General features: G+C 35.8%; 9 protein-coding genes across 13 annotated transcripts in view; 3 read left to right on the top strand and 6 right to left on the bottom strand.

Annotated features, from left to right (window-relative positions):
• Positions 1-20,160, bottom strand: part of LOC117315244 (far upstream element-binding protein 1-like) — a 23,453-nt gene extending 3,293 nt beyond the window's left edge. Inside the window, 21 exon segments of the mRNA XM_033869394.1 lie at positions 1-695; positions 1,847-2,034; positions 3,196-3,408; positions 4,136-4,180; positions 5,089-5,201; positions 5,570-5,691; positions 5,947-6,033; positions 6,035-6,108; positions 6,552-6,738; positions 7,989-8,089; positions 8,237-8,339; positions 8,639-8,698; positions 9,326-9,352; positions 11,504-11,551; positions 11,934-12,198; positions 12,930-13,059; positions 14,063-14,250; positions 14,509-14,548; positions 17,429-17,470; positions 18,196-18,292; positions 20,032-20,160. The exon segment at positions 1-695 is cut by the window's left edge and continues 3,293 nt beyond it. Of these exon segments, the coding sequence (XP_033725285.1) occupies positions 1,874-2,034; positions 3,196-3,408; positions 4,136-4,180; positions 5,089-5,201; positions 5,570-5,691; positions 5,947-6,033; positions 6,035-6,108; positions 6,552-6,738; positions 7,989-8,089; positions 8,237-8,339; positions 8,639-8,698; positions 9,326-9,352; positions 11,504-11,551; positions 11,934-12,198; positions 12,930-13,059; positions 14,063-14,250; positions 14,509-14,548; positions 17,429-17,470; positions 18,196-18,292; positions 20,032-20,103 (2,175 nt within the window). The 5' untranslated portion in view covers positions 20,104-20,160 and the 3' untranslated portion in view covers positions 1-695; positions 1,847-1,873.
• Positions 20,161-41,222: 21,062 nt separating this feature from the next.
• LOC117315227 (TNF receptor-associated factor 2-like) lies at positions 41,223-48,569 on the top strand. Of its 2 annotated transcripts, none has more exons than XM_033869383.1 (8): positions 41,223-41,454; positions 42,285-42,526; positions 43,615-43,699; positions 44,742-44,840; positions 45,170-45,328; positions 45,809-45,883; positions 46,230-46,295; positions 46,855-48,569. In XM_033869383.1, exons 2-8 carry the CDS (start codon positions 42,351-42,353, stop codon positions 47,839-47,841), a joined length of 1,647 nt encoding a protein of 548 aa, XP_033725274.1. In that variant the 5' UTR covers positions 41,223-41,454; positions 42,285-42,350; the 3' UTR covers positions 47,842-48,569. The 2 variants fall into 2 exon arrangements, with proteins under 2 accessions (XP_033725274.1, XP_033725266.1); XM_033869375.1 differs by lacking the exon at positions 41,223-41,454 and adding an exon at positions 41,901-41,927.
• A 5,658-nt stretch (positions 48,570-54,227) lies between these two features.
• Positions 54,228-100,962, top strand: LOC117315195 (GTPase-activating protein and VPS9 domain-containing protein 1-like). Of its 3 annotated transcripts, none has more exons than XM_033869355.1 (22): positions 54,228-54,339; positions 63,228-64,391; positions 65,366-65,503; positions 65,995-66,172; positions 67,025-67,333; positions 71,215-71,490; positions 72,553-72,668; positions 73,954-74,058; positions 76,247-76,349; positions 78,587-79,737; positions 80,154-80,238; positions 82,625-82,648; positions 84,907-84,954; positions 86,827-86,904; positions 87,417-87,567; positions 89,617-89,937; positions 90,732-90,866; positions 91,279-91,402; positions 92,104-92,170; positions 93,165-93,279; positions 94,879-95,017; positions 96,261-100,962. In XM_033869355.1, the coding sequence occupies exons 2-22, from the start codon at positions 63,288-63,290 to the stop codon at positions 96,534-96,536; spliced, it is 5,043 nt and encodes a 1,680-aa protein (XP_033725246.1). In that variant the 5' UTR covers positions 54,228-54,339; positions 63,228-63,287; the 3' UTR covers positions 96,537-100,962. The 3 variants fall into 3 exon arrangements, with proteins under 3 accessions (XP_033725246.1, XP_033725234.1, XP_033725240.1); XM_033869343.1 differs by having other exon boundaries at positions 72,553-72,698; XM_033869349.1 differs by lacking the exon at positions 82,625-82,648 and having other exon boundaries at positions 72,553-72,698.
• Positions 100,963-101,216: 254 nt separating this feature from the next.
• LOC117315217 (mucin-2-like) lies at positions 101,217-118,149 on the bottom strand. Its single transcript, XM_033869364.1, has 15 exons — positions 118,033-118,149; positions 117,651-117,698; positions 117,060-117,086; positions 116,684-116,728; positions 115,386-115,421; positions 114,088-114,200; positions 113,502-113,564; positions 113,090-113,192; positions 110,051-110,764; positions 109,762-109,794; positions 107,029-107,184; positions 105,997-106,026; positions 103,554-103,604; positions 101,724-101,886; positions 101,217-101,474 (listed from the first exon to the last, which is right to left on the bottom strand). Exons 1-15 carry the CDS (start codon positions 118,067-118,069, stop codon positions 101,300-101,302), a joined length of 1,794 nt encoding a protein of 597 aa, XP_033725255.1. The 5' UTR covers positions 118,070-118,149; the 3' UTR covers positions 101,217-101,299.
• A 1,172-nt stretch (positions 118,150-119,321) lies between these two features.
• On the top strand, positions 119,322-140,865 carry LOC117315186 (mucin-5AC-like). The gene is made up of 18 exons (XM_033869334.1): positions 119,322-119,504; positions 120,459-120,506; positions 120,897-120,923; positions 121,907-121,951; positions 122,305-122,343; positions 127,053-127,165; positions 127,378-127,446; positions 127,972-128,077; positions 128,259-128,327; positions 129,554-129,757; positions 131,470-131,508; positions 131,783-131,938; positions 133,433-133,459; positions 136,894-137,406; positions 137,737-137,865; positions 138,991-139,167; positions 139,866-139,880; positions 140,751-140,865. Exons 1-18 carry the CDS (start codon positions 119,456-119,458, stop codon positions 140,771-140,773), a joined length of 1,848 nt encoding a protein of 615 aa, XP_033725225.1. The 5' UTR covers positions 119,322-119,455; the 3' UTR covers positions 140,774-140,865.
• Positions 140,866-142,955: 2,090 nt separating this feature from the next.
• On the bottom strand, positions 142,956-164,987 carry LOC117315169. Of its 2 annotated transcripts, XM_033869316.1 has the most exons (28): positions 164,884-164,987; positions 163,967-164,028; positions 163,561-163,617; positions 163,181-163,295; positions 158,915-158,970; positions 158,541-158,594; positions 158,053-158,155; positions 157,521-157,582; positions 157,209-157,262; positions 156,657-156,753; positions 155,055-155,122; positions 153,892-153,948; positions 153,496-153,595; positions 152,678-152,883; positions 151,586-151,700; positions 151,261-151,382; positions 150,646-150,733; positions 150,217-150,299; positions 149,419-149,478; positions 148,810-148,945; positions 147,724-147,789; positions 147,482-147,565; positions 146,971-147,054; positions 146,302-146,397; positions 145,506-145,568; positions 144,903-145,034; positions 144,578-144,649; positions 142,956-143,128 (listed from the first exon to the last, which is right to left on the bottom strand). In XM_033869316.1, the coding sequence occupies exons 1-28, from the start codon at positions 164,954-164,956 to the stop codon at positions 142,989-142,991; spliced, it is 2,505 nt and encodes an 834-aa protein (XP_033725207.1). In that variant the 5' UTR covers positions 164,957-164,987; the 3' UTR covers positions 142,956-142,988. The 2 variants fall into 2 exon arrangements, with proteins under 2 accessions (XP_033725207.1, XP_033725214.1); XM_033869323.1 differs by lacking the exon at positions 146,302-146,397.
• Positions 164,988-173,473: 8,486 nt separating this feature from the next.
• LOC117315159 lies at positions 173,474-209,677 on the bottom strand. Its single transcript, XM_033869307.1, has 19 exons — positions 209,562-209,677; positions 209,182-209,256; positions 208,162-208,214; positions 201,985-202,041; positions 201,381-201,474; positions 200,921-200,979; positions 199,978-200,043; positions 197,962-198,070; positions 197,465-197,739; positions 196,407-196,500; positions 188,029-188,114; positions 187,653-187,712; positions 176,445-176,589; positions 176,186-176,233; positions 175,318-175,458; positions 174,989-175,045; positions 174,366-174,533; positions 173,876-173,890; positions 173,474-173,559 (listed from the first exon to the last, which is right to left on the bottom strand). Exons 1-19 carry the CDS (start codon positions 209,599-209,601, stop codon positions 173,537-173,539), a joined length of 1,665 nt encoding a protein of 554 aa, XP_033725198.1. The 5' UTR covers positions 209,602-209,677; the 3' UTR covers positions 173,474-173,536.
• Positions 209,678-229,506: 19,829 nt separating this feature from the next.
• On the bottom strand, positions 229,507-274,280 carry LOC117315150. The gene is made up of 22 exons (XM_033869298.1): positions 274,228-274,280; positions 264,231-264,304; positions 250,604-250,648; positions 249,895-249,979; positions 248,954-249,004; positions 247,278-247,327; positions 246,058-246,096; positions 245,704-245,806; positions 241,687-241,844; positions 239,268-239,373; positions 238,506-238,729; positions 237,153-237,246; positions 236,928-237,013; positions 235,347-235,406; positions 234,919-235,063; positions 234,189-234,218; positions 233,139-233,273; positions 232,742-232,882; positions 232,395-232,532; positions 232,071-232,226; positions 229,849-229,863; positions 229,507-229,589 (listed from the first exon to the last, which is right to left on the bottom strand). Exons 1-22 carry the CDS (start codon positions 274,271-274,273, stop codon positions 229,567-229,569), a joined length of 2,004 nt encoding a protein of 667 aa, XP_033725189.1. The 5' UTR covers positions 274,274-274,280; the 3' UTR covers positions 229,507-229,566.
• A 9,668-nt stretch (positions 274,281-283,948) lies between these two features.
• Positions 283,949-288,358, bottom strand: part of LOC117315140 (nose resistant to fluoxetine protein 6-like) — a 17,076-nt gene continuing 12,666 nt past the window's right edge. Inside the window, exons 14-15 of the mRNA XM_033869287.1 lie at positions 287,470-287,612; positions 283,949-285,651 (exon numbers count right to left, since the gene is read on the bottom strand). Of these exons, the coding sequence (XP_033725178.1) occupies positions 285,529-285,651; positions 287,470-287,612 (266 nt within the window). The 3' untranslated portion in view covers positions 283,949-285,528. The remainder of the gene's footprint in view (positions 285,652-287,469; positions 287,613-288,358) is intronic.

Here is a 288,358-nt window from a genome sequence, read left to right as displayed (position 1 = left end):
ATAATAATGTAGTTCTGTGAGCGCCTGAGCATGACTTTTATAACAACAATGTAACGTATGACACGAGAAAAAAATTCATCAAGTGAGATATTTCAATAATAGTTTAGCACAAATTTATTTATCATCATACTGTCCACTAAATATTTTGTTTCTTAATCTATCTTACTTAAAACATGTTACATACAGTCAAAAATATTTTGATTTTAAGTCACATTATCATAAAAGGTAAACTAGGAGCAATGAACATACTTCATGAACATAAGAGAAAATTATAATAATGCGAGTTTGGAATGTGTAGTTCACTAAAAGAAATTAGTTACTTACATCTACGAGATATTGCGATGCTGGATTCATGGGTTACCAATAAAAACAAGAATAACCGACAGAAGAGAATTCGATGAACGAGGAAGTGATTGTTTATGATGATACGATAATTATATAAGCCCGATACAAACAGTGATTTTACAAGAATAACAATACAAAGATGACTGTCTATTATATATCTAGATATTAAACACAAAACTATTAAATGGAGATTAAAATAAGAAAATGAAGGAAAACAGCACATCTTTATCTTATAGGTGTCAGAAGCCATAATGCAGTTTTTAAATCTTCTGTCAGCGATTCAATTTCAGTCTGAAGTGAGTGAGATATAATATCTTGTCCCTTTTTCCAATAATTATCCACCAGTTGTCCTACACAAAAAATAGGAAAACACAAAAACATAACAACGTGATCATCAATGATATTTCCTTAATGATAATTAATCTACCATCTTGAGGTCAAATTGGAAATCACCAATAATCTAAGCAAGATAATTTGACCCCAAGATGCCAAACTTTTACAATTTATTATCTCCATAGCTTCAAATTATTTTAAGCAAAAACCAACCACTTCTAACTTCCCTAAACTTTTAACAATATAAGCTTGCTACTTAATCTCAGCAACTTGTAACTTGTTCTCAATACCTCAAATTAAATATGCCATAATTTTCTGCATAAAACCAGCACCAGTGGAGGTCTGGATTCTCTTTTTCATTTTCTGAAAACATTACATGTTAAACTACTCTAACAGAATGTGTCTACAGCTGTTTGCCCACATGCTGTGCCTGTATTGACAGCCATATACACTAGTACCCCATTGTGCATGACACTGAACTTTCAAGGAATCTTTGTTTAAATTGTTTTAAAACAACAAAATTGTCCACATTTCAAAATATACATATTAATAGCCCATAGGATGTATGCAGAAAATTATAGTATATAAAGTTTAATATTACATTTGACCTCAAGATTAGATAACTATCATTAAAACTTTTTTTATTTGCTGGATGCCTTCTGCCTTTGCCATACACCAGCTTGTTGAAATACCTATAAAATACCAAATCAAGGGACATTTCATGCTTTTTGAACATTCTGACATGTAGAAAAATAGCGAACTTGCTAAATTACTTTTCCGAATAAGGTTTTCAAAAATTGCAAACAGCATCAATTTGTACCAGAAAGTCAGAATGGTAATAAACTACTTTATATCAAGTTTGAGATTAAGGCTTCTTTTCAGATATATACTGCTCTGACATCATCATGAACAGATATTCAAAATATTCAACATGTCAAAATGCATGTAACATGATAATCAGTGATTAACAAACATAATCAATCTTGATTGTTCTTTGCAGAAAACCAGTTCTGAAAGAAAGGAAATGTAAATCAGGTTAGTAAGGTCAAGTATGCTGGAGTTGTCTGACATGATTGCACCCTATAAGAAATAGGAAATAAGTTGCTAACCTGTCTTTATGTAAAAGAAACATGGCCATTATTAGTGCCAGTGTCTATGGAAAGCTTACCTGAGGCTAATGATGTGCCTATAGATGTTACTGCTGCTGAACAGGACTAGGACCCGCCTGTTGTGCTCCACCCGGTTGCTGTTGGGCCTGTTGTAAGATGAGGTTAGCCTGGTAGTGCATGCCCTGTTGTCTGTAGTACTCGGCCCATGCCTGGCTGTAGTCAGCCTGGCCAGTCTGTGGGTTGATTGCTGCAAGATTACCAACATCAAAGTATATAAACACAGCTTTCAATACAATATGACAGATATAGTACTCAACAGAGAGTAAGTGGCTAAAGTGTCTGGCATTTTTATGTAAAGATCTTAACTACCTATGTCAGATAATAACAAATCGACACAGTATTTCAGTACAGGTCTGTGTAATTATCATCACTCATGTTGTACAAAGATCTTTTACAAAGAAACAAATCCCAATAAAGCTAATAAGCACAACCTCTACCAGCTGGATATATCAGTCAGCAGTGTTTATGCAGCATATTTTATAAATGGGGTCATATTCAGAATATAGAGGGCCATTCAGCAGAGATGTGGTACAAAACAATATTTAAACAATGTATTTTTAGCTCAATCCAGGCATCTGTTTTGTGGATTTCAACAGTGACTGGTCAAAAGGATGTGAAGTGGTACTCAACACTGTTAGAGTATATAAATAACACACTTTATAACTGCAAACAAGTTAGATCAACTTACACCTATCACACTTGTTGGCCCAGAATGGAAGCGTACAAGCAATCTATATGAGGAAACCAAGTGGGAAAACCCCACCTGATGAGGTACTGACCCTATACGTTTTAACTCCTAATTGGGGAATTAAACCCCAGTTACCTATGTGAAAGGCTAGTGTGTTAACACTATGCTACCTTGGGGTAGTTTTCGGAATTGGATTGGTTTAACATAATTTACATGTTACCAATAATGTGATCTGTTGGTCAATGTCAACCATTAAAATTTTCTTGCACTTTGATACTAAAGTTCTGATGTTGATTTATATTTTATTTTCAAATAAGAACATGTGCTTGTTAACATTCATATATAAACTATATCACTATTAGTATTGTCTCACTTTTGAATTTGGGAACTAAATGTCAGATCAAACAAATCTTCACATAAGTCAGTACAGGTCTGTGAAATTATCATCATACAATTTGTTCCCATATAATTTACAATATCAAATGTTGCTTGTATCCAGTCCATAATGACTTTATAGAAAATCAAATTAAAGGTATCTGCTGTAAAGATGTTAAAAGTTTTCTAGCCTTACAGAAACATGCAGAGTTTTGTGTACTGATGATATTGGAACTAGTGGACTACTTGTGACCCATGCGACGTAATTGCTAGATAACGACTTACATGGGTTAGCCTGGCCAGCCGTGTAGCCCTGCTGTGGGGTGGTTTGTCCCTGCTGTTGCTGCTGCTGTTGTGGCTGCTGCTGTTGCTGGGGAGCATGCTGTTGTGGCTGCTGACCCTGGACACCACCCTGACCGTACTGGTTGTGAGCATACTGATTGTAATACTGGGAGTAGTAGGCTGCCCAGGCCGCAGCATTGTCTTGAGCCTGTTTATCTAAAAGTACATGGGCACCATTACAAGTTGAGTTATTGTATGAAGCATCATTAATCTAGATTTACTATCACAATATTATATAAAAGCATAACTCCTACGATCTGAATAAGCAACTAAAAACATTTGACTATACAGGTTCTATGATACATCAAATTGGAGGCCAAATCAAAATGCAACATTGCATAAAGCATTGAACTTAGGTTCTGAAGGTATAGATTGCATATTGATGTATTTGCAGAATTTCACATAATGTTATTTTTGAAAAAAAGAGTTCCTCTTTAATTATGTTGACCTTATTTATTTCCCCTTATTGCTAGCCTTCATATAATAACATAAATTTCATGCAAAAGTGACCAGGTAATCAATGCAAATCATGCTTAAAAGCATCTTGGCTTCATAAATAGGGACACATTGCAAAACAGATGTCAATTTTGCTCGAGACTGGCTGTCAATATGAACATGTAAAAACCACTAATTATCAATGGACCACCTTTGTGGTAAGCACAACAAAAACATTGAATTGAAGGGTTAGAATCAAATGGATACTTCAGGGAAGATTTTAGGGGTATTAGTTGGAATATCAATTTAGCATCACATATCTTGTGCACAATTTCATGGAAGAAATGGGGAGCAAAATGAAAGCAACATATACATATGTTCATTTAAACAAAACTTTATGAACTCCACCAGCAAAATTCACTCAAATAAATCCTAAAAATATTGAAACCTTTTTTTGGTTCTTGCATAGCAGGGATATCCCGAGACTGCATATCTACAATTGTAGAGAAAGAAACAAATACTTTGTCTATACATCGGTATGTTTTGGAACACTCATTTCTTCATTTAAAAGGTATGCCTGAAACTTCTATCCACTGTATCCACCCATCAACTTGTGCATAAGATATGTGATGGAGGATCAGAATTATAAGCGAGTAACTGTTTATTATTATTCTATGAGCTTAAACACAAAATTTAAAAATTTCAATACAGAACATATGCAAAACAAGATTTATTAGATTGAATTTTATCCATTTAACTATGGGGCTATTCCAGAATTATCCACAATGGAGACACTCCCCCCCCCCCCCCCCATAAAAAAAAAAAAAATCTATTCAAACAACACAGTACATACCATGTTTAACCTGTGTCAAGAAAACTTAGCCCTCAGTCAACCTATTGTGTTACTCAGAAATTAAGCTAGGAAAACATCATGGAATTCCTGTGACAGACCATTAATTGAATGGCCTTTTCACAATTTTTCACACAGGTCTCAATGATTTCAAATTGGATTACCTCCCCTGAACAACCCATATCCGTTATCTACCAGCCAAAGAACAAGGATGGAAAAAACGTGTTCATGTTTCTATTTCATTTCTTTACTTCCTTACAATATGCAAAATTGCCACCTTATATATATATATATATATATTACTGAACACAAAATCTCAAGCAAATTAATTTGGGAGGATAGTTTATCCAACCGTGCAAAAATGTTCAATAAATGTTTTGCCAAACCCACCAAAAAGAAAATATGAGCCGACCCCCCCCCCCCCCCCCCAAGCGGCACCTATTTAAAAAAAATTTGCCTACCACCTGCCTCCCCTATGTGAACAATTCTGGAATAGTCCTTAACTGCAAACTGCAGAATATCTAAATGATATTCTGTTAGTGCATACTTACTCTGATCTGGCTGTTGTTGATAGCCCTGCTGGTAATTGTTTCCACCCCAGCCACCACCACCTCCACCTTGTGGTCCCTGGGGAGCTCCAAACTGGCCTCCTGGTGGCTGTTGACTGAAAACAAGAGCAAAACTTGCATCAAAATGGCAAATTCATAGTAAAGAAGGTTTACATGAATTCAAAAGAAACAATTTCATTTGAGATTATCTTGAATAGCTAGTTTTGGCAACTTTTAGAATATACATACTGTATTTATATAGAATAAAGTTAAAATGTCCATGTGACAGTAAATAATAATAAAATAACCAAACACAGATTTGCTGTCTCCCTTGTACTTTCGCAGCTACATCGTGCCGCTCTTCAGGGGATTATTTCAAATTCAGTTTTCTATTTGGAAATGTAGTTACATATTCTTCGTTATTCATATAAAGCTTGTATTTTTCAGTCTCAGCAACTGAAGTCAAGAGCTTATCAAAACTTACCCTTGCTGTCCTCCAAAACCATCTCCAAATCCTCCAGGACCACCTCCCATAGGACCTCCCGGCCCACCCTGGGGCCCTGGACCCCCTGGGCCTCCTGGCCCAGGTCCACCAGATGGTGGCGGCTGTAAAAATAGATCATTTTGTTCATACTTACGAATTGAATTTCATGTATATCACATCAGTATGAAAGACTAATATATAGTTAATTTCAAATCATCTTGATCACAATATAACTTTCAAGACATCTGAGAAAACTCCCATGTTGGCTACATATTTTGTTAAGTATTAAATGAAAAGTTCCTTTTTTTCCCCCACACATTCTGGTTGTCAGCAAATGTCTTGCATTTTAAAATGTTACGCAGGTCTACCATACTTACCAAACCTGCTTTTTCACATATAAGTTGAATGGCATGTTGTATCTGGCCTTTGTCTCCTGCTCGGATAGAGAAGAGCTTTTCATTAGGGATTTGGCCCTGGTGACCTTTGCAATTCTACTCGAGCCCCAGACATCTGGTTGATCTGACGAATCGTCTCACCACCTGCATCAGCAACACAGACTATGTACTTAACCAAGCATCAGAAACACTGGCAGTGTTTGAATTCAGATATATTTTCAACGAGCAAACGTACTGTAGTGTAGTTTAAATCTTCTGCTATAAATCAATTAGTTTCCTGATTTAAAAAAATAAATAAATACGAATGATCTTTCTTTTTTCCATTCTTTATTGACCCATCACTATGACCTTTGACAAGCAGATAAAGATATCACAAGCAAAGATTTTCAGTCAGAAAGCACTGTTGGAATCTGATGGGCCCCAAGATAACTAAATTTATAGTCAAGAAACATTTGGACAGACAACACAACTTGTGACAAAGTTATCTCTACAGGCTTCTTTCCAGGAGCCACAGAAAGTAAACAGCCAAACATAACATTGCAAACAGATTTCATTATCAAAATGCCTGACAAAACACAACTGCTTACCTTTGCCAATGACTAGACCACACTTGTCAGCAGGTACAGGATAGGTAGTTTCATCCCCTCCTCCAAAACCACCTCCTCGTCCCATGCCTCGTCCTCCAGGACCCCCCGGACCACCAAACTGGCCACCACCCCTACCTCCTCCACGACCAAAACCTCGACCTCGCCCCATACCATCCTGATTATCCCTCTACATAAAAAAGAGAATTAAATTTAGTTGATTTTAACAGACACCATATTTTAGTCCTAAAAACACCAACTAATTTACGAACATGTACACAACCATATTTTCATGATCCAGTTACAAAGCCAGTGTTAATATTAATGTCAAAATAAGTCAAGTAATCATTATACCACTAAGCAGGAAAGATCACCGGTCCATTAGATTGCTTCCAGTACTAGTGATATTGGGATCAAAATGTGTTTGGACATTCTAACAGCTGACCACAGTGAGGACATTTATCCTATCACCAAATGGTGTACTCTTTGGTTGTAAAAAGTAAGCAAACAAGACTAGTTATTTCAAGTCAAAAATATGATATTTATAGATTTGAAATGCCATTTGGGAGTTACCAACACTTTTCTAACAGAACTTTCAATTTCTGGGACATTAAATATCTGATCTTGTTTAAAAGATCTTTAGAGGCTATTTGTAGAAAGGTCTACTATCAAACCCCATTCAATGAATGTAAAAAAACATTCTAATGGTGTTAGCGAATTCCTTTCAGTCAATATTGCACAAGCACTACACTCAAATGACACAGGTCATTTCAGCTTATTAATTGTGCTAAACATTTCTGTTCTTTTCCAGTTTTTATTTGTCTGGTGTAATAATCCACACATCAATGGTGTTACCTGCACATAATTAAGGTATCCTCAGCAATTAACATTCAAATGAACAAAACTGAAAAAAATCTGTAATACTGGACTAGACAGATAGTGGCCATTACAACTTCTGGTAATAGGTTATATAACACAGGGATCACACTAATTGACTTCAGTAAATATACCAAAACAAGAATCACTCTCACTGAAATGATTAATAACCCTCGACCTAAATAAAAAATTAGCTCCTACAACCAAAAGTGGAGGTTTAATAACAATGTTAAATTACACAATATTTAATAATACGTTTCTACAAATCACCAAGAAAACTCCCTTCAATGGCATGATGAGAAAACAAATTGAACAGGAAAAAACGTTTAGATATTTAAAACCATAAGCATTTACTTATTCAGCCTGTAGTATTTCATGTAACTTTGTTGTAAGGTCTACTATCAAACCCCACTCATTGAATGTATACACATCCTGGTGGTGTTAGCGAATTCCTTACATTTTATGTTGCACAAGTCGACACCCATGAAACAAGAATGTACTCAAGGGTTCTAATTATGTGCATTGTTATTACGTATCATTGAATTTGTTTAATTGCATACTTACATTACTAGCTTCCTGCAACAAATTCTCAATAAATTGGGCAGCCTGTTCAATTTCTGATGAAGATCCACGGATCGAGCACATCCGCTCCGGCCGAGAATCATCTAGATCAAAAATTTGAAAGCAAAACAACATTGTGAAACCTGTCATGCACTGTAAAATCTAGTATATCACTAAATCAAGAAGTACGTTGATAATCAAATTGGAAGATTTAATATGAATTCATCACACATAACTAAAAATCAAGTCACCTGGTTTGAACTGCACTTTAGCATTAGTTTCCCTCTGAATTCTCTTGATCATATCACCACTTTTTCCAATGACTATTCCAACAAGATTACGAGGTACAGGTATCTGAAATTAGATATACAAAGGATCAATTAATAAAATAACAACAAGCAAAACTGATTGCATAACACCGAAGCAGAAAATGTTCAGGAGTTTTGAATAAAATCTACCTTGTACACCATGTTCATCGATGGAGTCAAGTCTGTTGGGTAAGGCAATTGGGTTAATGTATTGGATCTCTGGGCCACTGGTTATGTTAATTACAGTTTCTGTAGCAAAGAACTTACAATCTAAAGCAGAGAAAGTGATATTGGGGAGGGACTCATTGATTCTTCAACCATGTTTGATTTCTTTGAAATACTTGCCTCAAATGACTGCTGCCCACCCATGCTGTTTCCAAAAGAATTATTCTTAAAACCACCAGGCTGAAAAAGAAAATATACACTTGTATGAAACAAATTCTATCCACTTATAATATCATATTAGCTCATTATATTCACTCTGGGTGGCCTTGACAGTAGAGAAACACAATGGGGTGGTGGTCTCAACAGCGGAACACAAAGGGTGTTAATGAGAGGGAAAAGTAGTACCCGCAATAAAACCTTGTGGTTTACCGAACTCATCAATTTGAAATCATGACTTTAGACTTTAGAAGGATACAGAAATACATTCAAGCTGACAAGGTCTTAATGTGAGTGATACAAGGATTGTCAGGGTTTGACCCATCTATTTCTATCTATACTACAGAGTTCTTACATACATGCAGTAAAATAAAAGCAATTTCGGAAGATATAAGGAAGTTTCCTTCAGTAAGTTTTTATCAACAATGTACACATTTTTCTTGCTTAAACAAGCAAATATCCCACTTTTTATGAACTTTTGGAATGACCTGTGACTCAAAGTAGTGAACAGTTGAATTTATCAGATAAAAGGTTTGGCAGTATGTAGAGAAAGTTTCTTATGTGCAATTTCTCGGCATGCTACAGCTCAGTGCATTTCTGCCAATACAGACAAGTCACAAAATTTGACAATGTAAAAAGATTTTCGCTTACCGACTGACCCCACATGCCTCCATTATTCTGAAAAAGTGGGGAGTTTAATCATAGCACTTGAAATCTTATAAAAAACTTCAACATTTAACCATTTGGATCCTGCTGGGATGAATTGCTTGTCTAGCATCATTTGCTAACTGCCATTCAACACTTGCTCCCTGAAGGAAACTACCGTTCAATGTACATCTTAAAACAAAGATGCCTAGTTAAACAGATAAGGCATGATCACACCCTTTTCCATCATCAGCATGTTTGGGAACAAGTCTTAATTGTAAAAACCATTATATATATATCCCCTCGGACTACCTTGCAGGGTACATATATAAATCTATTCAAACCAAATTATTGGTCATTATCTTTTCTTAAGGAACTTAAAGGGACAATTTAGTCAAGCATCCTTTTTATAATCCAAGCAGAATCGACAAAACATATACCCAGACTAAATAATCTGCGGTCAACAGTTATCTGCTACGTAGCCAATGTCCATTATGTCAGTTTAAGTTTTTGGAAAGCCCACGTCAAATATAGCTATGCTCCAAATATAGTGCAACTTGTGGCGCCCTCTGGCGGGAACAGAGTTGGTTGTAAGTGACGACACGGTAGATCCGATGTATACTTATTTCTTTGGATTTCGATTTAACAACATGCGTGGCAAACAGTTGTTACATTTATTATAATTGATAGATTCGATAATGATTTATTGTTTTGACAATTCAAATCCACCAAACACAGGTTTATTCCAGGATCACCGAACGGGAATTCGTGTTCATGTAATTGTGTACACACATGCATGTATATGGCCGATACGTATGCAGAAAAAGATTGTATTTTCATTTGTGTACGAATGCAAACAAACGCTAACACTAATCTATGTGATTTATTCCATCCAGGATGTAATCAGAACAATACTTATAACAAGTACGAATAGCATTATAATAATGTTGTAAGTTGTACAGAACAAAAATATCGCACTCAACATAACTCTGTAAGCCAATCTAAGTCAAGTCTCGGCAAACTCGCTCGCAACTGTATAACTTCTTCATTGTTGTCGCAACCGTTCGAAATCTCACATTTGTTATATTCATGACCTAACAGTAATTCTCCGTATATTTTGTTTATCCATTCACTGTCTACATTTGGTACGAGACCTAGCTGCAACCTATAGTTAAAATATCCGCTAACAGCTTCAAATGCAAACCAATGTTGTTTACAGTCACGAGACGGGGCTGTGCTTTCACATATGTATGTGTGAGAGACTAGAGATGACTTGCTCATTTGCATATAAATCGTATGGTTATACTATTAGGATCCACCTTACAATTAATTAAAAAACGCATGGAAAACAAACTTGTATCAATATATGACCAAGGATAGTTCATAAGGAGAACTGAAGTACACTTTCATGAAATAATGTGTGAAATGATAAAAAAAAAAGTAAACAAACTTGACTAAATTGTCCCTTTAACATAAGGACAGAGACATTTTACATTAATGATTTTGCCAATACGGGATGCTATCTTTTTGACACACAAACTTTCACATATGTGACATCTTCTTTGAATTCATACACCTCAGATTTAAACAAGAGTTGCTCTTCCAGTTTTGATTTAAAAGTATGTTTCTACATGATACTTTTATGAGTTTTCTTCTAATTTTTTATTGAAAGCACATTTCTGCTTGATATACAAGACTAATCACGTTCAAAAGTAAATTCAAGGCTTTTCAAGTCCAAATAGCCAAATTCAACAACTTCTCTAATCTGTATGCACTCTAAATCTTTTGAGGTTGATAAAAATGTAACTTTTGGTATTGTCTTCATACACCTGCATACCAAATTAAAATGAAAACAATGACTTATTTTGACCATTCAGATGCCATGCCACCAGGAAAAAAGTTTTTATTTGGTATTGCTTGAATCACTGCTTTTGGTTGTCACTGATCAGCCAAGCCCAATCCTTCTGGGACTGAAATAGCCCTAAGCAGCCCTAATTCTTAGTCATTTACACTCGCGACTTTTTAATCAAATGAACACCAGTCATAAAATTTTGTATATTTCACTTCCTTTGATTACTTATTAAATAGTCATTTCACAAGTTTTCAAAAGCTACACAATGAAAATGCAATGAACTTAATTTTCAACAAAAATAATAGGATAATTTTTTTTTAAATTTTGTTTACCTCCATGTCTTTATCTGTTAACAGTTCCATAACCATTTCTCTGGCTCTCTGAAAGTAAAAATGTGTTCATGTAAGAAATTTATCTGACAATCAAGGTGTTACAAGTTCTGTAAATTCACAGAAGACTGAAATAAAAAGTGTGTTGTAATAGCAACCCTATGTAAGAGCACTCTTATGATTGGCATCTTAAAAATAATAGAAAATTCTTATAAATATTGTAAACAATAAATGATGGTCCACATTTATATACAAAGCAATAGTCAAAGTCAACATATATATATATATAGTTGCCATGTTAGTATATATATATATTTTTTTTTATATAAGTTTCAATGTTAATATTTAGATTTATATCTGTATATGCACGATACACAAAGTGTTTCTCTTATTTGAAATATATAAATATTACATTGGCAATTTGCCCACTTACATTACACTTATTGGGTTCCCCAGAGATTCGGAGGGGCTTTTCCATGGATGACGGTATATTGCTGTCCTGGATCATGACCATCTTGACACAAGCCCTCTCCTGCATTTGTTTGATATTCTCACCTCCCTTGCCAATAATGAGACCCACTTTATCCCCAGGAATCATCATCTCCACCACAGTATTGCCCTCACTGTGTCCTCCTGTTGGGTCTCCAGGGTTTGTCTGGCCTTTCATTATAATGTCCTGCATCTGTTGTTTACATGACCTGTAATGAGGATTAAAGTTAAATCACTGATAAACAACATAGGATTCCAGACAAAATCTTGGCTCCCTGCAAGTGACAATCTTTATCAGATCTATGCATGACTGATCTTTTCTTTACTCTTCTCTTTTTATCTCAATTTGAAAATTTGAGAACATTCCATGTAGGACTTTCTGAGAAATAAAGATCAAGCAACCCTAACAAATTCAAATGATCCATGCAGAACATATTGAAAACAGTAGTAAATAAATTCACCTGTCAAAATTCAAAATTCAATATGCACAACAAGAAACCAAGGCGACCTGACATATGAAACTTCCAGTAAGACATTTCTGAGAAACAATGATAAAAAATATCTATTGTCAAAATCATAAATGGCCATCTGTCAGCCATTTTGTTTTACAATCACTCTCAAAATTGATCATGCACAACAAGGGACCACTGATATTTTAGGAAGATCTTTGTGGTACATCAAGATATAGTGATAACAATAACTGCTGATGGGCAGGCACCCGATGTAGGGAGATTTGAACATCCCACCATCTGATGGTGGGCCAAAATACTACCAGGTATCTTAATACATGTCTTTGTAATTTGACATTTCATATCAAGGTAACGGTAGCTGTTGTCAGTGTCACTTTTATAAACTATTGTCAATACAATACAGACATAGTATTTTTTTTGTGTTTATAAATTCTATTTATCTTTTATTCCAGTGGAGGAGAAAGCCTTACGCAATGGATCCAGGTGTTCCTGTCAGAGTGCATGGTCTATCTGGACAACCACCACTGTCTGGAGCGATCTGGATCTTGCATCCAGTTTCTGCCTGCAACCTGGTGATCTGTTCACCACCTTTACCAATGACTGAAAGGATAAAAACCATGGCATCTTAATGTATCGTTTTTCATAACAATTGTATAAACAAAAACTGTCTTCTAGATTATTTTATATACATAACTTTGTAAACAAAATTGTCCCTTATATAAATACAGAAGAATCCATGTCGGACAGAATTTTATTACACTCTTGAATCTTTAATTTTTAGTTTTTTGAAGTATTAAGTACATTGAGGGCACAGAAATTTATTTTGTGCACCCCGATTTAAAAATCTGCATAACAAGGAGCCGCAAAGCCTGGCATTATCCCCTGCGCCCCGCAGTTGGTATGAAAACCCAAATACATGTATAAATTAAGCTCAAAGTAAGAGTTATTAAGGAAACAGCAATTTGGTATTTTTGAATTAAGTCTCCATGGTGACAGAAAAAATACCGAAAATGGAAGGTCGGCAATAGCAAAAGGCACAACTAGTCTGATATATTCATAAAGTTTCAAGGAGCTGCGTTGAACAGTTTTGGAGTTATAGCCAAGAAACAAAAGGAAACAGAAATTTGGTATTTTTAATTAAGTTTCCATGGTGACAGAAAAAATACCGAAAATGGAAGGTCCGTTATAGCAAAAGGCACAACTAGGGCACTAGTCCTGATATATAGAGAAATTTTCAAGGAGCTGCATTGAACAGTTTTTGAGTTATAGCCCGGAAACAAAAGAAACAGTAATTTGGTATTTTTTACTAAGTTTCCATGGTGACAGAAAAAATACCGAAAATGGAAGGTCCGCAATAGCAAAAAAGGCACAACTAGGGCACAAGTCTGATATATACAGAAAGTTTCAAGGAGCTGCGTTGAACGGTTATGGAGTTATAGCCCAGAAAAGAATCTCGGACGGACGGAGCCCAATTTAATATCCCCCGCAAACGCGTTTCGCGGGGATGAAAATAAGAGGTTGCACATAACAAAGTGAACCACTTTCTTGAAAGAATATGTTAACAAAGTAGGTAGACTACTACTCCATCCCACCCAGTACTTACTGAGGCCAACCATCCTGTCTGGCACAGCGAAGTCCTCTGTGATAACCATAGCTGAACCGTTGTGTGGTATAGTTGGAGTAGGCAGAGTTGAGGGTAGACCAGTCTGGGGGGGAGGTTGGGATGCTGGCCCAATTCCTAACTGTTGATTAATTCTGGCGGCAGCTTCTTGTGCAGCTAATGCTGCAGGACTTAATTGGGTAAAAACAATATTGTTATCAACAGAATTTTGAAATAAGCCATATTGTGACCGCTCAACATCACAATCAACACTGAAGCAAATATGATGATCTGTGTTTCTACATGCATTAAAATGTTCTGTTTTTTTCAAGATCTATATCAAATAAAATGATAATTATGACAAAAGCAAAAATATCCACATAATTATTTTTGTCCGTCTTTGTCATTATCTAATACACATATAAATGTGACTGAACAAGTTGACTTACTTTTGTTGATTTGCTAGGGCTTTCAACTGAGCACCAATAGCTGAAAAGCAAGAAAAAACCCATAAACCACACATTTAGAAAAAAATCCAGCCCATAACCTATGTTTATTTACCCTCCCTTCACTACATGCAATGACACACAAGCAGTCTATGAAGCACAGAAAGCAGATTTCTCCCATTAACAATTAAATTGTGGATATTCAAAAATTCTCAAATAAATTGTATAAATTAACATTTCTTTCAACATTGATATAACTTAAAATTACTGAAAAACTGTCATTAATCACTTCCTAATTTGTTTTCTTGGTTACAGAAGGAAGTATGCAGACTACCATTGTGCATATTATAGGGATACAAATATTTTTCAGCATCAGTGTGTATGGTCACATAAATGAAACGTCAACATCAGTGCTTAAGGTAGCATAGCATGTACATGTTTTACATAACAAAGGCTAATCTCTATTAGTTCATTAAAACCAGTGATAATATATAACTTCATCTTTCATTGGGTAAAGCAACATTTTAGACAAAAGATACAGGAATTTGATCTACAGAGGAAACATGCACAGAAATTTCACCCAGAATTCTGAATAGATTTATAGTTTGTAGCTAGCTATGTTACGCCAAAGGAATTAAAACCAACACCTTCTGTATTACATGTTTGCTAAATTATTCAGCAAAAGTTCAAATTATTTAAACAAATGGGTTTTCTTTTTATTATTATTTGACATCTTCGTAGCCAACTACACTATAATTTAAGAAAAAGAAAACGAAAATTAGGAACTTGTCAATGCAAAAATTCTACCTTTAAACTACAGAGATTCTCATCCTGTTTTTTGAAATCACCATTTTTTTTCAAATTATGCTTTACATATATATAAATGAATGTGATTTTTTCAACAAGATCCTAGAGGGATCTTTGCTGGCACCCACCATTGAATTATCTTTATTGGTTCTATGTCAGACAGATCTTCTTTCTACTCTTCCCTTCTTTCTTAATAATCTGATTACAAGAAGAAGTGGAACCTTCATGTGAAGTTTGAGATCACATCTCCTTTGTTTTAAGAAATAGCAATAATAAACTACAATTCTCAAAATCCAAGATGGTTGCCTGTTGGCCATATTTTTCTGACCAAAAATCTTAATTTATTTTAGGCACAAAAAGGTATCAAGGGGAAACCTACATAAAAAGTTCAAGGAATATCCTTATGACACTTATCAAGAAAAAGAGATGAACTTCAATTCTAAAAATCGAAGATGGACATCTGTAAGCCATTTTGTTTTTTCTGATAAAAAATCTGAATTTATTTTAGCACAACAACTTACAAGGTACCAAAAGGAACCTTAACATTGAAGTTTGAGGAATATCCCTTCCAGCAATTTTCCAGCACTTTTTCAAGAAATACAGACAATAATCTTTAATTCTCAAAATCCAAGATAGCCACCTGTTGGCCATTGTTTTTCTGATCAAATATCTAAATTGAATTGGCACAACTAAGGCCAAGGGAAACCAAGACATGAAGTTTGTGGAATATCTCTCCTGTACTTGTAAAGATATAGCGATAACAAGGATTGTTTACGAGAATACTGACGATAGACGTAGAGTGATTTGATCTAGAAATGTTATTTCACACAACAGGACTAAAATGAGACAATAAAGCTCACACACCATTCCTTGCATGGCCAAGATGTGAATATATTACAGAAACAGATAACATACCACAATTTAAAATCTTGTGCAAAATAGACATTTAACTTTTCACTGTTTTCATTTTACAGTGCAAATTTGTAAATCTCATTTCACACATTAGGAGGACATCAAAAGCAAAGTTTTGGTATGCAAGGTTCAACATCAGATTCTAATCAGATTGCACATTTTACAGAGGTTAAGACAACTACTGGCAGGTTAATATATCAATAATTGTGTGTTAGTTAATAACATAAATCTCAAACTAATTTAAATTGGTAAGGTGTTCCATCAAAAACATGCACAATTCTTATCAAGCATCAGGCATCAGAATGAACATATTCACAACATCATCAATCAATCAATTAAAGTGTTTCAATGTCAAATAATGTATTATACAATTCAAATTTCAGTATGTCATCAAAAATTAATGATACAACATCAAAAACAACAGTTTCAATTACAATTTCAGATCATCAATATGAAAAAAAAACATCAAGAGTACATGAAAATTATAAATTGCATAGCTCTTTAATCACTGCTAGAGAAGGAAAATGCATAAACAGAATAGAAAACATGTTTAAAGCATGAAAATTGCATTGATGAGAATTGAACTCCTGAAAATGTTCACATTAGAAAACGTTCACCCATAACCTGTGTATATCCATTGTCTTTCTTCAATTATTCAAGTAGAGTATATCTATTGAGAAAGCATCTTTTAACAAAGAATAAGAAAATGTTTATTTAGAGAGAGGACTCTGTAACGCTAAAAAGATTTTAACATGCAAAATATAATATTTCAAACTACTTCTACAAAATTGAAAAATTGAAACAGAAAAAAGCCATATTTTATCTACAGCTAAACCTATTACTGTAAAAATAAGTAGTTGAATTGTTTAGAAATGACACAAAAAGTAGTATGATAAAGTGTTAAGAGTGTATTTGAAAACATTTAAATACATAGAATTTCTATTAAGACTTCTGAAGTCAGTATTCCCAAGTTCACTTTTCTTTTGATACTGAAAATTATATCATATCAATGAATATGAAGAAAGACAATGGATTCAAAGCAAAACAAACATGAAATGTAATAATTACACATCACATGTATAATAGTACACTTTTAGCCTAGGCATTTAACTTGAACAAAACGTTAATTGAAAGTCTGGCCAATCAAGAGGGTGCTCTGAAGTGTATGTGGGTTTTGTATTGTACAAGGTTTTAGAACACATACGGTCGTTAATAGCAGCTACACTCTTCTTTTGTTCTGGTTCACCTGCGAAAAGAAACAAAGCACATATTGTATGTATCCCCCTCGAGGAAGGAAGGTAGGGTGAAGCCTTTACGTAGATGAGTTGGTACAGTTTGGCTGTTGTGACCAGAAAGGTGACCACTGTGTTTTTAGCACTTAGAGGTACACTGTCTTTAGTCCATACATTGATATGGGCATCCGTGATGCCAGATTTGTGTTCCGATTAGCAGCACAAATTTCTGTTACACCAACATTGCAACTCAAAATAAAGTCAACTTTTCCCCTTTTACTTAAATTACCCCTCTTTTAATGTCAAAAAAATCATTACATCTGTTAATTTTGGTGAAACAAGTTTTGTGCTACATTTTATCGGAACTATTTGCAACAGTATACCTCTAGTTATGAAATATCCAAACTGTATCAAAGCTAAGGAGTGGGAGATTTTGATCAATATCTTATCTTTGATTTAGGGAGTTTTCATGTCCCTTACGACTTTCGTTTTCTTAAATTTTTTAGAGTTTTTTTTCAGTTTTCATATTTTTTTTACTTCATTATTTTTTCAATTAGTTATTTTTTTTCAGACAATGTACCTTTAGGTGACAAAATCATTGCTGCAAATGTAAGTCCAAAACCATATCATGAGGCAACTTAAAAAAGCACACACAAGCATGATACAACAATCTTAAAAGGATATTGGGGACAAGAATATATTTTTTTTTTTCATTTCCTCAGTTACATTATACTCATACCGTAAGCTTGTCCGTCTGAATCAAATGGCCTTTTTAATGTAGGAGGCACTGAAGCATCCCCACCTCCCGCTGCGGGTTGGTTAATTTTGGCAGCAATCTGCAAATGAAAAAAGAAAGGAATTAATTCACCATACCATACAAATGTCTCTTTTAGCAATAAAGCATATATTTTCCTGATGAATCCAATCTCCGCTAGTGCTGCTTGAGATGGTTTGGCTCAAGACAACTGCTATTTTCACTAGAATTTTATCGAACATGGCAAAGTACAATAAAGCATTTCATGTGTTTTGGCTGAAGTTTGTTCACAAAAAATAGCAAAATGACTGAAAGAATTTGTATCCGATCGCTAGCACAGCCAATTGCAATGGTTGAAGTTTTATTCACTACTTATACTACTGCAATGGTTGTCAGTCTGGGACTTTTGATTTATACAATTGAACGATTCCTGAGAAAAGGGGACAATTCCAGACCTGCCAACCTTTCAAATTCAAAAATAGTAATTTGGCCCATTTTTGAGCAAAAAAGAGTAATTCTTAACAATTCTTGCCAAATCTATTGCATCAAAAAGAGTAATTTGCTACTATTTCGAGAGAAAAAAGAGTAACGACCACCACAAAGTAGTAAAGATTACTATAAAATAGTAGTAGTTGGCAGGTCTGCAATTCCTCTGTGTCAGCTCTCACCGATCTATGTCAATTAAGAAACACATACTCAAAAGGATAGGCAAGCTTACTAGCCTGTTACCGTTTCACAATACTACTACATGTAATTGTTAGCCTCACAAACAACATAGCAGTTAACCAGTGAACTGCTATCATAGGAAGTATCTACTCTAGGCGAGTTAGAATTCGCTGGATTCCCTTCTGGCTTAACAAACAATTTGCCCCTAGTACAAATATTCTCTAATATCCTTTGTTCAAATAATCAGGGTAAGAAACAAGTCACAGATAATAATTGAGAATGGCAGTCAGTGAATCACATGAGCTTGGTTATTTTTAATGTACTAGACTTTCCAATTTTGAATTTGTAAAACCAACAAACAAATGTTAAGATCATTTCTTAACCCTAAAACTCAACCATGTTCTCGCTTCTGCAAATTCCTTGTGTAAAAGTTGAGTATATTGGTCTGCTTACCGTACTCTTGCCTAGGAACAAACACCCCAATGCTACATCAATTCAGGTTATAGATGATCTCATGCTAACTTAATTTCAAACGAATTATTTGAGATTTCAGCAGAAATGTACCAACACGAGGCGTGAGCTATACTTTTTTTCTGAATTTAATTTGTGCCTGGTCCACCCCACGTGGTAGCTGTAGCCTGAACACGTCGGACAGCACGATCTATTATTAAAAAAAGACATGAATGCTGTATATTCGTCTGTACTGCAGTAATAATATTGTGTGCAATTAAGTATGGTATCGATAAATTTTACTTGCAATTTACTTCCGCAATGACAAACGAAACGCGGAAAACGCCATGATGCGTGTTAGGGAAATTACAAAGGCGGCTTCCTGTCCTAGTTGCTTTGTTTTTTGCTAATTAACGTCTTAGATAAATCTAGTAAACACTTTTCAAACAAATCGTAAGGGTAGGTAAAAGCCTTGTGTTTTTAAACTATAGTTAGTTTACGAAATAATAGATCTAGGCCAAAAGAAACTCAGCATTGCTGAAGACGCGGGTAATGGCTTCTTTGAAACATGCCGACGCGGACCACGCGGTCGAGCTCGGGCACGAAGAACAAGACCTCCGGTGCACGAATAAACGGTCAAAAGTGCTGAATGATTGTCGTTTCTATTTTTCTATGTGTGCGCTGAATATCAATTTATCATTTTACCTGTCTTGCGCGGGCAACGGCGTCAGCAAAAGCGGTTTGAGCGTCCACAGTTCCTTGACCTGCTGATTCCATCTCCCGCAAACGACAAAGATGGCGGCCGAGAAAGGTAAATTGACTCGTTGCAGTAAAGTAAATCGAGGGTTGTGATTGGTGGAAAATGGTGACGCACTTGAGTAACACGTTTCTGGGGCTCCATATAGGAAAACTCCGCAGTTGCTTTTAATCAATATATCTTATTGGCATAATGCATAAAAGACAAGGCAAAAGTTTATTCAAACTGTAATGGCTTTCTCCAAAATATCCCAAAACACAATTTAAATGAACACCAAGGAGAAGAGAAGGAAGCGAATGAATACATGTCATGACATTGTGCGCGTCCGTCATGTCATAATTGTCCAGAATTTTTTTTTTGAAAATCCATTTCTTTTAAATAGATTCTAGATACACCGTGGAGAAGGTTGACAGACTTGGAGGGCACAGGACTTGCGTCCCCTTGCATTAGGTGGCGCAGCGACGCACTCGGAGGGAGCGCGAAGCGTGAATATGGCGAGAGATAGGCCTACGAGCATGAACTTGATTTGATTTAAACATATTTTATTGTATCTTAATATATACATGGGAATTGGGCATGAACTTTTTCGATCCGATCTCGTGGAGAGATATCGATAGTTAATCTAATTTTAATTGTTTTTTGCTTGTTTAGCCAGGGACGTATAATAATAATATATATGTCCCTGGTTTAGCAATAATTAATCTATCGTTGTGGGGTGTTGATTTCGATATTAAAAAAAAAAAAAGAATATCGAAATATTCTGTCATACGAGTGAAATATATCTTATGTTCAACGGGAAACCATTCAGTTTTCTTTTTATTGCATTTCATAAACAAAATTAAAAACATAGATTTCAGAAATACAGCAAAAAAACAATTTATCTATCGTCGCTTCGATTGAAAAATCGGCCAGTTTCAATGAGGTGAATACAAAGGTTCGCTATTTTCACTGTGAAAACTTATATTTTCTCTGCAAAATCTTATTTTTCACTGCAAGATCTTATATTTTCACTGCATTTTTTACACTTACACATGTATCTTACATGTTCACTGCTCATCGCTGCAGTGAAAATACATGTGTAAGTTTTAGTAGTTCGATAAATTTCTATATTTCACTGGCAAAAATGCAATAAAGACAATATCTTCATATAAAAAAATTCTTACATATTTTCTGATATCAATAATATTATACACTTGTATATGAAAAATTATTTGCTGATATAAAGAAAAACAAATTGCGAATGATTACCCATTTTATTTTTGAAGGCACAAGAAAAGAAAACAAACATCGATATAGCTTCCAAGTTTAAAATTACGTCTTTTCATCAAATCTTTTATCTTAATGCCAAATCATCAACCGAAAATAAATTCTTCGTCCACAGGCATAACGCAGATTTGCTTTTGTGTTTTAAAGTATTTTTCGACATCATGATCTCATTCGGAAAAGATCGACTTTCGAATTATTTCCTTTTTAGATATATACATTTAAGGTACGATCAAGTAGCACTAAGCTTGTTTATAAAAATAGGATCAGCATCTTAGTGAGTTTTCATCTCATAACAAAAATATAAAAAAACAAAAACAAAAAAACAAACAAACAAACAAACAAAAAAAGAACAAAAAAAAGAAAGGTTGACGGGGTTTAAGGTAAACATGTTGAGGACTCCAGAATCGAACCAGACAGCCCCACCATTTTGTTTCGCCATTCAGAATTAATGACGTCACGTACGTCATTGTCCATAATATAGCGTCATAATCCATAGCCAATGGAAAACGTTCCAGAGTATATCACACTTTTATACAAATTATATTGCATGGGCTAATTCACTCGATAACGGGACGATTGAATGAGTATACTAACGACGATTTGATGCAAACACTTTACCGTGATATAAAAACATTATCCAAACATAGTATAGAGCGAGAATAATTTATATTATCACCAAATAATTAAAACTTTATCGTAGTTGAACGTTCATTCTGTCGTACTTTATCGTAGTTGAACGTTCATTCTGTCGTACTTTATCGTAGTTGAACGTTCACTCTGTCGTACTTTATCGTAGTTGAACGTTCACTCTGTCGTACTTTATCGTAGTTGGACGTTCGTTCTGTCGTACTTTATCGTAGTTGAACGTTCATTCTGTCGTACTTTGTCGTAGTTGAACGTTCATTCTGTCGTACTTTATCGTAGTTGAACGTTCATTCCGTCGTACTTTATCATAGTTGAACGTTCTTCCTGTCGTACTTTATCGTAGTTGAACGTGCATTCTGTCGTTCTTTATCGTAGTTGAACGTTCTTGGGGTCGTACTTTATCGTAGTTGAACGCTCATTCTGTCGTACTTTATCGTAGTTGAACGTTCATTCTGTCGTACTTTATCGTAGTTGAACGTTCTTCCTGGCGTACTTTATCGTAGTTGAACGTTCATTCTGTCGTACTTTATCGTAGTTGAACGTTCACTCTGTCGTACTTTATCGTAGTTGGACGTTCGTTCTGTCGTACTTTATCGTAGTTGAACGTTCATTCTGTCGTACTTTGTCGTAGTTGAACGTTCATTCTGTCGTACTTTATCGTAGTTGAACGTTCATTCCGTCGTACTTTATCATAGTTGAACGTTCTTCCTGTCGTACTTTATCGTAGTTGAACGTGCATTCTGTCGTTCTTTATCGTAGTTGAACGTTCTTGGGGTCGTACTTTATCGTAGTTGAACGCTCATTCTGTCGTACTTTATCGTAGTTGAACGTTCATTCTGTCGTACTTTATCGTAGTTGAACGTTCTTCCTGGCGTACTTTATCGTAGTTGAACGTTCATTCTGTCGTACTTTATCGTAGTTGAACGTTCATTCTGTCGTACTTTATCGTAGTTGAACGTTCTTCCTGTCGTACCTTATCGTAGTTGAACGTTCTTGGGGTCGTACTTTATCGTAGTTGAACGTTCATTCTGTCGTACTTTATCGTAGTTGAACGTTCTTCCTGTCGTATTTTATCGTAGTTGAAAGTTCATTCTGTCGTACCTTATCGTAGTTGAACGTTCTTCCTGTCGTACTTTATCGTAGTTGAACGTTCATTCTGTCGTACTTTATCGTAGTTGAACGTTCTTCCTGTCGTACTTTATCGTAGTTGAACGTTCTTCCTGTCGTACTTTATCGTAGTTGAACGTTCATTCTGTCGTACTTTATCGTAGTTGAACGTTCTTGGGGTCGTACTTTATCGTAGTTGAACGTTCATTCTGTCGTACTTTATCGTAGTTGAACGTTCATTCTGTCGTACTTTATTGTAGTTGAACGTTTATTCTGTCGTACTTTATCATAATTGAACGTTCATTCTGTCGTACTTATTGTAGTTGAACGTTCATTCCGTCGTACTTTATCGTAGTTGAACGTTCTTCCTGTCGTACTTTATCGTAGTTGAACGTTCATTCTGTCGTACTTTATCGTAGTTGAACGTTCATTCTGTCGAACTTTATCGTAGTTGAACGTTCATTCCGTCGTACTTTATCGTAGTTGAACGTTCTTCCTGTCGTACTTTATCGTAGTTGAACGTTCATTCCATCGTTCTTTATCGTAGTTGAACGTTCATTCTGTCGTACTTTATCGTAGTTGAACGTTCATTCTGTCGTACTTTATCGTAGTTGAACGTTCATTCTGTCGTACTTTATCGTAGTTGAACGTTCTTCCTGTCATACTTTATCGTAGTTGAACGTTCATTCTGTCGTACTTTATCGTAGTTGAACGTTCTTCCTGTCGTACTTTATCGTAGTTGAACGTTCTTGGGGTCGTACTTTATCGTAGTTGAACGTTCATCCTTATGCCGGTACAATATCAAAATTTATAGCAATTACAGTACGAATTGGATTCAGAAACAAGTTTTGCAACTTTGCTTGTAACATACTTCAACACCGATATTAGCCTTTTCAGCATTTGTTGGAAACAGAACATGACAGGACTAGAGAGCCGCACATTGAGTTGAGAAAGGCGGAGACAACGATGAAATTGTTAAAAACAAATGAGAAACACAACAAGCATTCAGTCGAATCCTTCCAAGAAAATCAAGACATCTTCGTCGTTAGCATGTTTATCGTTTGCGAACAACAGTACTGGAGATGGAATTGGACAGAGTATATTGCATTACACGAAGTTGAATCTAAGACGACAGCGTGACAAGTAGTGTTTTTTTTGTTTCATGTTCACTTATATAATGGACATCAACACAGGGATCGGCAGCCAAATGCCGAACTTAACCTACTTAAATTAAGAACTATGTTCAGTTCGACAATTCACTACCGGTCCATGTGGACATACAGAACTGTCAACAATATCTTTATAGAATATTTCGGGAACTACACTCCATCCTTAGCATAGCATAGAGAAGCTGGCCAATCCTGCTACCATTATGGAGGCTTTGATTCAGTCTGGACATAGAAGGGTCACATTTTTTCATGTCGAATAGGGAGTTCCAACGCCTTATCACGGAAGTCAATAAGCAATAAGACGGAAATTGTTACCAACACCAGCATTGGCTTCATGTATTCTGTTATTACACAGAGGAAGCATGTCCTGAAGAAACTGATATACCAGACCATGGATCTTTCAATCAAACTGAACTATGTTGTAGAGGTTAAAGGGATGAAACATTCGTAAACATGTTATCACCCGGTGGGTTAGGGGTATCATTTATTTATTTATTTATTTTACAACATCAAAAATGAATACATATCAGAAATGACTGAAAACAAAATATGGAACCCTGTGGAACACCAGCCTTAATATCAGACCAATCAGAGGTACAACTCTTTGTTACTGGTTACGAAGATAATCTAAATCGTAACCAGATAGCTTACAGAGGAGACCTCGTACCAAACACGGTCGAAGGCCTTACTGGTATCACAAAAGACCGTTCATATTTTTTTGCCTTATGATCGCAAGACATCTTTCCGTCAATTTCCCAACAATGAAAAATAACCGAAAGTAACTGAGGACGAAAAAGGTATGGAGAGCTTGGGGATAGTTAACAATATTTAGTCTGTAGTACCAACCATGTTTAGTCTGTAGTACTAACCGTGTTACGTCTGTAGTACTAACCGTGTTACGTCTGTAGTACTAACCATGTTTAGTCTGTAGTACTAACCGTGTTACGTCTGTAGTACTAACCGTGTTACGTCTGTAGTACTAACCGTGTTACGTCTGTAGTACTAACCGTGTTACGTCTGTAGTACTAACCGTGTTACGTCTGTAGTACTAACCATGTTACGTCTGTAGTACCAACCATGTTTAGTCTGTAGTACTAACCGTGTTACGTCTGTAGTACTAACCGTGTTACGTCTGTAGTACTAACCGTGTTACGTCTGTAGTACTAACCGTGTTACGTCTGTAGTACTAACCGTGTTTCGTCTGTAGTACTAACCATGTTTAGTCTGTAGTACTAACCGTGTTACGTCTGTAGTACCAACCATGTTTAGTCTGTAGTACTAACCATGTTTAGTCTGTAGTACTAACCGTGTTTAGTCTGTAGTACTAACCGTGTTACGTCTGTTATACTAACCATGTTTAGTTTGTAGTACTAACCGTGTTACGTCTGTAGTACTAACCGTGTTACGTCTGTAGTACTAACCGTGTTACGTCTGTAGTACTAACCGTGTTACGTCTGTTATACTAACCATGTTTAGTTTGTAGTACTAACCGTGTTACGTCTGTAGTACTAACCGTGTTTTAGTCTGTAGTACTAACCATGCTAAGTCTGTAGTACTAACCGTGTTACGTCTGTAGTAACCCCTGTTTTCGTGTATAACGTGTTTTGTCGTAGTACTAACCGGTTTAGTCGTAGACAACCGTGTTAGTCGTAGTACAACCAGTTATCTGTGGGACTAACCATGTTACTCTGTGTACTAACCCTGTTAGTCTGTATACTAACCTGTTAACTTTAGTACTAACCATGTTTAGTCTTAGTACTAACCTTTTTTTTATCTTTGTACTAACCGGTTTCGTCTTAGTACTAACCGTGTTTTGTTGTAGTCAAAACCCTGTTAGTCTGTATTCAACCATGTTTTTTGTGGGACTAACCAGTTAAGTCTGTATATAACCGGTTTGTTGTGTAAAAACCGTTTATCTGAGTACTAACCCGTTTGTCGTAGTACTAACCGTGTTTTGTTGTAGTATAACCATTTTAGCTGTAGACTAACCAAATTTAGTCTGTGTACTAACCGGTTTTGCTGTAGTATAACCGTTTTTCGTTGTAGTAAACCGTGTTACGTCGATTTTAAAATGTAGTACTAACCATGTTACGTCTGTAGTACTAACCGAGTTACGTCTGTAGTACTAACCGTGTTACGTCTGTAGTACTAACCGTGTTTTAGTCTGTAGTACTAACCATGTTACGTCTGTAGTACTAACCATGCTAAGTCTGTAGTACTAACCGTGTTTAGTCTGTAGTACTAACCATGTTACGTCTGTAGTACTAACCATGTTACGTCTGTAGTACTAACCGTGTTACGTCTGTAGTACTAACCGTGTTACGTCTGTAGTACTAACCGTGTTACGTCTGTAGTACTAACCGTGTTACGTCTGTAGTACTAACCGTGTTACGTCTGTAGTACTAACCGTGTTACGTCTGTAGTACTAACCATGTTTAGTCTGTAGTACTAACCGTGTTACGTCTGTAGTACTAACCGTGTTACGTCTGTAGTACTAACCATGTTTAGTCTGTAGTACTAACCGTGTTACGTCTGTAGTACTAACCGTGTTACGTCTGTAGTACTAACCATGTTTTTCGAGACTAACCGGGTTTTTTTTCTTAGTACTAAACGTGTTACCCTGTAGTACTAACCAGTTTTGTCTGTAGTACAACCGTGTTCCGTTGTATTACTAACCCCTGTTTTCTGGTTTCTAACCATGTTTTGTCTGTAGTACTAACGTGTTACTTGAGACTAACCGTGGTTTCGTCTGTAGTACTAAACCCGGGGGTTTTCGTCTGAGTATAAAGTGTTACGTCGGGGAAACAACCGGGTGTTGTCGTATAAAACCCCCGTTTAGTTTGAGTAAACCGGTTACTCTTGTGTCAACCGTGTTTTTCGTCGTAGTCAACCGGTTCTTTGTAGTAAACCATTTTTAGTCGATACTAACCGGTTTTTCGTCGTATTCTAACCCTGTTTAGTCTGTAGTAATACCCCGTTAAGTTGTATACAACCGGTTTATCTGTATAAACCCCCGTTTAAATCTGTAGTACTAACCATATTTAGTCTGTTATACTAACCGTGTTTAGTCTGTAGTACTAACCGTGTTTAGTCTGTAGTACTAACCGTGTTTACGTCTGTAGTACTAACCATGTTTAGTCTGTGGTACTAACCATGTTACGTCTGTAGTACTAACCGTGTTTAGTCTGTAGTACTAACCGTGTTACGTCTGTAGTACTAACCATGTTTAGTCTGTAGTACTAACCGTGTTTAGTCTGTAGTACTAACCGTGTTTAGTCTGTAGTACTAACCGTGTTACGTCTGTAGTACTAACCGTGTTTAGTCTGTAGTACTAACCGTGTTACGTCTGTAGTACTAACCGTGTTTAGTCTGTAGTACTAACCGTGTTACGTCTGTAGTACTAACCGTGTTTAGTCTGTAGTACTAACCGTGTTTAGTCTGTAGTACTAACCATGTTTAGTCTGTAGTACTAACCGTGTTACGTCTGTAGTACTAACCGTGTTTAATCTGTAGTACTAACCGTGTTTAGTCTGTAGTACTAACCGTGTTACGTCTGTATTACTAACCGTGTTTGTCGTATCAACCCTGTTAATCTGTATTAAAGTGTTCGCGAGTACTAACCCGGGTTTGTCTGTATACTAAACCCGTTTAGTTTGTATATAACCGTGTTACGTTTGTGTACAACCGGTTTTGTTGTATATAACCGGTTACTCTGAGTACAACCCTGTTTTAGTCCCCGAGTACTAACCGGTTCTCATTTCTAACCGTGTTTATCGTGTAATACCCCCGTTAAGTCTGAGTACTAACCGTGTTTTGTCTGTGTAAAAAACCCCCCGTTAATCTGTGTATAACCATATTTAGTCGGTTATACTAAAATTGTTTGTCTTTTTTTCTAACCGTGTTTAGTCTGTTTACAACCCTGTTTAGTTGTAGTAAACCGTGTTTTGTTTTAGTACTAAAAATGTAAAGGGGGGTTTACTACCCTGTTACTTGTAAATACTAACCGAGTTACGTGTATACTAATTGTTTTTGTAGGATAACCCTGTTTTGTCTTTTAAAGGGGGCTGTAGTACTAACCGTGTTTAGTCTGTAGTACTAACCGTGTTTTAGTCTGTAGTACTAACCGTGTTTAGTCTGTAGTACTAACCGTGTTTAGTCTGTAGTACTAACCGTGTTTAGTCTGTAGTACTAACCGTGTTTTAGTCTGTAGTACTAACCATGTAAAGTGTGTTATACTAACCGTGTTTAGTCTGTAGTACTAACCATGTTTAGTCTGTAGTACTAACCGTGTTACGTCTGTAGTACTAACCGAGTTACGTCTGTAGTACTAACCATGTTTAGTCTGTAGTACTAACCATGTTTAGTCTGTAGTACTAACCGTGTTACGTCTGTAGTACTAACCGTGTTACGTCTGTAGTACTAACCGTGTTACGTCTGTAGTACTAACCGTGTTTAGTCTGTATTACTAACCGTGTTTAGTCTGTAGTACTAACCGTGTTACGTCTGTAGTACTAACCATGTTAAGTCTGTAGTACTAACCGTGTTACGTCTGTAGTACTAACCGTGTTTAGTCTGTAGTATATAAACCTTTAGTCTGTATAATAAAAACCCCCGTTTTTAAGTTTTTAGTTAAAACCCTGTTTAGTCTGTAGTAAATTTTTTCCCCGTTAAAAGTTGTGTATACTAACCCTTTTTGTTAACTAACGGTTTAGTCTGTATTTAACCGTTTTTGGGCTTATATAACCGGGGTTTTGTCTGTAGTACTAACCCTTTTTTTAGTCTGTAGTATAACCCCGTTTAAGTGGTTTTACTAACCCTGTTTTGTCTTAGTACAACCGGTTTTGTCGTATATAACCTTGTTTAGGTCTGTAGTACTAACCTGTTTAGCGTGTATAACCCGGGTTTTGCTGTAGTAATACCCCGTTTTGTTTTAGTACTAACCGTGTTTCTTGTAGTATAACCGGTTTGTCTGAGTAAAAACCTGGTAATCTGTGTACAACCCTGTTTTCTGTAACAACCGGTTTAGTCTGTGGGACAACCCTGTTTTCGTAGCTAACGTTTTTTTGTTGTAGTTTCAACCGTGTTTACGTCTGTAGTACTAACCGTGTTTAGTCTGTAGTACTAACCGTGTTTAGTCTGTAGTACTAACCGTGTTTAGTCTGTAGTACTAACCATGCTAAGTCTGTAGTACTAACCGTGTAGTTTGTAGTACTAACCATGTTAGTCTGTAGTACTAACCGTGTTTAGTCTGTAGTACTAACCGTGTTACGTCTGTAGTACTAACCGTGTTACGTCTGTAGTACTAACCAGTGTTAGTCTGTAGTACTAACCGTGTTACGTCTGTAGTACTAACCGTGTTAGTCTGTAGTACTAACCGTGTTTAGTCTGTAGTACTAACCGTGTTACGTCTGTAGTACTAACCATGTTTAGTCTGTAGTACTAACCGTGTTTAGTCTGTAGTACTAACCGTGTTTAGTCTGTAGTACTAACCATGTTTAGTCTGTAGTACTAACCATGTAAAGTGTGTTATACTAACCGTGTTAGTCTGTAGTACTAACCGTGTTACGTCTGTAGTACTAACCATGTTTAGTCTGTAGTACTAACCGTGTTTAGTCTGTAGTACTAACCGTGTTACGTCTGTAGTACTAACCGTGTTTAGTCTGTAGTACTAACCGTGTTACGTCTGTAGTACTAACCGTGTTTAGTCTGTAGTACTAACCGTGTTTAGTCTGTAGTACTAACCGTGTTTAGTCTGTAGTACTAACCGTGTTTAGTCTGTAGTACTAACCGTGTTACGTCTGTAGTACTAACCGTGTTACGTCTGTAGTACTAACCATGTTTAGTCTGTAGTACTAACCGTGTTTAGTCTGTAGTACTAACCGTGTTACGTCTGTAGTACTAACCGTGTTTAGTCTGTAGTACTAACCATGCTAAGTCTGTAGTACTAACCGTGTAGTTTGTAGTACTAACCATGTTTAGTCTGTAGTACTAACCGTGTTAGTCTGTAGTACTAACCGTGTTTTAGTCTGTAGTACTAACCGTGTTTAGTCTGTAGTACTAACCGTGTTACGTCTGTAGTACTAACCGTGTTACGTCTGTAGTACTAACCGTGTTTAGTCTGTAGTACTAACCATGTAAAGTGTGTTATACTAACCGTGTTAGTCTGTAGTACTAACCGTGTTACGTCTGTAGTACTAACCATGTTTAGTCTGTATTACTAACCATGTAAAGTGTGTTATACTAACCGTGTTTAGTCTGTAGTACTAACCATGTAAAGTGTGTTATACTAACCGTGTTACGTCTGTAGTACTAACCTAGTTTAGTCTGTAGTACTAACCGTGTTTAGTCTGTAGTACTAACCGTGTTACGTCTGTAGTACTAACCGTGTTTAGTCTGTAGTACTAACCGTGTTACGTCTGTAGTACTAACCATGTTTAGTCTGTAGTACTAACCGTGTTACGTCTGTAGTACTAACCGTGTTTAGTCTGTAGTACTAACCGTGTTACGTCTGTAGTACTAACCATGTTTAGTCTGTAGTACTAACCGTGTTAAGTCTGTAGTACTAACCATGTTTAGTCTGTAGTACTAACCAAGTTTAGTCTGTAGTACTAACCGTGTTTAGTCTGTAGTACTAACCGTGTTTCGTCTGTAGTACTAACCGTGTTTAGTCTGTATTAAATTAAAACAGTGGTTAAAAGGACTGTAGACTAACCGTGTTTAGTCTGTATTTCTAACCTGTTTATTGTATATACCGGGGTTTGTCTTGTTCCGTGTTTTCGGTTTTTTTCTAACCCGGAAAAATTTTTTTACAACCCGGGTTTCGTCTGTATACAAACCGTTTTCGTAGTACTAACCGGTTTTTGTCGTAGTACAAAAAACCGGTTACGTCTTAGTACTAACCTGTTTTGCTGTATTTCTAACCCTGTTTTGTGAACAACCCGTGGTTTTAATTTTAGTTGTAGTACTACCGGTTTTTTCGTATACTAACCTGTTATCTGAGTACTAAACCTTTTAGTCTGTGTAAAAACCTGTGTTGTTTACAACCCCCCCCCAAAAACTACCGTGTTAGTCGTATACTAACCGTTAGTCTGTAGTATAACGTTTTTATTTATTTTAAACCTGTTTATTGTATACTAAAAACCGGTAGTCGTAGATAACCGTGTTTACGTCTGTAGTACTAACCGTGTTTAGTCTGTAGTACTAACCAGTTAGTCTGTATTACTAACCGTGTTTACGTCTGTAGTACTAACAGTGTTTCGTCTGTAGTACTAACGTGTTTAGTCTGTGTACTAACCGTGTTAGTCTGTAGTACTACCGTGTTTAGTCTGTAGTACTAACCATGTTACGTCTGCTAGTACTAACCGTGTTTAGTCTGTAGTTACTAACAGTGTTACGTCGTGTAGTACTAACCAGTGTTAGTCTGGTAGTACTAACCAGTGTTAGGTCTGTAGTACTAACCATGTTTAAGTCTGTAGTACTAACCGATGTTACGTCTGTAGTACTAACCGATGTTTACGTCTGTTAGTACTAACCGTGTTTAGTCTGTAGTACTAACCGTGTTTTAGTCTGTAGTACTAACCATGTAAAGTGTGTTATACTAACCGTGTTATGTCTGTAGTACTAACCGAGTTACGTCTGTAGTACTAACCATGTTTAGTCTGTTAGTACTAACCGTTTTATCTGGTACTAAACCCGGTTTGTCGGTTTTGTCTTAAAAACCCTGTTAGTCTGTAGACTAACCTGTTTTTAGTTTGTAAAGTTTTAACTAACCGTTTAGTCTGTATACTAACCGTGTTAGCTTAGTATAACCCGGTTAGTCTGTGTACTAACCCTGTTTGTGTTTAAAACCGTTTTTACGTTGTATACTAACCGGTTTTGTCTTAGTAATCCCCCCTTTAAATCTTTGTATAACCTTTTTTTGCTGTAGTATACCCCCCGTTTAAGTCTGATACAACTTTTGTTTGTTTTAATAAAAGTGTTTTGTCGTATCAAGTGTTTTTCTGTATTTCAACCGTGTTTTTCTGTAACTAACCTGTTTTTGTGTTTATAACCTGTAAATTTATACTAACCGGTTTTTTGTCTGATATACCCCGTGTTTATCCTGTTTATCAAAACCGGGTTAGTTGTATAAACCTTTTGTCTGTTACAACTGTTTAGTTGTTTTAACCGGTTTTGTCTGATCTAACTGTTTTGTCTGGGAGTACAACCGTGTTTTGTCTTATACTAACCGGGGGGTTTTACTAACCGTGTAGTCTTGTATAAACCGGTTAGTCTGTTACAACCTGTTTTGTCTGAGTACTAAACCTGTTAGTCGGAGTACTAACCGGTTTTCTGTATACTAAAATGTTTTGTTGTGTTTTAAAAATTTTAGTTGTAGTACTAACCGTTTAGGGGGTAGTACTAACCTGTTGTCTGTAGTACTAACCGTTTTGTCTTAGTAAACCGTTTGTCTGTTACAAAAAGTGTTTTTTTGCCCCGTTTTTTTTAGTATACCTGTTAATCTGTGACTAAAACCCTGTTAGTCTGTATTTAAACCTGTTTAGTCTGTAGTCTAACATTTTAGTTTGTATACAAAATGTGTTATCTGTATTTTTAACCGGTTTAGTCTGTATATTTAACCCTGTTTCTTAGACAACCTTTTTTTAGTCTGAGTCTAACCCGGGTTTTTTGGTCTAACCGGTTGGTTTCGGGTTTTGTACTAAAAAGTTAGTTTGTGTACTAACCTGTTAGTCTGTAGTATAAAAAGGTTTAGCGTATTACAACCGGTTTTCTGTGCAAACCTGTTTGTCTGTGTACTAACCGTGTTAGTCTGTAGTAAAACCTGTTAGTCGTAGTACAACCTTTTGTCTGTAGTCAACCCTGTTTCGTTGAGTACTAACCTGTTTAGTTGTGATAACCTGTTAGTTGAGTACAAAACCTGTTAGTTGAGTACTAACCGTGTTACTTGTAGTACTAAACCCTTTTTGTCGTTTTATAACCAGTTTTGTTGTAGTCTAAATGTTTAGTTTTTTAGTAACCTGTTAGTCTGTGTACAACCAGTTTAGCTGTAGACAACCGTTTGTGAGTCTCCTTTTTATCCTTTGTTAAGTCTGTAGTACTAACGTGTTTCGTGATAACCGTGTTACGTCTTATAATAACCATGTTTAGTTGTGGGACAAACCCTTTCGTCTGTAGTACTAACCGTGTTACGTCTGTAGTACTAACCGTGTTTAGTCTGTAGTACTAACCGTGTTTAGTCTGTAGTACTAACCGTGTTTCGTCTGTAGTACTAACCGTGTTTCGTCTGTAGTACTAACCGTGTTTTAGTCTGTAGTACTAACCGTGTTACGTCTGTAGTACTAACCATGTTTAGTCTGTAGTACTAACCGTGTTACGTCTGTAGTACTAACCGTGTTTAGTCTGTGGTACTAACCGTGTTTAGTCTGTAGTACTAACCGTGTTTAGTCTGTAGTACTAACCGTGTTTAGTCTGTAGTAATACCCCTGTTAAGTCTGTAGTACTAACCATATTTAGTCTGTAGTACTAACCGTGTTTAGTCTGTTATACTAACCGTGTTTAGTCTGTATTACTAACCGTGTTTAGTCTGTAGTACTAACCGTGTTTTAGTCTGTAGTACTAACCTGTTAAGTTGTATTACTAACCGTGTTAGCTGTAGTACTAACCCTTTTTTTAGTCTGTATAAACCGTTTTTTCTGTAGTACTAACCTGTTTTTGTCTGTAGTTTAAACCCTGTTTTTGTCTGGAACTTTTTTTTAAAAACCTGTTACGTTGTATACTAACCCGGGGTTTTCTGTTTTTTTGGGGTTTTAAAAATGTTAAGTTGTATCTAAATGTTTATCTGTTTGTTACTAACCTTTTTTGTTGTAGTTTAAAGGGGGGTTTTTTGTCTAACCCGGGGAAAAATGTGGATAATAACCAGTTGTCTGTAGACTAAACCGTGTTTTGGTTGTATTGTTTATAACCTGTTATCTGATACTAACCGTTTTGTCTTTGTACTAACCGGTTAGTCTGTATAAACCTGTTTAGTTGTTACTAACCAAATTTTTACTCCCCGTTCGTCGGTCAACCGTTTTAGTCTGTAGACTAACCTTTTAGTTTTATCTAACCGGAGTCGTAGTACTAACCGTGTTTAGTCTGTAGTACTAACCATGTTTAGTCTGTAGTACTAACCAAGTTTAGTCTGTAGTACTAACCGTGTTTTAGTCTGTAGTACTAACCGTGTTTAGTCTGTAGTACTAACCGTGTTTAGTCTGTATTACTAACCGTGTTACGTCTGTAGTACTAACCGTGTTTAGTCTGTAGTACTAACCGTGTTTTAGTCTGTAGTACTAACCGTGTTTAGTCTGTAGTACTAACCGTGTTTAGTCTGTAGTACTAACCATGTAAAGTGTGTTATACTAACCGTGTTACGTCTGTAGTACTAACCGTGTTTCGTCTGTAGTACTAACCGTGTTAGTCTGTATTACTAACCGTGTTACGTCTGTAGTACTAACCGTGTTTAGTCTGTATTACTAACCGTGTTACGTCTGTAGTACTAACCGTGTTTAGTCTGTAGTACTAACCGTGTTACGTCTGTAGTACTAACCATGTTTAGTCTGTAGTACTAACCATGTAAAGTGTGTTATACTAACCGTGTTATGTCTGTAGTACTAACCGTGTTACGTCTGTAGTACTAACCGTGTTTAGTCTGTAGTACTAACCGTGTTACGTCTGTAGTACTAACCATGTTAGTCTGTAGTACTACACCGTGTTACGGTCTGTAGTACTAACCGTGTTTAGTCTGTAGTACTAACCGTGTTACGTCTGTTCGTACTAACCATGTTTAGTCTGTAGGTACTAACCATGTTACGTCACTGTAGTACTAACCCGTGTTTTAGTCTGTAGGTACTAACCACGCTTGTACGTCTGTAGTACTAACCGTGTTTACGTCTGTAGTACTAACCGTGTTTTATTCTGTAGTACTAACCGTGTTGTTAACGTCTGTAGTACTAACCGTGTTTAGTCTGTAGTACTAACCGTGTTACGCTCTGCTAAGTACCTACCCTGTTTAGTCTGTCGTACTAACCATGTTACGTCTGTAGTTACTAACCGTGTTTAGTCTGATAGTACTAACAGTGTTACGTCTGTAGTCCTAACCATGTTTAGTCTGTAGGTAGTAACTAACCGTGTTTAGTCTGTCGTTACTAACCATGTGTTTTACGTCTGTAGTACTAACCAGTGTTTAGCTCTGTAGTACATAACCGTGTTACGTCTGTAGTACTAACCGTGTTTAGTCTGTAGTCCTAACCATGTTACGTCTGTAGTACTAAACCGTGTTAGTCTGTAGTACTAACCGTGTTTAGTCTGTAGTACTAACGTGTTTAGTCTGTAGTACTAACCGTGTTTAGTCTGTAGTACCTAACCGTGTTTAGTCTGTTAGTAGCTACCAGTGTTAAGTCTGTAGTACTAACCGTGTTACGTCGTAGTACTAACCGTGTTTTCGTCTGTAGTACTAACCGTGTTTAGTCTGTATTACTAACCGTGGTTACGTTCTGTAGTACTAACCAGTGTTTAGTCTGTATTTACTAACCTTGTTCGTCTGTAGTACTAACCGTGTTTAGTCTGTAGTAATAACCGTTTTTAGCTCTGTAGTATCTAACCATGTTAAGTGCTGTTAGTACTAACCGTGTTACGTCTGTTAGTAATAACCATGTTACGTCTGTAGTATACTAACCGTGTTTAGTCTGTATTACTAACCAGTGTTTACGTCTGTAGTACTACAACCGTTGTTTAGTCCTGTATTACTACCATGTAATTTGTGTAATAACCTTTTTGTTTTAGTACTAACCGGGATTGTTTACAAACCCTGTTTTAGCGGGTTACTAACCCTGTTTAGTCTGTATCTAACCCGGGGTTTTGTTGTTACTAACCATGTAAAGGGTTTCCCCCTATACTAAACCTGTTTTGTTGTTTGTACAACCGAGTTTACGTCTGTAGTACTACCTGTTTGGTTTCTGAAATTTTACAACTTTTAGTTGTAGTATAACCGGTAAGGAGTATAACCGTTTGTTTAGTCCGTTTTTGGGACTAACCTTTTATCTGTTAGAAACCCGGGTTTAGCTTGGTACTAACGGTTTTGCTGTTAGGTTTCGGGACAACCATGGTTTTCTCTTGTTTAAAAACCGTGTGTCGTTTACTACCTGTTTTGTCTGTAGTACTAACCCTGTTTTGCTGTTACAATGTTTAGTTTGGTTAGTTACTAACCCTGAGTCGGGTATAACCGGGTTTTTTTGTATACTAAAAATGTTTAGTCTGTAGAAACCGGGGGTAAAAGTTTGTATATAACCGTGTTATCTGATACAACCTGTTTTGCTGTGTACTAAACCTTTTTTTGTATACAAAACCTGTTTTCTGTAGACTAAACCTGTTTTTGTCTGTATATAAACCTGTTAGTCTTATACTAACCCTGTAAAAATTTTATACTAAACCTTTAGTTGTATACTAACCGGTTTTTGTCGTTACTAAAAAGGTTTGTCTGTAGTACTAACCGTGTTAGGAGTAGTTACCCCCTTGGTTTTCTGTGTATAACCTGGTTTTGTTGTAGATAACCGTTTTTGTGTATAAACCTGTTTTATTTGGGTTAATGTTTTTAGTTGTAATAAACCTGTTTAGTTGTTACTAAAAGGGGGAGTCTGTATCTAACCCGGTTTTAGTCTGTTTACAACCGGGAAAAAGTTTTACTAACGTGTTTTTCTGTTACTAAAGTGTTTTGTCTTTGTCTAACCGGTTACGTCGTAGTACAACCGTGTTTATTGTAGTACTAAAGGGTTTGTTTTATCCAAAACCGTTTAGTCTGTGTACAACCTGTTTAGTGTAGGAACCTGTTTGTCGTAGTACCCCGGGGATTTTGTACTAACATGTAGGCTGTTTCTAACCGTGTTTTTGTTATACAACCTGTTTAGTCTGTTATTAAACCCTGTTTGTCTTATAAACCCTGTTTAGTCTGTGTATAAAACCATTGTAAAGGGGTTATTTCTAAAACCGTTTGCTGTAGTACTAACCTTTTAAAATTGTTTTATACCCGGGTTTGCTGTAGTAACCGGTTTTGTCTTAGTACAACCGTTTAGTCTGTGTATAAACCCTGTTTTTTTCTTATACTAAAATTTTTTTAGTTGTGGGATAACCGGTTTTTGTCTAGAAAAAGGGTTTTTGCTGTGTACAACCAGCAAGTTGTAGTATAACCAAGTTTTTTAAAATTTGGTTTTTTTACTAAAGTGTTAGTCTGAGTACTAACCGTGTTTTTTATCTGTAGTAATAACCGTGTTACGTCTGTAGTACTAACCATGTTTTTTAAAATAAAGTCTTTTTACTAACCTTTTAGTTTTTAAACCGGTTTGTCTGGTTTTCTAACCGGTTTAGATGTAGTAAACCGTTTATCTGTGGGACAACCGTGTTATCTGTAGTACTAAACCGTGTTTAGTCTGTAGTTAAACCTTGTTTTAGTCTGGTTTTTTCCCGTGTTAAGTGTGTTTTATACTACCTGTTTTTGTCTGAGTAATAACCGGTTAGCTGTGTACTAACCGTGTTTTGTTGTTTCTACGTTTGTTGATATAACCGTTTTTTATCTGTAGTTTTCTAAAACCGTGTTTTTATCTGTATTTTAATAACTTTTTTCTGTTTACTAACCGGTTTAGCTGTATACAACCGTGTTTTTGTCTGTTCTAAACCTGTAAAAGGGGTTATAACCTTTTTTCGTTTCCGTAGGTTTTCACCCTGTTTCGTAGTATAAAACCTTTTTTCTGTAGTACTAACCTGTTTGGGTAACGGTTTTTCTGTATACAACAGTTTAGTTGTTATACTAACCTGTTTAGTTGTTAAATAACGTGTTTTTAAAGGTATTAACCTTTTTTGCTGGTTTAATAAACCTGTTTTTGTCGTGGGACTAACGTGTTTTGTCTGTAGTATAAAAGGTTTTTGTCTTGTATAACCATGAAGTCTGTTATAACCGTGTAGTTTATACTAAACCCGGGAGTTGTTACTAACCGGGTTTTCCCGTAGTCTAACCCTGTTTGTCTTTAGTACTAACCTGTTAGTCTGAGTACAACCGTGTTTTTTCTGTAGTATAACCGTGTTTGTTCCTTTGTTTTATCCCAAAGTTTTTTAGCTTAGTATAAAACCCTTTAGTCGTATACAAACCGGGTTTTAGTCTGTATAAAAACCGTTTTTTTCTGTAGTAATAACCAATTTTTTTCTTATCTAACCCCTTTTTGCTTATACTAACCAAAAAAAAACCCGGTTTGGGTTTTTTTAAAAGGTTCTTTTGTACTCTGTTCCTGTGTACTAACCGTGTTTGTCTGTAGATAACCTGTTTCTGTAGTATAACTGTTTAGTCTTTTACAAACCTGTTTTAGTTCTGTAGTCAACCTGGTTTTAAAAAGTTTGTTTTACAAAACCCTGTTTTGTCTGTAGTACAAAACCCGGTTTTGTCGTGTACAACCAGTTTTGTAAATGGTTTTGGTTATAACCCTGTTTAGGCTGTAGTACAACCGTGTGTCTTTAAACCGTGTTAGTCTTAAAAACCCTGTTTTGTTTTTGTACTAACCTGTGTCGTATACTAACCGGGAGTTGTATACTAACCCTGTTTTGTTTAGATAACCTGTTTAGTCTGGGGGTTTCAAACGTCTTGTTAACGTTTTTAGTAATTTAAACCCGTTAAATCTTATCTAACCGTGTTTTGTAGTTACCTGTTTGGTGTATAACCTTTTAGTTGTAGTAAACCGGTTTTGTCTGTTATTAAAACCTGTTTTCTTGGATTCAGTTTGTCGATAAACCGTTTTTTAACTTGTATAACCTGTTTGTTGTATCAAGTTTTTTTGGGTACAACCGTGTTATCGTATACTAACCGTGTTTTTTTCGTGTACTAACCTGTTGTCTGTATCCCCGTTTTTTGTTGTGTATAAGTGTTTTTTGTCAACTTTTTGCTGTGTAAACCTTTTTTTGTTTAATACCCGGTTAGGCTTTTTAATACCCTGTTTAGCTTGTACTAACCCTGTTTGCTGTTTGTGGGTTTTTTCTGTTAGTTTGGGGGATAACCTTTGTTGTAAAAGGGGGACAACCCTGACTGTATACAACCGTGTTTTTGTATATAACCCTGTTTATTTGGGAAACCTTTAGTGTAGTACTAAAAAGTGTTGTCCTTGTGTATAAACCGGTTTTGTCTGTGTACTAACCCTGTTTTTTCTTAGTATAACGTTTTTTCGTGATAACCTTTTTAATCTTTACTCCTTTTCTTAAAACCTTTTTTATCGTTGTTTTTTACTGGTTTCGTTTGTGTTTTTAAAAGGTTTTTGGTGTGAAAACCTGTTTTCGAGACTAAATTAGTCTGTATACTAATTTTAGTTTTTACAACCGGTAAAATTTTTCAACCGTTTAGTTGTAACAACCGGTTTTGGCTGTGTATAACCGGGTTTTTTTGGATAAGGTTAGGGGGTAGAAACCCTGTTTCGGGTTGGGGGTACTTAAACCCTTTTTATTAGTACTAACATGAGTCTTTTCCCCGTTAGTTTGTTGTATTGTTTAGTTTTGTACACAACGTTTTGTCTGTTTTTACTAACTTTTTCTTTTAAAATCCTGTTAGGGAATGTTTTTTTTGATTCCTTTTTTAGTTTTTTTTTTTCTTTAAAACCCGGGTCGAGGGAATAATGTTAAATTTAAGTTAACCATTAATTTAAAAACAAAAAGCAAATTTTTCTGTAATAAACCTTATCTTAAATTTAAGGTTTTTTACCCTGAGTTTCCCATTTTAAGTTTGTTAGCGGTTTAAAAAATAAAACCCATTTACCGTGTTTTTTTGATAAAACCATTTTTGGTGTAAAAAACCTTGTTTGGGGAAAAAAGTGTGCTTTTTTTTATTAAATGAAATTTTTGATCAAACGTGTTTGGGGCTTAGTCCCATTTATTTAAAGGATAACTTTATCTTTTTAAACCTTTTAAAACCAAAGGATAAAAAGTTTTGTCTTGTATAAAAGGTGTTTTTTAGCTTTGCAAAAACCGGGGGGGGGCTTTTATATACCCCTTTTTTTAACTGTTTTACTAAAAAAGTTACATTTTTCGATAACCCCTTTTTTGTTTGTTTTTAAGGTTTTTTTATTTAAGTTGTTTGGGCGTTTTCAAATGTTTTAAGTAAACTTTACTGTTTACATGTTGTTTTTTGAAACCTTTTTTTAAAACAAACTTTGTTTGTTGGGAAAAAAAAAACCCCCCCCCATTTAAAAAAACCCCAAAATAAAAAAAATTTTTTTTATTCCCTTTAAATTTTTTAATGTTTTTTTTTTCCCTTTTTTTTTTTTGGGCCCGGAATAAAAAAAAACCCCCCTTTTTTTTTTTTTTTTTTTTGGGAAAAAAATGGTTTTTAAAACCTGTGCCCCCCCCCCCCCCCCCCCCCCCCCCCCCCCCCCCCCCCCCCCCCCCCCCCCCCCCCCCCCCCCCCCCCCCCCCCCCCCCCCCCCCCCCCCCCCCCCTTTTTTTTTTTTTTTTTTTTTTTTTTTTTTTTTTTTTTTTTTTTTTTTTTTTTTTTTTTTTTTTTTTTTTTTTTTTTTTTTTTTTTTTTTTTTTTTTTTTTTTTTTTTTTTTTTTTTTTTTTTTTTTTTTTTTTTTTTTTTTTTTTTTTTTTTTTTTTTTTTTTTTTTTTTAAAATTTTTTGTAAAAAAAAAAAAAAAAAAAAGGCCCCCTTCATTGGGGGGGGGGAAAAAAAAAAACATGTTAATAGCCAACTCACTACCTTTGTAATGCAATTTGACATAATTCAATTTCTATCCTTGTTAAAATGCAATGTTAAAAGGCCAACTCCGATTCGCTACTTAAAAGAAATGATGTCATTCCAGATTATTACCTATGGTGTATTTTTAGTATCTAGCAAATGCACGGGGATTTCCAAAGGTCTATATATAGCTGAGATCTCAATCTACATAGGTCTATCGTATTAATCAGTCAAGACACTAAACAAATTGTACTTATATGTAGTACGCACTGTTTATAAACAAATTGACCTTCTGTATAGTGTCCCTGGGATGCAGATATCTTAAAATTCAATCAAGTCCGTTAACGTTGGTCGCCATTTTTACCAAGTACATTCGACTTCCGGCGAGGATAGGAGACCGACATTAGGCCTAACGTTGTAGGCTAGTGCTGTTTTGGACATACGAGGTAATTACCGATTGTTATGTGTTAACTTACACGAACTCGTTAGTTATATGTTAGTTTTCGAGATTTTTCTTGTATTCAATAGTGGGCAATTCTTCGAAATAACAACATCCTACAGTGCTCGAGGTTTGGGATCAGATCTAGGCTCCCACAGTCTTCAGATTTATTCAGAACATAAACAAGTAGATCTATATTTCATCAGCAAACATACAGCATGGCGAAACATAAATTTACATGAAATTTGTTACTATTTCTTCGTTAATAAAGAGTGTTATCCATATTAAGGTGCGTTATGTGTCTTCTAAAAATAGAACAGTACTTTGAATTGGGCTATAATTAGATACCTAGGCCAAACGTTATCTAACTAGTTAACTAAGCTTAGACCTACACTTTGTACGTATTACACCAACTTATCTACAGTAGTTGTAATGTGTTTATATATATGGTTTATGGATTGAGAAGATATGGCGTCGATGGTTCGTAACAGGATGTTATAGCTACTAGAGTCTAGATCTACATGTAGTAATGAAAATACTTTTTTAATATCATTAACTAGCTCAATCATGTTGGACCAGAGACAGATATATATATATATATATGTCTCTGGTTGGACTAATAAAAAAATAAAGAAAAAAATGTTAACATTGAATGCTAAAATTTGTAGGCTTCATTGAGATCTAATTTCCTATCCATTTTCCCTATTTATTGTCATGCTTTATAGTAAGCGTATTATATTCATGCCTTTAAAATTGGTCTAAGCTATTTTTCTATAGTACATATTACTTTTTCACAGTAAAAATATGCATCAGTTCTGCCTTTGTTGTTGATTTCAGAAGAACATATCTTATACATACAAGCCTGCGAGATCAAATTTTGGAAGATATTGCCAGAACTTTGCTATGGCAGGCAGTGGAGCTGTAGATTCAAGTCCGCAAGGTGGATATCCTGTAGACATTTTTCCTGGGGGTTTCGACGAGAAGTTTCGTTGCAACTCCTGCACGAAAATACTGAGGGATCCTGTGCAGTCTTTCTGTGGTCACAGATTCTGTAGGAGCTGTATCCAGGAGGTTATAAGGTATAGTATATATATGAATGAGAAATATTTATTATATCATCCTGAAATTTTGTGTGTGAATATGAACCAGTTAAATCAGTTGGGGTTTCATGAAATGGTGAAGGAGAATGAGTTGATTTATAATAAGTGATTAGCATCCAAACAGATTGGCTCTAAAGGCTACTACATTCTCAGCTCTCATTGGCTGTCAATCTTATTGCTTAGTTTATTGATAATACTCATAGTGGGGAAGGAAAGGAAGAATTCCACTCAACACTAAATATATAAGATGAATAGAATACTGGCAGTAGTTGTTATATCATGATGTAGATGTGTTGAAAGACAAATCTGTACAATGGCAGCACAGATGTCTACATCTGGTTAGTATTAATTTACCTGGTATAGAAAAAATATTAACCCCTATTCCTACTATATCAACAAGATGTAAAACCTGAAAAGTCAGAATATCGACTGTAGAATGGAAGTAGGCTATATGTTTAGAGCGGTTTTGTAAAGATCGCTCTGTCGGTTTTAGAACAGCTCTAAGATAAGATTCCACAGTCGATTCACCATCCAATCTTCAAGTGTTACACCTAATGTTGATATAGTAGGAGTAGGGGCTAATATTTTCCCATCAATACTTACCAGATGCTGACACCTGTGATGGCAGGTAATTACATAGTATATGGCTGTCTACACCCTCCATTTGTTAATCCTCTTGTCTTTAAATTAAAATCATGTTGTGTAATTAGGCTGAATTTGAGAAAAATTGTATTCAAAAAATCTAACAGACATCAAATAAACATGCTAAATGTTTCTTACTGGCTTCATTATTGGGGTCAAAAGTCATATTCTTTTTGTGTATCCGTTGCATGGCTGAAGGTATGTGTGATTTCATGATTTCAGACAGGAGGATATCACAAAAAAGATTACATTAATGTACATATACCTATTGTATGATTTTGTTTTTATTTTTAAATCTGTTTCTTCTGATGTATGATGACCTATTATGTAAGGAGATCATTTTAATTCTGGTACTACATTAGCTCTTGTGGGAATTATAACTATTTTCTAGTTACTCTAGCATTTATTCCATATGTTATTTACAGGCAAGGTGAAAGGGTCCAGTGCCAGTCCTGTATTAATGAAGGTGCAGGTGATGATGATGATTACAGCATACTCAAGGAGGAACAGGTAAATTCTGTCCCCGATTACATGGTTACAGGAACAGGTAAATTCTGTCCCCGATTACATAGTTACAGGAACAGGTAAATTCAGTCCCATTAGTGTGAGGATTACATAATTACAGGAACAGGTAAATTCTGTCCTCGATTACATGGTTACAGAAACAGGTAAATTCTGTCCCCAATTACATGGTTACAGGAACAGGTAAATTCTGTCCCCGATTACATGGTTACAGAAACAGGTAAATTCAGGCCACTTAGTGTAAGGGTTGAAGGTAAACTCTGTCTCCTTGGTGTGAGGGTTACAGGAACAGATAAATTTTGTCCCCTTAGTGTGGGGTTATAGGAACAGGTACTTTTCCCCCTTTTAAAAGTGAAGTTACAGGAACAGAAAAATTCTGATCCCTTAGAACAGCTGTATAAAGTTATATAGGGATGACCAGGACAATTTTCATTTATCACAGTCCAAACAGTTGGACATGGCTGAACCAGAGTTGTTTGTTTATAACTTGATTATAATTTAATGCTGTTTTCAGACCCCCCTTGACAATGACTTTGTTTACTACCTTGTGATTAAATGCTGTTTTAAGATCCCCCTTGACAATGCCTTTGTTTATTACCTTGTGATTAAATGCTGTTTTCAGATACTCCTTGAGAATGACTTTGTTTATTACCTTGTGATTTAATGCTGTTTTCAGATCCCCCTATGCTTGACAATGACTTTGTTTATAACTTCGTGATTTAATGCTGTTTTCAGATACTCCTTGAGAATGACTTTGTTTATTACCTTGTGATTTAATGCTGTTTTCAGATGCTCCTCAACAATGACTTTGTTTATTACCTTGTGATTTAATGCTGTTTTCAGATGCCCCTTAACAATGACTTTGTTTATTACCTTGTGATTTAATGCTGTTTTCAGATCCCCCTTGACAATGACTTTCAAGGCCTGCATTAATGTCTGCTTGTCCTTCAAGATATATGCCTGAATTTTTACATTTAAAAATAAATAACCCTCCAAAGAAGGGGAGATAACAATATGACTGTGTTTACAGATGTTTCCTGACAATGGTGTTCGACGAGAGATGGCCAATAAGGAAGTGACATGTATCAACCCAGGCTGTAGCTGGACGGGTGTTTTCAAAAACTATAATGTATGTACAGTTGGTTGACATATACCTCTGGTATGGCTTTGTTCACATAAAGTTGTAAAATGAATGGCTTTTGTCTGAATTTTAGTCATGTATACAAATGAAATGTTTATTTTTCTTTGGAAAATAGGATATAATGATATTATTGTGATATGTTATTTAAAGTGTTTATTTTCAGAAAGAATACGATTGCAACTTATATACTCCCAGTTAAGAATTCAGAGATGTAGATTTCAAAAAAAAAATTTGGGTTTGGTTTTGTTTTATTGCTTACAAGATACTTGTCAATATAATCAGTTCTAATTAAGCAATCTTTTCTCTCTTACTGATAGGATCATGTACGTGACTGTGAATACCGAACAATTGAGTGTCAAGAGTGTAAAACTTTGGTGGAGAAGGTTAACATGGAAAAGCACCTGAAGGAGAGTTGTTTGGGTCGCAAGATAAATTGTAAAACTTGTAACCAAGAAATCGCTCTGAAAGATGAAGCAGTAAGTACTTTCATACCCCTCCTACTTGAATTATACAACAATAACGCAGAATATCAACATACAAGTGTATGAATTGATTATAATTGTATGTACATTGAGCATCAATATCTTAAAGGCATTTTCAAAACACATATCTCAAGGTAAAGGCCAACATATAACAATGTTCATCATATACAGGATTCAAAAGCAAATCCTAGCTGAGCATTTTGGGTTAAATTTACAATTTAATATGATAAACAATATGACAGTATTTTATCTGAGAATGTATTAATTTTGTAGGAAACATAAACACACCCTCATCCAATTATTATGTAATCAATTCACTGCTTTGGAATGCCTTTCCAATAATAACTGATAATCACCTGTGGATTTGGAACCAGTGTCCCATCAATTCTGATATCATATTAACGAGGCAGCAAGGGTAAACCCACTTTTCTTTCTACTCATGAAGGTCATATTTCTTTTCTTTGTTTTTTCAAGCAACACAATAAAACTTGTTCTAAGGCCTTGGTGAAGTGTGAAGCCTGTGGGAAAAAGAAAATATTGAGAGAAAAGGTAAAATCAGTTTCTAGTGATCTGCAATTAAACGCTTGTGATTTACCATGTGTAATCCATCACTTCATGTACCCGGGTACTTTTTTGGTAAGTTGTAGTTTAATATCAACTTTCAGCCATTTACAAATATCAACATTATGTCCCTGTTGCCATAATATGTAATTCTGTTACCTTTTCAAATCTATCATCACCTTATCTGAGGTAGAGGATGAAGGCAACTGAGGAGTCAGGGCTCCCATTCCTAATTTATTGTAGTATACTTATGTCTTGTGCATTTTCATTGTTTTTTTTTTCAATCTAAACATTCTTCTGATCTTAATTATGTACTGTTTGAACATGTTTACAGTTGGCAGTCCACCAAGAGAAAGAGTGTGCTAACCAGAAAATCAGCTGTCCTGTTGGCTGTGAACCTGTGAGTACTAAATACATTGTGTTTAAAAGAGAGGTTATCATTAATGGTGCAGTTTTCTGTACAGATGACCCAGAACCTGTGCATTTTCATTATCAATTATAGAATTGTCTCCCTTCTCAGTATATAGTGACTTGTAGGGTATAAATAAAGGACATTAATGTCAAGATAGATGCAATTTATTAAAGTCAATTAGTTTCATAAGCCATGTTCTTTTAGTTGGGTAGAAGGTCAAATTCTATTATTTTCTTCAATTTTAAAAAGAATCTTTCTTATATTGACAGAAGTAGAAGAATCTGTTTTCACATGTACATATTTTGGTAGAAAATAAGCAATCCTTTCAATAAAAAACCTAAAACCTCCTCCTATAGTTTATTTTTCTGTAAATGGCACAGATGAAGTTTGCTTTTCACTACTAACAACAGATATCACTCTTTATTGATGGCATCAAATAGAGTTACTATTTGTGTGTCATATCTATATTCATGACAAAGTTATATAAAATAAAGTAGAACAGGCCAGCGATATAATATGGTGATCATGTTTATAATATTGTGTTTAGGTTGAGAGAGGTGCTTTTGTCGGCCATTTGGAGAGAAAGTCTGGCATACACATCCAGTGGATGCTGCAACAGATTGATGCATTGAGTCGTGAGGTAAACAATAAGATCCAGGCCCTGACACCAATGGATGAAGTCAACCGCATGGCCCAGATGATAACAGTGTTGCAGGCCAAGATCCAGGAACAGGATAACCAGATAAGGACACTCATGGACCGCAATGCTGACCAGCCAAGGGGCAATAATCATCACGAAATACTCGCACTCAACAAGCAGACCAAAGCACTTGACTTGAAGACAGGAACATTTGAGGGGATTGTCACAACTCTCCACAGGGAGATTGAGAGGTGTATCACTGCACTCGACACACTGGAAAGACACAGAGCAACTGGACAGGAAGTCAATGAAGAATTCAGGCGAAAAATGCAACAAATGGAACGAGCTGTTTCTGTAAAGGATGTCACCATCTCAGAACTAGATAGCAGGATCAGATCGCTAGAAATTATCAGTTACGAAGGCACCCTGGTGTGGAAAATCTCTGAATGGTCAAAACACAGACGAGAGGCAATGGCTGGCAGAGTAACTAGTTTGTATTCTCCACACTTCTACACAGGAAGAACAGGCTATCGTTTGTGTGCACGACTGTATCCCAATGGGGATGGCATTGGCAAGAAAACACATGTCTCTGTGTTTTTTGTTGTAGCACGCGGGAATTATGATGCACTGCTCTCTTGGCCATTCATCCAGAGAGTGACATTCATGCTGCTTGACCAAAACAATAGAGATCATGTTGTAGATTCCTTCCGACCCGATCCAGCCAGCAGCTCCTTTCAAAGACCAACCACAGAGATGAACATTGCTAGTGGATGTCCCCTGTTTATGCCTCTCAAAAAATTGGAAGAGGTTGGAACCTCTTACGTGAAAGACGATACGCTATTTCTCAAAATTGTTGTCGATTCTGAAAGGCCGGCTGGAGGAGGAGCAGTGTAGGATTTTTATGGGTTTTTTTACCAAATGTATAATGTTTTAGGTCACCTGCCTGAAGGGTGACTTTATGCTGTGGTGCAGCGCACGTCTTCTGGCCGTCTGTCTGGTGTCATCATTGCCCTTGAAACAGCTTTTCCTCAAAAATCAAGAGGTTCAGAGCCTGTAACATGCTGGTGTGAAGGGCTACGAAATTTTTCCAAATTAAATGTGTTAACAATTTTAAACAACGATTTCTCGATAACAAAGAGACCCAGAGACCTGATTTTGGGCCATTGTTATGATTGGAATGGAGGGCTACAAAATTAATTTGAATTCATAAATCTAGCCTACTCTGATATTTGAGTAAACTTGTAATCAGCTTAGTATCTTCATAAATGACCTACATCAACTTCTATGTTGTATCAAAAGCAGGTGAGCGACACAGGCCCATTGAGCCCCTTGTTTCAGTATGTGGATAAGGATTAGAGAAACCAGTCTGCTGAAAACCTACTGTGTATACGCATGTTTTTGTGCCAAGTTCATGTGGTTCTGCATTGGCAGATTTGGAAAAAGTTAAGGTTAAAGAAAACCGACAAGTAGCAGTGAAAAGAGACTTGAATTTATGTTTTATTGTGGTTTTAACTTACTTATGTTACCGTACTTTTGATTGACATTGACTGTATTTTGTTGATTAGTGTACATATTTATAATGTATATATTGAGGCATAGAAATAAACAGTACAGTAAAAGCATGGGAGTGTATTGTTCTGATTCAAGATGACAAACAGGGAAGGGTTGTGCACCTATCATTGTAGATATGAGGTTATACAACGACAAACCCATCAATGTACTGGGGATGGTGGCTACAGGTAAAGAGAACAGCTGTATAAAGTTATGCAACACAAACCCGTCTTTGTACTGGGGATGGTGACTACAGGTAAAGAGAACAGCTGTATAAAGTTATACAACACAAACCCATCTTTGTACTGGGGATGGTGGCTACAGGTAAAGAGAACAGCTATATAAAGTTATACAACACAAACCCATCTTTGTACTGGGGATGGTGACTACAGGTAAAGAGAACAGCTGTATAAAGTTATACAACACAAACCCATCTTTGTACTGGGGATGGTGGCTACAGGTAAAGAGAACAGCTGTATAAAGTTATACAACACAAACCCATCTTTGTACTGGGGATGGTGACTACAGGTGAAGAGAACAGCTGTATAAAGTTATACAACACAAACCCATCTTTGTACTGGGGATGGTGGCTACAGGTAAAGAGAACAGCTATATAAAGTTATACAACACAAACCCATCTTTGTACTGGGGATGGTGACTACAGGTAAAGAGAACAGCTGTATAAAGTTATACAACACAAACCCATCTTTGTACTGGGGATGGTGACTACAGGTGAAGAGAACAGCTGTATAAAGTTATACAACACAAACCCATCTTTGTGCTGGGGATGGTGGCTACAGGTAAAGAGAACAGCTATATAAAGTTATACAACAAAAACCCATCTTTGTGCTGGGGATGGTGGCTACAGGTAAAGAGAACACATTGTATAAAGTTATACAACACAAACCCATCTTTGTACTGGGGATGGTGACTACAGGTAAAGAGAACAGCTGTATAAAGTTATCAACACAAACCCATCTTTGTACTGGGGATGGTGACTACAGGTGAAGAGAACAGCTGTATAAAGTTATACAACACAAACCCATCTTTGTGCTGGGGATGGTGGCTACAGGTAAAGAGAACACATTGTATAAAGTTATACAACACAAACCCATCTTTGTACTGGGGATGGTGACTACAGGTAAAGAGAACACATACGAGTTTAAAAATTGGATGCAGAACATTCCTAACAAAGTTTGGAATGTTGATGAAACTTGCCTGCAGATGAGAATTTCTGAGATGTGATCGGAGGCGGTGTCTATATCACGGCTACTTCTCTAGACAATCGAGACGTCGATCTTGGTATCTATGATATGCTCTCTTTCAGGGATACTTCTCTGGACGTACAGGTGTAATATAGAGGCTGTGTCTATCACGGGTACTTCTCTGGACGATCTCTGTAATTAGAGACTGTCTATCACGGGTACTTCTCTGGACGATCTCTGTAATTAGAGACTGTCTATCACGGGTACTTCTCTGGACGATCTCTGTAATTAGAGACTGTCTATCACGGGTACTTCTCTGGACGATCTCTGTAATTAGAGACTGTCTATCACGGGTACTTCTCTGGACGATCTCTGTAATTAGAGACTGTCTATCACGGGTACTTCTCTGGACGATCTCTGTAATTAGAGACTGTCTATCACGGGTACTTCTCTGGACGATCTCTGTAATTAGAGACTGTCTATCACGGGTACTTCTCTGGACGATCTCTGTAATTAGAGACTGTCTATCACGGGTACTTCTCTGGACGATCTCTGTAATTAGAGACTGTCTTATCACGGGTACTTCTCTGGACGATCTCTGTAATTAGAGACTGTCTATCACGGGTACTTCTCTGGACGATCTCTGTAATTAGAGACTGTCTATCACGGGTACTTCTCTGGACGATCTCTGTAATTAGAGACTGTCTATCACGGGTACTTCTCTGGACGATCTCTATAATTAGAGACTGTCTATCAAGGGTACTTCTCTGGACGATCTCTGTAATTAGAGACTGTCTATCAAGGGTACTTCTCTGGACGATCTCTATAATTAGAGACTGTCTATCACGGGTACTTCTCTGGACGATCTCTGTAATTAGAGACTGTCTATCACGGGTACTTCTCTGGACGATCTCTGTAATTAGACTGTCTATCACGGGTACTTCTCTGGACGATCTCTGTAATTAGAGACTGTCTATCACGGGTACTTCTCTGGACGATCTCTGTAATTAGAGACTGTCTATCACGGGTACTTCTCTGGACGATCTCTGTAATTAGAGACTGTCTATCACGGGTACTTCTCTGGACGATCTCTGTAATTAGAGACTGTCTATCACGGGTACTTCTCTGGACGATCTCTGTAATTAGAGACTGTCTATCACGGGTACTTCTCTGGACGATCTCTGTAATTAGACTGTCTATCACGGGTACTTCTCTGGACGATCTCTGTAATTAGAGACTGTCTATCACGGGTACTTCTCTGGACGATCTCTGTAATTAGAGACTGTCTATCACGGGTACTTCTCTGGACGATCTCTGTAATTAGAGACTGTCTATCACGGGTACTTCTCTGGACGATCTCTGTAATTAGAGACTGTCTATCACGGGTACTTCTCTGGACGATCTCTGTAATTAGAGACTGTCTATCACGGGTACTTCTCTGGACGATCTCTGTAATTAGAGACTGTCTATCACGGGTACTTCTCTGGACGATCTCTGTAATTAGAGACTGTCTATCACGGGTACTTCTCTGGACGATCTCTGTAATTAGAGACTGTCTATCACGGGTACTTCTCTGGACGATCTCTGTAATTAGAGACTGTCTATCACGGGTACTTCTCTGGACGATCTCTGTAATTAGAGACTGTCTATCACGGGTACTTCTCTGGACGATCTCTGTAATTAGAGACTGTCTATCACGGGTACTTCTCTGGACGATCTCTGTAATTAGAGACTGTCTATCACGGGTACTTCTCTGGACGATCTCTGTAATTAGAGACTGTCTATCACGGGTACTTCTCTGGACGATCTCTGTAATTAGAGACTGTCTATCACGGGTACTTCTCTGGACGATCTCTGTAATTAGAGACTGTCTATCAAGAGTACTTATCTGGACGATCTCTGTAATGAGACTGTCTATCACGGGTACTTCTCTGGACGATCTCTGTAATTAGAGACTGTCTATCACGGGTACTTCTCTGGACGATCTCTGTAATTAGAGACTGTCTATCACGGGTACTTCTCTGGACGATCTCTGTAATTAGAGACTGTCTATCACGGGTACTTCTCTGGACGATCTCTGTAATTAGAGGCTGTCTATCACGGGTACTTCTCTGGACGATCTCTGTAATTAGAGACTGTCTATCACGGGTACTTCTCTGGACGATCTCTGTAATTAGAGACTGTCTATCACGGGTACTTCTCTGGACGATCTCTGTAATTAGAGACTGTCTATCACGGGTACTTCTCTGGACGATCTCTGTAATTAGAGACTGTCTATCACGGGTACTTCTCTGGACGATCTCTGTAATTAGAGACTGTCTATCACGGGTACTTCTCTGGACGATCTCTGTAATTAGAGACTGTCTATCACGGGTACTTCTCTGGACGATCTCTGTAATTAGAGACTGTCTATCACGGGTACTTCTCTGGACGATCTCTGTAATTAGAGACTGTCTATCACGGGTACTTCTCTGGACGATCTCTGTAATTAGACTGTCTATCACGGGTACTTCTCTGGACGATCTCTGTAATTAGAGACTGTCTATCACGGGTACTTCTCTGGACGATCTCTGTAATTAGACTGTCTATCACGGGTACTTCTCTGGACGATCTCTGTAATTAGAGACTGTCTATCACGGGTACTTCTCTGGACGATCTCTGTAATTAGAGACTGTCTATCACGGGTACTTCTCTGGACGATCTCTGTAATTAGAGACTGTCTATCACGGGTACTTCTCTGGACGATCTCTGTAATTAGAGACTGTCTATCAAGAGTACTTATCTGGACATATCTGGACAAACACGTGTATATAATTCAGACGATTATTTCTGTAATTAGAGAATATATCTTTCACAGATACTTCTCTTGACATACACGTGCATATAGAGGCTGTGTCTTCCACGGGTACTTCTCTGGACATGCACGTGTAATCCAGACGACGATCTCTGTTATTAGAGGCTATATCTTTCACGGGTACTTCTCTTGACACACACGTGTATATAATCCAGACGAGGCTCTCTGTAATTAGAGGCTGTCTATCACGGGTACTTCTCTTGACACACACGTGTATATAACCCAGACGACGATCTCTGTTATTAGAGGCTGTGTCTATCACGGGTACGTTTCTCCGTGTATATTACAAACTCATTTAAATCTGGAAAATCATTTCAGATGAATATAAAAATGTACGCAATTGTAATATTTTTAGTGTAACGGTTTTTTTTTATTTTACAGTTTTTTAATTGATAGACGAATAATATACAAGATACATACACGATTACCTTCACTCTGTATGTGTGGTATGGAACTGCAGGATTAGAATACGTACGTTTATTGTAGTATACGATGGTTATCAATTCAATACACTGTACTACATTTTTTTATTACATTTAACATTGCGGTTAACTTTGCATTGTACTGACGTCACCTGTTTTTACCAGAACAAGGAACTTGTCTGCCGATAGATTTATATGTATAATTCATCAGTGTTGTCTTACAGGCCACAGAGGCCAGTTACCAAAATATTAGATAAGTTCAGTTTGCGCCGATTGACTCGACGCGAATGTTCATGTTTTAAAGTTTTACTTTATTTCATTTTGACTTTTTTCATCTAATATTGTTTTTATACCAAATCTTGTACTAAAAGCCAGTTTCTAATGCAATTTCTGTTACTAAATTATGTTCAAAATTTCAACTTCAAATTTCAAACTGTATTAGAACTACAAGAAAAACATATGAACAGAACAAGATATTGTTTTCCAAATCGTACTGGATACAGGTCCATCTTCCTCTAAATAAATAGGTATGAAGAATGATATTAGTATTGGATGACCGTACATGCATGAAATGTACAGTTTGTTTTGAGTGGTTAAAGATTTCCTTAATCTGGAGACAGAACTTGATACGATCTTATACTTCGATCTTATACTACGATCTTATACCGATTGGTTTAATGGCTCAATGGAAAAATCGTGTGCAAAGTACGTATGGCTGTTCTACGTCATATTTACAAACATGTAGGCACTACCATGCATCAGTCTCAGTAACAAGTATTACGGGGTCTCGAGATCTATGCCCATCATATAAGGCCTATACATGTACTTTATACTTTTACCCATTAAGGGATTTTTCTTCAAATTGAAAAAAGTTTTTTTAAACTCTTTTCGTTTAAGTTTTAAAAAAGTCAGATATGAAATAAAAGGAAGCATATTTTAGCTTAAGAGAAAAAAAAGAATTGAATTTTAAAAGTACGACAAAATATAAGGAATCGGAGTATGGCGTTTTAGACCCCCAAATGGGGCCTCATTCGGACGGCACTTTGCATTGACAGGTCATAGTTGATAAAACAAAATAAAGGTATATATTTCTATTTTATTTTTATCGTGGTTCATAAGAAATATAACAGTCATTTCTCGGTATATCGTGACAAATATTTAATGAACACAAAATCCTACTAGTTTGAGGTTGCAGCAAATCTCCGACTTCTCTAGTCGCACTGTCTGGGCGTGCGCACTCGGTATTTCCACCAGTGACACTCGTACCAGTTGTGGGAGTAAAAACCACTTCATGTGAGTGATGATGCTGATCGGAAGATGGACAAGACAAGAGATGTCTTCGAAGGTGGAAACTAGATGTGTCAGTATGCTGAGTTTTCTCACAATTTCAAATTATTTCCATTGCTCCACTTTAGTATGTTGTCCGACAGTGACAGACGATTTCTCAATGACACCCCTCTACTGGTGTGTAACGTAATTTACTCTACATATGTATTGGAGGACTGATTTAACCATATGCAATTCAAGCTGACTTGTTTCTTTGAACTTAATAATAGATGCATACGCATCATTTATAATCGTGTGCATCTTATGAAAGGTCTTCATTATATTTACAAACATGTAGGCACTTCATGCAGCAGTCAAAAACACCGTCCTACTGCACTGCAGAACTCATTCCAATTTCCTCCTTAGTTTACATTCACCTCGCTTATCTTTTATCCCATAGTGTATTGGTAAACAAATATACAGTATGTATTTACACAATGTTAGACTTGGTTCATAAAATATTTTTACTTTTTCATGTTTTATGTTTTCATATATAAATATTAAAACTTTTAGAACCAGTTGATGTACCGTCCACCAATCTTGTTAGCCCGAGTTTTCTCTGGCCCTGTCACCATGTCTGGTGTAGGGCCAGAGCGCACTACTATATGAAAACGTGGAATTATCCGACACCGTTTGGTGTCGCTAAGAATTTGATGCAAAAACAATAAAATCGGGTGTGACATAACACCTACCTTACATATATGGATAAATGAGATATTTATGTACCCCAAAACACCCATTTAGTCTCATCTAGGTGTTTTATTTCGTCCGTACAGGCCCTCGCTTTACGCTAGTCAAAATTTCATACTTGACTCGACGCCATATTGCTAACTATGTAGGTCGCGGTCCGCCTAATTACCCTAATCTGTGCGCGATGGAGCGAAAAGAAAAAAAAATACAACATTTATTTTTATATATTTTACCGCTTATAATTTATAAATAATGATTTTTTTAATGGAATATAACATCTTTTGGGAAATAATCAACTTAGTTTTCATAATTTAAACTTTGTAAGAAGAAAAACACAATAAATGATATGTGGTCTTTTCGGTCCATTGCGTTCCGATTTGGGTGGTTAGTCGTACTGTCACTTACAAAATGGCGGGTCAACAGTATGAAATTTTGACTAGCGTAAAGCGAGGGCCTGTACGGACGAAATAAAACACCTAGATGAGACTAAATGGGTGTTTTGGGGTACATAAATATCTCATTTATCCATATATGTAAGGTAGGTGTTATGTCACACCCGATTTTATTGTTTTTGCATCAAATTCTTAGCGACACCAAACGGTGTCGGATAATTCCACGTTTTCATATAGTAGTGCGCTCTGGCCCTACACCAGACATGGTGTCAGGGCCAGAGAAAACTCGGGCTACAATCTTGTATGCTGTTTGTGTGTGTATGCACAACTTAGGTGCTTAGCACGTTTATATATCCAAGACCGATTATAGACCAATATATATAGATATTGTCTTGGACTTATAAACGTGCTAAGCACCTATGGTGTATGTAATGAATAAGTAGAAAGTCAGTGCGTGCCAAACTTTCAAATCTTTTACAGGACATTTGGTCTGGTGAAATAGAAATGTTTACCAGACCGGACAAAATTTTACCAGACCAAAAAATATCCAGAGATAGAAATTCAAATTTCACTTCTATAAGGTTTTAATTGAATATCGTTATATTCAACATTGAACAATGCAATGAAATTTCCAAGTTTTAAATGGAAATGAAACAACTAAACACAGAAATTGAGATTGGCATTCTTTATTTCCAGGGCTTTTTTTGTGCTCTGCACTTCTGTCATGGTCCTGAATTACCGAAATCTTCAAATTGGTTCACCCAGTTAAGAACGTATTTTGTCCTTTCAAGCGATTATGAATTGGGTTACCTTTATAGTGATAGCAGTCTGATCGATGCATAGGACACATATCATCACGGCACTGTCAAACCTCAGCCATTTCTCGCGCCCATCACACCACTTAGCTAGAAACTTTCGCTCCCGCTTTTCTTCATACTGTTGTATTGAGCGTGAATTTGAACTATTAGAACTTTTACACTTTGAAGCCTTGCCCGGCACTGCACCGTGAATCTATTTCAATGGCGGAAACATCGCCCAGACGTTATGATAGAAACTATAATGAACGACCCGTATGAATTCTGGACCAGACATTTGGTCCAGCGATGCTAATTACCAAATCGGACCGACGACAGTATTACCAGATATGTCCGTCGGTCCGACGTAGTTTGGCATGCACTGGAAAGTGGAAGCTGATTCAAATACACAAAACCAAGGAGATGTAGAGGTTGATATGGATGTGGGTTTGGGAGGTTGTGCATGGTGGGGGGTACTTTTTGAGAAGCAAAAATGTTGGTTCCTAGCAATTTAGCTTGTGGTCACTCAGGCAAGACCTGATAGGTATGGTGGTCAGTATCTGGTGAGCTAGCTTGATTTGTAAACTGAACTGAATGGTATTGAGCCTGAATTTATTTGCTATATTCATTAGGTTAAACTTCCCTCCAATCACAGGGCCATGTCATTATCATATCATTAAAATTTGATATGTCTGTTTGGCCGTCCTTAAATGACCTTAGCTGTTAGTAGGACGTTAAACCAATAAAACAAAACAAACATGTCTGTTTACCCTCAGACTCATAGCCTGTGACATCTTCGCTAGCCAAGGCTTCTGATTGCTTTACACTCCATGAACCCATGGCAGATATAGTCATCGGTTCTGGCCCTCTAGCGAAGATTCAAAATTAACACCCTTTGCCTTTATGCATGAATTTTTCGACCAATCAAAATGAGCGTTACTGATGTACATCATCAGTGTTATTTACAAACACACATGGAGGCTTGTGTCATTTTGATGAGATATGTGATCAATGACTTCTACCAATTGATCAAACACTGTGAATGTTTCCCCAAAGATTCTATGTGTTTGTATTTAGGTAAAATGCCATGACATAGTCGTCAAGGTAGCCCTACGAAACTAAACCTGAGTTTAAAATGTGATTTGATTGGAAGCAGCCCTGAGATTCCAGGGTGCGACAGTTTAAATATGACTATATATTATGCCAAGGGTTGGTGGGTTGGTGTAACTTAATCAGAAGCCTTGGCTAGTGAAGCTGAGTCTGTGACAAGGGAAGACGCAGATTCTTTTATCTTACTTTTCTCGATCTTTTAAATTATCTTGCCAATTGACACCATAGTTGGACATGAAATTTGAGTAGATCTGCACGAAATATTCATGAGCTATGAATTAAGTGTAAAGACATTGTTTTACCTAATGAATATAAGCAAATAAATTAGTACAACTTACCATGAAATAATCACTTTCGAAAAATTCCTCCAAGATCATAATAAGGTTCTGCATAATCGGTCCAACTATGGTGTCAATTGGCCCTGTGCCCCAATTAAAGTGCTATAAAGGGTTAAAGTTACAATAGATTAGTTGACATCAAATCCTAATTATGCTCAAACATGACCAGGTCTGAAAAATACTGAAAATATGGTATTTTGATGGAAATCATTATTGTTCAGGTGAAAGAAAATAGACTTGCATGAGTTTTTGAAATTTCCTGTAGATTTTTTTTTGGCATAGCCGTATAATATTCTTTTGGCCCCCGATCTGACACGACTGGTGGCGTTACTGGTCAAGATGAAGTATGTGATTGGTCAACGTAGTGGAAAATGCAAAATGCAGATATGCAGCTAAAAACAATTAAGATTGAATGCAAGCTGAATAAGTGGATGTATCTTTTCAAATAACACCTTAATGAAATTATATTCCTGATTCAAATGCAGTCTTATTATCACCAAAATTGATTTGAACTGATATAATTTTGTTATCCGTGCTGAAACGCATTAGTTCATTAATTTATTTCACCAGCAGTTTTACATTATATAACCACAAGCATTAAAACTATGCCGTTTATCTTTTTTAAAGATATATCTTGTTATTAATAACTCGATCACCTGCTAAAAGGGAAGTGAGCTTATGCCGTGGTGCAGTATCTGTCATCCTTCCGTTCAGCTCTTGTCAGTCTGGCATCAACTTTTCTTTTCAAATAACTTCATCTCAATAACCAAGAGGCCCAGTGACCTGACATTTAGTCTGTAGCATGCTGGGTTGAAAGGCTTCCAAATATATTTAAATGAATGACCTTGACCTACATTCATGGATACAGGGGTAAAAAATGCTCAGATCTTTAAACAATTTCTTCTCAATAACCAAGAGGCCAGGAGACCTGATATAGGGCTTAGCAGGGTTCATGAATGACCTATATCAAGTTCATAGCTGCTTTAGAAGCAACTGACCATTACATGACTATTAGGCCTCTTGTTTAGATATTTTTATACCCCCGCAACGAAGTTAGGGGGTATACTGGAATCAGGTTGTCCGTCCGTCCGTCTGTCTGTAGACGCATGTTGTCCGGACAACTCCTCCTAAACCGATGGGCCAATTCCGATGAAACTTCACACAAATATTAATGATCATGTGTAGATGTGCATGCCACTTTCTTTTTTTCAAAATTATGGTTGCTATGGCAACTGGTCACTATAAACAGATTTTCTGATAAGAACCATAACTTTAAGTTTGTCCGGACAACTCCTCCTAAACCGAAGGGCCGATTTCAATGAAACTTCACACAAATATAGAGGACCATGGGTAGATGTGCATGCCACTTTCTTTTTTTTCAAAATTATGGTTGCTATGGCAACTGGTCACTATAAACAGGTTTTCCGATAAGAACCATAACTTTATGCTTGTCCGGACAACTCCTCCTAAACCGAAGGGCTGATTTCAATGAAACTTCACACAAATATAGAGGACCATGGGTAGATGTGCATGCCACCTTTTTCTCAAAATTATGGTTGTTATGGCAACTGGTCACTATATTACTGGGTTATCTTAGTTAGCCTCTAATTAACAGTTCCAATTCACAATTGACTCGTGCAGATTGCGGGGGTATTAGTCAGCCATCCTGGCGACAGTTCTAGTTTATTTCTGAAAGGGTGACTTGGAAGCAGCATTGTTTTTAAAACAAAATGATTTTCATAGGCCATTATTTAGTTGGCAGAGATTGACGTTCTACCCCTGCCCTCAAATAAACTATGCCCATGAATAAGCTCCTGCCCACAAAAAAAAAAAACTCATTATTTTTGCAGTATCATCGATTTTGAAAAAATAATAAGCTGAAACTGGTTCAGAAATCAGCCCTCACGAAACTTTCATTCCAAACTTTATATTAATATGGTACAAATCTTTTCAGCCAATTACTGACTTAACTTATGCCCAGTAATACTTATTTTGGCTCAATTTGTTTCAGTATAAAAAGTAACTTTATGTAAAATTATTTTAGAGACCATAAACTTGTTACTGATTTTACCATCAGTTTAGAACTGTTTGTAATAAAACAGTTATGAATTTAGGTCTGCATAAAATGATAGAACTTAAAAACATGTTTCATTGATAAATAACATCCTTCTTTTTCTACATAATGTAAAAAAATGGTCATGGTTAAATATTCGTTGGCTGTAACTATATCTGTGACAAGATTGCTTATGACTACATGTAATATTAAAATGGCCAGATACGTAACATGTGTGGATTGATACCTATTTCCTTATATTTCTTGGTGGTACATAATACATGATCATGTGGCGGTAAATATCATATTTCAAGACTGAGGCATTTTGCTTCACAGCTAAGGAAGTGTGTATCGTTTCATACGGATCGATGTCATGAATTGATTGAAATACCAATTTGTTTTTACCGGGTATGTAAATGTTGGGGAAGTAAATAATACATATTTTGATTTAAATACAGGGTTGTCAGCCAACAGGCTAATTTGGAAAAAATCTAGCTGGATCTGCATTTTCTTTGTAAATATGTATAGGAGAAGGCTGACATAAACATCTCATCCCTTAGTGTTGTCTTGGATTTGTTTAATCCCCAGCTGTATAATCAGGGTTTTGTTCCTTTACAGTGTTGTATTTTCATTGTGTTAGTCTACTAGCACTATGGCTATTTTCATTTGATCTAGCCCTAAGTATGATGAAATAAGGTGATCATGATCAGTGTGTGTATAAAGCTGTAGTAATCGTCATTCCTCTCATCACTGGTAATATATGGCCAAAACTGCCTCAAAGGCCACCTGAATATACTGAAAACCCATATAAAAGCCTCTTGTTCTGGTTCCCGATGTGTAGATATCATTAGAATTCATTAAGCCTCATATGGGTTTTTTTTTTTTTTTTTTCAAGCAACATCAACTCGGTAACCAGAATCAAGATATTTGGCTGATATATTCATGGGATGAAGCCTGACAAAATTTTTGAAAAGAAATGATCTTGACCAATATGCATATTCAAAGTCACATGGGCCAAATTTGTTGAAACTCTTAAATAAATTCTTCTGGTTAAAAGGGCATTCCGTCATTGAAATGAGTTTATACTATAAAAATTAAAGTAAACAGGAATCTTGTATTTTTCTCAACAAGTAAAAAGTATAGTCTTTACCTTAATACAACACTCAAGGCCCAAAGATAACTCAAAGTTCTTAAAAAGATAGGCTTTTGAAAATGCAACTTCGACCAACTTCGTTCCGAAGTGCGAAAATTAATCGCGCCAATGACTGTCAATAAGGGTAAGCGCATACAAGTTCATGAACAGAAACGAAAATGGCGTACACGACTCCCCGAGTTAGCGATTAAGGTAGTTAACATAATGGGTCACTGAAATCGTAATTGGCAAGAAAATGAAGACACGACAAGATAGCGAACATCATAAAAAATGACACTGAAACTAAATATTACCTCCTTCCTTGAACCACAATACAATTATACTGTGTATTTGTCTTATCTTCAGCCATTTCTTTCATTCTCATTTATGCACACATTAGTTTGTAGACACGGCACACATGTTTGCGCCCTGTACGACTTCGTGCACAATTGCAAGTAAAGTATTGTTTGTGTGTAATATTTTTAATGTTTATTGATATTCTTAAGTCAATTACTGATGTTATGGAAACAAGCATAGATAATAAATGTTTCCATAACATAAGTAATTGAGGTAAAACAGGCTATAATTAGGGTTTGTCATCACAATAAAAACGATATACCTACATCACTTGCTGTGTTGTGATCTGTGTACAAGTGTAAATGGGTTGTCTGTGGTGTCACATGATATCTAAATGAAGCGTAGGAGGTGTGGCTGAATATTCCAGTGTGGATGCAGAGCAGCAGATTTTTGTGGATTTTTTGTAGATATTTATTCAATCACAGTTAGTCATCAATATGAGTGTAAGCTTCTTCTATTTATAGATTACTGTAGTGTACAACTCACATCTGGTGTTCAAACGAAGGAATGCCCATTTAAACAAATAGCCTAGAATCAATTTGGCTGGTAGGTTACTTGTATGAAGCCCAGCTGTTTTTATAAAAAGAATTTACATTGACTCATTTTCAAGGTCACATGGGTCAAATTTGTTGAAATACTTAACTGAACCAAAAGTCCTAGAAACAAGATGTTCAGCTTATAGACAGATTAGATAAACTTTAAAACTGTTTCAACATAGCTTACTTTTATCTTTTGACATGATTCAATAAAACTGAATTAAAATTTCATTTAAACTCCTGGATGATTTTATCCTATGTACATTTGTATTTGTAGAATTATCAAAATCTTTTTGTCCAGGTTACAACTGATGGTCATTTATCTAGGTGAAATGTTTATGAATTGTTATATTTTGGTAATGAGGTGTATACATTATTAGTGTATATGCAAATGTTTTGTACCTAACTTATACTCTTCCGTGTTTGATTAAAGATATTTTTAATGTTTTTGTGTAATGATCTACACATCTTTATATACACATGTACTTCAAAGTAAACACAGGAAAGGTAAAGTGGGCCATCAGCTTTTATGTCCTCATCAGTAACCAGTGACACACTGGGTGATACTGAGTACACAAATAATATACACTTTATATAGACTTTATTGATTGTAATGTTTTTGGTTGAGTATAGCATATCTAGTATACAGAGGGCATCATATTTTGTGAAGATGGAGTGGTCATTGTACTGGTAATTCACACAGAAGAAATTAACGAGATGATTCACTCTTTTCATCAATTAGGTACCACATAATGTACTTTAAGAATTCAAATATTCAATTTCCTGATTTGTAGATGATTGATTTAACGTCTAAACCTGACATAATGTAATATTTCTAAGCAAGTAGAAAAGTTTTGCGAAACTTTCATTACATGAAAATGTTGATACTCAGAAATGGCCTTCAAATAAATAAATGTTAAATGGTATAGACTACAATGCAATTTGGTGTAATTATATATGTTTATCATAAAACATATTGAGTTGACTATGATTGTATACTTATTCCCAAAACTATCATTATAAACATCTTTATACAGCTAATAGGCAATGATAATGTCTGAAACACAGATATATCCATTTTGAACTCCAGATCTGCTTAAAATCTAAGTCAATCAAGGGTGAAAAGGTTGTTTATTCATGGATCTTGTTAATAAATGTGCTTAGATATTTTTGTTAAAATCCTAAACTGAGACACAGAAGTGGTGTTTGTTAAGTGACATAATGGTGAAATATCTATGTGTTTTCATTACAGTAACTTGTAATATTATTATTGTGTTTCATTGTGATGCTGTCACACTGTCTTTGATACATAAAGCCTTCATTTACTCAGTAACCTATTTAGTTACAGTTCATGAACTGGTGAGGAGACTATGATCTGTTGCAAAACTTAATTCATGTGTGTCTGATTTATACTGGTTTATAAATGGGAGCAAGATTGAAGAACCATAAAAGATTCCTTTGTTATATAATGTATGGCCTCTTGAATACAGCTGTACTAATTTCATTTTAAATACTTACAGACAAGACTGGTTTTGGATGTGACCTGGAACGTTTAGCAGAACTTTGAAGCAGGTGTTGCCATGGAGTTACTGGAACTTGCACGCCACCTGAAGCAAGAGCAATTGTTTGTAACATCAGAGCGCTCTCAGCTGCAGAAGCTTTTTGATGAAGTTAAGAGGGTAGCTGAGGAACTTTACCATGAATCGTGGGTGACACGGGAACAGAAGGCATGTCTTGACAGTCTCATCTTTTCTCCTCAGAATCTGGCACCCAAAGAGTGTTGTCGTAGGGCCAATCTCTTACAGTGGACAAACTTTGTAGACAGTTACAAACATCTTAGTTATCATGATTCCAAATATGGAGAATTTCTTAAATTCTTACGGGAAAATTCAACTCTTTTGGCACACTGTATAGAGACAGGGGAGAAATCAAGCAATGAGTACACACAAAAAGTGGTACCACTGCTGGTGTCGTCAGTGTGTGGGAATTGTCTTCTGTTGGAGGATGAGCAGATAGCCCTCCAAATGATGACTACATTAGCAGAACTTCAGCTGGCCACAAATGATGACCCTCGACGGCTACTTAGGAAGGGTTCTTGTGCTTTTAGTGTTATGTATAAGCTGGTGTTAGATTCTTTGTTTTCAACCAAATTGTTTCTTACGGCTGCACTTCATGATCCAGTAATGCGTTTGTTGATGGAGGATGAATGGTTTTATGATATAGATCCACAAAAAGCTCTTGTACGGTTTCACCCACAGGAACGTATGAGGAGATTTGGTGAACCAGGTACTGAGGATCATGTAAAAAAGTTTCAAGAATACAGGACATTTATCGTGGACAAACTAGTAGTACTAGCAAATAGATTTATAAATTCACTCAAAAACAACATCCATTGTTTTCCAGCAGGACTGGGTTGGCTAGTATCACAGATTTACCATATTCTAACTAAGGCAAGTAAGCTGTCAAGAGAAAAGGTGCAGGCAGTTTGTGCTGACCTTGTTTTTTCTCTGTTCATATGTCCTGCTATATGTGACCCGGATCCCCATGGTATCACCTCAGATATACACATCAGCCATATTGCAAGACACAACTTGATGCAAATTGCACAGATTGTACAGGTTCTGGCCGTGTCGCAGTGGGAGGAAGACTCAAGAGTCACAGACCTCTATGAGAGATTTGACAAGGTAACACTGTTTATTATCTCACAGGTATAGTATCAGAAAACTATGCTGTTGTCTCTACAAAATTTAAACATTGGTAAATAAAAGGACAATTCTTCAAAATTTTCATAATTTTACATGTTAATGAGTCAAGACTGAATATTGTCCACAGTCATTTGGGCAAATATATACTTTTACAGTATAGCTTTACAAAGTTGATGGCTTACGATTCCATCCTAATTATAATATCAATTCCAATCAGAAAATTTCCTTGAAAATTCTTATCATATAATTCTCATTGTATATAATTCATGTTTGTTACTTGCAAATCTCCTATAGATTTACATGGTTGTTTGATAGGGATAGTTTATTAGCTCACCTGCCCGAAGAGCAAGTGAGCTTATGCCTGGGAAGGCATCCATCATCCGTCCTCCGTCGTGCGTCCATCCGGCGTCATCTTTTTCCTTTTACACAACTTTTAACAACTTCTCAATAACCAAGAGGCCCAGACCTGTAGCATGCTGGGGTGAAGGGCTACCAAGTTTGTTAAAATGAATGACCTTGACCAATATTCAAGGTCACATGCATGGGTCAAATAGACTAAAATCTTCAAACAACTTCTTCTCAATAACCAAGAGAGCCAGGGACTTGATATTGAGCCTGTAGCATGCTGGGGTGAAGGGCTACTAAGTTTGTTCAAATAAATAACCTACATTAAAGGTCACAGGGGTCAAATAGGTTTAAATCTTATGCAAATAGTATGCTGGAACGAGCATAAAGGGCTAGAAAATTTATTGACATCAATAAATTAAGCCTAATCTGATATTTGAATAAAGTAGTAATCAAGTTATTATCTGCAGAAATGTCCTAGATCAACTTCAAAGTTGCTGTAGAATGAGGTGAGCGATTAAGGCCCATTGGGCCTCTTGTATATGAGTGCTCTATATTCAATTTGTAATTGACAGAGTTGTTTGTAACAGATACTTTATATTTTACAGGGTTGTGTGTCAGGACTTCTAGATGCATTAATACATGGTATAGGTACAGAACTGCCAGGAACGGGGGCGGGGCTTGGCCACACCCATAATCTGACCCGCTCCTCCGTACTCATCACCTTACCACAGCTTAACATGGTGGTATGTATTCAAATCTAATTACAGTTAGGCTTATTATTTATAATCCTGTATAAGACACTGCAAGTATAAGTCAAATGTTCAACAGCTTTGTAATTAAAATACACAATGGCTGTACATATTAATTAATATATGTAATAATTTGTAAATTGTGATGAATGCATGTTCATAACTTTGATGTGTATAAGTACAGAAAACAATTGTACCATGGTTTGCAAAGATAATGAACATTTTTTCATTATAAAGGTTTGTGAGTAGTGGCAGAAGCTACCCACAACTGAACTGACATTAAAACATATGTCATCAGGAAGTTTGTTTCTGTGAAACATTTTGGAACGGAGATATTTTATTATAACATCTTTATTTGATATTGATATTTTAGAACTTTTTCCCTAGTAATTTATTCTTGACTGTATTTAAGTATAGATGTGTATTATCTGGTTTGTAGGATTATGAACTAAAGTAGTTTTAGATGGTTGTGATCAATTTTACAGGTAGGATTTCTACGCTCAGTGCTGCCTATAGTGGATGAGAGTGTGGCTGAACGTAAACAGCTGGAGGACTTGCTTCAGGGTCTACCCTCAAACCTCAATACTAGTGCCACCAGTCTTCTAAATACACCCTCTCAGACCCCACCAGGCACACCATCCAGTCAGAAAAAACTCTTCAAAGGTAGGTAGAAATACCCACACTTGATATGTGTATCACCACAAGAACCCCAAATAGCCCATGAGTCACTTACAAAACCTCACATGGCAAAGTCTCAAGGCGAAACAAACCACTTAATTTACAACTCAAACACCATATATAACAATCACTCGAGACAAAATAAGCCTCTTGAGTTACAGTTCTAAGACCACACATGAAAGTCTCAAGCCAAAGCAATCCTGGCTACCTACAACTCTAAGACACACATGGCATAGCCTTGGGTCAATGTGATGACTTATTGTGATCGCCTTGGCATTGTCCGTTGTACTTTGTGTATCTTTTCAATAACCAAGAGGTGCAGATATTGGGCCAAAATTGTTCAAATAAACAACCTGAACCAACTTTCAAGGTCACAGTGGTCGAATATATTAAAATATTTATTCAACTTCTTGTCATTAACCAAGAAGCCCAGAGTCATTATACTAGGCCTGTAAAGAACTACCAAAGCTATATGAATGAATAGCCTTGGCCTACTTTCAAGGTCACAGGGGCCAAGCATGTAAAAAGTTTAAACAATTTCCTCTCAATAGCCAAGAGGCCTATGGTAATACTATTTGGTTGGTTGCATATTGGGATGAAGGGCTATCAAAGTTGTTAAAATGTATGACCTTGACCCCCTTTCATGGTTACATGGGTCAATTATGTTAAAATCTCTTTCTTCTCAATAACCTAGAGGGCTAGGGCAATATTGGGCCAGAAGCATGCTGGGATGAAAGGCTACTGATCAAAGCTCTTGTGACCGTTGGGGACTCTTGTTAAAGAAGAAGGGGGTTTTGTAATATCATTTTAACTACAAAATTTACTTTCCTTCTACAGGTCCCAAGAAGAAGCTGGCTCTCACCCCAGGCACTAATAGCAATGAAGACGCTACATCACCTCAGCCAGGGGACTCGGACTCTTCAGCAGGAAAGGATGCAGAGGATGTATTGATTCTCTCCCTTGGAACAGATATAGACTGTCCAGGAATGTTGACAGAAAACAAAGTGTTGTCATGGGAACAAGAGAACAAACGCAGAAAAGTCAAGTATCAAACACCAGCCAGTCTGTTTACTGGAGATGGTCCTCCGGTAGAAATCCATGAAAAACGCACCCGTTTCTCCCTTTCTCAAGATCAGGAATCTATAGGTAAGTTAGATGGTTGTTAGGTGTGCTATAGATAATGAATATTCTACTTTTACCAACACGACTAGGTCTTGATTCCTGAATTGAATTTGAAACATTTTGAATATTCTGAAACATTAAATGAAGCTATGCTGTTCTATAACAGCTTTTAATGTGCACTTCATCAACACTCGAGTCCCACTCTTGTTGTCTCACTTTGAAGTAGTAAAGCAAGACTATAGTGTTACTTTTCACATGGCAGCAGTTGTATCTTGATCTGTTGCTCAAAAAGTAGGAGTCCAGTTTTAACAGGTATAAATACAGTGCACTCTGTCTAAACCGGACACCTTTGGGACCACAAAATAAAGCCGGTTTGTAGAGAGTTCCGGATTGTAGAGATTCTACTTGATATCGTTGTTGAATGCAAAAACAAAAATAATAATAAAAAGATATACATGTATTACAAAGAAGATGTAATTGTGCATTATTCATGTATATACAAACTTTGAATTGAATAACATAATTTAATTCAACACTGGCAATATGACACTATGTGTGCGTTACATCGGTTGAAAACAATCACTGATTGTTGTTTGTTTTAAGAGGCCTTCCACTGTATCCGAACAATCAACCGATCTGACACTTTCTACAAGTGCAGATTCCCAATCTGAGGAATTAACCTCAATTTCTAATTGGTCCTTAATGTTTGCGGCTGCCGTGAGATCCATGTTTATTGATAATATAAACGGAGTAATATAAAAGGTATGTCGTCACCATCATCTCCGACTTCCTCATCCGGGTACGATCGTGTAGTGAGGTCCGCGAAGGGGAAGCCAGCCAGCATTAAACATTTCTTAATTACGATACATTTACAAACACGTAACATTATGGGTATAAATTGACAAAAATGCATTTTTTATTGTACGTAACAACTGTTTAGGTGTTTATCCAGCCGTAGCCACCTGTGGACAATGACGTTTAATGGTCAATTAATAATATACCTGTGCGGCAATTACAACTGTATAAACACTCGTCGGGAGCCCCTGAAGCTATAGCTACCAGGGAAACATCAATGGGACCGACGCCGGTTTATACAGAGTAGATTTACTAGTATACAGAAGGAATGGGGCCGGAATATATGGCCGGATTACAGAATAGACAAAGTCCGGATTATGCGGAGTGTATTTACTATAAATAAAGAAGGGAATTTTCGGGACCAAATTATTTTGCCGGTTTTGGCAAATATCCGGATTAGACAGAGTCCGGTTTGGACAGAGTGCACTGTAGTTAGATCAAATAGTGGACATCTCTACAAACACTTCATTTAGGAGTTTCCTTCCAGAATTTATGGTCCAGTGACTTTTGAAATTCGATTTGCTGTTAATGTTATAATGTTAACAATGTTATTTCAACCCAACCTGGAATATATAGTTAAATTATAGTGTGAACATCTCAAAACCCTACTAAAGATTACATGAATTTTACTTTTTTCTGTGTTTTTGGGTTAAAAACCTTAGATTTAAAAAAAATGATTTTGTAAAATCCTTATTGATTCTCCAATTGACTTATAGAATTAGTTTATAGTCAAATTGGAATCAATTCTATAACATATGAAATGTGTTTTCTTTTTACTCTTCAGAAAGAGTGATTTTTGAGGTAAAAAAACCCATATTTAGGTGAATTTTGAGAATTAGAGATTTTGTGAATTTTTTTATTGTTTTGCAAATATTTAAGACATATCTATCATATATAGAGGTTTGTTCGATATTATCAAGTGGAGGAAGTTTTGGTTGTTTTTGGAAAAAATGCTGAATTTTTTTTTCAATTTTGGAGTATGCTTAAAGGGTTTTAGACACAGAAAGGTTAAAGTTGTCTATAGGTTGGTTTTCTGAAAAGCCAGTCAAATTACCCTCACACTCCTGGGGTTGTGTATATACACGCTGAGATACAGGGCAGAGCATGGGCCCATCTGGACAACTGACCTATATGCAAAATTTCATTCTGATAACGAGGTCGGTCAGCCTCCTACGTCACAGGTTCACTGCTGCCGAGATGATAGTATAACTAACGTTATAAACACCCAAATGTGTGTCGCATTAAATCACTATTTACACACTATCTACCAAAGGTTTTGTGAAGTGGGAATACTTTACATTAATATATTGGGTTACAACAGTGAATTGGTTACATGTACTCCAGTGATGATCCCGTTATTCATTAAACAACTATATTAAATTCAACTTTATTCCATATTAAAGTTGTTTTACAACTTATTGGATAAAATAGTATGTAACATTAATGGAAAAAGGCATCCACTCTTACATGATTTATAATTCAATAAGCTAATTTGTCAGATTTGTTACAGGGAAACAGAGAAATAATCATTAAAAATGAATATGCTGTATTCTAATTAAAATCTTATGAAAAAATCTTTCCTTTAGTTTATTTGCTAGTGATAAATATTTTCCTAAATTGTTAAGTTCTTTAATATTTTCTACTTTGAGTAACTGAATATGTTTAAACATACTAGGGTATTTAAAATGATATGTTTTAATCAAATCAATACGAATATCTGCGTAACATTTTCACCACATCAAATACATTTCCTTCATAAAACATTCTTTAAGGAAATTGTCAAAAAATGACGTTGTTTGAATACATTACTGTAAAATTGATCAGAACAGTAACTGATTTCTTCAAACATTTACCCAAGACTGACAGTTCAAAGTTACCGATTTAAATAAAGAATCCAAGAATCTTTAGTTTCCAACATGTCATCATAACATGCTTGGAGTAAAAAATTATCTGGACACTTTAATTTCAACCAATATTTAAAAATTCTTGATTTAATATGTACAAAGGAAATCCTCAAAGTTCAATGTACAAAAAACCCATGTATTGTCTCAGATAAAAAAAATCAGTTCTGTGATTACGTACTATCTAATTAAATTACATCAGGATGAGACAACTGTATTTCAAACTACTGCATTTTTATCAAATCTTTATCTTGCAAAAGAAATGGATATTTTTATGTTAATATTACGTCAGGAAAGGGTAAAACATGTTCTTAAAAGTGTACAAAATCTTATCAAATTATGCCAAAAATAAAATGGTTAACAAGGCTAGGAAAATTAATCACTGTAAAAAGACTTAACAAGTGAGATCATTTTGTCACCTCACTGTATAGTAGACCAGAGATGTATATATCACATATGTGATATTTACATCTCTGAGTAGACCTATAGTGTATATGTCATTGTTTGAATTTTTAAAATAAAAAGATGACATGTGATATTAGTAAATTACCAAGGTTATTATATTGTCGCTTGTCTACTGTTTTGATTTTAAAATTACAGACATGAGGTGTGGAAAGAAAATCTAAACATGTAAGATGATAAAATCAGGACATTCACTGTCATTGCTTTCAATGCTTACAAAATAATATGGGGCTCTTTGAAGTTTCCCTCTATAAATGCATATAACAAGGCAGATTCTAGCCTAGTGGTACTGGTGAGGTGAACGAGATGACGCGTCGGACCACGTGACCACCTAGCTCATTAAAATTTTTCAGCCAGCAGCAATATCCCCCTACTGGCCTAAAATAGATAAACAGCTTTGTAAGGCGAGGTAAAACCTGTGTCAGCCAACATTTATAGGGTCGGGCTAACAGAAAATGGAAAAATACCCTATGTGTCCAAAACCCTTTAAAACTTACTATGCTGACAGAGCGGAAGACAAATACTAAATGTTATTCTCATGATCACCTATTTTCATATGAGGTAGTGGAAATAAGAGACATTATTTTAAGGTTTCATTGTAATTTAACACAAAAACAAGGTATTTCATTTATAACAATGATAAGATTTACATATGTATGATTTTTTGCTACCTTCACATTATTTCAGGAAACACCAGTGATATCCAAGAAGCTATATCAGAAGCTGCATCCAGTCATTCAGTTGGTTCAGTGGAAAATGATGATGACAATGATAACTTCTCTGACATGATCTCAGCTAATGTGAGTGGGCGTGGCACCCCTAATATCAGTGGGCGGGATACACCCCTCTCCCAGGCAGAGAGTGAACAGGAACAGGAACCCCCACCTCCTGCCTTACCAGAGACTGTGCAGAAGTCAAACAGGGTGGATGTTACTGATAGATTTGGAAAGTTTGAATTAGAGCGTAAGTTAAACACATTTTCCCTGTCATTTATTCTTACAATCATATGAAAAATAAATGATTTCTGATATCTTGAGAAAATTTCGTCAATCATTTTGTATCAATACTTAAAGTTATAAATAAGTTTTAAAGTTATGAATAAATCTTAATGTATATATTACTATTAAAATTATCATTTGATTACTTTTTCCATTTATATATGCTTGGTAAAATTTAACGGGGTATCTGGTGAAACTGTAGCTTGTCAAGTGATCTCTACCAATTTCTAACCGATGTCATTGAAGTCTGGTAGGCTTCAATAAGCATTATGTAGTTCTGTTTTCCTGAACTTACATTTTGATTTGCCAATTTTTGAATGAGCAGCATTTTGATTTGACAAGGTTTGTTACATTATGATATTTAATGCATTGACATCAGATGGTCTTTAATATACTGTTGTGTCCTACAGTACCCTTTATGATATTGGGTGTAGTATGTAGGCAAATCATACCTTATAGTTCTGTCAAGGGAAAGTAAGTTATTACGAAAACAGATGATTTAGTAATAATGGCACTCTTAGAAAGAAGAGGTGATTTGACAAAGGTTAGATAAGTAAGTGTCGTATGGTATTATAGGGGGATGAGATTTAATCTGTAATGAGTGTTACATCTTATTGAAGATTAAAAGTTTTATACTATTGTAGGAGATGTGATTAAATCTATAGTGAGTGTTAGATTATTGAAGACTAAAAGTTTGAACTGTATTGTAAGAGATGAGAGGAAATCTGAAGCAAATGTTTTACTGTTAGATCATTGAAGACAAAAAAGTGGACCCTCTGAAAAAGCATGGATTTTCTTCAAAGTCTTTGTTTTAGGGGACATTTAAGAGATCTTACATCCCATAGCAACACTTGGTATCTCAATTCTTTCCTTTCTTTCCTCACTGCTCTTGTCTTCCTGTTTGTTTTCTTACTCTAGGTGTATCCTGGGAACCTGTCCTCCTATATGACTGTGGCCATTTAAAGGACTTTAAACCCCTACAAATACCTAAATATTAAGATTAAGTTTTGTGATAATCTGATTGTAGGAGATGAGACTAAGTCTACAGTTAGTGATACATGGAGTACAGATGTCCTTGCTAGTGACTCAGAGCCTCCAGAACAAAACCAGTTTGATCGACTTGAGGAGATTCGGGAAGAGATGGTACGACAGAGTCTACTTGCCAGGAATGATGTAAATATCAACATGAAGTTATTGTTTGGGTTTAATGGCTCTCGCTCTTGGGGGACATCCTGTCAGTGATGACATCCAGTCTGTGATGACATCCAGTCAGTGATGACATCCAATATGTGAAGACATCCAGTCAGTGATGACATCCAGTCTGTGATGACGTCGAGTCAGTGATGACATCCAGTCTGTGATGACGTTGAGTCTGTGATGACATCCAGTCAGTGATGACATCCAATATGTGAAGACATCCAGTCAGTGATGACATCCAGTCTGTGATGACATCCAGTCTGTGATGACGTCGAGTCAGTGATGGCATCCAGTCTGTGATGACATCCAGTCTGTGATGACATCCAGTCAGTGATGACATCCAGTCTGTGATGACATCCAGTCAGTGATGACATCCAGTCAGTGATGACATCCAGTATGTGATGACATCTAGTATGTGATGACATCCAGTATGTGATGACATCTAGTATATGATGACGTCGAGTCAGTGATGACATCCAGTCAGTGATGACATCTAGTATGTGATGACATCCAGTATGTGATGACATCCAGTCTGTGATGACGTCGAGTCAGTGATGACATCCAGTCTGTGATGACGTCGAGTCTGTGATGACATCCAGTCTGTGATGACATCCAGTCAGTGATGACATCCAGTCTGTGATGACATCCAGTCAGTGATGACATCCAGTCTGTGATGACGTCGAGTCAGTGATGACATCCAGTCTGTGATGACGTCAAGTCTGTGATGACATCCAGTCTGTGAAGATGTTGAGTCAGTGATGACATCCAGTCAGTGATGACTGACACACATTTATATCCATACAAGCAAGTTAGTAGCAGGGATTATATTTGGGTTACCAAATGGATGGGTCATTTTCAAGAAAAAGAACTACCTATCTGAAATATGATTCATTGGCCATTTATAGAAATTTAAAGGATTTTTCTAAATCATGTGGGTCATTCAGGAAAATTGTTGGTCAACGGCCCCATGGTTCACTCCAAAATGATCCCTGACAGAATCATGTAAAATCCACAAGCTTCAGTTTAGTAGCCTGTCTACAAAGGACAGAGGAAACTTGGCCTCTGTAGAGAGGTGGCTGTTTGTGTATATACATTTGTAGTCTGAATATTTTACCTATTACGTTGCTACATATGAGGTATTTACTTTTGTAGACTAGGCACACCAACAACACATTGATTGTTTCAGAAGTATCAGACTGTCAGTGTCACGTCTTTTGATTGTCTCATTTAGATTGTGTCAGAAGTGTCGGAGACTGCCAGTGATGCTTGGAGTACTGATGTTCTCGGTAGTGACACAGAAGAAAAGCAGGCAGAAATACTCTCAGAATTTGATCAGGTGAATTTGAAATATTTTGTGCTTAATATGAACGTGTATATCATAGCATGTTTTTAGATTTTTAGCCCACCATCATCAGATGGTGGGCTATTCAAATCGCCCTGCGTCCCTCCGTCCGTCCGTCCGTCCGTCCCTCCGTCCGTCCGTCCGTCCCTCCGTCCGTCCGTCCCTCCGTCCGTAAACAATTCTTGTTATCGCTATTTCTGAGAAAGTGCTGATGGGATCTTTCTCAAATTTCACATGTAGGTTCCCCTTGGTGCCTAGTTGTGCATATTGCATTTTGGGACCGATCGGAAAACAACATGGCCGACAGGCAGCCATCTTGGATTTTGACAATTGAAGTTTGTTATCTCTATTTCTGAGAAAGTATTGAAGGGATCTTTCTCAAATTTCATATGTAGGTTCCCCTTGGTGCCTAGTTGTGCATATTGCATTTTGGGACCAATCGGAAAACAACATGGCCGACAGGCAGCCATCTTGGATTTTGTCAATTGAAGTTTGTTATCTCTATTTCTGAGAAAGTATTGAAGGGATCTTTCTCAAATTTCATATGTAGGTTCCCCTTGGTGCCTAGTTATGCATATTGCATTTTGGGACCGATCAGAAAACAACATGGCCGACAGGCAGCCATCTTGGATTTTGACAATTGAAGTTTGTTATCTCTATTTCTGAGAAAGTATTGAAGGGATCTTTCTCAAATTTCATATGTAGGTTCCTCTTGGTGCCTAGATATGCATATTGCATTTTGGGACCGATCAGAAAACAACATGGCCGACAGGCAGCCATCTTGGATTTTGACAATTGGAGTTTGTTATCGCTATTTCTGAGGAAGTACTGAAGGGATCTTTCTCAAATTTCATATGTAGGTTCCCTTTGGTGCCTAGTTATGCATATTTCATTTTGGGACCAATCGGAAAACAACATGGCCGACAGGCAGCCATCTTGGATTTTGACAATTGGAGTTTGTTAACGCTATTTCTGAGGAAGTACTGAAGGGATCTTTCTCAAATTTCATATGTAGGTTCCCTTTGGTGCCTAGTTATGCATATTGCATTTTGAGACTAATCAGAAAACAACATGGCTGACAGGCAGCCATCTTGGATTCTGACAATTAAAGTTTGTTATCGCTATTTCTGTGAAAGTAATGAAGGGATCTTTCTGAAATTTCATATGCAGGTTCCCCTCAGTGCCTAGTTATGCATATTGCATTTTGAGACCAATCGGAAAACAACATGGCCAACAGGCAGCCATCTTGAATTTTGACAAGTGAAATTTGTTATCGCTTTTTCTGTGAAAGAACTGAAGGGATCTTTCTCAAATTTCATATGTAGGTTCCCCTTGGTGCCTAGTTATGCATATTGCATTTTGAGACCAATCGGAAAACAACATGGCCGACAGGCAGCCATCTTGGATTTTGACAATTGAAGCTTGTTATCGCTATTTCTGAGAAAGTACATAAGGTATCTTTCTGTAATTTCATATGCAGGTTCCCCTCAGTGCCTAGTTATGCATATTGCATTTTGAGACTAATCAGAAAACAACATGGCCGACAGGCAGCCATTTCGGATTTTGACAATTGAAGTTATCGCTATTTCTGTGAAAGTACTGAAGGGATCTTTTTCAAATTTCATATGTAGGTTCCCATCGGTGCCTAGTTTTGCATATTGGGACCAATACGAAAACAACATGGCCGACAGACAGCCATTATAGCTAAATCCTAAATTCTGTATATAGGTTCCCCTTGTTTGAAAAGTACTAGAGGGCTGTTTCTGAATTTACACAGATAAGTAAGACTTAGAGGAAGGGAAAAGTAGGGAAAAGATCAATCTGACATGGAACCTATAAAGATCATTCAATGGTGGGCGCCAAGATCCCTCTGGGATCTCTTGTTGAAATACTTTTTTCTACCTTGGATGTTATAAGGAAGAGCTTAAAAACTGAAATATTTTCAAGGATCGGTGTTTGATTGCTGCTTTTAAATCTTAATTGACCCCTGTATGACATGTGACATCATATAGTTATATAATTATTGAGGCATTTATGACGTCACAATATTATAGTGTTATCACACATGTTTACTACGATATGATATTGCTGTATTTAATGGGGGAATGGGCCAGTTGTGTTATAAAACAGTATTTTGGCTGGTGTGTTAAAATTTTGAAGAATTTTTTGACTGATTTTACAGGATGATGTTGGCAGTGTGACAGACCTAGCTTCTATCTCGGGAGAGCAGAGTTTACCAGAGATACATGACAGTGTTGGAAATGAAGATACACCTCTAGCCTCTGGTAAATACTTCACTGTCATTAATAAGGCTACATAGAGAATACATGGTAAGTATCTTACCATACAAGGTTTACTTTTAGCGAGGGTTAGGAAAGACGAGATGGCGAGCCTTTCTAGACCATTTAACAGTAGCTGAAATTTAAGTCAAACAGAGCTAATTGCCATTTGTTTACCTTTTTGAACTGAACCTATGCATCCTCTGTGATGTGTATGAAAATATAAATTCATGAGAACTATACAATATAGTTCCAATCTTTATTTTGTTACCTTAAAGTGTAATTTCACTCAAATGTGTAAGAAAATATCACACAAATGCTATTTTTTCTGATAATGAACTGTTTAAAACCATAATAATTCCATTAGTCAATCAAGTAACATTTCACATTTTGCAGAATATAACCTGCTTGTCAATAGTAACAATCACACGTGTGTCACTGTCAAGGACACGACCTACATCACCAACTATTATATAATAATGCCTTTACATCGAATTACTTGTGTAGATATTCATGATTAATATGAGGTGTTGCACCTTAAAAAGTGGAGTTTAATTGCGAGTTTGCTTGTGTAACAGTGCTGCTACCATACCCCATACCTTGTTACACAGCTGTGTTGATTTTGCCTCAGTTTTGATATGTTTCCTTACTATCACATACAGCTTGTTGACTGGGCTATTTTTAGGCAAGTGCTTGGCAGGTCAAGCTGGACTTTAAACTGACCTATAAAGTCAGCGAAAGTAGAAATGGCCATCTGGAGGCAAAAACTCTGTACAATGTCCATGTGTGTTTGATAGTTTTATTCCCTTGGCAATGACCTCCTTTAAAATGAGTGTAACCATACAAGACATGGTGATCAACCGTTACTATCATGTCAGAATATGTCTAAGTTTGTAACCATACAAGACATGGTGATCAACCGTTACTATCATGTCAGAATATGTCTGTAAGTTTGTAACCATACAAGACATGGTGATCAACCGTTACTATCATGTCAGAATATGTCTGTAAGTTTGTAACCATACAAGACATGGTGATCAACCGTTACTATCATGTCAGAATATGTCTAAGTTTGTAACCATACAAGACATGGTGATCAACCGTTACTATCATGTCAGAATATGTCTAAGTTTGTAACCATACAAGACATGGTGATCAACCGTTACTATCATGTCAGAATATGTCTAAGTTTGTAACCATACAAGACATGGTGATCAACCGTTACTATCATGTCAGAATATGTCTGTAAGTTTGTAACCATACAAGACATGGTGATCAACCGTTACTATCATGTCAGAATATGTCTAAGTTTGTAACCATACAAGACATGGTGATCAACCGTTACTATCATGTCAGAATATGTCTGTAAGTTTGTAACCATACAAGACATGGTGATCAACCGTTACTATCATGTCAGAATATGTCTGTAAGTTTGTAACCATACAAGACATGGTGATCAACCGTTACTATCATGTCAGAATATGTCTAAGTTTGTAACCATACAAGACATGGTGATCAACCGTTACTATCATGTCAGAATATGTCTGTAAGTTTGTAACCATACAAGACATGGTGATCAACCGTTACTATCATGTCAGAATATGTCTGTAAGTTTGTAACCATACAAGACATGGTGATCAACCGTTACTATCATGTCAGAATATGTCTGTAAGTTTGTAACCATACAAGACATGGTGATCAACCGTTACTATCATGTCAGAATATGTCTGTAAGTTTGTAACCATACAAGACATGGTGATCAACCGTTACTATCATGTCAGAATATGTCTGTAAGTTTGTAACCATACAAGACATGGTGATCAACCATTACTATCATGTCAGAATATGTCTGTAAGTTTGGATTTCCAACTGCTGGACAGAAGATGGGAGGGAATAATTACACACTTTGTGACACCTTGTTTAAAGTTAAAATGATAGGGGCACTGAAACAAGTGTGAAATCACCTGTAAGTGATAACATTACGAATACATATATATATATAGTCGACAAATTCTACAATTTACTTGTCTGTGCTGTTGTTATTACCACTTGACAAATTATCTATTTCTAGTAATAAAATAATAATTGCATCCAGCAAACATCTGTTTGTTAGGATCCAGTACCTATATTGGACCATACTGTCGTTATTACTTACTAGACCCTACATATATATATTAACAAACATTATGCCTAATGTAAAGATTTGTATTACAAACGTTTTAGTCTTTACGTGTATGTTGCAGGTCATCAGAGTCCTACTGAGGAGCAGCACTTGGAGCCTGTAGGTGCTGTGGGTGGGGCCTCATCTGTTGCTAACTACACCCCTAGCACCCAGCCCCGTCCCAGGGGAAAAAAGAACCCTTTTGCTAAATCAAACAGTACACCTTCGGACAGTGTGTTTGAGGATAATGACCCTAGTATTCCAGCCATGCCCTTGAGACTGAGCACCAGTTCACACTTTGACCACAATAAACTGAATGTTCCTGTCAAACAAGGCCGGGGCCACTCATCTAAATTGTCTCATTCTAAACAGTCCAACTACCTTTCTGTACCAGACTCCAAGTCCTCTGGTCACTCATCTGACCGGGCTTACTCTGCTAGTGTAGTTGACTCGCTCTCCTTCAGGAATCCAATGTATAATGGTGCCAAACCCAAGGACAAACAGAGAGCCACGTTTGCTGGGTTTGGATCTTCACAACAGCAACAACAGACTGGTCTAGACCTGACTGGGTTTGCTCCTGTCAAACCATCACAAAAACATAAACAAGTTTTGTCATGGGCTGGTCCTGTTTCTGATCAGGCACCATTTGCTGCAAATAACACAGGGTCACTAAGTTCAAACAATAGTCAGACAGATTTGGACATACTCACAGAACAAACAAGAAATGTGAAGCTGTCAGAACAACAAAATACAACAATGGTGGATACACGCAGACTGTCTGCTGCATTGAGTATGTTTGATCCTGTGGTAGGTGGTGATTCTGGGGATTTACTGGATGATGTGAGTCACTGTAGTGCTTCCTCTAAGGAAATGATTGGCACACTCTCAAGTATCAATAATGACAATAAAAAAATGGACACAGAACCGCTCATTCAGTTTGCTGATCAAAGCGAAGCTGCCTCATCCCAATCAGCTAATAAAGATGTAAAGATCCCAGTGCCCAGGCGAATATCTAATACTGGAGTTCCTGAAATTCTCTCACCCTCCTCCAGTAGTGGTGTTGGTATCCCAGTGAATGGTAACGAGTCAGAGGAGGGCATGATAGAGAAGAGACGAGGCAGTGTGACAAGTTCTCACTCTTCTGGGTCAGAAAACACTAGTGACGGTGCTCCATTTACCAAGTCCTCTCGCTCTGCCAGCTTTGACAACATGTCACAGAGGTCAGAGGAAAAGGTAATCTGCCAGTTCATGTAATCTTCTGGAATGACTTTAACATGTCATTTTATGTAATGTGTTACATTTCCTGGTCATACAGACCTGTTGTAAAATATTGGCTGACAAGAGTCTCGGTAGGAGTATAGTAAGTTGATGTAGTTGAAAGCATGTGATGAAAAGGGGCTGAAATTCAACTACTGCTAAAATATGTATGTTTACAGTACTCGGATCAACTCGAAAGGAAAATAATGTGGGTTTTATATTTTCCGAGTAATAAACTGTGATATTTATGTAGATAGTAAATCCTTAGGTTTGATCATAAATACATCTTTATAAAAGTAGCTTTCAAAGAAGTAGGGAAATACTGTTTGACACATCTCTATTTTCATTTTTGATTTATAGATCAAATAGTTTACTTTTTTTTTTTATTCCAGGAAAATGGAGATGAGGATCAAGATGATAAAAGTCCTGACAAGAAAAAAGGGTTTTTCAAATCTTTTAAAGAAAAAATTAACAAAGGTATGAACATTGATATGATCTTGGTCTGTTAATATGCCCAACATTATAAGGAATCATATTTTTTCATATTGATGAGGAAATGGGATGCAGTGATACTAATCGTATAACAATATATCAAGAAATTTATTTCAGTATATGTATCTCAAATACAAATATTGTTTGATTTTTACATGTATTAGCCAGACAGGAGGACAAAAATAAGATATTCCCAGTCATTTAGAACATGTGTGTGACAGTATTTTTTTAAAGCCCATAAAGTACGACTAGTTATATCATTCTGTTCTTGTTATTTCTACCTAGGAAAGACACATTGCAAAAAATGTAAATATGCCAGTATCTCAAAACATTTTCTTTGCATGTAAACTGATATGTAGTCCGAGTTCTTGTCTGTTCGATCTCTCTGCATCTCTGATTCTCAGTCTAGACTACTGGTACATTGTTTAATGAGATGTAGAGGGGTTGAGATATTATGAATAATATGTAGCAGGATATTATCTCCTCATGGACAATTCATTGAAGTGATATAGGGTTGTATGTAATAAAACTATATATCCCAGTGACATATTTGCTTACAGTAATAATACACACAAGTCAGGATCTCATTGAAGCAATGGCATCAACTTAGTGTGTTCTTATGGAAATTGTATGTCTTGATTTACCTTGATGATACAATAAATTAATGTGATTTCATTTTTCGAAATTCTATATAGATCTAGCTAGATAGAGTTGGAAATGGTTGTGTGGCCTTGATTGCATCACAACAGGTTTGCATCTTACTAGCAAACAGTGTGAAATATTTGAAAGTACATTTTAAAATAGGCAAGAAATAACTAATTATAAATCAGTCTAATGAAGCAATGCAATTGCAATCCCTCAAGAAATTGCACAATGTACTTAATGCTTCACATAAAATCTGTGATTCAGTGACTAATTCTATATTGACCTAGGGTATTCCCACCAATTTTGCTTGTCCAAACTGACCAGATCTAGAGGAAAGATATTTCTATGCTCACAATAGATGCAAAAGTCATTAGAAGAAATTCTTAAAGGGACAGAACAGAAAGTAATGTTCTAACTTGAGTGGAATTTCCCCTTGATTATATTACCAGTATGAACCAAACTTGCTCAGAAGTAAACAAAATGTCAATGGACTATTGTTCAAGGTCTAGTCAACTGACCAAGTTAAAGGTCAAATTTTGCTGCTCTTATTTAAGGAAGGATTTTTGTTTTGTTTTGACAATGTGAAGCAAAATTGGTTGATGATCTGAAAAATAAAGAGACCAAAGGTCAAGGTCATCAAATTAGATGTGAAGATAATATTTTGTGTCTGTTATGCTAAACAGCTCACAATTAGCAATAGTAGACTTGGTGTCCCCTACGCTATACTTAAGGTAAAGATAATTTACATTTAACATTATTCAATGAAGTGCTTGAGGTGTTTTTGTCTGTCTTGAGCCTAGTTTCAGCAGGACTTGACTGATAAGACAGGTAAACTGTGACAGAAAAATAATTCATTTTAATGTGATATGTAATCCTTATTTAATTCTAGGTGGTGTGTTTAGGAAAACATAGATTAAATTTACATGTTATCAAACTCATATTTTCTGATTCAATTTTGAAGGTGGTCACCACTGAAACAAATTTTAGAGATTGTCTATATCCCTTTACTAAATTCCATGTTATTTTGAGTGCTGAAAAATGTTCAATTACACAAACATTTTCTGTGATCAAACTTGCCCTGCTGACAACTTACCAGGTAACCTTCATTTTGAATTCCATGAAGCAGTGCTAAAAAGTGTTCTGATGTAAACACTAACCAAATGAAATAAACTTTAAGGAAAACAACAACATATTCTGCCACAAAAAATGGAGAAACACTTATAGAATAAACAGCATCCAAAAATGTCTTTTGGAAAAAAGAAAATTGAAATACTGTCAAGACAGGACCAGCTTCTCCTGCTAAACTTGTCCACACTCTACACTTGTTGATGCAGCCTCGCTTTCTATATAGAATTACAGAATGGACATGTTGTAGCAAAAGCTATTTATGTGTTAAATTTGATAGTTAATGTGAGCGGTGACTACCTTTAAACAAGAAGTAAGTAAGGTGTGGAAATATGCAAATTAGGCATATAAATATTGAGAACTTGTACTATTAACTTCTTTATGTCAACTATGTTTTAAAAGTTATTTTTGGGAAAAGTAAAAGAAAAAACCAAGATAATTGTGTTTTCACCTTTATGATGAACCTGAAATATTAGGACAGATAATTTGAAAGTTAAATGCATTACTTGAATTTGATTTTCATCTTGATCAATACGCAAGTTGTGGGTTTTGAAATCCCTAGTAATCATTTTCAACTTGTTTTTCCAATACCTGTCAACAGTGCGCTCTGTGTATGGTGTGGAAGGTAATTCTACCTTTATTATCAGACCCAGTCTTGGTTTTATCCCAGCATGAAGCTTGCAGTACGTTAATTGACTGATGTAAATGTATAGACCTTTTATATTTATTGTCACTGGTTGTTATTAATAGATACAAATATGATGTGGTCCCACTAACTCAGACTTCCCTCACTACTTGTAATGTATCGTGTATTATCATTTTTATCTGAAAAAAAAAACATTTGTTGTACAAGCTAAATCCCTTCACTTTAAAAATTACAGGATTTGGTCCACATTTTTCTTGAAACATTGTGTAGAGTGACAGCTCATGATCAAAAACGGAAAATATTTGTAATATAACTTATAAGAGTAGTTTGAAATGGTTACTGGAATATCCAGGTGAGCGATGCAGTCCCTCTGAGCCTCGAGTTGTCCAAATAAAGCAATTAGTGTACTGAAATTATTCTGTAGATGGTGGAGATTAATAGAGTCCATCATATGTAGGTATGTGGGAGAGGGAAATTCTACTCATGGGTGTAGAATTTGGGGTCAGAACCGAAACTATTTTTCTCACACCTTTTTAGTGAAATACATGTACATAGGGAAATTGATCTAACATGGCGAATCTATATAGAAACTTTGTATTTTTTCTCGGTGACCGCCAATAAAACCAATAACATATTTGAAAGATGAGAAAAAAGTATGGTTATACCATGAAAAACAAACTGAATGTCAAAGTGTCAAGATAACAACAAATGTAAATTAATGTTTGTCAGAGGCAATCAGCTTTCCGAAAACTGCAACTGATGTTCCACATCATGTCATATTTCTCCGCCTATGCTTGCTTGCACAACGAAAAATATCTAGTCTTCTGCTGTAAAAAACAAATTCTCGATAAACAGTAACAATATGACTAAATTTATAAATTAATAATTTGGTCAAATGACACATAGAAAAAATGATATAGTGCATTTGTGAAAGTTCTTATAGATATAAACAAACAGAAGGGTTTTCCCAGTGACGACACACATATAAACAAACAGAAGGGTTTTCCCTGTGACGTCACACAATTAAAAAGTAGTCCCGGACCTAAAGGTCACTCGGTGCACCTAGCTATGTGGTATAGAGATATCCCACATGGGTGTTCCAAAGGAACAAATGTATCTTACATATACAAAGGTGTGAGAAAAGGCTTTCCTACATGTGTGTAATCCCTTTTTTGATAGTTTACAAAACTACATTATTATAATAGCACATTGGTTGAATGTTCCTAGTATTTTGTGTAGACCTATAGGGCCTGTTGACACTGTGTTAATACCACATGTAAGGTCTGCTTGATATCCCAATGGAAACATACGTTTTTGTCACATGAATCTGTGTTGTGTTGAGCGTCTGACTGGATGTGTTCCTCCCTGTCACAGTCAATATAGTTCATACTCTCTACCCAATTCTCTATGTCTTGTCTACATCATTTTGATGGGAGAATTTAACATACATTTGCATGAATTAAGTTTTAGACACATTTTATTATCAAAGTCTTTTCTTTATTTTTTTGACTTAATTATATGCACTGGTGAATATATCAACCTAAATAATATGTATATAACCCTTATATTATATTGATATACGATATATTCTGAAGATTAATTTTCCCATCAGTTTACATACTTTCATATACAATAGAATTTTAGGATCGTTGTAAATACTTAAGAGATGTTTGAAATACAATATGTTACCTTGAAGTTATGGGAATTGCCATACAAAATAAGTTATGAGCAATGATAAAGTTTATGAGGAGAATGACCAGGAAGAGTCATGTGATCATTCCATGTTGCTTTGATATATACATTTACTAGTTATATATATAATTGTGAACCTAGCCAGGTTTGTTATTATGTGTAACTTGGTTTGATAGTGTATCTGTGCTATAACATAACTGGATTATGCTCTAACAGGTCGTAGATAAATCTGCATCACAGAAAGGCCTAACACATTCAGAACAAATATTGAAGGACTATTCTTGTACCTTAACCTTAAACTTAGTTATACATTTAAATTTATAAATTTGTAGAATTAAGTTAATAATACCATCACTTTTAAAATAATGCAATGTAATATACATGCACTTTTTGACATTTTTCAATCTTCTTTGCTATAAGCATATAACAATGATATACAGACGGTAGTTGATGGTTCGATCTGTCTATTGTTGTAGTATTAAGTACCGGAACAGTGTATATATGATACTTTATGTGTGTGTAAACATGTTTTATTTTTATTTTAGGTATTAAGAGAAAAGGCAACAAGCATGAGTTATCCCGGGATGATCCTAGTAAGTAATAAGTGTCAGATGTTACTGAGTTTAATAAATGAAACGAAATGGACATCACCTAATCTTGATTGCACATTTTATATGAAAGTCAATGCTGTTTGTCATGCATCTGATGTGGGACCCTGTACTGGTGTCCAGTCTGTCTCCTGTATGTCGGTCAACACTGTTTGTCTTACATCTGATGTGGGACCCTGTACTGGTGTCCAGTCTGTCTCCTGTATGTCGGTCAACACTGTTTGTCTTACATCTGATGTGGGACCCAGTACTGGTGTCCAGTCTGTCTCCTGTATGTCGGTCAACACTGTTTGTCTTACATCTGATGTGGGACCCTGTACTGGTGTCCAGTCTGTCTCCTGTATGTCGGTCAACACTGTTTGTCATGCATCTGATGTGGGACCCTGTACTGGTGTCCAGTCTGTCTCCTGTATGTCGGTCAACACTGTTTGTCTTACATCTGATGAGGGACCCTGTACTGGTGTCCAGTCTGTCTCCTGTATGTCGGTCAACACTGTTTGTCTTACATCTGATGTGGGACCCTGTACTGGTGTCCAGTCTGTCTCCTGTATGTCGGTCAACACTGTTTGTCTTACATCTGATGTGGGACCCTGTACTGGTGTCCAGTCTGTCTCCTGTATGTCGGTCAACACTGTTTGTCTTACATCTGATGTGGGACCCTGTACTGGTGTCCAGTCTGTCTCCTGTATGTCGGTCAACACTGTTTGTCTTACATCTGATGTGGGACCCTGTACTGGTGTCCAGTCTGTCTCCTGTATGTCGGTCAACACTGTTTGTCTTACATCTGATGTGGGACCCTGTACTGGTGTCCAGTCTGTCTCCTGTATGTCGGTCAACACTGTTTGTCTTACATCTGATGTGGGACCCTGTAGTGGTGTCCAGTCTGTCTCCTGTATGTCGGTCAACACTGTTTGTCTTACATCTGATGTGGGACCCTGTACTGGTGTCCAGTCTGTCTCCTGTATGTCGGTCAACACTGTTTGTCTTACATCTGATGTGGGACCCTGTACTGGTGTCCAGTCTGTCTCCTGTATGTCGGTCAACACTGTTTGTCTTACATCTGATGTGGGACCCAGTACTGGTGTCCAGTCTGTCTCCTGTATGTCGGTCAACACTGTTTGTCTTACATCTGATGTGGGACCCTGTAGTGGTGTCCAGTCTGTCTCCTGTATGTCGGTCAACACTGTTTGTCTTACATCTGATGTGGGACCCTGTACTGGTGTCCAGTCTGTCTCCTGTATGTCGGTCAACACTGTTTGTCTTACATCTGATGTGGGACCCTGTAGTGGTGTCCAGTCTGTCTCCTGTATGTCGGTCAACACTGTTTGTCTTACATCTGATGTGGGACCCTGTACTGGTGTCCAGTTTGTCTTTCTGTCTCCTGTCTGTCAGTTCACCCGTTTGACCTCACTTGAATTTCTGAAGATTAATCTAATTGAGACAATCTATTATTCCTGAAATTTCACATGATTGGTATATTGTTATATGTACTGTAGATGTTAAAAAGTTCTGCAGCCAAAGTAAATGTACTTTTAAAAATCTTTTATTATGGTCAGGCACACATCAGAGCACATACTTTATATTTACAGAATGAGTCTATGATCTGATAATTTGTACTATTTCTCTCACCATTATTATTATGTGATTTTCATTCAAGTTATCACATGTGGAATTTGTGTTAAATCTATTTATAAAAGTGAACTTGGTATTGTAAAAAGAAACAATTCATAGCCTGATCTATAATCAGGTGTGAAGTATCATACAATGTAACTTCAGAAATCTGCAGTATAAAGACAAATTGATTGTAGTATGTGTTCAATTATCACGCATATATACAGTGTATATATTACTTTTCAGATGACTTGAACAGTTCAGTGGTCAGTAATGGACATGGTGATGGGTCAAAGTCTTCACTTGAGAACAGCTACAAGGATGGTTGGTATTATTTGATAGTTACCTTTACTCCGTTCTGTGGTGGCCGGACATCAGAAACATGCACAATTTCTATTGATGAAATTTATGTTCAAACAATAAATATATGAGTGTTTGTAACTATAAGTAATGAAATTAAGATTGTAGACAAATACTATATGTCTTTGCCGTAATTAGTGATACTTCGGGTCGAATTAAGAATTTTCAGAACTTCATTCTCAAGGAACTTAAAATTAAAATTGAAAGATAAACTTCATAACACCTTACCTTCCTCTCAAAATATTGTTTAAGGATAAATATTGTATGCTTACCCTCCATATCTTCATCGCTAAGGACGGCCAAGAGATTATTAAGATCTAGATATTGTAGAGTTTATGACATTAACGCAAGTTACTTCCTATGTCAGGAGTCAACACCAACAAGCAGATACCAGCTGTAAAGCAGTAGAAAGCTCTGAACCAGTTTGCAGACCAAAGTCAGATGAGTTGATTACAATTTTCATGTTTACTTTGTAGAAAGCACAGATGACATATTGGCTAAATACAGAAAAAAACCTCAAGGGATTTTGTCATCCCAGAGTACTGAGTCTGGTGGTGCTGCTGGGAGCTCAGTAGATGGTGTTCCTGCTACTGTGGCATTCAGCAACAACCCTATCAAGGAAAAAAGGTTTGTGCTTAATTTTCTAATTGGTTAAAAAAAAAAAAAAAAAAAACAATAAAGAAAATAGAATAAAGCAGAATAAGAATTTTTTGAACATTTGAATTAAAAACAAAAGTAACAAATAGGTGAACAAGAGGTTAGTTGCAAAGACGTTTGGGGGTTGATATTACTGTCTTTAAATGTGTTAACAGCTACAGTGTATGAATTTTTATCTTCTCCTTACATCTAACTATTGGTTAGTATTGGAATTTGAAAATCAGTCAGGTTGCCAGAATCGACTGTTTGTTTAAATGTATCAAAATATTCATGAAATATTTGAGTTACATTATTTGCATGTGACTAACATATCAATTTTGATTTCAAAGCAAAGTCACTACTTTCTCCTGGTGAATATTTTTGCATAAGGGTTTAATTTAGTGTCAAATTCGGATATCTTTTTCTACATTTTATGTGACATCCCTCTCTATGAAAAGTATGTATTTGAAGTAAGATACTGACACTGTTAAAAAAAGGACAGAATTCTAAATATCTGTTTTTGTACTCTTCGATGGGATGCTGTGCACTTTTGGGTATAAATTGCTTATCATGGGGGTATTGGCCCTTGTGATGCTTCATTGTGAGGCCATGATAGGACTATCTGGCTGTCTACCATTATATAGATGTAGGGTATTTGCTATATCGTGAGGCCATGATAGGACTATCTGGCTGTCTACCATTATATAGATGTAGGGAATTTGCTATATCGTGAGGCCATGATAGGAGCTGGTTCTATCTGGCTGTCTACCATTATATAGATGTAGGGAATTTGCTATATCGTGAGGCCATGATAGGACTATCTGGCTGTCTACCATTATATAGATGTAGGGAATTTGCTATATTGTGAGGCCATGATAGGAGCTGGTACTATCTGGCTGTCTACCATTATATAGATGTAGGGAATTTGCTATATCGTGAGGCCATGATAGGAGCTGGTTCTATCTGGCTGTCTACCATTATATAGATGTAGGGAATTTGCTATATCGTGAGGCCATGATAGGAGCTGGTTCTATCTGGCTGTCTACCATTATATAGATGTAGGGAATTTGCTATATCGTGAGGCCATGATAGGAGCTGGTTCTATCTGGCTGTCTACCATTATATAGATGTAGGGAATTTGCTCTATCGTGAGGCCATGATAGGAGCTGGTTCTATCTGGCTGTCTACCAATATATAGATGTAGGGAATTTGCTATATCGTGAGGCCATGATAGGACTATCTGGCTGTCTACCATCATATAGATGTAGGGAATTTGCTATATCGTGAGGCCATGATAGGAGCTGGTTCTATCTGGCTGTCTACCATCATATAGATGTAGGGAATTTGCTATATCCTGAGGCCATGATAGGAGCTGGTTCTATCTGGCTGTCTACCATTATATAGATGTAGGGAATTTGCTATATCGTGAGGCCATGATAGGAGCTGGTACTATCTGGCTGTCTACCATTATATAGATGTAGGGAATTTGCTATATCGTGAGGCCATGATAGGAGCTGGTTCTATCTGGCTGTCTACCATTATATAGATGTAGGGAATTTGCTATATCGTGAGGCCATGATAGGACTATCTGGCTGTCTACCATCATATAGATGTAGGGAATTTGCTATATCGTGAGGCCATGATAGGAGCTGGTTCTATCTGGCTGTCTACCATTATATAGATGTAGGGAATTTGCTATATCGTGAGGCCATGATAGGAGCTGGTTCTATCTGGCTGTCTACCATTATATAGATGTAGGGAATTTGCTATATCGTGAGGCCATGATAGGACTATCTGGCTGTCTACCATTATATAGATGTAGGGAATTTGCTATATCGTGAGGCCATGATAGGAGCTGGTACTATCTGGCTGTCTTCCATTATATAGATGTAGGGTATTGACCAGTAACTATCTGGCTGTTTTCCATTATATAGATATAGGGTATTAACTACTGTAACATTAAAACCTTTATGCTATATCAAACCAAACATACACACTATTCTTGCTTTGTCCCTATACTCTATCACTTTCCCTTCACAGATTCTCTATCCGAGATGAGGATATGACAGATTCACCTCACTATGATCCAAACAATTTGGAAAACTGCTTTGCATTCATTGATGCCAAACGTAAGCTTCGGATTGTGCTGAGTTCTGCTGAGTTCCAGGTGGGTTACACCCCCTTGGACCTGACCTATGGAGGTGTGGCGGGGTCACTGCGAGAAAACAACAGCAGGACAGATAATGAGTTAGTGAGACTGCTTCGTGCCCAGCTGGCTGAGGCAATAAGCCTTCAGAACAAGGACCTGATAGCACAGCTTCATGAGGCAATCCGATGTGTTCGCATGTTTGACAGTGATGGGTAGGTCCTGTTCTTCACATTGACCCATACTGGGGTATTAATGGCTTCTTGATATTGAATATTAAGTTGCGTATTTGCTGAATGAATTAAACTTTGAACTGATTTGTAAAATGATAACAAATTACATTAGATACAATAGATTAGGCCTGATTTTCAATGCTTCTTGCAGCGCTATTTTTAAATGTTGGGCTCAATTCTCCCTACCCGTGTCGGAATGTGTTTCTTGGGAAGCTGAGAAAAGGCTGTTGTGGTTGTGTCCTTGGGCAAGACACTTTACTCTAATTCCTCGTGATGGCATGGGACAGGTTTCCCTTATGTTGTTCATTGAGGTAGTCACAACTGCTACAAGAATTGATAAACCTAACAAACAAACTGTTCAAATTGCCAGTAATAATGAAATTTGATTGGTCCCTTGTTATGTATATTCAATTTTCAGTCTGATAAGGAAACCAAAATGGCAGAGACGTGGCCATCTTGCTATTTTTGAAGACTTGCTGAACTTGACTCTAACCTTTGACCTACTTTTGAAAACTAGTTCTGAGTTTCAACTCACTCGGCAAGCTATTTTGTCTTCTGATAACTTTAGTCACCAGAATTTTAGTACAGATCCCAACCAGAACAAATGTAACACAACCTGACTCTTACCAATAAATATTGATGCAGTAGCTCAAAAGACAGGGCTGGCAATGTTGTAAGCCTTGTTCAATTTCATTATTTTTTTGTTGGAGAGAAATAAAAATGTTTGTATTTAGTAGTAAACGTAAAGGTATATGGTGATGATTGTTACATTTCAGTCTGAAGAAGCTGGTGCGGGCCCTACAAGATGAATACCACAGTCGGTCAGCCTATGTGTCTTACCTGATCCGTTGTAGACAGGGCCTGCTCTCTACACTCTCTCATGTCACGCGACTTCTCAACAGGGTCAGCAGGTACATCTTTATGTCATGTTTATACTGTTAATACGTGATAGAACAAGAATATTCACCAACGAATCAAGGAAATGTCAGACTCCTTGGGGGGTAATATTCATAAGGACTGACCTTTGTAAGTCTTTGTTCTTCATATCAAAATGTTTACCTTCTTTTGAAGATAAGGATTGTTTCAGTAAAATATCTGTCCAACAGGAGATGTTCCATATTTGTTAAACAGAAACCACCTGCTATATGATAACTAATCATGTCACAAATAGGGAGTTACACAGATAAATTATCAGCAGTTGTGGATTACCATCTTTGAATCACTTGCGATTCAAACTATCACAACCTGGTCTAATCAGGTCGGTGGAATAAAATCTTGTTCACTTGATGAGGAATGTTGGATATGAATTTGATATTTTAACAGGTACAAGGAAGTGTGTAGTCGGCACCTTACAAGTGTACTTGTCCACATGTTTATTGAGAAGAAGGAAACCAGTGTCGTAAAATTTATATCGGACTTCCAAAAGTTGAGTGTACCGGATGAAAAGGTAATTGAAAACCATTTCGTAACCACCTTTTCATTAACATTAAGAATATCCTTTCTGTACTTTATATAAAATAAAGTTTAGTTTGTATTGTTAAATGTCATATAACTTCATGGTCATTATGGTCATTAGCTCTTCTGTGTGTGAGATGCATGCGTGAAGTGAGTGTGTGTTTTGGGAGACTGTGATATGTTTATGTTTATTTCCTTGTGATAGCTCGGAAATGATGCTGGATTTATAGTGCTACCTTGTCACATTATTGTTGACAAGGGGCGAACCAGGTGGCCTATTCTCAATGCTCAGGAGTGCATATGTAGCAACTACCATTCTTATGGACCCTGGTATGTCTTGGCCAGGGGACAGAACCGAAAGCCTTCAGCCAAAAGTGAGCCAGTGTCAAGGGAGATATGAGAGAAGAAAGTTGTTAAGAAAGAAAAGATAAAAGATAAAATACCAATTCTAGTTGCCTTGTACGACTCATGCAAGCAGGCAGCAGATACAATTCTCAAGCCCTACCTGAAAGAGCTCGGAAGTAAATCAACTAGTAGTAATCCTACCACGTCGGTAAAGCAAGCTGTAATATTGTAAAATTATTTAATATGTCCATTGTATCCCTGTTGTTCAGTTGTGTGATCAAATTCTGAGGAAGGTCATATGAGGATGTAGTATAAAAAGACAATTATTTGACATTGGTTGCCTTTCAGACTGACTTTGTGGAACATTTTCTGCAGTACCTTTACCAGAACATGAACCAGGATCAGATATGGCAAGGTAACACAATAACACCTTCCTTGCTTTAGTCCTTTACTTTGTCTTTTTGTCAAACCTGACAGAGAAGATATCTCATGCTTTGCATTTTGATTGCGTATAACCTTCTTTCTACTGTTAGAAAAAATGCCAAACATTTTGATTGCGTATAACCTTCTTTCTACTGTTAGAAAAAATGCCAAACATTTTTTAGCTATCAAATTTTTTACCATGCCATTATAACCCCTTATCCATCAAGATCAAGTTAGATCATCAAGTAGCTGGACATGTCCGAATCTGAAATGTTCTCTCTTAAACAGTAGCTGCAATAAAGAATAGAAAATAAAAGACTTTGGTGTAAATCTTTTTTAGGTCACCTGGGACGAAGACTTAAGTGATCTGTTCTAACTGCCTTTTGTCCTCTTTTGTCGTCTGTCGTTGGTCTTGCGTCCGTAAACAATTTCCATTTTCGACTTCTTCACCAAAACCGCTGCACCTAATTCAATGAAATTTTAGCTTGTATATTGGCACTGACTGACCCCCAGGGGCTTATGAGCAGGGCCAAAAAGGGTCAAATTAACTGAAATTTCAAAACACTTCTAAAAACCCAAATAAGGTAGAATCAAATACACTTAATATATGGAAGAGTCCTAAGGTGCTTTACCAAAATTGAGAATTTAATGACCTGGCCATGGGGTCTCATGTTGTCCCCTGGGGAGGGGATAAAGTTTACTATAGTTTATAAAGTTTTGACTATCATTCTAACTTTGTTAACAATATCAGCATGGGATGACAACTTGACCCCCTGGGCTGATGGGCAAGGCCAAAAAGGTTCAATAAATTAACTTATTAGTATTTCAAAACTCAGATGACCATTAAGGCTCATGAGCCTCTTGTTTTCTCAAGCTTGTGAAGAAGTGGTCTTTCTATGTCATTTATGAGGCAGCTTTGAACAGACTGAGATTTCAGAATTTCCATAGCTAGATTGAGGTGGTTTCATTTTGACGTTGTGTTTCAGCTTCAAATGACAGTCAGATGGAGGATGCACGTGTGGTTATAGAACGCTACATCATGAGCCGTATCTACACTCACGCCATGTTTCCTAATGGCGACGGGGACATCATGCGGGACCAGTAAGTTTACTCTTACAAACTACTGGTACTGTGCCTTCTATTGCCTTTGGCATTTTTCTCAAGGAATGCATGATCATTGTCTTATGATGATTAGTTGGAATTTCAATATTGATAATCCAATAAGTCTTAGCCTTGAAAGGCGAGGATAGTACCCAGTAATATTTGGTACCACTGTTTAGGTATACATGAGAAAATAGGAAACAGATTTTGATAAATCCAATACCGGTAAGCCTGAGGCTTGAAAGGCGAGGATAGTACCACCCCCAGTAATATTTGTATCACTGTCTAGGTATACATGAGAAAATAGGAAACAGATTTTAAGAGTAAATTTCAGAGTTATAAGGTTTTGTTTACCTCAAGGGGATACAACACAGTCGGGGAAATAATGAACTAAATGTCATAAAAATTGACATGAGTCATCTTTGCTTTGTTGCAAAAAAAGTTTAATCTTTGTGAGTACATTATATAGCATAAAAGCATTTAAAGGTTACATGCAGCTGAAGAAGACAAGTTAGTTCACTTACCACTTAGGATTGTCCATATTTTGGGAAAGCTACTGTCTGAGGCTGCACATCAGTTGTAAAAAAATTGCCATGAAATGCCTTTCTGGTGGGGTCCCTAATGATGGACCATTTAGATTTTAAACTGTTCTTGTGTAATTAATCATAGAACTGAATGAAGATGTTTAGGATCCTTTAGCCATTGCAGTAAATCTGATCACAAAATTCAGATCAAGATATTGTCAGAGTCAGGGAGAGTACAGTCAGTGTAAACATCATTGTGACCGTGTGACCTGTGACCAACATAATTCTGTGCTAGTTTCGTACATTTTATAAACTAATTGATAAGATTTAATCTTACTCTCACTAATCTATGATGCACGTGTTTCATAGCAGCAATTCTCAGTTTGACATGTGATTTTGCAGTCTGACCAGGCTCTGAATAATTCTGAAGTTTTGGCATATCTCTCACTGATGATAAACAAAACGTTCTGCTAAATAAACAAATAATGATTTAATATAAAGTTTGCAATAAACATAATTGAAGTTGTATTACGCACTTTGCCTATAATTCAGAGAGATTTGTGTGAAGCATGTGTCCTTATAGCCACCATTTTGACACGCTAATCATGCGATCGCTAAATTTAGCCAAATTTGTGGGAATGACAGCCAAAATAGAGAGAATAACAAAATATGAGAATTCAGGCTTTCACCGCAGGAATCAAATAAATGACTTTAAATAAGGGAGATTTTGTCTCATGCCAGGAGGTATGGCATATATGTTGTGCAGTTTTCCTGATGTTGCAACCCAACAAACATCCTTACTATATCTAATATATATTGGTGCTAACAGGGTGGATAACTCTCTCAAGCTTTACTCAAACGTAGGTCTGATGTTCGATTAAAAATCTTTTTCTCAGGTTTATAAATCCAATTGAATTTTGATTTTCAGAATTTTTTATTGTAAAGGTATAACAAGGAACTCAGCAAATGGTAGAGCCTACAGAAACGTCCCTGTATTGTTGATTCTGTGTGAATTGTATTTTACCTAATGTGAGCATTCTGTTGATGATATTGATTTATCCCTTGGTTGTTTCAGAATTCTGCACAAACATATCAAGCTGTTGAGCCAGGTGATCACACCGACCCACAAGGACTTGGGTATTCCAAGGATGTATCACTTTGAATGTCCCTGGACAGCAGCCCAGAGGGAAATCTACATGTTAAATGCGTATAAGGTATGGCCAAAATGTAAAGATATGTAATGAAAAGAAACATGGCCAAAATGTAAAGATATGTAATGAAAAGGAACTGAAAAATGAAGATGCAAGTATTATACATATTATCTATAACTTTGATTTTTAGTTCATCTGAGTCATTGAACTTTTATCTGTTGGCTATTGTTTAGCTTTTTCTTGTGAACATGATAATTTGAGTTAATATGACTAGATATTTATGAAACTTGGTATGCAGTGTTAAATCAGTAAAATCTCTAAGGAGTTTGACAATTGGGCAGATTCAGTTGTAATTTATAGAGTTAAGGCCCTTTGTAGTTTTACTGCCACTGGACCATGTGAATACAATAACTTGAATGAGTATGAATGGATTGTTATGAAACTTAGTATATAGCCTCATATCAAAAGATCTCAAATAAGTTTGACAATTTGGCAGACTCAACTTTGATTCACAGAGTTATGGCCCTTCATAGTTTTGCTACAATTGAACCTTGTGGACATGATAACTTGAGTAAATATGAACATATTTTCATGAAAGTTGCTATGTAGCCTTATATCAATAAGATACCAGATGAGTTTGACATTTGGCCTATTCATTTATAACTTAAAGAGTTGTGGTCCTTTGTAGTTTTATTACCTTTGGTCCTTGTCAACATAACAACTTGAACAAATAACACTTTGTGTGCAGCTTTAAACAATGGGACCGATTTGATCCTAAATTACAGAATTTTGAACAGTATTCTCATTTGGACTGATCTTATTGTAATAGTTACAGCCCTTTTCAGTTTAGGTCATGATATTGGGCCAGTAGCATGCTTTATATCACTTGGTTGGTCATCTCTGGTTTTTACAATCTAGATTTTGTAAAAGGGGATACATCTTTATTTTCCTGATATGATTGAATTTCTATTGGAATTAAATTTAACCTTGTTAGAATTGTTGGCCTGACTGACCCACGGGCTGATATGCAGAGCTAAAATCGGTCAAATTGACTGAAACACTTAACAACTTGGGTGACCATTATGGGCCTCTTGTGAATTTGCCTTATGAATTATATTGATTTTGTTCATGGAAAACTTAAGTACACATTTTAGACCGTATATTGTTTAAATCTATGTTTAAATACTCATTTGTGTGAAGTAGCCAATATAAGCAGAATTTCTATTACTTGGCTTCCAAAATGATTTCTTTTTAACTTTGATTATCAATGCCTTAATTAACTTAAGCTTTTATCAATGTTTTCCAGACACCAAAAGACAAGCTGCAATGTGTACAAAGGTGTGCTGCCACCATTATGAACTTGTTAAGTATGGCTAACGAGAAGTCCGTTCCTGCAGCTGATGACTTCATGCCTGTGATGATATATGTTGTGATCAAGGCCAACCCCCTATGTTTGCTGTCTACAATACAATTTGTCAACAGCTTCTATGGGGACCGGCTGTCTGGTGAGGAGCAGTATTGGTGGATGCAGTTTTCGTCAGCTGTTGAATTCATAAAAAACATGGAATACTCATCGGAATGATTTTACATTTAATGTCTTTACTGTTGAAGAGTTCATCATCACATATCCTTTAGACCATGCATGATCTGTGATCACCTCTCAACTGATACACATCCCTGGTGATTATCGTTAATATTAATGTATATCGGAACCAGCTTTGTTATGCACCAGCTTTAGTTCAGGAATCCTTTTTCTTTAGATTTCATGTAAGATATCTGATTTGTTTCATTATCATCTGAATGCTAACGTTCATTATAGACATTTTAATTTTGCAGGGAAGATGATATTTGTATTAAAGGACTAGTGCTGCTTTAAATGCACTTTCGTTATGTGTTTACCATAATGTGACAAAAGAATAGTTTAGGTTGTTGTTTGAAAAGTTGAGAAATCATGCATTTTGTTGAGATTTTATAGGTAAGTTAGTATCAGGCATCTTGAATGATATCCTTTTCTAATATAATAGAAAGGTTTGCTATGGTTAAGTTGTAAACACAAGACCTTGTTCAAATTATTTTCAAAGATATCTCACTTTGATTTGCCATCCCTATGCAGACAGTCATGCCCTGTTATTTTCTATGTAGGAAAGAAACAAAATTTCAGCATTACAGTCCATATTGTAGTGCTATTTTAAAACTGTTCAGAAATATTTTGTGTATTAATATTTTGTTAGCTCATCTGGTCCAAGGGTCCGATGACCATGGTTAAGTAGGTAGTAGATGATAAAATATTTTGTAATGTTCCCCTTAACAAAACCCATGTAGTCAGTAGACACTTTTATTAATAACAAACGAGCCAAAACTGTTCAAATTTTGTTGTGTAATATTTTATTTTATCTATATGTGCACATTATTGAAATCATCACAAAAATGAATTTCCAATTTACAAATTACAACAAATTTTTCACAAAGTGTTTAAAACAGAAACACTGTAAATGTATAATTTAGTTATTTGAAAAGTACAAAGTGCTCAAATATTTCTAGCTTTAATGATAAGTGTAAGTTAAATGGTCTTTAGATTCCTGCTTGATGAAGTGTCAAGTCTGAAACATGGGTCACTTGGTTATCAGTATTACAATGGTGTCACTACATGTACTTGTTTGTAAATAGCTTTTGTTTACCCAGGAATATTTTTTATACATCATGTTTTAAATCATCAATATATGATTTCCTTGGGTTTCACCTGTGTTTATATTCTACAATAAGGACTGGAAGTGTAATTATATTTAATTTATGTGCATTATTTACAATTCATAAATACATACATATATGACGTCATATCCACTTTGATATTTACAAAATTTGCATTGTATTTAATAATTGAATTATACTCAATGTGTTTATGAAGTGCTTTGTTGAAGGTTGGAAGGTTTGTGATAAGATATCTCAATGCATTCTTTATTTCCTCTATAGATTGATATATTGTGATTTGTTTTTTATTGACATAACCATAATTGTGCTAAATCATACAGTACCCTTTGCCTAGATTTGGTGATTGATATGTTATTTTCTTGACAAACATTTAATCATAATAAGTGTTTGGTATTGGAAAAACAGTGAATGCACTATGGGGTATTGATTGTAGCTAGCAATACTGTACAATAAAATGATATGATTTTAGAGAAATTAATTTTTTCACATTGGACATTGGTCCTGCCTAGTCATAATTTTAACATTGCCATATTAATTTACCACTTCGTACCAGATATCAACAGTTGAAATAAAAATTATAAATATGTTCAGTATTGAAATATGTGTAGACATCAGTTTCCTGAAGTTACTGTCAGTGATAGCTCTGATATTATTGCAATAAATATTATGCATTTCACTCCAGAAAACTACTTACAGTAAAACAGGTTTATCTGGACACTTTTCTTTTAATTATTCAAGCGATGTCATATTTTGTTTCCTGGATGGAAGACAGTTGTTTAGACAGTTGTTTTGAGTTAACCAAATTCTCTTGAAAAATTATGATTTGGATTGTAAGAAAATTATCTTAAGATATACTAATTCATATAATATGCTGGAGGTTTGCTACACTGGCAAATTGCAGAATAGATATACTGAGATGCTTTTATTAACAATTTGCAAGATACAGTACTATTTGTTTATTACTTTAGCCAAATGAACCAGTCGTCAAGCATTTAAATGTGTCTTGATAAGAAATATGTTTGGATAGGACAGATTTTTTATTTTCACATGTTATTTTTTCATATTACCAGGCATGGTCTCTTTCTTCAATATTATGTGGAATTCAATGAATGAAAAATAACACAAAAGTATTTATATGTTATTTGGATATGTCTAGGAAAAAATAGACTAGATTAGGTTAGATATTTCTTGTATGAATAAAAAATAGGAAGGGAACTGAATTTGTAGACCTATTCCACCTTTATACATAGATAGCGCTGCCACTTACCTCATATATTCTATGATAAACTTAAGGATCGATTAGCTCAAATAATAGAAATGTAGATATAAGGCATTACTTAATACCATGTGGATAGTTGTGCTAAGGTTAAGTGAAATTTGTTTAAAGACCCGATATAAAAAATAAAAAAAATTAATTATAACATCACCACGAAGTGAAAAGGATAGTATATTTTGATATTAAAACATTTTAAATAGTTTCAATGTTGTGATATTTTTCTGTGGATGTAAAAAATAAGTCTTTACCTTATTTATATTGTTTACACTAAATATTCATCAGAAAAATAATATTCAAGAATAGCATTATTTCATGTTGTCAATATTTATAAAGAACTGGTTTTAATATAGTTATTAAAGTGGAATAGGCAAAATGTAATAGTCTATTTTTTCTGATATTTCAAAGAGCTATAATTTCAAAAATATGTTTGAACTGCAATAAAAATATCATGACTATACCTTAAAGTGTGCTCGAGTTTGTGTAAGGCCGTCTTGAGCAGTAATTCTCGGAAAAAAATGTATTTATTTTGTACCTAACAGCCGCCCATGCTTGTTCATTGTGCCAATTCCAAGGTACCAGAATAGCTACTGCAAAATGCTAGCTGCCTACAAATGTAATTAAAAGAAAGAAAATTCCCAGAAATCTCAACAAAACCCGAGGTCTTTATTAATTTCTTGCCTTGTTTAGGGAATTCTGTTAATATTTTCAGTCTGCCATGTAGAATATCACTACATTCCAAGTAATTGATCACATGCACAGGTTTTCATCCAAATTTCATATTTTTTTCGTAATGGTTCATATATTCTTCATTTGAGTATATAGACGTTTGATTCACTTGTTCATGGCTGTGGGCTACCTTAATCGTCCACTTGAATTGTACTTGCTCAGAAACTTGCACCAAAGACTGCTCACAATGTTTTAAACCTGCATGTAGTATCTCAAATGATAAGATGGTAGATAGCTTTTTTTACTATAATAAAACAACACCCTAAGTATCAGATGTGAAATGATCAGACGTTACTCAACTATTTAACCAGACGATGTATCCATAGAATTAATTACAAGGCCTTTTCTTTATTTTATTGCATCATCATAGGGACTTGACACAAATTCCTAAACCACAGTACATATATGGACCATGGGTTGGGCATCTAAGCAAATTCTTTGTATATCATGCAACATGTTCATGCTTATCTACCTATATACACAGTATGTTGACGAATCACAAAATATTTATCAGTTATTGACAGTGAATGCCTTGATAAACAGTGTTATTGCTCAGTATCACATTGACAATGTATAGAATTAACTTCACAAGGGAGACTGCTGTTGTTCTGGAATTTGAGTTGTATCTAGGTTGGTAGAATCTGTTTAGTTAATGGTTGGCTGAATCACACTTTCAGTGAACCATACTCAGCTGTATAGAGGAAAGTTATATAAAATGTAAAATATTGGGAACTATGATATATATAATGTGGTGGAAGCATAAAAAGGTCAATTATAATGACTATAACTATTTCTAAATGAGCTATTCAAAACTTGTATGTCAAAATATGTCGACAACACTTGCAAAGTGTACAGTATGTGAGAAATGAGTTTATTTATATGCAAGTTATATATGTTTTAATAGAATTTCAGATGCTGTAATCGTTTCCTTCATAAAGATGTGTTTTTAAAATAAACGTTTATTGCAAGATGAGATATAAAATTAAAAAAAAAAACATATTACAGTGATATTCTGAATTGTATACATATATAATCTGCACACCTTTCTTGTACATTTGTTTTGTTGATGATTCTAGACCCACGCGTTCCTGGGTCACATGCCATAACATATACTCCAAATTATACATTGGAAACTTAAGGTGTTCGTCGTACCATTGCCTGTTGTAGCTTGCATGTGTGTTACTGATTGAGGAATTGTTGAGAATAGCAAATGATAGCAGCATTGTTTCAGGAGGATTATTGTTATCGAAGAAAAGTCATTGTTGCTCGTTGGAAATAAAGGCAGTTTGAAATTTGATTTTTTTTTTTTTTTTTTGTAAAGTTCGTCCCATGTTATAATTTAACATGCTTTCTAGCACCAGAGCCAAGTGATGTTACAGATTGGTGGAGTGTGCGTCAACCTAGTTAGGTACGACATTAATTCCTTAAGGTCTTTATCGATCTATCTAGAAAGTAATTTCGTTTGTGTGGGGACATTTGGGTGTTTAATAGTATGAATAACTCTGAACTAATTTAAAAGTTAATTTGAAATGATGTAAAAATAGGTAACAAATCTGTCCATATCGTTTTACTGTTTAATTGAAGTTACAAAAAGTGACAAACACGATGGAATCCTTAGGTAGTGAAAGTGAGCACTATCCCACGTACATGTGAGAGGATGGATATACGTCTGTGTTACAATTGTCATCCGTACAGCAAAAGTGACACTGGTACTTCCCAGCGATATTGACTTTGCCGTAGTATAGACAGTAGTCGTTATCGGAGGAGAAAGCCAACCACTTGTTCATACATGTGGTCTCGTCCACACACCTAAATCAGTGAAACACAAACATATCAACTAGACCTTACTGGGTCTCTTATTACACAGAAATCGTTTTGAAATAGCATATGTTCTGGTGATATGTATAGTATAAAATAATAGCTTAAAAGATTGATACTTTTAGGGTATATACCAGTTACCATTTATAAAAGTAAAAACTGGTATTTATATAAGTGAAGATGGTATTTATAACGGCAATGATGTATCGGATGATAATGGTACATTTCAGTTGTCCTTACGTTTTATAGATGCTTGAATACCCAGTCTCGTCTACAAAGACTGACGTCATACAGAAGTCCTTGTCGCTGGGGCACTGATGTGATGAGTTGTAGTAAGTCTGTCGGACAGTACACGGCATGCCATTATCTTCTGAACCGCACACCATACAGTGGCGGTCGGTCGCTGACAATAACAGTATACATACGCATAATGTGGGAAATAATGGAATAAATATTTACCTTTTATGTCAATGTAATCCTAATGTTATACAAAATAAATGTATGACGTAGAATTTATTAATTGTATGACTTACTCGCTATAAAATGTATGACATAGCCGCTTTAATGTATGACATACCCGCTATAATGTATGACGTTCCTGCTATGAAATGTATGGCGTGTATACCCGCTATAAATTATATGGACGTTTCCACTATAAAATGTGTGACGTACCCGCTATAATGTATGATGAACCAGCCATAAAATGTATGTCATTCCCGCTATAAATGTATGACGTACCCGCTATAAATGTATGACGTTCCTGTTATTTATATATAACGTACTCGCTATAAAAATTGTATGACATACCCGCCATAGATTGTATGACGTATCCGCTATAAAATGTATGACATACCCGCAATAGATTGAATGACCTACCTGCTCTAAAATGCATGATTGTACCTGCTATAAAGTGTTTAACATACCGCTATAAATGTATGACGTACCCGCTATCAATTGTATGACGTACCCACTACAAAATGTGTGACGTACCCGCTAAAATATATTACGTACTCACTATAAATGTATGACATACTCGCTATCAAATCTATGATGTACCCACTATCAATGTGTGACGTACCCGCTATAAGGTATAAGGTTATGACCTTCTGGTATCAGGTTATGTTTACTGGTATCAGGTTATGACTTACTGGTATAAGGTTATGTTTACTGGTATAAGGTTATGACTTACTGGTATAAGGTTATGACTTACTGGTATAAGGTTATGTTTACTGGTATAAGGTTATGTTAACTGGTATAAGGTTATGTTTACTTGTATAAGGTTATGTTTACTGGTATCAGGTTATGTTAACTGGTATCAGGTTATGTTTACTGGTATCAGGTTATGACTTACGTGTATAAGGTTATGTTTACTGGTATAAGGTTATGACCTTCTGGTATCAGGTTATGTTTACTGGTATAAGGTTATGTTTACTGGTATCAGGTTATGACTAACTGGTATAAGGTTATGACTTACTGGTATCAGGTTATGACTAACTGGTATCAGGTTATGTTTACTGGTATCAGGTTATGTTTACTGGTATAAGCTTACGTTTACTGGTATCGGGTTATGTTTACTGGTATCAGGTTATGACCAACTGCTATAAGGTTATGTTTACTGGTATAAGGTTATGACTTACTGGTATAAGGTTATGACTTACTGGTATCAGGTTATGACTTACTGGTATCAGGTTATGTTAACTGGTATAAGGTTATGACTTACTGGTATAAGGTTATGTTTACTGGTATCAGGTTATGACTTACTGATATCAGGTTATGTTTACTGGTATAAGGTTATGACTTACTGGTATAAGGTTATGACTTACTGGTATCAGGTTATGACTTACTGGTATCAGGTTATGTTAACTGGTATAAGGTTATGACTTACTGGTATAATGTTATGTTTACTGGTATCAGGTTTTGACTTACTGGTATCAGGTTATGACTTACTGGTATAATGTTATGTTTACTGGTATAAGATTATGATTTACTGGTATCAGGTTTTGACTTACTGGTATCAGGTTATGTTTACTGGTATAAGGTTATGTTTACTGGTATGAGGTTATGACTTACTCGGTGGTGTCGTCGGTGCCTGTGTGCTAAGTGTTGACGTGCTGCCTGGACCTGCAATATAATATATATATGATAGTAATTTATCCTAGTTCTCTCTAGCTTTGTCATGTCGTCAATGAACTGTACAGAAGATCAATATCATTTTAACATTAAATTGGTGATATAGTGTTAATATCATGATGGTGTGCTATCGACTGAGGATATATTGTGATATCAAAAACATTTGATATTCTACTGGGGACGTGTTTCTGTAATACATACCTCGGGCATATTCTATTGGGGACGTGTTTCTGTAATACAGACCTCGGGGATATTCTATTGGGGATGTGTAATACAGACCTCGGGGATATTCTATTGGGGATGTGTAATACAGACCTCGGGGATATTCTATTGGGGACGTGTTTCTGTAATACAGACCTCGGGGATATTCTATTGGGGACGTGTTTCTGTAATACAGACCTCGGGGATATTCTATTGGGGACGTGTTTCTGTAATACAGACCTCGGGGATATTCTATTGGGGACGTGTTTCTGTAATACAGACCTCGGGGATATTCTATTGGGGACGTGTTTCTGTAATACAGACCTCGGGGATATTCTATTGGGGACGTGTTTCTGTAATACAGACCTCGGGGATATTCTATTGGGGACGTGTTTCTGTAATACAGACCTCGGGGATATTCTATTGGGGACGTGTTTCTGTAATACAGACCTCGGGGATATTCTATTGGGGATGTGTAATACAGACCTCGGGGATATTCTATTGGGGATGTGTAATACAGACCTCGGGGATATTCTATTGGGGACGTGTTTCTGTAATACAGACCTCGGGGATATTCTATTGGGGATGTGTTTCTGTAATACAGACCTCGGGGATATTCTATTGGGGACGTGTTTCTGTAATACAGACCTCGGGGATATTCTATTGGGGACGTGTTTCTGTAATACAGACCTCGGGGATATTCTATTGGGGACGTGTTTCTGTAATACAGACCTCGGGGATATTCTATTGGGGACGTGTTTCTGTAATACAGACCTCGGGGATATTCTATTGGGGACGTGTTTCTGTAATACAGACCTCGGGGATATTCTATTGGGGACGTGTTTCTGTAATACAGACCTCGGGGATATTCTATTGGGGACGTGTTTCTGTAATACAGACCTCGGGGATATTCTATTGGGGACGTGTTTCTGTAATACAGACCTCGGGGATATTCTATTGGGGATGTGTAATACAGACCTCGGGGATATTCTATTGGGGATGTGTAATACAGACCTCGGGGATATTCTATTGGGGACGTGTTTCTGTAATACAGACCTCGGGGATATTCTATTGGGGATGTGTTTCTGTAATACAGACCTCGGGGATATTCTATTGGGGACGTGTTTCTGTAATACAGACCTCGGGGATATTCTATTGGGGACGTGTTTCTGTAATACAGACCTCGGGGATATTCTATTGGGGACGTGTTTCTGTAATACAGACCTCGGGGATATTCTATTGGGGACGTGTTTCTGTAATACAGACCTCGGGGATATTCTATTGGGGACGTGTTTCTGTAATACATACCTCGGGGATATTCTATTGGGGACGTGTTTCTGTAATACAGACCTCGGGGATATTCTATTGGGGATGTGTTTCTGTAATACAGACCTCGGGGATATTCTATTGGGGATGTGTTTCTGTAATACAGACCTCGGGGATATTCTATTGGGGATGTGTTTCTGTAATACTGACCTCGGGGGTATTCTATTGGGGACGTGATTCTGTAATACAGACCTCGGGGATATTCTATTGGGGATGTGTTTCTGTAATACTGACCTCGGGGGTATTTTATTGGGGACGTGTTTCTGTAATATAGACCTCGGGGATATTCTATTGGGGATGTGTTTCTGTAATACAGACCTCGGGGATATTCTATTGGGGATGTGTTTCTGTAATACAGACCTCGGGGATATTCTATTGGGGACGTGTTTCTGTAATACAGACCTCGGGGATATTCTATTGGGGATGTGTAATACAGACCTCGGGGATATTCTATTGGGGATGTGTTTCTGTAATACAGACCCCGGGGATATTCTATTGGGGATGTGTAATACAGACCTCGGGGATATTCTATAGGGGACGTGATTCTGTAATACAGACCTTGGGGATATTCTATTGGGGAGGTGTTTGTGTAATACAGACCTCGGGGATATTCTATTGGGGAGGTGTTTCTGTAATACAGACCTCGGGGATATTCTATTAGGGATGTGTTTCTGTAATACAGGCCCCGGGGATATTCTATTGGGGACGTGATTCTGTAATACAGACCTGGGGGGTATTCTGTTGATTAATTAGATAATTTTCAAAACACATGTTTATCATGCTTTGATACTACTGACATTGGTAGATCATTCACAAATAAATAATTAATACTTCTCATATTGAACATTCTGTTTACCTGATGTTGCGTTGTACTGTTTTTCACAATCTGTAAATATTAAATGATGATTTTTAGAATTCCCTACCAACAGGTAAGTGTTGTTGCCTATACCATGCCTCTCTCTAAATATACATATCAATACATATCCATATTTATACATGGTTATAACAGTTCATACATAACGTTATGTCAATACATATTCATAATTATACATGGTCATAAAATAGGAAGATATTTTAATAATGGATAAAGGATAAACTATCAGATCATTGTCATGTCTCCCTATTCTTATTATTGTAAAATAAAATATTCTGAACAAGAGAAAAGTCTTAAGTATTAATCAGCTGATAACAATATTACTGATTAATGTCAGATGGATAACATATACAACAGGTCATAATGTTGATAAATCATCTATAAATCGTAATCACAATGACCAGATAGAGTCCTCGTTACTTTTAGGTAAATTATATACTGTGTGACATAGCCGACATCAGCCACCAAACATTATGGACATTTAGCACTAAGCACAGACATATATTATAGTTCTTATTTAAGTAAAGTTCGAAAAAAAGTACAGCAAGCTTTTCGAGCAAAATCAGTCGAAACTGCTCTAAAAGCCAAGGAAACTCTTTCTATAAATCTCACATGTTTAGTTCTTAATGTAACACAATTAATTGCATAAGAAGGTCTGTACAGAGGTCATCTATCTATGGGGGTTCTCCTCTCTACTGAGTGGATATTACAGGTAAGTCTGTAATCATTTATGTCATCAAACAGTTAACCTGTTGGCCATAATTTAAACAGATTTTAAACATACATGTAGCCCCATTCTTCAATTTTAGATGAAAATGATGAGCTCCCAAGTTGTATACATTATGGTTCGGGGAATGTGGTCTGTAGTGTACCGTATCGAATCTCTATCAGAAAGCTGTTTCAGTAATTTAAACGTTTGAACATATGAATTATTATTACAACACAACAGTGATCCATATTCACCTTCCAGAGGAATTTTGAAAATCGTATATTCTATTAGGATGATCTACTCACACTCGTCACAAAAGTTGCAGTATTGTGCGCAATTATCTACCGCGAAGTCGTGGCCGTTCGCGTCATGCCATTTACAAATGCCGGTCTCTTGATGAAATGAGTGACATTCAAAGTGTGGAGGGTTGTTATGGTCAGTACACATCAGTGTTCCATTCCCTGAAATGGCATACGTACTATGATGATAATAAATGATATGTGTTCCATTGTACTATGATAGTAATGATAAAAGACATGTGTTCTACTATACTATGATAGGAATAAACGACATGTGATCTACCGTACTATGATAGGAATAAACGACATTTGTTCTACTATACTATGATAGTAATAAACGACATGTGTTCTACTGTACTATGACAGTAATAAACGAGACGTGTTCTACTGTACTATGATAATAATAAACGACATGTGTTCTACTGTACTATGATAATAATAAACGACATGTGTTCTACTGTACTATAATAGTAATAAACGACATGTCTTCTACTGTACTATGACAGAAATAAACGACATGTGTTCTACTGTACTATGACAGTAATAAACGAGACGTGTTCTACTGTACTATCATAATAATAAACGACATATGTTCTACTGTACTATGATAGTAATAAACGACATATATTCCACTGTACTATGATAATAATAAACGACATGTGTTCTACCGTACTATGATAATAAACGACATATGTTCTACTGTACTATGATAGTAATAAACGTTATATGTTCTACTGTACTATGATAGTAATAAACGACATGTGTTCTACTGTACTATGATAGTAATAAGCGACATGTGTTCTACTGTACTATGACAGTAATAAACGAGACGTGTTCTACTGTACTATGATAATAATAAACGACATGTGTTCTACTGTACTATGATAATAATAAACGACATGTGTTCTACTGTACTATGATAATAATAAACGACATATGTTCTACTGTACTATGATAGTAATAAACGTTATATGTTCTACTGTACTATGATAGTAATAAACGACATGTGTTCTACTGTACTATGATAATAATAAACGACATATGTTCTACTGTACTATGATAGTAATAAACGACATATATTCCACTGTACTATGATAATAATAAACGACATGTGTTCTACTGTACTATGATAATAATAAACGACATATGTTCTACTGTACTATGATAGTAATAAACGTTATATGTTCTACTGTACTATGATAGTAATAAACGACATGTGTTCTACTGTACTATGATAATAATAAACGACATGTGTTCTACTGTACTATGATGATAATAAACGACATGTGTTCTACTGTACTATGATAATAATAAACGACATGTGTTCTACTGTACTATGACAGTAATAAACGAGACGTGTTCTACTGTACTATGATAGTAATAAACGACATGTGTTCTACTGTACTATGATAATAATAAACGACATATATTCTACTGTACTATGATAGTAATAAACGACATATGTTCTACTGTACTATGACAGTAATAAACGACATATGTTCTACTGTACTATGATAATAATAAACGACATGTGTTCTACTGTACTATGATAGTAATAAACGACATGTGTTCTTCTGTACTATGACAGTAATAAACGAGACGTGTTCTACTGTACTATGATAGTAATAAACGACATGTGTTCTACTGTACTATGATAATAATAAACGACATGTGTTCTACTGTACTATGATAGTAATAAACGACATATGTTCTACTGTACTATGATAGTAATAAACGACATATTTTCTACTGTACTATGACAGTAATAAACGAGACGTGTTCTACTGTACTATGATAATAATAAACGTCATGTGTTCTACTGTAATATGATTGTAATTAATGACACGTGTTCTACTGTAATATGATAGTAATAAACAACATGTGTTCTTCTTTTCTATACTGACATCTGATCTTCTATTCCTTACATTATTATTCATGTTGAATAGTTTTCACACATGCTCATGAATATATTGCTTTAAGAAAATATAGCTCCCATATAGTTAGGTTTGGTTTGGTTTATTTTGTTTAACGTCCTATAAACAGCTAAGGTCATTTAAGGACGGCCTCCAGTGTGTGCGACATGCATGCGTGTGGTGATTGCGTATGTGTGTCTTGGGAGGCTGCAGTTTGTTCGTGTTAAGTCTCCTTGTGATAGCCGGATCTTTTGCCGATTTATAGTGCTACCTCACTGAAGCATACTGCCGAAGACACCCAGCAGGACACCCCATCCGGTCACATTATACTGACAACGGGCGGTCCAGTTGTCCCACTCAAAATGTGCTGAGCGCTAAGCAGGAGTAGGAACTACCATTTCTAAAGACTCTGGTATGTCTCGGCCAGGGGACAGAACCCAAAGCCTTCTTCACAGCGGCGAACGCTCAACTAAAGGCCAAAAGTGAGGCATTGTCAAGGGAGACATTAGGAAGAAGAAAGTTGTTAAGAAGAGAAAAGATAAGATCCCAAATTAAGTCGCCTCTTACGATCATGCAATGGGGGCAGCAGGCACAATTCTTGCGCCCATATAAAGATCACATGTCGTTTGTAAACAGTATCATACCCTATATAAATAACACATGATCATCCTACCTATTTGAGCATATACTGTGCGAATGGGTAATATAACATAGGCTAAAATACTAAAGCAATATATGCAAAGCTCGAAGTACACTTGAGTGACCTGTACGATTGATTGAGTCTGAACCAAACTAAAATCTGAATACGCTGTATATTAATACATACCTTGTTTACAGGGTGTTGGTGGAAGAGGCGTGGCTATAGGTAATTTTGGGAAGAAAAAAGAGAGAAAGAAACATGATACATACTCTGTTACAATGGTGCTTGAAATGCAACAACGAACCGGTCCAAAAAGGTCCATTTGTCAGGTAGCCCGTCCAAAAAGGGCAATTTGTTAGGTAGCCCGTCCAAAACCAATTGATATTGTTTTTATTCATTGAAATTTAATATTCTTTCCATGACATATGACATATGATGATTATTAAACGAAATGCTAACAAACATTACGACTTACTTGTTGAATTAACAGCACCTGCGTTTGTAACAACAGGCGTCGATGTGGTAGATGTTGAATTAATTAGCTCAGCAGACGTAGACTGTTCTGTAGTAATGGTTTCGGCTGTGTTAGATATCGGAGTTGTGAAGAATAATGTTGTTGGTTTGGGATTTGCAGTTGTATTAGTCGCTGTTGTTGGTATTGGAGTTGTGGCTGCAATTGTCTGTGTTGTGGGTTTTGGAGTTGTAGTTGTAGTTGTCGGGGTTGTAGGTATTGGAGTTGTGGTTGTAGATGTCGAGGTTGTGGGTTTTGGAGTTGTAGTTGTAGTTGTTGGGGTTGTAGGTATTGGAGTTGTGGTTGTAGATGTCGAGGTTGTGGGTTTTGGAATTGTAGTTGTAGTTGTCGGGGTTGTGGGTTTTGGAGTTGTGGTTGTAGTTGTCGGGGTTGTGGGTTTTGGAGTTGTGGTTGTAGTTGTCGGTGTTGTGGGTTTTGGAGTTGTAGTTGTAGTTGTCGGGGTTGTGGGTTTTGGAGTTGTGGTTGTAGTTGTCGGGGTTGTGGGTTTTGGAGTTGTGGTTGTAGTTGTCGGTGTTGTGGGTTTTGGAGTTGTGGTTGTAGTTGTCGGTGTTGTGGGTTTTGGAGTTGTGGTTGTAGTTGTCGGTGTTGTGGGCTTTTGAGTTGTAGTTGTTGCAATTGAATTCATTAAATGCGCCAATTGCTTTGAATGTATTGCACCTGTAAATGTTATAAATGTAAATCAAATTAGAGCAAGTAACATACATTACATGAACACAGGTAACAACAAACATTTTCTCTCCGAGATTTTTTTCCTTAGCAGTTTTCGTTTATGACCTGTTACTTTAACATATATCACGAATTTATTTTCTTCCATTTTTTAATATTTCCTGAAATTACGGTAATTTTCATACTAAAAACAGGAAGACAGTCAATACGGGGCGTTCAAAACAGGGTTAGCAAACATACAGTCTATACGGGGCGTTCCAAATAGGGTTAGCAAACATACAGTCTATACGGGGCGTTCCAAACAGGGTTAGCAAACATTCAGTCTATACGGGGCGTTCCAAATAGGGTTAGCCAACAAACAGTCTATACGGGGCGTTCCAAACAGGGTTAGCAAGCATACAGTCTATACGGGGCGTTCCAAATAGGGTTAGCAAACATACAGTCTATACGGGGCGTTCCAAACAGGGTTAGCAAGCATACAGTCTATACGGGGCGTTCCAAATAGGGTAAGCAAACATACAGTCTATACGGGGCGTTCCAAACAGGGTTAGCAAACAAACAGTCTATACGGAGCGTTCCAAATAGGGTTAGCAAACATACAGTCTATACGGGGCGTTCAAAACAGGGTTAGCAAACATACAGTCTATACGGGGCATTCCAAATAGGGTTAGCAAACATACAGTCTATACGGGGCGTTCCAAACAGGGTTAGCAAACATACAGTCTATACGGGGCGTTCCAAATAGGGTTAGCAAACATTGAGTCTATACGGGGCGTTCCGAACAGGGTTAGCCAACATACAGTCTATACGGGGCGTTCCAAACAGGGTTAGCAAACATTCAGTCTATACGGGGCGTTCCAAATAGGGTTAGCAAACATTCAGTCTATACGGGGCGTTCCAAACAGGGTTAGCAAACATACCGTCTATACGGGGCGTTCAAAACAGGGTTAGCAAACACAGTCTATACGGGGCATTCAAAACAGGGTTAGCCAACAAACAGTCTATACGGGGCGTTCCAAACAGGGTTAGCAAACATACAGTCTATACGTGGCGTTCCAAACAGGGTTAGCAAACATACAGTCTATACGGGGCTTCCAAACAGGGTTAGCAAACATACAGTCTATACGGGGCATTCAAATAGGGTTAGCAAACATACAGTCTATACGGGGCATTCCAAATAGGGTTAGCAAACAAACAGTCTATATACGGGGCGTTCCAAATAGGGTTAGCAAACATTGAGTCTATACGGGGCGTTCCGAACAGGGTTAGCAAACATACAGTCTGTACGGGGCGTTCCAAATAGGGTTAGCAAACATTCAGTCTATACGGGGCGTTCCAAACAGGGTTAGCAAACATACAGTCTATACGGGGCGTTCCAAATAGGGTTAGCAAACAAACAGTCTATACGGGGCGTTCCGAACAGGGTTAGCAAACATACATTCTATGCGGGGGCGTTCCGAACAGGGTTAGCAAACATACAGTCTATACGGGGCGTTCAAAACAGGGTTAGCAAACATACATTCTATGCGGGGGCGTTCAAAACAGGGTTAGCCAACATACAGTCTATACGGGGCGTTCAAAACAGGGTTAGCAAACATACAGTCTATACGGGGGCGTTCCGAACAGGGTTAGCAAATATACAGTCCATACGGGGAGTTCCGAATAGGGTAAGCACCCCTATATCTACTCGATATTTTGTTTCCCTATTGTTAAGGCGTATTTTGTATTAACTCGAGGTGTAAATATCAATACTATAACTCTGCAAATAGAACAGGTGACATTTTACTGAATGATGCTTTACTTACGCATTGGGATAATGACCATACTCACCTAGACATCAATGAATAGCAGATATGAATTTAGTAATGGATACAATAGGTGTTGATTTATAAGTATAAAACTGAACATCTGTTCCAACTATAGACTTGACGCTGATTCAAGTGATGCAGAAAAAATATCAACATTAAAAATTGGACGGTAATTCTAACTCAAAATACCGATATTCGAAATCCCTTGAAAAGGGCATTGGTAATACGACCAGGTTAACTAAAGGTATGAACGTCTTTCGCTTCAACAACCAAACCCGGCATGCAAGTCTATGTCAAATCCAGGTAATACCTCTCCATGCAAGAACCTGGACCGTGACAATAGATCCACCAGGCAAACATGTGATTTTGAATCCCTTACAGAAGAAACATGATATCGACCATTAAACTTTCCTTAGTTCTTCCTGATCCTACATCTCCAACAGTGCTGAACTCGAGAAAAGGAGAAAAAGAAAAGGAATCTAGAGTCAATAGCTGGAGTAAAACCTACTTAAGTTACACAGGTCATGGTTACATGTCTTTGTTCCTGACGAACTTCCATGGTCCGGCTGACTACAGTGGTGCCCATTCAGCGTCACGTGGTTAGATTCCCACTGGAAATAAAAAACAGAGATGTGTTTGTTCAGTTTTTGGTGAGATTGTATGTATAATAAAATTGGAATTTATACAGATATGAACACTTTAACTAGTCAATAAACTATTTAAAATCACAAATGTTTATAACAAGAAAGAGGGGATCGATCACGAATGTGCACTTAATCTGAATAAGTTTTCTCTATATATCGTTCGTTGGAGGCTAAGTTGATAATACCAACTATAGGATACGTTATGTGTATGTAACATGATGATTTAGTAAACTGTTAGAATAAACCGCTTTCAGTAGTTTTATATTTAAGACGTACGATGCATCCATACATATGCCGCGTGTGGTGGTACTTGTCCGAGTGGGTTTCGTTGTAGCACACCTGGAATAAAGACAACATCGGTGTAGATATGTATATGATGTACTTAGGTTAGTATATTCCTCTAAACAGTAGTAAGATGTCTAAGAATATTTGTCAGAAATGCAAAATGCAAACAAATGTCCTGTAATATTCGAATTAAACTTACCTACAGGATATATATTTACACACTTCGGGGTGTCCTGTAGATAATGCTTAAAAATGTACCTGCTGCCCCAATTGCATGTTCGTAAGATGCGAACTAAGGATTTTAGCTTTTCTCTTTTTTTTCTAAACAAATTTCTTCCCTTAACAATGCCTCACTTTTGGTCTTTAGTTGAACGTTTGAAGGTTTTGCCGAGACATAACAGCTGCTTAATTGCGCTATTACGAGGAGACAAACATGAATATACCGCAACCTTCCAAAACATACAAGCATGTAGCTCTAACGCACGGGAGGCCGTCCTTGAATGACTATAGCTGCTGATAAGATGTTAAACAATGTAAAACAACTAAACATATCGGAGCTTTGTACAAGTGTACTTACTGTGTGTGGATGGCAGGCGATGACGGTGTTACACTGACCCAAGAAATCATTCTCAGGGCAACCAAAACATAACTTCACATTGCTGGCAAGTGACTTGCTTAAAATAGTTAAAGCTACAAATATAGAAATCGTCTAAAAGGTAAAAAATCCTAAATCATAAATATAAACCAAATACACGTATATAGTTAAAGCTTCAAATATAGAAATCGTCTTAAAGGTACCAATCCTAAATCATAAACCAAATATATATAAACTCATATTTTATTACCAATTTAAATATCCCTGACTACACATTGAAATGTCCTTAACTACCAATTTACATCTCCTTGACTACCAATTTTAGGGTCCTTGACTACCTATTTTTACTATCCTTGACTACCTATTTAAATGTCCCTGACTAGCCATTTTAATATCCTTGACTAGCCATTTTAATATCCTTGACTACCCATTTTAATATCCTTGACTACCCATTTTAATATCCTTGACTACCCATTTAACTATCCGTGACTACCCATTTAAATATTCTTGACTACACATTTTAGAGTCCTTGACTACCAATTTTAGGGTCCTTGACTACCCATTTTTACTATCCTTGACTACCCATTTAAATATCCCTGACTTCCCATTTAAATATTCTTGACTACACATTTTAGAGTCCTTGACTACCCATTTCAGGGTCCTTGACTAGCCATTTAAATGTCCCTGACTAGCCATTTTAATATCCTTGACTACCCATTTTAATATCCTTGACTACCCATTTAACTATCCTTGACTACCCATTTAACTATCCTTGACTACCAATTTTAGGGTCCTTGACTACCTATTTTTACTATCCTTGACTACCTATTTAAATGTCCCTGACTAGCCATTTTAATATCCCTGACTAGCCATTTTAATATCCTTGACTACCCATTTAACTATCCTTGACTACCCATTTAACTATCCTTGACTACCCATTTAACTATCCGTGACTACCCATTTAACTATCCGTGACTACCCATTTAACTATCCTTGACTACCCATTTAAACATTTTTTGCTATCCTTGCCTATCCATTTTAGTGTCATTGACTACCCATTTTACTATCTAGGGCTACTAATTCAAATATCCTTTTGAGGATGACTAGATATGCGTATTAAATATAAGTTTCTTAATGTTCATTAACCATATCAATATCTATAAGTACTACAAACTTTGGCTAGGTATGTGGGTATTTATTATTTAAAACTGTCCATACTATAAACGTGAGCTAGGTATGCGGATAATAAGTATATATATATATATAATGGTCATACATACCGACTTCGCTAACCGGTTCTAGGTCTGATGCCAGGTCTGTAATTGTGAGAAGTGAAAAAAAACATGATTATTATTTTTTTCAATTATTTTAACATTTCATTTTGGCCAAAGTATATCAATGTTCGTTTTGATATGAGTGTTTGTACCCCCGTATGGGAACCCATTGTATGTGCTTAAGAATTGATTACAAAACTGGGAATAGCACTTTGTAATGCGTGCTTGGGTCAAGAAGATCTGGTGCACACATGTAGGATGATTTCTCTCTGACTTTATATTTCCTTACTTACTTGTGCTTGGCATCGAACGTCTAGTGACACTAAGAAAACCACCTGTGTTTGTTAAGGCAACAGGATACGTAAAATTAGCTCTCGCTGGTGTGTGCCCGACACCAAGCTTTAATTTTCTAGGTAAAAACTATTTATTCCGTTGTTAAAACGAGCTGCTGTGATGATGACGTACCATGCTTCTTGTCCAGGATTGATTGTCAATTTTGTTGCTTGTATGGACTGATTAAGGGAAGTGAACCTCATGCAAATGAAGTGACCTACGAAGCATTCCATGTACCATTTGCACGAGGTCCGCTCGGATGTTTGGTCTTGCGGTTATTCACAGATGGCATATGTAACTCAAAATCTATAACCGAACTCCTGTGACCGTATACGCATGCAATCTGATAGCCGCGGTGTTCAGAGCTCCAGACCACTACTTCTACGGTAAAAATGCAACAATGTAACTGTAATGTTCTCGAAATATAGGACTTCATGTCGTACTGGAATGTAAATTCTCATGAAAGTAAGTAGAGAAACATTTATTTGAAAATTGGCGGTATTTGACGGCCCGAAACTAGTGATCTCCATTGTCAAAGTTAAAGAGAACCTAGGTTCTATCGGTCAGTGTTCTGTTAGATCGTGTGTTTTATAAACTGTCTTCATTACACTGACATTTTCTTAAGATGTTTTGTAGTTCATAAATTAGCTGTTCCATGCAAACAGTGAATGTTTAAACATACCGGGAAAAAATCTGTCTTTCAGAACAGAAGCACGCGATCAAGATCTTCCTAGGGAAAGAAAGTAATCCGAGTTTACTAGTTTCATTGAGGTGAAGCGAAGTGAAAATGTAAATATTTCAGTGTGATGATGCTATAAATGCGTTCTAAATCATTAGTGGAAACAGTCATCATATTTAACCTTAGCTGTTCCAGAATAACAACTTCATTGATATTGTCAACAAAATGTTTAATATATGTAGCACTTGCAGTCCACACGCTATATGTTACACCCCTTTCAGATCATACTAACCTATCCTGCAGTTGGGGTTGATTTCCGCGCGGTCATGGCTGTGGGCTGGCGGAGAAAAATAAATCTTACACGTTAATGATAATGATATAATGATATACATACTCTTAAACTGTTAAGATAGAAATAACCTAACAGAGAAACATTGATGTATGTGTATTGCTTCACTCATTGTTTGTGTGAATTTTCCCCTGGAAAGTCGCCACAGACACACCATGCCATCAGCAGTAATATGTTTTGCTCTAAGTCTCGTTGGAAACCTTACTAATCCTGCAATATTTTACAGAAAGATAACAGTCAGCATTCAAAAAATATGATATGAGAATGTAACAGATGGATTTCGTTTGCGGCATGATATATAATTTTGAAATATACTTACAGCAATCTGCTGGCGGGATAACCTTTCCTAGAAAACGTACAAATGAGTTTGTAAAGACTGATGTTTTGATATATCAGCTAATTTGATATGTAGATACTAGTTATTAGTACCACAACCTTTCCGTTGTCGATTATAGGTAAATTATCAAATTACTACCAATCGTAGAAGTATTGAACGATTTGCATTGATATTACTTGTGATCAATAAAAAAGTTGAATGGATTTGGAGAGCTTGACAGAACTTCAGAACCAGACCTCGATGGAATATGTACACTAGACAGTTTACAGTATAGATTACCTTGTATTTATGTTAAGACAAGAATCAAAGATGTATAAAAAAGAAAAAAGAAATACTATTAGAATTATGCTAAAACATCAAAATCAGACACACGAACCACACATGCAGTTATTCTATTCGAAATGCGAGGAGCATATCTATCTATGATTCTAAAAAAGGTAAATTGCTTTTACATAATAGAGCAGTAAATGAACAGTACATGAAGAGTAACCTCCCTTTTATGACTCGTCAGGCTAACATTCACATTAAATATTTATTTTCCAATGCCTAGTAATCTTTATCATATTCACTTACCTGTAAAAATATCTTCACATACCGATGAAGCTTGTATTCTTGAAAATACTGAAACGTAAAGGTGAATGTGACTCCTTTTTACTTATTCGTATATCTCTGCATCATCCAAATATCAAGTTTAAACAAAACCAGTGTTTGTCTACGGATTCCAGTGTTTCTTTGAACAGGCTGTTAGAGATATGTAAAAGATTCAAATTTCTAGTGCCTTAATGTTGCCTTTAAATAAGTAATCAGTTCATAATAGGACTGCAATAAAGACATACGTACATCACCCAACATCGTCTATCAAATAAGTAACACATGTTATATAATGCATGATATCATACATAGTATTTTTATTTTCATAACTCACACCGTTTTTAAGAGAATTTATTTAACCTACCAGAAATGAAAATCAGAATTGTCCTAAAGCAATCCATTGTAGCCAGCAGTCCCTATTATAACTGCGATAGTGTATTTCTGTAGTAGTGTGTATCGGAGAGATAACAGACGTCAATAAGATCTAACAAGGACACTGCGTGCCTGTGTTGTACATATTGTATCAGCCTACGCTAAACTAGCACGATTCCTAAAATACGGATACAGAGTGTCAGATAATGAAAGTTAGGTATAATATAAAATCTTACACAATAGTCATGATTAGATTATAACGTCCGGTTCATCACTGACGAGTCCTAGAGGGGCTGGGCAGATGCATACTGCAGTTTTATAGCAATTATTCGGCAGTTTACATTAACTTTTATGAAAGTAATATTTTAAGGTGTAATCAACGTTTGACCGATTGTGTCCTGTTTACATTCCGTTAAAAAAAAACAAAAAAAAAACCTAAAAAACCAGGTACTGACTGTAGGTCGGGTCAGTTGCCAGGTACTGACCGTAGGCCGGTGGTTTTTCTCCTGGTACTCCGGCTTTCCTCCACCTCCAAAACCTGGCACGTCATTAAATGACCCTTGCTGTTAATAAGACGTTAAATAAAGCCAAACCAAACCAAACCGTTCAAAAATAAATTCACGATAGTGCTCTATGTGGTCGTTCGCTCGATGTAAACATGTAAGCAAACAGAGTATGGACATCGTTACTATAACTTTATTTTCTGGAAATAAAATAAGTTATCCGCACGCGATGTTTTGGAAAAATGATAAATCGTCGAAATCATTGTTTTTCGTTACAAGAACTGTTTGGACAATTATATATGAACTCCCGTTCCAGGAAATGTGAGGTTTTAAAACTGAATTTGCTGACATTAGTTTTGAAAATAGAGTCCCACGTAACGGAAAGTATGTCATGGAAACAAGGAATGAAAATGCTCGTCTCTCAATAGATAAGACTTCACAGGATTCATTTGACTGACTTGTGCTATCATTAGATAACTTGTGTAATACCTTATCTAGGGCTCCGTTACGTTTCCGTTAACCTTGACCGATATATGATATTATAGCAGTCACACATCGGTACACTTTTGTATAAATAGTGTTTTTTTTTATTTCAACACTTCAAATAATTTCACTCTATGATTTCCTTGAGAAAATTTTTTCAGTAACAAAAGGGAGAACTGATTTGAATATTTGCTATTAGATAAAGCTGTGACTCAGTTAATGATATTGATAACGTCAAAATAATATATATCGTGGGTCCAAGCCAAGTAAAACAAAATATAGACAGTAATGGAATAAATCATAATAATCATGATGAAAACAACTATGTACAGATAATTGTTACGCGACTGGTGCCTATCATTAGTAGGTCACGTACATATCGCTATCTCCAGTTTTATACAACCAGATATTCTAACACACGACATACAAATGTCTGCAGTCATGGATTTCGCTCGGATAGCACTCGTCTTTATCTCTGGTAAGACAATGACTTACTATATAGATATGCCGTAAGACATAAGTGGCGAAAACTGGAAATTGTTGGTCAGCACCGGTATGATATTTTTTATACATTTTCATCAGTCTATTCCTACCAAACAACTTGATTGATTGATTGATTGATGGGGCTTAACGTCCTTGTTCCGGTTATAACCGAGCCTAGGACACCTACCAAAGAACTTAAGACCATATTAGATTTTATACTTTCCTTTTCCTACTTTATACTCGTGAGATTTGTTGATGGAATCATTGATTCTTTAGTAAGTAATGACAAAAAGACAATATCGACATGAATCAACGCTGCGGAATTACTTAAACTCGCTCAAACACAGAAACAAGGTGCCAGAGTGGTATTTCAATGTAAACCATATCCACTTTGAATGTTTATTGTATAGCGCTGTTATAGTTAGTGTCACCAGGGTTATTTATTCCTCCGAGAATCGGCAATTCCTCATGCCGTTAATGACATGTTTCAGCGTGTTTGTCGTCAATGATTACACCAACTTTGACTCTTCGTTATCGCAAAGATAGTTACAACACCGATGTAATTTATATATGAATAAGATCGATAAGGCAGGCTTACTGTCCTGGACACCCGGTCTTATTCTGTACAAGAGTGTCCACCAAAATATATATTTTTGTATATACTCTACCGTCATTTAATCGATTTTGAGTTCGCATAATGATTTCGCTATTACGTTGATATTCTAAGCTGGTTTAGATACCTTGTGGTTTAAGGATTCTTACACGTTGAAATCCGATGTGACGTTGCACAAGGGATTTCTCTTTAAGTTTAAAGTAATATAAATGTACAATTTTTGTTTTTGATACAATTTTATATTTTCCAAACACATATATCATCATTAACAATCAATACTTGTGATATATGCTGTGCAAAACAATACCGATTGTTTTAACATACTGTATGTTTCAGTATGTACTGCAGTACAGGGCCAGCTTCCATGTGATGATATCTTCACAGGTAAATATTACCAAATACTTATGATCAATAGTATATTTATATGAATGTCAACTGTTTATTCACATATAAGATAATATTCTAGTAAGTATTTCAAATTCAATAACCTAGTTAAAGGGTTACTATCCTAAAGAATATTGGACAAGGAGTTACTTCCCCTTAAATTAATCTATCATGTTAATGTGTATTTGTCTATATTTCCTACCACCTGTTGTGAACCTAAGGACAAAACTTTCAGAGGCTATGCCTGATGTCTAATTATATTGACTCTATGTCAATAAAATTTCTTGAAACTGAAATTGAAAATCCATCACATTATATGGTTTATATTCTAATACGTGTAACAATCGTTAAGTCCTTGACTTTTAAGACTTTCAACACTTACGATTTTAGGGAGGATTTCCCCGCCAGCAGACTGTTGTAAGTATTTTAAATAAATTTGATGTGTATTCAAGTCAGTATGTGACTGTGTATGACTTCAGCGTGTGGTAACACAACTGATTGTATATATACCATACTCGTTCAGTAGGTGTATGACTTCAGCGTGTGGTAACACCACTGATTGTATATAGACCATACTCGTTCAGTAGGTGTATGATTTCAGCGTGTGGTAACACCACTGGTTGTATATAAACCACACTCGTTCAGTAGGTGTATGATTTCATCGTGTGGTAACACCACTGATGGTATATAGACCATACTCGTTCAGTAGGTGTATGACTTCAGCGTGTGGTAACACCACTGATTGTATATAGACCATACTCGTTCAGTAGGTGTATGACTGCAGCGTGTGGTAACACCACTGATTGTATATAGACCATACTCGTTCAGTAGGTGTATGACTTCAGCGTGTGGTACCACCACTGATTATATATAGACCATACTCGTTCAGTAGGTGTATGACTTCAGCGTGTGGTAACACCACTGGTTGTATATAGACAATACTCGTTCAGTAGGTGTATGACTTCAGCGTGTGGTAACACCACTGATTGTATATAGACCATACTCGTTCAGTAGGTGTATGACTTCAGCGTGTGGTAACACCACTGATTGTATATAGACCATATTCGTTCAGCAGGTGTATGACTTCAGCGTGTGGTAACACCACTGATTGTATATAGACCATACTCGTTCAGTAGGTGTATGCCTACACTATATATAGACCAATCTAACAATTGAGTACCGCATGTAACAGAAATATTAACACCTTTCAATAAACATTATATGCTAGATAGAGTCAAAATGATTTTAACTACATCATTGACGGAAATGTGTGACACAGTAAAATGTATTTAGGCAAGAGAGGTTGAGGGGAAATGAGTCACTAAAAGTTATTTGGTCCTTTTTATGCTAGAAAATTAATTACAATGAATTCATGTTAAAAAGTATGTTCTTGTTGACAGCGGATGGCGGAGATTCGCCCGAGATTGACCCCAGATGTAGGATAGGTAAGTACAAAACCTAAGTTATGAAACCAAAAGAAAACTAAATAAGTGAATGTGTTGTTAACTTTGTCATGTATTTGAAAAACAAATACAAAAGCAGGGGCGAATTCAATTCAATGACGAATTGTTTCCGAAACAATAACTATGATATTAATCAATATTTTGACATGTTTGTACAATGTTTGAATTATGATTGTTGTACATTTTCAGCATAAAAAGTAAAGACATTCAGAATCAAGATTGTTTTCAGAAACACGAAGTAAAATACCTTTTGAACAGCTATTGGAAATCACATTGAAATATTTTAGTCAATCATTAAGTGTGAAAAATATCCTTTTCATAATTTATACTTCTAGACCTTGGCGCACATCCACTTAACAACCCTAGCCATATCGGTAAGTATGAAAAACATACAGCAGGTACAGTAAGATGTTTCGTATGCTCAATAAAAGGAAAAATTAATGAGAGAGAGAAGGAAAGGTGTCAGACCATTATAAATGATAGGAGAGAGAAGGAATGGTGTCAGGCCATTATAAATGGTAGGGGAGAGAAGGAATGGTGTCAGGCCATTATAAATGATAGGAGAGAGAAGGAATGGTGTCAGACCATTATAAATGATAGGAGAGAGAAGGAATGGTGTCAGGCCATTATAAATGATAGGAGAGAGAAGGAATGGTGTCAGGCCATTATAAATGATAGGGGAGAGGAGGAATGGTGTCCGGCCATTATAAATGATAGGAGAGAGAAGGAATGGTGTCAAGCCATTATAAATGATAGGATAGAGAAGGAATGGTGTCAGACCATTATAAATGATAGGAGAGAGAAGGAATGGTGTCAGACCAATATAAATGATAGGAGAGAGAAGGAATGGTGTCAGACCATTATAAATGATAGGAGAGAGAAGGAATGGTGTCAGACCATTATAAATGATAGGAGAGAGAAGGAAAGGTGTCAGACTATTATAAATGATAGGAGAGAGAAGGAATGGTGTCAGGCCATTATAAATGGTTGGAAAGAGAAGGAATGGTGTCAGACCATTATAAATGATAGGAGAGAAGGAATGGTGTCAGACCATTATAAATGATAGGAGAGAGAAGGAATGGTGTCAGACCATTGTAAATGATAGGAGAGAGAAGGAATGGTGTCAGACCATTATAAATGATAGGAGGGAGAGGAATGGTGTCAGACCATTATAAATGATAGGAGAGAGAAGGAATGGTGTCAGGCCATTATAAATGGTAGGATAGAGAAGGAATGGTGTCAGGCCATTATAAATGGTAGGAGAGAAGGAATGGTGTCAGACCATTATCAATGATAGCAGAGAAGGAATGGTGTCAGGCCATTATAAATGATAGGAGAGAAGGAATGGTGTCAGGCCATTATAAATGATAGGAGAGAGAAGTAATGGTGTCAGACCATTATAAATGATAGGGGAGAGAAGGAATGGTGTCAGACCATTATAAATGATAGGGGAGAGAGAGGAATGGTGTCAGACCATTATAAATGGTAGGAGAGAGAAGGAATGGTGTCAGACCATTATAAATGATAGGAGAGAGAAGGAATGGTGTCAGACCATTATAAATGATAGGGGAGAGAAGGAATGGTGTCAGGCCATTATAAATGGTAGGAGAGAGAAGGAATGGTGTCAGACCATTATAAATGGTAGGAGAGAGAAGGAATGGTGTCAGACCATTATAAATGATAGGAGAGAGAAGGAATGGTGTCAGACCATTATAAATGATAGGAGAGAGAAGGAATGGTGTCAGACCATTATAAATGATAGGGGAGAGAAGGAAAGGTGTCAGACCATTATAAACGATAGGGGAGAGAAGGAATGGTGTCAGACCATTATAAATGATAGGAGAGAGAAGGAGTGGTGTCAGACCATTATAAATGATAGCAGAGAAGGAATGGTGTCAGACCATTATAAATGATAGGAGAGAGAAGGAATGGTGTCAGACCATTATAAATGGTAGGATAGAGAGGGGAATGGTGTCAGACCATTATAAATGATAGGAGAGAGAAGGAATGGTGTCAGGCCATTATAAATGATAGGATAGAGAAGGAATGGTGTCAGACCATTATAAATGATAGGAGGAGAGAAGGAATGGTGTCAGGCCATTATAAATGGTAGGATAGAGAGGGGTATGGTGTCAGACCATTATAAATGATAGGATAGAGAAGGAATGGTGTCAGACCATTATAAATGATAGGAGAGAGAGGAATGGTGTCAGACCATTGTAAATGATAGGAGAGAGAAGGAATGGTGTCAGACCATTATAAATGATAGGAGGGAGAGGAATGGTGTCAGACCATTATAAATGATAGGAGAGAGAAGGAATGGTGTCAGGCCATTATAAATGGTAGGATAGAGAAGGAATGGTGTCAGGCCATTATAAATGGTAGGAGAGAAGGAATGGTGTCAGACCATTATCAATGATAGCAGAGAAGGAATGGTGTCAGGCCATTATAAATGATAGGAGAGAAGGAATGGTGTCAGGCCATTATAAATGATAGGAGAGAGAAGTAATGGTGTCAGACCATTATAAATGATAGGGGAGAGAAGGAATGGTGTCAGACCATTATAAATGATAGGGGAGAGAGAGGAATGGTGTCAGACCATTATAAATGGTAGGAGAGAGAAGGAATGGTGTCAGACCATTATAAATGATAGGAGAGAGAAGGAATAGTGTCAGACCATTATAAATGATAGGGGAGAGAAGGAATGGTGTCAGGCCATTATAAATGGTAGGAGAGAAGGAATGGTGTCAGGTCATTATAAATGGTAGGAGAGAGAAGGAATGGTGTCAGACCATTATAAATGGTAGGAGAGAGAAGGAATGGTGTCAGACCATTATAAATGGTAGGAGAGAGAAGGAATGGTGTCAGGCCATTATAAATGGTAGGAGAGAGAAGGAATGGTGTCAGACCATTATAAATGATAGGGGAGAGAAGGAATGGTGTCAGGCCATTATAAATGGTAGGAGAGAGAAGGAATGGTGTCAGACCATTATAAATGGTAGGAGAGAGAAGGAATGGTGTCAGACCATTATAAATGATAGGAGAGAGAAGGAATGGTGTCAGGCCATTATAAATGATAGGGGAGAGAAGGAATGGTGTCAGGCCATTATACATGGTAGGAGAGAGAAGGAATGGTGTCAGACCATTATAAATGATAGCAGAGAAGGAATGGTGTCAGGCCATTATAAATGATAGGAGAGAAGGAATGGTGTCAGACCATTATAAATGATAGGATAGAGAAGGAATGGTGTCAGACCATTATAAATGATAGGGGAGAGAAGGAATGGTGTCCGGCCATTATAAATGGTAGGAGAGAGAAGGAATGGTGTCAGACCATTATAAATGGTAGGAGAGAGAAGGAATGGTGTCAGGCCATTATAAATGGTTGGAGAGAGAAGGAATGGTGTCAGACCATTATAAATGATAGCAGAGAAGGAATGGTGTCAGGCCATTATAAATGGTAGGGGAGAGAAGGAATGGTGTCAGACCATTATAAATGATAGGAGAGAGAAGGAATGGTGTCAGGCCATTATAAATGATAGGAGAGAAGGAATGGTGTCAGACCATTATAAATGGTAGGAGAGAGAAGGAATGGTGTCAGGCCATTATAAATGGTAGGAGAGAAGGAATGGTGTCCGACCATTATAAATGGTAGGAGAGAAGGAATGGTGTCAGACCATTATAAATGATAGGAGAGAGAAGGAATGGTGTCAGACCATTATAAATGATAGGAGAGAGAAGGAATGGTGTCAGACCATTATAAATGATAGGAGAGAGAAGGAATGGTGTCAGACCATTATAAATGGTTGGAGAGAGAAGTAATGGTGTCAGACCATTATAAATGATAGGGGAGAGAGAGGAATGGTGTCAGACCATTATAAATGGTAGGAGAGAGAAGGAATGGTGTCAGACCATTATAAATGATAGGAGACAGGGAGGAATGGTGTCAGGTCATTATAAATGATAGGAGAGAGAAGGAATGGTGTCAGACCATTATAAATGATAGGAGAGAGGGAGGAATGGTGTCAGACCATTATAAATGATAGGAGAGAGGGAGGAATGGTGTCAGACCATTATAAATGATAGGAGAGAGAAGGAATGGTGTCAGGCCATTATACATGATAGGAGAGAGGGAAAGGTGTCAGACCATTATAAATGGTAGGAGAGAAGGAATGGTGTCAGACCATTATAAATGATAGGGGAGAGAGGGAAAGGTGTCAGACCATTATAAATGATAGGGGAGAGAGGGAAAGGTGTCAGGTCATTATAAATGGTAGGAGAGAAGTAATGGTGTCAGGCCATTATAAATGGTAGGGGAGAGAAGGAATGGTGTCAGACCATTATAAATGATAGGATAGAGAAGGAATGGTGTCAGACCATTATAAATGATAGGGGAGAAGGAATGGTGTCAGACCATTATAAATGATAGGGGAGAGAAGGAAAGGTGTCAGACCATTATAAATGATAGGGGAGAGAAGGAATGGTGTCAGACCATTATAAATGATAGGAGAGAGAAGGAATGGTGTCAGACCATTATAAATGATAGGAGAGAGAAGGAATGGTGTCAGACCATTATAAATGATAGGAGAGAGGGGAATGGTGTCAGGCCATTATAAATGATAGGAGATAATGAATGGTGTCAGGTCATTTTAAATGATAGGAGAGAGAAGGAAAGGTGTCAGGCCATTATAAATGATAGGAGAGAGAAGGAATTGTGTCAGGTCATTATAAATGGTAGGAGAGAAGTAATGGTGTCAGGCCATTATAAATGATAGGATAGAGAAGGAATGGTGTCAGGCCATTATAAATGATAGGGGAGAGAAGGAATGGTGTCAGACCATTATAAATGATAGGAGAGAGATGGAATAGTGCCTGTTCATGATAATAAGTTCCAGTCATTCTAGCTAAAACGAGAGATCAAGTGACGACAAGAGATATTCTTCTATTAATGATACAATTATTACCCTGATAAGATTTGGGAACAAAACGATTTTCTCAAGGTAGATTTTCCTTTGTGACAGATTTGATTTTCTCTCGTTCAGTTAACCTTATTCAATTAATCAAAGGATTTGTGTATTTGTAGTCAAAGTAACTCTCGACAACGCTTTGAAGAGCAATGTTAAATTATGTTTTGGATGTCCCGAGAATAACTTTGTTGACCAGTGTAACACCGTCATTGCCTGTCATCCGCGTACGGTAAGTACATCTGTCATAATAAACATATATATATCATTTGACCTTGACCTTGATTAGGTTCAAATATGGCTAAAGTGGTATGTCTTATTTTTCTTATTGAAACACGAGTACATTAAGATATCATACATGTATATCCACATCATGCATTACTTACTTTTGTATGTATTACATAATAATAATATCTTTACCCTTAAAACACTCCGTTTCTCCAGGTATGCTTCAACGAAAGTCACCTAAACCATGATGACACTCCTCACATTCGACATATGTATGGATGTATGGTAGGTACATCGCGACACCCACAAGGATTGAGGTGACGTTTACAAAATATAAATTAAGTTTCCATGTATGCTTCCATATCTTACAAAGTCATTGAATTTGCTGTATTAACTGTAAGTAATATTGGCTTATTTTAACAATTCACAGAATCTACAACTACGAATTTTTTCAATTAAGAAATCCTTCTATATGAGTCAAGCATCTTCCAGAATATATTACAATGCAATTCAGAAAGTGGTTATTTTTTCAATATATACGTACTACGGTATCGTTTCATTCTGTTTTATGGTTTGGGAAAAGGAAGAACTCTAAAGACATTTCTGTGTATTGTTATTTACTGGGAAAGTTAAGCGACCCCCATACCTTTTCACGTCCGACCGAGGTATCGAACTAATATCATCTCGGCAGAAGTCGAACAAAGACCAAATTATTTATCAGGATTGTCTTGCGCAGGTTTTAGTAATTGATGCATTCAGTGATAACTGGTATGTAACCAATCCTTAATTATGTCCCGTCTATTTATAAAGTGGGCCTCCGATCATGTTACATCCCAGGGGCACAAATGTCATCAGCCAGATCACGGATCAGAGTCCGGAACTAGGACATGCGACCATCCTCACCTGTGTAATGGAGGTATGTCATAGCATGATTGTAAATAACTATTAAAATATCAAAATGATCTGCCAAAAACAAGCTCAGTAGTTTACAATGAAAACAGAGTAAGCGACTAGCCGATTGTTTTTATCAAATGTACAATTACAAAATAAGGTAAATCATGATATATACTTATCAAAATCGTAATATATATTTACAGACGCCAATCATTTACAACGTATTGCTGATATAATCTATTCACTTCATCCCACTACAACCACGACGATGGGTAAGTGTAAATATTCACCTATCCGGCTACAACCACAACGACAGGTAAGTGTAAATATTCACCTATCTACCTTCAACCACCACAACAGCTAAGTGTAAAGATTCACTTGTCCGCCTACAGCCACCACGACAGCTAAGTGTAAAGTTTCATTTAATCCACCTACAGCCAACACGGGATGTTAATGTAAAGTTTCACTTCATCCACCTACAACCACAACGACAGGTAAGTGTAAAGATTAATTTCATCCACCTACAACCACAACGACAGGTAAGTGTAAAGATTCATTTCATCCACCTACAACCACAACGACAGGTAAGTGTAAAGATTCATTTCAACCGCTTACAACCACAACGACAGGTAAATGTAAAGATTCACTTCGTCCACCTACAGCCACCACGACAGGTAAGTGTAAAGATTCATTTCAACCGCTTACAACCACAACTACAGGTAAATATCAAGATTCACTTCGTCCACCTACAGCCACCACGACAGGTAAGTGTAAAGATTCATTTCATCCACCTACAGCCAACATCACAGGTAAGTGTAAAGTTTCACTTCATCCACCCACAGCCACCACTACAGGTAAATGTAAAGATTCACTTCGTCCACCTACAGCCACCACGACAGGTAAGTGTAAAGATTCATTTCATCCACCTACAGCCACCACGACAGGTAAGTGTAAAGATTCATTTCATCCACCTACAACCACAACGACAGGTAAATGTAAAGATTCATTTCATCCACCTACAACCACAACGACAGGTAAGTGAAAAGTTTCACTTCATCCACCTACAACCACAACGACAGGTAAGTGTAAAGATTCATTTCATCCACCTACAGCCACCACGACAGGTAAGTGTAAAGATTCATTTCATCCACCTACAACCACAACGACAGGTAAGTGTAAAGATTCATTTCATCCACCTACAACCACCACGACAGGTAATTGTAAAATTGAATAACCAGGGACATTTCATCGCCACGGTGTATGGACAAGAACTATGTAGAATCGCTATTTAACAAATCACAAACCTCCATATCACTTTTTGTACTGGTTAATAAACACTCATCTACATTTTGTTATTATCGTTAAATGGTGATATTTAAGCGGACATTGCATTTGAAAATAATCCCCTGATGCATCTTCTAAATATCTCAGCCTCTGTCGATAATCTTTTATTTACTATACCTGACTTGAATTGAATGACTTTGGTTACTGTCCTCAGTACCGACTACTAAAGCTACAACGCCCAAACCGACTACTACAACTGTACCGACTACAACTTCAGTACCGATTACTGAAGCTACAACGCCCAAACCGACCACTACAGCTGTACCAACTACGACGTCAAAACCAGTTGTCATAACTGCACCATCTACAACAGCTTCACCAATAGCATCAAATGCTAAGCCTTCAACGTCCACAAATGGTACGTGAGCCATCGATTGTCTTCCATGATACATTTAGGAAATCCTCTTTATCGCTATTTTTTTAGTACTTTGAGGGTATTTCTCAAATTTCAAGTGTAGGTTTTACTTGGTTCCTAGTTATGCCCATGGAATTTTGAGTCTGATTTAAAAAAAAAAGAAAAAAAAAGAAAAAGAAACGACCGACAGGCAGCTATCTTCGATTTTGTTAGTTGAAGTTTGTAATCACAATTTTTTGATAAGTTCTGGAATTATACATTATCACACTGGTTTTTCAGTGGTTGTCGCTCAAACAATTTTCTCATCGTGAAAAATGGTGTGATAGTCTCAATATACTGAGCGTACCGCGGTCACACACTCTTCGATGTACACATACATGTAAACATGTGCCTACTGCACTATCGACACTTGTTACAAATCAAGAACTTTGCAGATGCCCGCATTTCTGAATCCGTTCATTATCACATCAGGTCGTGCTTTGATCATAATTTTTTCTTACCACTTTGAACCTAATGGTTTCATCTTTGTGAGCGAAACAATACACATTTAGCGATGTTTTCCTCGTTGTAAAATGATTAAAAAAAGAAAGAGGAAGAAGGAAGTATAAGAGAAAGAAAACTCAATTTTACATATATCAATTAACGATCATTCGATGTTGGACGCCAAGATCTAAATGGGATATATTGTTCATGAGCAGTGGGACAATATGTCTATTCCAAGTACTGGAGCAATGGGACAAGATGTCTATTCCAAGTACTGGAGCAATGAGAAGATGTCTATTCCATGTACTGGAGCAATGAGACAAGATGTCTATTCCAAGTACTGGAGCAATAAGACAAGATGTCTATTCCAAGTACTGGAGCAATAAGACAAGATGTCTATTCCAAGTACTGGAACAATGATACATGCTGTCTATTCCAAGTACTAGAACAATGATGCATGATGTCTATTCCAAGTACTAGAACAATGATACATGCTGTCTATTCCAAGTACTAGAACAATGATGCATGATGTCTATTCCAAGTACTAGAGCAATGAGACAAGATGTCTATTCCAAGCAGTGTCCCGCACTAAAAATAAGAATCGGGTGGCTATTATCAAAGCCATTGAATATTTTCGATTTTCCAAACGTCGATCTTCATATCCCATCGAGACAAGCTGCTGAGTTGAGTTTAGTTCAGAAGGATACCGTGGTAATAATCCTTCGCTATAAAATCCAACAATGATTATGGATACAAATTGTTGAAACCACTATGATTTATCTGGATGGAAACTTTTATTCATTATATTCGCCTGGTGGGTCGACAAGTTGTGGTCCAAAATATGCCTTCGCTGGTCTAATGTCGAGCACGCACAAGCATTGTCACTGGAACTTTGACCTCCCGTTTTTCTCTTTTTTTTTTATTTGCGTTGTTAAAAAATTGTCCGGTGCTGCCGGTGAGTCACACTAAGTTGACTACTTCTGGAACGTGCTTCATCTTCCTCGTAACACTCTGGATAAGACATACAAAAAGCGAAGTGATCAGTCAACCTTGAATATTTCGTTTATGTATCAGACTAATTTTAGATACTATATTTGTACATCGATTTAAGTAAGTTACCTTTTGTAGTTCATTTTACATTATTGCATACGAAGAAGAGTTAATTCGCAATTCTCGTCTATTATGCTTTGTTGATATTTTCTGTTCCATACTAATAATCATTTTTCCCTTAGGTCAAACATCAAATCCTCAATCAACACCTTGTAAACAGGGTATGTAGGCTATTGATTTGGTTTCTGACATTATGCTAATTTATCATAGATATGTGATATGACATCTTCAAGTATCAGTGCAATATTAACTTAATTATGTATTATCTTTTATTAAGGCGTTTTGGTATATTGATCAGTTATGTAAACACGTCTTAAACGTAGTATGTTTCTTCTTTATGATTTATGATGTAATTTATACAGTAAAACTTATTTTTACATCAATCTGCAATATAAATGACATGTCAATTTGCATACTCGATAACCATCATTTCAGGAGACGGTTCGCTGATGTGTGTTGACAAGGACGATCCACCTTACTTCACATGTAAAGAATTTGACCACGACATGGGTTTATGTGGCTGGACGTCCACTCTGGGACACGATAGTGCCGTTAGGGACTGTCCACGGTATTGTGGATTCTGCGACGAATGTAAGTATTGTAGATTGTTTATCAACTACAACAGTGTCATTATTTTGTCATCGTTCGTGTGTCACCTAATGAATACAGGAACTCGGCGGAGGATTATGCCACTATGCTGCCAATAAAATGCACTTTGTTTTGATGAATAATAGACGAAATGCTTAACGAATGTACTTATCAATGATATTTTTGATTTCATTTGATTTTGGGGGCAACGGGAAAGCCTCATGGTCATTATCTGGAAAACTTCTATTTCCTTCTGCAGTATGATATCAGACGTGTTTGATACTTGTTGGTATGATATCAGACGTGTTCGATACTTGTTGGTATGATATCAGACGTGTTTGATACTTGTTGGTATGATATCAGACGTGTTCGATACTTGTTGGTATGATATCAGACGTGTTTGATACTTGTTGGTATGATATCAGACGTGTTCGATACTTGTTGGTATGACATCAGACGTGTTCGATACTTGTTGGTATGATATCAGACGTGTTTGATACTTGTTGGTATGATATCAGACGTGTTCGATACTTGTTGGTATGATATCAGACGTGTTTGATACTTGTTGGTATGATATCAGACGTGTTTGATACTTGTTGATATGATGTCAGACGTGTTCGATACTTGTTGGTATGATATCAGACGTGTTTGATACTTGTTGGTATGATATCAGACGTGTTCGATACTTGTTGGTATGATATCAGACGTGTTTGATACTTGTTGGTATGATATCAGACGTGTTCGATACTTGTTGGTATGATATCAGACGTGTTCGATACTTGTTGGTATGATATCAGACGTGTTCGATACTTGTTGGTATGATATCAGACGTGTTTGATACTTGTTGGTATGATATCAGACGTGTTCGATACTTGTTGGTATGACATCAGACGTGTTCGATACTTGTTGGTATGATATCAGACGTGTTTGATACTTGTTGGTATGATATCAGACGTGTTTGATACTTGTTGGTATGATATCAGACGTGTTTGATACTTGTTGGTATGATATCAGACGTGTTCGATACTTGTTGGTATGATATCAGACGTGTTTGATACTTGTTGGTATGATATCAGGCGTGTTTGGTGCTTGTTGATATGATGTCAGGCGTGTTTGATGCTTGTTGATATGATGTCAGGCGTGTTTGGTGCTTGTTGATATGATGTCAGGCGTGTTTGATGCTTGTTGATATGATGTCAGACGTGTTTGATACTTATTGTAATGCCCAGTGATTATGTGGTCACCACTCTAGTTCTCATTTTGAGAATGTGAGGTAACCCGGATTTGACATAGATTTGTATGGCAGAAGACGCGTTCCCTTTCTGGGAATGGATAATGTCATTGTTGTTTTAATTTTGAGTTGGAATAATGGTTTCGTTATTCTGTCGGTGTTCTTTGTTGTTTTCGTCAGCCATTTATATGTATATTATGCGTAACGCGTGTTGTTACAATATAACGTTTGAAATTAAGTTAAAAATCAAATATGTATATTTGCAGATTGCCAGAAGCTGTACGATTCGCAAGGTAAATGGGTAGTGTTTAACCCAGTAAACACCCTCCGGACCTGACTCATCCGGGTGTACCGAATACTTCCGTGATGTTGCATAATATCCGATTCACGTTTTTATTGGTCTTGTTTCATATAAATATTTAAAGTAAAACAATTTGTTTGTTTTGGCTAGAACCATAGTTCAAGGTCCATGACTATTTATTATCTTAACAATAATCGTTTGATGAATACTAATTAACTTTGAATTCCAGCTGTCCATTCCTGGAAAGATTTTAAGGGTGAAATATAATTACAAGAAAAAAACCCAGAATATTTACTTTACGGAAGAAACTTATCAGTTACAAATGCTAATGACTAATTTTCCGACCAAATTTCAATTGATTAAGATGACAACTTATTTCAGGTAAAATGCTGAGTAGCATTTTTTTTCTTCATTTTTTAAAGATGATATTTGTTTTCTTTATTTGTTTTTTCCCTTTTTTGTAATTTGTAATTGATTATGAATCATAAAAAGATCATCACTGACAAAAACGAGAATTATAATTTTCCATTATTTACTTTTTTATATAAATAGAATAATTTATACTCAATAAATTTAGATATATGTTAGTATTACTTTACCATAAAAGTATCGGGTGCCGCCAAAATATAATACATTAAATATAACGACTTTGTCGTAAATATAGAGATACTATAACATTAAGAAGAGATCATAGGAGGTGGCATCGAACAATAACTTTACCGGATAGGATTAGGGAGGCGGTATCGAATAATAATTTTACCGGGTAGGATTAGGGAGGCGGTATCGAACAATAACTTTACCGGGTATAATTAGGGAGGTGGCATCGAACAATAACTTTACCGGATAGGATTAGGGAGGCGGTATCGAACAATAATTTTACCGGGTAGGATTAGGGAGGCGGTATCGAACAATAACTTTACCGGATAGGATTAGGGAGGCGGTATCGAACAATAACTTTACCGGATAGGATTAGGGAGGCGGTATAGAACATTATCTTTACCGGGTAGGATTAGGGAGGCGGTATCGAACAATAACTTTACCGGGTATAATTAGGGAGGTGGCATCGAACAATAACTTTACCGGATAGGATTAGGGAGGCGGTATCGAACAATAATTTTACCGGGTAGGATTAGGGAGGCGGTATCGAACAATAACTTTACCGGATAGGATTAGGGAGGCGGTATCGAACAATAACTTTACCGGATAGGATTAGGGAGGCGGTATAGAACAATATCTTTACCGGGTAGGATTAGGGAGGCGGCATCGAACAATAACTTTACCGGGTAGGATTAGTGAGGCGATATCGAACAAACAATAAAGTTACCGGGTAGGATCAGAGAGGCGGTATCGAATAATAATTTTACCGGGTAGCATTAGGGAGGCGTCATCGAACAATAATATTACCGGGTAGGATCAGAGAGGCGGCATCGAACAATAATTTTACCGGTTATGATAAGGGAGGCGGCATCGAATAATAACTTTACCGGGTAGGATTAGGGAGGCGGTATCGAACAATAACTTTACCGGGTAGGATTAGGGAGGCGGCATCGAATAATAACTTTACCGGGTAGGATTAGGGAAGCGGTATCGAATAATGATTTTACCGGGTCTGATTAGTGAGGCACCAAAGAAAATTAGATAGGAAAGAAATGAAGCAGTAGTTTCTAGTTGTTTGCCTTTGGAAAGCAGATAAAACGACTCCTTATATGCTTACTAAGCTCAAAAACAGCTGGTCGATTTTGTCCATGTATTCTCTTCCCTGACTTTATGCGATTTCGTTTTGGGAAAAAGACAAGCAATCATGCAAGCTCATGTTTTTATATGATTTCGTGAATGAATATGACGTAAATGATGAACTTAATGATACTAGATTATATATAACATATACTACACGTTTGAATAAAATATAACAACGCAGCCGAGAAATATCTACACACAGGTAAGTGGGTTGATTAGATATCTTAACACATGAGAGTATATTACTGAATTGAGATATATCTCAAAGGTATAGCAGACTGTTGGTATTCTCAAATGTAAAAACATATAATAGTATGGACAGAAACCATACAATTTTCTATTTATTACATTTCAAAATTGAATTCAATATAAAAAAATCACACGATTACGTTTCGCGCCAACAAAAATTAAATTATCTGAAGCGTAATATTTGGTATCATAATCTTATGACATTGAGTCATAAACTGCCATTTACTTAAATATGTATTGAAATAGAAGTATGTCAAGCAAAGTTAAGAAGTTTGCATATGACTAGAATCGTTGGAGTTCAATGCTCTGAAAAGAAAACGCCGTTTTTATCGGTCTATAATGAAGTTTTGTTTGATTTCATTCGGCAGTTGCATAATACGAACTTGATGCAATCGACTGACGTAATAATCCATGATAGCTTGAATGACGTGTTAATCAATGTTAGTTTGATTGTCGTATTAATCAATGTTAGTTTGATTGTCGTATTAATCAATGTTAGTTTGATTGACATATAAATCCGTGTTAGTTTGATTGAAGTGTCAATCCATGTTACTTTGATTGACATATAAATCCGTGTTAGTTTGATTGATATATAAATCCGTGTTAGTTTGATTGACATATAAATCTGTGTTAGTTTGATTGACATATAAATCTGTGTTAGTTTGATTGACATATAAATCCGTGTTAGTTTGATTGACATATAAATCTGTGTTAGTTTGATTGACATATAAATCCGTGTTAGTTTGATTGAAGTGTCAATCCATGTTACTTTGATTGACATATAAATCCGTCTTAGTTTGATTGAAGTGTCAATCCATGTTTCTTTGATTGACATATAAATCCGTGTTAGTTTTATTGAAGTGTCAATCCATGTTACTTTGATTGACATATAAATCCGTGTTAGTTTGATTGAAGTGTCAATCCATGTTACTTTGATTGACATATAAATCTGTGTTAGTTTGATTGAAGTGTCAATCCATGTTTCTTTGATTGACATATAAATCTGTGTTAGTTTGATTGAAGTGTCAATCCATGTTATAGACTTTAATTGACATATAAATCCGTGTTAGTTTGATTGAAGTGTCAATCCATGTTACTTTGATTGAAGTGTCAATCCATGTTATAGACTTTGATTGACATATAAATCCGTGTTAGTTTGATTGAAGTGTCAATCCATGTTACTTTGATTGACGTATTTATTCATGTTTTTATAGACGTGTTAATCCATGTTAGTTGGATTGACCTATGGACATTTTGATTAATCTTAATTAAACAGTATGTTCTCAGGAGATGTAATTAACTATTGTAATGGACGCAAGTTAGTGACGTATTAATTGTTATTATTATTCTAATTGATCATCCTTTTATATTGTTTTGACAGACGGTTGATATGTTGATTATGAAAAATAAAAATGTTTTAAAAACAACTTTCAATTTAAGCTACGACATCAACAACTACAACATCAACACCGACAACTACAACAACAACACCAACAACTACAACAACGACACCAACAACTACAACAACAACAGCACCGACAACTACTACAACAACAGCACCGACAACTACAACTACGACACCAACAACTACAACAACAACACCAACAACTACAACAACAACACCCACAACTACAACAACAACACCGACAACTACAACAACAACACCGACAACTACAACAACAACACCAACAACTACAACAACGACACCAACAACTACAACTACGACACCAACTACAACAGTAACAACAACATCAACTACAACTACGGTACCGACAACTACAACAACGACACCGACAACTACAACAACTACGGTACCGACAACTACAACAACTACGGTACCGACAACTACAACAACATTAACAACAACGGACACTACTGTAGCAGCACCAACAACACTGTCGACGTTGACATCATCAGCGCCTTCTGAACCGTCTACTATAATAACGACTGCCGGTAATAATCACTTTATGTAGGTCAATGTCTACTGACAATATGCATGCAATTCATCAGCGTTGTAGCGTTTGACGGTTCCGTTGTATTGGTACTGATTATGCGAATGTGACGAAACCTACTTGACGTAGATTACTGTGGTGGGTATCCTCGATTACGTATATACATGTACTATCATAGTTTATGTGTTATTTTAGTACATCAGTCTTAATCGATTTTAGGAATAAAATCATTAGTAAATATAAAATATACCCATATATAAAAGATACCAACCGCATCGATAATGTTACGATCTTAATATGTATGTAATATGTTAATGTTGGAATGTTTTAGCGCCGACTGTTCCTCCGTGTGTGGACAAAGACAGCACATGTCCTGGACTTGCAAGCTTCCTGTGTTCATCCAAAGAGCCCGTCTCTCAGGCCTACGCCAAGGAAAGCTGTGCTAAAACCTGCAATTTGTGTTAGTCATCAGCCCTCTATCATCAACAATTCATATACATGTATAATCAAGGATCACAATTTGTGTTAATCATCAGCCCTCTATCATCAACAATTCATATACATGTATAGTTAAGGATCACAATTTGTGTTAATCATCAGCCCTCTATCATCAACAATTCATATACATGTATAATCAAGGATCACAATTTGTGCTGGTCATCAGCCCTCTATCATCAACTGAATTTCATAGAACATTACACGACATATTAATTTGATTTATAATGTGTACTTGTCAATGCTGAAATTATATTATACAGCCTTTCCAAGATAATTATATTTTAAAGTTATGTCTTATCAATATAGCATGCCCCATGAGTCAAGAGTTGACTATAGCGATTCAACCACAGAGTCTATACCCGCTTGATGATTCCCGCGTGGTCCGCACGATCGTTATTTATTTTAATAGGTTAGATGTGCGATCAACTTATTCCCTGATCCATCTCGATAGATAAAGGAAGATATTGGTCATTGCCAAAATATTTGATTTAAAATCGACTCCAATACTCAATTGTGTGAATTTGACCAATATGTATATTGTTATTACACCCTCCTCCCTTTACTTCGACCCAATATGTTCTACTAGCCTACGAAACTTAGATGTTTTTAATAGTATACTATATGCCGCTGACCTTCAGTTATTTTCCTGTAAATGTATCTTTACACTGAGGGGACGCAGACTAACCGAAATGAAACTTTTAAAAGTATAAAATAAGTCCTTCGCTGCACATCAGCCATCTATTTCTGTATAATGTTGGGAAGTTTTCTAACTAGTGTTACTTATTCAAGTTTTGATAAGTGAAAAATATGTTAATCAGCAAGAAAGCACAACGGATATAAGATAGATATTTATCCATAATATATTTATATCATGGGGATTTTCTCTTAAGTTTTTGTTTTTGTTTACAGTAGCTTTGAAGTTTGTTTAGTCATATATAACATCCTTAAAACCCGATTTAAAAAAAACCGAGTTTTGATAACAGTATCTTTTAATGTATGAATTTCTAATATCATGTACATTATACATATGCTATATCGATTCACATAAATATGTTATTCAAATTCAACTGATAAACATTGTTGAAAGGTTTGGCGACGACAGCGACGACTCCTCCACGGCCCTCTGTACCATGTGAAGACCATGCCCTCAACAACATATGTGCCTCCATGACTAATGTGCTATGTACATCACAAGATGCTCATACTAAAAACTATGCCATTGCTAACTGTGCTAAAACCTGCAACCTCTGTACAGAATACTTTCGTAAGTGAAATACATTTTATGTTATATATCAATCATTAAACCTATTTCGTAGTGTTGTTTTTATGTGATAGAATGTTGAGTTATAGCACATAAAATTAAATATCTTCTGTTATATATCAATGTTTTGAACCTTTCGCGTAGTGTTGTTTTGAAATGTTATAGAAGTTGTTTCTGGAAAACTTACCTTCTGCTATTTTATCTTGTTTATCAACTTCAGCTTAATACTTAAAATAGCGTGGTATAGCAGGTTGGTGGTAGTTATGATTTTAATTAATGACACTGAAGCCTGATAAGAGACGATGTGTTTATTTCTTATTTTGATTTTATTCCCCATGCTTTGATAAGTAAGCCGATAGGTTTTTCTGAAGATCAGTTGACATTATTTATGTATATCCTTACATATATATTCGGAACTCCAACGCGACAGATGTTTAATTATCGAGCAAGTATGATATATCGGTATTATTTGACTCTATTAACTAAAGATATTATGTCATTTAGTTTAATTAGCACTAAATTAACATCGATAGATTTTAGTAATCGCTATAAAATAAAAGACCGAGTTAAAACACGGAGAACGTAACTCTCCTTGTCAAATTGCAGTCGATTAGTGCTGATAAATATTTGATTCACACAAATTGAAACAACATGACCTGCTATTGCGGGATTTTCAATTTCTCAAATATTTTGATTTTCAGAACAACTCTCTGCATGTAAGTATACTGTTTGACTTCATATTGATGAGATATATGTCAAAAAGGAAATTATTTTTTTTTAAACCTTTTATGTGGTCAATATCAGTAAAATAGACAAAACACATACCAAAACAACCAAAGCAATTCTATCAATTGAAAGCAAAACCTCGACCACTGTAATATTGTAACGATATTAAACAAGCGGTTGTTGGCAAATGTTACATCCAAGTGGTCCATATCAGTCTCAAAATGAACATTCACAACTAAGGAATTAACATGAATATAAAGGTTTGGGAGATTCGTCAAAAGATGGCTACCTGCATGCAATCTTTTCTTTCAATCAGTCCCAAAAATGGAAATACACAAATAGTTGCCGAGAGGAACATATGAATAGATTCTGAGTAAGATCAAACCATTACGTCATGACAAAAAGCGACACCTAACTTTAAAACTCAAAATACAAGATTGCTGGCTGTTGGTTACTGATTAGTCTCAAAATACACACTAGAGGGCCAATGATAACAAACAAATACAATCTTAGAATGTATAAACTACACCAAGCATCTAGCTAGCAAGCTGTTTGTCAGTTCCTCTTTGTTCATTCTGAAACTTAGCAAGCAAAGTTCGGATCAATTGAAACTTCAGTATGGAATTAGAGAAATGTCCTTCCAATAATTTTCAAGAAACATGAATAAGATTTCATTAGGATGTGATTTCATTAAGGACAAACATTAAATATCCTAAAAGCCCCTTAATGACATCTGGATAATCCTATATCAACATCTGTATAATCCTATATCAACATCTGTATAATCCCATAACGACATCAACATAACCCTGTAAGAACACCGGAATACCGGACCACATTGGTTGTTTACTATTTTACAGCGGCACTACCATTGCTGGGATAGAGGACTGCTGGTTTGGTATTGCTGGGATAGAGGACTGCTTGTTTGTATTGCTTGTTTTCAGCTATGTATAATAAAATCTGTACAAATCTTTACTAATGGTTTCATTTTATAATTACTGGTTAAGGTTCAGGCATCATTCCTTCGCCGGATCATTACAAGAAATGCAGAATAACACAAACAACTCAAAGTTTGTAAGTAAACGTTGGTATGAAGACACCGTTCTCAATAAAACATCACTGCACGTTTCCATTGTCAATGACAAATCCCTAATTAGAGGTTAATAAAAAAAAATGGTACGCTTCACCCGGCTTCTGTATATCATGTGGATATTAGATCCGTATCATATGCAAAATAGCTAATCCTGCTTGAAGCAAGCACTGTGATTGGCTAACAATTTGATAATATTTTCCTATGAGGGAAAACATTACGCCGTTTTCTGTTATGATGCCTTTGAATGACTAATATGATGCATAATATTTTAAGATTGAAAGAATCCATTAGATAAAATCAAATATACATAAAATTATATTTTGTTCATTTTACCGATAGTCTATGACAGTAAAATAAAATTAAAAAAAAAACCCTGTCAAATTTTTTCCAATCTCAAAATATCAGGAATCTGTATTTAATTCGAAGACGTTGTTCAGGTATTATGACAAAACGTTACTGGACGACTTGTATGTAATAAACGATATTTGATTATGTTAGGTATTAGTAATAAACGATATTTGATTATGTTAGGTATTAGTAATAAACGATATTTGATTATGTTAGGTATTAGTAATAAACGATATTTGATTATGTTAGGTATTAGTAATAAACGATATTTGATTATGTTAGGTATTAGTAATAAACGATAGTTGATTATGTTAGGTATTAGCAATAAATGATAGTTGATTATGTTAGGTATTAGCAATAAATGATAGTTGATTATGTTAGGTATTAGTAATAAATGATAGTTGATTATGTTAGGTATTAGTAATAAATGATAGTTGATTATGTTAGGTATTAGTAATAAACGATATTTGATTATGTTAGGTATTAGTAATAAACGATATTTGATTATGTTAGGTATTAGTAATAAACGATATTTGATTATGTTAGGTATTAGTAATAAACGATAGTTGATTATGTTAGGTATTAGCAATAAATGATAGTTGATTATGTTAGGTATTAGTAATAAATGATAGTTGATTATGTTAGGTATTAGTAATAAATGATAGTTGATTATGTTAGGTATTAGCAATAAATGATAGTTGATTATGTTAGGTATTAGTAATAAATGATAGTTGATTATGTTAGGTATTAGTAATAAATGATAGTTGATTATGTTAGGTATTAGTAATAAATGATAGTTGATTATGTTAGGTATTAGTAATAAACGATAGTTGAGTATGTTAGGTATTAGTAATAAACGATATTTGATTATGTTAGGTATTAGTAATAAACGATATTTGATTATGTTAGGTATTAGTAATAAACGATATTTGATTATGTTAGGTATTAGTAATAAACGATAGTTGATTATGTTAGGTATTAGCAATAAATGATAGTTGATTATGTTAGGTATTAGTAATAAATGATAGTTGATTATGTTAGGTATTAGCAATAAATGATAGTTGATTATGTTAGGTATTAGCAATAAATGATAGTTGATTATGTTAGGTATTAGTAATAAATGATAGTTGATTATGTTAGGTATTAGTAATAAATGATAGTTGATTATGTTAGGTATTAGTAATAAACGATAGTTGATTATGTTAGGTATAAGCAATAAACGATAGTTGATTATGTTAGGTATAAGCAATAAATGATAGTTGATTATGTTATTATATTGCAATGGAGCTGTTACGTGAACTTGACATAGTATTGGTATATCGGTGCAGCAGAGCATCTATAACAAATATCTAATCATCCCTTGTCCACTTCTTATTCGCATGCATAGACAGACTCATATGCACGCACACAAACACACAAACACATATCATAATATATATATATGTGTGTGTGTGTAAATAAAAGCGGTTTCATACCGACGATCCACTCCCTACGGGTAAAAACACAGACGTACGCACGCAAACACAGACGCCCACACAGACCCGCACGAACGCACGCACACACACATACAAATTCATGGTACGATGGGAACTAAATCATATACCAAAATTAAAATGAAAACTAATTAAAACATGAAGTGTTTTTATTAAACCGTATATTACACAAGCATAAACTCGTCACAAAAGTCGCAGGTCTTAGCGCAGGTAACTACGGCCATATGATGAAGGTTTGGATCTGTTGTTGGACATAACGCTCCCTGCATACGTACACAGCTATCGGGGTCGGTATCAATACACACTGCAATAGAACAAACATGTAGAAATAAAAATCACATATTTTGAATATTTGATTTTATTTTGAATTCATCACATGTCTGACAAAATTTCAGCTGTAATGTATGTATATTGGAAAGGTCTAAATGGGACTTCTAGTTATATAGATATATACTTTTAAATGTCGTTTTGTGATGATTTGGTATATAGGTAACGTATGTGATACATTAAGTTACATGATTCTTGGACATTGAGACAATGCCAATCATTCAAGGAGACTCCAAGAAATACTCGAAATGTGCGTAATCCCAAGATTTCATTTTTATTAAAGTTTCTAGTACTACTATCACAAACATGGAGTAAGGTCAGGACAACCACCGCGCAACTCTCAACTGATTGGTATTACCATGGGGAAGTTTCGGATTAGTTAGGTCTGCACAACCACCGCACAACTCTCAACTGATTGTTATTACCATGGGGAAGTTTCGAATTAGTTAGGTCAGGGCAGCCACTATACAACTCTCAACTGATTGGTATTACCATGGGGACGTTTCGGATTAGTTAGGTCTGCACAACCACCGCACAACTCTCAACTGATTGTTATTACCATGGGGAAGTTTCGAATTAGTTAGGTCAGGGCAGACACTACACAACTCTCAACTGATTGGTATTACCATGGGGAAGTTTCCAATTAGTTAGGTCAGGGCAGCCACTACACAACTCTCAACTGATTGGTATTACCATGGGGAAGTTTCCAATTAGTTAGGTCAGGACAGCCACTACACAACTCTCAACTGATTGGTATTACCATGGGGAAGTTTATATTAGTTAGGTCAGGACAGCCACTACACAACTCCTAATAAGTCAGGGTGGGAAAACCACCGCACAAGTTTCAACCGATTCGTATTACCGTGGGGAAATTCTGGATTGATCAGGCAAGGACACCGCACAACCCTCAAATATTTTGTATCATCATGGGGGGAGTTTCAGATTAGTTTGGTCAGGATAACTACCGCACAACCCCCAAATAATCTATATTACCTGGGGGAAAATACGGATAAGTTAAGTATATTTTTTTATTACCGCGGGGAAGTTTTGGATAAGTCAGGTCAAGACAACCACTACACAACCCTCAGCTGATTGATATTACCGTGGGGAAGTTTCGAATAATTCAGGTGAAGACAACCACTACACAACTCTCAACTGAATGCTATTAACCGTGGGATGGTTTTCAGATGAGTTAGGTCAGGATGATCACCGCCCAACTCCGAACTGACTGATATTGCCCTGGGATGGTTTCGGGTTAGTTAGGTGAGCAAAACGGCGAATCAATTTTCAACTGATTGTACTCATAATTGTCGCAAAACACTGTGTAAGAACATGGCATTAGGGAGGCAACCTATGAAAAATTCTTTCATTAGACTCAACGTAAAAGTTCAAAGTGATAATGGAGTAATCAATATTTGAGGTATACCTTTCTGTGTCGTTGTGACCTTGGGTGTTGTGGTTGGAACCGGAGGCGCCGGTGTGGTTGTTGTGTCTAATTCTGTACAACATAATCATTTTTATGTACATGAGTTGATGAGCACACGATAAGATAAAACATAACTGTTATTTCTTAATTCATTGCAAAAGAATATATTTTGGAAGACTAAATTTATTTACTCGAATTTTACCTGTCATGTTTCCAAATGTCTCTTAACATTAATATGAATGTAAGTTTTTGAAAGAAACAAATCGTGTAACATTATTCATACTTATTTCACATTTTATGGTAGATAATTGAGTTTGTTACGTACGTAAGTACTCATCACAAAAGCCACATGATTTAGCACAGGTAACGACAGCCAAATGGTGAATGTTCGTGTCGTTGGCTGTGCACAGGGCTGCATGCATGGTTTGGCAGTTAGCAGGGTCCTTATCAGCGCACACTAAATTAAATATTTTTTTCATATAATATCAATATGAAGACAAACTTAATTGACATGGATGCGATAACATGTATCAACGGGATATATTCAATGTTTTTAAGATTTATCATAACTAAGACATGGACTAATGCTAGAGGCTTCTTTCAGAGTTTCGTGTAATGATTGTTTAAGCGATTGGTCAGATGCTTCTTTTTCATTTTTACACTTTTACCACGAGAGCATAGGAATAATATATAACGCTGCATTATTAGAATGAAGTAAAATCGGCCTATCGACAAAAGCATGGATAAGACCTCTCCAGCAACTCTTCAGACCAACTAGAGCATTAACGACATCTTAACAAGAAGTGTGCAAACGGCGAATCCCATTAGAAGTAGCTTGGCTTCACGACTTGTTTAAGTCGACCCAAAAATTCCAAGATTTAGAGGACTTGTTAAATTCCACCTAACACATATTTCTGCTATTAAATACCTTTTGGTGTTGGAGCCATCGGTGTTGATGTAACTACAGGTGCCCTTGTGGAAGAAAAGCCGCCTAGGATACACAACATATAACGTTATTGTAGATGGTGGTATCAATTAAATTGTGTTATAACAGGTTATAGCGAAATAACAAATAAAGTGTATCTACACAAAACTGTAGTATTACTTCGAGAGAGAAAACAACGGTAAAAAATTATCAGAATACAATAGCACAATACGTGTTCTTGTCATCAGCAAACTGCGTCAGTGATTAGACACCTGTATGGAAATCTGCAGAGATTCAAAAGTTTATACGTTATGTCAAGGAGGGTTAACATGGGTGTCCATCTTTTCTTTGTAGAATATTTATAGAGCTGCTTTATGCTGTGAACTAGGTTCAAAAACTCTTTGACACTCTCCTTAACTTTGAAATATGCGTGCATTAATACAATACCCCTTCAAAACTGGTTAATTTCATGCACTGGACAGATTTATCGAAAACATGTATATGAAAGTGATTTCCTAGGTACCCACTAATAGAATGATTCATAAAAATGTAGAGAGGGAGCCCTTGGGATAAACATTATATTTGGAGAGAAATTTATATAAGTTGGTTCTGGAACATTATGTACCTATAATTTCATCAGACTGGTAGATGTTGATTCGAGCTTGCAAATATTTAGATGCATGTGCGCACCTAAAATTGTAACGATTTGAATAGTGATTTATCAGCATGACCATTTATAGTGGTGATAATTGTCAATTGCATGGCGATAAACACTGAAAACTGTTTAAAACGTACACACCGCCACACTTAATTGACCTCCGATCACAAATAGGGCACAACTTTACGTCATATGTCGCGCATCCTGATGGACAAGATAGGTCAAACGGAGGGCAACCTAAAAGTAGATATACAGTGCTATGGTGAACGTCTTACCCTTTTTACAAACGATTTCTTTCATTTTATGATAATGATGCTCCCATATCTCTCGTTAAATACAAATCCAATCATTTAAATGTTTGAAAAGAGAATAATGTACATTTGACTGTTATGTCAACTTGAAGGCGATTTCAGTAAAAATCAGTACATTATGAAACTAAAGAAATAACGAAAAACTATTTTTCTATTTATAGCTGTGGGTGGGCTTAACTTTAAGACCAGAAAAAACAAACACATAATTTAATTCACTAATTAACGTTGAATAAGACAGTTATGTATGAGGTTGGTTTTTCTACTACAAATAGGTTACCAGATGGGAAAATCCTAGTATGGCTACAGAACCACAGCACAATCAAAATGATATCTTCATGTCAGGCGATGGAAGTCCTATTGAGCTTTGTTTGATAAATTGACCAGCTCTCCTTGCGAGCCCGCTTTTTTCCGAGTGAAATATTTGAAGCTCTAGTAACCTATTATTTGACTAAATGTTTCACTTCCGGTGATTTTACAAACACTACTACTGTTGTTTTACCTGGTGTTGGCTGTGGTGTTTGCCGAACTGTGGTAGTATCCAACATTGATGGACCATGCATTGTAGGCGCAATGGTTGTCTTAACTAAACAAAGATCGGTTAACATCAATATCATGACTAAATGACGTGAATCAAACCATAATTCAAGGATGTAACAAAACGTGTAAACAAGCAGAGGTTTCCACAAAAGCTTCTTAAACAAAGGAGAATAATAGGTGTTCCGGAAGAGTCAGTTTCTTTTACTTTGTCGAGTACGTTATGTTACAGAGTGATATAAAAATGCTGTAATTTTTTTATTTCATATTTGTCAAGTACATATATCCTGTATCATAGCATGAAACACCCTGTATCAAATACTTGATTTCCATTAGGTACATTGTAAATGTATTGAGTAATGCACAACGAAACACGTTATGACTTTTTCAAAATGTACAACACGCTAATTAATATATAATCTCTTATTTGGTTGTCATATTAAACATTTCGATATGTATTTTTCATATTTTTTTACCTATTGATGGCTGTGATGATTGCTGAACTGCAGTAGTATCCAACATTGATGGATCTTGTGTTGAATGCGCAACAGTAGTCATATCTGAACACACAAAAAATACCAAAACAAGATAACTTCTAAATCAAGCTTCTATCCCTAACTTGTAAAACGAAGCCAAAATATGAACACGACATATATACAAACGGATATGAACGTAAAAGTTCAAAGTGATAATTGAGTAATCATTGTTTGAGGTATACCTTTCTGCGTCGTTGTGACTTTGGGAGCTGTGGTTGGAACCGGAGGCGCCGGTGTGGTTGCTGTGTCTAAGGCAAAATATGAATTTACAAAACATATATACGAGGGCTGATTGATGTGTTGTGAGCCTCATATTGAAGGATTTTAATTTTATCGGACATATTGTATTATTTTTCAACATAATCCCCTTCAGTATCTATAAACTTGCCAGCGGCGTTTAAGGGCCTCAATACCACTTTTATAGAACTCTATTTCATGGCGTTTCAGAAAGACATCTACTGTATGTATGACGTCATCACCGCCCTAAAAGAGCTGTTTTCAGTTTTGCAGATAGATGAAAGTCTTATTAAGCGAGGTCAGGTGAATAAGGCTGATTGATGCTCAATCAATTTAAGATTAGCACGCGATAGTGTGGCCTAGTGTGCTTCTTGTCTTTTTAAGTTCTTGAACTGTCAGAAGTCTTGGTACCCATCGGGCCATTGTAAGGTCCTCAGTCAGAATGGAATATACACTTTTGTGTAAAATGCAAACTGTACTGGCTATATATCTTTCTATGACTCTCTGTAAGTCATAACAATATCATGAACATTATTGACCGTTTCGGGGGTTGCAAAATTGTAAAAAGTCAGAGAACGTAAAAAAGAACTTCCTTTAGTACATCCTTCAATACGAGACTGGCAACATATCGATCATTCCTCGTACACAAGGAAATATGAATCCTTCTTTGTTTGGACTTCAACAAAAAAGATTTTAGACTTAAGCATAGAAAGATACTGAAATTGGGGATCATTTATTTGTTGATTTATTTATTTATTTTCGTCATAAATCCAAGGACAGCTACAGGACAGACTTTAAGTCAAATAAATATTAATATGTTATCCTTGTTTCATTCTCTGCCATACACAACGTATAGTATATACTGGAGATCACTACACCAAACACATTAACCACATAGGAACTAGTATGCAGTGTAATATACATGAAGTTCTAGGTAATGACTCATCGCTGGAACGAAAGTTACAGAATGATAAAACTACTGAGTGAAACTGATGAGTATTTGTAGCTGTGGGCTTGATATACCAACTCACCAACACTTTGTCTAAACGCCTGCCTTATACAGTCTATGTCATTTTTCTGGCAGCAGGTTTGACACGCCGTTGTATTATCGAGAGGTGATGACGTAGAACACACGCCACTGTTTTTGTTTGCGATTGCTGTACAATCCTATCAACATAGATAATTCGTTTAAAAACAAACTTTTGTTACTTTTAACTGCCGTGTTCTTATAAACCATTAATATACAATAGAAATATATATATATTAAAACGTTCGTCACTTTTGAATGTCTGTCGTATAATTAATTATAAACCATTGATATACAATAGAAATATAAAATTAAAAAAAAAGAAAGAAAGAAAACCAACAAAAAACGTTCGTCACGTTTTAATGCCTGTTGTATAAACCTCTAATATATAATAGAAATGTTTAGAAAACAATTATTCGTTATCTATGAACGTCTGTCGTATACGTATTAACCATTGATATATAATAGAAATGTATGAACGAAATCAATATACGAAATAAATGTTTAGAAATCAAACGTTCGTTATTTTTGAACGTCTATCGTATAATCATAAACCTTTAATATACAATAGAAATGTTTAAAAACAAGGGTTGCTTCAATAGAGCTGACTCACCTGCATGCTACTGCTACATCCTACAGTAAACCCTTTATTTGTCTCTTTGACAGAACATCCCTGAATTGAAAATAAATGTGAATAATAACCATACAGAAGAATGCCGACGTTAAACTATCCATTATCCAGTATTGGACAGCGTAAAATGTTCGGTGCTTTTACCTGCTATCGGGTTGTACTTAAATAAAAGGTCTTTAACATACATTGTGATATTAAAATATCATTTAACAAAATACTGTTTGAGGCAAAATGGTTGATGATATACCAGATTGTGCGGTGTACAAAAAAAAGTGCACAACGTCCCGTGAAAATTGTAATATGCGCTGAGGATTTAAATTCACTCGCTATATTTGTGGTTATTAAATATTATAGAAAAAAATATCTGTACACTTAATTAAAGTAGCAAATGTAAACTTTATGTATATCAACTTATATTAATCATGCTTGTTGGTCCGTATTAAAGCGCACGAAGGGTATTACTTTAGGAGGATACTGGAGTGCCCAGGGAAACCCAACTTGGTCGGGCAATGACCCTTGCCTTACAACGTGCGAACGATCGGGGAATGGATTATGGTAATACTTTCCATATAGTATATAATATAAGCGAATGTACAAATAAAAACATTGATAGACCTATTAAAAAAAGCGTTTAAGGGGTTGGTTCGCGAATGAAAGTTAATACTCGCCACACGTTCTTGCCACGAAATATTAGCGAAGGTATACAGGAATACAACAATAACACTTGATTCTTGTCATATTGAACTCAGTTAATTAATGTGTAACTATACAATTACGTACCTCATTGTTTCCAATACATGTTATCGTGTTAGCGAGACAGTTGTCCTCGGAGCTGTCAGTACATCGGGGACACACAAATGAAGCTATAACAGACAGTAAAAACAACCACTTGTCAGAACGCTCTCCTTTCAAGCATCAGCCCACGATATATTATTACGGAGAAGTAAACTCTTCTTCTCGCAAAATGTTTCTTAAAGATACGTTGAACAAATACATCATTCTAATATCTCATTACTCACGAATTGAAAGAATTGAGAGGAAAATCTTCTACACCATGGTCCTATAACCATATCAATACCATATAAACCTACACCATGGTCCTATAACCATATAAATACCATATCAACATTATGTTGCTATTCTCACAAACAAAGCAAGTACATGTATCGTTTTTCTTATTTCTATTGTTATATAAATATGACACGTTACCTTGGTTTAATTGTTTGATTGTACTACCGACACAGTAGTTATCACTGCAACAGACAACTGTCGAACCCTGCTGGTGACAATTCGGCGACTGTGGAGACAATATCATATCAAAGATTTTTTGTCTTTTACCGGTGACAGTATGAGTAAAATTCCGGGACAATATTGAGTCATTACAATAATTTCTGATTAACGGATATCCTGAGGTTATGTTGAGTCAATGTATAAAAGTTCCGTGTGAGGGAAGCACATACTACAAAATTCCGATGAATTGCATAAACATACGTGTCTAAATATAGTAGTTATGACTAAAATAAGTTTGCCGGTAGTCCCGTTCTCCAGGTAGACCACTGTATATCTACCTCTTATCATCCATTGTCACACCTACACTATTGGAGACTATTTTAGAAATTATATCATAATTCAATAAAATATTACGACAAATATTCTCTCGAATTTCTATTAGACATACTGACATACGGACTAATTTATGGACATAGATTATAGGAACGAATCAAACACTGTTATGTCTATAAGATTGTATAAGTAATCAGTTTGACATAACTCCGCCGATTTTCAATGGATACCAAATGTTATTGCATTAATCAGTTAACTCACACATTTTGTCGACAACATTCCGTTCTTAGCCTCAAACATGCATGTTTCTCCAACAGAACACAAATGGTCACCATGGCAATCCCCTAGGAATTGGTTGTTACACATAGGACATGTCAGATGACCTTAAAATACAGGAAGAGTAATCTTTAAGTGCTGCATTAGAGCAATCAAACAGGTTTTATTATATATTATTGAAAATGAAATAATCGATTGATTTTATTTATCGAAAATATTCAAATAGAGGCTTCGCTTTGTCCCTATGTGTGTCCGATACAAACTCCTGTTAATGAGGGGAGATAACTTTGTCATAGGTGTGAGTACGTGCCTTGTGAGCTGTTATGAACAGCATTAGATGTACAGTTATCAGTTGCACAGCAAAGGGTGTGTGGTTGTGTCGGGTGTCTGGCATCTTCGATTTTGTCTCTGGCACACTGCAAAATCTGAGGAGTAAGATTGTTAAAACAAAATGAATAATTAAGTTCATGGTAATGGTTAAGGTTAGCATTGTCTTTATGGACATGTCTATACATGTAAAATGGCCAATATTTTAGGAATAAGTGTAACCTGGGTATATATTATATATTCAGGTCATGGGGTCACCGGTAGATGTAGTAATACATGTATCGTGAGCATGTGAGCGTGCGATTGGCTAAACCATCCCATTCTTCTTTTCCCGCCACCTGTCCAACATTCACCTGTACAGGTATCACTCTTGCGATACCTGCCCAGGTAAACAGACATGTAATCGTTAACACTCGCAGGATCCCTGGTAAGTCACTCTTATTTTCCTCTAACATATTTTATCTATTTATGATCAATTGTAAGATAATGTGTGTGAGAGGAATGTTAGTAAGAGTGTAATCGTATTTTATTATATTGTTTTAGGTCTCTAACAGGACAATAAATAATATTTAACAAACTGAATACTCGTCAGTGTGGTATTAGTTACATAAGCATTTTTGTTCTGTATTTTCATCTTGTGCTATCGTTTAAGTAATAAAGTATTGACTGTGCTTGCTTTTGGGAGAATTGTATATCTTTTCAACGACAGCCTGTTCCGCTCAGGCGTTGGGAAACATGTAAAGCCTCGAGTGAACACATATTCATACAGCAAACCAGAATTTATAGAAAGCAGGCATACAGTTGTTATTGCTATGGGTGATCTAGCAATTTGACTTGTCTTAGAGAGTTCTATCTATTATAAGTAACGTTCTACTTCTCTCTTGTGTAAGAGACTTAAAAAACATTTTGAAATGTGGTTTGTTTTCGGGTTGATTCCGTTTTATCTAAAAAAAACTCGACAGTTGGAATATAGAGGTAAACACGTATAAAAATGGATGATGAATAGATAACGTGTGATGTTAAACATGATACTGATTCTCACCTCATATCTGTAATGTAATGTATCATTACTTACTGACTTGCACTCTGTAGACACTGCTCCCTGAAGGCTTTCTTTTATCTTACATACTTCATTGGCACCACATGTTAAATGGTCGTGAACACAAGTGTTGCTTCCAACATCACTACACTGGGAACATTTCAGGCCATTGACAAATATGCCATTGTTGTTACTCGTGACATTGTTGCTAGACGTGGCAGTGCTGTTAGCGTGATGTATACCTTGAAGGCAGAGACATTTACAACATTTTCATTGTATACTAACTGCTTAAAGTGATGAGAATACGCAAGATAATTGTCAGACTTTCATCCATCACAAAAAAATGATCAGGCGTTTCGCGATGGTAAACGATTCCCGCTTCTTCGACAACACTCGTTATCGCAACGTGTATACATTGACGTTGTCTGGACATTGAAATGCAAATGGCTGTTATGAAGAATATAACTTCAATGAGACTTCTGTATATAGTAAGAAGACTGTTTAAGACAAATAGTTAAACTGTGTATAGTTTGAGTCTTTTTTAGATTTAGAAGCTTTTACCTCAAATTCAGCTGTTGAACTTTCCACCCTCAAAAGTATTGCTTTGTTCAGAGGTATAATAAGGGCATGTTTGATAAATGAAATACGATGTATCATGTTTACAATATATTTTAAACAACATCTATTTGCATTTCCAGGTAAAGGTAATCAACGTGATTGTTTCATATCAGGCCAAATTATTGTCTATTACTATACACATACTTACATGCAATCAACGGTTTAGCAAATTACAGACAGTTCTGTTCCATTGCACCAATGTAGCAGTGATTTACAAGTATATGTTGTTTATCTACCTGTCATCGTCGATATGCAGGTGTCGTGTTGACAGCAGCACCCGTGTCCGTATGTGTCGTGTACAACTGAACACAGCTTATGGTGGCGATCCAAACATTGCTGAGAACAGTTATCACAATATTCACCACTAATAAAACAACTAGGAACGATACATGTTACATTTGCGATTCCATGTAAAATCATAGTATAAATATCAAAAATTCTTGGACAAAAAGTCACAATGTGATAAAAGTATTTACTTCAGAGAAAGTAGTATGAATTACTCAATCGTCCAGTGGATTATCTGTTAAAGGGTGTTATTTTTCATCTGATATTAAGTTCTTGCCGTTTGTTTTGATTTGTAAAAATAAGTTCTGATTTACATGATTCGTCGTATATGTGGTAGTATTGCTTACCCTTTCTTCGACACATTCTCCATAGAGGTGACCTTCCTCGTGATAGAGCCTACAGTACTGTGGTTAAAAACAAATCAACATTACTATGATACCTCAATTGATACATTCACTATTCAATACAATCTTAATTCATTTAACGACAATTACGAAGTACTGAAGTACCCGTAGATAGCGTGGTCGGACAGGTGACATTCTTTACATACCGTCGGGGAATTAATCCCCGGCCTCCTACGTTTTTTTCTTTGGCATGTTATAAGCATATTTTCTGCTATCTACTGAGCTTAATCCCCTGGTGGATTATGATGATACAGCAGTATATCTACCTGGGATATTTTATAGGGTAGACACGTCTGCATGTTATTTCATTGATGTTGTTAATTTACTCATTTTACTTGTTTTATACCCTACGGAACGGAATTGGCAGAGAACAGCTTAGATATAATTATCTTTCTGATATAACCATCAATAAGTAACTATTTCAAATTGATTAAGGAATTATCATATTATTTATAAAAGCTGATGTACACTAACTTAAACAATTGTAAATCTATTTGTTGGCTTTTTGTCCCTATCCGTGTATGGCGAGTGTGTTATGCATATGGACTGTTTTGGCCTGTATCTGTTGGGGATGACACTTTAAACATCACTAAATAGTTATGCACAGCAGTTTATGTTATAGAAATGTTTATTGTCTTGTATTTTTCACTGATAACGTGATAGTCTATTAAATATCTCAAATGAAGTTCCCGTAGAGGAAGAGTTACTACCATAAAGAACATTGAACAAGTCTGTTTAATTCAGAGGGTAACATTCTCTAAATCAAACTATAATAGCATTGTGTATATATGTATTTGTATTACCACCTGTTGTCACCTTAAGGAGAAGACTAAGATAGATTATGTCTGATGTCTAATCCTACTGACTTAGCTCTTATGTAAGTAAAATTTGTTAAAATTGAAATAAAAGGACGAGCGTGTTACCATTATGCCACCCTAACACCGTTATCAAATACAATAATCAAATTAAGAAAAAACATTATCGGAACACAGGCAATTCGCAACGTGCCGTAACAATTGGCCTCAATACTGGGGATAAATCGTTTCAGACAATGCTTATAAATTAGTTAATAATGTTTTGGATTAAGACAAACATGTATGAGTTACCGGTCTGTCACCGTCCTTATTACAGATGTGGCGGCCACAAGCCAACGAAGATTGTTGAGCTGATGTACCTGTTGATGTAAAACAGCAATATCAAGAGTTAATACCTGTGTCCTTATTATACATTGTACTAAAAAATAAATTGATAAGTTATAAATAAACATTGTGTAAAATATTGGATTAGCTACTAAGAAGCCTAAACAACATTTATTACTGCTTAGAAGTCCAAGCAATACTAATTATTTCTCAGAAGCCTTAGCAGAACATGAATAACGACCCCCATCATAAGCATTGAAGAATACTTACTACCAGTCAGAAGCCTAAACAGCACTGATCACCAATCAGAAACGCGAACAATGATAACCACCAATTAGAAACGCGAACAAAGATAACCACCAATCAGAAACCTGAACAATAATAACCACTAATAAGAAATCTGAACAATAATAACCACTAATAAGAAATCTGAACAATAATAACCACTAATAAAAAAAACCTGAACAATAATAACCACTAATAAGAAATCTGAACAATAATTAACACTGTTGCGGCGCCTAAAACAAACAAAACCACCAATCAGAAGTCCCATTTAATCTAATCACAAATGAAAAGCCTCAACAATAATACCCACTAATCAGGAGCCTGAAAATACTAATCACTGTTAACTAGCTCATCAACACAACTAGAAATGAGAAGTAAAACGATGCTTGCCACCATGAACATAAACAAAACAAATCACTACTCAAAAACATAAACAATACTAATCACTAATCACAAACATAAACAATACTAATCACTAATCACAATCATAAAGAAAACAAATCACTAATCACAAACAAAAACAATACTAACCACTAATCACAAACATAAACAATGCTAATCACCAATCACAAACATAAAGAAAACAAATCACTAATCACAAACATAAACAATGCTAATCACCAATCACAAACATAAACAATACTAATCACTAATCACAATCATAACGAAAACAAATCACTAATCACAAACAAAAACTACTAACCACTAATCACAAACATAAACAATACTAATCACTAATCAGAAACATAAACAATACTAATCACTAATCACAAACATAAACAATGCGAAGCACGAAGCAGAAACAGAAACAAGACGAACGAAGGAGCACAAACAGAAACAAGACGAAGCACCAAGCACAAACAGAAACAAGACGAACCACGAAGCACAAACAGAAACAAGACGAAGCACCAAGCACTAAACAGAAACAAGACGAAGCACGAAGCAGAAACAGAAACAAGACGAACGAAGGAGCACAAACAGAAACAAGACGAAGCACCAAGCACAAACAGAAACAAGACGAAGCACGAAGCACAAACATAAACAATACTAATCACCAATCACAAACAAAAACAATACTAATCACTAATCACAAACATAAACACTACTAACCACCAATCACATACATAAACAATACTAATCACCAATCACAAACATAAACAATACTAATCACTAATCACAAACATAAACAATACTAATCACTAATCACAAACATAAACACTACTAATCACTAATCACATACATAAACAATACTAACCACTAATCACAAACATAAACAATACTAACCACTGGTCAAACTGTCAATACAGTGCTGATCCGTGCAGCAACACTCGTGTTCATGGCCATGATGCGCTGCGGTGCATTTTGTATGGTGATGACATTGCTTGAAAATATTAAATTGGTTACAGGATTGTTTTGAATGGAGATCGTCATTAATGATCATCACTGTAGTTTTGATAAATGTATCACGTTCATGCTTAAAGCTTACGTATATATCTATATCCAATCACATATTGATTAACGATTATTGAATAAACAAATAGGTGCATATGTATATATAGACACCAAGTCCAAAACTTTAATAATAATTAAAAAGAAAACGTAACAAAAACGATATTCTTGTATCGCATAACATTAAAAACATTCCATGACAATATATTGACTATCTTACAGACCACATCGTAAGGCAATGTTGCGTCATTATTGTGTTTAACGTGATTATGATTATGTTGTGCTTGGCTACGAATATTAAACTTGTATATGAAATACCAGGTTACAAAGTATGAGTAAGTGTTCATGACAATATGAACACTGAATAGTCTATAAAGATATATCAACCTCTGCGGGCTCACACCTGCCGGTCAATTCGTGTCCCTTTGTGACAATACAACTCTGTAAATAACACAACATTATAATATATAATATACATTTATATATCCATATCAAAATCATTCTCGAAATAATCTAAATTCCTAACTTATTCCATCAAAAAAGTTCAAGAGCAAAGAGAGTATAGTAGCTAACGGTATCGATCAAAGTAAAACCATGATGGTAAGGTTGAGGTGATATTTGAAACATATATTGACCTGAAGCCTTCAGTTCAGACAAATAAAACGTTTTTAAAGAGAAAAGCCAAAATACAATAATTACCGATTTAAATGAATCGCAATGGTGTCCAAAGCAGGTCAAATGTGGCAACAAAGACTGGGCAGCTTCATTATAGAAAATATAATATTGGCTTAAATAACATTATATCAAACGTTAACAAAAAAGTTCTTATAAGACCATATTATAACATACTCTAGTACACCCAGTAGAACTTAGTATTACATAGTTGTAAACAGAAGTACATAGTAATACATACAGTGGTATATACACTAGTACATATTAGTACATACTGTAGTAGATAGTAGTAAATATAGTTGTACATACAGTAGTACATATAATAGTACACACAGTAGTACATTCATTATTACATAGTATTACATACAGTAGTATATTTAGTAGTACATATTAGTACACAGTACTAAAAGAAATAAAAATAAAATGAAATCATAAAAGTTGCAACCTATCCTGGAGTAAAATTTGACTTATTTATTATGGTAGTAAGTCCTTCATTTCAAAGTGTTTTAACATATAAAAAAATAGTTCCCAGTTAATAGAGGACTGTATCTATACCAACCTTTTAAGTTGTCAATACAAGTTTGGTCTCTACAGCAGCATTCGTGGTGGGGTCCATGCAAATGCTGGCTGCTGGCAGTGCATGTATCATGGTCTCTGCATACCTATATTGAAATAGAAGATCTATACAACGTAAATAATTGAATGGGTGTAGGAAATAATTCAGCTTGTCATTGTATTCGAATCTTTATCATGAACGATCCAACCGACAAAAAGTGTAGCGATATTTGGATACTCATTACGAAAAGTTCTAAAAGCCATGTACCGTTGTTAAAATGACGAATCACAATGAAATAGACACATGTAATACGAACCAAGCTGAATTATCTTATTATGACATATATTTTCTGTGAAGAAAATGTTAAGTGAGGAAATGGAAGTGTGATCCGACTAGTAAAGAAGACTATATTCATATCTTGAAACAATAATACAATGACTCGTACACGTGGATATCTTGACTATATGAATAGTAAGGAATATTGTACTAACGTGGTCATCCTCACATCGTCCGTTCATCTCGTGATCCATGTTCACGAGACAGGTCTGTAAACAACAAATATTTAAGCAAGGCTTGAATATCAATGGAAATCGTATAAACAAAACATACTAACTACAAGCTCAGAAAGGCGTTGCCTTCTTATGACAAGAATTCATGATATGGCTAAAGGCAATAGCATACTAATCCTACTAGTTATTCTTGTATTGAACAACCACAGCTTTTTTAACTTCAATATCACTTTTCTGAATATGTAATCGGCGATGCATATGTATATTATCTTATTTTGAAGGAAACATGGAACATATCCTCTGAACAAAAAATCATTTGTTGTGCTGCTTGTAAATGTGTGATGAATAGAAATTACCGATCTGTGTGCGTCACATTGATGTCCGAAACAGTTCAAACTCGCTGCCATCGTACCTTCAACATTATAAAAATGGACATACAATAATTGGAACCTTTAAAAAAATTAGATACAGTAGATGAAAATAATTAATCATACATCTGTTTTGTCTGTTTAGAACTCGTCAGTGAGGCTCTGAATACCATACTGCTTCGTCTTTCTAAGGTCTGTAATGCTAGGGATATCATACCGCTGTTTCGTCTTTCTAAGTTCTGTAATGCTAGGGATATCAAGTTCTGTAAGGCTAGGGATATCATACCGCTGTTTCGTCTTTCTAAGTTCTGTAATGCTAGGGATATCAAGTTCTGTAAGGCTAGGGATATCATACCGCTGTTTCGTCTTTCTAAGTTCTGTAATGCTAGGGATATCATACCGCTGTTTCGTCTTTCTAAGGTCTGTAATGCTAGGGATATCAGGTTCTGTAAGGCTAGGGATATCATACCGCTGTTTCGTCTTTCAAGAGTCTGTAAGACTAGGGATATCATACCGCTGTTTCGTCTTTCTAGAGTCTGGAAGGCTAGGGATATCATACCGCTGTTTCGTCTTCAAGAGTCTGTAAGACTAGGGATATCATACCGCTGTTTCGTCTTCAAGAGTCTGTAAGACTAGGGATATCATACCGCTGTTTCGTCTTTCTAAGGTATGTATATTGGTATTAAATGCATGACATGTATTCGTAGTCATTTAAAAAAAAACCCAGCGGTGTTTGATGATACTGAATTCAGTATTACCGCATATCTAAGATAAAACTATAAAACTGGTAGTTAACATATACAAGATCTTACTAAAAGAGATTCTAAAAAAACTACCTTTCATCAAAGGAAAAAAATAAATTGATTTAATCTTCTTGCATGATATTTCTTCATATGACAATGCGGACGTATTCGAATTGTAGCAGACAAAAAAGACCAATAGAGTAAGGCCTGCCATTGGAATATCACGTAGAACATCAGAGGATATTTCAGTAAAAGACATCATACACAAAACCATAATAATTTAGATACAAAATAAATGTTATACAAATGATAATGATAATATTTCTATAAATAGAAGTTCAAATATTCTAATTATCAAAACAAGTGCAAAAAATAAAATATCTTTCTAATTTACAAGCGATATTTGTAATTGTATCGTCCATAAAAGTATTCAAAGTCAATATTTTTTTAATTACAAATGTGTTCTTCATACAGATAAAAAACATCTAAAGAAAATTGAAGCAGAAGGCATAACTAATTGGCCTAGTACACATTACACCGGGAAACTTGTGTAACAAACATAAACAATGTCTGCATTTGACTCACAAGATGAGGACGAACCTATTTTATTTGCGATATATTATATTTCATTATAGACTACCAAAATATTTGAGTTTCATTCATCTTTCTTTTATAACTCACTCGCCTTACACGTAATCAATAAATAAAGGAACAGCTTCCCGTTTTTTGATAAAGCTAACACATACATGCCAGCAGAGGACAAAGTGAATGTTAGAAAGTTTAGGATTGTCTCTCCTCCAATATGATATGACGCATTCAGAAGAGTTCAGCAATTCACCTTGGCCAAACTGACCTAGGATACCGGTAATCTAGTAAACATATTGACCTATATTGGTCCTGCTGATAAGACATTTATTCTCACAGATGACGTCGCCAAGGGCAGGGTCAAGTATTCCATTTCTTAGTTCTCTAGTTGTCACGATTTTAAACTTCCTCTGAGATGGTCAAAGTCAAGACGTCAACTTTTCGAACGTAGAGAGACCAACCTACCTAATAGACATGTGTGACCTTCGGAGATACATTGTATATCTGAACAATATATATATTGTTGACAAAGCAGATGGTTATAGTAGTTCAGTGGGGGTAGCACCTGTATGATGCAGTTCTAATCGTAATTAGGCATACATGGTTAATATTATATTAAAGTCGATTCTACTTTATAAGCACTTCTGTAATTGAAAATGTAATGTAGTGGCTTAACATGAATAAGATTGAAATAACAATATATTATATACAATGCTACATCATACTTGATGCGGACACGTCTTTATTAACTCCAATGACTGTTTAGTGACTATACAGGTCTAAAGTATGATCTTCGAAGTAACCATGATATTTGTAAAATTTGTGGAAACACTTAGAGCTGGGTTAATGATTCAAATTGTCGATTAGATGTGTCATTTACTTCCGTGTTTTCCTTCACGCAATAGCACTTCTGATAAAACCCATTAAAATGATGGCGCAGTCTAAATATATACCTCAACGACGGCAGAACGAAAAATAATCTTAAGTAGTATTTTAAAGTTTGTGAATATAAAAGTTTTGACATGAAACAAACAATTAAAATTGTATTGGATTATTATACCTTAAGTACAAGCAGAGTCATTCTCTTCTAGTATTCGACATCTTATTCGCGGTTCCGTGCCTACACTATACCATCATGATAAAGAGAAAGACAGAAAAAGATGGCCTATTGTTAAGCTAGTCTTTGACCTTTGATACCTTAGTTCACAACGTATCCAATAAGGTTAACTGACAAAAACTCATAATTTATCACATCTATTTTAGGTTACCTGACATATCAAAAACTCATAATGTATCACATCTATTTTATACGACAGTTTGAAAATCATTATACATATCATAATAACACAAAAACTACTTCAATAACAGCAGGGACTTTTAATAAAGATTACCTTCAAATGACTTTTTGTTCCTGACCATAATGCCATATACACATTGACATTATTTTCATAACATATACGAGGTCATACAATGGCAGATCCTATTATAAAATAATAAATAACGAATTAAGAAGAAGAAGAAAAAAGCAATTAAACTGAAAATACATCAAAGTTAACATTTTTCTGTGACAGACGGATGCTTATTTTGAACTATGGCTTTTATTTAGATGTTTATACATGCTGCTCAAACTGAGGGACTAGTTTCTGATAAATTGACCTATGCCTGACCCAGTCAAGATCGTGACACCTACTAATAGTTGTAACTAATTCACTGGATAAGATACTCTCCCTGAGATAGTTACCTGAGATAGTTACCTGATCCATTTCCGTTGGTTACCTGTTTCAGTGAAAGTCTTCTCTGACATAACAATGCAATCACTTAATATGTCACCATATTTTTAGGTCACAATATATACTGTATATATATATTCCTGGGGGTTATATATATATGCAACCCTCTGGAGATATCTAATCTGCAATTTGAAACTAATAAATAATGAGGAATGACTTTTGTTAAAGTAAAATATTCTCTTTGATATGTTTTCAGTCTGTCACAGTAAAATGCAGGATCAGTTAAAAATTTCAAGAGACTGTATAATTTCCAATATCAATTTGAGTTTATTTGAATTAAACATTTTAAAAATTGTATTAATTTAACTCTATAGGTACCTTATGTATGTTCCATTAGGATGTATAACAAATCACAACATAGTGTATCTATTTAAATATAACACATTCAAACAAATTATGCATATTTAATTATGTATAACACATTAAAAAACATACATATTTAATAATGTATGACAAATTAAAACAACACATACATATTTAATGTATCACATAAAACATAACATACATATTTAATGATCTTTAACATGTTAAAGCAGCAGATACATATTTAATGATCTTTAACATGTTAAAGCAGCAGATACATATTTAATGATCTTTAACATGTTAAAGCAGCAGATACATATTTAATGATCTTTAACATGTTAAAGCAGCAGATACATATTTAATGATATATGACATATTAAAACAACACATACATATTTCATGATATGCAACACATTCAAACAATACAAACATCCGATAAAGCATCATAATAGAATAGAATAATAAAAAATAAACATGTCATTTTCTTTAAAAAAAAAAATGAAATATACACATCGTTCAGCATTTGTTTTAGTGGCAGACAATCGGGTATTTTTTTCTGCCAACGTAAGATATGACAGTAAATTAGGTTTTTTAAGCATGCTTTGGCAGTTCGCATTGAAGTATGGAACGATGCAGGTATTTCGCTATCGAACACTTTCAATCTTGACATCATGAACCCCTGTCATGATCCACAAAGAAAGTTCGAGTAACATGTTAAGGGTACATTATCTTTATTGTTATAACGAGTCAGTACCGACTCTGGCGTATTGTATTTCATTCACAAAAATATATACAAGCAGAAATTCTAAAACATTTTTTATGAATATACTAACCAGTACCAGTGCTGAAGCTGTCGACACACTGCTGGGACGCACAGCAACATTCTTCATGTCCACGGCCGTGGCCGGGGCCATGGGTATCGTTACAACTCCAAAGATGATTGCAATGCTTCAAAAAAAAAAAAAAAAAATATTGTAACAGAGTATGTTATCGCCAATGTTCCAATGTAATACCCATTACTAACATTTTAGCAAAAAATACATTCCATGTAAGATACGTATTTACTAAAGGCTGCATTTTCACAAAACAATACGGATCCACTACTGGGATTTGATTTTGGGATTTTAAAACATTAAGTTATCCAATGCTGAAACTCGTTGTGTTACATAAGTGGGGATAATATCATACATATAAGGAATTGGTCGTCACTAACCTCCCGCTCTTCACAGTATCCCTTAAGGCTGCCATGTTCCTCGTAAACGATACATGTCTGTCGACAGTTAAAACATATCAGTGTAACGATGGTATCCTGTTAATCCTGTTTATCATACAGACGACAGAACAGTTTATTACAATATCATGACGTTTTTTTTTTTTTTTGTATGTATAAGAATAAAAAGACCATAGCAAGGATCACGTGACATCTTTCACATCTAAAATTAAGTTTATTACATGCTGCCGTAACGCTTATAAGAAGTTGATTTGATAGATTTATCAATACTCTTATGTTATGCATAAAATACACATTTCAAAATAATTGGAATGAGATATAATAAACAACCATTTATATGTAAAGTTGATATATAGGGCATTATAGGATATTGAAGTTTGAGATATACCGATTCATGGCTATGACACAATTTCCCGAAGCATGATATATGTACAGCAGCACACCCAATACCTGTAATGGTAGAAATAGTCAAGTAAGACTTCGTCGAGAAAACACCATTATCAACAGCAATAATGAAATATGGCAAATATACAAGAACAACTCGATAGCTATTTGTCTAACAATTAGCTGTTAATTAGAGAACATAAAGCGAGCTCAACGTTAATCATGTCATCCCTCTTTTCACTGTTCAACAAAACATTGAAAAAGCAATTATTCAATTTGTGACGTTAACAAATCTGAATATAACATTGAAGATAGATACGGTATTGTAATATGACGTAGACTAAACTTTAAAATTGAGGACCCATTCTTTGTAATGGCAAGGTAGAATTACAGCTTTTCAGTGTATGCTAATAGTTTCGGTTTCATCCTCATAATAAAGGATGGCTTGAAATGTAAACTTTATTTTACAGAAACACCCACGTTTGACAGGTGACCCCATACCTTTTCAGTCCGATCGGGGAATCGATTCTCTGCCGCCGAGGTTAAAGGCGGGTACGTTACCACTGTGCCAAAATATGGCTTAGACAGATGAGAAATCACGGATCAGAACCATTTCAAACTGTGGCTTTTGACATTTTTTAAATTCATTTTTCCAAAAAAAAAAAAGTGTTTTGGCCTGAAAATTGCATATGATCAAATGATTTGTACAGTTCTCAATTTAGTAATACAGATAGAGGATGGCTACATTTTCACACCTTCAGACAAATGACCAGTAATAAGGTGTATTCTGAGGTGTATTCAGCTAAACGGCACACACAAGTCCATAACTGGTCGTGATATGCAAAAATCAATTAACAAAACTATACCAACAACCTGAAGAATCTGATGAATGATAGTAATTATAATGTAAAAAAGACTTACTTAAGCAGCAATATAACACGATCGCTAGAAAAATCTTCATATTTTTGTTTCGACTTCTCAGGTCTGTGAGCATTAACAGTCAATTCCTTTCCTCTCTGTCCTTTTACAGAGACAACAGATCGTTATCAGATGACCTCCAACAAGGTTGCGATTTGCATAAAAGTGCCTTTTGACTTGCCTACATAAAGTTGTGGATAAGTAAGTGCGTAACATGGAAGAATGTATGCCAAGGTTGTTAAATTCAACAATAAAAATAATACTGTAAAAAGCTGCCAGGGCTGCAAAGCGTAACACAAATGATTTAACAGAAGACACTCCTATTATTGATCCCATTGCTTTTGGTCTTTGTCTACACCATTAAATCTAATCTAATCATATCCAGAATTGTTTTCCTCTTATGGTGAGGAATACGTTTCATTGTAAGGAACGTATTCAAAACTAAGCTAGCACATTGAATATCCTAAAATTGACGCTTGGTAAACACAACAAAATTAGAAAAAAAACTTGAACCTCTTTCATAGAAAGTTACATGTATATAATGCATTTCTTTCCAACTTGCATCGTCAATCAACGGCATCAACTGTCGACTTTTCTACCTCCGGCTTATCACGCAATTATGTCTTTGACAATGATAATAATTTCTGGAACCAACATCCAGATCATCCGTCTGTCTCACGTAGGTGTGTCCAGCTGTTATCGGTACGAACTCAGGAACCTATCTTCCTTGTAACGTGTAATATAGTGACGCATGAAAAAATATAATGATAATAATAAAACTACAAATTTCCTCAAATGTTTCTGACCGTGATTTAAAAACTAGATCCATTTCAGCAAACATATCACAATATCGATAATGAAATTGGAAAGAGAGTAGAAATATTCGGAGGATATAAGTTTGCAGACAATTTAAAAATGAGATCAATAGAATGTTTGACTGATTCACTGTATGACGGCAGAGAAATCTCCACATAATGATATGTCTTTGTTTTTACCATTAACTAATAAACGTGGCCACCCATGCATTACCTTCTCCACCTACACGTAACCATAACCACCCACTCATAAGTCCTTAATTCTAGTAATCAGCTATAATCTTACCAGGAGCTGCTCAAGTTTGTTGTTATAATCAACGCATCAGACCAATAGAACCTTGTTGGTTGCAAGGTTACGGACTTATTACTTCTTCTTCTTCTTTTTTTTCCAGCATGTTGCAATATATGGCATTATATTAAAGACTTCGTCACATCATGACATCGAAGTTTAGCTACACGAGGTGTTTAAACATAAGCATTCTCCTTTTCAAGGGAAGGCTATTCATACCGTAATGGATTCTCACTTTTTGCGTAACAGTATGCTATGCTATGAGAAGGTAGATTGATGGTCGTGTCTATGAAATCAGTTATTAGCACAAAGCGTTTATGTTTCCTGTTTAACTCAATAACATTAACAGTAAACGAGACAGCAAACGTGTGGAAATCGAGAAGTTGTGTAAAAATCATCAAAATGGGCCTTAAATGCTAAGATGAAAAAGCGGAGGGGAACTTTTAACACCTTAGCAAATTTTCTATACTGAAGAATTTTAAATATGAAATATGAGTTTACAGTTGTTACGAGACTCGTCCTGTCTCGAGTAGGTTCACAATCAAGAGTACCCTCATTAAAAAGAGACCTTCTTTCTAATTCAGAAGTGGCAAATCGAGATCAAATATCAACAAGAAATTTCTATTTGCATAGAGATCCTTTAAAACGTGCATATCTAGGTCAAATCCTGGGTAGTACACACTCTCAAACTGACAACAAGGGAGTGACCACAAAATCACTAGACATATCAACTGGTATCGGACTTCTTATCATGCAAGAAAATACAATATTTCCGAGATATTATTATGTGCATCTTAACTTCCTCATCGCTATAAGCGTTATGTTCCGTCAGCAGTCGATCTCAGTCAGGAAAATCGTCATAATGAAAACCAAAATATCGAAGCTGCTTAAACAATAAAACACCTTAGGTATAGGGAGTAGGGATGTTACCATCTGGAAATGGAAAATTGTCCATTGAGAAATTGAAATCACAACTGTTTAATTGTTCTCTATCCTGTTGATAACTATTTATGTAAAGATTAAGGCAGGCTGCTTTTTGCATCTGATGAACCAAGCCATTTGTCAAAATATTGAAAAAATACATAAAAACTGTGGACTATGCGATACTTGTCAAATCAAAGTAAACTTTTTTTGTGTTTCCTTGGTGTACTATCAGGTGCCGACATTGTTTTTTACGAATTTGGAATGATGTATTTCAATGTGCATGGACTTATCAATGCTTAAAATCGTTTATTAATAATAAGCACTTGTCAAAACAATAAACCGAATCCGCAGCTAAGTGTCACAGCAGGGACAATTCAAATATGTTCGGCAGCACATACGTGGATAACCACACTGGACTTCAGGAGAGAGATAATACATAATTTACCTAATTCTGATGTATTACTGAAATGAAATTGGAATTCATTCCCAGCAGGACTACTCTGTGGTACTCTGAGGTAGCAATAATGTTAATACGTTGATTGTGTGTAGAGACGGATAAGATATTTAAAAACAATCTGATGACATACAAATCAAGCAGAAGAACGCGGTCAGACGACATGACTACAGTTTGATAGACTTATGGTCCGTCCAGCGTTTTGAAGGTGTAGGCATATGTTATGTACTGTATAATCTCTGAGTGCATCCGTACATATCGGTCAAATGTCACGTTCCTTAACGTCAATCGAGGCGAAACTTATCTTGGAAACCTTGATTCTACCACTGATAATGTTGGTTACCAATGTGACGCACAGGTCAGGCAGTCATTGACATTTGATGAAATTAGCCCTAGAAAATTGTGATCAATTTACATTTTTGTAGCATTCAAGATCTAAATAATTTTGTTATTGTAGATTTAACTATGTCTGGTCGTCACTGGTGAATCATGCAACACGCAAAGTACTATGATCCAGTTTACTTACCACAGGTTAGTGTGGTCGTCAGGGAATTGAGTCTTAATGTTCATACAGGAAAGGGGCGGGGGAGGGTGGCAATTTGCTTATAATCATGAACTCAAGTGTTTAGGAATCGACGTACAGATAATATTGCTAAGAAAAAGTGAGATATGTGCATTAAGGTATATTAGGAAATTTTAATAAATAATAGCACAATGCTTGATTTGTTAATGCAAATGATACTACGGCATCCTTGTGCTGATTTATTACTTCTCCATTTTTGCCCATATGTTTGTGCTTATTTAAGTCGTTTTAGAGATTAGCCTGTATCCTTATGATAGTTTATTACGTTTTCCAGATTGGCCTGTACCCTAGTGCTGATTTGTGTGTTTCCTAGATTAGAATGGATCTTTGTGCTGATTTATTACGATATTCAGATTGACTGGTATTTTGTGCTGATTTATTACATTATCAAGATATACCTGTATCTTAGTGCTGATTGATTACGTTATCCAAATTGACCTGTATCTTTGTGCTGATTTAATACGTTATCCAGATTTGCCTGTATATGTGTACTGATTTATTAAGTTATCCAGATTGACTTGTATCTTTGTGCTGATTAATTACGTTATCCAGATTGACCTGTATCTTTGTGCTGATGTTTTACGTTATCCAGATTGACCTGTATTTTTGTGCTGATTTATTGCGTTATCCAGATTGACCTGTATCTTTGTGCTGATTTATTACGTTATCCAGATTGACTTGTAACTTTGTGCTGATTTATTACGTTATCCCGATTGGCCTGTATCTTTGTGCTGATTTAATACGTTATTCATATTGACCTGTATCTTTGTGCTGATTTATTGCGTTATACAGATTAACCTGTATCTTTGTGCTGGTTTATTACGTTATCCAGATTATTTTGTATCTTTGTGCTGATGTTTCACGTTATCCAGATTGACCTGTATCTTTGTGCTGGTTTATTACGTTATCCAGATTATTTTGTATCTTTGTGCTGATGTTTCACGTTATCCAGATTGATCTGTATCTTTGTGCTGATTTATTGCGTTATCCAGAATAACCTGTATCTTTGTGCTGATTTATAACGTTATCCAGATTGGCCTGTATATGTGTACTGATTTATTACGTTATCCAGATTAACCCTGTATCTTTGTGCTGGTTTATTACTTTATCCAGATTGACTTGTATCTTTGTGCTGTTTTATTATGTTATCCAGATTGACCTGTATATGTGTGCTGATTTAATACGTTATCCAGATTTGCCTGTATATGTGTACTGATTTATAACGTTATCCAGATTGACTTGTATCTTTGTGCTGATTTATTACTTTATCCAGATTGACTTGTATCTTTGTGCAGATTTATTACGTTATCCAGATTGGCCTGTATCTGTGTACTGATTTATTACGTTATCTAGATTGACTTGTATCTTTGTGCTGAAATTATAGTTTTATAGACTGGCCTGTATATTTGTGCTGATTTATAACGTTATCCAGATTGACCTGTATCTTTGTGCTGGTTTATTACTTTATCTAGATTGATCTGTATAATTGTGCTGGTTTATTACTTTATCCAGATTGGCCTGTATAATTTTGCTGGTTTATTACTTTATCCAGATTAACCTGTATAATTGTGCTGGTTTATTACTTTATCCAGATTGATCTGTATCTTTGTGCTGATGTATTACGTTATCCAGATTGACTTGTATCTTTGTGCTGATTTATTACGTTATCCAGATTGACCTGTATCTTTGTGCTGATTTATAACGTTATCCAGATTGACCTGTTCTTTGTGCTGGTTTATTACTTTATCTAGATTGATCTGTATAATTGTGCTGGTTTATTACTTTATCCAGATTGGCCTGTATAATTTTGCTGTTTTATTACTTTATCCAGATTAACCTGTATAATTGTGCTGGTTTATTACTTTATCCAGATTGATCTGTATCTTTGTGCTGATGTATTACGTTATCCAGATTGACTTGTATCTTTGTGCTGATTTATTACGTTATCCAGATTGACCTGTATCTTTGTGATGATTTATTACGTTATCCAGATTGACCTGAATCTTTATGATGATTTATTACTTTATCCAGATTGACTTGTATCTTTGTGCTGGTGTATTACTTTATCCAGATTGACTTGTATCTTTGTGCTGATTTATTACGTTATCCAGATTGATCTGTTTCTTTGTGCTGATTTATTACGTTATCCAGATTGGCCTGTATCTGTGTACTGATTTTTTACGTTATCTAGATTGACTTGTATCTTTGTGCTGAAATTATAGTTTTATAGACTGGCCTGTATATTTGTGATGATTTATTACATTATCCGAATTGACTTATAGCATTGTGCTGATTTATAACGTTATCCAGATTGACCTGTATCTTTGTGCTGATTTATAACGTTATCCAGATTGACTTGTATCTTTGTGCTGATTTATAACGTTATCCAGATTGACCTGTATCATTGTGCTGGTTTATTACTTTATCCAGATTGATCTGTATAATTGTGCTGGTTTATTACTTTATCCAGATTGGCCTGTATAATTGTGCTGGTTTATTACTTTATCCAGATTAACCTGTATAATTGTGCTGGTTTATTACTTTATCCAGATTGATCTGTATCTTTGTGCTGATTTATTACGTTATCCAGATTGACCTGTATCTTTGTGCTGGTTTATTACTTTATCTAGATTGATCTGTATCTTTGTGCTGATTTATTACGTTAACCAGATTGGCCTGTATATGTGTGCTGATTTATTATGTTATCCATATTTATCTGTATCTTTATGCTGGTTTATTACGTTATCCAGATTAACCTGTATCTTTGTGCTGGTTTATTACTTTATCCAGATTGACTTGTATCTTTGTGCTGTTTTATTATGTTATCCAGATTGACCTGTATATGTGTGTTGATTTAATACGTTATCCAGATTTGCCTGTATATGTGTACTGATTTATAACGTTATCCAGATTGACTTGTATCTTTGTGCTGATTTATTACTTTATCCAGATTGACTTGTATCTTTGTACTGATTTATTACGTTATCCAGATTGGCCTGTATCTGTGTACTGATTTATTACGTTATCTAGATTGACTTGTATCTTTGTGCTGAAATTATAGTTTTATAGACTGGCCTGTATATTTGTGCTGATTTATAACGTTATCCAGATTGACCTGTAACTTTGTGCTGGTTTATTACTTTATCTAGATTGATCTGTATAATTGTGCTGGTTTATTACTTTATCCAGATTGGCCTGTATAATTGTGCTGGTTTATTACTTTATCCAGATTAACCTGTATAATTGTGCTGGTTTATTACTTTATCCAGATTGATCTGTATCTTTGTGCTGATTTATTACGTTATCCAGATTGACTTATATCTTTGTGCTGATTTATTACGTTATCCAGATTGACCTGTATCTTTGTGATGATTTATTACGTTATCCAGATTGACCTGAATCTTTATGATGATTTATTACTTTATCCAGATTGACTTGTATCTTTGTGCTGGTGTATTACTTTATCCAGATTGACTTGTATCTTTGTGCTGATTTATTACGTTATCCAGATTGATCTGTATCTTTGTGCTGATTTATTACGTTATCCAGATTGGCCTGTATCTGTGTACTGATTTATTACGTTATCTAGATTGACTTGTATCTTTGTGCTGAAATTATAGTTTTATAGACTGGCCTGTATATTTGTGATGATTTATTACATTATCCGAATTGACTTATAGCATTGTGCTGATTTATAACGTTATCCAGATTGACCTGTATCTTTGTGCTGATTTATAACGTTATCCAGATTGACTTGTATCTTTGTGCTGATTTATAACGTTATCCAGATTGACCTGTATCATTGTGCTGGTTTATTACTTTATCCAGATTGATCTGTATAATTGTGCTGGTTTATTACTTTATCCAGATTGGCCTGTATAATTGTGCTGGTTTATTACTTTATCCAGATTGACCTGTATAATTGTGCTGGTTTATTACTTTATCCAGATTGACTTGTATCTTTGTGCTGTTTTATTATGTTATCCAGATTGACCTGTATATGTGTGCTGATTTAATACGTTATCCAGATTTGCCTGTATATGTGTACTGATTTATAACGTTATCCAGATTGACTTGTAGCTTTGTGCTGATTTATTACTTTATCCAGATTGACTTGTATCTTTGTACAGATTTATTACGTTATCCAGATTGGCCTGTATCTGTGTACTGATTTATTACGTTATCTAGATTGACTTGTATCTTTGTGCTGAAATTATAGTTTTATAGACAGGCCTGTATATTTGTGCTGGTTTATAACGTTATCCAGATTGACCTGTATCTTTGTGCTGGTTTATTACTTTATCTAGATTGATTTGTATAATTGTGCTGGTTTATTACTTTATCCAGATTGGCCTGTATAATTGTGCTGGTTTATTACTTTATCCAGATTAACCTGTATAATTGTGCTGGTTTATTACTTTATCCAGATTGATCTGTATCTTTGTGCTGATTTATTACGTTATCCAGATTGACTTGTATCTTTGTGCTGATTTATTACGTTATCCAGATTGACCTGTATCTTTGTGATGATTTATTACGTTATCCAGATTGACCTGAATCTTTATGATGATTTATTACTTTATCCAGATTGACTTGTATCTTTGTGCTGGTGTATTACTTTATCCAGATTGACTTGTATCTTTGTGCTGATTTATTACGTTATCCAGATTGATCTGTATCTTTGTGCTGATTTATTACGTTATCCAGATTGGCCTGTATCTGTGTACTGATTTATTACGTTATCTAGATTGACTTGTATCTTTGTGCTGAAATTATAGTTTTATAGACTGGCCTGTATATTTGTGATGATTTATTACATTATCCAAATTGACTTATAGCATTGTGCTGATTTATAACGTTATCCAGATTGACCTGTATCTTTGTGCTGATTTATAACGTTATCCGGATTGACTTGTATCTTTGTGCTGATTTATAACGTTATCCAGATTGACCTGTATCATTGTGCTGGTTTATTACTTTATCCAGATTGATCTGTATAATTGTGCTGGTTTATTACTTTATCTAGATTGGCCTGTATAATTGTGCTGGTTTATTACTTTATCCAGATTGGCCTGTATAATTGTGCTGGTTTATTACTTTATCCAGATTGATCTGTATCTTTGTGCTGATTTATTACATTATCCAGATTGACCTGTATCTTTGTGCTGATTGATTACGTTATCCAGATTGACCTGTATCTTTGTGCTGGTTTATTACGTTATCCAGATTAACCTGTATCTTTGTGCTGGTTTATTACGTTATCCAGATTGACCTGTATAATTGTGATGATTTGTTACATTATCCAGATTGACCTGTACCTTTTATTAAAGGCACAATGTTTACATTGAAATGGATATTTTCAGTTACACGTTATGATATAGAAGGGATTATCTCTACACATACCAATTTACGTTAATTACACCTAATACCAAGTACATGCCAAGTGTTAACAATGTGTTATTGAGTACATCAGAAGAACTTTACAAAATTACAAACTTTTTAGCTAGAAAATTAAACATAACAAAAAGTTTCTTTTTAATTTTTATTTCTTCCACGCATACTTCTGAATCATGTATTGAATAGCATTTCTTTTATCTTCCGCTTGGGATGGTAACTGTAAGTAAAACATGAATACAAAATGTAGACGATAATCAGCTGAATGTTATTTTAAACAGATTTTACAGCATCAGCATCAGTCGCATTTTCCATATTTATTGACACAGTTATTCTTCCGATATAAACTATTATATTTCATATGTTACACCTACATCAGAACAAATATATAATGAAATGGAACATAACGGTCAACAGGTAATACAGTTACAAAGTAAATAAATATGAAAATAATAAGTATTGTATGACATAATTAAAACAATGAATTTCTGTGCATAACAATGTAAAGATGAGAATTAAACTTCGTGATTACTTACGTCCTGATAAGTGTTCTGAAACAGTAAAAATATAATTTAACGATCGTTTTAGGTATGTTTCTATAACGATGTTAAATGTTTTCGTTCTTGACTGCTGTTCTATTTTACTTTTTGACAAGGACAATGATAATTTGTTTGTGTTTTTGTGTTATGGACGTCACAATAACAAAATATTTAACACACAAATGTAATCGATAATGATCTGGGATAAACTAATATTTTTAATTCAAAAGAATGTATGTATTAATCAGATAACATTTCAAGTTTAGATATGCGAACAATATCTCAGAACTATCAACATACATTGTAAATATGTATGCTCTTCACAAAGAAGCATTTTAAAAGACAATTTGTAAGATATGGTGCCGAAAGTTGTATTATATATATTATATATCAATACAATGGATACAATTTGCTATAAGCTGTAAAGGGGTGTAATTATTTATATGAACACTTCAGAAATGAACTGTTTTTCAAGGTGACGACTTACGGAAATATTCTTTACACAAGTTACAGGTCTTGGCGCAGTTGGCAATGGCGTAGTTTCTACCGTGGGTGTTTTGTGTAGCACAGAGGACGCTGGACATTAAGACACAGTTGTTGTTAATATCGTGGTCAATGCAATGAAGCTTGGGAGTCGTAGTTGTTTGAGATGTTGCTGTTCAATAGATACATATGGACAAGTATTAAAATTAATTTTACACACGTGCCTTCACAACCGCGTGGTCGTAATTTTACTACTTTCATTGTCGTGCAATCTTGGCCAAAAGAGTTCATAATATGTTAGTGGAGAAGGTGTTTTCTTAGAATTTATTTACACAATGAACATTCAACTACCTGTAGTAAAAGAAAAGGTATATGTGCTTTTATCGATGTCATGTTATATTAATAGTTTCCTTAAATACGTAAACGTAGTGGCGTGTTTATGTTGTAAATGTTTGGCAATTGTGTAATGCTGTTTTACTAACATTCTACACAGACGGGCATTATGCCTTTAAATTTATAATCACGTGGCTCTATTCAAGCGAATCAATGAAAAAAATATATGATAAGCTGTATAATTGTACGTCCATACGTACACTTAAATCATATTAATAAGGGATTGAATACAACCTGCTTTAGTTGTGGTTGCCAAAGTCACTGGAACAGTCGCACCAACACCGCCCGAACCTGGTTAAAAATGTCGATTCCTTTCGTTGAAATACGTTAAATACTCTTTTGAAATATTCTCAATATATATACGTTACACGTAAATGTTCTGCTTAGTTGAATTTTAAGTTGTTTCGAGGTGTTGAACAAGTCTGGTGCTAGAGTATTAGATTTTTATTAAAATTTCGTGAAAGTGGATAAGAATTTAATTATAAGTATAGAAATCAATACACATGTATAAGTAATACAACGCTACTTTCGCGTAACTAAGGTAAACATTACTATATATATACCTCCACAGATGCCACAGGTTTTACGACACTTGGTAACGGCTAGGTGCGCCATCAAACCACTGGTATGGGAGCAGAGTTGGTACGTGGAGTCGAAACTTTTACAGTTAAATGTGGAATCCTCGATATCGAAACATGTGGAAGCTGCAAAATGTATAAATCGCAAGATGCATTGTATACCTAAACATTGCTGCATTGAGCAACGGTTTGAAAATAAAATAATACAACTTGGTTCAATTTTGCACTGAATAATAGGAAATTACATATATCGATTATTGAATTTATGGATATTGTACATGGTATAATGCAGCCCCTCATTTTCTTCATGCGGACTTAACCTGCAAGGAGGACATTCTTCCAGAGGACAACAGAGTTATTTTTGGCATGTTCCGCTTAAAAGGGCAACAATTGTTCGTCTAGTATCTGTGTACAGAGTTTTATAAAAACAACATATGTTTATGTACGTCCGAACGCCTCACAGAGATAAAAGAACCACTTTCACCTGACTATCAGATAGGTCAATTTGACGATTTGATTTTCATCTTTTTCAACTAGCAACTGGGGCAAAAGGTGCGGTAAATTTAAGACATAAGAGGCATAGAGAGACGTAAAAGAATGGTTGTATACTATAGCTGCATTTGTATTGTTAATTTGATATTACTGGAAATCTTCACCCCTTGGGGATATCCTGTCGTGGAAGGGACGTTTTTGTCTATACACTTAATGTAGGTATTATAGCACTAAGCGCATCAGAATGAAATACGTCAGATTACTACACTACACTTCCACAGAAATATTAAATATACAATGTATCTCGACATAATTATTGGACAATAATACTGTATTTTGCAATTTAACAGTTAACACTTACCTGTAGTTCCAGCTGTATGAGCAACTGTCGGAGGCTGGGTAGTGGATACTACGACAGATATTCAGCCAAATACAATCACGAAATAATACAATTATACAGGACAAATAGCTTTATTTAACATATGAGTTCAGTAGGAAACTAAAAATAAGTACCAAACGAAATTTTGTTTTCGTGATTAGCGATTTAATATATATTTTGGTATCTGAACATTTGCATTAACTTTTCCGTTAAATAAGTTAGTAACGTTGTATATATGTACCATCGTGTATTCCTAATGCATCCATTATGCATGTACTTTCGTTTCTGTGACAGCAAAAGCTACACTGAAGTCCCGGTTGAAAGGCAAAGGGAATGGGAAGGACATTGCAAAGGACACTATTTGAAGCCTCTGCATTCTGACAAGCCTGTGAAAACATAAAATTAAGTAATGGCATCACAATTGCACAGGGACAATTATAATTTATCCTTATACTCAAGACATCAATAAAGCAAACAAGTAACTTAAGAATAATCAACATGCCGAATACAAAAGGTTATGTTCACTTTAGAATTGTATGTTCATTGTTAGATATACCTACAGTGTCATATGTTCATTGTTAGATATACCTACAGTGTTATATGTTCATTGTTAGATATACCTACAGTGTTGTGTGTTCATTGTTAGATATACCTACAGTGTTATATGTTCATTGTTAGATGATATTCCTACAGTGTTGTGTGTTCATTGTTAGATATACCTACAGTGTTGTGTGTTCATTGTTAGATGATATACCTACAGTGTTGTGTGTTCATTGTTAGATATACCTACAGTGTTGTGTGTTCATTGTTAGATGATATTCCTACAGTTATATATTTTAATTGTTAGATATACCTACAGTGTTGTGTGTTCATTGTTAGATATACCTACAGTGTTATATGTTCATTGTTAGATGATATTCCTACAGTGTTGTGTGTTCATTGTTAGATATACCTACAGTGTTGTGTGTTCATTGTTAGATGATATACCTACAGTGTTGTGTGTTCATTGTTAGATATACCTACAGTGTTGTGTGTTCATTGTTAGATGATATTCCTACAGTGTTATGTGTTCATTGTTAGATGATATTCCTACAGTGTTGTGTGTTCATTGTAAGATGATATACCTACAGTGTTGTGTGTTCATTGTTAGATATACCTACAGTGTTATATGTTCATTGTTAGATGATATTCCTACAGTGTTGTGTGTTCATTGTTAGATATACCTACAGTGTTATGTGTTCATTGTAAGATGATATTCCTACAGTGTTATGTGTTCATTGTTAGATATACCTACAGTGTTTATGTGTTCATTGTTAGATGATATTCCTACAGTGTTGTATGTTCATTGTAAGATGATATTCCTACAGTGTTGTGTGTTCATTGTTAGATGATATACCTACAGTGTTGTGTGTTCATTGTTAGATGATATACCTACAGTGTTGTGTGTTCATTGTTAGATGATATTCCTACAGTGTAATATGTTCATTGAAAGATGATATACCTACAGTGTTGTGTGTTCATTGTTAGATATACCTACAGTGTTGTGTGTTCATTGTTAGATGATATACCTACAGTGTTGTGTGTTCATTGTTAGATGATATACCTACAGTGTTGTGTGTTCATTGTTAGATGATATACCTACAGTGTTATATGTTCATTGTAAGATGATATACCTACAGTGTTGTATGTTCATTGTTAGATGATATACCTACAGTGTGATATGTTCATTGTTAGATGATATACCTACAGTGCTGTATGTTCATTGTTAGATGATATACCTACAGTGTTATATTTTCATTGTTAGATGATATACCTACAGTGTTATATGTTCATTGTAAGATGATATACCTACAGTGTTGTATGTTCATTGTTAGATGATATACCTACAGTGTTATATGTTCATTGTTAGATGATATACCTACAGTGTTGTGTGTTCATTGTTATATGATATTCCTACAGTGTTGTGTGTTCATTGTTAGATATACCTACAGTGTTATATGTTCATTGTTAGATGATATTCCTACAGTGTTGTGTGTTCATTGTTAGATGATATTCCTACAGTGTTGTATGTTCATTGTTAGATGATATTCCTACAGTGTAATATGTTCATTGAAAGATGATATTCCTACAGTGTAATATGTTCATTGAAAGATGATATACCTACAGTGTTGTGTGTTTATTGTTAGATGATATACCTACAGTGTTGTGTGTTCATTGTTAGATATACCTACAGTGTTGTGTGTTCATTGTTAGATGATATACCTACAGTGTTGTGTGTTCATTGTTAGATGATATACCTACAGTGTTGTGTGTTCATTGTTAGATGATATACCTACAGTGTTGTGTGTTCATTGTTAGATGATATTCCTACAGTGTAATATGTTCATTGAAAGATGATATACCTACAGTGTTGTGTGTTCATTGTTAGATATACCTACAGTGTTGTGTGTTCATTGTTAGATGATATACCTACAGTGTTGTGTGTTCATTGTTAGATGATATACCTACAGTGTTGTATGTTCATTGTTAGATATTCCTACAGTGTTGTGTTTTCATTGTAAGATGATATACCTACAGTGTTGTGTGTTCATTGTAAGATGATATTCCTACAGTGTTATGTGTTCATTGTTAGATGATATACCTACAGTGTTGTATGTTCATTGTTAGATGATATACCTACAGTGTTGTGTGTTCATTGTTAGATGATATTCCTACAGTGTTGTGTGTTCATTGTTAGATGATATACCTACAGTGTTATATGTTCATTGTTAGATATACCTACAGTGTTATGTGTTCATTGTTAGATATACCTACAGTGTTATGTGTTCATTGTTAGATATACCTACAGTGTTGTGTGTTCATTGTTAGATGATATACCTACAGTGTTGTGTGTTCATTGTTAGATGATATACCTACAGTGTTATATGTTCATTGTAAGATGATATACCTACAGTGTTATGTGTTCATTGTTAGATGATATACCTACAGTGTTATATGTTCATTGTTAGATGATATACCTACAGTGTTGTATGTTCATTGTTAGATGATATACCTACAGTGTTATATTTTCATTGTTAGATGATATACCTACAGTGTTATATGTTCATTGTAAGATGATATACCTACAGTGTTGTATGTTCATTGTTAGATGATATACCTACAGTGTTATATGTTCATTGTTAGATGATATACCTACAGTGTTGTGTGTTCATTGTTATATGATATTCCTACAGTGTTGTGTGTTCATTGTTAGATATACCTACAGTGTTATATGTTCATTGTTAGATGATATTCCTACAGTGTTGTGTGTTCATTGTTAGATGATATTCCTACAGTGTTGTATGTTCATTGTTAGATGATATACCTACAGTGTTATAAGTTCATTGTAAGATGATATTCCTACAGTGTTGTATGTTCATTGTTAGATGATATACCTACAGTGTTATATGTTCATTGTTAGATATACCTACAGTGTTGTGTGTTCATTGTTAGATATACCTACAGTGTTATATGTTCATTGTTAGATGATATTCCTACAGTGTTGTGTGTTCATTGTTAGATATACCTACAGTGTTGTGTGTTCATTGTTAGATGATATACCTACAGTGTTGTGTGTTCATTGTTAGATATACCTACAGTGTTGTGTGTTCATTGTTAGATGATATTCCTACAGTGTTATGTGTTCATTGTTAGATGATATTCCTACAGTTTTGTGTGTTCATTGTTAGATGATATACCTACAGTGTTGTGTGTTCATTGTTAGATGATATACCTACAGTGTTGTGTGTTCATTGTATGATGATATTCCTACAGTGTAATATGTTCATTGAAAGATGATATTCCTACAGTGTAATATGTTCATTGAAAGATGATATACCTACAGTGTTGTGTGTTTATTGTTAGATGATATACCTACAGTGTTGTGTGTTCATTGTTAGATGATATACCTACAGTGTTGTGTGTTCATTGTTAGATATACCTACAGTGTTGTGTGTTCATTGTTAGATATACCTACAGTGTTGTGTGTTCATTGTTAGATGATATACCTACAGTGTTGTGTGTTCATTGTTAGATGATATACCTACAGTGTTGTGTGTTCATTGTAAGATGATATACCTACAGTGTTGTGTGTTCATTGTTAGATGATATACCTACAGTGTTGTGTGTTCATTGTAAGATGATATACCTACAGTGTTGTGTGTTCATTGTAAGATGATATACCTACAGTGTTATATGTTCATTGTTAGATGATATACCTACAGTGTTATATGTTCATTGTTAGATATACCTACAGTGTTATATGTTCATTGTTAGATATACCTACAGTGTTGTGTGTTCATTGTTAGATGATATACCTACAGTGTTGTGTGTTCATTGTTAGATGATATACCTACAGTGTTGTGTGTTCATTGTAAGATGATATACCTACAGTGTTGTGTGTTCATTGTTAGATGATATTCCTACAGTGTTGTGTGTTCATTGTTAGATGATATACCTACAGTGTTGTGTGTTCATTGTTAGATGATATTCCTACAGTGTTGTGTGTTCAATATTAGATGATATTCCTACAGTGTTGTGTGTTCATTGTTAGATATACCTACAGTGTTGTGTGTTCATTGTTAGATATACCTACAGTGTTGTGTGTTCATTGTTAGATATACCTACAGTGTTGTGTGTTCATTGTTAGATGATATTCCTACAGTGTTATATGTTCATTGTTAGATGATATTCCTACAGTGTTGTGTGTTCATTGTTAGATATACCTACAGTGTTGTGTGTTCATTGTTAGATATACCTACAGTGTTGTGTGTTCATTGTTAGATATACCTACAGTGTTGTGTGTTCATTGTTAGATATACCTACAGTGTTGTGTGTTCATTGTTAGATGATATTCCTACAGTGTTGTGTGTTCATTGTAAGATGATATACCTACAGTGTTGTGTGTTCATTGTTAGATGATATACCTACAGTGGTGTGTGTTCATTGTTAGATGATATTCCTACAGTGTTGTGTGTTCATTGTTAGATGATATACCTACAGTGTTGTGTGTTCATTGTTAGATATACCTACAGTGTTGTGTGTTCATTGCTAGATGATATACCTACAGTGTTGTGTGTTCAGTGTTAGATATACCTACAGTGTTGTGTGTTCATTGTTAGATGATATACCTACAGTGTTGTGTGTTCGTTGTTAGATGATATACCTACAGTGTTGTGTGTTCAGTGTTAGATATACCTACAGTGTTGTGTGTTCATTGTTAGATGATATACCTACAGTGTTGTATGTTCATTGTAAGATGATATACCTACAGTGTTATATGTTCATTGTTTAGATGATATTCCTACAGTGTTGTGTGTTCATTGTTAGATGATATACCTACAGTGTTGTGTGTTCATTGTTAGATATACCTACAGTGTTGTGTGTTCAATGTTAGATGATATTCCTACAGTGTTGTGTGTTCATTGTTAGATGATATTCCTACGGTGTTATATGTTCATTGTTAGATATACCTACAGTGTTGTGTTTTCATTGTTAGATGATATACCTACAGTGTTGTGTGTTCATTGTTAGATATACCTACAGTGTTGTGTGTTCATTGTTAGATGATATACCTACAGTGTTGTGTGTTCATTGTATGATGATATTCCTACAGTGTAATATGTTCATTGAAAGATGATATACCTAGAGTGTTGTGTGTTCATTGTTAGATGATATACCTAGAGTGTTGTGTGTTCATTGTATGATGATATTCCTACATTGTAATATGTTCATTGAAAGATGATATACCTACAGTGTTGTGTGTTCATTGTTAGATGATATACCTACAGTGTTGTGTGTTCATTGTTAGATATTCCTACAGTGTTGTGTGTTCATTGTTAGATATACCTACAGTGTTGTGTGTTCATTGTTAGATGATATACCTACAGTGTTGTGTGTTCATTGTTAGATATACCTACAGTGTTGTGTGTTCATTGTTAGATGATATTCCTACAGTGTTATGTGTTCATTGTTAGATGATATTCCTACAGTGTTGTGTGTTCATTGTTAGATGATATACCTACAGTGTTGTGTGTTCATTGTTAGATGATATACCTACAGTGTTGTGTGTTCATTGTTAGATGATATACCTACAGTGTTGTGTGTTCATTGTATGATGATATTCCTACAATGTAATATGTTCATTGTAAGATGATATACCTACAGTGTTGTGTGTTCATTGTTAGATGATATACCTACAGTGTTGTGTGTTCATTGTTAGATGATGTACCTACAGTGTTGTGTGTTCATTGTATGATGATATTCCTACAGTGTAATATGTTCATTGAAAGATGATATTCCTACAGTGTAATATGTTCATTGAAAGATGATATACCTACAGTGTTGTGTGTTCATTGTTAGATGATATACCTACAGTGTTGTGTGTTCATTGTTAGATATACCTACAGTGTTGTGTGTTCATTGTTAGATGATATACCTACAGTGTTGTGTGTTCATTGTTAGATGATATACCTACAGTGTTGTATGTTCATTGTTAGATATTCCTACAGTGTTGTGTGTTCATTGTAAGATGATATACCTACAGTGTTGTGTGTTCATTGTAAGATGATATTCCTACAGGGTTGTATGTTCATTGTTAGATATTCCTACAGTGTTGTGTGTTCATTGTATGATGATATTCCTACAGTGTAATATGTTCATTGAAAGATGATATTCCTACAGTGTAATATGTTCATTGAAAGATGATATACCTACAGTGTTGTGTGTTCATTGTTAGATGATATACCTACAGTGTTGTGTGTTTATTGTTAGATATTCCTACAGTGTTGTGTGTTCATTGTTAGATATACCTACAGTGTTGTGTGTTCATTGTTAGATGATATACCTACAGTGTTGTGTGTTCATTGTTAGATATACCTACAGTGTTGTGTGTTCATTGTTAGATGATATTCCTACAGTGTTATGTGTTCATTGTTAGATGATATTCCTACAGTGTTGTGTGTTCATTGTTAGATGATATACCTACAGTGTTGTGTGTTCATTGTTAGATGATATACCTACAGTGTTGTGTGTTCATTGTTAGATGATATACCTACAGTGTTGTGTGTTCATTGTATGATGATATTCCTACAATGTAATATGTTCATTGTAAGATGATATACCTACAGTGTTGTGTGTTCATTGTAAGATGATATTCCTACAGGGTTGTATGTTCATTGTTAGATATTCCTACAGTGTTGTGTGTTCATTATATGATGATATTCCTACAGTGTAATATGTTCATTGAAAGATGATATTCCTACAGTGTAATATGTTCATTGAAAGATGATATACCTACAGTGTTGTGTGTTCATTGTTAGATGATATACCTACAGTGTTGTGTGTTCATTGTTAGATATACCTACAGTGTTGTGTGTTCATTGTAAGATGATATACCTACAGTGTTGTGTGTTCATTGTAAGATGATATTCCTACAGTGTTGTATGTTCATTGTTAGATATTCCTACAGTGTTGTGTGTTCATTGTTAGATGATATTCCTACAGTGTTGTGTGTTCATTGTTAGATGATATTCCTACTGTGTTGTGTGTTCATTGTTAGATGATATACCTACAGTGTTATATGTTCATTGTAAGATGATATACCTACAGTGTTGTGTGTTCATTGTTAGATATACCTACAGTGTTGTGTGTTCATTGTTAGATGATATACCTACAGTGTTGTGTGTTCATTGTTAGATGATATACCTACAGTGTTGTGTGTTCATTGTTAGATGATATACCTACAGTGTTATATGTTCATTGTTAGATGATATACCTACAGTGGTGTGTGTTCATTGTTAGATGATATACCTACAGTGTTATATGTTCATTGTTAGATGATATACCTACAGTGTTATATGTTCATTGTTAGATGATATACCTACAGTGTTATGTGTTCATTGTTAGATATACCTACAGTGTTGTGTGTTCATTGTAAGATGATATACCTACAGTGTTGTGTGTTCATTGTTAGATGATATACCTACAGTGTTGTGTGTTCATTGTTAGATATACCTACAGTGTTGTGTGTTCATTGTAAGATGATATTCCTACAGTGTTGTGTGTTCATTGTTAGATGATATACCTACAGTGTTGTGTGTTCATTGTTAGATATACCTACAGTGTTGTGTGTTCATTGTTAGATGATATTCCTACAGTGTTGTGTGTTCATTGTTAGATATTCCTACAGTGTTATATGTTCATTGTAAGATGATATACCTACAGTGTTGTGTGTTCATTGTTAGATGATATTCCTACAGTGTTGTGTGTTCATTGTTAGATGATATACCTACAGTGTTGTGTGTTCATTGTTAGATATACCTACAGTGTTGTGTGTTCATTGTTAGATGATATTCCTACAGTGTTGTGTGTTCATTGTTAGATATTCCTACAGTGTTGTGTGTTCATTGTTAGATGATATACCTACAGTGTTATATGTTCATTGTTAGATGATATACCTACAGTGTTGTGTGTTCATTGTTAGATATACCTACAGTGTTATATGTTCATTGTTAGATATACCTACAGTGTTATGTGTTCATTGTTAGATGATATTCCTACAGTGTTATATGTTCATTGTTAGATGATATACCTACAGTGTTGTGTGTTCATTGTTAGATATACCTACAGTGTTATATGTTCATTGTTAGATGATATACCAACAGTGTTGTGTGTTCATTGTTAGATATACCTACAGTGTTGTGTGTTCATTGTTAGATGATATTCCTACAGTGTTATATGTTCATTGTTAGATATACCTACAGTGTTGTGTGTTCATTGTTAGATGATATACCTACAGTGTTGTATGTTCATTGTTAGATGATATACCTACAGTGGTGTGTGTTCATTGTTAGATGATATTCCTACAGTGTTATATGTTCATTGTTAGATGATATTCCTACAGTGTTGTGTGTTCATTGTTAGATATTCCTACAGTGTTATATGTTCATTGTAAGATGATATACCTACAGTGTTGTGTGTTCATTGTTAGATTATATACCTACAGTGTTGTGTGTTCATTGTTAGATGATATTCCTACAGTGTTGTGTGTTCATTGTTAGATGATATACCTACAGTGTTATATGTTCATTGTAAGATGATATACCTACAGTGTTGTGTGTTCATTGTTAGATGATATACCTACAGTGTTGTGTGTTCATTGTTAGATGATATACCTACAGTGTCGTGTGTTCATTGTAAGATGATATTCCTACAGTGTTGTGTGTTCATTGTTAGATATACCTACAGTGTTGTGTGTTCATTGTAAGATGATATTCCTACAGTTTTGTGTGTTCATTGTTAGATATACCTACAGTGTTGTGTGTTCATTGTATGATGATATGCCTACAGTGTTGTGTGTTCATTGTTAGATGATATACCTACAGTGTTGTGTGTTCATTGTAAGATGATATACCTACAGTGTTATATGTTCATTGTTAGATGATATACCTACAGTGTTGTGTGTTCATTGTTAGATGATATTCCTACAGTGTTGTGTGTTCATTGTTAGATGATATACCTACAGTGTTGTGTGTTCATTGTTAGATATACCTACAGTGTTGTGTGTTCATTGTTAGATGATATTCCTACAGTGTTGTGTGTTCATTGTTAGATATTCCTACAGTGTTATATGTTCATTGTAAGATGATATACCTACAGTGTTGTGTGTTCATTGTTAGATGATATTCCTACAGTGTTGTGTGTTCATTGTTAGATATACCTACAGTGTTGTGTGTTCATTGTTAGATGATATACCTACAGTGTTGTGTGTTCATTGTTAGATGATATTCCTACAGTGTTGTGTGTTCATTGTTAGATGATATACCTACAGTGTTGTGTGTTCATTGTTAGATGATATTCCTACAGTGTTGTGTGTTCATTGTTAGATGATATACCTACAGTGTTGTGTGTTCATTGTTAGATATACCTACAGTGTTGTGTGTTCATTGTTAGATGATATTCCTACAGTGTTGTGTGTTCATTGTTAGATATTCCTACAGTGTTGTGTGTTCATTGTTAGATGATATACCTACAGTGTTATATGTTCATTGTTAGATGATATACCTACAGTGTTGTGTGTTCATTGTTAGATATACCTACAGTGTTATATGTTCATTGTTAGATATACCTACAGTGTTATGTGTTCATTGTTAGATGATATTCCTACAGTGTTATATGTTCATTGTTAGATGATATACCTACAGTGTTGTGTGTTCATTGTTAGATATACCTACAGTGTTATATGTTCATTGTTAGATGATATACCTACAGTGTTGTGTGTTCATTGTTAGATATACCTACAGTGTTGTGTGTTCATTGTTAGATGATATTCCTACAGTGTTATATGTTCATTGTTAGATATACCTACAGTGTTGTGTGTTCATTGTTAGATATACCTACAGTGTTGTGTGTTCATTGTTAGATGATATACCTACAGTGTTGTATGTTCATTGTTAGATGATATACCTACAGTGTTGTGTGTTCATTGTTAGATGATATTCCTACAGTGTTATATGTTCATTGTTAGATGATATTCCTACAGTGTTGTGTGTTCATTGTTAGATATTCCTACAGTGTTGTGTGTTCATTGTTAGATGATATACCTACAGTGTTGTGTGTTCATTGTTAGATATACCTACAGTGTTGTGTGTTCATTGTATGATGATATGCCTACAGTGTTGTGTGTTCATTGTTAGATGATATTCCTACAGTGTTATATGTTCATTGTAAGATGATATACCTACAGTGTTGTGTGTTCATTGTTAGATGATATACCTACAGTGTTGTGTGTTCATTGTTAGATGATATACCTACAGTGTTATATGTTCATTGTAAGATGATATACCTACAGTGTTGTGTGTTCATTGTTAGATGATATACCTACAGTGTTGTGTGTTCATTGTTAGATGATATACCTACAGTGTTGTGTGTTCATTGTAAGATGATATTCCTACAGTGTTGTGTGTTCATTGTTAGATATACCTACAGTGTTGTGTGTTCATTGTAAGATGATATTCCTACAGTGTTGTGTGTTCATTGTTAGATATACCTACAGTGTTGTGTGTTCATTGTATGATGATATGCCTACAGTGCTGTGTGTTCATTGTTAGATGATATACCTACAGTGTTGTGTGTTCATTGTAAGATGATATACCTACAGTGTTATATGTTCATTGTTAGATGATATACCTACAGTGTTGTGTGTTCATTGTTAGATGATATTCCTACAGTGTTGTGTGTTCATTGTTAGATATACCTACAGTGTTATATGTTCATTGTAAGATGATATACCTACAGTGTTATATGTTCATTTGTTAGATGATATACCTACAGTGTTATATGTTCATTGTTAGATGATATTCCTACAGTGCTGGAATACTACGGATTCAAAGATAAAGACAAGTTTACCTACCTTTGCGTGTGTGTTACACCCAGATGAAATACCGGCACTGTTGTGTGTTATCATGCAGCCCTTTTTCAATGAAAACTTCATTACAATGTTGAAAAGATTAACATGTTTTATACAAAATAAATTTCCCCTGTAAACCATATCATCAAATAAGTTATGCATATGACATCATAATTAATTATAGAATAATATCTGATGCATATTAAATTCGAAATTATATATACATTTTAACTACTGTTGTAATTTGTAACCTTAAAACGTTATTCGATCTATTACCATAGGACAATTATTGGCATTTTGTGAGTTCATCGAGTTTTGATTGGCTGTTTTATTGTTGACTGTTTTTGTTTACTTATACATTGCAGCAATGGCCATTTACCTTACTGAGATAAGAACACTTGCCCTGAGTATTCATACACGCTCTAGGATCTGACGAGTGCTGACAGGTTGGACAGGTATAACTCACTACACGAAAGAAATCATTAACAGCGTTACAGATATAGTAAACATACAATTATGAAGATTAAAGATATAATTGAAAATGTGTTGACATGCATTCACAGCAAACATGTCTCCGCATATCCAGAAAATGTCTTTATGTGAGAAATAATACAGTAGACGTCACAAACGAAAACATTGTATTTACTCCGAGAATAAACTCCAAATTATGTTTGATATTTAAATCTTAAGTACATCACATGCATATCTTAGTAACACAAATAACAAAGGAAAAAAAATCATTTCTCGTTTCCTGACAGGAACTTGAACTCACGATCTGTGGCACGTAATTGTCTGGACAGAAAAATCCGTTGCGTAAACCATGGTATTACATCCACATTCATAATAACGACCGCAGTGATGATCAGCCCAACACCCTGACACGATCATTACGTATTTGCATATATTATATAAATAGAATGACGCAATCATAATACAAGTGCATTTTATGCTTTACAACTGTGGATGATATTTTTTAAGAGTAAAGGAAGGTTTACTTTACGATTAGGATACATAACAACCGCATCCAGTTATCAACCAATACATGATTAGTTACCAACCAATACATGATTAGTTACCAACCAATACGGGATTAGTTACCATCCAATACCGGATCGGTTATCAACCAATACAGGACCAGTTACCAACCAATACGGGATTAGTTACCATCCAATACAGGACCAGTTACCAACCAATACGGGATTAGTTATCAACCAATACAGGATCAGTTACCAACCAATACAGGACCAGTTACCATCCAATACAGGACCAGTCACCAACCAATACGGGATTAGTTACCATCCAATACAGGACCAGTTACCAACCAATACGGGATTAGTTACCATCCAATACAGGATCAGTTACCAACCAATACGGGATTAGTTACCGACCAATACAGGATCAGTTACCAACCAATACAGGATCAGTTACCAACCAATACAGGATTAGTTACCATCCAATACAGGACCAGTTACCAACCAATACATGATTAGTTACCATCCAATACAGGACCAGTTACCAACCAATACGGGATTAGTTACCATCCAATACAGGATCAGTTACCAACCAATACGGGATTAGTTATCAACCAATACAGGACCAGTTACCAACCAATACAGGACCAGTTACCAACCAATACAGGATTAGTTACCATCCAATACAGGACCAGTTACCAACCAATACGGGATTAGCTACCATCCAATACAGGATCAGTTACCAACCAATACGGGATTAGTTACCATCCAATACAGGACCAGTTACCAACCAATACGGGATTAGTTACCATCCAATACAGAATCAGTTACCAACCAATACGGGATTAGTTATCAACCAATACAGGACCAGTTACCAACCAATACAGGACCAGTTACCAACCAATACAGGATTAGTTACCATCCAATACAGGACCAGTTACCAACCAATACATGATTAGTTACCATCCAATACAGGACCAGTTACCAACCAATACGGGATTAGCTACCATCCAATACAGGATCAGTTACCAACCAATACGGGATTAGTTACCAACCAATACGGGATTAGTTACCATCCAATACAGGACCAGTTACCAACCAATACAGGACCAGTTACCACCCAATACAGGATTAGTTACCATCCAATACAGGACCAGTTACCAACCAATACATGATTAGTTACCATCCAATACAGGACCAGTTACCAACCAATACGGGATTAGCTACCATCCAATACAGGATCAGTTACCAACTAATACGGGATTAGTTACCAACCAATACGGGACCAGTAACCAACCAATACGGGATTAGTTACCATCCAATACAGGACCAGTTACCAACCAATACAGGACCAGTTACCAACCAATACAGGATTAGTTACCATCCAATACAGGACCAGTCACCAACCAATACATGATTAGTTACCAACCAATACGGGATTAGTTACCATCCAATACAGGATCGGTTATCAACCAATACATGATTAGTTACCATCCAATACAGGACCAGTTACCAACCAATACGGGATTAGCTACCATCCAATACAGGATCAGTTACCAACCAATACGGGATTAGTTACCAACCAATACGGGACTAGTTACCAACCAATACAGGACCAGTTACCAACCAATACGGGATTAGTTACCATCCAATACAGGACCAGTTACCAACCAATACGGGATTAGTTATCAACCAATACAGGATCAGTTACCAACCAATACAGGACCAGTTACCATCCAATACAGGACCAGTTACCAACCAATACGGGATTAGTTACCATCCAATACAGGACCAGTTACCAACCAATACAGGATTAGTTACCATCCAATACAGGACCAGTTACCAACCAATACATGATTAGTTACCATCCAATACAGGATTAGTTACCAACCAATACGGGATTAGTTACCATCCAATACAGGATCGGTTATCAACCAATACATGATTAGTTACCTTCCAATACAGAAACCAGTTACCAACCAATACATGATAAGTTACCATCCAATACAGGACCAGTTACCAACCAATACGGGATTAGCTACCATCCAATACAGGTTCAGTTACCAACCAATACGGGATTAGTTACCAACCAATACGAGACCAGTTACCAACCAATACGGGATTAGTTACCATCCAATACAGGACCAGTTACCAACCAATACGGGATTAGCTACCATCCAATACAGGATCAGTTACCAACCAATACAGGATCAGTTACCAACCAATACAGGATCAGTTACCAACCAATACGGGATTGGTTACCATCCAATACAGGACCAGTTACCAACCAATACGGGATTAGTTACCATCCAATACAGGATCAGTTACCAACCAATACGGGATTAGTTACCATTCAATACAGGACCCGTTACCAACTAATACGGGATTAGTTACTATCCAATACAGGATCAGTTACCAACTTATACGGGATTAGTTACCATCCAATACAGTACCAGTCACCAACCAATACAGGATTAGTTACCATCCAATACAGGATCAGTTACCAACCAATACGGGATTAGTTACCATCCAATACAGGACCCGTTACCAACCAATACAGGACCAGTCACAAACCAATACGGGATTAGTTACCATCCAATACAGGATCAGTTACCAACCAATACAGGATGAGTTAAAAACCAATACAGGATCAGTTACCAACCAATACAGGATCAGTTACCAACCAATACGGGATTAGTTACCATCCAATACAGGATCAGTTACCAAAACATTACAGGATCAGTTACTGACCAATACAGGTTTAGTTACCATCCAATACAGGAACAGTTACCAACCAATACAGGATTAGTTACCAATCAATAAAGGATCAGTTACTGACTAATACAGGATCAACTACCAACCAATAACGGATCAGTTACCAACCAATACAGGATCAGTTACTGACCAATACATGATCAGTTACTGACCAATACAGGACCAGTTACATCCAATACAGGATCAGTTACCAACCAATATAGGATCAGTTAACAATCATTACATGATCAGTTACCAATCAATACATGATCAATTACCAACCAATACAGGATCAGTTACCAACCAATACAGGACCAGTTACCGACCAATACGGGATTAGTTATCAACCAATACAGGATCAGTTCCAACCAAACAGGATGAGTTACCATCATTACAGGATCAGTTACGACCATACAGCAGTACCACCAATACAGAAAAGTTACCAACCAATACAGGATCATTAACAATATACATGATCATACCAACCAATAAGGATAGGTACCAACCAATACAGGATAGTTACTGACCAATACAGGATCAATTCCAACCAATAAAGGATCAGTACCGACCAATACGGATCAGTACCGACCAATACAGGATCAGTTACATCCATACAGGATCAGTTACCACAATACAGGATCAGTTACGACCAAACAGGATCAATACCAACAATACAGGATCAGTTATGACCAATACAGATCATTACCAACCAATACAGGATCAGTTACCAACCATACAGGACCAGTTACCAACAATACGGATTAGTTACCATTCAATACAGGACCACCAATACAGGATCAGTTACCAACCAATACAGGATCAGTTACTGACCAATACAGGATCAATTACCAACCAATAAAGGATCAGTTACCGACCAATACAGGATCAGTTACCAACTAATACGGGATTAGTTACCATTCAATACAGGACCAGTTACCAACTAATACGGGATTAGTTACCATCCAATACAGGATCGGTTATCAACCAATACGGGATTAGTTACCATCCAATACAGGATCAGTTACCAACCAATACGGGACTAGTTACCAACCAATACAGGATCAGTTACCTACCAATACAGGATCAGTTACCAACCAATACATGATTAGTTACCAACCAATACAGGATGAATTGCCAACCAATAAAGGATCAGTTACCAACCAATACAGGATTAGTTACCAATCAATACAGGATCAGTTACCAACCAATACGGGATTAGTTACCAACCAATACAGTATCAATTGCCAACCAATAAAGGATCAGTTACCAACCAATACGGGATCAGTTACCAACCAATACGGGATTAGTTATCAACCAATACAGGATCAGTTACCAATCATTACAAGATCAGTTACCAACCAATACAGGACCAGTTACCAACCAATACGGGATTAGTTATCAAACAATACAGGATCAGTTACCAACCAATACAGGATCAGTTACCAATCATTACAGGATCAGTTACTGACCAATACAGGATCAGTTACCATCCAATACAGGATCAGTTACCAACCAATACAGGATCAGTTAACAATCATTACATGATCAGTTACCAATCAATACAGGACCAGTTACCAACCAATACGGGATTAGTTACCGACCAATACAGGATCAATTACCAACCAATACAGGATCAGGTACCAACCAATACAGGATCAGTTACTGACCAATACAGGATCAATTACCAACCAATAAAGGATCAGTTACCGACCAATACAGGATCAGTTACCGACCAATACATGATCAGTTATCAACCAATACAGGATCAGTTTCCAACCAATACAGGATCAGTTACCAATCATTACAGGATCAGTTACCAACCAATACAGGACCAGTTACCGACCAATACGGGATTAGTTATCAACCAATACAGGATCAGTTTCCAACCAATACAGGATGAGTTACCAATCATTACAGGATCAGTTACTGACCAATACAGGACCAGTTACCATCCAATACAGGAACAGTTACCAACCAATACAGGATCAGTTAACAATCATTACATGATCAATTACCAACCAATACAGGATCAGGTACCAACCAATACAGGATCAGTTACTGACCAATACAGGATCAATTACCAACCAATAAAGGATCAGTTACCGACCAATACAGGATCAGTTACCGACCAATACAGGATCAGTTACCATCCAATACAGGATCAGTTACCAACCAATACAGGATCAGTTACTGACCAATACAGGATCAATTACCAACCAATACAGGATCAGTTACTGACCAATACAGGATCAATTACCAACCAATACAGGATCAGTTACCAACCAATACAGGACCAGTTACCAACTAATACGGGATTAGTTACCATTCAATACAGGACCAGTTACCAACTAATACGGGATTAGTTACCAATCAATACAGGATCGGTTATCAACCAATACGGGATTAGTTACCATCCAATACAGGATGAGTTACCAACCAATACAGGATCAGTTACCTACCAATACAGGATTCGTTAACATCCAATACGGGATTAGTTACCATCCAATACAGGACCAGTTGCCAACTAATACGGGATCAGTTACCATCCAATACAGGATCAGTTACCAACCAATACGGGAATAATTACAATCCAATACAGGACCAGTTACCAACTAATACGGGATTAGTTACCATTCAATACAGGACTAGTTACCAACTAATACTGGATTAGTTACCAACCAATACAGGATCGGTTATCAACCAATACGGGATTAGTTACCATCCAATACAGGATCAGTTACCAACCAATACAGGATCAGTTACCTACCAATACAGGATCAGTTACCAACCAATACATGATTAGTTACCAACCAATACAGGATCAATTGCCAACCAATAAAGGATCAGTTACCAACCAATACAGGATTAGTTACCAATCAATACAGGATCAGTTACCAACCAATACGGGATTAGTTACCAACCAATACAGGATCAATTGCCAACCAATAAAGGATCAGTTACCAACCAATACGGGATCAGTTACCAACCAATACGGGATTAGTTATCAACCAATACAGGATCAGTTTCCAACCAATACAGGATCAGTTACCAATCATTACAGGATCAGTTACCAACCAATACAGGACCAGTTACCAACCAATACGGGATTAGTTATCAAACAATACAGGATCAGTTTCCAACCAATACAGGATCAGTTACCAATCATTACAGGATCAGTTACCAATCAATACATGATCAGTTACTGACCAATACAGGACCAGTTACTTCCAATACAGGATCAGTTACCAACCAATATAGGATCAGTTAACAATCATTACATGATCAGTTACCAATCAATACATGATCAATTACCAACCAATACAGGATCAGTTACCAACCAATACAGGATCAGTTACTGACCAATACAGGATCAATTACCAACCAATAAAGGATCAGTTACCGACCAATACAGGATCAGTTACCGACCAATACAGGATCAGTTACCATCCAATACAGGATCAATTACCAACCAATACAGGATTAGTTACCATCCAATACAGGATCAGTTACCAACCAATACAGGATCAGTTACTGACCAATGCAGGATTACTTACCAACCAATACGGGATTAGTTACCAACCAATACAGGATCAGTTAGCAACCAATACAGGATCAGTTACCAACCAATACAGGATCAGTTACTGACCAATACAGGACCAGTTACCAACCAATACAGGTTCAGTTACCGACCAATACAGGATCAGTTTCTGACAAATACAGGATCAGTTACCAACCAATACGGGATTACTTACCATCCAATACAGGATCAGTTACCATCCAATACAGGACCAGTTGCCAACTAATACGGGATCAGTTACCATCCAATACAGGATCAGTTACCAACCAATACAGGATCAGTTACCTACCAATACAGGATCAGTTACCAACCAATACATGATTAGTTACCAACCAATACAGGATCAATTGCCAACCAATAAAGGATCAGTTACCAACCAATACAGGATTAGTTACCAATCAATACAGGATCAGTTACCAACCAATACGGGATTAGTTACCAACCAATGCAGGATCAATTGCCAACCAATAAAGGATCAGTTACCAACCAATACGGGATCAGTTACCAACCAATACGGGATTAGTTATCAACCAATACAGGATCAGTTTCCAACCAATACAGGATCAGTTACCAATCATTACAGGATCAGTTACCAACCAATACAGGACCAGTTACCAACCAATACGGGATTAGTTATCAAACAATACAGGATCAGTTTCCAACCAATACAGGATCAGTTACCAATCATTACAGGATCAGTTACCAATCAATACATGATCAGTTACTGACCAATACATGACCAGTTACCATCCAATACAGGATCAGTTACCTACCAATACAGGATCAGTTAACAATCATTACATGATCAGTTACCAATCAATACATGATCAATTACCAACCAATACAGGATCAGTTACCAACCAATACAGGATCAGTTACTGACCAATACAGGATCAATTACCAACCAATAAAGGATCAGTTACCGACCAATACAGGATCAGTTACCGACCAATACAGGATCAGTTACCAACCAATACAGGATTAGTTACCATCCAATACAGGATCAATTACCAACCAATACAGGATTAGTTACCATCCAATACAGGATCAGTTACCAACCAATACAGGATCAGTTACTGACCAATGCAGGATTACTTACCAACCAATACGGGATTAGTTACCAACCAATACAGGATCAGTTAGCAACCAATACAGGATCAGTTACCAACCAATACAGGATTAGTTACTGACCAATACAGGACCAGTTACCAACCAATACAGGTTCAGTTACCGACCAATACAGGATCAGTTTCTAACAAATACAGGATCAGTTACCAACCAATACGGGATTAGTTACCATCCAATACAGGATCAGTTACCAATCATTACAGGATCAGTTACCAACCAATACAGGTTCAGTTACCGACGAATACAGGATAAGTTACCGACCAATACAGGATAAGTTACCACCCCATACATGATCAGATACGGCAGACTTTGAATGGTTCTACTTACTGGTGTGCATATCGCGGAAGGCAACGTCGGTACAGTTCTTGTCCTTGCAACATATACTGTTTCCAATTCTTTCGTGAAACTCACAATCATTAATCTAAAATAAAGTACATAATACGCGTTACCTTATGTGATACATATATATCGTTATTACGAGGTTTTCGGGAATGGGTAGCATTTTGTGTAATTGTTTGGAAAAAAGAATATCTTCTCTGTTTCAGTATGGTTTAATAGTCTTATTTCAAGCTGTATAGACTATGAACCACTAAGCACAAGGGGCTCTGATGCGAGAGGAAACAGTGAGTTAAAATTGGGTGATCTAATTATAAAGACACTCATTTATACCATGTACAGTTGTGTGGTTTATTGATGTTAAAGTAATGTCGTTTGTATAGCAATCATTGTTAATAAGACACCTCCTTCCGTTTTCTTGTCAAGCACGTAGTCGCAGTGTATGTACAAAATACAAGTGAATCTAGACATCCTAGTATTACGATAATTGATATTATAACGCTTATGATACAAGTATACACTCCCACCCAAGGAATAGTATACAAATTCTTTTGACTTTTTGACAAATTGATTTTTTTCAGTGACAATGGCAAAAAAATATTAAGAAAATAACCAGTTTCCATGAAGTTCCTGGAGAGTCAAAGTATCCATGTACTTATGGAGGACTGTTCATATGAAGTGTATTGTTTAATATATAAGATCAACACAGAATACCGACAAAATAACAAAACCGTAATTATAACTAAAAATACACTAATATACTAACAAAATATAGATTGGCACGAAGACACCTAAAATAGCAAGGAGAATATGACCAGGCGTTTTGGACAGATAAGCGTCTTTTGCTTTATCGACAACGTCCTCCATAAAAATTTAGGCCCAGTCTTGATTAAGTCACATTCTCAAAATGAGAACTATGGTGATGACTTTGTAACCACTAGGTATATCAGCAATCACCGAATAGGTATGACGTCATATCGCACAAGGACATAAAATAACATGTACATGTAAATAGATGAAAACTATATATATACTAAATGACAGGTTACCTCGGCACAGCCGGTCTTGAGTTTACCGGCGACAACCTGTAGCATACAACCTTCGTTTGCTTTACACATAGAGTTACTTTGGCAGTCAGCGGTAAAATCGTCAGCACACACGGGACAGTAAAGGGGGATGGGGGTCGTTGGCTGCGTCGTAGGTGCGTTTGTTTGGACGACTGGGGAAGCTGTTGTGGGGACTGGCGTATGAGCGGGGGTTGCAGTATTTGGTTTCGGAGGTACAGTTGCAGGGGCTTTTGTAGCGGAGGTAGTTGTGTTAGTCACTGTTTGCGAGAAAGACAGAGAAAGAGATATAAATGAAGGTTTCCAAGGACGCCAAAAAATCATGTTACTAAAAATCAATAGGGTTCAATGCATGTTTTAACCATTTGAATTCATTATCAATTGATCTACATACATCCTTAACAGATTATTTTAAAATTATTAAGGAAATGATATGTGTATGAGTGAAATATATCAGGCATCTAAAGAGTCGATATACTTACAACCAAGGGCAGCTGATACGCACTGTTGGTCTGTACAGCAACATTCGTGATGATGATGATCCACATGGCCATGATCATCAACACAAAACCAATACCAATCATCACAACGCTTAAAAGAAAATAATGTTTTACATGTCATGAGTTTATATCCTGGCAGCTCCTTAATATCAACATATGCTTATTTTCTCTTCTATAATCATTAATCTATTACTTTTCGATAATAAAGCAGTATATGAGCGCTGGTCTTATACTTCCTCTCGAATAAAAAAGGATGTCAGAATTCTGGTAAATACAAAATTTCCAAAGCAAACAGTAGTACAACCGGCCATAACGTTGATTTGATACGTAATCTTCAATGTGCTTCACTCCTCCATTGTTTTGTTGAAATATCTTTAATTATCATTTACTAGTATTGGGTGGGGAGTTTAATCTTCATGCAGTATTATTGAGTAGAGTTTAATCTTAATGTACTATTATTGGGGAGAGAGTTTAATCTTCATGTACTATTATTGGGTAGAGAGTTTAATCTTCATGTACTGTTATTGGGAGGGGAGTTTAGTTATCATATACTTATATTGGGTAGAGAATTTAAGCATCATGTACTAGTATTGGGGAGAGAGTTTAATCTTCATGTATTGTTATTGGGTAGAGAATTTAATCATTTTGTACTATAATTTGGAGATAGTTTAATCCTCGTATATTGTTATTGGGTGTATAGTTTCCTTGAATACTACCGTGTTTCTAATTGAAATGTCACTGACCAATCAGAAATTCCATATCATTCAAGGACAGAAAGTTTAACATGAAGGTCACGTTGACCATTTAGTGACCCATGTATGTTCCCTCGCAAATGAGTTTAGGTGATGTTATAAAGTTTGATTGTGTGTGACAGTGTGCGAATAAAGCTGAGTTCAATATGGAATTTCCACCGTTGCCACATGTATAGCAGATGTCAATCTAGCATCCAGCGACCATTATTACTACGAACTTTGCCTGTGGTAATTTTAAATAAAACCCAAAGAAAAAAGGATGCTATGTATGGTATCACTAAAAAGACACGAGTATCTTCTTTAAAACTAGCGATACATGACGATGTTCACACCTGCCGTGGCAATGTTTGTAAAACTTACATGGCGTTCTTAACATCTGCCGTGGTGATGTATTTCTTACATGTCGTTTTTCACACCTACCTTGATGATGTTATTTCTATTAATTACATGACGTTTTCCACACCTGACGTGGTGATGTTGTTGCATTACTTACATGACGTTTTTTAACACCTACCTTGATGATGTTATTTCTATTAATTACATGACGTTTTCACACCTAAAGTGGTGATGTTGTTGCATTACTTACATGACGTTTTTTAACACCTACCTTGATGATGTTATTTCTATTAATTACATGACGTTTTCACACCTAAAGTGGTGATGTTGTTGCATTACTTACATGTCGTTTTTCACACCTACCTTGATGATTTTATTTCTATTAATTACATGACGTTTTCCACACCTGACGTGGTGATGTTTTTGCATTACTTACATGTCGTTTTTCACACCTACCTTGATGATTTTATTTCTATTAATTACATGACGTTTTCCACACCTGACGTGGTGATGTTGTTGCATTACTTACATGACGTTTTTAACACCTACCTTGATGATTTTATTTCTATTAATTACATGACGTTTTCCACACCTGACGTGGTGATGTTATTTGCATTACTTACATGACGTTTTTTTAACACCTACTTTGATGATTTTATTTCTATTAATTACATGACGTTTTCCACACCTGACGTGGTGATGTTATTTGCATTACTTACATGACGTTTTTTTTAACACCTACCTTGATGATTTTATTTCTATTAATTACATGACGTTTTCCACACCTGACGTGGTGATGTTGTTTGTATTAATTACATGACGTTTTCCACACCTGACGTGGTGATGTTATTTGTATTAATTACATGACGTTTTCCACACCTGACGTGGTGATGTTGTTCGTATTACTTACATGACGTTCCTCACACCTGCCGTTGATATTCGTATTGGGACCATGTCGGTTGACGATAACACATGTCTTTGTAGTTCGGACAATGAAAATAGATGTTTATTTTTACAATTTGAAGCAAATAGTAATTCAATGTAAATGTCTTTTTATCGATTCTAAGCGATGTATAGGTGGATGAACCCTTAGCTAATTTTACACTTAATATAATTCATCAAAATCATGCAACCGGAATTATAACAACTACAACAGCAGAGTAAATGGATATTCAGATATGATTTAAGTACAAAGTTTGTCTTCTCATTCCCGTAGCTTAGGACGACAATGCTTTATTGGCTGCTGAAGCAACTTCAGACAATATTACACGTGCGCGTGATTATTTATATATATACTCTACGGATGGATCGTATCATTGCTACGTATTAATCAACAAAAAACATAGATCAACTTAAAAAATGAAGAAAATAATAATAACAAGAAGATAAATATTGGCAAATGATGAGATATACGTAAACGACGCATCAAGTCCAGCTACACCATGTCCCAGGTTCAACAAGGTATTCGATGAGGTAAAATTTTGTTGGAGTGAATGATGGAAATATTTTGGCATCAAACAACTTCTAAATCCCTTTAACTCTGTATAGCCCTTCACATAAATCAGGGATACGGCCGATACTTAATCCTATTTAGCTATGTGCCAGTATTATAAATATTCAGCTGCCCCTTCATAGAAGTAATTGTTTTTAATTATTTGATTTCATTTACATTGTATCTTCTTAATATGGAAGCCCCGAAATTCTACTTTCAATTAAGTGTTTAAAACTTTTTATTTTGTAAACATGTCGGAATTGTAACAATTAAGGGCCAGAACAATAATGAGTCAAAAATCCGGCCTTAAAGAGATATGTTCATTCCGATATCGACAACATAAACTACAAAACATAATTACCTGGTGTCTGGCATCACATTGAACTTGTAAACAGTTTAAGGTATCTGGTGTATTGGCCCCTACATGGAAGTAAAATAGATATAATCCGGGTTATCTCAGGGATTCATTGTATACACGCTGTAAACTGTCACGATAGTCCTCATTTTAAAACAGATAATACAGTTATGCAAAAGTAGCACAATACAGATACAAAATCAATCATTAACATGGACGTATTCATATATATACTTTTATATAACAATGCCAAGTAAAATTGGTTAAGGGGATAGTACGTTGTTTTGAGTGGCTTTACTGGCGACTATTTGAACATAAAATTTGGTTTGAACTCGGTACTGATATCATACTAGAATTTGCGTTAAAAGAATGTTGATACAAAGTACATTTTAATGTGTTCAGAAACGCTAACAAATCAGCTTATGTTAAGTTACGTTGAAGTAGCATGCCATACACAACTACCCACCTGCCACGAAATCGGTAACACATTGAGTGGTTTTACAGCAACACTCATGATCATGGTGATGGGCTGGATTACACTGCGGGTGATGGTCACAATGCTAAAATAGTATAAACGTCACTGACAGCACAATGGAACATTGTATAATAACTAAAACATTGTATTATAAATGACAGACGTACGGCTTGTCTAAAATTGTATTATAAATGTTGCAAACAGCCAAATGACTTACTAAACATTGTATTATAAATGACACTGACAGTCTAATGACCTACTAAACATTGTATTATAAATGACCTTGACAGCCAAATGACCCTGCTAAACATTGTATTATAAATGACCTTGACAGTCAAATGACCCTGCTAAACATTGTATCATACATGTAAATGACACCAACAGACCTTTGACTTACTAAACAGTGTATTATAAAATGACCGTGACAGCACAATGAATTACTAAACATTTTATTATAAATAACACTAACAGCACATCTAAATCGTTACAATTTGTCTTAATCGATCGACGTGACCTTTGCTTTCAATATATGTTATAAAAAACCCATATTATATTGGAATGAGATTTAAGATATAAGTGAAACGATTATACGTACTTCTGGTTCTTCACAGTCGCCGTGTATGTGGTCCCCATCTATATGTATCCTACATGTCTACAACAAAAACAGTATTTTAAAGTTCTCGCTACGTTTAGCACAAACACATTTTATTTACGACAACTTCATCCCCAAAACAGAATTGCAATTATACGCCGACAGTCTGGAGAGGAAAAACAGAATAGTGACGAGTATTTTACCTTAGAACTTTTACGGTGGTGAAGACATATTTTCATATCGATTTGCACTGGAAAACAAAATATTGTCGTTGACAGACATAAATCTCAGCTATAACCTTGCTTAATCATGGCACGATCGTGCTTGTCCGACCATATGTCAACAAATGTTAAATAACTATTCAAATAATAGTTTAGCTTGTGTGTGTGTGTGTTTTTTTTTAATTGGATGAAATAAATGAAAACAGATATAAATAAATATTTTTTAAAAGACTGGAATGGTTAAACGAAAATATAAATGTTATAGAAAATAAACATGTAGTTCTTTAAATAGGATGTCAAGACAATAAACAACTTTTCAGTAAATGATACATACATATGATTATAAATAAAAAGAATTGCAGCTGATATCACGTAAATAAATTTTGTCCTGATACCATCCTATAATCAGTCAATAAGCTTAATCGGCCGTAGCCAAATTGATTAACTGCACAGCGAAGATTTTCTATTTATTTTTATTAACAGTGACCTTGATCATTGACTTTTGGACCAAGAACAAAATCCCATGTAAGCACATGTGGAAAGGAAAAACTGCATGGAATTGAGTTTTATGGATCCAAAGGAATGTGAGATATCACAAGAAAACTATTTTTTTACTTTTAATAATCTTGACTTTGACCGTCGACCATTGGACCTGAAAACCAATCCAAAGCAAGTACTTTTGGTAAGGAATATCCGCCTTATAATTGAGTTTGATCGGCCCAAAGAAACGCAAGTTATCACTTTGAAACAAACTTTCTATTTTTAATATTTCAACAAAATTAGTGTTATTGTGCAAAAATATACAATATAATCAGAGAACAGGCTAAGCCTTTGTAAATCTTCTCCAGATATGAATAGATAATTCAAAATATAGATAAATATACCAAACTTTGAGCAGATTAATATGTACATATGATATATATTGGTCAATGTTGGGATGTCATATTTGTACAGATAAGTTGTTATTGGTTAAAGGGAGGTAATAACTTCATTTAGGTTTACAGTATGTGTATCTAAAAGTAGACATCATTAAATTTATTAATACATTTTCAAAGATATTCGTGTAGCTATTGTTGGAGTGTATATGGCATTACGTCTTGAATTTATCAACACAAGGGTTTCTGGCGTAAGTATCCAAACTCCTCCTCCTCTAGCCTTACATCCAGGTGTGTTAGATTCAGACAGGTTGCCCCAACGCAATTAAAACTTATAAGGGAATATTATTGTGTATAAATAATACAAGAGTGAATTATCTAAATGTAAACATACATAAATCAATCCATCAATCTATGAATTAATCTATGAAATAAGTTGTTGGCACAATGTCTATATATTACAAAAACGGTATTTAAAACATTAGAACATTAAAAGGTTACACGATTTCTTATAATGCTATTATTTAAAACGTTTTGTATCTTTAATATATTCTTGAATAGATTCCAGAATATTAATATCAAAATAATCTGGTAACTCGTGGTTTCCATGGGTCAGTACTTTCAGAGTAAAATGTTGAGGATTGTTTATTTTATCCCACAATTGCTGCCTTCGTTGTTTGTATAGAAAACATTAAAACAAATAGTGATATGACATTGCATCACCTCTGTTACATCTGCATAAGAATAATATTTTCTTTCCTCCACCCTTTATTTTTAGATACATCAATAGTTTGAATATTAGTCTGTTCTATGTTGAAGGGAAAATTACGGTTTTTAAATATACATTCAAAGAAGGTGAATTAAGGATTTCAGAATCTACGGAATTAAATTCACGCAGCATTGTTGGGAAAAAACTGGTAAAAAATCGATATCTACATAAAGGAGGATTAAACAACCGTTGTCTATGAAGACTGTGTGTAGAGTTTTCTGTATCATTTATGAACTGATTGACAATATCATTGAATAGTATTATGCATTATTTGGTACAATAATGTAAGTTAATGTTTTATGGCGGTTTTCAAGGGTTTCCAACCCTAGTTCTTTGTAAAGTGTGTCGTGTGATGCTCCTTTTCTTAAGTCATGAAACAATCCGTGTAGCTTCTATTGGAACTTATTACAGTTGTCCAAGACTACATCTGCATATTCTAGTATCGGTATGATAAATGCTTTATAAATAGTAATTGATGTATTTCTATATAATCTATATTTCAAACTTTTAAGAATATTTATTGTTTATATGATTTCTCAAAAATACTCAGACAATGATCACTCAGCCTTAAAAGTTAAGCCTAGTTGTTTATGAGTTTGAGAATTATCTATAAAAGTGTCCCAGAAGTACAATTGAAGGATAATTGGGGGTTTATTTCTTGTGAAAAGAACATATTTTGTTTTACTTGGGTTAAATTGAACATCCCGCTAATCAGCCCATACATTATGTATCAGCTATTAAATCGACTATCACTATAAACAGAGATGGGTCATCTGCAAATAATTTCACTTGATTGCTTAGAGTGTTAGGTGAAAAATAAATAAACGTAAAAAAAAGAAAAAGACCAAAACCCGACTCCCGAGTGACCCAATAATATACATTATTCAATGAGGTAAAGTACCCTTCAGTGACAACTCTTTGTTTCCTATTAGATAGATAACTTTTGAGCCAATTGAGCAGATTTCAAGTAATACCATAGCATTCTAACTTGCGCAGTATTTCAATATGCCAAACCTGATCGAATGCTTTACTTATATCACAGAATATGAATCATTAGTTGTTGAATGATAAGTTGATAAGCGTTAAGTGGTAGTAGAGTCACCAGGTATGAATCAAGATTGGTATTTTGATGTGATGTCGTGTTCTTTAATGTAGTTAAAAAGATACTTCAAAACTGTCTTTTCCATTATTTTGCTAAAACAGGAAGTTACTGATATTGGTCGATAATTAGAGAGGTCACTAAGTTTTTTCAAATCCTTTATATTGTGCACTTACATTAGCCATTTACTTTTGTGTTATTAATAAGAAGGTATATCTAATAATTTAAAGGAATATTTCATCGGTTCCAGGTGGTTTATTTTCGTTTAAAAGAGTGTTTTGATCTTCAATGTCCTGCTCAGTAATGTGTATTAACTGTGTAGTGGTACATTTATTAGTTTTGGTGGATCAGTCATGTTGTCATATGAAGTTGCAAAGTAGTTGTTTGGTATTTCTGCTTATTATTTTGTTTGAGGTGGAATGTGTGTGTGTGAGTGTGTGTGTGTTACTTACAGACTTTGCCAATGTCCACCATTTGTTTGGATGGATATTTACTTGTTAGTTTAGTTTGAAATAGTTTTCACAATATTCTTCTTTTCTACTCTAATAGAGTAATACATGAGGTTTCAGTCACGTTGAAGTCTCTTCGATCTTGCATAAAAGTGTTTGTAATATGTAACAAAACTTTGGCAATTCTATAGCAAGATTGTATTTTCTTATGTTAGTATATCATTTGTTTTTAAAGAGTTTAAAAAAAATGGCGGTAATTTTATCAATGTATTTTTCTTGCTTTTTGTGCATGACACAATTTTCACATATTTGGACTTAACTGTTTTCGTTTAAACCATCATTGCATTGAGAGTTTTGAATTCAATTTTTTGCTTTAAAACTTTGTAATGTCAATACATTGAAAATAACTCACAATAAAGTGGGAAGTCGGTTTTTTCGTTTTGTTTTCACATTTCATTATAAAAAAAAACCGAAAAGCACACTAACCCCCATTATTATATTTGTTTTAGAAAGAGCTACTTTTCCCCATTTGATCAGCAAAATATATTTAAAAAGTTATTTTGTTATCTATCAAAGTAGTGGTTATTGTGATATATATATCATAGTAGTGGTTATTGTGATGAATATATTATAGTAGTGGTTATTGTGATATATATATCATAGTAGTGGTTATTGTGATATATATCATAGTAGTGGTTATTGTGATATATATATCATAGTAGTGGTTATTTTGATATATATATGATAGTAGTGGTTATTGTGATATATATCATAGTAGTGGTTATTGTGACATATATCATAGTAGTGGTTATTGTGATAAATATATCATAGTAGTGGTTATTGTGATATATATATCATAGTAGTGGTTATTGTGATATATATATCATAGTAGTGGTTATTGTGATATATATCATAGTAGTGGTTATTGTGATATATATATCATAGTAGTGGTTATTGTAATATATATATCATAGTAGTGGTTATTGTGACATATATCATAGTAGTGGTTAATGTGATATATATATCATAGTAGTGGTTATTGTGATATATATATCATAGTATAGGTTATTGTGGTATATATATTGTAGTATTGGTTATGGTGATAAATATCATAGTTGTGATTATTGTGATATATATATCATAGTAGTGGTTATTGTGATATATATATCATAGTAGTGGTTATTGTGATACATATATCATAGTAGTGGTTATTGTGATATATATATCATAGTAGTGGTTATTGTGATACATATATCATAGTAGTGGTTATTTTGATATATATATCATAGTTGTGGTTATTGTGATATATATATCATAGTAGTGGTTATTGTGATATATATATTATAGTAGTGGTTATTGTGGTATATATATCATAGTAGTGGTCATTGTGATATATATATCATAGTATAGGTTATTGTGATATATATCTCATAGTAGTGGTTATTGTGATATATATATCATAGTAGTGGTTATTGTGATATATATCTCATAGTAGTGGTTATTGTGATATATATATCATAGTTGTGGTTATTGTGATATATATATCATAGTAGTGGTTATTGTGATATACATATCATAGTAGTGGTTATTGTGATATATATTATAGTAGTGGTTATTGTGATATATATATCATAGTAGTGGTTATTGTGATATATATATCATAGTAGTGGTTATTGTGATATATATATTAGTAGTGGTTATTGTGATATATATATCATAGTAGTGGTTATTGTGATATATATATCATAGTAGTGGTTATTGTGATATATATTATAGTAGTGGTTATTGTGATATATATATCATAGTAGTGGTTATTGTGATAAATATCATAGAAGATGTTATTGCTATATAAACGTCATAGTAGTGGTTATTGTGATACATATATCATAGTAGTGGTTATTGTGATATATATCATAGTAGTTGTTATTGTGGTATATATATATCATAGTAGTGGTTATTGTGATATATATATTAGTAGTGGTTATTGTGATATATATATCATAGTAGTGGTTATTGTGGTATATATATATCATAGTAGTGGTTATTGTGATATATATATATCATAGTAGTGGTTATTGTGATATATATATATCATAGTAGTGGTTATTGTGGTATATATCATAGTAGTGGTTATTGTGATATATATATCATAGTAGTGGTTATTGTAGTATATATATATCATAGTATTGGTTATTGTGATATATATATATCATAGTAGTGGTTATTGTGATATATATCATAGTAGTGGTTATTGTGATATATATATATCATAGTAGTGGTTATTGTGATATATATATTATATTAGTGGTTATTGTGATATATATCTCATAGTAGTGGTCATTGTGATATATATATCATAGTAGTGGTTATTGCGATATATATCTCATAGTAGTGGTTATTGTGATATATATATCATAGTAGTGGTTATTGTGATATATATCATAGTAGTGGTTATTGTGATATATATATCATAGTAGTGGTTATTGTGATATATATATCATAGTAGTGGTTATTGTGGTATATATCATAGTAGTGGTTATTGTGGTATATATATCATAGTAGTGGTTATTGTGATATATATCATAGTAGTGGCTATTGTGGTATATATTATAGTAGTGGTTATTGTGATATATATATCATAGTAGTGGCTATTGTGGTATATATTATAGTATTGGTTATTGTGAGATAACTATTATAGTAGTGGTTATTGTTATATATATCATAGTAGTGGCTATTTATCATAGTTGTAACTATTTACGATACTTACCGATCTATGATCGTCACAATATTTATCCAAACAGGTTATAGGATGATGTAATACTGAAACAGAATGAAAACTGTGCTATGTTTTAAAATATCGTATTAGGTATACTGTCTTTATCTCGAAGACAACAGGGATAAACATTATAGAGTGATGCCATATATATATCTTTGTAGAACGGTGACTGTTAGAACTGAATTTTTACTTTGAGTTAAGTGACTTCGAGTAATCATATTTCGAGATAAGTGTGACTGTGGTTGTGACATCACAACGTTTGTTTACTTACGTCTATGTTTAAAGAAACAATAACGATACTAGCACCTTCCAAAACTAATAGAAAGATAGATACAGTAGAGCCATGATTAATTGAGTTACATCATACAGTTATAACGTCCTTCTAGGACTAGTCAGTGATGCTAAGGGGCTGAAGTGATGACAGGAGGCGACTAAATTCAAAACAGATCAAAAGAAATAAAAGAAACTTGATGTAGATGGGTTGTACAAAATCCAATCAATTTTATAATTTCCAATATTGAATTTCAAAGTAACGTTTATTCCATGTGCATAATGTAAACATCAGAAAATAGTGATGGTTCTGACGTCACTATGGTGACTCTGATGACAACAATTACAACTCAATGTCCCAATACATGAGGGTATTGGTAGGACATTGGTATCAAGGTAGTTATATAAACACTTTAATTGAACCGGCTTTCTGTAAAGAAAGAACTACAGCAATACTGTTTTTGTTTTTATTTTTGGGGAGTGATCTGCCCTTTATCTGAAGAAAAAGTCAAACTGTCAGCTACAAGTAATATTGGTAAGTTTCGCTCTTATTCTGATAAAAAATGGTTTTATTATTTTAACCTCAACATGTACTACTACTGTTCCGTACTTCTAATTCAGACAGGAGACGTAACAGCTGTATGATGAAGGTATGTTTTCTTACTTGTCAACATGTTGACAACAGATTGAAACAATACATGTGATAGAAGTCGTAAACCATTAATAAAATATCATACATACACTGGTCGGCTGGAACTCCTGGATGGGGGTGGTGGTGTACCCGTTTTGATAGCCCCAATGCCGGATCGATTAAACCTACGCCAAAAATATATTTTGTATACACAACCGACCAAACAAGAAGTTATTATGACAAAAAGCTATATAGAAAGGTATATGGAATATTCTTGTAGTAGATATATACAATCCCGTACACATAGTAAGTTGATATAAAGCTATACATTTATTGGCTACGTTTTGTCTTAAAATTGGAGCAGGTATCAAAATAAAAAAAAATTCTTCAGTATGTGATAAGAAACTAGTACAGAGACATGTGTTCAGTTTTGTATTGAACATGTAATGTACGCGCGTGCACTCGCTCTACCTAGAAAATTGTACCTTACCTGTACAGAGGAGAAGCAGGGTAACACAGAACAGCTTCATATTTCACGATATGGACGGTGACTACAATGTGTACGCTTCGCCCTATAGATAAATCCTGCTTGTGATTCCGTCTTTGTTATCTAGTGTGACGTCTTAGACAGGACATACGACCTGTACTTATTTAGGTCACTTTTTCAAGGCTATATCGTAAAATATTTCACAGCCTTTCCTCAAGATATGACCTGTATGACATTGTGATTGGACTGACCAACTCCAAACTGTCGTTATATTGTAATAAAAATCATCTTCACTTAGGATGCGAATTGTTTTTTCATTAGTTTGTTTCTATTCCATTATCGTTGGGTAATATGTGGCGCTACGTATATGGTCGTGACGGTCAGGGATTGATATTATCATTTTATTTAAGATTGGAATATAAACAACAATAACTATAGCCAGTACACAAATATCGTACACTGTATTCCCTTTGCATGTTTTTCCAGGTGAACTTTGTTGTTAATTGATTTCAGAAATCGACGAAATTTGTTGTTAATTCATCATTTGAGAAATATATCAGTTTTTCGATATATTCCTTTTCAAGCATAATGATTGATTAGTTAAAGGTCAATAATTAGCATCCTTTTTTACCAAGGTCGGGTCATTCTGTTCGGATTTATTACATAATGCGTGACTATATAATAAAATAAGTTTTTCATGGGTGTCTGTATAATAGTCCAGAATATTTGACCCTCCGTTCTGGTAATAGGCCTTGTTCTGTTGCATTCGGCCTTCGGCCAAGTGCAATAGAATAGCGGTCGATAACCAGTACCTCGTGTCAAATATTTTGGACTATTTTACAGACACCCATGACATATTTGTATACTATAACACACATTTAAAGACAATAATGTAACATCAGAATTCAACAATTATAAAAGTCAAGCATATCAAACTTCAGTTACTAAAATCTATTCTCATCTTTGTTTTCATAAAAATAATTCATCGATATTCAAATATGAGAATTTTGTTTTGATTAGTAAATTAGTATATAACTTCAAATTATTACATATCATATCAAACTAATTTCTATGAATGATGTACAATGGGAATAAGACAAGCGGTTCCGGAAACTTAACCATCGACATTTATCTATTAGTTATGATACAAGCAAAACGCGAGGTTAACGACCGATCGACGTGGTTGAATTAGTATGAGTTAAATACAAACCACCATTGATATCTGATTGTCTCAACATCACCATCATCAATGCCCACTATCATTGATATCTATAAAAGAACTGATAGACCTTCCTCAATGATGTTTCGGACAACATTTATTTAAACATACTATCACGAACCATATTAGCAAAGTAAGTATTTATAGTATGTAGTTTATCTTATTACTGAGTATGGTATTTCGTTCCGATATTTATTGGACAAAGATTTTGGACATTATAATGACCGTTGTACAGGTAAAAGCAGAGACGTATATATAGAAGTCTCTGGTGAAAGTATTTACACACGGTCACTGACCGCCAGATCGGTAAGACGTGTGTCATTATCGAGGCCACAACCAGACATAGAGTCGCCAAGACCACCAAATAACGGGATGTCTGGTTTTAACGTTGGGGCATGGACCCAAACGTACATAGCCTGAGGTGGATGGATTGGTGGGGAAGACAACTGACGATGTATTATATCGGTTCCACATAGAAGAGCACTCGCCGGATCTACTATACAATAGGTGCAGCAGCAGTAGCAGATAGAGGTCGGAGTGGCTCGCTGGAAACAGGCTGCGGCTCCACATACCAGGCATGAAGGAGGAGAGGGATTATTTTGCGAAGATTGTAATTAAGCTCGTTATGTCTTGAGATCAATTTAAAGATTTATAAAAAAACAATTCTTATATCTATAACAGACTATATTAAAATAAGTACGCATTGAGCAAGGCAAATCAGAATGCAAATAATGTGTCCAAAGTCATGCAGTACATGCCGTATCAATGACGATAGTGCGATAGGTCTCTTAAAACATATGGCCACAATAAAGGGCAAGTTCACAAAGTAGAAAGAAGAAAATATACACGAGATAACAATGGAATTGTCAGGCCCATGTGATTATTCTTATAGTTAAGTTGAAATGCAGTTCCCGTGATTTGCACTGCTTTATCATTTATCATTACAGCGTCAAACACATGTGTTTTAATAAACATATAGGCATACCCCCACTAGACATAATCTACACCATATACACACAAAAGACAGATTATCATAAAAATGATTATACATTTTCTATATATAAAGGGGCCAAAGCTATACACCAAACCTTATCACCAAACACATACTATTCATTCACAAAACAATCAGTGTCTTTAATTCTTTTGTAGTTATGATACAAAAGAATATCGCAAGGTGTAGCAAAGTAATCCTCTGACTATTATATAAATTTACACTTCTAATGAGAATGTGTATAGATATATATCTAGAATGGTATTTCTTCAGCCCAAAGGAACAGAAAACAAAAAACAAAAAACAAAAAAACCAGGCGTCATTTCTATCAACGTCATTGAACTTCAGACTCCCCTCATGTATTGAATTCGCAAATAAATCAGCTACAGACGAATCTTCTGTAAGGCTATCACTTCTAAAGACTTTATGGAGATTCAAAATTTATTTTTTGAAATGTGATTTGCTTTTGGTATTGATCCGGATTTGATCATCCATATGCACCAATAGTCACAATCTACCGCTGACTTTCTACAAAATATTCGATGGATTTACAGGTTTTTTTTTAACAAAATAGAATAATGGTGACATCGATAAATAGATCGAAGGCTAAAACAAACAGGTAAATGAGAAAGTCACAGACAAAAGGAATATCAATTTGAACTTTCTTGTTCCATAAAAAGTTAAATGTGAACATTCATTCTTAGTAGGGTCGTCATGAAATCTATTCGATTTGTTTCTAAATAACATTGATTTTTTTGTATATGACTTTTAAGATAGTCATTTTTGCATATGACTTTTCAGATAGTCATCTTTGTATATGACTTTTAAGATAGTCATTTTTGTATATGACTTTTAAGATAGCCATCTTTGTATATGACTTTAAAGACAGTCATTTTTGTATATGTCTTTTAAGATAGTCATTTGTGTATATGACTTTTAAGATAGTCATCTTTGTATATGACTTTTAAGATAGTCATTTTTGCATATGACTTTTCAGATAGTCATCTTTGTATATGGCTTTTAAGTCAGTCATTTTTCTATCTGACTTTTAAGATATTCATTTTTGTATAGGACTTTTAAGATAGATATTTTGTATATGACTTTTAAGATAGTCATTTTTTGTATCGTTGGCATATACCATTACTTTCCTCGACTTAGGAACATTTCCTGGTGGTACCAATTTGGTTATATTTGTATAACACCTATGAATTACTGTTTTCCTCCAATTCAACGTCTTGTCACTGAAGCAGAAAACGCTTACCCTTGCTGAACTCCTGATCTTGTCTTATCCTCTTTGTACTGTGTTTACGCAAGTTTATGTGTTATTAAAAATCTACCCTTGTTTTGTACAAGTAGGTATTCACTTTCAATGATCAATTAATCAAGACATGCACGAGATACTTCGAAATCTTTCTTCCATTTGTTATCATGCACAATACGGTCCTAACTCTGATTTAATTGTACTAAGTCAAAGGGCCTGTTTCCAGTAATGTTAATTCTCCATAGGAGCCTGCCCCCGTATAATTTCTTATCTAGCTCAACTACAGTTTTTTTCTTTTCCGAAGAATAATTTTACACCTTTCCGACACCCAGATTTCATAATGTCAGTGAAAATATAGTTTTGGATGCAAATTTCCATCACAAAATTGGATAGAGCTTTACTTTAAAATCAGCTAATTCCATGTGGTGGAACGTTCTCATATCGCCGCCTGAATGTGGTTGTAAATTGAAAGAAAAGGGGAAATGAGTAACAACCTTGTCTGAAACCCTATTATATAGCTTATTATATACAAAATTTTATATTAAATATCAGAGCGGATAATTTTCATGACAGTTTTATGATATCTAACGACTAAATGAACATCGGTGGCTTGCTATTTTGCTACCTTATCGACGCTTCATAAACCAATCGTTATTGTTTCAAGATGGAGGGTAAATGTGTTGGAGAAGGCTGTCAACTATACTTCAAGAAACATAGTGGCTATAAGAACAGAAGTGCACGCAATGTAAATAGTCCACAATATAAATGGCTCCTAGATACGCTGGTGCAACAAGGATTGATGTTAGCAAAGAAACAAGCACTTATTTGCCAGAAGTGCTACATGAAGTATCTTCGGAACAAAAATCAGCCTGAACCTGAACCCGAGCAGAACCAGGAAATAGAGGAAGAAGACGACTCCCCGTCCCATATCCTGCCGTTGCTGACCCTTCATGATCTTTTGAATGGATCATCTTCACACAAAAAATGCTGTCTCTGTCTTGTTTCCTTTGCAATAAATGGAACAAAATCATCAGTCTTACCAAAACGTGCAAGACATCACCTGATCTATTCACACAAACTGTGGTATCCCACCTCCTCCCGCGTCTGCTCCATTCATCTTATTGGTAACGACTTAGATCCGTCTACAGAGGTTGTCCTTGATGGTAGAGGTTCCTTGGAATCTCAGTTACCATCAAAATCGTCCGAAATCATTAATGACCTCCTAGAGGTGTCGCACGTCCTTTCACATAACCAGTCTGCGTTTGCAATAAGCTTTTCTTCTCTTGATGACTCGGCATGCATGGCCTGGACAGGTTGGTCCAAAGATCAGTTCCTCGAAAATTTATTTCTGCCTCAGACTTGTTACCGAAACAAACTGACACCGAGAAACGTACCTATATCGTACCTCTAGCGTATTCAGCGTATGCCTAGCGTATGCTTAGCGTATTAACCATACGTCCGCATACGCACAAAATTTTTGAACCTGCTCAAAAATTTATTTCTGCCTCAGCGTATGCCAGCGTATGCCAACATGGGCAATGCACCACCAACAGGAAATTTGAATCAGAGAAGGGGCCATTTTGGAAACAGGCCCTTTAATCATTTTTTCGAAAATATGATTTTAGAAATGAATCTACTGCAGTTTACTGAAATTGTTTGTTCCAAAGTGTCCTTTGTCTGTATAATTGAGATTATGGGCATATTTTTGTAAATGTTATTGGGTTTATATTATTTCTATTATTTATATTGTTGCAGTTTAAAGACATACATATATTTTTTCTTGAAGTGAAAATTAATGATGAACTAGCAGACTAAATGAATTGTTCATGTACAATTCACAACAGTCTTGCGGATATAACAGTCCAGGTCCTCACATATTTATTATACGATTTATTATACGATTTAAAATGATGTAAAAATTTATGCACTTTATGTTAATTATACATTTCAAAGGTGTCCATAACAATTTGTTTAAATTTAATGTAAAAAATAAAATAAATATGAACAACCCAGTAGCTATTTCATATTATTATTTTTCGATGTGTGTAAACAAATGCCTATGCGTACCTATGCGCATGCGCGATGTGGGAAATCGTAAACATCATAACAAAGATGGCGAACACCCGATCTAAGTGGAAGGGTTCTGAATCAGTTTTAACCGCGAGCACGAAGAAACGAAGAATCGAGAACGTGATTTTAACTTAACAAAGACGAGCACTTATCTTAGGGACAGAGCAAACAGATGGCATCAGTTAAAAAAGACCGAAGGGATTAAAACAGACCCTCAGTTGGCCAAGCTAATGCTTGAACAGGTTAGTTGACAGCACTGGACTTCGATGTTTCGTAGATCAAACTGTGGATTATATGGTCCCAACCCCCAGGGACCTGAGGGGCAGGGTCAAAAAGGGTCAAATTGACTAAAATTTAAAAAATCTTCTCAGCTCCCAGATATGGTAGAATGAAATACAAAAAGCATATATCTCGGGCATCAGTTTTAAGTGTAAGGTAAGGGGCACGAAGATATTACCCAATGTTTCATTGTCAGAAAAATGCGCGCAGGGTTTAGTAGAAGTAAAGCAAGAAAGGATACTCGTTTACCAATTACTTCTCAACTACTGTCAAAGTTAGTCGATATCTTACCAGCTGTCTGTAAATATGGCTATGAAGCTAGGGCATTTGCGGCAGCTTTTTCTCTGGCTTTTCATGCATTTTTGCGTATCGAGGAGTTAGTGTCTCCTACTTCAAGTGGAAACCTGAGTCCGCATGTGTTATGTAGTTCTAATGTCCGCCTCGTTAACTCCAATACAGCACTTGAATTGAAGTTAGTTTCTTCAAAAACTGATCAGCTTGGTAGGGGCACCATTTTAATGCTCCCAGCAACAAATGCTAGTTCATGCCCGGTTCAGCTAATGAAAATGTTTCTTAAAATTAGGCCAGATTCAGTCGGCCCACTTTCTTTGCCATTATGGGGGTTTACCTATTACCCGCTTTCAATTTCTCTTTGTGTTGAGGAAAGCCTTGAATGCCATTGGTGTGGGGGGTTCGGATTACAATACTCATTATTTCAGGGTTGGGGCAGCAACTACAGCTTCCATGAGGGGATTCTCTGACACTCAAATCATAGAAATGGGTAGATGGGAGTCAAAAGCTTACATGGGTTATATTAGGATACCCACTTCTCGTTTTAATTTGTAGTCTTTAAATGCATACTTCATTTTGTAAGTTATTGTACCATATGTATACACAAAGCTGATTTTCAGCCTAAGTTTTCAGCTGTTCCAGTTAATATTTGGTTAGTGGGATCTTCCATCATAAAGAGAGCCTTTGTACATGCGAGGAGTTCCCTCGAGGGGATTGATTTGACTCTTGGACGTCACCTGGCCAAGATTTGATGGCAAGGGTAAGGAGGAATGAAGATTGCTGAGATTCCAAGAAAAATCAAGCAAATGTTGACTCATGAAGACCCTCCTCAGATTTTAGTGGTGCATTGTGGTGGTGGTGTTGATATAGGTTCAACCGATTCTTGTGTATTGCGCCATAGAATATTGGCTATTTTAAAAAGCATTTACACATTGCTGCCTTGTACCAATGTGGTTTGGTCCCAAATTCTTCCTCGTCTGTCGTGGAGAAATGAACGTTGCTCTCTGGCATGTGAAAAAATAAGATGTCGAGTTAATAGCCAAATTGGAGCTGCTTTAATACGTGCTGGGGGTTGGTATTTCAGATACCCTGAAATATCTGCCCACACCAGATTTATTTTTACAGGACGGGGTTCATCTTAACAACCTGGGGAATGATCTATTTTTATTTCGTATACAGCAAGGTTTACAGAGAATGTTGTGGAACAAAATACAGCCGAGCGCTTCTCCTGATTTTCCAGAATGTGACCCTTGGTTGATTTTTTAACTACATTGTAAGGGGAATATGCATGGGGGTTTGATTGACTAAATTTATCAGTGTCAATGTCTTGTTTTTCAGCTATCTGCTGGTTGCCATATTCGCCCTAATCTAGGGTCGGTAAGTCGGCTTTGTGACTAATCTGGTCACACTGACTAATCTGGTCATTTTGTTATATTGTGACTAATCTGGTCACGCTGACTAATCTGGTCAACCTTTATTTTGTAACTAATCTGGTCACTATGACTAATCTGGTCATTTTGTTATTTTGTGACTAACTTGGTCGATCTTAATTTTGTGACTAATCTAGTCATTATGTCTGTTCTAGTCATTTAGTTAGTTGTGACTAATCTGGTCACTATGACTAATCTGGTCACTATGATTGATCTGGTGGTTGTGATTAATCTGATCACAGCTTAATATTTTAACTCCTATAATTTTAATTTGTATGCACTAAGTTAGATATAAAACATGTCATTCATTCTTATTTAATTGTCCTTTTGGTCATGACTTCTCATTCCGTTAGCAGTTAGGTGTTCCTACCGTCACTTTGGTGGCGGTGCCTGGTCTCTGTCTTCAGTTTCTTCAGTCGTGCTTACCAGGCATTTGGCAGAATTTTAGGAACACCTGAAATGTTTCCAATAGACTTTGGATTTTTCCTGACTAGCAACAGGTGACTGATCAATTAACTGTTGCACATATCTATTTCGTTATTAATGCTATTACCCATATCAAGGGCTTCTGTTCCCAGAGCTCTTGAGGGTTTTTGGATCATAGTAAATCCATTTGGATAATTTTGCTATTACATGTACCCATATCATGGGTTTCTGCTCCCAGAGTTCATGAGAGTTATTGGAAGCCATGACCTCTATAGGCCAATTAAAAGTATAAAATTCATTGATGTCGTTTGTTATTCTTTAACTATTTGATAAACAATTTTTTTAAGGCAATGGCTTATGGAAATTTAATAATAACCATTCATGTGACCAGGAATATGTGCAAAAATTAAGTATACAAAGAAAAACACTAAATTACAGTATGCTTATCCAGTTTATAATAATTAGATTGTAAATATACCAGATTCCCAACTTCTACTAAGTTTTGATAATGCTAATGGAGATCAGGGGAATAACAAATCCACATTCATCATTTAGAAAAAAGGAAAGAGATAGAGATAGCGTAGGTTCTATAGATCACAGTCAGTAGTTTGCGTGACTATTTATTATGGTCGCTGACCAAAAATACTCACACATCATTCACTCCATAGTATAAATAGATATAAATAGACAGACAATGATGTGATATAACGAATGATTACGAATAAAATTACTATATTTCACATAACAATACTTACTAGGACCATCCAGAATAAGGTATATGTAGTGATTCGGGATCTAGCTCTCGACGGTTCCGTGCGTCACCGTCGAGGGAATAGGTGTGAGTGAGGTAGGGAGACGGTGGTGACTGGCATTTGGACGGTTGGTCCGTGCCGCACGTGCACATACATACATTCCTAACTACCAATACGCTCGTTATTTTGAATATAATATGGACATCTGGCTACATTTGGAATAGAAATACTTTTAAAAAATGCTTGGGTATCTAATCAGGAAATATATGAAGAGAAAAGAATGAACTAGAAAACCTTAGAAAAACTAAGATGAAGGGATACATGATCCGATCCAAAGTAACTTGGCTATGTGAGGCGGGAAAACCATCAAAATATTTTTGTAATTTAAAAAACTTTAACTATATAAATAAAACTATCAGTAAAATTGAGAAAGGTAATGGTACTATATCCAGATCATTCTGATTCTATTGAATATGTAGATATGGATCAACTCTTAAGTGGTTTTGATTTTATTAAACTAAGTGACACTCAGAAAGTAAAATTAGAGAGGAATTAACAGAAACAGAAATAGTATGTGGTTTAAAATCATGAACAATTACAAATCGTCATTTGCAATAAGATAATCTATATATATACATGTTTTTAGAACGATATGAGAATTAAGCATCTCCTAGATATGTGCAACATGTTTCCAACAGTATCATACTTCCAGACACGTGGTCCGTGATACAATGGTTTCAATACCGGGTACAACAGCGCATTCTTCCACTTAATGCTTATCTAAAAACTATCAACATCACTGACAATAACATTTGTAACATCTGTTCCAACAACCATTTAATTTTCTGATTCTTAATGCAAAATTGTATATATATTTTACATCTAGGAAAAAGCAAAGGCTAAATATAAATAGTTTGGAAGATTTTTTGGGTTCTAAACATGATATTGAGAAAAAATGTCAATAAAAAATGCATGTACTGAAAAATTCGATTAAATATAGGTGGATTGGAAAATGATGTTTGAAAACTAATTAATTATTATTCACAGTTCACAGGTTGATGAGTTTTCTAATATTGCATGTATTCTGATGAAAAATTGGATTAATTATTTTAATACCAACCTTATCTGATTTCGTAGCATAATACCATTTTCACAGTGCATTTGAACATTCTTATTTGCAATTAGAAAAATAAACAAGTGCATCAGTTGTGCATTACATGAAATACTGTGCCAAATTGATTTTGTGTGTAAATACCTGTACCTTTGTTGTGTGTTTGTGTTGTCATTTTCTTTTCTTATTCTTGTCTATGATGTTTGTAAGTCAATTCTGTTTGAGCCCCTGTTGTGTTTTGTAATGTAACTTACTTGTTTTCTTTAAAGAAAAAATTTCTCTGTGCATGTCAAAATATTAGGATAAACATTTTATTTCCCTATTTGTCTTTTTTTTTTAATTATATGAGTAAATTGGAAATCATACCACTTTACCGAATTATTTCCCTTCGTTTGATTACTCAGCACATTTTACCAAAAGTTGTACTCTTTAGGCATACTAGAATACATTTTTTTCCAAAAGTGTTACTTCCCTCTTTGATATACATATATATGTAATATTGTGACATAACTACAAGTATAGTATGCTGTGTGAGAGAGAGCCCTCCTGTGTGTGGACAAAACTATTGTTCGGGGAGATGAATCCAAGGCTCCCAGTCCTGGCAACTCCTACCAAATTAGCATAGGTGTATACAATTATTGCTTAGCCATAATTGTAAACACACATTTATAGTTTTTCCCACTGGGGGAATAAAACAGTTGTACTATAATAATGAATCAGCTGACCAAACAGACTCGGGATTTATAACCCATTATTATGATTATAAATGATTCGGAAAGGTTTTGAATACAGACGTGAGATTAGCAAGTAGTTCATCTTTCGTGCAACAGGAAAATGCACAGATTGTTTATCTAACGCGCAGAGATGTATATCCTAACAGAAACTGTTATAGTGGCTTTGTACTTGGCTACAATCAGATGATTTATATTCCCTGATAAAGCTATATAGGTATCAACACTTAGACCGCAAGCATCACTTACCTAGAAGGGCGAGTTAAGTCGTTGTCGTTCTTCTATATCTAACCCTATATTTGCTTTGAAAGGTATTGATATCGTGCGTGCTCTGTGTTGTCCTCTCTATTGTGCAAAAACGTTAGTTTTAACTCATGATTTTGTAGGATGTATTTACCCCACTCTGAAGGTTAATCCAGTATGGTGTATTTACCGCACTCTCAAGGTAAATCAAGTATGATGTATTTAGCCCATTCTCAATGTGAATCTAGTATAATGTATTTATTCCACTCTCAAGATAAATCCAATATGAAATGTTTACCCCAATCCTAAGGTAAATCCAATATGATATATTTCCTCATCTCTGAAAAAAATCAAGCATGATGTGTATACTCCAATCTCAAGGTAAATCCAGTATTATTTATCTACCCCACTCTGAAGGTAAATCTAGTATGATGCGTATACTCCACTCTGAAGGTAAATCTAGTATGATGCGTATACTCCACTCTGATGGTAAATCTAGTATGATGCGTATACTCCACTCTGATGGTAAATCTAGTATGATGCGTATACTCCACTCTGATGGTAAATCTAGTATGATGCGTATACTCCACTCTGAAGGTAAATCTAGTATGATGCGTATACTCCACTCTGATGGTAAATCTAGTATGATGCGTATACTCCACTCTGATGGTAAATCTAGTATGATGCGTATACTCCACTCTGATGGTAAATCTAGTATGATGCGTATACTCCACTCTGAAGGTAAATCTAGTATGATGCGTATACTCCACTCTGAAGGTAAATCCGGTATTATGTATTTACCCCACTCTCAATGTAAATCTTATATGATGTATTTACCCCACTGTCAAGGTAAATCCAGTATGATGTATTTACCCCACTGTCAAGGTAAATCCGGTATGATGTATTTACCCCACTGTCAAGGTAAATCCAGTATGATGTATTTACCCCACTCTCAAGGTAAATCCAGTATGATGTATTTACCCCACTGTCAAGGTAAATCCGGTATGATGTATTTACCTCACTCTCAAGGTAAATCTAATATAATGTATTTACCCCACTCTGAAGGTTAATCCAGTTTGATGTGTTTACCCGACTGTCAAAGTTAATCCAGTATGATGTATTTACCCTACTCTCAAGGTAAATCCAATATAATGTATTTAACCCTACTCTCAAGGTAAATCCAATATAATGTATTTAACCCTACTCTCAAGGTAAATCCAGTATGATGTATTTACCCTCATGGTATATCCAGTATTATGAATTTGTGATGTGTTTACCCCACTGTCAAGGTAAATCCAGTATGATGTATTTACCCTACTCTCAAGGTAAATCCAGTATGATGTATTTACCCTACTCTGAAGGTAAATCCAGCATGATGTATTTACCCCACTGTCAAGGTAAATCCGGTATGATGTATTTACCTCACTCTCAAGGTAAATCTAATATAATGTATTAACCCCACTCTGAAGGTAAATCCAGCATGATGTATTTACCCCACTGTCAAGGTAAATCCGGTATGATGTATTTACCTCACTCTCAAGGTAAATCTAATATAATGTATTAACCCCACTCTGAAGGTTAATCCAGTTTGATGTGTTTACCCGACTGTCAAAGTAAATCCAGTATGATGTATTTACCCTACTCTCAAGGTAAATCCAGTATGATGTATTTAACCCTACTCTCAAGGTAAATCCAGTATGATGTATTTACCCTCATGGTATATCCAGTATTATGAATTTGTGATGTGTTTACCCCACTGTCAAGGTAAATCCAGTATGATGTATTTACCCTACTCTCAAGGTAAATCCAGTATGATGTATTTACCCCACTCTCAAGGTAAATCCAATATAATGTATTAACCCCACTCTGAAGGTAAATCCAGCATGATGTATTTACCCCACTGTCAAGGTAAATCCAGTTTGATGTATTTACCCCACTGTCAAGGTAAATCCAGTATGATGTAGTTACCCCACTGTCAAGGTAAATCCAGTATGATGTATTTACCCCACTGTCAAGGTAAATCCAGTATGATGTATTTACCCCACTGTCAAGGTAAATCCAGTATGATGTATTTACCCTACTGTCAAGGTAAATCCAGTATGATGTATTTACCCCACTCTCAAGGTAAATCCAATATAATGTATTAACCCCACTCTGAAGGTAAATCCAGCATGATGTATTTACCCCACTGTCAAGGTAAATCCGGTATGATGTATTTACCCTACTGTCAAGGTAAATCCGGTATGATGTATTTACCTCACTCTCAAGGTAAATCCAATATAATGTATTAACCCCACTCTGAAGGTTAATCCAGTTTGATGTGTTTACCCGACTGTCAAAGTTAATCCAGTATGATGTATTTACCCCACTGTCAAAGTTAATCCAGTATGATGTATTTACCCTACTGTCAAGGTAAATCCAGTATGATGTATTTACCCCACTGTCAAAGTTAATCCAGTATGATGTATTTACCCCACTGTCAAGGTAAATCCAGTATGATGTATTTACCCTACTCTCAAGGTAAATCCAGTATGATGTATTTACCCTACTGTCAAGGTAAATCCAGTATGATGTATTTACCCCACTGTCAAGGTAAATCCAGTATGATGTATTTACCCTACTGTCAAGGTAAATCCAGTATGATGTATTTACCCCACTGTCAAGGTAAATCCAGTATGATGTATTTACCCCACTGTCAAGGTAAATCCAGTATGATGTATTTACCCCACTGTCAAGGTAAATCCAGTATGATGTATTTACCCTACTGTCAAGGTAAATCCAGTATGATGTATTTACCCTACTGTCAAGGTAAATCCAGTATGATGTATTTACCCTACTGTCAAGGTAAATCCAGTATGATGTATTTACCTCACTCTCAAGGTAAATCTAATATAATGTATTAACCCCACTCTGAAGGTTAATCCAGTTTGATGTGTTTACCCGACTGTCAAAGTAAATCCAGTATGATGTATTTACCCCACTGTCAAGGTAAATCCAGTATGATGTATTTACCCTACTGTCAAGGTAAATCCAGTATGATGTATTTACCCCACTCTCAAGGTAAATCCAATATAATGTATTAACCCCACTCTGAAGGTAAATCCAGCATGATGTATTTACCCCACTGTCAAGGTAAATCCGGTATGATGTATTTACCTCACTCTCAAGGTAAATCTAATATAATGTATTAACCCCACTCTGAAGGTTAATCCAGTTTGATGTGTTTACCCGACTGTCAAAGTTAATCCAGTATGATGTATTTACCCCACTGTCAAGGTAAATCCAGTATGATGTATTTACCCTACTGTCAAGGTAAATCCAGTATGATGTATTTACCCCACTGTCAAAGTTAATCAAGTATGATGTATTTACCCCACTGTCAAGGTAAATCCAGTATGATGTATTTATCCTACTGTCAAGGTAAATCCAGTATGATGTATTTACCCTACTCTCAAGGTAAATCCAGTATGATGTATTTACCCTACTCTCAAGGTAAATCCAGTATGATGTATTTACCCTACTGTCAAGGTAAATCCAGTATGATGTATTTACCCCACTGTCAAGGTAAATCCAGTATGATGTATTTACCCTACTGTCAAGGTAAATCCAGTATGATGTATTTACCCCACTGTCAAGGTAAATCCAGTATGATGTATTTACCCCACTGTCAAGGTAAATCCAGTTTGATGTATTTACCCTACTCTCAAGGTAAATCCAGTATGATGTATTTACCCCACTGTCAAGGTAAATCCAGTATGATGTATTTACCCTACTCTCAAGGTAAATCCAGTATGATGTATTTACCCCACTGTCAAGGTAAATCCAGTATGATGCATTTACCCCACTGTCAAGGTAAATCCAGTATGATGTATTTACCACACTCTCAAGGTTAATCCAGTATAATGTATTTACCCTACTGTCAAGGTAAATCCAGTATGATGTATTTACCCTACTCTCAAGGTAAATCCAGTATGATGTATTTACCCTACTCTCAAGGTTAATCCAGTATGATGTATTTACTCTTTTCTGAAGGTAAATCCAGTATGATGTATTTACCCCACTGTCAAGGTAAATCCAGTATGATGTATTTACCCTACTGTCAAGGTAAATCCAGTATGATGTATTTACCCTACTCTCAAGGTTAATCCAGTATGATGTATTTACTCTATTCTGAAGGTAAATCCAGTATGATGTATTTACCCTACTGTCAAGGTAAATCCAGTATGATGTATTTACCCCACTCTCAAGGTAAATCCAGTATGATGTATTTACCCCACTGTCAAGGTAAATCCAGTATGATGTATTTACCCCACTGTCAAGGTAAATCCAGTATGATGTATTTACCCCACTGTCAAGGTAAATCCAGTATGATGTATTTACCCCACTGTCAAGGTAAATCCAGTATGATGTATTTACCCCACTGTCAAGGTAAATCCAGTATGATGTATTTACCCTACTCTCAAGGTAAATCCAGTATGATGTATTTACCCCACTGTCAAGGTAAATCCAGTATGATGTATTTACCCCACTGTCATAGTTAATCCAGTATGATGTATTTACCCTACTGTCAAGGTAAATCCAGTATGATGTATTTACCCCACTGTCAAAGTTAATCCAGTATGATGTATTTACCCTACTCTCAAGGTTAATCCAGTATGATGTATTTAACCCTACTCTCAAGGTAAATCCAGTATGATGTATTTACTCTATTCTGAAGGTAAATCCAGTAGGATGTATTTACTCTATTCTCAAGGTAAATCCGGTATGATGTATTTACCCCACTGTCAAGGTAAATCCAGTATGATGTATTTACCCCACTGTCAAAGTTAATCAGTAGGATGTATTTACCCCACTGTCAAGGTAAATCCAGTATGATGTATTTACCCCACTGTCAAGGTAAATCCAGTATGATGTATTTACCCTACTGTCAAGGTAAATCCAGTATGATGTATTTACCCCACTGTCAAGGTAAATCCAGTATGATGTATTTACCCCACTGTCAAGGTAAATCCAGTATGATGTATTTACCCCACTGTCAAGGTAAATTCAGTATGATGTATTTACCCCACTGTCAAGGTAAATCCAGTATGATGTATTTACCCCACTGTCAAGGTAAATCCAGTATGATGTATTTACCCCACTGTCAAGGTAATTCCAGTATGATGTATTTACCCCACTGTCAAGGTAAATCCAGTATGATGTATTTACCCTACTCTCAAGGTTAATCCAGTATGATGTATTTACCCCACTGTCAAGGTAAATCCAGTATGATGTATTTACCCCACTCTCAAGGTAAATCCAGTATGATGTATTTACCCCACTGTCAAGGTAAATCCAGTATGATGTATTTACCCCACTGTCAAGGTAAATCCAGTATGATGTATTTACCCCACTGTCAAGGTAAATCCAGTATGATGTATTTACCCCACTGTCAAGGTAAATCCAGTATGATGTATTTACCCCACTGTCAAGGTAAATCCAGTATGATGTATTTACCCTACTCTCAAGGTTAATCCAGTATGATGTATTTACCCCACTGTCAAGGTAAATCCAGTATGATGTATTTACCCCACTGTCAAGGTAAATCCAGTATGATGTATTTACCCTACTGTCAAGGTAAATCCAGTATGATGTATTTACCCTACTGTCAAGGTAAATCCAGTATGATGTATTTACCCCACTGTCAAGGTAAATCCAGTATGATGTATTTACCCCACTGTCAAAGTTAATCCAGTATGATGTATTTACCCTACTGTCAAGGTAAATCCAGTATGATGTATTTACCCCACTGTCAAAGTTAATCCAGTATGATGTATTTACCCTACTCTCAAGGTTAATCCAGTATGATGTATTTAACCCTACTCTCAAGGTAAATCCAGTATGATGTATTTACTCTATTCTGAAGGTAAATCCAGTAGGATGTATTTACTCTATTCTCAAGGTAAATCCGGTATGATGTATTTACCGCACTGTCAAGGTAAATCCAGTATGATGTATTTACCCCACTGTCAAAGTTAATCCAGTATGATGTAGTTACCCCACTGTCAAGGTAAATCCAGTATGATGTATTTACCCTTCTCTCAAGGTAAATCCAGTATGATGTATTTACCCCACTGTCAAGGTAAATCCAGTATGATGTATTTACCCTACTGTCAAGGTAAATCCAGTATGATGTATTTACCCCACTGTCAAGGTAAATCCAGTATGATGTATTTACCCCACTGTCAAGGTAAATCCAGTATGATGTATTTACCCCACTGTCAAGGTAAATTCAGTATGATGTATTTACCCCACTGCCAAGGTAAATCCAGTATGATGTATTTACCCCACTGTCAAGGTAAATCCAGTATGATGTATTTACCCCACTGTCAAGGTAAATCCAGTATGATGTATTTACCCCACTGTCAAGGTAAATCCAGTATGATGTATTTACCCCACTGTCAAGGTAAATCCAGTATGATGTATTTACCCCACTCTCAAGGTTAATCCAGTATGATGTATTTACCCCACTGTCAAGGTAAATCCAGTATGATGTATTTACCCCACTGTCAAGGTAAATCCAGTATGATGTATTTACCCTACTCTCAAGGTAAATCCAGTATGATGTATTTACCCCACTGTCAAGGTAAATCCAGTATGATGTATTTACCCCACTGTCAAGGTAAATCCAGTATGATGTATTTACCCCACTGTCAAGGTAAATCCAGTATGATGTATTTACCCTACTCTCAAGGTAAATCCAGTATGATGTATTTACCCCACTGTCAAGGTAAATCCAGTATGATGTATTTACCCCACTGTCATAGTTAATCCAGTATGATGTATTTACCCTACTGTCAAGGTAAATCCAGTATGATGTATTTACCCCACTGTCAAAGTTAATCCAGTATGATGTATTTACCCTACTCTCAAGGTTAATCCAGTATGATGTATTTAACCCTACTCTCAAGGTAAATCCAGTATGATGTATTTACTCTATTCTGAAGGTAAATCCAGTAGGATGTATTTACTCTATTCTCAAGGTAAATCCGGTATGATGTATTTACCCCACTGTCAAGGTAAATCCAGTATGATGTATTTACCCCACTGTCAAAGTTAATCAGTAGGATGTATTTACTCCACTGTCAAGGTAAATCCAGTATGATGTATTTACCCCACTGTCAAGGTAAATCCAGTATGATGTATTTACCCTACTGTCAAGGTAAATCCAGTATGATGTATTTACCCCACTGTCAAGGTAAATCCAGTATGATGTATTTACCCCACTGTCAAGGTAAATCCAGTATGATGTATTTACCCCACTGTCAAGGTAAATTCAGTATGATGTATTTACCCCACTGTCAAGGTAAATCCAGTATGATGTATTTACCCCACTGTCAAGGTAAATCCAGTATGATGTATTTACCCCACTGTCAAGGTAATTCCAGTATGATGTATTTACCCCACTGTCAAGGTAAATCCAGTATGATGTATTTACCCTACTCTCAAGGTTAATCCAGTATGATGTATTTACCCCACTGTCAAGGTAAATCCAGTATGATGTATTTACCCCACTCTCAAGGTAAATCCAGTATGATGTATTTACCCCACTGTCAAGGTAAATCCAGTATGATGTATTTACCCCACTGTCAAGGTAAATCCAGTATGATGTATTTACCCCACTGTCAAGGTAAATCCAGTATGATGTATTTACCCCACTGTCAAGGTAAATCCAGTATGATGTATTTACCCCACTGTCAAGGTAAATCCAGTATGATGTATTTACCCTACTCTCAAGGTTAATCCAGTATGATGTATTTACCCCACTGTCAAGGTAAATCCAGTATGATGTATTTACCCCACTGTCAAGGTAAATCCAGTATGATGTATTTACCCTACTGTCAAGGTAAATCCAGTATGATGTATTTACCCTACTGTCAAGGTAAATCCAGTATGATGTATTTACCCCACTGTCAAGGTAAATCCAGTATGATGTATTTACCCCACTGTCAAAGTTAATCCAGTATGATGTATTTACCCTACTGTCAAGGTAAATCCAGTATGATGTATTTACCCCACTGTCAAAGTTAATCCAGTATGATGTATTTACCCTACTCTCAAGGTTAATCCAGTATGATGTATTTAACCCTACTCTCAAGGTAAATCCAGTATGATGTATTTACTCTATTCTGAAGGTAAATCCAGTAGGATGTATTTACTCTATTCTCAAGGTAAATCCGGTATGATGTATTTACCGCACTGTCAAGGTAAATCCAGTATGATGTATTTACCCCACTGTCAAAGTTAATCCAGTATGATGTAGTTACCCCACTGTCAAGGTAAATCCAGTATGATGTATTTACCCTTCTCTCAAGGTAAATCCAGTATGATGTATTTACCCCACTGTCAAGGTAAATCCAGTATGATGTATTTACCCTACTGTCAAGGTAAATCCAGTATGATGTATTTACCCCACTGTCAAGGTAAATCCAGTATGATGTATTTACCCCACTGTCAAGGTAAATCCAGTATGATGTATTTACCCCACTGTCAAGGTAAATCCAGTATGATGTATTTACCCCACTGCCAAGGTAAATCCAGTATGATGTATTTACCCCACTGTCAAGGTAAATCCAGTATGATGTATTTACCCCACTGTCAAGGTAAATCCAGTATGATGTATTTACCCCACTGTCAAGGTAAATCCAGTATGATGTATTTACCCCACTCTCAAGGTTAATCCAGTATGATGTATTTACCCCACTGTCAAGGTAAATCCAGTATGATGTATTTACCCCACTGTCAAGGTAAATCCAGTATGATGTATTTACCCCTACTCTCAAGGTAAATCCAGTATGATGTATTTACCCCACTGTCAAGGTAAATCCAGTATGATGTATTTACCCCACTGTCAAGGTAAATCCAGTATGATGTATTTACCCCTACTGTCAAGGTAAATCCAGTATGATGTATTTACTCCACTGTCAATGTTAATCCAGTATGATGTAATTACCCCACTCTCAAGGTTAATAATGTTCGGTATGCTCAGGTTTTGTTATTCATCAGGCACACGCTTCCATATAATCAATTGTCTTTGAAATCTTCATCAAATAGATGACAGTTCTCTAATTGCAACAAGAAAGGAAATAAATACAAGCACTGTTCGATATTGATTGCGTTTTTAATATATATAACAGTTACAATACAAAAAAATCCGCAGCTTCTCTATCCCATCGCTGGAACCGTCACTAAAACATAAAGGTTGTCTCTTTTAGCTCTTCTAACATTTCATTCGTGTGTTTCTCATTTTTACTCGTTCCCAAAAGTATCATTTTAAACACCTTTTAAAACGAATCTTACTGCGGCATTGTGTTTGAAATTAGCTTTAAGTCAGAGCCAAAACAACTTAAGTTATGTGTTTAGCCAACCGCATCATGATTTACTTATTTCATCTTACTTCTATGTAACAAAATACTATACAGGTGAGTCACAATGATATATACTCACGTCCAGCAAGGTGTTCTGCAAAATACATAATTCGGGAAAATAGATTATTCTAAGAAACATGGTATCCGGTAAAAAGTTTCGTGTTCCATGATAAACTTATAATGGATTTTACTGTAGCAATAATTATAAGGAACGTCAGAAGATATAGGGGTTCCATAACGAAATTTGAGATATATAAATGAATTGAAAGTGAAATTGGAAGTGAGACTTTATAACAACAAATAATTTTGAAAGCTCTAGCAAAAAAAAAAAGAGGGTATTACTTTATAACCTGTGACACGTGCAGGCAATGCCTTTTAACTCCAATACGCTAGATAGGTTTTTTTAATACATAACAACAAAATGCAATAAATAGACAACTTAAACAAATTAGAAAATATTATAAATGTATTTGATTTAAACAATTAATTTGTTAGTTAACTATACAAAGGGACTGGGCACAAGTTACACAACTTATGTAAATGTATATAGGTACGATAAATCCTGAAAATAAGTATAATCAAAGGGTCAAAGGCCCTGAGAAACGTCAGGGTCTGAGGTCGTATAATAAGTATAATCAAAGGGTCAAAGGCCCTGAGAAACGTCAGGGTCTGAGGTCATATAATAAGTATAAACAAAGGGTCAAAGACCCTGAGAAACGTCAGGGTCTGAGGTCGTATAATAAGTATAATCAAAGGGTCAAAGGCCCTGAGAAACGTCAGGGTCTGAGGTCATATAATAAGTATAAACAAAGGGTCAAAGGCCCTGAGAAACGTCAGGGTCTGAGGTCATATAATAAGAAATTTCAAATTGGATTTTACAGTCAGACAGCTACATTTTTATCAGATGAAATGTCTTAATCTGGTTATTCCTATTCTATAAATATTCAAGAAAACATGTATAATATATTTATCTGCTGACATCTTTGCAATAGCTGGGTATATTTCTTTCCCTATTTCTTTAATGCTTGTGGAAGATTATTCATATACTTCTGAATCAGTAAGGCTGCTTGTAAACTTTGAAAAAAATCAACTGAAGGACAAATCGGTCTATTAACAGTTACATGTACAACTAGAGATAAAATTCCAAGATGTACACAGCATAAGTATTTTTATTATTACTACATGTATAAGATGTTAATTAGGTATAGAAAACATCTATTTTATGACCCCTAGTAACATCGAAAATGCAAATATGTTAACCTCCGATAGAAAAGTGCGGTCGCGCTGTCGGTCACGCTGTCTGACAAGACATATAAAGGCCGAACAGTTTTGACAAACAAGACGCCGGTACATCAGTCACGGATCATAATCGTTAGACTTTTAAAACAAATAATAATTTTATTTAATAAAATCCTCATGAAAAACGGCAATGTACATATGTAGTTGTTACAACTTGCCTTCAATTCCTGTTGATATTTGTTGCGTATTCTAGCGACATACAAATAAATATGAAACTGCGAACGGTCCCTGGTTTAGTTCCACATTAGACATAACCGCCATTTTGGCCGATTAGTGATGATCACGTGATTAGTCACGTGACAGCTAATGTTATCCCATGGACTGTTTGGCTGCAAAGCTATTTATAGAATTGTAAACTTTTGACTACGTAAACACGGTTGGTTTTAGGCTGATATGAAATGCTCCTGCACATGAACTCAGAATAGACATATGAGTCTAAGACGTGTTGATAGTTTCTCTGTGGACGCATGTAAATTTTCACGACGATCAAACTGAATTTTTTACTTTCGTTTTCAAGGCAGGATCGAGATAGAACTACGTAATCCTACGCCAACAAAATTGCATTATACTTTTAAGGAAAATGTTTATATTTATAATCTGAAATAGTCTAGAACACCAAACATTCATATTTCATTTTAAATAATTGCAGTAAACACAGGAATCATCAGTTAAATCGTGTGAATAATTGCTGTCAAAATAGGAATTATATTATATAGGCTGCGGATGTATATCATTTGTAGTTCAGAAAAGAGAAGTTGCTAGCCGGAAACAAAAGTGTGACTAACAAAATTTACCCACCACGACTATAACGGCAGGTGCCAAAGGCATCATGACGTTAAAAAGTTCCATCACAGACCTGTTAATGTGAAATTATCGCCTATAATTACCATGTCCGACCGCATGTTGTTATTAGTGCCCATTTTCAACTGAACTAAATTTTATATATAACAAAATACCTCAACTAGAAATACCTATTCCTCTAAACCCGTGCATTTTACTTACGAATGTATTCTGTACACAAATTGCATGTTTTAGCACAGGAAGCAATGGCGAAGTTTCTGACATGGGAGTCTTGTGAGGTACAGAGTGAGTTGGCCAGTGTCTGACAGTTACTGTTTAGGTCATGATCCACACACTCTGTCGGGGACGGGGTAGAACCTGTCAACGCATCAATTAACAGTACTGAATGATGTAGCAAATACCAGAAGAGTAAATAATAGGACTCGAAATAAATCTTAATCGCTTTATGAAGTTTATCACTGTGTTACGATCACGTCTACGCATTCTAGACATAACAGTAGTGTAATACAGATCAAGAATACCTACTTGCGCCACACAGATTGCATGTCTTCGCGCAATGTTCTTTGGCGTACTCCTGAGAAACAGGATCAGCACTCAAACAAAGAAAGCTAGCCATTCCAGAGCACGTGTTATCTGTGTCTACACAGGGGGCAGCGGTCGTTGCTGAAATATTGACAATACCATAAACATGTACACTAGAAGCCGACATATAGCTGTTCAGGCCTAGATAGAAGGAACGATACCGCCTTCTGATCATAACAACCGCAGACAGAATATTCTCTAAAATTGACCTTTCTGATACAAAAGACAGTACTTTCAATCCTTAAGAGCTCGCGAATGACTTTATGTTTAGAATGAGTGCATGCGCTTACTAGTTGCTGTAACACAGAGGTTGCACGTTTTCGCACAGTTTTCTCTGGCATACGTCTGTGAGGAAGGATCCGTGGAAGAACATAGAAAGCTTGCCATTCCAGCACATGTGCCGATTTTGTCCACACATTGGAAAGCAGAAACTGAAATAAAACAGTTTCCATGTGTATATTAGTATCATTGTGTATCTCTCGTTACACTGACACATATGTATTCCCTTCGCTTCATTTTATGATCTCCGTAACGAAGGGATTTTGAGACTTTCTGGTATAAGGTATACGAATAGAGATGGTATGGTTATCATTGTTATGTTACAGAGAACGTCTATGCCCGGGTAGCTGGTAGCTTATGTTACAGAGAACGTCTATGCCCGGGTAGCTGGTAGCTTATAGCACAAACCTGGACATTTTCCACAGGTCTTACGACACTTGGTATCGACAAGGTGCATCATCATTGGATCGGTACTGGAACACATGCCATACAGTCTGTCGTAGTCTGTACAGGAGAAGGTGGCGTCATCGTGGTCAACACAACCTGAAATTTACGGGGTACGTCATAATAAAGGTTATTACTCCTACAATTCATATCTAACAAGTTCATATTTATTCATAAAAAAAAATTCATTTTTAAAACAAGCGATTTGAAAAGAGATGACTGGATTGTGTACGCAGTTCGATATACAAAAAATACATTACTCCGCCTGAAGTTGCTTTTACGTTTTTGTTCAATTCTGGACGAGTCCGCAATATGGATGGCTCAAGTCTCTGCAAACTTAGTAAAGGTTTTAGCAATAAAGATAGAATGGAAATTATACATCGGACGAAATCCAGTGTTTTATTTTAAAAATATCTTTCTTTCGCAATTTTATTTTACCCTCGAAAATAAAAAAAAACAACAGTAAAATGATGTAATTCAAACCAGTTTGATGAACCTTGATAAAGGAACGTCACATTAGTGTGCAAAGTGTGAACCAGTGCTAATATTCATAAAATGGAATCGGTTATGAATACGTATTTCATGTTAATGAACAATTACATATATGTTGACAAATCTATGTGTTTATCAACCCATTGGGGTTACCTTGGTGCCAATGGTCAGATGTTGTCAGTTGGAGTGACCTTGTGGACATCTAACTTTGTTCTTATCAAAGTAAGAGGTAAACATTTGACTCCATGTTTCTGTTTACCTTAACCTCAGATCATTTCATGTACCGTCAGTGATAATGTTTCCTTCGTTGTACAAATGTTACCCGTGTCCTAATCATTTCTGAGCTGAGATAAATTCTAAATTTTGTCATGTACATATAACCGACTCTAGTAACATTAGACATATTTAAATGAAGTTCAGTCACATTTTATCATGATCGACCGAGTTCTAATCGGCCTTTAATTCCCGGAGCCATGCAAACCACTATTTAACTGACAAGGAATTATAGATTCAAACAATTACCTGAAGTTCCAGCTGTTGGTGCAGGTGTTACTAAAATTCAACAAATACAATAGCAATTAGTTACAAAAGCATATTATACAGTTGTAAGTGATACACAAGTATAATGGCTACGGTAACATTTCGAGAAGCAGCAGGGTTAATAATCGACGGAAGGGCGGTAAATGGTCCTATTAGGATACGGACACTTCATATAGATACAACGATAAATAAGTAATTAGATTTTGTCAAATAGAATATGAAGTGCAGATATCAATACGGTTTTCAACTACTTCTTTTGATACTGTTTTTTAATGCAAATATTTGAAAGCAATAATGCACATATAGACTAGTACATACACTGTGATTTCATCCTTCAGACATAATGTATATCATACCGCCATAATGATATTCAATTTTGAGACAGAAAACTTGATCTTCGGTCCGGCAAACTTATAACATAACTAAATCAATGATTATATTTACAACTTAAAAAAGAAAACGGCTTTAATGTTAAATCTTTGAGCTAGCGACCTAACCTTTTGGTCAACCATCGAATAAGCTCTAATATTTGATATAGATAAAAGAAAACAGGCTGAACTATGACCTTCACATCTATTCCGATCAGTCCGCTTTTCATAACAAAACATCAACAGTTAAGGAATAACCATTTAAACACGTTTAATAACACAAAACTTCAACCCATCATCAGGCCGAGTCCTAGGTATAGAAAATGATAATATTTTATGTTTACCATCATGGATCCCCAAGGCGTCTATCATACAGGTGCTATCATTGTTATGGCAACAAAAGCTGCATTGAAGTCCAGGTGAGTAAGAGAATGGGATTGGGTGCACGTGACACAGCAACGAGTTTGCAGCCTCTGCTACTTCGCAGTGCTGTTCAAAATACAAAGCATAACAAGCAATTACTACTGTCCACATCGACAAGATCGATAACTTGTCTAATTATACAACACTTTGAACAGCCCATCGTTTCCAATTTCTTGTCGACTTAATTCCCATAAAGTGTATAGATAGATGAGCTTTTTACATGGACAGAGTTTCACACGTACTGGTGTTTCCTAATTGGGTTTTTGTATATTGAAAACAATTAAGATATTTTCAGCAATTGGCGCATTGCGCTTACTGACAATTCATTCAATTCAAACTCTATATTTACCTTAGTATGTGTGCTACAGCCAGATGAGAGACCACTTTGAGAATGTGTGACCATGCATCCCTTAATAACAGAAACTTCAGGAAATGTAATATGTAAAAACCTTGTTTGGGTAATCTTTGATAGAGTATTGGTGAAGACCGCTACCTTGACTAGGTAATCTTTGATAGAGTATTGGTGAAGACCGCTATCTTGACTAGGTAATCTTTGCTATGAATGGGAGAATAACGCTACCTTTGCAGGGGTAATCTTTGTTATAGTATTGGTAAAGAACGCTACTCTTTGTTATAGTATTGGTGAAGAACGCTACTCTTTGTTATAGTATTGGTAAAGAACGCTACTCTGTGTTATAGTATTGGTAAAGAACGCTACTCTGTGTTATAGTATTGGTGAGGAACGCTACTCTTTGTTATAGTATTGGTGAAGAACGAACGCTACTCTTTGTTATAGTATTGGTGAAGAACGAACGCTACTCTTTGTTATAGCATTGGTGAAGAACGCTTCTCTTTGTTATAGTATTGGTGAAGAACGCTTCTCTTTGTTATAGTATTGGTGAAGAACGCTTCTCTTTGTTATAGTATTGGTGAAGAACGCTACTCTTTGATATAGTATGGTTGAAGAACGCTACTCTTTGTTATAGTATTGGTGAAGAACGCTACTCTTTGATATAGTATGGCTGAAGAACGCTACTCTTTGTTATAGTATTGGTGAAGAACGCTACTCTTTGTTATAGTATTGGTGAGGAACGCTACTCTTTGTTATAGTATTGGTGAAGAACGCTACTCTTTGTTATAGTATTGGTGAGGAACGCTACTCTTTGTTATAGCATTGGTGAAGAACGCTACTCTTTGTTATAGCATTGGTGAAGAACGCTACTCTTTGTTATAGTATTGGTGAAGAACGCTACTCTTTGTTATAGTATTGGTGAGGAACGCTACTCTTTGTTATAGTATTGGTGAAGAACGCTACTCTTTGATATAGTATTGGTGAAGAACGCTACTCTTTGTTATAGTATGGTTGAAGAACGCTACTTTCAAGAGGTAATATTTTATACAGAATGGCTGAAGCACGTTACTTTGTTTGGGTAATCATTGATATAGGATGGAAGAAAATCGCTACCTTGCTGGGTATATTTTTTTTATTACATGATGCATTTGATTTTCTTAACTATACACAGAAAATTTATTTTGACCTATTGCACGGCCGAAATGGCTATTGCACGGTCACGTGCGAACTAATGAGTACCTGTGACATTTCGGAATTAAACCTTCGGTCTCGTGCAATAGAACATCGCTCATTGATCAGTACTTCGTGTCAAATATTCTGGACTATTGTACAGACACCCATGATATGTTTGTACGCTACTTTGTAGGGGTAGTCTTTGATATAGCTTGGATGAAGACCGCTTCCTTCCTGGGGTAATTTTGATACAGTATGGATGAAAGCGACTATTTTGTTGGGGTTTTCTTTGATACAGTATGGGTGAATAACGTTACTTTGCTTGGGTAATCTTTGATAAAGTATTGGTGAATAATATTACCATCCTGGAGTAAACTTTGATGAAGTATAGGTGAAGTACGCTACCTTGCTGAGGTAAGAACATTTTTGTTGCAAGTTCATACAAGACAGTGGGTCTTGTGCGCTTTGACACGTCGGACAGGTGAACGATGCTGAAAAGAAAACATTTGATAGTTTTAATGAAATTACCCATCATCTTAGAGAAACCACTGGTTTTTAAACTGGAAATGCAACACGATACAAGAACCTATGAATGAACCGATACCAGTCCGTCATTCTGTCGATACGTACCGCTGGTCATTCGTTTGAACGCGTGATCGGTGCAATTCTTGTCAGTACAACAAACACTGTCACCTATCCTCTCGTGGTATTTACAGTCGGTTAGCTTAAACAATAAAATTACATTGACTGAAGTGCATATCGTAAAAACAAAAATCACCATATTAATAAAAACATTAAATATTTTTGATATACGAGGGCTGATTGATAAGTTGTGAGCCTCATATTGAAGGAATTGAATTTTGCCGGACATTATTTTTTAACATAATCCCTATCAGTATCTTTACACTTTTGCCAGCGATGTTTAAGGGCCTAATTGCCAATTTATAGAACTTTTCTTGGCTGTTCAGAAAGTCATCCACTGCATGTTAGGGTTAGGGTTAAAGTGAAATAGATGAAAGTCTGATGAAGCGAGATCCGATGAAAAAGGTGGATGCTCAATCAATTTAAAGCCACAACCGTGAATGGCAGCCATGTCAATGACATACTCTTTCATCCAAGCCCTACCTCTAACCGATTTTGTTCATTTTGGAATAGCCGCTTGTCTTTAGAGTACTACTTCGTCGATACAATCTAACCAAATGCGCCCAGTCCTTGGGTACACGACCCTATATACATCTGGTCAGAAAATAGTAGGACTTAAAAAGAACATCCATGAGTACCTCCTTCAATATAAGGCTCACAGACCTCGTATGAGTAGGATTTTAAGTAGTATTTCTTGTTATCATTAATATATGATATCATGTTAATATTAATCAGTTATTAATTTAATATCTTCAATTTTTTTCTAAATTAAAAAGGATTTTATTACAGATGTAAAACGCAACAGTACGACAATTCATGTTTCCGCTTTATAGTTTGAATGAAGCAACATAGATCTAATGAAGGAGAGAGTACAAATCTAATTCATGATATCGCATTTACATCTGTATTAAACGATTAATCTATTTGTCGGCTTTGTAAAGGGTAGCCTGTAAAAGATCGTTGTCTGCCATGGTTGATCATGTTTAACACCGACGCGTACAGACGTATGCGAATATTGCATCTCATAAAAATATCGTGTCAAATTTCTATGTTTTATTATCTTCGCAATGAATATCTGTCCTTATGTAAACATAAATTTCACAATAAAAACATTATATGAAATATCAGTTTCGGTCCTAATAACATAGATGCATCGTGAACCAAAACGTATTAGTAAGGAACAGTAAGAATCTTTCCAGTTTCAGGCGGTGTCATCACCTTCTTTATACAATGTAAATATCAAATCACCTATCTCGATCAAGTCGCCTTCAAAGGTAAAAAAAGATATCTTGTTATAATATTGGAGAAATGTCTCTTCCTTGTAGATATAAAAATAATTACCTCTATACATCCAGTCTGTAGCTTGCCTGCATTAACGAGTAACATGCAGCCCTCATTCGGCGCACATATTGCATTCTGTGAACAATTCCCATTGAATGCGTCCGTGCAGACTGGACAGTAGAATGGCGTGGCCGTAGTTGTGGGCATGTTCGTAGTGAGCGATGCTGCGGGCGATGATGCGGGCGTGGCTGCACTCGTAGGGGCGGCAGTGGTAGTTGCGCTCACTGAGAACGGAAATTGATAAAAGATGATAGTATCAAGAATAAATTATATTTCTTTAAACACGACGTGTTCTCTTTATGTCTATTTATGTTGTGATATGAAATTTCAAATAGACTTAATGACTTGTTTGTTGCTATTTGTTAAGTTATCTACATTTCAGAGATGTTATCTAAAAGGTAGATAATAGGTAGGTAACCGTCTTCCTTATAGGCTAGCAAGGGATTCACCTAAGTGTCGTCCATAAAATTTCAATTTCTAATACATTTAACATTTTAAAATAACAAACCAACTTGATACGGAATACTAACTCGCGTTTTGTGAAGTGCTCAAACATGTCGGTGTTTCCTGATAATTTACAGTTTGTCACAGTGTTTGAACATGTCTGTGTTTCCTGATATTTTACTGTTTGTCGTAGTGTTTGAATATGTCTGTGTTTCCAGATAATTTACTGTTTGTCGAAATGTTAAACATGTCTGTATTTCCAGATAATTTAGTATTTGTCACAATGTTTAAACATGTCGGTGTTTTCAGACTACTTACTGGCGTTGTGTGCTTGGTTTAAACAAGTCTGTGTATCACAGCAGACCTGTTTCCTGTCGGAAGAGGTGAAAACGTTACCCATTTGCTCTCGTAGACAATCGACTTTCTGAAAATACCAAGATATGAATATAGTAGATATGATATGCAGTACACATTAGATTTAAAACAACTGTATTGCCGATCGATAAATAAGTCTATCCTTCCTGTGTCAAACCATGTTTAAAGCACAACCCCGTGAGAAATGGTCGAAAAGGGGTGTTGATATGGTTTCGTCCCTATTCTTCTGTAAATTGTTTCTTTCACTAAGAAAATGTGCATGTGAAAATAACAAAGATTTTGCTTTAATCTGATTAAAGTCAGTTGTTATTTATTACATACTACGCCAGAACATCTGCAGGTGCTCGGATCAGGGTCATTATATATAAGCCAATCCGAGATGAGCTTTCCAAAGCCTTTGGTTACATTTTGGTTAGCAACAAAACATGCGACAAAGATGGCAGATTTAAATGAAGCGATAGGCAAATTTCAGATTTTTTTCATAAAATGTTAGGATTGACATTGTTCCATCTGCATGTGTCAATGATTGAACAAAGGCAAAACCGCAAAGTATACACAAATTTCAAAATCCGTGCGATTCCCTGGGTGTTGCTGGCACTGCCATATTGTTTTGAATCGCTGAGTTCTATTCGATTTCTCTCGAATCCTATCATGACTAAGCGTACCGTTAGCAGGAATATCAAAGCGCTGGACATAGTCTGCCAGCGGAAATGTGATTGGCTTATCGAAGTGTCACTTGAACGTGACCCTGATCGGAGCACCTTCAGATGTTCAGGCAAAGTACTGTATGTCGTAAACGTAGCCATGTAACAGCTGGTTTTAATCAGATTGGTTTTGTAAAAATCGTTTCGACAAATACAAACCCCCAGTAGATACAATAAATATACCAATAAATTTAAAGACAGGAATAGTACTTTAAGTGAGAAACGCTAAGAGAAATCTACATATATTATGTAAATGCGCTGATGGAAAATAAGTCTCTGTTCTGTAATTGATTTTATATGAGCTGGGTCTGCCGGGAAAGCGGAATACTCTGGGGCTTTGATTGGGTAACTTTATAAATTGAACCCAAAATAAGCCAGGTAATAAACCAGATTACCCTAAATTACGGAAGAATGGAACAGTCGAATTTCTGTACCTTACCTCATTTGAGTATAGATGTTAAATAAGCCAGACAATAACAACCTCAAAACTACCTCAAGTTACGGTAAATTGGCTATACATGTATTTATAGAGGAGTGTGTTTAGTAATATAGTTGTGCCTCATTTCATTCGGGTGTCGCGGTATTAACCTTTTACTGGCCTTTTTAAATTGGGCGGTACTTACCTTTTCAGAGTGAGCGGTGCTTTCATTTTGTATTGGGCTATACTTACCTTTTCACATTGGTCGTTACTTACCTTTTCACCTTAGTCGTTACTTACTTTTTTACATTGGGCGGTACTTACCTTTTCAGAGTGAGCGGTGCTTTCATTTTGTATTTGGCTATACTTACCTTTTCACATTGGTCGTTACTTACCTTTTCACCTTGGTCGTTACTTACTTTTTTACATTGGGCGGTACTTACCTTTTTACAGCTGTCAGTACTTACATTTTCACAGTGGGCAGTACTTACCTTTTCGCCGTGGACGGTACTTACCTTTTTCACAGTTGGCGGTACCTACCTTTTCGTGGTTGGCGGTATTTACCTTTTCGCAGTGGGCGGTATTAACTTTTTTAGTGGGCAGTATTTACCTTTTCAGAGTGGGCGGTACTGACCTTTTTGTCGTGGGCAGATCCTACTTTTTACATTGGTCGTTACTTACCTTTTCACAGATGTCGTTCCTTACCTTTTTACAGTGGGCAGTACATACATTTTCACAGTGGGCGGTATTAACCTTTTCACAGCGGGCGGTATTTACCTGTTCATAGCGGGCGGTATTTACCTTTTCACAGTGGGCGGTATTTACCTTTTCACAGTGGGCGGTATTGACCTTTTCCCAGTGGGCGGTATTTACCTTTTCACAGTGGGCGATATTTACCTTTTCACAGTGGGCGATATTTACCTTTTCACAGTAGGCGGTATTTACCTTTTCACAGTGGGCGGTATTTACCTTTTCACAGTGGGCGGTATTTACCTTTTCACAGTGGGCGGTATTTACCTTTTCACAGTGGGCGGTATTTACCTTTTCACAGTGGGCGATATTTACCTTTTCCCAGTAGGCGGTATTTACCTTTTCACAGTGGGCGGTATTTACCTTTTCACAGTGGGCGGTATTTACCTTTTCACAGTGGGCGATATTTACCTTTTCACAGTGGGCGGTATTTACCTTTTCACAGTGGGCTGTACTTTCTTTCACCTTTTTTACAGTTTGCGATACTTACTTTTTCACAGCGAGTTGAGACGATACCATTACTGTCGACGATCGCTTTACATAGTTCATGAGGAGTACAGCGGTGATGTGGATCTCCATGACAGTCGTTATGCTGCACGTTGGGGCAATCTGGACATTTTACACCGGAAAGTTTAACATGGTAGGTACCTGTTTACGATATAACGACATGTGTGGTATTTATTCACGAAATAACGACATGGTAGGTACCTGTTTACGAAATATCTACACGGTAGATACCTGTTTACGAAAAAAAAGAGCGGTACTTGTTTACGAAATAACGACATTGTTGGTATCTGTTTACGAATTTACGATATTGTAAGTACCTGTTTACGAAGTAACGACATACATGGTACCTGTTTACGACAACCCAACGTGGTACGTACCTGTGTACCTGTTTACGAAATATCCACATGGTAGGTACCTGTTTACGAAATAACGACATGAGCGGTATCTTATTACAAAATAATGACATGATAGGCGCCTCTTTACCATAGAATGAATGCATTAAGTTATGTCCATGTACAATAAGATATGTCCATATACAATATGATATGTCCTTGTACAAATGTCTAGGTACAATACGATATGTCCATGTACAATACGATATGTCTATGCACAATACGATGTGTCTATGAACAATACGATGTGTCCATGTGCAATACGATGTGTCTATGAACAATACGATATGTCCATGTACAAATGTCTAGGTACAATACGATATGTCAATGTACAATACGTTATGTCTATGTACAATGCAATATGTCCATGTACAATACGATATGTCCATATACAATACGATATGTCAATGTACAATACGATATGTCTATGTACAATACGATATGTCTATGTACAATACAATATGTCCATGTACAATACGATATATCCATGTACAATACGATGTGTCCATGTACAATACGATATGTCCATGTACAATACAATATGTCAATGTACAATACGTTATGTCTATGTACAATGCAATATGTCCATGTACAATACGATATGTCAATATACAATACGATATGTCAATGTACAATACGATATGTCTATGTACAATACGATATGTCTATGTACAATACAATATGTCCGTGTACAATACGATATGTCCATGTATAATACGATGTGTCCATGTGCAATACGATATGTCCATGTACAAATGTCTAGGTACAATACGATATGTCAATGTACAATACGTTATGTCTATGTACAATGCAATATGTCCATGTACAATACGATATGTCCATGTACAATACGATATGTCCATGTACAATACGATGTGTCCATTTACAATACGACATGTCCATGTATAATACGATATGTCCATGTACAATACGATATGTCCATGTACAATACGATATGTCAATGTACAATACGTTATGTCTATGTACAATACAATATGTCCATGTACAATACTATATGTCCATGTACAATAGATGTCTCCATGTACAATACGATATGTCCATGTACAATATGATCTGTCCATGTACAATACGATATGTCCATGTACAATACGATATGCCCATGTACAATACGATATGTCCATGTACAATACGACATGTCTACGTACAATACGATATGTCCATGTACAATACGATATGTCCATGTACAATACGATATGTCAATGTACAATACGACATGTCTATGTACAATACAATATGTCCATGTACAATACGATATGCCCATGTACAATACTATATGTCCATGTACAATACGATATGACTATGTACAATACGACATGTCTATGTACAATACTATATGTCATTGTACAATACGATGTCCATGTACAATACTATATGCCCATGTACAATACGATATGTCATTGTACAACACGATATGTCCATGTACAATACGATATGACTATGTACAATACGACATGTCTATGTACAATACTATATGTCATTGTACAATACGATGTCCATGTACAATACGATATGTCCATGTACAATACGATATGCCCATTAATAATACGATGTGTCCATGTACAATACGATGTGTCCATGTACACAACGATATGTCCATGTATAATACTATATGTCCATGTACAAACGATATGCCCATGTACAATACGATGCGTTCATGTAAAATACGATGTGTCCATGTACAATACGATATGTCTATGTACAATACGATATGTCTATGTACAATACGATATGTCCATGTACAATATATGTCCATGTACAATACGATATGTCTATGTACAATACTATGTTTCAATTTACAATACGATGTGTCCATGTACAATACGATATTTTCCATGTACAATACGATATGTCCATGTACAATACGATATGTCCATGTACAATACTATATGTCATTGTACAATACGATATGTCCATGTACAATACTATATGTCATTGTACAATACGATATGTCCATGTACAATACGATATGTCTATGTACAATACTATATGTCCATGTACAATACTATATGTCATTGTACAATACGATATGTCCATGTGCAATACTATATGTCCTTGTGCAATACGATATGTCCATGTACAATAAGATATGTCCATGTACAATACGATATATCCATGTACAAATGTCTAGGTACAATACAATATGTCCATGTATAATACGATGTGTCCATGTTCAATACGATATATCCATGTACAAATGTCTAGGTACAATACGATATGTCCATGTACAATACGATATGCCCATGTACAATACTATATGTCCATGTACAATAATATATGTCATTGTACAATACGATATGTCCATGTGCAATACTATATGTCCTTGTGCAATACGATATGTCCATGTGCAATACGATATGTCCATGTACAATACGATATGTCCATGTACAATACTATATGTCCATGTACAATACGATATGTCCATGTACAATACTATATGTCCATGTACAATACTATATGTCATTGTACAGTACGATATGTCCATGTGCAATACGATATGTCCATGTACAATACGATATGTCCATGTACAATACTATATGTCCATGTACAATACTATATGTCCATGTACAATACGATATGTCAATGTACAATACTATATGTCCATGTACAATACTATATGTCATTGTACAGTACGGTATGTCTATGTACAATACGATATGTCCATGTACAATACGATATGTCAATGTACAATACGATATGTCCATGTGCAATACGATATGTCCATGTGCAATACGATATGTCCATGTACAATAAGATATGTCCATGTACAATACGATATATCCATGTACAAATGTCTAGGTACAATACAATATGTCCATGTATAATACGATGTGTCCATGTTCAATACAATATGTCCATGTACAATACTATATGTCATTGTACAATACGATGTCTATGTACAATACGATATGTCCATGTACAATACGATATGTCCATGTACAATACGATGTGTCTATGTACAATACAATGTTTCAATGTACAATACGATGTGTCTATGTACAATACGATATTTTCCATGTACAATACGATATGTCCATGTACAATACGATATGTCCATGTACAATATGATATGTCTATGTACAATACAATGTTTCAATGTACAATACGATGTGTCCATGTACAATATGATATGTCTATGTGCCATATGATATAACATTGGTTGTCATTATCATTTAGTCAACGAGATCACCTGATACATGACAGTGTCCTTTTATATGACGGAGGGATCCTCCCACACATTCCAGGATCGAACACCACCTAGTAACAGTATTGGTATTATCCCATGGAGAGTATGAGTTGGGAGCTTTTTAAAAAAAAATCATTTCTGATTTTGCTCTTCTGTTTCTGACTCACAATGATTGATGCTAATATCTTTATTTCGTACATAACTTTGACGCATTATATGCTAAGTAATATACCTACAGGTTCCGTTCTTTTCACATTAAGGACGTTAGCTTTACCTGGCTTTGACTTAGATTGACATGTTGAGTGTCCTCAAAGAAACATAAGACGCCTACATTTCCGAAACACATCCCCCCCCCCCCCCCCCCCCCCCCCCCCCCCCCCCCCCCGCAAAGTCTAATGCTTACTATTAACGAAGTCGATGCACGCTTGAGTCTTGCAGCAACAGTCCGGGAGATTTCCGTGAGGGTCGAGATGTTCTTGTCGACACATATGGTGTTCGTCGCAATGCTAAGGAATATCAGGGAGGAAACGTTTAGTGTAGTTCATGCATTTGTATATCACGGTACACAGCAACATATAACCTAATGTTTATATAAAAAGATTTTTTATCATTTTTCTAAACGTTCAAATTACCATATTGATTGGGATTTACATAATAAAAATATGGTTAATTTGTCGTTTTTCATCATTTGTATTTAAGTAAAGAGCAGGATAAAGAACCACTAAATCAGTGTGGATCAAGATGTCCGCTAACTCACATGGTCACACTCGAATGCTTGGTGATGTAAAACGCAGAACTGAAAAAAAATACATAAGTATATTCACTATCATCTTCAACATGGATGGTCAGTTCATTAACACATCGCGTTAAGTTTGATGATAAAATGACGGAAGTACGATATGGATTACTATATATAAGCCGTTAGACTGTGACGTCAGATCTACAACATACAATTTGTACATGTTTGAATTCTTCGGCTTCTTCAGGTGTGATTCGTCCTGAAGAAGCCGAACAGGACAGAAAGGCCTTGTTGGAAATCTTATTTTATTTTTCTTATGTATTTATAAATATATAGGGTCTAATAAGTAACAACGACGGTATGGCCCAAGACAGGTACTGGATCCTAACAAACAGATGTTCACTAGATATGTGTGGCCATATAGCAATAACGACAATACAGACAAGTAAATTTCCGAGGCAATCTGCCCCTTCATTAAAACACAAGTAAATTACAAACGATCTCATACCGACATAGCATATGAAAAACATAACACAAGTTATATAAATAACAAACGAACAATATCGTTATGTTAATTGGTGTTAATGGTCGTGTTTTGGTCTGGGGTAAGTTAGTATGTGATTCCAGGAATATACCCTCGAGTTTACTGGACGAAAGCAGGATGTACGAGTGTTTCTGGAAGATTGGTGACAATGCTGACATACCGGGATTAAAAGGTTACCACACAAAGTATTCTTCCAGGTTTTGGTATGGATATTTATATTTATGCATAGGAAGTTCATGCAATGCTCATGTACATTTTGCTCGAATTTTACCATTATCGTTGGTATCTTTTCAAGGATTTCGCAAGGTATTTATGGAATGCATGGGATCCTGTCCTAACATTGTGAAATATTGTTGTCGTTTTGCTTTTTCTGAAATTTGCGAAAATAAAATCAGTGTTTTGACGGCTTTCCATCATTTGGGAAAAATGAAAGATGATTATCAATATAAAGACAATGTTAATGCATTTTATAATTTTTAAATAATAGCTGATTTTTACACTATGTAAATGTGATGACCTGAGTAAGGTTTACCGAGGTCCTCGTATGCCTTATTACTTTAAAAATTGATCATGAACAGGAAAATGATATCGTATTTTTTTTTTATCGACAGCAGGCAGATTAGTAGATATTTTCAATTTGTAGCAAATAGTTGACCGATAGCTGGGTATCTACAGTAAACCAATGAGTACTTACCGGCTCCTCGGGGGTACTGCAGATATCAGCGCCGCATACTAGCTGTACGCCTTACAAAAAGTAAATAGATAAAACAAGCTAACAAATCATCACAATTTCGTCTTTAAAATAAAAATAAAAATAGCGATTATTTAAGCAATGTCATAACAGCTATTCATTCTCCCTAGCGACTGTAACTGTATAAGTTTTAGTATCATTCAATGTAATCGATAAAATGCCCAACTACTACTACTTTGACTTCATTCTAGCTTAGCAAACATGATAAATTCTGGACTATCAAGCCATCTAACATTCCGGCTTACCAACAGGCTAAGATTCAGACTTATCCACGGAGTTATGTTTTGGCTGACCAAACAGGCTAAGATTATGACTTACCAATTAACTAACATTCTGGCTTACCAACAAGATAACATTCTGGCTTACCAAACAAGATAACATTCTGGCTTACCAAACAAGATAACATTCTGGCTTACCAACAAGATAACATTCTGGCTTACCAAACAAGATAAGATTCTGGCTTACCAATTAACTAACATTCTGGCTTACCAAACAAGATAACATTCTGGCTTACCAAACAAGATAACATTCTGGCTTACCAACAAGATAACATTCTGGCTTACCAAACAAGATAACATTCTGGCTTACCAATTAACTAACATTCTGGCTTACCAAACAAGATAACATTCTGGCTTACCAACAAGATAACATTCTGGCTTACCAAACAAGCTAAGATTCTGGCTTACCAATTAACTAACATTCTGGCTTACCAAACAAGATAACATTCTGGCTTACCAAACAAGATAACATTCTGGCTTACCAACAAGATAACATTCTGGCTTACCAAACAAGATAACATTCTGGCTTACCAACAAGATAACATTCTGGCTTACCAAACAAGCTAAGATTCTGGCTTACCAATTAACTAACATTCTGGCTTACCAAACAAGATAACATTCTGGCTTACCAAACAAGATAACATTCTGGCTTACCAAACAAGATAACATTCTGGCTTACCAAACAAGATAACATTCTGGCTTACCAAACAAGATAACATTCTGGCTTACCAAACAAGATAACATTCTGGCTTACCAAACAAGATAACATTCTGGCTTACCAAACAAGCTAAGATTCTGGCTTACCAATTAAACTAACATTCTGGCTTACCAAACAAGATAACATTCTGACTTACCAACAAGATAACATTCTGGCTTACCAAACAAGATAACATTCTGGCTTACCAAACAAGATAACATTCTGGCTTACCAAACAAGATAACATTCTGGCTTACCAAACAAGATAACATTCTGGCTTACCAACAAGATAACATTCTGGCTTACCAACAAGCTAAGATTCTGGCTTACCAAACAAGCTAAGATTCTGGCTTACCAATTAACTAACATTCTGGCTTACCAAACAAGATAACATTCTGGCTTACCAACAAGATAACATTCTGGCTTACCAAACAAGATAACATTCTGGCTTACCAACAAGATAACATTCTGGCTTACCAAACAAGATAACATTCTGGCTTACCAAACAAGATAACATTCTGGCTTACCAAACAAGATAACATTCTGGCTTACCAAACAAGATAACATTCTGGCTTACCAAACAAGATAACATTCTGGCTTACCAAACAGGCTCAGATTTTGGATATCGTCTATAATCAATTTTACCTAAGTTTGCAAAAGGGTCCATGGTTACAGGTGCATGGTGGTGATTAAAATCTAAAACAAAAATATATACATGTACTTATTGATAGGGCTTAAGCATCGATATTTACAAAGGTTCTCATCATATGGGCTAGTCTAAATCAACATAGGTGTTGGTCTCAACACCGAGATATACTTGCTAAAAAAGGTATGGCAAAGAAATTTTACCCTGACATATGTATGACGTTCTATCTATACAGTCCCGTGTATGACTTACTATATATACAGTCCCGTGTATGACTTACTCTCTATACAGTCCCGTGTATGACTTACTATATAAACAGTCCCGTGTATGACTTACTCTCTATACAGTCCCGTGTATGACTTACTATCTATACAGTCCTGTGTATGACTTACTATATATACAGTCCCGTGTATGACTTACTCTCTATACAGTCCCGTGTATGACTTACTATCTATACAGTCCTGTGTATGACTTACTATATATACAGTCCCGTGTATGACTTACTCTCTATACAGTCCCGTGTATGACTTACTATCTATACAGTCCCGTGTATGACTTACTATATATACAGTCCTGTGTATGACTTACTATCTATACAGTCCCGTGTATGACGTACTATCTATACAGTCCCGTGTATGACTTACTATCTATACAGTCCCGTGTATGACTTACTATCTATACAGTCCCGTGTATGACGTACTATCTATACAGTCCCGTGTATGACTTACTATCTATACAGTCCCGTGTATGACGTACTATCTATACAGTCCCGTGTATGACTATCTATACAGTCCCGTGTATGACTATCTATACAGTCCCGTGTATGACGTACTATCTATACAGTCCCGTGTATGACTTACTATCTATACAGTCCCGTGTATGACTATCTATACAGTCCCGTGTATGACTTACTATCTATACAGTCCCGTGTATGACTTACTATCTATACAGTCCTGTGTGTGACAACAGCACTCATGGTTTTCATGATCGTCGTGGTGGGGATCACATATCGAGCGGCAGTGTTTCTATGAAGACAAGAAGGCATAGTTCAACAAATAACAAATTTTACCGATGTTTGTTTTCGATCCTTACATCTGATCCAGCCAGGAGATACACACTCTATTTAAAGATAATGAGTACACGTGATGTACATGCCGCTGCTTAGATAATTTCAAATATCGATCTTTAAAATTCAAGCATAATGAACTCGGTCTAATTTAGCAACATGAATGTACTCGTCTCCTCATATCAACCATATCTACACACTAAGTACTAGTTTAATGTATTACATGTATTGTGTTATATATACCAGTGATTAAAGGGAGATAAACCGTACAGAAATGTCAGATTTACGACCTTGTTCTGGGAGAGGGAGGTGTCATAATAGTTTGTTTACAACTGTTTGCTGCCAAGTGCTTGTTTATAAGAAGTACGTTAGAGAATTCCAGAAAAGAGATGTTTGGGGAATATACTTGAAAGATTTGCCAAAATGTGCCATATACGTATTGGTTTCTGAATACTTAGGATCCTGCCAGACATCGCTATGGCCTAATATGAAGCAAAAGCTGCAATGTCTGGATAATTGGCTTAATGTTAAGGTGCAAGTCAGGGGATCAATTTGGTTATGAAATAATATAGTCAATACGTACGGTATCAGCACAGTGCCAGTGGTTGGTGTTGTGAAGCTGACATGACTGTAAAAATAAAATGTTGAATAAGAATATGTAGCGTAAATTCTACAGCTACCACTCATTGTAATGTGAAATCCCTCGGTAACGCCCTTTGGTAGCGAACGGCATACGCCTTGATACCCAAATAAGTGTGGGTGGTCCCTTACTTTCGGACCTCTGCATTCAGAATCATCAACATAGAGTAATCGTTACACTTCACATAGACAGCACTCTCACCGATACAGGATAAACCCCCTCACTTACAACACAATCCGACATAGCAACACCCTGGCATCTCGAAATTGAATTTTCGGAATCAAACTATCACGTTTTTTTTTTACTTGCAAACTGATCGGTCGGATCTGTTGGACCGTAAGATTGGGACACCGTAAGGAACCTCCAGAGCGGTTTAACATCATGTGATCGTTAGTTAAGTAAGGAGCAATCAATAACACGTACACCACATGGTTATTTACCTAAATAGTATCATCGCCAAATATCACGGTAATTAATACATCCGAACGGGTAATCAGGTACTCCATCTAAATTCACACGGTCAGCATTAGCCACAGATCAAGGTAATTAGTACATCATAACATGTAAACAGACACCACATGTAAATTCACACGGTCAACATTAGCCACAGATCAAGATAATTAGTACATCATAACATGTAAACAGACACCACATGTAAATTCACACGGTCAACATTAGCCACAGATCAAGGTAATTAGTACATCATAACATGTAAACAGACACCACATGTAAATTCACACGGTCAACATGTACATAAGACATAATACGACACTTTTAAAAACAACAAAGGAGAAAAAAATACTTAAACGCATAAAAATACTTCACGGTTATGGATGGTAAGAGCATTGTTTGGGAGGGTAAGAACATTGTTATGGATGGTAGGACGTTGTTATGGATGGTAAGAACGTTGTTATGGATGATAGGACGTTGTTATGGATGGTAGGACGTTGTTATAGATGGTAGGACGTTGTTATGGATGGTAGGACGTTGTTATGGATGGTAGGACGTTGTTATGGATGATAGGACGTTGTTATGGATGGTAGGACGTTGTTATGGATGATAGGACGTTGTTATGGATGGTAGGACGTTGTTATTTATAGCAGAAACATTGTCAGGAATATTGGTATGGATGGTAGTAACTTGCTTCTTGTGAATTTGCCTCTGTCCAGTTGGCATTCAGAAGTCCATGAATGCCAACTGAAGGCAGTTCAATGTTATCACTTGTGACTTTAAATCCAATTTCTCCATTTATTAACAGAATTCAAATGTTCCCGCCTTGATCATCCACGAGTCCTGTCAAACGCCTACCAATTTCTTCTGTTAAAAAAGTGCGTGGAACAATAGAATACGCAACAAGATTTAGCAATGAAAAACTAATATTAAATACATATACACATGAGGATAATATCTATTACACTTGTTAATTTAATTTTCTTCGATAGAAGGTTCATATTTGTTTTTTCCATTCTTTTATTTTGCCGTTTCTTTACTGTGATATGCATACGCCATTAAGAGCTGGTAATGCCCAAGCACACAATGGTAAGGTCGTATAGTGGCAATGCCATAGAGTGATAAATATCAACTCTGTTATGGTTGGGATGAACTCTGTTATGGATGGGATGAACATTGTTATGGATGGGATGAACTCTGTCATGGATGGGATGAACTCTGTCATGGATGGGATGAACTTTGTTATGGATGGTAGAAACATTGTTATGGATGGTAAGAACATTGTTATGGATGGTAGAAACATTGTTATGGATGGTAGGAGCATTGTTATGGATGGTAGAAACATTGTTATGGATGGTAAGAACATTGTTATGGATGGTAAGAACATTGTTATGGATGGTAGGAGAATTGTTATGGATAGTAGAAACATTGTTATGGATAGTAGAAACATTGTTATGTATAGTAGAAACATTGTTATGGATGGTAGAAACATTGTTATGGATGGTAAGAACATTGTTATGGATGGTAGAAACATTGTAATGGATGGTAGAAACATTGTTATGGATGGTAAGAACATTGTTATGGATGGTAAGAACATTGTTATGGATGGTAGAAATATTGTTATGGATGGTAGAAACAGTGTTATGGATGGTAAGAACATTGTTATGGATGGTAGAAACATTGTTATGGATAGTAGAAACATTGTTATGGATGGGATGAACATTGTTATGGATGGGATGAACATTGTTATGGATGGTAGAAACAGTGTTATGGATGGTAAGAACATTGTTATGGATGGTAGAAACATTGTTATGGATGGGATGAACATTGTTATGGATGGGATGAACATTGTTATAGATGGGATGAACATAGTTATGGATGGCAAGAACATTGTTATGGATGGTAAGAACATTGTTATGGATGGTAAAAACATTGTTATGGATGGTAAGAACATTGTTATGGATGGTAGAAACATTGTTATCGATGGGATGAACATTGTTATGGATGGTAGAAACATTGTTATCGATGGGATGAACATTGTTATGGATGGTAGAAACATTGTTATGGATGGTAAGAACATTGTTATGGATGGTAAGAACATTGTTATGGATGGGATGAACATAGTTATGGATGGCAAGAACATTGTTATGGATGGTAGGAGCATTGTTATTGATGGTTAGAACATTGTTATGGATGGTAGGAGCATTGTTATGGATGGTAAGAACATTGTTATGGATGGTAGAAACATTGTTATCGATGGGATGAACATTGTTATGCATGGTAGAAACATTGTTATGGATGGTAAGACCATTGTTATGGATGTTAAGAGCATTGTTATGGATGGTAGAAACATTGTTATGGATGGTAAGAACATTGTTATGGATGGTAAGAACATTGTTATGGATGGTAAGAACATTGTTATGGATGGTAAGAACATTGTTATGGATGGTAAGAACATTGTTATGGATGGTAAGAACATTGTTATGGATGGTAAGAACATTGTTATGGATGGTAAGAACATTGTTATGGATGGTAGAACATTGTTATGGATGGTAGAAACATTGTTATGGATGGGAGAAACATTGTTATGGATGGTAGAAACATTGTTATGGATGGTAGAAACATTGTTATGGATGGTAAAAACATTGTTATGGATGGTAAGAACATTGTTATGGATGGTAAGAACATTGTTATGGATGGGATGAACATTGTTATGGATGTTAGAAACATTGTTATGGATGGTAAGAACATTGTTATTGATGGTCGAAACATTGTTATGGATGGTAGAAAAATTGTTATGGATGGCAGAAACATTGTTATGGATGGTAAGAACATTGTTATGGGTGGGATGAACATTGTTATGAATGGTAAGAACATTGTTATGGATGGTAGGAGCATTGTTATGGATGGGATGAACATTGTTATGGATGGTAAGAACATTGTTATGGATGGGATGAACATTGTTATGGATGGTAAGAGCATTGTTATGGAAGGGATGAACATTGTTATGGATGGTAGAAACATTGTTATGGATGGTAAGAACATTGCTATGGATGGTAGAAACATTGTTATGGATGGTAGAAACATTGTTATGGATGGGGTGAACATTGTTAGGGATGGTAGAAACATTATCATGGATGGTAAGAACATTGTTATGGATGGTAGAAACATTATCATGGATGGTAAGAACATTGTTATGGATGGTTAAAACATTGTTATGGATGGTAGAAACATTGTTATGGATGGTAGAAACATTGTTATAGATGTCAAGAAAATTGTTATGGATGGCAAGAAAATTGTTATGGATGGCAAGAACATTGTTTTGGATGATAAGAAAATTGTTATGGATGGTAGAAACATTGTTATGGATGGTAAGAACATTGTTATGGATGGGAGGAACATTGTTATGGATGGTAAAACATTGTTATGTATGGTAGGAGAATTGTTATGGATGGGGTGAACATTGTTAGGGATGGTAGAAACATTATCATGGATGGTAAGAACATTGTTATGGATGGTAGAAACATTATCATGGATGGTAAGAACATTGTTATGGATGGTTAAAACATTGTTATGGATGGTAGAAACATTGTTATGGATGGTAGAAACATTGTTATAGATGTCAAGAAAATTGTTATGGATGGCAAGAAAATTGTTATGGATGGCAAGAACATTGTTTTGGATGATAAGAAAATTGTTATGGATGGTAGAAACATTGTTATGGATGGTAAGAACATTGTTATGGATGGGAGGAACATTGTTATGGATGGGAGGAACATTGTAATGGATGGTAGGAGCATTGTTATGGATGGTAGAAACATATAATGGATGGTAAGAACATTGTTATGGAAGGTTAAAACATTGTTATGGATGGTAGAAACATTGTTATAGATGTCAAGAAAATTGTTATGGATGGCAAGAACATTGTTATGGATGGCAAGAACATTGTTTTGGATGGTAAGAAAATTGTTATGGATGGTAGAAACATTGTTATGGATGGTAAGAACATTGTTATGGATGGTAGAAACACTGTTATGGATGGTAGAAACATTGTTATGGATGGTAAGAACATTGTTATCGATGGTAGGAGCATTGTTATGGATGGGATGAACATTGTTATGGATGGTAAGAACATTGTTATGGATGGTAGAAACATTGTTATGGATGGTAGAAACATTGTTATAGATGGTAAGAACATTGTTATGGATGGTAGAAACATTGTTATGGATGGTAAGAACACTGTTATGGATGGTAAGAACATTGTTATAGATGGTAAGAACATTGTTATGGATGGTAAGAACACTGTTATCGATGGTAGGAGCATTGTTATGGATGGGATGAACATTGTTATGGATGGTAAGAACATTGTTATGGATGGTAAGAACACTGTTATGGATGGTAGAAACATTGTTATGGATGGTAAGAACATTGTTATGGATGGTAGAAACATTGTAATGGATGGTAGAAACATTGTTATGGATAGTAGAAACATTGTTATGGATGGTAAGAAAATTGTTATGGGTGGTAAGAACATTGTTATGGATGGTAGAAACATTGTTATGTATAGTAGAAACATTGTTATGGATGGTAAGAACATTGCTATGGGTGGTAAGAACATTGTTATGGGTGGTAAGAACATTGTTATGGGTGGTAAGAACATTGTTATGGGTGGTAAGAACATTGTTATGGATGGTAAGAACATTGTTATGTATAGTAAGAACATTGTTATGGGTGTTTAGAACATTGTTATGGATGGTAAGAACATTGTTATGGATGGTAGAAACATTATCATGGATGGTAAGAACATTGTTATGGATGGTTAAAACATTGTTATGGATGGTAGAAACATTGTTATGGATGGTAGAAACATTGTTATAGATGTCAAGAAAATTGTTATGGATGGCAAGAAAATTGTTATGGATGGCAAGAACATTGTTTTGGATGATAAGAAAATTGTTATGGATGGTAGAAACATTGTTATGGATGGTAAGAACATTGTTATGGATGGGAGGAACATTGTTATGAATGGGAGGAACATTGTAATGGATGGTAGGAGCATTGTTATGGATGGTAGAAACATATAATGGATGGTAAGAACATTGTTATGGAAGGTTAAAACATTGTTATGGATGGTAGAAACATTGTTATAGATGTCAAGAAAATTGTTATGGATGGCAAGAACATTGTTATGGATGGCAAGAACATTGTTTTGGATGGTAAGAAAATTGTTATGGATGGTAGAAACATTGTTATGGATGGTAAGAACATTGTTATCGATGGTAGGAGCATTGTTATGGATGGGATGAACATAGTTATGGATGGCAAGAACACTGTTATGGATGGTAGAAACATTGTTATGGATGGTAGAAACATTGTTATGGATGGTAGAAACATTGTTATGGATGGTAGAAACATTGTTATGGATGGTAAGAACACTGTTATGGATGGTAGAAACATTGTTATGGATGGTAAGAACATTGTTATAGATGGTAAGAACATTGTTATGGATAGTAGAAACATTGTAATGGATGGTAGAAACATTGTTATGGATAGTAGAAACATTGTTATGGATGGTAAGAAAATTGTTATGGGTGGTAAGAACATTGTTATGGATGGTAGAAACATTGTTATGTATAGTAGAAACATTGTTATGGATGGTAAGAACATTGCTATGGATGGGAGGAACATTGTTATGGATGGGAGGAACATTGTAATGGATGGTAGGAGCATTGTTATGGATGGTAGAAACATATAATGGATGGTAAGAACATTGTTATGGAAGGTTAAAACATTGTTATGGATGGTAGAAACATTGTTATAGATGTCAAGAAAATTGTTATGGATGGCAAGAACATTGTTATGGATGGCAAGAACATTGTTTTGGATGGTAAGAAAATTGTTATGGATGGTAAGAACATTGTTATGGGTGGTAAGAACATTGTTATGGATGGTAAGAACATTGTTATGGATGGTAAGAACATTGTTATGGGTGGTAAGAACATTGTTATGGATGGTAAGAACATTGTTATGGATGGTAAGAACATTGTAATGGATGGGATGAACATTGTTATGGATGGTAAGAACATTGTTATGGATAGTAGAAACATTGTAATGGATGGTAGAAACATTGTTATGGATAGTAGAAACATTGTTATGGATGGTAAGAAAATTGTTATGGGTGGTAAGAACATTGTTATGGATGGTAGAAACATTGTTATGTATAGTAGAAACATTGTTATGGATGGTAAGAACATTGCTATGGGTGGTAAGAACATTGTTATGGATGGAAAGAACATTTTTTATGGATGGTAAGAACATTGTTATGGATGGTAGAAACATTGTTATGTATAGTAGAAACATTGTTATGGATGGTAGAAACATTGTTATGGATGGGAGAAACATTGTTATCGATGGTAAGAACATTGTTATCGATGGGATGAACATTGCTATGGATGGTAGAAACAATGTTATGGATGGTAAGAACATTGTTATGGATGGTAGAAACATTGTTATGTATAGTAGAAACATTGTTATGGATGGTAAGAACATTGTTATGGATGGTAAGAACATTGTTATGGATGGTAAGAACATTGTTATGTATGGTAGAAACATTGTTATGTATAGTAGAAACATTGTTTTCGATGGGATGAACATTGTTATGGATGGTAGAAACATTGTTATGGATGGTAAGAACATTGTTATGGATAGTAGAAACATTGTAATGGATGGTAGAAACATTGTTATGGATAGTAGAAACATTGTTATGGATGGTAAGAAAATTGTTATGGGTGGTAAGAACATTGTTATGGATGGTAGAAACATTGTTATGTATAGTAGAAACATTGTTATGGATGGTAAGAACATTGCTATGGGCGGTAAGAACATTGTTATGGATGGAAAGAACATTTTTTATGGATGGTAAGAACATTGTTATGGATGGTAGAAACATTGTTATGTATAGTAGAAACATTGTTATGGATGGTAGAAACATTGTTATGGATGGGAGAAACATTGTTATCGATGGTAAGAACATTGTTATCGATGGGATGAACATTGCTATGGATGGTAGAAACAATGTTATGGATGGTAAGAACATTGTTATGGATGGTAGAAACATTGTTATGTATAGTAGAAACATTGTTATGGATGGTAAGAACATTGTTATGGATGGTAAGAACATTGTTATGGATGGTAAGAACATTGTTATGTATGGTAGAAACATTGTTATGTATAGTAGAAACATTGTTTTCGATTGGATGAACATTGTTATGGATGGTAGAAACATTGTTATGGATGGGATGAACATTGTTATGGATGGTAGAAACATTGTTATGGATGGTAAAAACATTGTTATGGATGGTAGAAACATTGTTATGGATGGTAGAAACATTGTTATGGATAGTAGAAACATTGTTATGGATGGTAGAAACATTGTTATGGATGGTAAGAACATTGTTATGGATGGTAGAAACATTGTTATGGATGGTAGAAACATTGTTATGGATAGTAGAAACATTGTTATGGATGTAGAAACATTGTTATGGATGGTAAGAACATTGTTATGGATGGTAAGAACATTGTTATGGATAGTAGAAACATTGTTATGGATGGTAGAAACATTGTTATGGATAGTAGAAACATTGTTATGGATGGTAGAAACATTGTTATGGATAGTAGAAACATTGTTATGGATGTAGAAACATTGTTATGGATGGTAGAAACATTGTTATGGATGGTAGACACATTGTTATGGATGGTAGAAACATTGTTATGGATGGGATGAACATTGTTATGGATGGTAAAAACATTGTTATCGATGGGATGAACATTGTTATGGATGGTAAGAACATTGTTATCGATGGGATGAACATTGTTATGGATGGTAAGAACATTGTTATCGATGGGATGAACATTGTTATGGATGGTAAGAACATTGTTATGGATGGTAGAAACATTGTTATGGATGGGATGAACATTGTTATGGATGGTAGAAACAATGTTATGGATGGTAAGAACATTGTTATGGATGGTAAGAACATTGTTATGGATGGTAGAAACATTGTTATGGATAGTAGAAACATTGTCATGGATGGTAGAAACATTGTTATGGATGGTAGAAACATTGTTATCGATGGGATTAACATTGTTATGGATGGTAAGAACATTGTTATGGATGGTAGAAACATTGTTTTGGATGGTAGAAACATTGTCATGGATGGGATGAACTCTGTCATGGATGGTAGAAACATTGTTATAGATGGCAAGAACATTGTGATGGATGGTAAGAACATTGTTATGGATGGTAAGAACATTGTGATGGATGGTAAGAACATTGTTATGGATGGTAAAACATTGTGATGGATGGTAAGAACATTGTGATGGATGGTAAGAACATTGTTATGGATGATAAGAACATTGTTATGGATGGTAGAAACATTGTTTTGGATAGTAAGAACATTGTTATGGATGGGATGAACATTGTTATGGATGGTAGAAACATTGTTATGGATGGTAGAAACATTGTTATGGATGGTAGAAACATTGTTATGGATGGTAGAAACATTGTTATCGGATGGTATAAGAGGCATTGTTTATGGATGGTAGAAGAAACATTGTTATGGATGTAGAACATTGTTATGGATAGGTAGAGAACATTGTTATGGATGGTAAGAACATTGTGACTGGATGTTAAGACATTGTTTATGGATGGGAATGAACTCTGTCATGGATGCGGATTGAACTCTCATGGATGGATGAACTTTGTTATGGATGGTAGAAGAAACATTGTTATTATAGATGTTTTAGAACATTGTTATGGATGGTAGAAACATTGTTATGGAGTAAGAACATTGTTATGGATGGTAAAGGAACATGTTATGGATGACAAGAAATGTTATGGATGGTAGAAACATTGTTATGGATGGTAAGAAACATTGTTATGGATGTTCAGAGCATTGTTGGATGGTAAGAAATTGTTATGTAGGTAAGTAAGAACATTGTTATGGATAGTAGAAACATTGTTTTGGATGTTAAGACCATTGTTATGGATGTTAAGAGCATTGTTATGGATGGTAAGAACATTGTTATAGATGGTAAGAACATTGTTATGGATGGTAAGAACACTGTTATGGATGGTAGAAACATTGTTATGGATGGTAAGAACATTGTTATGGATAGTAGAAACATTGTAATGGATGGTAGAAACATTGTTATGGATAGTAGAAATATTGTTATGGATGGTAAGAAAATTGTTATGGGTGGTAAGAACATTGTTATGGATGGTAGAAACATTGTTATGTATAGTAGAAACATTTTTATGGATGGTAAGAACATTGCTATGGGTGGTAAGAACATTGTTATGGGTGGTAAGAACATTGTTATGGATGGTAAGAACATTGTTATGGATGGTAAGAACATTGTTATGGATGGTAAGAACATTGTTATGGATGGTAAGAACATTGTAATGGATGGGATGAACATTGTTATGGATGGTAAGAACATTGTTATGGATAGTAGAAACATTGTAATGGATGGTAGAAACATTGTTATGGATAGTAGAAACATTGTTATGGATGGTAAGAAAATTGTTATGGGTGGTAAGAACATTGTTATGGATGGTAGAAACATTGTTATGTATAGTAGAAACATTGTTATGGATGGTAAGAACATTGCTATGGGTGGTAAGAACATTGTTATGGGTGGTAAGAACATTGTTATGGATGAAAAGAACATTTTTTATGGATGGTAAGAACATTGTTATGGATGGTAGAAACATTGTTATGTATAGTAGAAACATTGTTATGGATGGTAGAAACATTGTTATGGATGGGAGAAACATTGTTATCGATGGTAAGAACATTGTTATCGATGGGATGAACATTGTTATGGATGGTAGAAACAATGTTATGGATGGTAAGAACATTGTTATGGATGGTAGAAACATTGTTATGTATAGTAGAAACATTGTTATGGATGGTAAGAACATTGTTATGGATGGTAGAAACATTGTTATGGATGGTAAGAACATTGTTATGTATGGTAGAAACATTGTTATGTATAGTAGAAACATTGTTTTCGATGGGATGAACATTGTTATGGATGGTAGAAACATTGTTATGGATGGTAAGAACATTGTTATGGATGTTAGAAACATTGTTATGGATAGTAGAAACATTGTTATGGATAGTAGAAACATTGTTATGGATAGTAGAAACATTGCTATGGATGGTAGACACATTGCTATGGATGGTAGAAACATTGTTATCGATGGGATGAACATTGTTATGGATGGTAGAAACATTGTTATCGATGGTAGAAACATTGTTATGGATAGTAGAAACATTGTTATGGATGTAGACACATTGCTATGGATGGTAGACACATTGCTATGGATGGTAGAAACATTGTTATCGATGGGATGAACATTGTTATGGATGGTAGAAACATTGTTATGGATGGTAAAAACATTGTTATGGATGGTAGAAACATTGTTATGGATGGGATGAACATTGTTATGGATGGTAGAAACATTGTTATGGATGGTAGAAACATTGTTATGGATAGTAGAAACATTGTTATGGATGTAGAAACATTGTTATGGATGGTAGAAACATTGTTATGGATGTAGACACATTGCTATGGATGGTAGACACATTGCTATGGATGGTAGAAACATTGTTATCGATGGGATGAACATTGTTATGGATAGTAAAAACATTGTTATGGATGGTAGAAACATTGTTATGGATGGTAAGAACATTGTTATGGATGGTAGAAACATTGTTATGGATGGTAAGAACATTGTTATGGATGGTAGAAACATTGTTATGGATGGGATGAACATTGTTATGGATGGTAGAAACATTGTTATGGATGGTAAAAACATTGTTATGGATGGTAGAAACATTGTTATGGATGGGATGAACATTGTTATGGATGGTAGAAACATTGTTATGGATGGTAGAAACATTGTTATGGATGGTAGAAACATTGTTATGGATGTAGAAACATTGTTATGGATGGTAAGAACATTGTTATGGATGGTAAGAAAATTGTTATGGGTGGTAGAAACATTGTTATGGATGGGATGAACATTGTTATGGATGGTAGAAACATTGTTATGGATGGTAGAAACATTGTTATGGATAGTAGAAACATTGTTATGGATGGGATGAACATTGTTATGGATGGTAGAAACATTGTTATGGATGGGATGAACATTGTTATCGATGGTAAGAACATTGTTATCGATGGTAGAAACATTTTATGGATGGTAAGAACATTGTTATGGATGTAGAAACATTGTTATCGATGGGATGAACATTGTAATGGATGGGATGAACATTGTTTTGGATGGGATGAACAGTGTTATAGATGGTAGGATCATCGTTATATATGGTAGGATCATTGTTATAGATGGTAGGATCATTGTTATAGATGGTAGGATCATTGTTATAGATGGTAGGATCATTGTTATAGATGGTAGGATCATTGTTATAGATGGTAGGATCATTGTTATAGATGGTAGGATCATTGTTATAGATGGTAGGATCATTGTTATAGATGGTAAGAACATTGTTATAGATGGTAAGAGTGTCATATTGATAGCAGAAACATCACTGCAATACATATTTATTAGTCGACAATATTTAAAATGGGCCTCATTTGTATTAAGAAAATAAAACACATATACATGATACAAAATTTACTTTACTGTGTTAACAGCATATTGTAGACTGAAACAAACGTTTACAGACTTTTCTATGGTTACAAAATTTCTATTGTCTGAATTCATATGAAAAAAAATCTTCCTTTTATGTTTTGCTGGAGGTATCTCACATATTCACACATTGAAATGCTTTTTACTTTTTGATGTACCTTGGTGTACTGAATATCATCATACAAATGTAAGATATTTTGACCAGGGACAGTAATCACACAATGTAAGATATTTTGACCAGGGACAGTAATCACACAATGTAAGATATTTTTGTCTAGGGACAGTAATCACACAATGTAAGATATTTTGACCAGGGACAGTAATCACACAATGTAAGATATTTTGACCAGGGACAGTAATCACACAATGTAAGATATTTTTGTCTAGGGACAGTAATCACACAATGTAAGATATTTTGACTAGGGACAGTAATCACACAATGTAAGATATTTTGACCAGGGACAGTAATCACACAATGTAAGATATTTTGACCAGGGACAGTAATCACACAATGTAAGATATTTTGACTAGGGACAGTAATCACACAATGTAAGATATTTTGACCAGGGACAGTAATCACACAATGTAAGATATTTTGACCAGGGACAGTAATCACACAATGTAAGATATTTTGACCAGGGACAGTAATCACACAATGTAAGATATTTTGACCAGGGACAGTAATCACACAATGTAAGATATTTTGACCGGGGACAGTAATCACACAATGTAAGATATTTTTGTCTAGGGACAGTAATCACACAATGTAAGATATTTTGACCAGGGACAGTAATCACACAATGTAAGATATTTTGACCAGGGACAGTAATCACACAATGTAAGATATTTTTGTCTAGGGACAGTAATCACACAATGTAAGATATTTTGACTAGGGACAGTAATCACACAATGTAAGATATTTTGACCAGGGACAGTAATCACACAATGTAAGATATTTTGACCAGGGACAGTAATCACACAATGTAAGATATTTTGACCAGGGACAGTAATCACACAATGTAAGATATTTTGACCAGGGACAGTAATCACACAATGTAAGATATTTTGACCAGGGACAGTAATCACACAATGTAAGATATTTTGACTAGGGACAGTAATCACACAATGTAAGATATTTTGACCAGGGACAGTAATCACACAATGTAAGATATTTTGACCAGGGACAGTAATCACACAATGTAGGGTACACTGCTGTGGTATTTTCTCATGTATGATTTGTTCAATCAGTAAGATTTTTTATTCAATAATTCAAATTCAAATTCTTTGATCATATTGAACTTAACATCTTATCTGCATACCAGCAAATACTAAGTAAATTTGGTTTACGGGACATCACAATTAAAGGATAACGGAGAGTAAACAATAAGATCGTGTACTCACGTCATGATGAGAATCGCAGTGTTTATTTCCGCATTGCAGCTGTGATTCCACTGTATATGTCTGTGACAACAGGACTACAACAAAAGACAAGATATATTCACAATAGCGTTTTGTGTATAGTGACAACAGGACCACAATAATAGACAGGGAGGATATCAGAGGTAACGTTATGTATATAGTGACAGTAGGTCTACAATAATAGACAGGGAGGATATCAGAGGTAACGTTATGTATATAGTGACAGTAGTACTACAATAATAGACAGGCAGGTTATCACAGGTAACGTTATGTATACAGTGACATTAGGTCTACAATAATAGACAGGGAGGATATCAGAGGTAACGTTATGTATATAGTGACAGTAGGTCTACAATAATAGACAGGGAGGATATCAGAGGTAACGTTATGTATATAGTGACAGTAGGTCTACAATAATAGACAGGGAGGATATCAGAGGTAACGTTATGTATATAGTGACAGTAGTACCACAATAATAGACAGGCAGGTTATCACAGGTAACGTTATGTATACAGTGACATTAGGTCTACAATAATAGACAGGGAGGATATCAGAGGTAACGTTATGTATACAGTGACAGTAAGTCTACAATAATAGACAGGGAGGATATCAGAGGTAACGTTATGTATATAGTGACAGTAGGTCTACAATAATAGACAGGGAGGATATCAGAGGTAACGTTATGTATATAGTGACAGTAGGTCTACAATAATAGTCAGGGAGGATATCAGAGGAAACGTTATATATATAGTGACAGTAGGTCTACAATAGTAGACAGGGAGGCTATCAGAGGTAACGTTATGTATATAGTGACAGTAGGTCTACAATAATAGACAGGGAGGATATCAGAGGTAACGTTATGTATATAGTGAAAACAGGACCACAATAACACACAGGGAGGATATCAGAGGTAACGTTATGTATATAGTGACAGTAGGTCTACAATTATAGACAGGGAGGATATCAGAGGTAACGTTATGTATATAGTGACAGTAGGTCTACAATAGTAGACAGGGAGGATATCAGAGGTAACGTTATGTATACAGTGACAGTAGGTCTACAATAATAGACAGGGAGGATATCAGAGGTAACGTTATGTATACAGTGACATTAGGTCTACAATAATAGACAGGGAGGATATCAGAGGTAACGTTATGTATACAGTGACAGTAAGTCTACAATAATAGACAGGGAGGATATCAGAGGTAACGTTATGTATATAGTGACAGTAGGTCTACAATAATAGACAGGGAGGATATCAGAGGTAACGTTATGTATATAGTGACAGTAGGTCTACAATAATAGTCAGGGAGGATATCAGAGGAAACGTTATATATATAGTGACAGTAGGTCTACAATAGTAGACAGGGAGGCTATCAGAGGTAACGTTATGTATATAGTGACAGTAGGTCTACAATAATAGACAGGGAGGATATCAGAGGTAACGTTATGTATATAGTGAAAACAGGACCACAATAACACACAGGGAGGATATCAGAGGTAACGTTATGTATATAGTGACAGTAGGTCTACAATTATAGACAGGGAGGATATCATAGGTAACGTTATGTATATAGTGACAGTAGGTCTACAATAATAGACAGGGAGGATATCAGAGGTAACGTTATGTATATAGTGACAGTAGGTCTACAATAGTAGACAGGGAGGATATCAGAGGTAACGTTATGTATACAGTGACAGTAGGTCTACAATAATAGACAGGGAGGATATCAGAGGTAACGTTATGTATATAGTGACAGTAGGTCTACAATAATAGACAGGGAGGATATCAGAGGTAACGTTATGTATATAGTGACAGTAGGACTACAATAATAGACAGGGAGGATATCAGAGGTAACGTTATGTATACAGTGACAGTAGGTCTACAATAATAGACAGGGGGGATATCAGAGGTAACGTTATGTATATATAGTGACAGTAGGTCTACAATTATAGACAGGGAGGATATCAGAGGTAACGTTATGTATATAGTGACAGTAGGTCTACAATAATAGACAGGGAGGATATCAGAGGTAACGTTATGTATATAGTGACAACAGGACCACAATAATACACAGGGAGGATATCAGAGGTAACGTTATGTATATAGTGACAGTAGGTCTACAATAGTAGACAGGGAGGATATCACAGGAAACGTTATGTATAAAGTGACAGTAGGTCTACATGATAGACAGGGAGGATATCAGAGGTAACGTTATATATATAGTGACAGTAGGTCTACAATAATACACAGGGGGGCTATCAGAGGTAACGTTATGTATATAGTGACAGTAGTTCTTCAATAGTAGACAGGGAGGATATCAGAGGTAACGTTATGTATATAGTGACAGTAGGTCTACAATAGTAAACAGGGAGGATATCAGAGGTAACGTTATGTATATAGTGACAGTAGGTCTACAATAATAGACAAGGAGGATATCAGAGGTAACGTTATGTATATAGTGACAGTAGATCTACAATAATAGACAGGGAGGATATCAGGGGTAACGTTATGTATATAGTGAAAACAGGACCACAATAACACACAGGGAGGATATCAGAGGTAACGTTATGTATATAGTGACAGTAGGTCTACAATTATAGACAGGGAGGATATCAGAGGTAACGTTATGTATATAGTGACAGTAGGTCTACAATAGTAGACAGGGAGGATATCAGAGGTAACGTTATGTATACAGTGACAGTAGGTCTACAATAATAGACAGGGAGGATATCAGAGGTAACGTTATGTATATAGTGACAGTAGGTCTACAATAATAGACAGGGAGGATATCAGAGGTAACGTTATGTATATAGTGACAGTAGGTCTACAATTATAGACAGGGAGGATATCAGAGGTAACGTTATGTATATAGTGACAGTAGGTCTACAATAATAGACAGGGAGGATATCAGAGGTAACGTTATGTATATAGTGACAGTAGGTCTACAATAATAGACAGGGAGGATATCAGAGGTAACGTTATGTATATAGTGACAACAGGACCACAATAATACACAGGGAGGATATCAGAGGTAACGTTATGTATATAGTGACAGTAGGTCTACAATAATAGACAGGGAGGATATCACAGGAAACGTTATGTATAAAGTGACAGTAGGTCTACAATAATACACAGGGGGGATATCAGAGGTAACGTTATGTATATAGTGACAACAGGACCACAATAATAGACAGGGAGGTTATCAGAGGTAACGTTATGTATATAGTGACAGTAGTTCTTCAATAGTAGACAGGGAGGATATCAGAGGTAACGTTATGTATATAGTGACAGTAGGTCTACAATAATAGACAAGGAGGATATCAGAGGTAACGTTATGTATATAGTGACAGTAGATCTACAATAATAGACAGGGAGGATATCAGGGGTAACGTTATGTATATAGTGACAGTAGGTCTACAATAATAGACAGGGAGGATATCAGAGGTAACGTTATGTATACAGTGACAGTAGGACTACAATAATAGACAAGGAGGATATCAGAGGTAACGTTATGTATATAGTGACAGTAGGTCTACAATAACAGACAGGGAGGATATCAGAGGTAACGTTATGTATACAGTGACAGTAGGACTACAATAATAGACAGGGAGGATATCAGAGGTAACGTTATGTATACAGTGACAGTAGGACTACAATAATAGACAGGGAGGATATCAGAGGTAACGTTATGTATATAGTGACAGTATGTCTACAATAATAGACAGGGGTGATATCAGAGGTAACGTTATGTATACAGTGACAGTAGGTCTACAATAATAGACAGGGAGGATATCAGAGGTAACGTTATGTATACAGTGACAGTAGGACTACAATAATAGACAGGGAGGATATCAGGGGTAACGTTATGTATATAGTGACAGTAGGTCTACAATAATAGACAGGGAGGATATCAGTGGTAACGTTATGTATATAGTGACAGTAGGTCTACAATAATAGACAGGGAGGTTATCAGAGGTAACGTTATGTATATAGTGACAGTAGGTCTACAATAATAGACAGGGAGGATATCAGAGGTAACGTTATGTATATCGTGACAGTAGATCTACAATAATAGACAGGGAGGATATCAGAGGTAACGTTATGTATATAGTGACAACAGGACTATAATAATGGACAGGGAGGATATCAGAGGTAACGTTATGTATATAGTGACAGTAGGTCTACAATAATAGACAGGGAGGATATCAGAGGTAACGTTATGTATATAGTGACAGTAGGTCTACAATAATAGACAGGGAGGATATCAGAGGTAACGTTATGTATATAGTGACAGTAGGTCTACAATAATAGACAGGGAGGATATCAGAGGTAACGTTATGTATACAGTGACAGTAGGTCTACAATTATAGACAGGGAGGATATCAGAGGTAACGTTATGTATATAGTGACAGTAGGTATACAATAGTAGACAGGGAGGATATCAGAGGTAACGTTATGTATACAGTGACAGTAAGTCTACAATAATAGACAGGGAGGATATCAGAGGTAACGGTATGTATATAGTGACAGTAGGTCTACAATAATAGACAGGGAGGATATCAGAGGTAACGTTATATATATAGTGACAGTAGGTCTACAATAATAGACAGGGAGGATATCAGAGGTAACGTTATATATATAGTGACAGTAGGTCTACAATAATAGACAGGGAGGATATCAGAGGTAACGTTATGTATATAGTGACAGTAGGTCTACAATAATAGACAGGGAGGATATCAGAGGTAACGTTATGTATATAGTGACAGTAGGTCTACAATAATAGACAGGGAGGATATCAGAGGTAACGTTATGTATATAGTGACAGTAGGTCTACAATAATAGACAGGGAGGATATCAGAGGTAACGTTATGTATATAGTGACAGTATGTCTACAATAATAGACAGGGGTGATATCAGAGGTAACGTTATGTATACAGTGACAGTAGGTCTACAATAATAGACAGGGAGGATATCAGAGGTAACGTTATGTATATAGTGACAGTAGGTCTACAATAATAGACAGGGAGGATATCAGGGGTAACGTTATGTATATATAGTGACAGTAGGTCTACAATAATAGTCAGGGAGGATATCCGAGGTAACGTTATGTATATAGTGACAGTAGGTCTACAATAGTAGACAGGGAGGATATCAGAGGTAACGTTATGTATATAGTGACAGTAGGTCTACAATAATAGACAGGGAGGATATCAGAGGTAACGTTATGTATACAGTGACAGTAGGTCTACAATAATAGACAGGGAGGATATCAGACGTAACGTTATGTATATAGTGACAGTAGGTCTACAATAATAGACAGGGAGGATATCAGGGGTAACGTTATGTATATATAGTGACAGTAGGTCTACAATAATAGTCAGGGAGGATATCCGAGGTAACGTTATGTATATAGTGACAGTAGGTCTACAATAGTAGACAGGGAGGATATCAGAGGTAACGTTATGTATATAGTGACAGTAGGTCTACAATAATAGACAGGGAGGATATCAGAGGTAACGTTATGTATACAGTGACAGTAGGTCTACAATTATAGACAGGGAGGATATCAGAGGTAACGTTATGTATATAGTGACAGTAGGTATACAATAGTAGACAGGGAGGATATCAGAGGTAACGTTATGTATACAGTGACAGTAAGTCTACAATAATAGACAGGGAGGATATCAGAGGTAACGGTATGTATATAGTGACAGTAGGTCTACAATAATAGACAGGGAGGATATCAGAGGTAACGTTATATATATAGTGACAGTAGGTCTACAATAATAGACAGGGAGGATATCAGAGGTAACGTTATATATATAGTGACAGTAGGTCTACAATAATAGACAGGGAGGATATCAGAGGTAACGTTATGTATATAGTGACAGTAGGTCTACAATAATAGACAGGGAGGATATCAGAGGTAACGTTATGTATATAGTGACAGTAGGTCTACAATAATAGACAGGGAGGATATCAGAGGTAACGTTATGTATATAGTGACAGTAGGTCTACAATAATAGACAGGGAGGATATCAGAGGTAACGTTATGTATATAGTGACAGTATGTCTACAATAATAGACAGGGGTGATATCAGAGGTAACGTTATGTATACAGTGACAGTAGGTCTACAATAATAGACAGGGAGGATATCATAGGTAACGTTATGTATATAGTGATAGTAGGTCTACAATAATAGACAGGGAGGATATCAGGGGTAATGTTATGTATATATAGTGACAGTAGGTCTACAATAATAGTCAGGGAGGATATCCGAGGTAACGTTATGTATATAGTGACAGTAGGTCTACAATAGTAGACAGGGAGGATATCAGAGGTAACGTTATGTATATAGTGACAGTAGGTCTACAATAATAGACAGGGAGGATATCAGAGGTAAAGTTATGTATATATTGACAGTAGGTCTACATGATAGACAAATTCATTTATATATATTTCCATTTGCTTTACATTGTCATTATAACCTTACTGAACAAAAGGGAAAGTTTTCAGACAACAAATATCTCATAATCCCATTTTTGTAGTGAAATAAAAAAAAAAATCGTGACTTCATTGCTAAATAACGTCGTTTTGTCTGACGTCACTATATAAAGTGTATTTTGACGTCAAAAAAATACGTGCTACTGGAATGAAAAATAAATCATTATTAATGAATGAAACTAGCAATGATTTATGGAGTTATGTTATGCAAAAGGATGATATCCTCAGTATGGAATATATTGATTGAAATGTTAAATTGATGAGTTTGTGTATATTATCCTATCTATGTTTAAATAGCCAAATTGTTCCCTTTAGGCCCCGCCCATCAGTCCCGCGAGAGGCCTGCTCCACCATTTGTTCAGTCCTTGATCGCCACCACACAGGGATGCTACCAGTTAAATAAAGTTTAAAAAATAAAACAAATAAGTGGTTAGCTTAAAAGTTATTTGAAGAAATTGTTGACTACGGACGGACCACAGACGACGGATGCACATAAAACTCATCTTGGTATTCGGACATACAGTAGTCGGTTGGGTTAGGTTCAAGTTATTTGTGGGTGGGCTACAACAGTCGGATGGGTTACAATGGGAAATTGAGTTACAGTTTTCAGCGGAGTAACAATATTGGGTTTGTTATCAGTATTAAGTTTGGGTAACAATGGTGGGTTTTTGTTACAGTAGTGGGGGTACAATGGTAGGTTTGGTTACAGTAGTGGGTTTGGGTAACAATGGTGGGTTTTTGTTACAGTAGTGGGGGTACAATGGTGGGTTTGGTTACAGTAGTGGGTGGGGGTACAATGGTAGGTTTGTTTACAGTAGTGAGTGGGGGTACAATGGTGGGTTTGGTTACAGTAGTGGGTGGAGTACAATGGTAGGTTTGGTTACAGTAGTTGGTGGGGGTACAATGATAGGTTTGGTTACAGTAGTGGGTGGGGGTACAATGATGGGTTTGGTTACAGTAGTGGGTGGGGGTACAATGGTAGGTTTTTGTTACAGTAGTTGGTGGGGGTACAATGGTAGGTTTGGTTACAGTAGTGGGTGGGGGTACAATGGTGGGTTTGGTTACAGTAGTGGGTGGAGTACAATGGTAGGTTTGGTTACAGTAGTGGGTGGGGGTACAATGGTGGGTTTGGTTACAGTAGTGGGTGGGGGTACAATGGTGGGTTTGGTTACAGTAGTGGGTGGGGTACAATGGTGGGTTTGGTTACAGTAGTGGGGGTACAATGGTAGGTTTTGTTACAGTAGTGGGTGGGGTACAATGGTGAGTTTTTGTTACAGTAGTGGGGGTACAATGGTAGGTTTGGTTACAGTAGTGGGTGGGGGTACAATGGTAGGTTTTGTTACAGTAGTGGGTGGGGGGTACAATGGTAGGTTTGGTTACAGTAGTGGGTGGGGGTACAATGGTGGGTTTGGTTACAGTAGTGGGTGAGGGTACAATGGTGGGTTTGGTTACAGTAGTGGGGGGTACAATGGTGGGTTTGGTTACAGTAGTGGGTGGGGGTACAATGGTGGGTTTGGTTGCAGTAGTGGGGGTACAATGGTAGGTTTGGTTACAGTAGTGGGGGTACAATGGTAGGTTTGGTTACAGTAGTGGGTGAGGGTACAATGGTGGGTTTGGTTACAGTAGTGGGGGTACAATGGTGGGTTTGGTTACAGTATTGGGTGGGGGTAGAATGGTAGGTTTGGTTACAGTAGTTGGTGGGGGTACAATGGTAGGTTTGGTTACAGTAGTGGGTGAGGGTACAATGGTGGGTTTGGTTACAGTAGTGGGTGGGGGTACAATGGTTAGTTTTTGTTACAGTAGTGGGGGTACAATGGTAGGTTTGGTTACAGTAGTGGGTGGGGGTACAATGGTGGGTTTGGTTACAGTAGTGGGTGGGGGTACAATGGTAGGTTTGGTTACAGTAGTGGGTGGGGGTACAATGGTGGGTTTGGTTACAGTAGTGGGGGGTACAATGGTGGGTTTGGTTACAGTAGTGGGTGGGGGTACAATGGTGGGTTTGGTTACAGTAGTGGGTGGGGGTACAATGGTAGGTTTGGTTACAGTAGTGGGTGGGGGTACAATGGTAAGTTTTGTTACAGTAGTGGGTAGGGGTACAATGGTAGGTTTGGTTACAGTAGTGGGTGGAGTACAATGGTAGGTTTGGTTACAGTAGTGGGTGGGGGTACAATGGTAGGTTTGGTTACAGTAGTGGGTGGGGGTACAATGGTAGGTTTGGTTACAGTAGTGGGTGGGGTACAATGGTAGGTTTGGTTACAGTAGTGGGTGGGGGTACAATGGTAGGTTTGGTTACAGTAGTGGGTGGAGTACAATGGTAGGTTTGGTTACAGTAGTGGGTGGGGGTACAATGGTAGGTTTGGTTACAGTAGTGGGTGGAGTACAATGGTGGGTTTGGTTACAGTAGTGGGTAGGGGTACAATGGTGTGATTGGTTACAGTAGTGGGTGGGGGTACAATGGTGGGTTTGGTTACAGTAGTGGGTGGGGGTACAATGGTGTGTTTGGTTACAGTAGTGGGTGGGGGTACAATGGTGGGTTTTTGTTACAGTAGTGGGTGGGGGTACAATGGTAGGTTTGGTTACAGTAGTGGGTGGGGGTACAATGGTAGGTTTGGTTACAGTAGTGGGTGGGGGTACAATGGTAGGTTTGTTTACAGTAGTGGGTGGGGGTACAATGGTAGGTTTGGTTACAGTAGTGGGTGGGGGTACAATGGTGGGTTTGGTTACAGTAGTGGGTGGGGGTACAATGGTGTGTTTGGTTACAGTAGTGGGTGGGAGTACAATGGTGGGTTTGGTTACAGTAGTGGAGGTACAATGGTGGGTTTTTGTTACAGTAGTGGTGCTATAGTAGCGGGTTGTGTTAGAGTAGCGGGGTGTGTTAGAGTAGCGGGTGGTGTAAGAGTAGCGGGGTGTGTTAGAGTAGCGGGGTGTGTTAGAGTAGCGGGTTGTGTTAGAGTAGCGGGGTGTGTTAGAGTAGCGGGGTGTGTTAGAGTAGCGGGGTGTGTTAGAGTAGCGGGGTGTGTTAGAGTAGCGGGGTGTGTTAGAGTAGCGGGTGGTGTTAGAGTAGCGGGGTGTGTTAGAGTAGCGGGGTGTGTTAGAGTAGCGGGGTGTGTTAGAGTAGCGGGTGGTGTTAGAGTAGCGGGGTGTGTTAGAGTAGCGGGGTGTGTTAGAGTAGCGGGGTGTGTCAGAGTTGTGGGCTTAGCTGTTTTCATTAGAGCAGCTAGTTTACGATATATGGAGTATAAATTACTGGTTTATGTTAGTGTTAGTGTGAACCGGTTAGGAGTGTGAGTGTTACATAAGTTTTTCAAAGTAAAGTGCCAGTTAATTAGAACGTTTCGTCAATAGTTTGTACGTTTATATGAAACACTTGACGAATAATGTTTGCATATGTAACATAATATTTTTCCCAAAAACAATCTTTTAGTTTGTAAAAGTAAATCTTACTGATATGTAATAAAACAGAGACTTACCGACAACTTGGAAGGCCAGAACACCCAAACACGTCATGGACTGCATGTCTGTAAAGAACACTTTGAGATTAGAACGTGTATTAACATGGCTTTCAAAGGATTGTGTCAGACAGGTCATGTCGGTCAATTCATGTTAAGGCCATCTGACGTCATGACCAGATTACGAGACCTACATTTCATTTCTAATATAATTCATACATTACGAAAAACGTGGAACAAGATCCAATGGATGGAACCAACTGTTTAGCAGTTTCTTGTTTTAATGATGCTTGTGGTATAAAGTCTACAACGATTTTTCACGGAGCATCTGTAAAACTTGCGTTGGTATTGAGGATAGTCTCAGAAGCCATTTTAGATAACATGGCACCTGACCTTGAGATATGTAAACATAATAAGGATCAGTGGGCGTAAAACTTCCGATTTCGATGTACTGCTTTGTTGAAGTCGTGAAGTTTACCCTTATCTAACTCATGACACATATATGGTATACTTTAAGGACATTGCGTTATTTTGTATACACCCAGGGACAGCAAGCCAGCAACCAGTCAAGTGAAGTTTACTTTTCCTGGAAACTGGGCACTTTTGAGAATGCAAAGTGAAAGTTCATTACAATTATGTTTCAGAAATTCTCTAAGACATAAGCCCTTCTTTGACGCACGTACTTGTATTACATTGCATGACATATGTTTGAAAGTTCCCCCTTCAGTATCTATGAGCACTCTTGACCAGGTAACCAAGGTTTCTGCGTAGAATGACGTTATACACGTAAATTACGTGTAATTCAGTAGACCTCCTCAGTAGTCGGAGGCTCTGGGTTAGATTCCTAGCACAGGCTATTTGGAAGTATGTTTAAATACAAAGATGATTGAAACCTGTTCTTGAGCTTTCTAAAAGCTACAAAGAGCCAAATGACGGAGCATTGACCACCGTTCAGATAAGGTCAGAGCAAGCGTCGTTGTGGACAAGCTGGACTTTGATGATAAGAAAACAACCATGCTTAACGAAATAAGAGGACCAGAGGGCATGTGTCGGTCACCTGCAGTGGTTATGGCAGAACACTCAACATTTCTACAAAAGACCCGTCCTTAGGCCTATTTGGACCAGACCAACATTTTATACAAAATTGGTTCCCTTTCATCATAGGATGCTTCAGACCAAACATAGACCAAATTCTTACATTTCCTACAGAAAAATAAGGATTTTAAAGAATTTGCCATGCCTAGCTTTGGTTCCATGTCACCCAGGGATGCTTCAGACCAAATATGGGCCAAATCCATTATATCCATTATGACAAGCAGCAATTTAAAGGACTTTTTTCTATTTACTCTATTGGAACCCGCCCCTCATCCTCTATTGGACCAGAATCGCCATTTATGCAAAAGTTGTTCCCCTTCCACAAAGCAAATTTCTTACCGAATTTGGTCATAACATATTTATTCGTGCATGACTAGTAGCGATATAAGTTGCTTCAGTACACTTGTTTTACTGTGGTATAGATACATTATTATGTAGTTACAGAAAAGTTAAAAACAGATTTTTCAATATCAAAAATGTTTGAATTAGATTAAATGACCTAGTTTATAATTGGTATACAATCAGAAACTATATAATTCAGAGAGCTGATCTAAAATATTTTTTGTGAAGCAGTTACAATATTATCATTGTATTAGTGATCAAAATTGGGTTCGCATAATCCCATTGATAATTTTTACGATGAAAACGGCAATTTATAGCCATTTAAAACCATATAAAGTGTCTAATTTGAGCTTTTTCACATTAAAAAAAAAACAAAAAACAAAAACAAAAACAAAAACAAAAAAACTGGCGCGACATAGATAAACATTAATACAATGATATTATTGTAACTGGACTTAACCAGACTTATAGGTAAGCGTGTAGCTAACCCTTGTAGACTTATTCCAGGTGTGTCTTGACACAGACGACCGGTTATCCGAGCACGTGCGTTGTCATTCAGAAAACGGCTATGGTATGTTCGTCGGCTAGTTAACTTTTTTTCATACAATAGGTTTTTGCTAATTACTCATCAACGCCAGTCATTTATTGATATCAACTAGTTGGCAGATTTTTTACTCTTTTAGGATTCCGTTATTATATTTCATGATATTGGATTTTTATGTTGGCGTAATATGGGGAGTGCACGTGTCATGATCCAACTTAAGTCTGACCTCTGTTTCAGCTATTAAGTCCCGCCCGTCCGGCCCCTGGGGGTCTAGAGTCGCCATATCTGCAAAATGTGTTCCATTCCCCATAGGATGCTTCTGACCTTCAATATAGTAATGTATGACTAGTAGCGATTTAAAGCAAAAGTTGACTGACGGACGACGGACGCTGCACCATGACATTAGCTCGCCGGTCCTTCGGGCCAGGTAAAAATGACACCAACATTAAAACAACAATAAGTCAACATAGTTTCTAAGATAAAAGCACTCTCAGTGATGAGCAATACAAAAAGGTCTACTATACTGTGGGCAAACAATCCACTTAGGCTTCTCATTACGACCAATTTATACCTCAAACAATCTAATTAAAATCAAGATGGTCATTATCACTACGTTACATGAACATCTAACAACATCCCATAAGGGGTCACGTCAGGGTGACCTTTTGGATTAACCAATCAAATGACTACTTCCAGAATCTTGGAAGTGAATTTTTATATGTCCGAATTAGCATGATTAGAGTGCATAGCTTGTATAATCTGTGAATTTAGTTCAAGTCATTTCGTCCCATAAACAATAAAGCTATATACTGTGCCGAAATGGTTTGCTTCAGATGCATGCTGTGACGAAATGTTTTGCTTCGATGACATCGACAAAATGCCAATTCGCCCTGAAAGTGAAATAGATAAATCTCGGAGGTCATCGGAACGGGACCCCTTATGGGATGTTGTTAGATGTCCATGTAACATAGTGAGAATGACCATCTAGATTTTAATTAGATTGTACCTCAAAAGACCAATTTTCATATTCGGCGGACACTATTTCTCATCCTAGATGTCCATTTCTGTTGCCCTAATATAATTACTGAAAAAGTAGGTTTCGGTGACCTAATTTTGCAATATTTGTTATTGGCATGCCTTCTCATCCTAGATGTCCATTTCTATTGTCCTAATGTAATAATTGAAAAAGTAGGTCACGGTGACCTAATTTTGCAATATTTGTTATTGACATGCTTCTCTCATCTTAAGTGTCCATTTCTATTGCCCTATCTTAATTACTGAAAAAGTAGGTCACAGTGACCTAATTTTGCAATATTTGCTATCGGCATGCCTTTCTCATCCTAGATGTCCATTTCTATTGCCCTAATGTAATTATTGAAAAAGTAGGTCACAGTGACCTAATTTTGCAATATTTGCTACCGGCATGCCTTTCTCATCTTAAGTGTCCATTTCTATTGCCCACATGTAATAACTGAAAAAAGTAGGTCACAGTGACCTAATTTTGCAATATTTGCTATCGGCATTACTTCCTCATCTTAGATGTCGATTTCTATTGCCCTATCATAATTACTGAAAAAGTAGGTCACAGTGACCTAATTTTGCAATATTTGCTATCGGCATGCCTTTCTCATCCTAGATGTCCATTTCTATTGCCCTAATGTTATTATTGAAAAAGTAGGTCACAGTGACCTAATTTTGCAATATTGCTATCGGCATACCTTTCTCATCTTAGATGTCAATTTATATTGCCCTAACATAATTACTGAAAAGTAGGTCACAGTGACCTTATTTTGCAATATTTGCCATTGGCATGCCTTTCACATCCTACATGTCCATTGCTATTGCCCTAAAATAATTACTGAAAAAGTAGGTCACAGTGACCTAATTTTGCAATATTTGCTATCGGCAGTCCTTTCTCATCCTAGATGTACATTTCTATTGCCCTAATGTAATTATTGAAAAAGGAGGTCACAGTGATCTAATTTTGCAATTTTTGTTATCGGCATGCCTTTCCCATCCTTGATGTCTATTTTTGTTGCCCTAATGTAATCATAGAAAAAGTAGGTCACAGTGACCTAATTTTGCAATATTTGCTATCAGCATGCAATTATCATCCTAGCTGTCAGTTGATGTTGTCCTATCATCATTCCTACTTTTCCTTTGCACAAGTCACAACATAGAGCAATGTAAAGACATAAATAGTATCAATGTGACATGCTTTCCACTTGCACAGTATCACTACATAATATATATGTATATGACTAATGAATTAGAAACCTTTAGACTCTCTCCAAATTTGATTTAAATTATCAGAAGTTTTCTGATATTTACCATATTTACACAATAAAGCTAGACACTGGGTAACTGGGCAGCTCTGGAGATAGGGCTCCATTTCCAGACCTCTGCTGTCCTTTATCTAATTAATTTTATTGTTTTCCTGTGTGACCCTAAACCAGCAATACTATGGTTTCATGCAGAGATTAAGCTAACAGGTTTTCTCATCAAAACTAACTGGTATCAGAGAGTAGAAAATCCAAAAGCCTAGTTATCCGAAACAAAGAAATGTTCTACAGAACCCCCCATTTGGGACCCCTAGCAGCAATGTTCACACTGAAGATATATACAGTGGGTACAGACAGGTACAAACCATACAATTAAATTAATAAAAAATCAACCACTTATTATACGTACTCGAAATTAAACTCGTCTCTTTATCATCACTATCTGAACCTTGTTATTGAAAATCAACTCTAAACGATGTTCCAGTCATTAGATATCTTGGTCACAAACAAAAAATAAAGTACTTTTCAATAGCTCATCAGATGATAATTGCAGTGGTGGCCATCTTGTAAATTCAACGAATTTTTGAAACAACACCTCCTATTCAGAAATGTCACTAGAACATTCCTAGAATGTCTTCTTACTACGAAGCAAATAATATTGGCGTTATAAGGAAAAACATAATTTCAAAGATGGCGATCATGGCAGCCATCTTGAATTTTATTTTCACTTAATATATACAAATATCTAGTCAGGACCTTCTAACTAATTATTTAATGCGAATTTCAACACTCTCGGTTAAACAAAGTTAACGGACAACGCACGACGCACGACGCACAACAGACGCCCGACGATACCCCATAGCAAAAGCTCACATGAGCCTTCGGCTCAGGTGAGCTAAAAATAAAGACTGTTGGGATATATAGAGAGCTATTTTTCAACAAACGTATGGGGTAACAATACAGAGTCCTATATGGAGCACCTGCTCAAATGGAGTGTCGTCCCAAACTATGGTAAATATGTGTTGATGTGATCTTGGAAGCAGTCAGGACAGGCGAGGTAGACAACCTTACTTCTCACCTTGACCAGACAGTATACAACAAGAACTCCAGAGTCAGCTATAGACAGATTCCTTTCCTGGATGCTCTGATCGTAAGATGGTCCGATGGGTCCATCAAACTACTGGTAAAAGTACAGTGGGAAACTACACTGAACAGTACATCATTTCTACGTCACATCAGCCATTGCATTAGAAGTTGCACTCACTCTTTTTGACAAGATTGGTACCCACCTCTGCCCCTATTTCATAATCTTAAGAGGCGGCTCAATTTGGGATATTATCGTTTCTCCTTTATCTGAACAATTTTCTTTTTCCTAATGTCTTCCTTTACCCTGCTTCACCTTTAGCATTAAGTTGAGCGTTCGCCCCTTTAGAGAAATATTTGGGTTCTGTTCCTTGGTCGACATACCCGAGTCTCTAAAATTGTAGCGCCTGCTACATTTGTATTCAAGGAGTCGGACAAGTTGTCAGTATTATGTGTCTGGTGGGGTGTCCAGCTAGGGTGTCTTCGGCAGTATGATTTAGTGATCAAGGTAGCACTATCAATTTGGCATCAGTTCCGCGATATTACAAGTAAAAATATTCACATACCACAGCTTCCCAAAACATGCTCACCACAAGCATACAACTCACACATGAGGAGGCCGTCATTATATGACAACAGTTGTTGATAGAACGTTAAACAATACAAAACCAATCTAATCTTGACAACTGAAAAGGAGGACAGCTAGCTGCAATTCGTGATTATCATAACAAAGGCATAACTAGCTGACTCTTACAATCCGTGGTTAAAATAACAAAGGCATAACTAGCTGACTCGTACAAATCGGGGTTATAAAAAAAAGAATATACATGTAACTAGCTGGCTCTTACAATCCGTGGTTATAATAAAAAGGGGATAACTAGCTGGCTCTTACAATCCGTGGTTATAATAAAAAGGGCATAACTAGCTGACTCTTACAATCCGTGGTTATAATAAAAAGGGCATAACTAGCTGGCTCCTACAATCAGCGGTTATAATAACAAGTGCTATCAATGATTGAGAAAGCTCATCGGCGGCAGAAATCACACTATGCATTCACTTTTTATGTATGTATAAGCATCGCTCCTAGACCTCTAATGGATGTATAAACTAAATAAGAAGGGTGTGGACTTACAAGCTTTTCAAAACTAACCCCCAAAATCTTTAAAGTAAGTTTTTGTGTCAAAAAAGTAAGTCCACTAAATTTTTTTCTGCATGATCTGCCACAGCATCACTCCTGGATCTCTATTGAATATATAAACCAAATTAGAAGGGTGATAGGTGTATACTTTTGGACTTACAAACTTTCCAAAAACTGACCCCAAACCTTTAAAGTGAGTTTTGGTGCAAAAAAAGTTAAGTCCACAAAATGGTAAAATGCGAAAAAATCACATTTTTTTCTGCATGATTTTGCCATAACATCACTCCTAGACCTCTAATGAATGTATAAACCAACTTAGAAGGGCATGAGGTGTAGACTGACTTTTGGACTTACAAACTTTCCAAAAACTGACCACAAAAACTTTAAAGTGGGTTTTGGTGCCAAAAAAGTTAAGTCCACAAAATGGTAAAATGCGAAAAAAATCACAATTTTTTCTGCATGATTTTGCCATAACATCATTCCTAGACCTCTACTGAATGTATAAACCAAGGGCATGGGGTGTATACTTTTGGACTTAAAAGATTTCCAAAAACGTACTCCAAAAACTTTAAAGTTTTGGGGTGGGACGCCGACGCCGACGCCAGGGTGACAGCATTAGCTCTCGGTTACTCGTAACCGGTGAGCTAAAAAGGGCATAACTAGCTGGCTCTTACAATCTGTGGTTATAATAAAAAGTGCATATCTAGCTGGCTCTTACAATCCGTGGTTATCAAGAATGACCGATAAGAAAGAATGAGAAAATGAAGAGCAATGGAAATAACAGTGCTTAGAAACAGAAACGGAACAACGGAGAGAAAAGAAAAGGGCACTGTCACCATACCATACTTCTAAGGGGCACTGAGGGTCACATCCTCACACGACAACACAACACCATCAAACAAGGTCACCATACAATACTTCTGAGGGTCACATCCTCACACGACCACACAACACCATCAAACAAGGTCACCATACAATACTTCTGAGGGTCGCATCCTCACATGACCACACAACACCAACAAACAAGGTCACCATACCATACTTCTATGGGGCACTGACGGTCACATCCTCACACGACGACACAACACCAAACAAGGTCACCATACCATACTTCTGAGGGTCACATCCTCACACGACGACACAACACCAAACAAGGTCACCATACCATACTTCTGAGGGGCACTGAAAGTCGCATCCTCACACGACGACACAACACCAAACAAGGTCACCATACCATACTTCTATGGGGTACTGACGGTCACATCCTTATACGACAAAGTGTGTAAAGAAGTGGACCAATGACCATGTTCTACCGTTTGTACGTACGTCTGCAATCACAGTTACGCAGGTGCAAATGGACGGTGATTGTGAACACGTCTTAAGGAACATCAAAACATAGACAGCTGGAAACACTATTCTAACACAGGACGGACCCAACCGTCCTCCGGACTACCTGTAGTCGACACTTCCATCGCCGAATATTCTAACACAGTACGGACTCAACCGTCCTCCGGACTACCTGTAGTCGACACTTCCATCGCCGAATATTCTTCAAGGCTCTTTGTTGGACATTTGAAAATCGCTGTTTGTGATTAAGATTAACATCTTTCCAAATATATAATTCATGTATATCGGTGCGGTAAAACGAACTGACAATTACCATCCGAAACCTAGAAGAGTTGGTGAAACTATTTTTATTACCCGTTACATTGGCACTTGCATAGGGACCCTGGAAGCAATGTTGTGTGTTTTTGTCAAAGGCGCTTGTGGACAAGAGCGAGATTTTTCATTTAATATGGCATTACCACTTCTTATAACCTGGATTTTTATACTTTAAACGGAGTCCCATGGAGCGCTGCTTTTGAGTCCTTTTCCTTCCATATAAAGGTGATTTCGTCATGATGCCATTTTTTTTTAGCTTTTCTATATATACAGTGTAGCCACCAACGATGTCGATGATGGATAGCTTATAATTAATCTTTGTTCTGGTTACAGCTGAATTCCTACACCATCACTTTGTGATTTGTGAACTACTTGAGATGGCTATGTTGCTGTGATGTATATAGTGGTACATAAAACTCCAAATGATTATTAAATCATCATTGTCATCGAGACTTTTGGATTATGATTGTTTTGTTTTCTCTAAATAACTGATAAAAACACATCAATATTATTTTGAATTGTTTTATTTCAAATATATATAATATTATGATAGTGTAAAATCTCATATTAAAATCTAAATAACTGATCTAAACTGAGGTATGAAATGTATACATCTGGTAATTATACAGCAATAAAATAGTTTGTAAAGTCTTCTAGAGATACATAAAGTATAAGGCAGTTATAATTACAGATCATTCAATAAGGTTTCAGATTATACCAAGTGAATACATTTTACTTCTAAAGACACAATATACAAGATAAAATATACAAAACGTTTGATAATAATTATCATAAAAAGAGAAAGTAACATTATATATGTATATAAAGTATATATGTTTGTCAGTAGTCACATATTGATATTACAGTGCCTATATTTTTTAATCTGTAGATATGAGTATACATGTAGGTATACCTGTATAATTGTCTAAACAAAAGTAAAACAATAAAACTTCCAGTAATCACATATAACAGACACATGTATTAGCCCTAAAATATTCAGATTAGACAGGTCTCTCTCCAGCAGAATTTCATTTTTTTCCTATGATACAAAAATATGTTGTTAGTGCAAAAGACACATACATGTACTGTAACTCTCTACCCCGAGTCTAATACCACGATGGTGGTTCTATACAATTCAGGTATAATTGGGATCATGACTAGATAATCAATATCATTTTAAAAGTAGTTTATTAAAGAAACAATAAACTGTTTCAGTCATAATCAATTAAGCTGGAGACCTAAGGAAATCCGTTTTCATTTTCACAACATAAACATTTCTTAGAAATTAAAAAAAAAAAATTAAATAGATAAAATGTGAATGTAGTTAAATAACCTTTAAAATATTGTGGTACTCTCAGCTGTCACAAGTATAATGCAACAGTATTTTGATTTTTAAATGGTAAAGTCTTTATATTAGAAAATAAAACTGAATAAAATTACATCTGTTTCGCCATCAAAATACTGTACATACCTGGTACAGTATAAAATACTGTACATACCTGGTACAGTACAAAATAATGTGTCTGTTTCAATACAGTGAGATACTACTCATTATTGGTATAAAGTACATAGTGGGGAATTATTAACATCCTATCAATCAACTCATCAATAAACTTCCTTTTTATCAACTCATCAATAAACTTCCTTTTTATCAACTCATCAATAAGCATCCTATTTATCAACTCATCAATTAACATCCTGTTTATCAACTCATCAATTAACATCCTATTTATCAACTCGTCAATTAACATCCTATTTATCAACTCGTCAATTAACATCCTATTTATCAACTCGTCAATTAACATCCTATTTATCAACTCGTCAATTAACATCCTATTTATCAACTCGTCAATTAACATCCTATTTATCAACTCATCTATAAGCATCCTATTTATCAACTCTCATCAATTAACATTCTATTTATCAACTCATCAATTAACATCCTATTTATCAACTCATCAATAAACATCCTATTTATCAACTCTCATCAATTAACATTCTATTTATCAACTCATCAATTAACATCCTATTTATCAACTCATCAATTAACATCATATTTATCAACTTGTCAATTAACATCCTATTCATCAACTCATCAATTAACATCCTGTTTATCAACTCATCAATTAACATCCTATTTATCAACTCATCAATTAACATCCTGTTTATCAACTCGTCAATTAACATCCTATTCATCAACTCGTCAATTAACATCCTGTTTATCAACTCATCAATTAACATCCTATTTATCAACTCATCAATTAACATCCTATTTATCAACTCATCAATAAACATCCTATTTATCAACTCTCATCAATTAACATTCTATTTATCAACTCATCAATTAACATCCTATTTATCAACTCATCAATTAACATCATATTTATCAACTTGTCAATTAACATCCTATTCATCAACTCATCAATTAACATCCTGTTTATCAACTCATCAATTAACATCCTATTTATCAACTCATCAATTAACATCCTGTTTATCAACTCGTCAATTAACATCCTATTCATCAACTCGTCAATTAACATCCTGTTTATCAACTCATCAATTAACATCCTATTTATCAACTCATCAATAAACATCCTATTTATCAACTCATCAATTAACATCCTATTTATCAACTCATCAATAAACATCCTATTTATCAACTCATCAATTAACATCCTGTTTATCAACTCGTCAATTAACATCCTATTCATCAACTCGTCAATTAACATCCTATTTATCAACTCATTAATTAACATCCTATTTACTTCAACTCATCAATAAACATCCTGTTTATCAACTCGTCAATTAACATCCTATTCATCAACTCATCAATTAACATCCTATTCATCAACTCATCAATTAACATCATGTTTATCAACTCATCAATAAACCAACTTTTTGTCAACTTATCAAGAAACATCCTATTTATCGGTGCATTAAGGAGCTTTCTTTTTATCAACTTTATTTCCTCTATCAACCAATGAACATATGTTATACATTTACCGACCTTCTACAGACCATACATTCTTAACATAAACTACAACCTAATACTTCTATGAGTAAACAAACTTGTTACAAACTCTATATTATCGCAATGTTCTTAATCAGTAACAAACCAGCAGTACATTATGAGCTTCATAGCTTTTCTCCACTTGAACAGTTTTTGTTTAGATTATTCAATGGCGTTTTTCTCTTTGAAATAGAATCTTTTCCAATCCAATCATTGGGGCTTCAAAAGCCAGAGAGACAAAGAAAGCCAGGCAGTATGACATAATCCAGTGACCCAGAAACATGTAAACCTGGAAAACAGAAAACAAAAATTTAAAAAAGCGGGACCCTATTCAAAAGACCAGCGGAAAACAAAGAGGTACAGAAGAGGGGGCGTTTATACGAGACAAGAGAAAACAAAGATGTACAGAAGAGGGGGCATTTATACGAGACAAGAGAAAACAAAGATGTACAGAAGAGGGGGCGTTTATACGAGACAAGAGAAAACAAAGATGTACAGAAGAGGGGGCATTTATACGAGACGAGAAAAAACAAAGATGTACAGAAGAGGGGGCATTTATACGAGATGAGCGAAGACAAGAGAAAACAAAATTGTACAGAAGAGGGGGTCCTTTATACCAGACCAGAAAACAAAGACGTACAAAAGAGGGGTCCTATATAAGAGACGAGAGAAAACAAAATTGTACACAAGAGGGGTCCTATATAAGAGACGAGAGAAAACAAAATTGTACACAAGAGGGGTCCTATATAAAAGACGAGAGAAAACAAAGATGTACAGAAGAGGGGGCGTTTATACGAGACGAGCGAAGACAAGAGAAAACAAAATTGTACAGAAGAGGGGGTCCTTTATACCAGACCAGAAAACAAAGACGTACAAAAGAGGGGTCCTATATAAGAGACGAGAGAAAACAAAATTGTACACAAGAGGGGTCCTATATAAGAGACGAGAGAAAACAAAATTGTACACAAGAGGGGTCCTATATAAGAGACGAGAGAAAACAAAGATGTGCAGAAGAGGGGTCCTATATAAAAGACGAGAGAAAACAAAATTGTACACAAGAGGGGTCCTATATAAAAGACGAGAGAAAACAAAGATGTACAGAAGAGGGGGCGTTTATACGAGACGAGCGAAGACAAGAGAAAACAAAATTGTACACAAGAGGGGTCCTATATAAGAGACGAGAGAGAACAAAGATGTACAAAAGAGGGGTCCTATATAAGAGACGAGAGAAAACAAAGATGTACAGAAGAGGGGGCGTTTATACGAGACAAGAGAAAACAAAGATGTACAGAAGAGGGGTCCTATATAAGAGACGAGAGAAAACAAAGATGTACAAAAGAGGGGTCCTATATAAGAGACGAGAGAGAACAAAGATGTACAAAAGAGGGATCCTATATAAGAGACGAGAGAAAACAAAGATGTACAGAAGAGGGGTCCTATATAAGAGACGAGAGAGAACAAAGATGTACAAAAGAGGGGTCCTATATAAGAGACGAGAGAAAACAAAGATGTACAGAAGAGGGGTCCTATATAAGAGACGAGAGAAAACAAAGATGTACAGAAGAGGAATCCTTTTTAAATGACATCTCAGAACATGTCATACACTGACAACATTAGCAAAGAAGAAGACAGGTTCTCTTTAACATGCAATTCACTTGGTTTAACAGTTACAAACGACATATTGCTTCAAAATATCTAAATCTCAACATTTTCATTTCAAAATGTTTTGTATAGATCTTATGATCTACTGAAAATAGCAATCATCACTCGGAACTCCTCGAATGTAACTATGCAACGAAGCACAGCCGAGGAGTTCCGATTGAATAATCATGGGTAAGGGGAGACTACCAGTTAACATGCATATAGCTAAAGCTATCTTATATTATAAAATCTTATATATAAGATTAAAAGCAGTGATTTATTAACAATTCTCTTCACATTATTAATTTGTAAATATACAAACGCAGACCATTAGATGTATGTGATCCAAAAGACTTTCAGAAACAAAAATTTCTAAAATTATTTAAACAGAAGGAAACAGAAAGGGTTATGAGATAGGGCAGGAAGTACCTGTATAACTTTGAATAAGTATACACATTACACTTACCATATTGACATCAGTGAAGTAGATAGGGTAGCGCTGGTTCAAGATAAATGCATACATCATTATCGGATGAATCAGGTAGGCGCAATAGGTCAGCCTTCCAAATGGTCCCCACAGACCAGAGGAAAGGAATTCCGTAATTATACCTAGAAATAAACAAATGCTCCTTACAGACCGGGCAAAGGCAACTCCGTAACTATAACTAAAAATAAACAAATGCTCCCTACAAACTGGATGAAAGGATCTCTGTAATTATACATGTACATTAAAATATAAACGAATGGTGCCAACAGACAATGAAAGGAACTCTGTAACTATACCTAAAAAAACCCATATACAAGTAATAGTAAGCCACAACATTTCCTCTAATGATATCAAGGCCACCCCTCTTACCACAGGAAGGCTACATCCTTTATTTCCTGTATTGGTCCATCTCTCTAACCATAGGAAGGCCACATCCTTTATTTCCTGTATTGGTCCGCCCCTCTAACCACATCCTTTATTTCCTGTATTGGTCCGCCCCTCTAATCACATCCTTTATTTCCTGTATTGGTCCGCCCCTCTAACCACATCCTTTATTTCCTGTATTGGTCCGCCCATCTAACCACATCCTTTATTTCCTGTATTGGTCCGCCCCTCTAACCACATCCTTTATTTCCTGTATTGGTCCACCCCTCTAACCATAGGAAGGCCACATCCTTTATTTCCTGTATTGGTCCGCCCCTCTAACCATAGGAAGGCCACATCCTTTATTTCCTGTATTGGTCCGCCCCTCTAACCACATCCTTTATTTCCTGTATTGGTCCGCCCCTCTAACCACAGGATTGCCACATCCTTTATTTCCTGTATTGGTCCACCCCTCTTACCACAGGATTGCCACATCCTTTATTTC

The sequence above is a fragment of the Pecten maximus genome, chromosome 2 (genome assembly GCF_902652985.1).
Source record: "Pecten maximus chromosome 2, xPecMax1.1, whole genome shotgun sequence".
In the NCBI taxonomy this organism is placed as follows: domain Eukaryota; kingdom Metazoa; phylum Mollusca; class Bivalvia; order Pectinida; family Pectinidae; genus Pecten; species Pecten maximus.
This window is presented reverse-complemented; position numbering and strand designations above follow the sequence as displayed.

Bases quoted from the DNA above. Each gene is read 5' to 3' on its own strand.
- LOC117315227 (XM_033869375.1), top strand. The intron at 42,527-43,614 runs GTATAGTATATA...TGTTATTTACAG, and splicing joins TGTATCCAGGAGGTTATAAG to GCAAGGTGAAAGGGTCCAGT. The intron at 43,700-44,741 runs GTAAATTCTGTC...CTGTGTTTACAG, and splicing joins GCATACTCAAGGAGGAACAG to ATGTTTCCTGACAATGGTGT.
- LOC117315195 (XM_033869343.1), top strand. From the start codon at position 63,288: ATGGAGTTACTGGAACTTGCACGCCACCTGAAGCAAGAGCAATTGTTT. The intron at 66,173-67,024 runs GTAGGTAGAAAT...TTCCTTCTACAG, and splicing joins TCAGAAAAAACTCTTCAAAG to GTCCCAAGAAGAAGCTGGCT. The intron at 71,491-72,552 runs GTAAGTTAAACA...ATCTGATTGTAG, and splicing joins TGGAAAGTTTGAATTAGAGC to GAGATGAGACTAAGTCTACA.
- LOC117315217 (XM_033869364.1), bottom strand. From the start codon at position 118,069: ATGGATTGCTTTAGGACAATTCTGATTTTCATTTCTG. The intron at 117,699-118,032 runs GTAGGTTAAATA...TTTACGTTTCAG, and splicing joins AATTCTGATTTTCATTTCTG to TATTTTCAAGAATACAAGCT. The intron at 114,201-115,385 runs GTATGTATGACC...CTATATTTGTAG, and splicing joins AGAACCGGTTAGCGAAGTCG to CTTTAACTATTTTAAGCAAG.
- LOC117315186 (XM_033869334.1), top strand. From the start codon at position 119,456: ATGTCTGCAGTCATGGATTTCGCTCGGATAGCACTCGTCTTTATCTCT. The intron at 121,952-122,304 runs GTAAGTACAAAA...TTATACTTCTAG, and splicing joins TGACCCCAGATGTAGGATAG to ACCTTGGCGCACATCCACTT. The intron at 133,460-136,893 runs GTAAATGGGTAG...TTTCAATTTAAG, and splicing joins GAAGCTGTACGATTCGCAAG to CTACGACATCAACAACTACA.
- LOC117315169 (XM_033869316.1), bottom strand. From the start codon at position 164,956: ATGCTCACAGACCTGAGAAGTCGAAACAAAAATATGAAGATTTTTCTA. The intron at 164,029-164,883 runs GTAAGTCTTTTT...CTACCATTACAG, and splicing joins CGTGTTATATTGCTGCTTAA to GTATTGGGTGTGCTGCTGTA. The intron at 144,650-144,902 runs GTACGTAACAAA...TATGTTGTACAG, and splicing joins CTTTTGTGATGAGTACTTAC to AATTAGACACAACAACCACA.
- LOC117315159 (XM_033869307.1), bottom strand. From the start codon at position 209,601: ATGAAGCTGTTCTGTGTTACCCTGCTTCTCCTCTGTACAG. The intron at 209,257-209,561 runs GTAAGGTACAAT...TTTTTGGCGTAG, and splicing joins CCTGCTTCTCCTCTGTACAG to GTTTAATCGATCCGGCATTG. The intron at 176,590-187,652 runs GTAGGTAAACTT...ATGTTTTCACAG, and splicing joins GGTGTAACACACACGCAAAG to GCTTGTCAGAATGCAGAGGC.
- LOC117315150 (XM_033869298.1), bottom strand. From the start codon at position 274,273: ATGCAGTCCATGACGTGTTTGGGTGTTCTGGCCTTCCAAGTTGTCG. The intron at 246,097-247,277 runs GTAAGTACTCAT...ATTTTTTTTCAG, and splicing joins GCAGTACCCCCGAGGAGCCG to TTCTGCGTTTTACATCACCA. The intron at 235,064-235,346 runs GTAAATATAGAG...TATTTTGAACAG, and splicing joins GCTGTAGCACACATACTAAG to CACTGCGAAGTAGCAGAGGC.